Source organism: Calliphora vicina, chromosome 4, assembly GCF_958450345.1.
Source record: "Calliphora vicina chromosome 4, idCalVici1.1, whole genome shotgun sequence".
NCBI classification, from domain to species: domain Eukaryota; kingdom Metazoa; phylum Arthropoda; class Insecta; order Diptera; family Calliphoridae; genus Calliphora; species Calliphora vicina.
The window spans coordinates 31542780-31831137 of record NC_088783.1 but is presented as its reverse complement, the minus strand read 5'-3'; the positions used below and the strand labels follow the sequence as shown (position 1 = coordinate 31831137).

At 29.9% G+C, this 288358-nt stretch overlaps 2 protein-coding genes across 2 annotated transcripts; both read right to left on the bottom strand.

Annotated features, from left to right (window-relative positions):
- Positions 1-57578: 57578 nt before the first annotated feature.
- RhoU lies at positions 57579-278487 on the bottom strand. Its single transcript, XM_065507553.1, has 8 exons — positions 278372-278487; positions 196846-196915; positions 131167-132652; positions 79273-79423; positions 77508-77657; positions 64621-64880; positions 64100-64192; positions 57579-58303 (listed from the first exon to the last, which is right to left on the bottom strand). The coding sequence occupies exons 3-8, from the start codon at positions 132397-132399 to the stop codon at positions 58196-58198; spliced, it is 1995 nt and encodes a 664-aa protein (XP_065363625.1). The 5' UTR covers positions 132400-132652; positions 196846-196915; positions 278372-278487; the 3' UTR covers positions 57579-58195.
- An 8189-nt stretch (positions 278488-286676) lies between these two features.
- On the bottom strand, positions 286677-288307 carry LOC135958168 (glyoxalase domain-containing protein 4). The gene is made up of 4 exons (XM_065509042.1): positions 288058-288307; positions 287834-287883; positions 287655-287761; positions 286677-287463 (listed from the first exon to the last, which is right to left on the bottom strand). Exons 1-4 carry the CDS (start codon positions 288151-288153, stop codon positions 286835-286837), a joined length of 882 nt encoding a protein of 293 aa, XP_065365114.1. The 5' UTR covers positions 288154-288307; the 3' UTR covers positions 286677-286834.
- Between the last annotated feature and the right edge of the window lie 51 nt (positions 288308-288358).

Genomic DNA, 288358 nt, shown 5'->3' with positions numbered 1-288358 from the left:
GATATATGTATAAAAATGGTAGCTATTTACGTCACACTAGTGTCAGCCATCATACAACAAAATCTGTGAGTACTTATTAGGCATTTAAACAAGATATGATTTTTTTTTCTGATATTATCATGAAAGATTATTATATTCGCATATTTATGCAATGCAGTATCTAACATTAGCGTAAATCGAAAAAAAAAAATATAATTCAAATACTGACTTTTGTGTATAATAAATATCGCAAAATATCATATCAGTGATCACAGATTATTGCCCTTTTTCCTCTAGGACCTCTTATTAACGAAATATGAGTGATTTTAGATTTTTCATAAAAAAATCGTTATTTGGTATAAAATAAGAATGATCACAGATTATTGCCCTTTTTCCTCTAGGACCTCTTATTAACAAAATATGAGTGATTTTATATTTTGCATATAAAAATCGATATATGGTATGAAATAAGAGTGATCACAGATTATTGCCCTTTTTTCTCTAGGACCTCTTATTAACGAAATATGAGCGATTTTAGATTTTTCATAAAAAATCGATATTTGGTATGAATAAGAGTGATCACAGATTATTGCCCTTTTTCCTCTAGGACCTCTTATTAACGAAATATGAGTGATTTTAGATTTTTCATCAAAAATTCGATATTTGGTATGAAATAAGAGTGATCACAGATTATTGCCCTTTTTCCACTAGGACCTCTTATTAACGATGTATTAGAGATTTTAGATTTTTCATAAAAAAATCGATATTTGGTATGAAATAAGAGTGATCACATATTATTGCCCTTTTTCCTCTAGGACCTCTTATTAACGAAATATGAGTGATTTTAGATTTTTCATAAAAAAAATCGATATTTGGTATGAAATAAGAAGAGTGATCACAGATTATTGCCCTTTTTCCTCTAGGATCTCTTACTAACGAAATATGAGTGATTTTAGATTTTTCATAAAAAAATCGATATTTGGTATAAAATAAGAGTGATCACAGATTGTTGCCCTTTTTTTCTTATCTCTTATTAACGATATGTGAGTGATTTTAGAATTTTCATATAAAAATCGATATTTGGTATGAAATAAGAGTGATCACAGATTGTTGCCCTTCTTCCTCTAGGACCTCTTATTAACGATATATTAGAGATTTTAGATTTTTCATGAAAAAATCGATATTTGGTATGAAATAAGAGTGATCACAGATTATTGCCCTTTTTCCTCTAGGACCTCTTATAAACGAAATATGAGTGATTTTAGATTTTTCATAAAAAATCGATATTTGGTATGACATAAGAGTGATCACAGATTATTGCCCTTTTTCCTCTAGGACCTCTTATTAACGAAATATGAGTGATTTTAGATTTTTCATAAAAAAATCGATATTTGGTATGAAATAAGAGTGATCACATATTATTGCCCTTTTTCCTCTAGGACCTCTTATTAACGAAATATGAGTGATTTTAGATTTTTCATAAAAAAAATCTATATTTGGTATGAAATAAGAGTGATCATAGATTATTGCCCTTTTTCCTCTAGGACCTCTTATAAACGAAATATGAGTGATTTTAGATTTTTCATAAAAAATCGATATTTGGTATGACATACGAGTGATCACAGATTATTGCCCTTTTTCCTCTAGGACCTCTTATTAACGAAATATGAGTGATTTTAGATTTTTCATAAAAAAAATCGATATTTGGTATGAAATAAGAAGAGTGATCACAGATTATTGCCCTTTTTTTCTTATCTCTTATTAACGATATGTGAGTGATTTTAGAATTTTCATATGAAAATCGATATTTGGTATGAAATAAGAGTGATCACAGATTGTTGCCCTTCTTCCTCTAGGACCTCTTATTAACGATATATTAGAGATTTTCGATTTTTCATGAAAAAATCGATATTTGGTATGAAATAAGAGTGATCACAGATTATTGCCCTTTTTCCTCTAGGACCTCTTATAAACGAAATATGAGTGATTTTAGATTTTTCATAAAAAATCGATATTTGGTATGACATAAGAGTGATCACAGATTATTGCCCTTTTTCCTCTAGGACCTCTTATTAACGAAATATGAGTGATTTTAGATTTTTCATAAAAAAATCGATATTTGGTATGAAATAAGAGTGATCACATATTATTGCCCTTTTTCCTCTAGGACCTCTTATTAACGAAATATGAGTGATTTTAGATTTTTCATAAAAAAAATCTATATTTGGTATGAAATAAGAGTGATCATAGATTATTGCCCTTTTTCCTCTAGGACCTCTTATAAACGAAATATGAGTGATTTTAGATTTTTCATAAAAAATCGATATTTGGTATGACATAAGAGTGATCACAGATTATTGCCCTTTTTCCTCTAGGACCTCTTATTAACGAAATATGAGTGATTTTAGATTTTTCATAAAAAAAATCGATATTTGGTATGAAATAAGAAGAGTGATCACAGATTATTGCCCTTTTTCCTCTAGGATCTCTTACTAACGAAATATGAGTGATTTTAGATTTTTCATAAAAAAATCGATATTTGGTATAAAATAAGAGTGATCACAGATTGTTGCCCTTTTTTTCTTATCTCTTATTAACGATATGTGAGTGATTTTAGAATTTTCATATGAAAATCGATATTTGGTATGAAATAAGAGTGATCACAGATTGTTGCCCTTCTTCCTCTAGGACCTCTTATTAACGATATATTAGAGATTTTCGATTTTTCATGAAAAAATCGATATTTGGTATGAAATAAGAGTGATCACAGATTATTGCCCTTTTTCCTCTAGGACCTCTTATTAACGAAATATGAGTGATTTTAGATTTTTCATAAAAAAATCGATATTTGGTATGAAATAAGAGTGATCACATATTATTGCCCTTTTTCCTCTAGGACCTCTTCTTAACGAAATATGAGTGATTTTAGATTTTTCATAAAAAAAATCTATATTTGGTATGAAATAAGAGTGATCATAGATTATTGCCCTTTTTCCTCTAGGACCTCTTATAAACGAAATATGAGTGATTTTAGATTTTTCATAAAAAATCGATATTTGGTATGACATAAGAGTGATCACAGATTATTGCCCTTTTTCCTCTAGGACCTCTTATTAACGAAATATGAGTGATTTTAGATTTTTCATAAAAAAATCGATATTTGGTATGAAATAAGAGTGATCACAGATTATTGCCCTTTTTTCTCTAGGACCTCTTATTAACGATATACTAGAGATTTTAGATTTTTCATAAAAAAATCGATATTTGGTATGAAATAAGAAGAGTGATCACAGATTATTGCCCTTTTTCCTCTAGGATCTCTTACTAACGAAATATGAGTGATTTTAGATTTTTCATAAAAAAATCGATATTTGGTATGAAATAAGAGTGATCACAGATTATTGCCCTTTTTTCTCTAGGACCTCTTATTAACGATATACTAGAGATTTTAGATTTTTCATAAAAAAATCGATATTTGGTATGAAATAAGAAGAGTGATCACAGATTATTGCCCTTTTTCCTCTAGGACCTCTTATTAACGAAATATGAGTGATTTTAGATTTTTCATAAAAAATCGATATTTGGTATGAAATAAGAGTGATCACAGATTATTGCCCTTTTTTCTCTAGGACCTCTTATTAACGATATACTAGAGATTTTAGATTTTTCATAAAAAAAATCGATATTTGGTGTGAAATAAGAGTGATCACAGATTATTGCCCTTTTTCCTCTAGGATCTCTTACTAACGAAATATGAGTGATTTTAGATTTTTCATAAAAAAATCGATATTTGGTATAAAATAAGAGTGATCACAGATTATTGCCCTTTTTCCTCTAGGACCTCTTATAAACGAAATATGAGTGATTTTAGATTTTTCATAAAAAATCGATATTTGGTATGACATAAGAGTGATCACAGATTATTGCCCTTTTTCCTCTAGGACCTCTTATTAACGAAATATGAGTGATTTTAGATTTTTCATAAAAAAATCGATATTTGGTATGAAATAAGAGTGATCACATATTATTGCCCTTTTTCCTCTAGGACCTCTTATTAACGAAATATGAGTGATTTTAGATTTTTCATAAAAAAAATCTATATTTGGTATGAAATAAGAGTGATCATAGATTATTGCCCTTTTTCCTCTAGGACCTCTTATAAACGAAATATGAGTGATTTTAGATTTTTCATAAAAAATCGATATTTGGTATGACATAAGAGTGATCACAGATTATTGCCCTTTTTCCTCTAGGACCTCTTATTAACGAAATATGAGCGATTTTAGATTTTTCATAAAAAAATCGATATTTGGTATGAAATAAGAGTGATCACAGATTATTGCCCTTTTTCCTCTAGGACCTCTTATTAACGAAATATGAGTGATTTTAGATTTTTCACAAAAAAATCGATATTTGGTATGAAATAAGAGTGATCACAGATTATTGCCCTTTTTTCTCTAGGACCTCTTATTAACGATATACTAGAGATTTTAGATTTTTCATAAAAAAATCGATATTTGGTATGAAATAAGAAGAGTGATCACAGATTATTGCCCTTTTTCCTCTAGGATCTCTTACTAACGAAATATGAGTGATTTTAGATTTTTCATAAAAAAATCGATATTTGGTATGAAATAAGAGTGATCACAGATTATTGCCCTTTTTTCTCTAGGACCTCTTATTAACGATATACTAGAGATTTTAGATTTTTCATAAAAAAATCGATATTTGGTATGAAATAAGAAGAGTGATCACAGATTATTGCCCTTTTTCCTCTAGGATCTCTTACTAACGAAATATGAGTGATTTTAGATTTTTCATAAAAAAATCGATATTTGGTATGAAATAAGAGTGATCACAGATTATTGCCCTTTTTTCTCTAGGACCTCTTATTAACGATATACTAGAGATTTTAGATTTTTCATAAAAAAATCGATATTTGGTATGAAATAAGAAGAGTGATCACAGATTATTGCCCTTTTTCCTCTAGGATCTCTTACTAACGAAATATGAGTGATTTTAGATTTTTCATAAAAAAATCGATATTTGGTATGAAATAAGAGTGATCACAGATTATTGCCCTTTTTTCTCTAGGACCTCTTATTAACGATATACTAGAGATTTTAGATTTTTCATAAAAAAATCGATATTTGGTATGAAATAAGAAGAGTGATCACAGATTATTGCCCTTTTTCCTCTAGGACCTCTTATTAACGAAATATGAGTGATTTTAGATTTTTCATAAAAAATCGATATTTGGTATGAAATAAGAGTGATCACAGATTATTGCCCTTTTTTCTCTAGGACCTCTTATTAACGATATACTAGAGATTTTAGATTTTTCATAAAAAAAATCGATATTTGGTGTGAAATAAGAGTGATCACAGATTATTGCCCTTTTTCCTCTAGGATCTCTTACTAACGAAATATGAGTGATTTTAGATTTTTCATAAAAAAATCGATATTTGGTATAAAATAAGAGTGATCACAGATTGTTGCCCTTTTTCTCTTATCTCTTATTAACGATATGTGAGTGATTTTAGAATTTTCATATAAAAATCGATATTTGGTATGAAATAAGAGTGACCACAGATTATTGCCCTTCTTCCTCTAGGACCTCTTATTAACGATATATTAGAGATTTTAGATTTTTCATGAAAAAATCGATATTTGGTATGAAATAAGAGTGATCACAGATTATTGCCCTTTTTCCTCTAGGACCTCTTATTAACGATATATTAGAGATTTTAGATTTTTCATAAAAAAATCGATATTTGGTATGAAATAAGAAGAGTGATCACAGATTATTTCCCTTTTTCCTCTAGGACCTCTTATTAACGATATATTAGAGATTTTAGAATTTTCATATAAAAATCGATATTTGGTATGAAATAAGAGTGATCACAGATTATTGCCCTTTTTCCTCTAGGACCTCTTATTAACGATATATTAGAGATTTTAGAATTTTCATATAAAAATCGATATTTGGTATGAAATAAGAGTGATCACAGATTATTGCCCTTTTTCCTCTAGGACCTCTTATTAACGAAATATGAGTGATTTTAGATTTTGCATATAAAAATCGATATTTAGTATGAAATAAGGGTGATCACAAATTATTGCCCTTTTTCCTCTAGGATCTCTTACTAACGAAATATGGTGATTTTAGATTTTTCATAAAAAAATCGATATTTGGTATGAAATAAGAGTGATCACAGATTATTGCCCTTTTTCCTCTAGGACCTCTTATTAACGAAATATGAGTGATTTTAGATTTTTCATAAAAAAATCGATATTTGGTATGAAATAAGAGTGATCACAGGTCATTGCCCTTTTTCCTCTAGGACCTCTTATTAACGAAATATGAATGATTTTATATTTTGCATATAAAAATCGATATTTGGTATGAAATAAGAGTGATCACAGATTATTGCCTTTTTTCCTCTAGGACCTCTTATTAACGATACGTGAGTGATTTTAGAATTTTCATATAAAAATCGATATTTGGTATGAAATAAGAGTGATCACAGATTATTGCCCTTTTTCCTCTAGGACCTCTTATTAACGAAATATGAGTGATTTTATATTTTGCATATAAAAATCGATATTTAGTATGAAATAAGGGTGATCACAAATTATTGCCCTTTTTCCTCTAGGATCTCTTACTAACGAAATATGGTGATTTTAGATTTTTCATAAAAAAATCGATATTTGGTATGAAATAAGAGTGATCACAGATTATTGCCCTTTTTCCTCTAGGACCTCTTATTAACGAAATATGAGTGATTTTAGATTTTTCATAAAAAAATCGATATTTGGTATGAAATAAGAGTGATCACAGGTCATTGCCCTTTTTCCTCTAGGACCTCTTATTAACGAAATATGAATGATTTTATATTTTGCATATAAAAATCGATATTTGGTATGAAATAAGAGTGATCACAGATTATTGCCTTTTTTCCTCTAGGACCTCTTATTAACGATACGTGAGTGATTTTAGAATTTTCATATAAAAATCGATATTTGGTATGAAATAAGAGTGATCACAGATTATTGCCCTTTTTCCTCTAGGACCTCTTATTAACGAAATATGAGTGATTTTAGATTTTTCATAAAAAATTCGATATTTGGTATGAAATAAGAGTGATCACAGATTATTGCCCTTTTTCCTCTAGGACCTCTTATTAACGAAATATGAGTGATTTTATATTTTGCATATAAAATCGATATATGGTATGAAATAAGAGTGATCATAGATTATTGCCCTTTTTCCTCTAGGACCTCTTATTAACGAAATATGAGTGATTTTAGATTTTTCATGAAAAAATCGATATTTGGTGTGAAATAAGAGTGATCACAGATTATTGCCCTTTTTCCTCTAGGACCTCTTATTAACGATATATTAGAGATTTTAGATTTTTCATATAAAAATCGATATTTGGTATGAAATAACGAGTGATCACAGATTGTTGCCATTTTTCCTCTAGGATATTTGGTATGAAATAACGAGTGATCACAGATTGTTGCCCTTTTTCCTCTAGGATATTTGGTATGAAATAAGAGTGATCACATATTATTGCCATTTTTTCTCTAGGACCTCTTATTAACGATATATTAGAGATTTTAGATTTTTCATAAAAAAATCGATTTTTGGTATGAAATAAGAGTGATCACAGATTATTGCCCTTTTTCCTCTAGGACCTCTTATTAACGAAATATGAGTGCTTTTAGATTTTGCATATAAAAATCGACATATGGTATGAAATAAGAGTGATCACAGATTATTGCCATTTTTTCTCTAGGACCTCTTATTAACGATATATTAGAGATTTTAGATTTTTCATAAAAAAATCGATATTTGGTGTGAAATAAGAGTGATCACAGATTATTGCCCTTTTTCCTCTAGGACCTCTTATTAACGATATATTAGAGATTTTAGATTTTTCATATAAAAATCGATATTTGGTATGAAATAACGAGTGATCACAGATTGTTGCCCTTTTTCCTCTAGGACCTCTTATTAACGATATATGAGTGATTTTAGAATTTTCATATAAAAATCGATATTTGGTATGAAATAAGAGTGATCACAGATTATTGGCTTTTTTCCTCTAGGATCTCTTATTAACGATATGTGAGTGATTTTAGAATTTTCATATAAAAATCGATATTTGGTATGAAATAAGAGTGATCACAGATTATTGCCCTTTTTCCTCTAGGACCTCTTATTAACGAAATATGAGTGATTTTAGATTTTTCATAAAAAATTCGATATTTGGTATGAAATAAGAGTGATCACAGATTATTGCCCTTTTTCCTCTAGGACCTCTTATTAACGAAATATGAGTGATTTTATATTTTGCATATAAAAATCGATATTTGGTATGAAATAAGAGTGATCACAGATTATTGCCCTTTTTCCTCTAGGACCTCTTATTAACGAGATTAAATTTTCTATCTTCTATATATATATAGATAATTTTTTTTTTAAATGTTGGCCATAATCCAACTTTGGTTTTTACGGAATGAAAAATTGACCACTCCCCCTTTTTTTTGATTTATCCAAAATCCGAAAATGGCTGCACCGATTTGACAAATTTTTTGTTTAAATGTTAATTTTAATCCAATTTAAGTTTTTACTGAAAGAAAAATTGACCACCAAAATATCTAAATTCGCTAATAACTTGGCCAATAAGCGTTTAATCAAGAAAAGGAGCTCGATCTGTGATCACTCATATTTCTGAACAAAAATCGATTTTTTATATAAAAACTCAAAATATCTAAATTCGCTAATTACTTGGTTTAATCAAGAAAGAGAGCTCGATCTGTGATCACTCTTATTTCTGAACAAAAATCGATTTTTTTATATAAAAACTCACAATATCTAAAATCGTTTGTTAAGTTGGCCAATAAGCGTTTAATCAAGAAAAGCAACTCGATCTGTTATCACTCATATTTCTGAATAAAAATCGATTTTTTATAAAACTCAAAATATCTAAATTGGCTAATATCTTAGCCAATAAGCGTTTACTCAAGAATATGAGCTCGATTTGTGATCACTCATATTTCTGAACAAAAATCGATTTTTTATATAAAAACTCAAAATATCTAAATTCGCTAATAACTTGGCCAATAAGCGTTTAATCAAGAAAAGTAGCTCGATCTGTGATCACTCATATTTCTGAACAAAAATCAATTTTTGTATATAAAAACTCAAAATATCTAAATTCGCTAATTACTTGGTTTAATCAAGAAAGAGAGCTCCATCTGTGATCACTCATATTTCTGAACAAAAATCGATTTTTTATATAAAAACTCAAAATATCTAAATTCGCTAATAACTTGGCCAATAAGCGTTTAATCAAGAAAAGGAGTTAGATCTGTGATCAGTCATATTTCTGAACAAAACTCAAATTATATTCTGTTGTTGCATGCTTAAGTTTTTGACAACAGACTTAGGTTCTTTGTCTCTCAGTAACGCTTCTAACATATATGAATAAAAATTATCATTCAACAATACGTTTTTATTTTCTTTTTAACTATTTTTAACCATTTCAAACCGCTTCTCACAAATTCACAAATCGAACACAAGCATTTTTTTAATTCGACAGGATAATGTATGTCGTGTAGCTAGTTCAAAATAAATTTTAGGATTATTTTACATAGCTGGATTAGTTTCCAATTCATCCTCAATCCTAGAGTTCACACCAGTTAACCATAACCTTTTTATATGGAGATAGACCCACTCTAATGTTATATTTTCCCTGTATATTTGTCATTTATGATTAACGCATCTCTCAGTCGTATGCTGTCCTATTTGATTACAATACATTATGCCAACGTTGGCTCTTATTGGATTTTCGGTTTTGCTTTTATGACAATTTTCAATACATTTCACAAACACATGTATACAAGTCACTAATACAGCTTGACAAACATGTGTATTCATACGGGAATATGGGTATGAATTTTTAATGCGATCTATGGTTGGCCTATAAAAATGTCGAGTATTTGAATTTTCCGTTTCATTTTAATCGTTAATTTTTTAATGAAATATTTCCATTTGTGGCATTGATTCGCCTGCATTGCACCGAACGTGTCATTTCAGATTTTTGGTATTTTTAAAGGTTTGGCTATCGAAATCCTAAAACAGTGTATAGCATCATTTTAGGCAAACTAAAGTGATTTGAAAAATGTGTATCTATGTATTATGTATACAACTTTAAAATGTCTATTGCTGTTGTCGTGGATAGTGTGTAACCGGATATGCCTTTCATTTTAAACTTTAAATTTTTTATTAACCTAAAATTTTGTCACATACTTGTTCCCAAATTAAAAATTGTTTATTTACAGATTTTGTTCTACAATTGTATACGAATGACCAATTGTCATAGAAAATCGAATTTGTTGCTGTAGCTACAGAGAATAATAAATACAAACTAGTGAATATTCAATAATAGTAAATCAATAAGGCCTTACTACTTATTATACACTTCATATAATGAATATTATTAACTTTAGTTTGTTATACAAGTATAATTTTAATTCCAATGACATTGCAACAACTCTATATTTATTACTTCATCTGAGAAATTCTAGTAGTTGGTAATTAAATTCATTTTTATTTAAATATATGTTGCATAAAGCAATTTTACATTATTGAAATTTGCTTTTAATAGAAATTTCCGTATTTGTTTTAAACATTTAGTTGAGTTTCTGGTCCAACGCCTTGACGAGATGTTTATTGTAAATTTACAACATCTTAGACTTTTCAATACAATATTATGAAGCTTTTATATTAAGTTGTTATACTATGTTTATGCTCAATATACATAGAAATGTGTGTATTTTGATATAATGTTGAAAAAGATACACCATTTGCAATAGTAGAGAGTGTCCCAAATATGAACAATTTTAATAATACTCTTACCATAACTAATACTTGGTCGGAATATAATGTTTCAAGATTTTTTTTACCATAAACAGAAAGTAACTGATTAAGCCCTCATATTCTCGAGTATTCGCTCAGAAGTGCATCTACTGACATTATATATGTAAATACATTAATTTCAAATTTAAGAAAAGTACGGTTTTCCCCCTAACCAGATGTACTATTTGAAGCAAAAAAGTAACATTACCATCCTTGACTTCTACTTCATTCAAATATAACTATAAGTGCATTAATTATTAAAAAAGTACCAATTTCTAGATTTGCCACTTAAGTGATAAAGAAAACAATTGGGTATTACTTTTTTGGTATCATTAGACTGAAAGCACTAATCATAGCCCTCATATCCTTGAGTCTTCACACAGATACGTGTCTGCTAACTTTATGTTGATAAACTTTAATATATTATAAAAGTACCTATTTCCTGTTTTGCATCTGAAACTTAATTTTAAAAATTTTTTTCAAAGTTATAATTAAAATTTTGAATAAAAATTATATTCTTAAAAAGTACCAAACTGCTTATCCGAATTTCGCTCTATTTACAACTTTGCACTCGACACCCAAAAAAATAACATTAAGCTTAATTTACATATGTGTGACTGGAGGAGTAATTTAGTAAAAAAAATAAATTTTCTGCTTGTTTTCTTTACACTCTTCACCATGGTAGTGGTATCTATAAGTTTGTCATTCCTTTTGTAATATCTACATTTTTCATTTGCGATCCAGAAAAGTAAAAATTAATTTTGTTTGTTTACAAATGTTGAAGTTTTGAAAAAAAAAAAAAAATAGAAAGTCGGTCAAGCCCGATTATACAACACTCTATACAGAGTAAATGAACAAGAACATTTTTCTTTTACAATTTCAATAATTTGTTTTCGTGAATAATTTTCGGAAGTGGTCCTTATATGGGAGCTTTGACCAATTATGAACCGATCGCCATTAAATTTGGACGAGAGATTTATATCTCTATGAAACTTATTTCCGCAAAAAATTTGTACGTGTGATTTATTTGTGTTGTGGATATCTATGTGACCGATTATGTCCTACTTCGGGAGGACATTTGTATTGACGATTTTTACCAGCTTCAATAAGCTTAGTCAGTGGACCAAAAAAAAACAAATTTGTTTGAAATTGCGGCCTGTACTTTGCGCACAAATTTACATAGACAGTCAGCCAATCACCCAGCCAGACAAACGGACAGACATCGCAAAGTTACGGTTACTATATTTTGATATTGAATATGCGATTTGAGAATTTTTGCCCTAAAGTTGAATTTTACATAAAAAATATGCGTTTTTTGAATGGACCTGGTCCCCTCGGTATCAACAATTTTAAAATTTTTTTTCATTTCGAATATTTGATGAAAAGTTAGAGTTTCAAAAAAGTATAAATTTCTTATACATCCTTTTAGAAATTTTTTGCGATAACTTAAAAAGAAAAAAATACTTCTTTTCACAAAAAATTAGCGAAAAAATTCCTTTTTAAAATTTGTTTAATTCGAATGCATATAAATTTGGACATAGTCTTCATTGTTAGACAATTTTCTTTCTATTTGACACATACATGTGTTGTTACTCCAATAAAGGAAAATTGGAGAAAATCGGAAACATTTGGATCCGCTGTTGAAAATTTAATTTTCAAATGCGAATATCTCCTAGCTATAAGAGATAATTGATAGCTATGACAATATTTAAATCGCAGGTACGGAAAAACTATAGGAGGTATTGACATAATTTCTTCACGTTTTTCCCTATTATGTTGTAAATAAATCCCCATGTGATGATCAACAAATTTTGAAATTTTTGATTTTTGAAACTGCCGTTAAAAAAAATATTTTTTTTGTCATACCTGCGAATAGGTTAACGGTAGTCTATGAAGATAAAAACTCATATACAAGTAAATATGGATATATTTTAAGTAAAAATTAGCTTTTATTTTAATATTTCTTAAAATACGTTAATTTTGTTTCTACATTTCTTGTTCTAGTGGCCTGAGACACGTTAATGGCCTGGCGATTTTTTAATAACTTTAAAATTTTTTAACCAATTTTTGTCTTTTATATCTCATTAGAACGAAAATTACGTACACATTTCGATTCTTTTAAATTAAATTGCAAAAGTAATTACTTAATAGCAAAATTTAAAAAAAAAAACTCAAAAAACTGCATTTTTTCCCCTTGTAAATGAACCTCAAAACTAAATCGAATAGTTGGGGCCTATGTGAATGTTTAATTTTTATTTTAATATTCTCAAGCTGTATATGTAGTTTGTTAAATATTTTGAGAAATTTAAACGATGTTATTCTAAATCTATAGAGATTTCTTAAACAAAAATTGATATGGTGTAGCTGTTGTAGCAGCAGTTCTCTTGTAATACAAGTAATCAAGTATTTATTTGCATATATTTGAGTATGGTTGATAAGGTTGGTACATAAGTACATATCCATACACATTAGGGTATAACAAAACAACTAGGCTATTACTTACCAGTAACAATAATAAAACTATATAGTTTGTTTAAATTATTTTTATGGTGAAAAATCTATGTAAAAAAAAATCAGCAATAAACAAATATTTGTTCTATATAAGTGATGATTATCTGTCATTTGTTCAAAAAATTGCCTCCCTAATATTTATTTTAGTTAATTTGCATACATACTTGTACAATTGATAACATCTTAAAATGTGTATTTGAAACATTGTGCTGGAAAACCGAAAGAGTCCTATTTGGTCAATCTTATATGAATTAATTTATACTTCGTTTGATGATATAAATGAATAATATGGATGCATGTATGTCGTTTCTATATAAACGACTGTGTGTGAGTGGATGTGAGGCTAAATGTCTGAATGCAAAATGATTTGAATTTAATTTAATATGCATTTGATCATTCAAGTGTTGATAAATGGTATTACATGCCATACATTGTACTCACTTGCAACATCCTTCGTAAGTTTAGTAGTCTGTATGTATGTACCAGTCCTTGCAACATGCAAAAGGAAAACATAAATTAAAAGGCATACATAATGATGACACTTTTCAAAAAAATACAAGGTTCAGTACAGAAATAGCTTTACTTTTTAAATAAATTTCAACATGTTTAAGAAAGCTTAAATTTTAAATATATCTGTAAAATCTGCTTAAACTTTTAATTTCCTTCAGTTGTTGTAAAAAAAACTTTGTATAATTAAATATTATTTTAAACAATAGTAATTATTTTTATAATTAAAAAATGTACATCTTCTTTTCTGAAATTCTTGAGAAATAAAATAAATATTCCAAATATGAAAACATGTTTTACAAATCCCTTATAATGCTTATTATACATAAAAAAAAGTGAAAATTGGTGTCCCGCTTTTAAAAACGTCTATCTGTCTTTTACACTTCCTGTCAATGTCATTAACAGACATATGCTATTTGTTTATTTTTTTGTCGTTTTCTCTTTTTTGTAGATTTTTTAGAGTCACTGTATATGTTCAAAGCATACTTGAAAAATACCTAAAATATTTCGAAATCATTACATTGCAACATTACTGGAATGCAACATATGGATGTAACACTTAAACTTAAACACGCACAACAATATTTCCATCACCATTACATAGGAATTTATATGTAAGATGTATAAAATAATCACTTTCTATATACGTATGTATATAAATTAGGTTGGCCCCTTTTGTATGGAGGAAAACTGAATGAAAGTTTACTTTGTTAAAATTATTGTATCAATATTTAAAAAGGTCCTTTTTAACGTTTTCATGTTATTTTTCATATAAAGATTGGTATCATGTGAAAGTAGGGATTTTATACCAGGAATTCCCGGTACAAATTTCCCGGGAATTTTGCCAATTTTTCACTACCCGATTCCCGGGATTTTTAGTCGGGAATTAAAAACTGACGAAAATACATAGAAAACAACTTAGAACTCTATTTTTTTCACCAAAAAACAGTGAAAAGTTTTTTACAGTTTTTTGCTTATATCTTGTATAATAATATACCGCTTATTATTATTTATTTGAGGTTTTTCGTATGAAAATTTAAAAAGAGAATTCATTATTTATAGAATTTATTTCTTATTGTATCATTCTAATTTCTTTAACCTTTTAATGCATATTGTTGCCAATTGTCTACATTACAGTTCCAATTAATTTTAGACGAATATAAGCTTGATACTAATTCAGATTCTAATTCAGAAAAATCAAATGGAGTACGAAAAGTTTCAGCTAACGAAATTCTAAATCAAACTAAAGCTAAAGGAAATATAATAAATAAAAATCAACTAAATATTTGATACTTTATAGAAAAATAAAAATCATGCAAAATCCGTAACAAAATAGCTTCAAAAATTTATTAAATGATTAAATTTTTCTTCAATTAGAATCTAGTACAAAAAGGTTTAAGATAATTTTTTCAAATAATTTTGTAAATGATTTGATTTAACAAAACTTTAATCATTCAAAGTTTAAATAATGTCTGTTATTAATTAACTTTAAAATTAATTCAGTTTAAACAAAGGCTTTGGAATGCATCTAAAAATTAAATATTAGGAATGGATTTATGGAATGAAAGGCTGACATTTTTTAATTACAGATTAAGATTTTAGTGAATTTAGCTCAAATTTTATTAATTAATTCGATTCTGATATTTAATAATTATAGCACTAAGTTATTATATGAAATTTGGCTATAATATTCCTAATTTAAAGTATCATTATATATTTCGGGAATAGCCGGGTACCCGGGAATGTAGAAAAAAATTATGCGAATTTTTTCGGCTATAATTTAAAGTTTGTTTTAAATTTTAACATATGTAAAATTATTGAAAGTAAAAATTTTAAATTAATGCATTATTAAACTCATATTAATTCACTGAAATTATTTTTGCCCTTTTTCAAAATTCATCTAGTTCGAATTTTATTTAAAATTTTTCGAAACCTATTTTCTTTACGTTCTTATATTAGCTAAGGAGTTAACAATAAAGAAACCTAAACCTACAATTTTTATTGTTTTATTTCATTAAAATTATTATTACAACTTACAAGAAATAGTGATGAATTTATGAACCTTTTCCAGAAACCCGTCCAGTTAATGTTTCTATAGTGCTTTCTGTCACTTTGTTCGAACAGGTAGTCCATTTTCGTTTAAAATCTACCACACTTTTGGACACCTTTTTTGTGATCTTCAATACTCTTTTAACAAGAGCCCAATATCTCTCCACTGTCATTAGCTCCTGGCAGTTTGGAGGATTTACATCCCTTGGTACAAATAACATATTATTATTCTTGTGGAACTCAATGCCATGCTTGAGCATGCGAAAAAAATTCCAGAACATACGTTTTGTCATCCATTATGCAGCAGGTATATTTTTTTATAAAATTTGACTTCAATTTCCATGCTCTGTCTTTGGCCTCTAAATTTTTAGCAGAGTTCCTGTCATGAACTCTTTAAGCCTGCATTGGCTTTAACTTTTCTTACCAAATAGTCCGAGTACTGAGCTAACCGGACTTCTTTCCTACCGGATGTGATGGGAGCTCTTTTGAAAATGCTTTCTATTTATTGGCTTTAGAAACATCATGTGGACCATTTCTTCTACATGAACCAGATTTTTTATCAACAAACAAATTTTCCCGATACTGTCTAATAACATTGGAATCAGTTTGACGGCAGATCTTTGACTGTTTGGCCAACTATTTGTAGGACTAAGTTGTGTTTTGTTGAAAATATTCAATAATTTTAGTACAAATGAACATAATTGACATTAAACTTAACTGACATAATTTACAAAGGTAAATTGATCCACAAAAAAACTCAAATAATACTGGGGTTAAAATTTTTAAGGAAAAACGTGTGTTAATGTTTTTTCGATCTCACTCCTTATATATTCAATACATTCATAATATGGAAATCAAAATAATCGTAATTTCACAACCAATCCATAACGCTGTGTTATAAAAACCAAATCAGATTGGGAAAAAAATAAGTTTCCAAAAATTAAAATTAAATTCAAACTAGAGAGAATTTCGATAAATGAAAAAACCCTTTGCGGGTTTTTTGCAAGTGCCGTTCAAAGACTTTTCACATGATACCAATATTTTATATATTTGAGAGAAATATGTAAAAAAATGGTATTTTATCGTTTGACCCAGCTGAACCTAGGACAAAAATATTGCTAAATAGTATCTCAGAATGAATTAAACTCTTATTTTAATTGAGAACATCAATAACTTTTTGTTTTGGGGCCACACTAATGTATATAGTAGAACGAGTTCCAAATAAGCTTACATATTTTAGCTTGTAGTATTTACTGTAAAACTTTAGTATTTGAATGAACTACTCCACATCTTCAGGATCAACCAAAAAAGGGTGTATGATTCTCTGGTTGGTTTTTTATACGTTATTTTTGCAAAACGTCTGTGACTTTTTTCGGAAGCTTAACAACTACTTATGGGAATGAAGAAAACATAAAATTGTTGTACTCCTGCAAGTATGTAGTATGTGTGGCGCTGTCATTATGTGTATTTCATTTGTACGAATGTGTTTAAGTGTTGGGCTTATTAAAATTCAGCACGTACAATTCATTAACACAAAGTGACGCTCCTTCTTGTTCGTCTTCATCTCTTTTCGAAAGAGTTCCTTACAAATTGTTATTAAAGAATGTATGACTGTCTAATCTCAGTGAGTTAGAATTTCCATATATGGGTGATTCTATTCAGACGATATGTGTTATTAGCATTTATTAAACATTTTGAATAGAATAAATTAATATATATAAAATGGTTCCAATAAAGTCACATTGTTGAAGCTATATGTGTCGAGATGACTGAGATGACAGTTTGATAGCCAAATCATAACGGATGGATATAACGTTCAACAATACGTGCAAATGATAAAATTACTGCCCTATTTTAAGTTTTAATATTCGTTAGTTGCTGCACTTTTTGTAAAAAAATGCTAGTGGTTGTAGCAATAGTTGAAAATAGCTTTTAAACATTGGTCTAAGCTTTGATATTTTTTACAATTCAAAAATGAGTGTCTATAATTCTCATTCGCACTGTAGTTTAATTTGTATAACATCTTTAGCTTTCTTGAACCAGTGAAATGCTCATAGTAATTAGCTTATCTCCCAACAACAAATTTCAGTGAATTTATCCAAATAATATTTATAATTGGGATGAACTCACCTTGTTTAATAACAAAAATTACTAAAATAAAAAATATTGGCTGATTTCATAAACGCAATAATGCAAAGCAATTACAAGGCAATACTTTGTGACATTCATGAAATGTTTTGTAAAGAATCATAAATAAAAACTGTTCACAAATTTGACAGATGTTGCGCATTGAAAAGCATTGCCATAATTGCCAAATCTATTCCTTTTGTGAACACTATATATTGCGGTGTTGCTTTGCAACCTGCGTTTATGAAGTCAGCCATTGTTTTCCAAAATATTTTTTTGATGAACAAATTTTTAAAATGTAAAATTAAGGTTTTGATATATGGGGGATTTCATGTTAAGTGAACCAAATTTTGAAACCGATGTCTTCCGATCGGGATGAAATTTACACCAATGTTAGTTAAGGTAGGGTCACACATGGCAAATATTTGCTCAAAAAAGCGTAACCACTTTTTTAACACAAATTTGTTTGACGTGTTTACTCTTACAAATGTTTTGTAAGATCAAACAGCATCAAATAGAATAAAACTAATTTTTTTGTTTTGATTCATCCAAAGTAAAATTAGTTTTTGAAATAAATAAATGACTCCAAATGTATTATATTTAGTGGTTACATCTTTTTCGTCAAATATTTGTCATGTTTGACCCTACCTTTAGAGTCCTTTTGGATAGTAATTTAGACACAATTTTCCTGAGTTAAAAAATTTGTACAAACTGGTGTTTTTTCTCATCCATGTAACTTATTACCAATTGTATTTAGCAAAATGTCTCCCTAAGATAGCAATTTCTTCAATATTTCGAAAAAAATTTAAAAAATAAATTAAAAAAATTGGACTTTTTTTGCAAAACCAAAAACTCTGGCCCTTCCTTTCTCAAAGAAAGCTTAGATTTTTTCCTTGAAGACCTTTTTGATCGCTTAAGGCTTAGGCATTTTTCTTTAAGAGATTTTGTGTCCCTGAGTGGAATGCGAGTGTGATATCTACCAAAATAAATGTTTTGTAACTCAAGACATACAATTTTTGAGTTTTGTTTTGCAAAATCTTTTTTTTTTTCAAAATGGGCCCCTTTTTCCTTTTTTTTCCTCAAAAAAAGTTTGAGTCTATTCTTTTAAGAGCTTTTTGGACGCATAGTGAGATGCGAGTGGGATATGTATCAAAATAAGTATTTTGTAAGTCAAGATCTATAATTTTTTTGGAAAATCTAACTTTTTTTAAAAGAAAGCTTAGGTCCTTTCCTTTAAGAGCTTTTTAAAATAAATGTTTTGTAACTCAAGACATACAAATTTTGATTTTTTTCAGAGAGTTCTTAACCGATCTTGTTAAAGAAATTGTGACTAAATTACTATCCAATTTCAATTTCCAATATTGTTCAAGTCTACTTTTTGCTTATACATATTTAAATATACTTTTCTAAGATTGTATAAATTTGGTATATATGTATTCACATAATCTCGAGTGCACTAAGGGGATGTCGTGCATTTTTTTATTGCAGTGTAACCTAGAAACATGAAAATATACATGATCATGAATGAGCAAATAATAATGAATCAGGATAAATGAGACATATGTATTTATGTTTTTGAATTAGTGAGAATTCACAAAGGAGGACCTAATGTAACTCTTTCTTCAAATTGTACTTTTTGAGTTTTGTGAATTAAAGGACTAATAAATATAAAATTTACTTTAAACTAATCCTGAATGTATTTATAATGCCAGTAATTATTATGCTCTTGCACAAATATGCCATTACAGCATCTGCTCATAAAATCAACATTAATTTTCTCATACAAAATAAAAATACAACAAGCTTCACATTGAGTTCTTTAGTTCTTATCCCAGATGAATGTTAAAAGAAATCAGTTTGAAGTCTTTTGAGTGTTTAAAATATCATTTAACTTATCGAATCTGTTTTACAGCCCTAAAGCATTAATTTGTCATACATGTTCATACATCGATTTAAACTCTTTCAAGTATTAATATTACAATTACGTTTTTCATATTAAATTAAATTGTGAAAATTATATGGAAATCCCCTCACATACTTCAAGAAAACATAATCTCTTGCAAAGATTCTTATATTTACTAACAACCACATGATTTTAAGCTCTTCCTACTTTAAAAGGAAAATTTAATTTGTAACAGAAAAGTTATAAAAAAAGAGTGTAAGTAAATCTAGAATAAAGCTAAATTCCAAGTACGTATGTATTTTTTGGCGTTGCCATTATTTGTCATACAAATTTGCAACAGTATCCGCTTTGTGCATTTGACTTATTTTCCCCACTCCACATTTATCAAGCAACGACAACAATAAAATTGGGGAAAAAAAAATAAAATTGTAGAAAAAAATGTAACATTTATCGCTACATATCAACGAGACTAAAACGTCATCTGCATTAAGTCCTTAAAGCAAAATTCAAAATGAATAAAAGATCTAAAAGAGTGCCACCACAAACCAAAAAAATACGATAGAAATAACCAAAAAATATTTTTCAACATTTAGAAGCAGCAAAAAAAAAAAGATAAATGGAAAAAATCTTTTACCAGTAACTGCATATTAAACCTTGCAGCAGTATGATGTGCAAAAACGAAAATAAAGCAGATAATCGAAAATGCTAAAAACGTTAAAGTGATGTCGATTTTTCGGATGGTAAAATGTCATAAGTTTTTAACATTATAACATGCATACCAAACAAGCACCACCACCACAATACAACGAGGTGGCAAATGACTGACTAACTGACGATTGGATGGCTCTGTGTGGCATAAAGTGTGCCACCATACAATACAAGAGCATTTGGATGGCTGGTTAGATGACATAACCGTCTAGGTTTTTATAAATTTTATAAAACTCATCATCAACGTCATCTCCTTATTTTGTTCCCAACAAACAATCAACACGGTCGTAATCATAAGCAGCATCAGAATAATCACAATCAATATTTAATAGTGCAGGCGTTTTGGGTGGTGTACTTGAAAATTAAGTTGAAGCTTAAAATATTTTAACTACTTCAATTTATAAAGATAAATATAATTTGTATTTGTTTTAGAAAAGTTTTTGGGAATCACACAATGACCATTGTGGATATTTATAAAATTGTTTTCTTTTCATCACACAAATCCGAAGGTTTGGATCTCACCCTCTTTTCCGATCCCTCCCATATTTGTTTAATCCCAATGCAGTGATAAAAAAATGAAGACTTTCACAATTATAGTTCTCAAGATATTTAGGAATAACTATTTACCTTGTATAGGAACTGCCACACCCACTAATTCAATGCCGATTATTTACGGCCAAACTATTTAAAATGACAAGAGAGATACTCAGACAAAGTTGCAATTATAGTTCTCAATATATTTAGAAATCACTATTTACTCTCTGTTCCGATTTTGGTTAAATATCATGCACTGATAAGAAATTGATTAGTATAACGTTGGAATTATAGTTCTGCAGATTTTCAAAAATAACTATTTGCTTTGTATGGATGGTGCCACGCACATTTATCCAATCATGCCCATTGCCAAACTGCGAACAATGATACCGAAGAAAATCCCGCGAAGTTTGCTCCTTTCACAATTCTAGTTCACCAGATATTCCATATAAAGCTTTGCAATACCACCACGTAACCTCTTTTGATAACATAATCAAACAAAAAATCCTATTATAACGAACGATATCCTTTGGCTATAATAATGCATATTTTTGGGGGTTTTCGCTTTTCTTCTTTTTTCTGTGTGTTAGTACCGCGTAATTCTTTTGCTGTTTTGCTATTGAAAAAGTCTAAACAATATCCAAAAGAAAAAAATGTAAAGGAAGTGGCAGCAGACCAAAAAATAACCTAAACACTTTTGTTAAGGAAAATGAAAACTAAATATTGTTAAGTATTTCTTAAGGCGTTTCTTTTCACATTTCTTTTCTTCATTTTTTTTTTTTTTTTCATTTAGATATTTGGTTGTTGTGTGGCCCAAAATAAAAGAAATAAACTTTTGTTCTTGCTTTCTTTTCCAATTTTCCATTATTTGTTTCGGAAGAGTTTTGCAGCATTATCAATTGAATTTTTATGCTCTGCTAAAGTGATAAAAATTTTCAACTTAAAAAAGGATTTTCTATCAATAACCTTAAAAATGTAAAATAAAGAGAAAAGATAAATACAAATTTTAAAAAATTAGGGGAAAAAAAGTTATTCAATTGAAATAAATAATAAAAAAAAATTGCTGAAATACTTATACAATTTGTTAAGTTTTTAAGCAACATTGAGTACAAAAGGCAACCTTAAATTCTGCACACATTCTTAAGCGAAGGATAGCAAAAGAAATCGAGATGTTAATAGGAAATCAAGAATTTCAACATTTTAAATCGCCCCTATTTTATATTATTTATTTGTTTTTTGTTGTTTTTTTGGGAAGAATTTCCTACTGACACTTTCAATTGACCTTAGTAAATATTCAACAACCAATATTTGAAAATTCGTTTGTTAAATAATAAATTTTTCCCTTTTTGTTGTTGTTGTTTTTCGACTAGATAATACTTATAATCATGACACCCATCGTCCTCAAAGTCCATCCTTTTAATATTGTCATCAAAAGAACGTTTGTTTTTTCCTGGTTGTTGTTTATTTGTTACACTACACTGGCGTCGCCCTACCCAGGCAAATACTAAAGAAAATTGTAACAAGTTCTTTTCGTTTAAGGACATTTTTGTATGACCTGCACAGTGGGGTAAATTCTAAATCTATTTGAGTATGAAATGTTAAGTGTCTTACATTTTCATCTAAAATTTAGAATGTAGATCATTCAAATTAATTTAGGTCTCATGAGCACTATGTTTAGTCTCCAGCTTCCTCAACGCTTAGACTATTCACCGCCAATAACGGCCTCGAGTACAGAAGAAATGAATTTATATGAATTTGTTTTTGTAAATTACCTTTTAAGTAGTTTTAGAAATATAGATGTTTTTTGCAAAAAAAAAAATTTTTTAGCAAAATTTTCTAAATTTTTGTTTTTTAAAACGGCATAAAAAATTGGAAAATGCGGAAAGAAATTGGAAACATTTAAACCTTACTTAAAGGTAATTTTATTGCGGAATTTCTGTTTTTTCAGTTTATTCAATAAACTAAACCATTTTGGAGTTATGCGAATATGTGTTGTCCATTATCGAAATAACGGTATATCTCGAAAACATGAGCTAACCTAAAAAAAAACGGAGCACCACTGGATTCAGTGTAATCGAATTAGTTTAACCCGCCTTACAGAGGGACGCCAAAAATTATAACAAGTACTCATAGAGCATTGAAATTTGACACCGAGAGTTATATAGACTAAATTAAGAAAAAAATTAAATTTTATCAAAATCGTCCACGCCCACTGTCCATACGATCCAAATCAATTGTTTCGCATAACATTGTTTATATCCAAATAAAAGTTTAGAAATTTAGTACATACATTTTTTGACACAAAAAAAAGCACGCATGTTAAGTTTTATTAAAATCGGCCATGCCCACCGCATACTGCCCTTGCAATCCAAATGCAATACATTTTTGTGCAAAAATTATAAGGAGTTGTCGTAGGCATTGAAATTCGGCACCGAGATTTATATGGACTAAATTAAGAAAAAAATTAAATTTTATCAAAATCGTCCACGCCCACTGCCCATACAATCCAAATCGCTTTTTTCGCATAAAATTGTTGATATCTAAGCTAAAGTCTAGAAATTTGGTACATATTAGGGTGATCGATTCTTCGACATTTTTTAGAAACCGGGTGTCGGTTTCTTCGAAAAATTGCAATTTAATATAAACCGGTTTCGGTTTCGGTTTTTTTATAATAACCGGTTTTTTGGAAAAATATTAAAACGCCTAGAAATAAGAAGTCAAAAGTTTTATTTATTAAAATAATAGTGATTAAAACAATTTTGATTACTTTTTTTTATCCTCCACAAGGTCTTTGGTTCAAATTTGACCCATTTTTAAATTAATATTTAATTTTTTCTTAAAGTGAGTGGTTGATATTTTATGAATTTTATTTCATTTCAAATGTCAACAACTATGTTAAGTTTTTAGAAAAACAAATTGTCAAAAAAAATATCTATAAACTTGTACTTGAACTTATAACGTGGATTTGTCGTCGGCTAGGGTAGTTCAGTCGAGTCCAGGGTAAACTTACGGATCCACAAACCTTAAGTGATAACACAATTGATTTACCCTTTCCAGGGTCGATAATATCTTTCTTTATTGTTTAATATTTAATATAGTTAATATATAATAAGTGTTTATATATAACGAATTACGAACAGCTACGATAATAACTTCGGATGTTGTCGGATTTCTGGTAATGATTCTACGTTCAGGTGTGGGCGGTTCTGGTGAGATGTATTTCGGATTCTTCGGGATTTCAATAATCGTCGGCGGTACGATGTATTGATACGACTCACTAACTGGACAGTTTGTCGCAAGCGGTTGTTACGGGTTTCTGGTGATGCGGTTCGTTGGTACAGGATCGGATGATAACTAAAACTATAATATTTTAGATACTTAATCTATAATACAAGTAAAATGCACTTAACTAGGGGAACAGTTAGCCAAAGCTCCTGTATTGAACAGTCGACCGAAGTCTCTGTATTGAACAGTCGACCGAAGTCTCTGTATTGAACAGTTGGCCGAAGCCTCTGTATTGAACAGTCGACCAAAGTCTCTGTATTGAACAGTTGGCCGAAACCTCTGTCTTGAACAGTTGGCCGAAGCCCCTGTATTGAACAGACGACCGAAGTCTCTGTATTGAACAGTTGGCCGAAGCCTCTGTATGGAACAGCCGACCGAAGTCTCTGTATTGAACAGAAGATCGAAGTCTCTGTATTGAACAGTTGGCCGAAGCCTCTGTATTGAACAGTCGACCGAAGTCTCTGTATTGAACAGTTGGCCGAAGCCTCTGTATTGAACAGTCGACCGAAGTCTCTGTATTGAACAGTTGGCCGAAGCCTCTGTATGGAACAGCCGACCGAAGTCTCTGTATTGAACAGAAGACCGAAGTCTCTGTATTGAACAGTCGGCCAAAGCCTCTGTATTGAACAGTCGACCGAAGTCTCTGTATTGAACAGAAGATCGAAGTCTCTGTATTGAACAGTTGGCCGAAGCCTCTGTATTGAACAGTCGACCGAAGTCTCTGTATTGAACAGTTGGCCGAAGCCTCTGTATTGAACAGTCGACCGAAGTCTCTGTATTGAACAGTTGGCCGAAGCCTCTGTATGGAACAGCCGACCGAAGTCTCTGTATTGAACAGAAGACCGAAGTCTCTGTATTGAACAGTCGGCCAAAGCCTCTGTATTGAACAGTCGACCGAAGTCTCTGTATTGAACAGTTGGCCGAAGCCTCTGTCTTGAACAGTTGGCCGAAGCCCCTGTATTGAACAGACGACCGAAGTCTCTGTATTGAACAGTTGGCCGAAGCCTCTGTATTGAACAGTCGACCGAAGTCGCTGATAAAATGTATTATCGGTACTCGAACTATGTCCGAGTCCCGAAAAGGAAAAATGGATTGACCGAACTATGTCAGTCTACTTTGATACATTAATATCAAAGTGGTTGGCAAATTCTGTCTCGTATGAACCGCCCCCACAATGTGTAAACTTTTGTTACTTATACACAAATTTGTATAAACTAGATGGGAATTATTAGGTGATATGTTTTCATTCTCAAACAAATTAATATATTTATATGTATGTTCACACTAGACAGCATATTGTGATGATGTTCCCACTAAATGAACTTATAATTTAAATGGTTTATTATGAAATTACTTATTATTATTACTTATTAAATTTTATTTTATTACTATGTACGGGGAAATTATATAGATACTTATGATTAAATTTATTATTTTATATTAATATGTACGGGAAAGTAGCTAAATACTTATCCACGTTACATTTCCCCCCTTCTTCGGAGAGCGATGCTCTGGTTAGCTGTTCATACGTTTTGTTTGTGGGCGAGTTTTGGTCCGAGGACCCGCACTACCATTAAGGTAATATTAACCTTCCGGAGGGAAGGCTCAGCCCTTAAAAAAAATGATTTAATTCTTTTATAGCTAATTTAGAGTTTTGAAAATTATTGTACTGTCCTACAGTTTATTTTATTATTATTATATATATATATATTTTTTTTTTTTTTTTTTTTTTTTTGTTTACTTTTTTTTTTTAACCTTAAACTAATACAAATTCAATATATTAATAGTTACAAAATAAAGTTTTATTTCATTTTAAATGTTATAATATATGTTTTTTTTTTTTTTGTTTTTTTTTTTTTTTTTGTTTTTTTTTTTTTATTTTATTTTTTTATTTTATTTTTTTATTTCTTAAATTTTAATCTCAAATTAATACAAATTCAATGTGTTAACAAAACTAAATATTATTTCTCTTTTAAATCTTATAAACATTTTCTTTCAATCTATCATCTCCACTATTCGTTGGCATGCTAAACATCGAATTCGGGCGAATCTTTTGTTTAGTACGGTAACCTGTACTGGAGGTCGACATGGTCGTCGAATGACATATTGTAGGTGCCGAGATGACTTCTTTGGGCGATGTACGGTTATTCCTCCCAACAACTGATCTGCTGTATAGTATCGTCCTTCAAATTGGTACTTCTTTTTAGCCTCCGTCGAATTTCTACGTTCTGTACCCTTGGAATTGTTCGGACCTATTTCGATAGATTGGGCTGGTTGAGTAGAGCCTGGCCCGACTGCAGGATTTTGTCCCGAAGGTTGTGTTCTTCCTCGGGCAGCTTGGGATGTAGATGGACCATAATCCAAGGGCTGGGCTGGAGGAACAGAGCTCCCTTTTAATAAGGCGGGTGCTTGCCCCGAATACTTCGGTGTACTTCGTACAGCTTGGGAGGTTGATGGGCCGCTTTTTAATACATCTGCCGATGTATTATTTATGATAACCGGAATAGCCGAATTTGGCACTCTGGTCGCATGACAAGTATCCGGTACAGGGGATGGTGTAGTGAATGAAGGACCAGTCATCACTACCAGCCGTTGCTGTTGAGGCTGCTCCCTTGAATAGGGTAAGAGTGGAGGAGGCTGAGGATTATTAATGGAAGGACGCACCTGCACATTGCTCAGAATTTTTGGGCGAGCTTCTGCTGGGGGATTGAATGGCAAAGGCTTCTGTGGATTGTTGGTTGCATGTGAAATGCGACGTGGTGCGGTTCTTTTGCGATCCATCTTAATGGTCTGACGGTCAAAACACAACTGATTACTGGTGTTAAGTTTTACCACCTTAAATAGTATTTCACATTAACAAAATAGGAATTACAAAATAATTATTATTAGGTATTGACGAATTTACTAATACAATAATCAGGTATTTATATATTATTTTTATTTTACTAATTCCCCTTTTCCAATTATTATAATTACCCTTATGTTGTGAAATTTTAGATGGAATTTTGTAAACAATAATCAGCTGTTAGAACAAAATTAACTATTGTGAATGAAAAGTTCACAGACGTTACGATAGCAATTTTCCCTTCGAGGGAAATGGATATTTCATGGGAACATTTTTATTTTATCATTATTGTTAGTATTATTTATTATATTTTTATAATTTATTTTTGCTCCCTTTCGTTGAATGATTTAAGGTCTTGTATATTAGCTCGTATTTTTTTGCTGTCCTCACTGGAGAGTTCAAATATATTAGCTGCTAACTGGCGATTAACGACAAAGGGTCCGGAATATTTTTCTGCGAGTTTTTGATTAAATTTATTTACTGCCGAAGATATTGGTCGTTCTCGCTTCCAGACCTTTTCTCCGATTATCGGTTTCCAAAGCCGTCGTCGCAGATTGTAGTACTTTGCTTGGCGATCACTACCTTGTTTTTTCCGTTGCTTAATTTCTCCCCACAATTCGTGCATATTTCTTTCGAAACCGCTTTCCGATGGGCATTGATACTGGTGTCGTGTCTCCTTTGGACTAACCGGATTTCTACCATATACTATCTCTGCTGGACTATACGTTGAAACTTCATTGGTTGCCGTGTTAATGGCAAACGCTATTTCTGGTATCTTTCGATCCCAGTGACGATGGTCAGGCCCTGTCAGCTGCGCTATCATAGTTTTTACGGTGCGATTCATCCTCTCCGTTGGATTTTCGTGAGGAGCATATGGGGCAGTCGTACAATGTCTGATATCATACTGGGTTAGGAAGTTCTGGACTAAACGGCTCATAAACTGCGCGCCGTTGTCGGAGTGAAATATTTTTGGACAACCGAACCGGAACACTATTCGTTCCTTTAGGGATTTGACAACATCCTTCGCAAGGGCTTGTCTGGTGGGAACGAGTTCCACCCACTTACTGAAAATATCTATTAGAACGAGTAAAGCCGTATTACCACTGGTAGAACGTGGTAGGGGGCCAACAAAATCAGCGGCCACTATTTCCCATGGAGCGTCACATTGCATTGTTTTCATCATACCTGCCGGCAGCCTCTGTTCGGGTTTATAGCGCGCGCAAACCTCACACGAACGAACGTAATGTACGACATCACGATATAGACCAGGCCAATAATATTTTTCTTCTACTCGTCGTAGGGTTTTAAATATCCCGAAGTGACCAGCCGTAGGTTCATCGTGACATTCTTGAAGGATTTGAACACGGTTTTCCGTCGGAATGCACAATTTCCATTCTGGCCTTGCGTCTAATGCAGATTTTCGGGGTATATGTTTATATAACTGCTGCTGGATGATTTGAAAGTCTGGATACTTCTTGGTGTTAGATAATACAAGTTCTGACATACGTTTATGCCATCCTGGCGATGTTATTGCCATAAGGTTGTGTTCACTACTAATTGGTATCGGAGCCCTTGAGAGAGCATCGGCTACCACATTTAGGCTCCCTTTTCTGTATTCAATGTCGAAGTCGTATTGCTGTAGTTCTAATGCCCATCGTGCCAAACGACCCGACGGATTTTGTAACTTATGTAACCATTTTAGAGAGTGGTGATCTGTAATTACTGTAAAGTGATATCCTTCGAGATACGGCCGCATTTTTCGAATTCCGTATAGAATAGCCAGACATTCTTGCTCCGTCGTAGAGTATTTCTTCTCTAAATCGGTTAATGTACGACTTGCATAAGCTATTACTGATTCCATACCCGAGTGACGCTGGAAGAGGACTACTCCTAAGCCCTCTTGGCTTGCATCGGTTTGCAAGAAAAATGGATGTTCGAAGTTTGGGCAAACGAGTACTGGTGAATGGGTAAGAGCCTCTTTCAGCCTTACGAAGGCTTGTTCTTGTTCAAGACCCCAATGCCATCTGATTTTTTTCTTCAAAAGTTGGTTCAGTGGAGCTACTAGGTTGGAGAAACTAGGGACAAATCGACGATACCAAGATGCAACACCAAGGACACGACGAAGTTCTTTCAAATTTGTTGGCGCTGGTAATTGCTGGATTGCCTCGACCTTATCAGGATCTGTACATATACCTTCGGGAGTGACCAAGTGCCCCAAGTATCGAATACTTGTGCGAACAAATTCACATTTATCAAAATTAAGCATCATTTGGGCATATTGTAATCGATTAAAAACTGTTTCTAAAGTTTGAATGTGCTCTTTGAATGTCCTGCCGAGTACAATGATATCATCGAGGTACACAAATACTAGAGGATGAAGATCGGTTCCAATAATTTGGTCTAGCGCACGTTGGAAAGTAGCTGGGGCCGAATGCAGACCGAAAGGCATGACTTTCCATTGGAATAATCCTCGCCCTGGAACGGTAAAAGCGGTATATGGTTTTGAAGATGGTTCGAGTGGTATCTGCCAATATCCGTTCTTCAAGTCTAGAGAAGATATAAACCGAGCCTCGCGTAGTTGGTCTAGGATGGCGTTGATTTGTGGTAGAGGATAGGCGTCCGGTTCGCTGGCCATGTTAAGTTGTCTGTAGTCGATGCACATTCTCCAGCCACCTAGCTTTTTACGAGCTAACACTATTGGGGAGCTATATGGACTTCGTGATGTTTCGATGCGGTCCTCGGCAATAAGCTTGTCAATTTCTTCGTTAATTATTTCCATCATAGCGGGATTCCTGGGCATATATCTTTGCTTTATAGGAGTATGATGTCGGAGACGAATCTCGTGTTTGGCGATGTTACACAATCCATGTACATCTTTAAATTTGTCCTTATGAATTTGCAAAAGGCTCTGTAGCTCGTTGTTCTCCTCCTCGGATAAAAAATCACGACTATTAATTGTGTGAAGTGGTGTAATTTGGTCAATCGGCAAATCAAGGGGTTTTGGCAGTATTTGGCCATCGATGTGTAATTCAAAATTGAAAGCACCCAAGAAATCCATTCCTAGTATCATGGGTTCGGCTAGAGTGGAAATTACGGAGGCCTCTAAAATGACTGTCGTTTGTTTATACTTTATAGGAATCGAAAATACTTGGAGGTAAGTAGCAATTGATTGGTCTGCCATTTGAACCATGCCCTGACTGCTGACTGGGTTAATATTAATATTCATTAGGTGTTCTTTGAGTGATAATCCGATATACGTACGAGATGAACCAGTGTCGATTAGGGCTTTGGTTTGACGGCCGTGTATTTCAACCATAATGAAGTATCGACAATCCACTGATGATATTGTACATGTCGTAGCAGCTCCAAGACCAATTCGGCAATTACAGGTTCGTGAAAGGACTCCATCTTGTCCACAATATGAGCAAAATAAGCGAGCGGGGAATGTACAACTCGTCCTTTTATGACCTAACCCCTTACACCTCCAGCATATTGCGGCACGGTTGTAGGGTGTGTCAGACATCATATGAGACGTTTGTGGGCGTTCTTCCCGTTTTAAAGCTTCGAATTCATCTGTCATGGTAATTAACTCATCCAGATTGTTAAAATCGTTACGCCGGACATAATGACGATACTCGGTGCGGAGGCCGTCATAGATTCGGTCAAGATGATTAATCTTTCTTAAAGCGGGGTGTTGTCTGGAAAGGGTAAGCATAGTTAGAATATAGTCTTTAGCCCTCTCCCTGTTGTTCTGTTTGCGGTTATAAAAGTTCTGTTCCAGGTGCGAAAGATATCGCGTAGGTAGGAAAAACTTCTCTATTTCATGTCTAAAATTCGGCCAGGTATTTATTGTATCTTTCTTGACTCGGTACCACTTAAGTGCATTACCGCTGAGCATACTTAGCATTACTGGGAGTAACCTGTCAAGGGGTATTTGATGACATTCGGCCAACTCCTCGAGACGTTCGAGGAATTCCATAAGATCGGTTTCCCCAGAAAACTTTAAATCCCATCTATGAACAGTTGTCATTATTTCGGTATCGGTAATACGTAGTCGAGATGGCACATGAGGAACTGAAATTGACATCTCGCCTTCGGGGACGATGGTTCCTTCTGATGTTTTTATTTCTCTTTCCAGTTCATGCAGCATATTTTCGGTAGAAGCCCTTAGTCGTTTCGCACGAAGACTCTCTGCCAGCTGTTTTCGAAGATGGTCTACGGTGTAACCAGCTGTATGTATACCAGCATTACTACACTGCTCGATAAGTTGTTCTTTCCGAAGAAGGTATATCCAGCCGACTGAGTCTTTATTCACAGTTTGACTTGTGCATGGATTATCGTGTTTGCTGTTATCGTAATCTTGACCCGATTCTTCCTCGTTGGCGACGGTTTCTTTTTTATTTTCGCGTTGCGTCTTGGAATCGGGTCCCTGCTCGGGCGCCATTTATAACGTGGATTTGTCGTCGGCTAGGGTAGTTCAGTCGAGTCCAGGGTAAACTTACGGATCCACAAACCTTAAGTGATAACACAATTGATTTACCCTTTCCAGGGTCGATAATATCTTTCTTTATTGTTTAATATTTAATATAGTTAATATATAATAAGTGTTTATATATAACGAATTACGAACAGCTACGATAATAACTTCGGATGTTGTCGGATTTCTGGTAATGATTCTACGTTCAGGTGTGGGCGGTTCTGGTGAGATGTATTTCGGATTCTTCGGGATTTCAATAATCGTCGGCGGTACGATGTATTGATACGACTCACTAACTGGACAGTTTGTCGCAAGCGGTTGTTACGGGTTTCTGGTGATGCGGTTCGTTGGTACAGGATCGGATGATAACTAAAACTATAATATTTTAGATACTTAATCTATAATACAAGTAAAATGCACTTAACTAGGGGAACAGTTAGCCAAAGCTCCTGTATTGAACAGTCGACCGAAGTCTCTGTATTGAACAGTCGACCGAAGTCTCTGTATTGAACAGTTGGCCGAAGCCTCTGTATTGAACAGTCGACCAAAGTCTCTGTATTGAACAGTTGGCCGAAACCTCTGTCTTGAACAGTTGGCCGAAGCCCCTGTATTGAACAGACGACCGAAGTCTCTGTATTGAACAGTTGGCCGAAGCCTCTGTATGGAACAGCCGACCGAAGTCTCTGTATTGAACAGAAGATCGAAGTCTCTGTATTGAACAGTTGGCCGAAGCCTCTGTATTGAACAGTCGACCGAAGTCTCTGTATTGAACAGTTGGCCGAAGCCTCTGTATTGAACAGTCGACCGAAGTCTCTGTATTGAACAGTTGGCCGAAGCCTCTGTATGGAACAGCCGACCGAAGTCTCTGTATTGAACAGAAGACCGAAGTCTCTGTATTGAACAGTCGGCCAAAGCCTCTGTATTGAACAGTCGACCGAAGTCTCTGTATTGAACAGAAGATCGAAGTCTCTGTATTGAACAGTTGGCCGAAGCCTCTGTATTGAACAGTCGACCGAAGTCTCTGTATTGAACAGTTGGCCGAAGCCTCTGTATTGAACAGTCGACCGAAGTCTCTGTATTGAACAGTTGGCCGAAGCCTCTGTATGGAACAGCCGACCGAAGTCTCTGTATTGAACAGAAGACCGAAGTCTCTGTATTGAACAGTCGGCCAAAGCCTCTGTATTGAACAGTCGACCGAAGTCTCTGTATTGAACAGTTGGCCGAAGCCTCTGTCTTGAACAGTTGGCCGAAGCCCCTGTATTGAACAGACGACCGAAGTCTCTGTATTGAACAGTTGGCCGAAGCCTCTGTATTGAACAGTCGACCGAAGTCGCTGATAAAATGTATTATCGGTACTCGAACTATGTCCGAGTCCCGAAAAGGAAAAATGGATTGACCGAACTATGTCAGTCTACTTTGATACATTAATATCAAAGTGGTTGGCAAATTCTGTCTCGTATGAACCGCCCCCACAATGTGTAAACTTTTGTTACTTATACACAAATTTGTATAAACTAGATGGGAATTATTAGGTGATATGTTTTCATTCTCAAACAAATTAATATATTTATATGTATGTTCACACTAGACAGCATATTGTGATGATGTTCCCACTAAATGAACTTATAATTTAAATGGTTTATTATGAAATTACTTATTATTATTACTTATTAAATTTTATTTTATTACTATGTACGGGGAAATTATATAGATACTTATGATTAAATTTATTATTTTATATTAATATGTACGGGAAAGTAGCTAAATACTTATCCACGTTACAAACTTAAGGTCTTTGGTAGCACTGCAATATATCTTTGGCAGCTCTATTATATATCTGTCTCTTTTCATCATACTTGCTGAACTACGGTTTTTCTTATCCTTCATAAGGTCTTCGGGTAAAATGTTACCCATTTTGAAATTAAAATTGCATTTTGTTAAAAATTAATGATTGATATTTTATGACTTTAATTTAATTTCAAACGTCAAAACTACGTTAGGTTTTTATGAAAAATCTATTTTCTATTTGGGTCAAATTTGACCCGAAGATTGTTAACGTCAGTAAATTTTAAGACCTTATGAAGGTTAAACAATCTCTTAGGAATAAGCAAAACTCAGTTTAAATGCTTTGGAGTATATCGATTTTTTTGTTTTTATAAAACTAGATATTGAAAATTATCTTTTACTTGGTGTATTTGTAGGACATATAGAAAACAAAGCATTGAGTAAGTTTTCAGGCTTTCCAGATCACTTGTGACATTTTCTAAATATAAAAAGTCTTCTAAAATAGTTGAAGTATTTTTTTTTAATTTTAAATATTTTTTTGAAGTTTTTAATAAAACTCATAAAAACTAACTTTTAGAAAAAAACGGCTATTCGAGGAGAAAACACCGGTTTCTTCGATATTCGAAATGTGAGCTTTTCAAAAAAACCGAAACCGACCTTAACAAAAAAACCGGTTATTAAAAACCGGTCCAATCACCCTAGTACATACATTTTCTGAAACGAATTTTTTTGATATTTCGTTTATTATTTTACAAAAAATGTTGAGTTTTCATCCTGTTCCGAAAACTTCCGAGAACTATTTTTTTTTAATCGAAACAAAACTCTCATTTTATTAAAACAACAGTTTGGGGGAAAGTGGAGCTATATTATTTTTTCTCATGGAAAATCAAAAATAAAATAATTTTTAGAGGCTTTTAGATATGGCCATATGTATCTTCTTAACGGTTTATGATATCCCCATTTTTCTATTTATAGAGAAATGCTATATTTTTCAAATGTGTTAAAGGTGAAATGAATTATCAGGAAAATTATTGCTTAACACCCTTGCAATCACTTTACTTAAATTTTTTAAAAATAAAATACAAAAAACTATAAATGCACATTTCATCTTTAAACATTTCTCTACAAAACTACTGATTTTTGAAATTGAGTAGTCGAAAATTGGGTTGACACAAATATCCCTCTGTGCGCCGTGTGCCCCACTGTAATACATATAACTGTGTATGAGTGTATTAGTAAGGGGTACTCACTTTACACTAAAAAAAATGTGTGTGTAATATAGTTGTGCGTGTGAGTGTATAATTGTGTATTTGTCCATAAGAGTGTTTGAGAGAGTACCTATTTCTTTCTTTTTTTTGTCCTTTTACGTTTAACTGTTTAAAACATAAAGACAAAACGTGCCTGGCATAAGAAAAGTGAGTATTAGTACGTACCAAAGAAGAAAAGATGGAACAATAACAAACAATAGATACTCAGTAGAATAACCTTTTTTGTTATTGTTGTAGCTTTTGTAAATAGTACAAACAAAAAGCTAAAAAATAAAAATAAACGAGAAGAAAAGGAAGGACTTTTTGTTTTCTTCCCTATGTAGTCATATATTTGAGCGTTAGTTTTGAAACCAGAAACAGCAAAAGCGAATAACGCTTTGGGCAAATTAACACTTCAAACCAATTTGTTTCTATACATAAAATGTATATAAATATGTATGTAAGCTTTGTGAAAAACAGCAAAAAAGCAAAAAAAAATATACGTACATATATATATATATAGTATATATTCATTCAGTCATTCATTGTTCCCCAGGATAAGTAGGAACCATTTTTTTTTTTATTTTATTTCATTTATATTTGTATGTGGTGGTTAAACTACATGATCTTCTTTTTCGTATGGCTATAAGGGGATTTTCATATTAATTTAAGTAACCGAATTTAAAATGGACTTAGTCTAAATACTGTTTTAAGGAACAACAAACCAAAAGATGTTCTCTAGCAAAATGTCATAAATCAACTAGTAAGAAACCTGAGCACCGAGATCTCAGGCAAATAACTTATCATATTTTCATCTTAAATATATGCCGTAACGGACTCGTGATTTATATATTATGGCTTGTAGCTCCTTATTTAGAACATAAAGATTAAGGTTTCTGACAATTTTCATATCACTATCATTCATTCCACAATTTAGCAAATCTGTTATTTAATTAAAGCATTAGAAGTAACTAAGAAATGTTTAACTAGTAGTCAGCCTTCCATACAAAACTCCCCTGCTAATGTTTTTTTGTTCTTATTTTTTCAAAAACTTTATGTGTTCATTATGTGCAAAATTCATTTAGAGTCTGTAGTATTTTTGTTTCGCATTTGTATTGTTACTTACAATAGTTACTGTGTTTAGTTAAGTTCAGTTTAGTACTCGCATTATGACTATGTTCCTTTTCACCACTGTTTACAACTTTTACTTAATAATAATTTTATATTTTTGCTTGCAATTGCAAAAAAAAAAGATAACAAAAAAGAAAATCTCGAAAAAAGATGGAAGTAAGAATTTGTTACATTTAATTGGGCAGCATTAAATATACTTGACTCATACAAAAAACACACTTTTATAGTCTCAAACATACAAATATACCATAAAATAAAGGGAACATCATACAATCATTATTATCATCTTAAAAAATTAGCATGGTCCCATGAAAAAGTGGTTAATATTTCAAACTACTATGAGAGCTTAGTTTGCTTTAACACAAAATTAAAAAAATAGGAAATAAAGAATTACAACTTTTGAAATCGCTGTTATTTTATATTATTTGATTTGTATTGACAACCAGTAATTGGAAATTCGCATATTGCTGTTTATCGAACGCAAAGTCCATCCTTCTGTAATCAAAATAAAGGGCATCGCAAACACTAAATAATATCCCTTGGATTACCTCTTTTATAACAAAAGATATTAACAATGAAAAATCTTTTAAAAAAAAAATTAAGACAAAGTTCGTGAAGGTCATAAGTCAAATTTTCCAAAATTTTGACTTTCTTATGGAAACTTGGGAAAACTGTATAGGGAAAACTGTATTAGGCTTCGTTTTAAAATTTTGATTTTGGAATATATTTTTTTTGCAAAACTGCCAATCTGCAGCTGAATCCATTGATTTTGAGTTGAAAAATTTAAATTTTTTTCAGAAAAAAATTTAAACTTCTTTTAACAATCACAATGAAAATATGCATGCAGTTCGCTAAGAACTACAAAATAGTAATACAATTTCTGGTTTTCTGAGATCCACTTAAAAGTTATGAATTTAAAAGTGCGTGCTTTTAATCCATTTCCTAAAATCACTAAAATAAATCCTTTACAAATAACATTAATTGGTAGAAATTCGACATAAATAATCCTTAAATATATGGAAATCGTCCTTCCAAATTTTGTAAAAATCGGTCCATAATTGATCAAAGCTCCCATATATTTAACACTTCCAAAAAACACATTAACCAACATAAATATTTTATAAAATTTTACACAGATAAATAGTATAGATGCAAAAAAATTAATTTTGTGTATACCGGTCCTTATTTGATCGTAGTCCGATATTAGGTTCACTTACAAAAATCACTTCAATAAGCTCAAATCTAGTATAAATATCATAATCAATTTGAAATTCGACATCAATAATCCTCAGAATCGCATCAACTAATTTTATGAAGATCGGCCATAATTGGTCATGCCATAGGTCCTAAAGAGTGTGCCAAAAAAGCATATACTTGTATTAAGTTAAATATAACTTAAACCGTTCAATATAAAAATTCTCAAAACACGTAAATTTAATCAAATATTGTACAAATTCATTAAACATTAAAATATTGACTTTTCCCGGAAATCCTCCCTTTAAAGATTTTAAAGTTACTTCCGTTACCTTTTGGTCGCGGTGGTTCACATATGCTTAAAATCGGGCATGTCCTAGGATATCTTTCCTGTGTATCCTAGGACATGCCTTTTTACAAGAGCCCAATACTTCCATAGGCCGATGTTCTGGACTGTAGGGTGGATTTGCCTCCATTTGTACAAAATTAACATTACTGTTTAAATACCACTCAAGTTTCATCATCAATCACACAACAGGTGTATTTTTATACCCTTCACCATGAGTGGCAAGGGTATATATAAGTTTGTCATTCCGTTTGTAATTTCTACATTTTTCATTTGCGACCCCACAATGTATATATATTCTGAATCGTTATAGATTGAGGAGTCGATATAGCCATGTCCGTCTGTCCGTCTGTGTGTTGAAATCAACTTTCTGAAGCCCCCAAATAACTTACATACACGAATGATACATGAATATTTAAAATCGAGAAAATCGGTCCACATATCTGGATTACTAAATTAATATAGACAATATGGATATCTAATGATAGATATTTCAAAGACCTGTGCAACGACGTATATAAGACCATAGTCGGTTGGACCTACAATGGGTCAAAATCGGAAAAAATATTTTTTAACCCGATTTTTTTTTTTTCACCAAAATTAAAAAACAATTATTAAATTTAAAAACAGAATTTTAAAATTTAAAAAAAAAATTAAATTTTGTTTACCTAAAAATATTTAAAATTTTTATTTTAAAGTATATTTTGGTGAAGGGTATATAAAATTCGGCACAGCCGAATATAGCTCTCTTACTTGTTTTTTATTAAATTTGACTCCAATTTTTTCGCTCTTTGATTTGCTTCTACGTTCTTTACCCCCTTTCGATCGGGAACTTTTTGAACTTTATACGAGTTCAGCCCAGCATTAGCTTTGGCTCTGGGTACAAAAGATTCAAAGCATTTAACTTTACCAGCTGCTTTTATGATAGAAATGTTGAATGCTCCTCTAAAGAATTGTTTGACTTCTTTTGCTTCACCAATATCTGTTAGACATTTTTTTCTTCCTCATTCAGGATAATTTTCATAAGACTTCATAATTCCAATGTTATTAAACAGTATCGGGAGATACTGATCCTCAGTACTCGAACTATTTGGTAGAAAAAGTTAATGCCAATGCAGGTTTAAAAACATACAAGTCTCAAAAAGTTCCTGACTGGAACTCTGCTAAAAATTTAGAGTCCAAATTTTATTTAAAAAAAATACCTGGTGCATAATGGATGACGAGAATTTTTCTCAGCATCCGGGTCAATATTATTATGTTATTGATGCTCGTGGGAATGTTGTAGAAAAGTTTAGGACCCAAAAGCAGAAAATTTTACCAAAAAGTTCTTGGTATTGCAAGCAGTATGCAATTGCGGCAAAATAAGCCAAACATTTGTTACAAAGGGCTCTATAAATACCAAAGTTTACATCAAGGAATGTTAACAAAAGAGGATGTTTCCATTCATGAGACTTTATAATGTGTCCACTTAATTTTGGCCTGATTTGGCATCCTGTCACTGTGGTAAGCAATGTCTTGAGTGGTACAAGAACAATAATGTGGTATTTGTACCAAGAGAGGCATATCCTCCAAACTGCCCGGAGCTAAGGCCAGTGGAGAGATATTGGGCTCTTGTTAAAAGAGAATTGAAGAGTACAAAAAATGTGTCCAAAAGTGTTGTAGATTTTAAACGGAGATGGACTACCTGTTCGAACAAAGTGACAGAAAGCACTATAAAAACCTTAATGGAAGGGTTTCGAAAAGATTCAAAATTTCATCACTAGTCATTGGAACATTGTTAACCAAACTCTCACAACAATAGATTTGCTTCGTACTCTAGTTTTACGATGTGTGTACACTGTATACTGAACCAAATTTCTTATGAAAATATCCTTCACTGGCAACACTTAAAATAACTCATGTTCGTTTTTCAATTTCGGGGTCACATATATAATAAACTCAGACGGTGCCCGCGGGCGTACTACTGGAGACCAATGCATTAGAACTATAAAAATATTCTTTTTTGTAAATTGTAATAATAATTTCAATCAGAATGCAAAAAATCAAGAGTGTAGGTTTAGTGGTTTAATTATAACCTACACCACCATAGTGGGGAGGGTATTATGCGTTTGTGCAGATGTCTGTAACGCCCAAAAATATTAGTCTAACACCCACCTTAAAGTATACCGATCGACTTAGAATCAATTTCTGAGTCGATTAAACGATGTCCGTCCGTCCGTCTGGCTGGTTGGTAGGCTGGCTGTCCATGTAAACCTTGTGCGCAGAGTACAGGTTTTGAAGATATTTTGATAAAATTTGGCACATATTACTTTTTCGGCCCAAGGACAAAGCCTATTGAAACTGGCTGAAATCGGTTCATTATTTCACCTAGCCCCCATACAAATGTCCTCCCGAAATTGGACTTTATCGGTCATAAATGTTTAATTTATAAATGTATCTACACAAATTTCGCTCCAAATAAGTTTTATGTATACAAAATTCATGTCACCAAATTTTGTTACGATCGGTTCATAATTAGTCATAGCTCCCATATAGACCCGCTTCCGAAAATCACTTTAACGTGCATAAATCGCTTAAAAATGTTGGTATACACACAAAATTCAAGATAGTTAACTTTCATATAGACATAAATCACATAAATGACCTAATTTCAAGTTGATCGGTCCATAATTGGTCATAGCCCCCATATAAAGCCCACTTCCGAAAATCACAAAAATAAAAATTAATGAAATTTTAAAAGAAAAATATTTTTGCTCTTTTACTTAGTGTAGGGTATTATATTGTCGGGCTTGACCGACCATACTTTCTTACTTGTTTTTATTAAAATATATGTATGTTAAGAATTTTTCGATCTCAGTCCTTAGAAGATATAAAACTAACTAAATCGGGTAACCAGATAAATGTTTGTGTATGAAATGCACAACAAGCCGTGCCCTTTTATATTGGTGGTGGGTAGATAAGACAAAATTTAAACTTTTTATAGAATCTCGGTAACAGTATTTGCGATTATATCGGTAATTGCAGTTATTTCGGTGAGGGTAGTTAATCTGAAAAGTTGTTTTAGTGGTAACGGTAGCTTCACGGTAATGGTATCCAAACTATTTTTGGGTCCATCCTATTATAAACACATACATTTCATAGTATATACAAACAATTATATACATTCATATATGTAGTATACATATATATTTAGTCATATTGTGTATATAAGTACTTCTGTGTAACAAATGTTTTGTATGCATAAAAGAAACGAAGTTGAGCATTATTAGTGGCCATAAAATTTCAGTATAAATTGCAGCACATTGTGGCCAAAAATATGTGGTAGAAGTTGTTTTTTTTTTTCTTCCTAAATTTGTTTCAAATGAACATAAGTAGATTGTTATGATTTTAGTTTTTCATTTTCCTGTTTTTATTTCCTTCTTTTTGTCTTCTTTTCTATACCATTTTCTGATTAGATGTATAAAAATGCAGTTTATTGTTTAGGAATTCGTTCATTTATTTTTTCTTTATTTCAATGTTTGAATCGGATTCTTTAGAATTTTAACAAATTTGTGTAGAAAAAAATGGATTTTTTTGTTGAAAATTTTAGTGCTTAAATTTCAAGCAACTCGTATTTGTTAACTAATTGAATTTTATACAAAAAACTGGTTTTATGTGCACACAAATTTTGTCTATATAAAAAAAATCTAAATAAAAAAGAACATGTAGACATTTCTTATGCGAATCAATTTAAGCTATTGATATTTTGTAAACACAACAAAATTAGAGAAAAAAAAATATTTACACTAGTTTTTTTTTACTCATGTCTCAATTATTTACCAAAATTCTAATTAAATTAGTTCTTAATTCAGATTTTATTTTTGCGTTTAAAAAATGTAAGAGAATAAATAACATCTGCAATTTTCAAGAATTCCAATTGATTTTGCTTCATTCTTTTGCCTTTGTCATCTTATTATTTTAATACAATTTTAAGAATTCCATCACCCATGTTCTCAATATTAATATTATTGAACGAAAATTTAATTGGTTCAGCAGCATACACATGAATTTTCAATAAAAGAAAAGAATTTAACTTCATATGAAAGTTAACGACAGCTATAAATCAATAAATATATGTATGTACAGTTTTCGTATGTGCTGGTAAAGAATTTCAACGCTTCTTTTTGATCCGTTTTTATTTTTTTTTGCTTATTTTTTTCTTTGCTACATGCAGTTAAATGAAATCTGTTTTATTTCAATGTGTCTGCGTCCTGAGGTGTGAAAACAGGAACTATAAAATATTCGCATAAAAATTGTTCTTACAACATATTTTTTTAACAGAATGATTTAAGGTTCAAAATGCATACAGATTTTTTTCCATTTTGCATTCTATTTCTGGAAAGCATTTTTACATATTGAATGGCCGATGTAATAAAATTTTATTTTTTGTTTGTTTTTAAATCGACCTGTGCTGGCTGAAAAAAATGCTAGCACTTTTTCCATAACAACTAGTTGTTAAGGTATTAATTTAAGATCCATTTTTAAGGGAAATTTGTGTTTTCAAGGGATTATTTTATTTTTAAGAACTATTTATTATAGGTTGTTATGGATTCTTAAATATTGGCCATGTTATTCATATGCTGCGTAGTACATATCAGTGTTATACAAGTCTTTATAACATCGTTATGCAGGCATATATTTATTGTGTATTAAGTGGTGAATATAAATATTGTGCACTACTTAAGTTTTAAAGTTATATTATTCGTTTCTTGTAAAATATTTTATCAATTCGCACTATAAATATTTCTGCAAATAAATACTTACAGAATTTATCAGCACTATTTTATTTATAAATTTATACATTATTAAGGTGTCCATTTTAATACAAATTTAACAAACAAATTTCAGTTCACTATCGGTAATAGTTTGCGAGCTATGATCATTTATATTTATTCAAATATAAAAAAAAATATTTTTTTCTAAAACTAATAAAATATTTGTGATCACCAGCAGTCACGCCCATAATTTGCCATATGTTGATCAAGTCTTTTGGCTACCATAGTTTTGATATGCTAACTAACTAATAGCATTAAATTTTTAAAATCGATGACCACAATAAATCTATTTTTTAGTCAATGAATTCTGAGCCATAGTGCGCCACATAGTGGTTTAGAAACTTTTTATTTTGGTGATAATTCGTTAGCTCGTGAAAGGTTAAAGTTATCTTCAAATTTCACACAGTCTGTGCTGAGGTGTTTCTGAGTGGATTTAATTTTACATGGGCTCATAGTTGCAATGGGGGTTAGTGGGTGTCCACCCAAAATTGTTCATCTCGGACTTAAAAAATTTAAAAAAAATCACCAAAAAATTAAAAGTTTTAAAGAATTAGTGTTAAATTTGAAAATGGTCTGCTTTTAAATAACAAAACGGGGGAAATACTTACCAAAAATTTTTTCTCTGTCATTATTTACCGCATGATTCGAGGGCGATAAGTCCGTGACTTTTTGAATGGATAAAACATTATTTTATTTTTTAACGCAGTCTCATTTGTCCAACGTTTCTGCAATTTTTTATCCCTTCTAAAAAATAAGATTATTCTGGATCTTCAAATAGGTATTTGTTTGTTTTCAAATTGGTATCTCTTTCCGGCGAGTTTTTAAACAAGAAATAGTAATTCGGTGCAAAATCCAGATGCATTGTCCTGGTGAATTGTAACATTTTCTTGGACAAATGCAGTTGTTTTTTTCAAATCCTCATTAAACCTACCCAATAAATAATTGATTGTTTTACATTTTTGAATATAGTCAATGTGGATTATACTGCGTTCGTTTCAAAAACACGATCGCCATGAATTTATTGGCTTACAAACCGATCTTGGACTTCTTTGGCGCGTAATCCCTCCGAGAAACCCTCTGTTTTGACCTCTGGTGTGTTGTTTTGGATCCAAGTTTCGTTCCTGTGATGTTGTCACACGATTGCTGCACCCATCTTGTGGAAAGCTTTCTCATACCCAAGTTATCATTAAAAATTTTGTACCAATGAACCATTCCAATCGGCCAACATCATATCGTAAATTTTTTTCAATGATTTTGGGTGTAGAGACCTCAACTGGGCATCATCCGCGTTCGTATGGCCACAACGAAATTTAGTAAACCACTTATTTGTCTTTGAAATTGATGGTGCAGAGTTCTGATGGTTTTTTCCCGCAAAAAATAATTCTTAATGAGTAAATGAAATTCAATATTTTCCATTTTCTCCTCATGTCACGTGATATTCTGGTACCAATGGCTATCAGACACAAACTAAATGACGTAGCTTGTTTGACAGAAGTCAATTGACAGATACCATTCAAAAAACGGACTTATCGTGTCTTTTTAACTTTTAGTGAATTTATATAACATTCCAAAAATAATAGGTTTTGTATAATCTGGGCTTTGCGTTTTTATACATTTTTAAATAAATCTGAAAGTTATCTTACGGATAATAAATTAGTTTTTGGAGATTTTTATAAAATGTTGAAGGTTTGAGGTGAACAATTTTGGGCTACTAGCCCAACTAGCCCCAATTCCAACTATGAACACATGTATGTAAATATAAATCCAATAAGAATTACTTAAACTATGACTATTTTACTAGGATAGCTCCAATCGCTCACCACCTACCAAAGGGGTTAAGGAGTGCAGGGAGCAGGCAATTGCATGTATTAATATTTTATTTTCGAATATATAATTTTTACATGTTTTTGATATAGGAAAAACGTTTTTTAGTGAACCAAAAATGCACGATCCAATTATTTGATTTAAACTATCTGACAGAACTTAAAGCCAAACTGTTGTCATATTATGAATTGTGCATGAAACATTAATGCACATAAGTGGTAGATACTGTTAAATTGAAAATTACTTACACTTAATAGCTCATGCATCCATGCATATTAGACCTGTCCTTAAAATAAATTATGTCATGAATTTCTCTAGGACACAGCTTTCTGCTTAGGTCTTTATTCGCGATATAAATTTTTATAAATCGAGAAAATAGGTCATAATAATCTTTCTTTTATTGCTACAGACCGATGTAAGTCTTAACCTCGTTTACTTTCTTCTTCCAATCAGAATCTGATATATTGGCTTTCCTGCAATCTTCTTCGACTCTATCAAGCCATTTTGACATTTGTTTGCCACTTGCTCTGGTTGTGTATGGAGTAGCAATCATAAATCTTTGTTGAGCTCTGGGGCATTCTGGTTACGTATTAACCGAATAATTTATATTTTCATTTTAAATTGAAAATACAACAACGAATTTTGTGTACAAAAACATAAAAAACGGCAAATAAGGTATTTGAGATCTTTTTTTTAAACAACGTCATAACTCAAAATCCGTGTTTTTAGAACTGAGTAATACAAAATATGCGCTGTTCTATAATCTTTCATATAGTTTTATCAGTTTTCAAAAAAGCCAATTATTTTTTGTGTGATATTTGATAAGTAAAAATTTGGTTTAAATACTGATTAGAAATATATTAACATCTACTATTTATATTTCTGAAATCGAATGATTTGTTGAAAATTTATTTAAGAAATAGTAAAATGTCATAAAACATTCAAAGACGTTTTTCACGAAACGACTTTTTTTTTTGAATTATGACGTTGTTGCAGCAAATGATTGATGTGTGAGTTTTTTAGTGAGATCTTCTAAAATAAACTTTTATAAAAAGAATATAATTTAAACGATTTTTTCCTTTAGATTTAATAAAACTTTTCTTGGAAAAAAACTCTCTCGCTGATTGTATATGTTTCAAAAATCAAAAGCATGATAAAAAATATTCCTTTTCGGATTGTTTTAGATTTTGATTAATTTAATAGTTTCGTTTAGTTATGATAAAATACTCATTTTATAAAATGTAAATACAAACAAAGTTTCAAATACATGTAAATTAAATATGTCAGTTATTATATATACTCAGTAATCATGTTTATTGGATGTTCAAATATATCTAATTTTAATTTGAAATTCGTATTTGAATTGAAAGACAAAAAAAAATACAAAACAAATTTTTAAAAGAGCAAAAAAGGAAATTTCGGTTAATCGACACAAATCCGGTTTATTTGTTATTTGAAAATCGGCAATTTTAAATTATTCGAACAGTTAACCTCCAAAATCAATTGAATACCCCACTACGTATCCTGTCCCAGTAATGATGTGGCGAGCAATTGGTGCCACCTAAAAAACCAATCATGCAACATTCTGTTGCAAAGAAAAAGTACGTATGGATGCTCCAATCGGCAATCCCGATACCAGACTTCATATGCTAACAGCCAATCACCGGTACATCCTAAACACAAATGATTGAGAAAAGTTCAAACGCATCTTAAATAAATTCCGATAAACAATACCTCAATTTGTTTAATTTTTCTAAAAATTAAAATCGCCAGGTTTTGAAATTAAAAAAAAAAACAATTTAATTGGAGATATCCAAATGAATCTAAGCCCCATTAAATTATTTTTGTATGAAAACTGTCAGTATAACTATTAGTTAAGGAGTATATGTATATCTACTGAATATAATCAAAATCGAAAGACCCAAGGTAAATTTTTTCTGACATCTTATGGAATTCATGATATGGATCATATGGTTTTTTTAGTACTTCAAAGTAATTGCTGCCAAAATCCTTTATTCATAAATATTGTTTTAAATACTCATATTTATTTGAAAACTATCCATACAAAAAAGGGCAGGTTTACATGGCATGTACAAAAAAATTCATATAAATTTTATTCAACAATTTCTGATACTTTGCCATAAGGCCGTACAGGGCAATTATGTGTATTATTTTACATTTTATTGATTTTTTATTTCTCTGTTGTAATAAATATGAAAAGCATGGACTTTATATTGCAATTTACATTAATATATTATGTTTTTTTTAACACAAACTCGTATTTATGCATATTCAAAAGGATTCTTTTTTTACCAGCATACAAGAGTATATTAAATAAAATACACCATTAAATCGTTTGCTAGTTATGATCCTTTCATTTGCCTGCGTTCATTAAATTTCTTGTGGTTCATTGACCATTTATATTTTAACGCCATTGTTTCTCGTATGTTGATTGTTTGTATTAAACAATATGGTTTTTATATTATTTTATACATAAGTATGCATTTACATAAAAAGTGATGAATAAATGATATTTATAATATAAAGTTTTAATTACTTTTTTCTACCGCAAACAGCTTTTAAATATATGTGTACATATCTTCAATGCTCTCACTCGCCCATTTATTTATTGGTTATGATAATTACTTGAGTTATTTTATAATGTATGAGTTTGCAGAAAATGTTAAAGAAGATTTATATTCAATTTAAAATGTACACAATTGTTTACTTTTAATAAATATGTTAAATAAATTATTGGTCGTTTTTATTTGAATGTCAATTAAAATCAAATGAGAGTATTGAATGCATATGTTTGAAATGAGTCATATCACAATGTGTTGAATATATTTACTTATGCTGATTAATTTAATTAAGAATGCTTTTTACTATGAACAGTTTCAGTAGCCAACAGTTGTTATCAGCAGGGCAAGTTTTACAAACAAAAAGCTTGAAAAGTAAGCTTTTACAAGTTTTACGTCGACTATAATTTTTTTAAAGAAAATATTGCTTTTGAGTTTTTTAAAAACAAGCTGACATCGAATATTGGTTGTAGATCCTACAATATATATATTTTGGGTCCTTATAAAAAGCCGATCTAGCTATCGCCGTCGGTTTATCTGTCTTGTAAGGAAAAAAATATTTTGTCATGAAATTTTTTTTACAAACTTTGTAGTTCTAATTGTTGTCTGCAAATTAAACATTTCTACATGGTTAAATTCCTAAATAACTGATTATTTAATATAACTCTTATATAAAAAATAACAAAGACACAGCTGTTAAATTTGAAAAGGAAATAGAAAACCATAACTGCTGCTGTTGATGTTTTCATATTGTTGCATGTCCAATAATAAGACTTGTGGTTTTTATTTTAACTTATTCTATCACCACCACCATCGCAATGGAGAACTAGAAATTCAAACTCAAACCTAAAACCTAAAACTAAACTACCATTACAAATGTTGTGTTGTATTTATTGAAAAGGTAGGAGAGCTAGAATGAAGCATGATGCCAAACTCAAATATAAATTTAAAACCAACAAAAACGCAAAAGAAAATAGAAATAAATCCAGACATGGCACAAGACAAAAGCATAAAAACCACAAAAATTTTCAACGAGAATACAGAAATGTATTATTTAGAGAAACATTGCCATTAGGTTACAATCATACATGTAGACTTTATAGATAGGGTTGACAAAACTTTGTCAATTATCTTGAAAAAAGGGGAAATGTGAAAAAATAACCAACAAATTGTTGGCATCTGTATTCTCTAAAATTAGAAAAAAATCAATATCAATTTTTAAATTCCTAGATTTATTTCGGTTCAATCGAGATTTTTGTAAAAATTAACCTTTCTTCGACCACGCAATCAAGTCAAATATTGTCCTCCCCGTTATTGTCATGTAAGTGATATTCTGCTTTCAATAATGGGCGGACAAAGCTAGATCGTAGGAAAAGTTTTACAAAGATAAATTTTGTCCACTTTTCAAAACAATTGCTGCTTCAGTAGCTCCTAATGATTTTGCAAGCTCTTGTTGTATTTGACAACGATTTTCATAAAGCAACGCCTGCAATTTTTGGCCTGAGCGATCTTTGCCTTCGGTGTCAAAATCACTAATTCTGAACCGCAGAAACCATCTCTCACATGTTGAAAATCAAAGCAAAAATTCCTCGTTGGTAGAGGACATTTTCCAATTAAAAAAAAACATTGCTATTTACTAGAGTATTCGAATTATTCGATTTTTCTCTTGTTCGAATAAAACTAATAATTAGAATAAGAGATTTTATATTGTTCGAATAATTCGATCACACGTTTAAAATTAATCGAATTATTCGAAAATTTGAATTAATCGAATTATTCGAATAATTTAAATTTTTTAAAAAAATTAAAGAATGAAGTTTTGATATCGGTTTTTTAATATTTTATTGTTAAAGAAAATCAAAAAATAACCTTAAAGTTAACAATTCAAGTATTGATAATGTTAAAAAACATTCGAAAACAAAGTCCATCATTAAATTTTCAACAGAAATATTCTGATCAGATAAACAATCTACAAAACAATTGACTAGCAAACCATTTAGTTTCCGCTTTGGAGCTATGCTATAAAAAATTTGAGCTAGTTGGACATGATTCTGAAGTCAAATACAATATAAACGTATTAAGAACTTTTGTATGTCGTTCATTAAATCGGGTTTTAAATTGAATAACTAATTTTTTAGTAAATTAATTATTCACTATTTCTAAATTATTTATAACAAATTATATTATACATCAAGCTCTATCAACGTTGCCGAATCTTTGCTTAATAAAGTGGTCTTGGGGAATTACATAATAAAGAGAATCTGTAAAAAGTTTGATATCATTGTCAGTGAACGTGGCTAATTTGAAGTTAGGCAGTGCATGATTGACGCATTTACAAATACGCAAAAAGTTTATTACTAAAATGTTAGACAAAGATGTTCAACGATGTTCAAAATCAAGTATAAGACGAACTCCATGCTTTTCTTGCAGCAAAACGTTAGTTTGCAATTACGTACGCGGTTAATAACATCACTTATATACACACATATATTTCAAGATCATGGCCTTCATCTATTTCAATGTAATCATTATAAATGTCATCCTCAAAATCACTTTCGATGAACGTTTCAAAATCACATTCTCCATCAAATTCAATTCGACTTTAATTACTATTTGCGATTCTTCTAATATTTCGCCAGCTAAATAACAAATATTTTATTCCGTACCTTTTATTTTCATTGGTTCAAGTCCTAAGTAAAAAATTTTGAAAAATTTGTTTTTAGAATTGTAACTTCTTGCAGTAGTATTTATATATTTATAGAAGGAGCTATCGGAACACTCATCTACAGTGATCGAAAGTCCCTTTGTCTTTAGTTATTTGTCGAATTTCAGAAACAATACAATTTTTGTGAGTCATTATTACTTATTTAAATTTGGAATTATGAAAAATTTTAAGCAATTTAATAAATTTAAATATATATGAACATTTATTCGTTTTATTCGATTATTCTACATAAAATTGTTCGAATTATTCGTTATTCGAAAATGGCCATTTTTAAATTGTTCCAAAAATTATTCGTAAGAAATTATTCGATTAATCGAACGATTGTTAGTAGAATGAATACCCTACTGTCTACCCTATAATGTTCAATAACTAAGTAAGAATAAATGACAGATATGTACTCTCCAAAATAACATATAAGTTAGTAAAAAGCAAAACCGTGTTTTAAAGTATGTCATCTATTGTAAATCCCCCATTTTTAAGTCATATACCCAATATATGTTGTAGGATCAAAAACTCAAACGAAATATTTTCTTTGAATGAAATATAGTAGTGCGAAATATGTATATTTATCCAAAATATGTTTTTTTTAAACTTTTAAAACTTGCCCTGGTTATCACAATTGTATTTCACTGAAGATGTTCATGGTAATAAGAGCGCATTTTGAAATTCTGCTCCTTGTGCTTATTTGATTTTTTTATTCTAAAATCTGTTATAAGTCCCATAGTGCACAGATAAAATGGTAAAAACAGTATGTGGCAAAGTTTAATTATGGCCCAAAATTTGATAAAATAACAAAAGTGATAAATTTTGGATATTAAAGTCCATATGGCAACCACATTTACAGCACATATGTGAAAACAATGTACAGTGGGACTTGTGTAATTTTTTTTAAAATAATATTGTTAAATTATTGGTCAGAACATAAAACAGTTATTAGTTAATGCTATTTCAAGAAACCTAAAATACAATCCATTGAAATTGAATTTGGCTTGACGCAAAAAACATAATATTAATTTTATGTTACAACTTAAAATAAGCTCAATTCTATAATTCTTAAATTTCCCTTATCCACTGTACATGTCATTCACTGTACTATGATGTGGTTACGGTTAAACACGTGTACCATGTATGTAATGCCAGTTTGTCTGTCTATCATTTTGTAAATTGTTTTAACATGCCTTATAAAATATTTAAACTCTGATGAAAATATAAAATAAAAATCGTTATACTTAAGACAACGACAGCAACAACAACAATAGTAACAGCAAATACAAAGTGTTTAACTTATTTACTTGTTTTAAGAAACTTTGTGTTTAAAGTTTTCATTATTTTTCTTTTTAACAAAACTTATTTTGTTAAGTTTTTTTTTTTTGGGAAATTTCTAGCACAAGTAAGTAAGACAACATTTGGCTTAAATAGAAAATTATATTTAAGTTTCATTGAAATAAACTACTTTCAAACATGTTGTAAAATTGTTATAATTCAATTATGTCTACTCAAAATGAGAAAAATAAAAATAAATAAAAAAGAAAGCTAATAATATAAAGAATAAAACAAAATAGGGTGCTTTAGATTATTTTATCCTGTGAAACATCAAAGATTTGTTATATAGTCGTTACTGACAAAGAGTAGAAAAATGCTTTAGGGTGTATTGTTTATATTTCCAGGTGCTTTAAGTTTTTTTATACAAATAAATTAGCTAGACTTGTAACAGGAATTTTGCCATTTATTTTAAAGCAAACATTTTATACTTTACAAACATCTTTATGCTTAAACTTAAATACATACATCATTTTTAATTGTATGAATGTCAAATTTTCGGCTTCTAATAGTGTCGGACTTGTGCCACAAGATTTGTTTAAATTTTTTTTCTCAATCATCATAAAAGATTTATATTTTTCCACGCTGCAGCAAATTATATTTCATTATTTTTTGTATTTAATTAATTTCAAATTTGGCTATCACTTTTTATATCTCTCCAGAGTCGAACACTTTATATTCCAGAGTTTGAGATGATGTTTGTCACCTAGCCCCCATACAAATGTTCTCCCGAAATTTGGGCAGTATTTGGGCTTTTGAAATTCCTAGAGCGATTATTGAGAAGCCTTTGCATGCTCAACGTGTCACTGGATGGTGCGCTATATCGTCCGAGGCGTGATTGGGCCGTTTTTCGAAGATGAGGCTGGAAATGCGGTAACAGTCAATAGATCACGCTATCGCGAGATGTTAATAAGTTTATTTTGGCCTATTATTGATGACGCGAATATCACTGACATATGGTTTCAATACGACGGTAACACATGTTACACAGTCAATGAAACGATCAAGTTATAGGAAATCAAATTTCCCGATCGCATAATTTCACAAAAATCAGCTATGTGGCCAGCGAGATCGTGTGATTTAACACCACTGGATTATTTTTTGTGAGGCTATGTTAAGGACAGAGTCTATACGGAGCCAATCGAATCGATTACAGCCTTAAAACTGAAAATCCGTTATTTGAAATAGACCCGGCATTTTCCCAAAAAGTGATTTAAAATGTTGATGAAAGAATCGACATCTGCCAGTATGATCGTGGTGAACATTTGCCAGATATAATTTTTCACTCATAATTGCCTAACTTTTTTCTTCGTAATACAATACAGAATTCCTAGTAAATACTCATATATATTTACTTAGACATATGTATAAGTATATACATAAATATGTGTGTATGATTGTATTCTTAAGCATCATACGCTTATATCAGGACATCTCATATCCTTTATTTTTAAATTGTTGCATATTTCTCTGACGTCCATAGCAGTGCAATTAAAGAACGATAAAATAAAATATGTCAGTGACATATTTATAGTAGAATGCAACTTGTTTTTATTACAATTGCTTACTACCAGGGAAACCGGAAATAAAATTTTTATTCGTTTCAGAATAATTTAAGAATTTTTAAGTTAAATATTTTGGCAGAACATATTCTTATTTTTTGGCATTGATAATATATTTTACGCGAATTAGTTTTACATCATATTTTTTTTTTTATGTACACAAAATTAGTCCGTATTAGATTAGGAGATTTTCGCTATGTGACACTTTTTTCGACACCATTTTTTATTTATTGAATTCGCCGTACTTATTATAAAAAAATTCCAAATTTGTTTTATTATCATACAAAATTTAAAAAAGCTCACAAATTAAAATTCCTGTTTTTTATCAAGGTACGCAGTTCAAATTTTATATAAGAAAATTGTGCAATTTATATTTTAATTCAGGCCAAATGTTGGATATAACGTAAATAGCTCTGAATATAAATAAAACATCTACCTAAATATTCCATATTTTAAAAACCGGTTAACAAAAACTGAGATTGTGAAAAATCGGCTTATAAACACAACTCAAAAATTAAATTTCAATTACACATTTAATAAATCCGTTACGTTATGTTACTTATACATACTAATTTTCTTTATATTTATTTTTTTTCTTTACAGAATGCTACTTGGATACTACAATTAGCCACCTTCTGTCGTCAGACTTAATAATGCTTAATGATTTCTCTCACGCATATGTATCAATTTTTAAAATAAATAAAACAGTAAAAGAAATAATTAATATTTTGTTGGTTTCATTTTAAAACTTTAAATTTTACTTAACACAAAACGTAAGTTAGTTTTAGTAATGCTGAAAATAAAATTTTAAAATGCTTTTAAACTATCATCCAAAATCGTTTTGAAAAGCTTTTATTCACAAAATACTCCTTTGGCATCGTTATAATTAGAAGATAATAATAGCACTAAATAGAGAAACTTCCACTCTAAAAAATAATTGTTGCCTTATTCACATAGCTTTTATAGTTTTTGAATTATACTGATTTAAGCGTATTTTGATTTATACCAATGCTGTGTAAAACGCTTACTCTAGTTAAGCTTTTCAGTGGTATAACTTCAGTGTTTCTAAAGATATGAACCTGAAAGTTGGTACGTAGCTACACTATGATTTCCTTAAATGTGTGGTCGACATAAAATTGTAAAACGCTTAATAGTTTTCAATATGTAGAGATTTTAAACTTATTTTGCGATTATTTTACGATTTCTTTGGCTCGGAAATTACTTTGTTATTATTGTTATAGCTTCCACGATTTATAACCGATGGAGCTGAAAATTAACACACGTGTAGAGAAAATTGTTTTCTATGTAATGCCAAATAATTAATTTTAAAACAGTTATAAACTATCATACAAAAGCGTTTTGAAAAACTTTTATTCAGAAAATACATCTTTGGCGTCATTATAATTAGAAAATGATAATTGCATTAAATAGAGCAACTTCCGCTCTAAAAACTATTTTTTGTCTTATTCTCATTGCTTGTATAGTTTTTGAGTTATAGAGCTTATAGCTTATTTTGATTCATACCAGTCCCGTGTAAAACGCTTAAAGACTTTAAGCTATCCAGTGGTATAGCTTCAGTGTTTCTAAAGCTATGAACCTGAAAGTTGGTACGTAGCTACACCATGATTTCCTTAAATTTGTGGTCGACATAAAATTGTAAAACGCCTAATAGTTTTCAATCTATAGACGTCTTAAACTTATATCGCTGAAAATCACACGCTCCTCATTATCGTGAGCGTTGAAAAGTGACGTCATCTTATAGCTCAGTATCTAAGCTATCATTTGACAAATATTTCATTTAAATATCTCTAGTAGTTTTCGAGATATAGCACTAAGTAGAAAATAATGTAGGTAACATTCACCTACTATGTAGTTATGTTCTCCTGGTACTTGACAAAAAAAATGGGACATTTTTTCTTCCACTTTACGATTTCGTTGGCTGGCAAATTATTTTGATGTTATTGTTATAGCTTGCACGATTTACATCCCATGGAACTGAAAATTTACGTACGTGTAGAAAAAATGCACTTCTTTGTAATGCTAAATATTCAATTTTAAAACGCTTGAAAACTATCGTCGAAAAGCGTTTTGAAAAGTTTTTATTCAGAAAATACTACTTTGGCATCATTATAATTAGAAGATGATAATTGCATTAAATAGAGGAACTTCCACTCTAAAAAATAATGTTTGTCTTATTCCCATAGCTTGTATAGTTTTTGAGTTATAGAGCTTATAGCTTATTTTGATATATACCAGTGCCGTGTAAAACGCTTAAAGACTTTAAGCTATCCAGTGGTATAGCTTCAGTGTTTCTAAAGCTATGAACCTCAAATTTGGTACGTAACTATAGTATGATTTCCATAATTTTGAGGTCGACATAAAATTGTAAAACGCTTAATAGTTTTCAATATGTAGAGATTTTAAACTTATTTTGCTTAATATCACAAGCTCCTCAAAATCGTGATCGTAAAAAAAATACATCATCTTATAGCCCAGTATGTAAGCTATCATTTGACACATATTTCATTTAAATATTTCTAGTAGTTTTCGAGATATAACACTAAGTAGAAATTAATGTAAGTAACATTCACCTACTATGCAATTATGTTCTCCTGGTACTTGACAAAAAAAAATGGAAAATTTTTTTTCCAATTTACGATTTCGTTGGCTGGGAAATTAGTTAGATCTTATTGTTATAGTTACCACGATTTATAGCCAATGAAGATGCAAATTTACATATGTTTAGAGAAAATTATCTTACTTGTTATACCAAACATAAAATTTTAAAACGCTTGTAAACTATCTTCCAAAAGCGTTTTGAAAAGCTTTTCTTCAGAAAATACCCCTTTTATATCATTATAATTAGAAAGTGATAACTGCATTAAATAGAGGAAATTCCAATCTAAATAATAATGTTTGGACTATTCCCATAGCATCTTTAGATTTTGAGTTATAGTGTTTAAAGCTTATTTTAATTCATACCAGTTCGGTATAAAACGCTTAAAGGCTTTAATTTATCCAGTGGTATAGCTTCAGTGTTTTTTAAGATATGAATCTGAAATTTGGTATGTAACTATAGTACGAATTCCTCAATTTTGTGGTTAATATAAAATTGTGAAACGCTTAATAGTTTTCGATTCGTAAACGTTTTAAACTTATTTCTCTTATTATCACAAACTCATCATTATCGTGAGCATTAAAAAATGACGTCATCTTATAGCCCAGAATCTAAACTATTAATTGACATATCTTTCATTTAAATATATCCAGTAGTTTTCGATATATAATATTAAGTAGAAAATAATGAAGTGACTTTCACCTACTATTCAGTTATGTTCTCCTGGTACTTGACAAAAAAATGGAACATTTTTCTTCCACTTTACGATTTCTTTGGCTGAAATATTATTTAGATTTTATTGTTACAGCTACCACGATTTATAGCCGATGGAGTTGAAAATTTACATACGTGTGGAGAAAATTCTCTTCTTTGTAATGCTCAACATTTAATTGTAGTAAATAGAGCAACTTCCACTCTAAAGAATATTTTTTATCTTATTCGCATAGCTTGTATAGTTTTTGAGTTATAGAGCTTAAAGCTTATTTTGATTCATACCAGTGATGTGTAAAATGCTTAAAGACTTTAAACTATCCAGTGATATAGCTTCAGTGTTTATAAAGCTATGAACTTGTAATTTGGTACGTAACTACAGTATGATTTCATTTATTTTGTGGTTAACATAGAATTGTAAAAAGCTTAGTAGTCTTCAAGCTGTAGACGTTTTTAATTAATTTCGCTTAAAATCACACGCTCCTCATTATCGTGAGCGTTAAAAAATTACGTCATCGTATAGCCCAGTATCTAAGCTATAAATTGAAACATACTTCATTTTAATATCTCCAGTAGTTTTCGAGATATAGCATTAAGTAGGAAATAATGTAGTAAACTTCACCTACTATTCAGTTATGTTCTCCTGGTACTTGACAAAAAAATGGAAAATTTTTCTTCCACTTTACGATTTCTTTGGCTCGGAAATTACTTTGTTATTATTGTTATAGCTTCCACGATTTATAACCGATGGAGCTGAAAATTAACACACGTGTAGAGAAAATTGTCTTCTATGTAATGCCAAATAATTAATTTTAAAACAGTTATAAACTTTCATCCAAAAGCGTTTTGAAATGCTTTTATTCAGAAAATACTACTTTGGCATCATTATAATTCGACGATGATATTTGCATTAAATAGAGGAACTTCCACTCTAAAGAATAATTTTTGTCTTATTCCCATAGCTTGTATAGTTTTTGAGTTATAGCGTTTAAAGCTTATTTCGATTCATACCAGTGCAGTGTAAAACGTTTAAAAACTTTAGGCTATCCAGTGGTATAGCTTCAGTGTTTTTAAAGCTATCAAGCTGAAATTTGGTGCGTAACTACAGTATGATTTCCTTAATTTTGTGGTTGACTTAAAATTTTAAAAAGCTTATAGTTTTCAATCTATAGACGTTTTAAACTTATTTTGCTTAATATCACAAGCTCCTTAAAATCGTGAGCGTTAAAAAATTACGTCATCTTATAGCCCAGTATCTAAGCTATCATTTGACACATCTTTCATTTTAATATCTTCAGTAGTTTTCGATATATAACATTAAGTAGAAAATAATTTATTGACTTTCACCTACTATTCAGTTATGTTCTCCTGGTACTTGACAAAAAAAATTTGGATTTATTTTTTGAATTTTGTGAAATTGTCGGCTGTTTTAGTTTTTCATTTAAAGTATGATAGTTTCCTTATTTTTGAACAGTTTTAAGTGAAATTCACCACAATTGTGTAGCTGAACAAGGAGCATAATTTGTCTTAATGAAATTTCCAAAATGCTTTCAAGTTTCATTGCTATAAGCGTTTTTATGAATATAAATTAAATTTATAAGGCAATGAATGCCGCTGTGTAATTAAGCTACTCATGGTTAAAAAGCTTAAGTCCAAGGCTATTAAGTGACCTCTAAATTATTACAATAACTATTAAGGGTTTTGTGTTATTAATGTTTTAAACTCAAAAGTTATTGACTACATGAAATAATTTCGCACGCCTTAAGGTATGCTTCGATTTTTTTATATGTTTTTTGTTATCTTCTAACAGGGTGTTTCACATTTGTATTAAATTAAGTATAAAAGTTAAATTAAACACATTTTGGGAATTATTTATAAAATTTTTGTTTATTCAATCATAAAACTTAATAATTAACAAAATTTTCGTATGGATGGAATGAACAATTTTAAAATTATTCTTATAATTTTCTTGTTATCAATTTATTGTAAACACTGTAATAAAGTGTTGTAGCATATTTACATACGAGTAACTTAAAACTAGGAAAAAAAATACTAAGATAACAATCTGCTATGTATTTATTGTAAGATTAATTAATTATTGAGAAATATAATATTTTTTTTTTAAATTTGTTTGTTAAGTTGTGATGAAAAACAAGTAACTTACATATGTAATTAAGTAATAAAGACTATAACTATTTTTATTATATGATAAAATTAATTTGACAAAAACTTAACATTATCGAAAAAAATATTTAATGAGAAAAAAATTTTGCAAACTTAATAACGAAACGAAATGGTAATTTGAAAGTGCTAAAAAGTGAACAATTAAACGGAAATAAGTAAAAATATGTTTGTTAATATTAATACAATTTTATAAATTTCTTTGTTTTGCATAACATTAATCAGTCTATAATAAAAATTATTAAGATTTTCTTTACATGAGATGTTGTCGCTGGATTGGAATAATAATTTGTGTTTGTGGTTTTTAGGCTAAACAGAAGAGTTTCTTCCAAAATGGTGTAGGTGTATCAGGCAAGGTAGTTGGAGCTAAGCCTTCCCAAATGGCGGTATCAAAGACATCTTTAACTTTATCCTGTTAATAAAAGAAAATGGTAAATCAGTAAATTAGTAAATTATGTATGGTTTTAAATTAAATTAAAATGTAAAAAAACATAAACATAAATAACATAGATATGAGTTTGAGCAGAATATTAGAGATTTATGACTAAATATCTTACAAAGTTCCTTAAGCAAAGGTGTTTATTACAGACTTTTAGAGGAACATTTTATAATTTTAAACCTGTTATTAAAGAATCTTATTTAGTGCCAGTGGTTTTTGTTCTAAAAAATTGCTTGTATGATTTATACCACAATTTCATAACTTTTCAGTTAAATTTGTTTTTGTTTGAAATATTTAGCATTCGTTTTTACCACCCAACAAAATGACGTTAAATCCTGTGAGTACTGAAATTCAATGGTTCAAAACAGCATGTTTCCTCTCTAAATCTTAATCATACATCCCAGATGAAATAAACTCAAATATACACATATATGTACATTAGACTAGCCCCATGTGTATGGAGGAAAAATTAAGTGTAGATGTTTCCAACTACAATGAAATGTTTATTTTTCGGCCAATGCTCGCTTCAAACGAATCAGTTGCGTTTGGTAAAGATTCCCTGTGATGGTCTGCCCAGATTTCAGCAGGTCATAATAGGACCCTTTTGGTCCCACCAAATACAGAACATTACCTTAGTGCCATGGATACTTGCTTTGGTGTCAATTCGGCTGGTTGGCCGGGTTTCACATTCGATTTCATACGCTTCGGGTTATCGTAATTGATCCATTGTTCATCACTAGTAACGATTTTCTTTTATAGCGATCAAGCATCATTTCGAACATGCTAAATCATCTTTTAAGGCCTCTTGGCTTCAATTCGTATGGTGCTCAATTTCCCTGCTTTTGGATGAAACCTGCTGCTCGCAAACGTTTTGAAATTGTTGCCTGAGTAGCTGCCAATTATCGTATGTGAGATCTCATACGCTTTGGATTATCGTAGAATGAATTAAACTTTCATTTTAGTTGGAAACAGACACAACTTTAGTTTGGGGCCACTCTAATGTACATACTTTTACATACATTACATTCCAGTTAAAATGCTTAACTTTACAAATCCTACAAATTGTTGTTTTTACTTTATTGTTGTTGTAGCAAAAAAAAAACAAGAAGATGAAGCAGACGAGAGGAAAAAAAAGCATAAATTGTATACACATTTAACGAGATTCAAACATACTTTAAATGTGAAAAGCAGAAAAAGATTTAGAAAAAGGACGACAATTGTTGGTTGCTTGTTATTGTTTCTTGAGTTAAAAGTTTTTTATTTCTTTTTTTACACTTCTTTTATGTAACCATCATCATGTTTTGTGTAGAAAACTTCTGCATTTTTACCACCTTTTAACACAGATACACCAACACTCAGACTCTAACTCATATGTGTTCACGTAGAAGGCATGTAATTTGTGGTTGCTTGTATCAAATTTTCATACACATGTAGCCACACATACTCATATTTAACAGGATATACCACACACTCTCATTCTCTCAACACAAATGTTGTCAAAGGTATCAGAAGGATTTTAATGTTTATTTGAAAATAACACAACATTTGTGTGCACGTAAATTCAGTTTCTGTTTTTTTTTATTTCTCAACAACGCATTTTTTGGTCGCGCTGGTGTTGTGCTGTAGTGTTTAGATCCCTAAGGAAATTTAACTTTGTGTTTGAATTTTATTTGAAAAAAATTAAAAAAAAAAATACATTTGTATAGAAAAAAGTAAGTACCTTTAGTATGTGTGCACATTTACATGTATTTCTATGGCTGTGTCAGTAAGTATTCTAAACAAAAATCTGTTGGCTGTTGTAAGTTAACAAAAATATATACATATATAAAATAAACCTGTTAGCAAAAAACTTTTTGCACTTAAATATTATTATAAAGCATTAAATTACAGGAAGTGGAATTTAAAAGGATATTTAGACAGTGCAAAAAATCGAGTTTAAGAAAAAGTTTTTTTCTAGAGGTAAAATGTATGATTTAAGGTAAAATAAATATATACTTAGGATACATTTTTAATACGTTTTAGTGAAATATGGCATATTTTAATTGAATTATTTATAATATTTAGGAAAGAATATTTGGAGGGTTTCAATATAATAAAGAATAATGTTCGGAAAAGCTAACAATTTCTTACGAATAAATATTCAAAGAATTTAAAAATGGCCATTTCGAATAACGAATAATTCAAATATTTTTATGCCGAATGAAATGTATAAATATTTTCTTTGGTTTCGAAAGCTTTTATAACAATTTTTATCCTTTTCTATCCTCTGCAAAAATTACATATTGGCACAGAAAGGCCTGAAACTCAAATGTTGATAATCCGGATTATTGATTGCATACCATAATCATAGTTGGGGGTAGTGCACTAAATGTTGATTGAAATCAGCATTGCACTATCACTCACTAAAATTTCAAAAAATTTAGTTTGCACTATTTTTTATCAGCTTTAGTGATAATGCTTATTTCTTAACTAGCACTAAAAAAAAATAGTGATAGTGATAATTTTTTAACTATCACTAAACGAAGATTTAGTGCAAAAATCTGCACTACAATTAATTAGTGCAAAATTTTAACCTGCAATCAAAAAAGACTGCATTAAACATACTATCACTAAATTTTCAAAAATGAGTAGTCATGAAATTGTTCAATCCAAATTCGAAAAATAAAAATTTTAAATATTTGTTGTTATTTTTAATGAAATATTAGAATTTTGAGTGGAACATTTTTTAACTCACTATCACTAATGTTTAGTGAGGCTGCTAATTTTCAACTCAGCACTAAATATGAACAAAATGATTGCACTAATTTTGCACTATCACTAAGTATTAGTGCAAACTGCAAAATTAGTGCACTACCCCCCCATCTATGATATTTATGTACATATGTACATTTTATAGAAAAAGTATTAACATATGACAATTCAACAAGTCAATTCAATTTTGTTTTTCGAGAACTGTTCAAACTTTTTTCCAAAGTTTGTATGAAATCCGGATTATAAAGTTATAAAAATCCAATCAATCCGGATTATAGAGTACACAATGTAATGAAAACTGATGTCCGGATTACCGAATAATCCAGATTAACGATGTTCGGATTATTAAGGTTTTACTGTTTTATATTTAAAAATACAAAATTGGCTTAAAAATTGAACTAATATTTTTTTCTTGCTCTCAGCTACTTTTAATGACATTATCTCTTTAGCACATATTTATTAATGTCGAATAATGCTAGTTCGAATTGTCGAACAATATCTTACAATTAATTATTCGAAGAATTAATTACCATTTTCAAATAATAAATTATTCCATTATTATTCGAATTTAAATATATAATTATTTAATCTACATTTTATCATATTTTTCGTTAATGGCATTTTTTAAATTGATGAGGTGAGTTTTAAAACAATTAAGTGCCGAATATTATATACCAAATACCCTTCACCAAATTATATTTTAAAATAAAAATTTTAAATATTTTAAGGCAAACAAAATTTAAACAATTTTTTTTTTCAAAATTTAAAAAAAACAAATTTTATTAGCGAATAAATTTTTATGGCAATTTTTTTTTTATTTAAAACGAAAAAAAAAATATTTAAATTTATTAAAGAAAAAAATTTTATAAGAAAAAATGTTGGTGAAAAAAATATTTTTCCCGATTTTGACCAATTGTAGGTCTGACTTACTATTGCCTTACAAAGGACTTTGAAATATTTATTATTGGATATCCACATTCGGGGTTGTCATAGTATCCAATCAATGTCAGAATCGGTTTTGAAAACGACAGAAAAAGTACTTTTGTATTGTGAAATCGAAAGTTATCGGTTTTATATTTGATCTAAAATTAAATTCTTTATCGATTAAAAAAAAAAATACATTGGATTTCATAAGACAAATGTAAATGTCGTTTTCAAAACCGATTCCGACAATGATTGTATTCTATGACAACCCCGATTGTCTATATTAATGACTTTGTAATCCAGATATAGATGAAAAATAGGTTAAAAATCGAGGTTGTCGCGGTATTTTCCTTATATCTCAGACATTTGTCTCGATTTTAAATAGCAACTGAGCCGGGAGAATTCCCAATATATTGGGGGCAACGGTTGATTTCAACAGACGAACAGAAGGACATGGCAATATATAACGATCCAGAATATATCGAGGTCATATATTCAAAATCCTCTATCTTTGATTTTCACGAAAATGTCTTTTTGATGGTAAAATGTTCAGTAAAACAGCCCTCATATATGGTATGAATTTTATAACAAACGTGTTTTTTTTTGCTGTTTTATTTGAATTTTTGTTTTTTCTCTATTTTACTTTTACTATTTATCTTTTCAAAAAAATTTATTTTCAAATATTTTTTTGAAATAATTTCTTCAATCAAGCTTCAAACAAATTTACAAAAGCAAAATAAAAACATTTTTTCTATAATTTTTTTTTAATAATGTATTATTAGACGATATCTCAGATGGCATAAATGAAATAAAAATAATTAATTTTTATTAAAGTGCAAAACCCTCTAACTGATCATTTCATACATACACATTGAATATTTTTGAAAAGCAAAATCCTCTATCTATCATAAAGTCCATAATAATGCTACTAATTATATGAGAGATTCAGTAGATACTTTTAAAAAATATTGTATATAAACGAGGTATAAAAACGAGAAATCCAATGTGAAATTATATTGACAACTTTTATCTTAAACGAATAAAATTAAGAAAAAAATTTCATAAATTTTTACTTTACTCTCTCGTTGTAATTATTTACTAGGAAAGTAAATGAACAGAACTAAATCTTGTTACAAAAAAATATTTTTGAATCAATACATTTTCTGTACTAAATTAATATGAATATCAAGAAATTTCATTGTCATCGCTTAATAGCTTTTTGTTAAATGTATGAAAAAGATTATTTTTGTGTGGTTTTATATACAATTTCCATCTTTTATTAGTAAAGTCCGCATTTTTAAGCACTAAAAATTTAAGATTTGAAAAAAATCTCATTCGGCAATAACAAGCGAAATTTTGTTCCCATGAAATATCTATTTAACTCGAAGGGAAAATTGCTATCGTGATATTCTCATGAACTTTGCATTCACAATAGTTGATTTTGTTCGTAACATCTGTTTATTGTTTACAAAAAAAATTCCATCTAAAAATTTCACAACATGGGGAATTTTTTCACGTGAACAAAATTGATGAACGAGAAATGGGAAAAGGGAACAAATTTCATGTGAAATATTGATTCGCGATAGGGGTGACCAATTTGCGTTGAAATCTCACTATTTTTCGCATCTACTTAGAAAATTATTTTCAACTCATGAAACTGCAATCATTCTAAATTATTTTTCTGTGTATTTATTATTTTTTTAAGTAAAATATTTTTAAAGATCAAGTTCGCAATGATACAATTTTTACATACCTAAAATATAAGGAGATACATGCAAATATACAAACTTTATCACTCCATTTGAATTGTATTCTTATACAAATAATCAATATTCTGGTTATTGCGTTACTTAACATCACCTTTTTATGTAAATAGTCTTGCGAATTTTAGGACTTCTTTAAATTTATTTGCCTCTTAAATTGTATTCTCAAATCCCTACTCATATGTATTAACGCCTCAATTTATGCTTTAAAATGTTTGCTCAAATCACATTAACGCACTAACAAATATTTATCACTACAACAATAATTTGTAATACAAATACAAACACTTACACACACTCACTCACACATGCAAAGAGAAAAAACACTTACCTGTGTTGCTGATGAAGTTTCAATGTATTTTGCGCCAATTGTTGTTGCTAAATCCCAAGCATCCGCATATGAAATTGGTTGTTCGCCATTAGACTAGTCATGTGCAAAAAGGATCCAACAGCACAGCAAAAATGTGTGAGTATAAACACATCATTGAGCCAACACCCATCAAGTCAAAGGTACATAAACCCCAAAGCAAATGAAAATAAATGGAAAAAGAAAAAAAATACCAAAATAATAAATAAATATTTCAGTTTAACAATACAAACAAAAAAACACCAAGTGAACAAAATATTTTGTTCCCTTTAGCTAATATGTACATATGTAAGTAATAATAATAATAAATAAAAAAAAGGAAAAGACAAAATTGATGGAATGACGAGAGAACATTCATGACAGTTTACACATAACACAGACTCATCAGACAGACATATATAAATATACTTATAGATAGGTATGTATATGGTTAGTTTAACAATGTCCTGAATATTTTCCAATCTAAAGGCGAAGAAGGTTCTTACCTGCAATTTATTCAGTACATTCGAATTTGTGCGCAAATCAGCTTGTGTACCAACCAATATCAATGATGCTCTTGTCTTGGAAAATCTTGGTGCCCATTTGGTTTTGATGGCATGGAATGTTTCTGGTTTTGCTACCGAAAAACACAACAGAAACACATCACTATCTGGGTAGCAAAGCTCACGTAACGGATCCAATGTATCCTGGCCGGCTGTATCACAGAGTGTTAAATGTACTGGACTATCGTTGACCATAACATCAGCTGGGGAGGATACGGAAATAAAGAAAATTTTACATAAATTTAAACTCACATGTCATTTTTTTTTTGGTTTTGTTTTTGTGTGTGGGAGAAAGATTTCATATATTTTCATTTATTTTTATATTTATTGTGTTAAACAAACAATCCTTAATCAAAGGATATTTTTAAAATACAAAAGAGAAATGTAAACACAAAGGATTTCTATAGATTTATTGATATAAATAAATGTATTTATAGGTATGAATACATATGTAAATATTTTGTTTTTTTCACAACAAGGATACTCTGCACATTTACATAAATTCAAATTTAAAAATAAGTTAGAATGATATATTCGATGGGGCCGAATCTTTAATACACTCCAACTTTTAATAAAATGGCACAAATTACACTTATTTCAACATTGATGCCCATTCACACATGGTATACCGTGTGAAAAAATTAATTAATTTTAAATATCTATTAAGTAAACAGTGCAATTTTACTTATTCTGACGTTTTGTATTAAAATTCAAATTTTCATAAAAAATGGACTTAGCCGGTTTGCTTACTAAGCTATAAATTTTATTGACATTCTTTCTTATTTGCTTAACAATTCATACGAATAAACTTGTTGATTCGCTCATGCATTTGGTTCAAAGTTCAATAGAAATTATTTTTCAAGGATGCTTAGACAATAAAGAAAGCTTTTAATAATTCTCTCCATTGTATGACCAGTAATAGTAACATCTAACAATCAATATATTTCAGGTCTTCTTGCTGGCATATAAATAATCAAATTGCTCGCCATTTGATTATATTTCTTCTTAAGCCATTTTGTTTCTTTAGCAACTCCAATTCTGAGCTCAAAATGCTAAAGTATTACACATTTATTTACAAATAATTGCTACAATTCCTGAGAAAAATGTAATTTATGTAGATTTTAGATTTTCATTGGAAATTGCCAAAAAAAAACCTTCCCTTTGCTTTGCCTGACACCATAACAAAGCTATTGATCTTTGAAATCGTTAAATATTTAACATTATTCAACATTCCTAAATAAAAAGTCTATAAAATCAGAAATTATCCATTAATACTTAAAAAAAAGTTTATTTCAACAAAATGCTATTTATTCCATCAATCAATAATGTTATTAACAGATTTATGAAGTATGTATGTACGAGTATGTATAAAAATGTGGGAGTTTTGATGAATGTTTGAGTATTGTAGAAGTATTTGAGAGAAGATGGATATTTTTGTTGTGCCAGAATAAAAATCTTCTTATATATTTTATTCGTATCAAAATATAGGGTTGGAGAAAAAGTAAATTCTCTATCTTTTTATCAAATTAATGTTATAGATAGTAAAATAAACAAGTAACAAGTTGAACCGATCCTCACTATAAACCGATCCTCATTATGAACCTAACCTCATTAAATTGGGTAGAAAGTTTTAGGTTCAACAGACAGACAGACGAACGGACATGTCTAGATTGTAGTGAGATCCCAGAATATATGAGGCTATCAGTGAAAAAGTGGTGTAACTTACACTACTTTTGCTCTATTGCTTTGTTATATTATTCTCTGGGCAAAAACGATTTTTTTCATTTCTGCTTTTAAATACCAAAAGGTGGCTTACTCCACGTTATATTGATAGTTGGTAATGTAAGGAATATATGTAACACCAGAACAGCAACCAACAAAAATTGTGGGTTACACCTCTTTTGCACTGATGGCCTCATATATACTAATGTGCTTCTGCAACAAATATTTTAATGTGTTACAAACGGAATGACAAAATCAATATACCCCCATCTTTTTTGATGGTGAGTATAAAAATTACATTTTGTAGATTTAGTTAATTTTTGAAAATTTTAAGAATTTTATCCAGAACACTCACATTCAAAACAATTGTATTTATGATATAACCCCAAAATAAATAAATATGTTAAACCCTATAGCAGAAAACAGAAATAGACTTTCATACCCTACTAATACTTAATATTCAATATAAAAACACAATAAATATGTTGGTATTCGTATTGAAAATAAAATATATATTAAAATCATTTCTAAGAAAATTGTGATTGATGATTATTATTAAAATAATATTTCTTCTTAAAAGACTAAGCTAAAGTGAAGAAGAAAAAAAAAACGTTTCTTGGCAACAATTTTATATATATTTGAACCAAAAATATCATGTCAATCAGCAACAACTACTTATACTAACAATGTAATAATGTGTAATGGGGGTTTAATACAAACGAATAGGAGATTTTCTTAAATGTCTAAAAATACTACTATTATTACATGCATACACGGATCGAAAATATAGCAAAATTTTTAGAATTTAAAAAAAATATTTTCCCAAGGAAATAATTAGTGTAAGTATTATCATCAATCAAAAATTGGCAAGTTAAAACTAAATCTACTGAAATAGTTTATACAAATTTTTAGTGCTCTTATTATTGAAGTAATTGTATTTACAAACAATTGTTATATTAATAGATTTGACATTGCAAAAATCTCTTTTTGACTCAATATGTTGGACACATACCATTAATTTTCAGTTTGATATTTCACATTAAAATTCAAATCGAGAGCTTAGTACATAAACGTGCTGAGTTCCTATTTATAGATTATACAGAACATATCCCAATCTAACACACACATTAACTCAGAATCAGTTTATGAGTCGAGTCGTCCATATAAATCTTGTGCGCAAAGCACAGTTCGCAATTTTAAAGATATTTCGATCAACATACATTTTCATAGGCCGAAGGACAAAGCCTATTGAAACTGGCTCAAATCAGTCCATTATTTCACCTAAAGTCCTCCCGAAAAGGGACTTTGTCGATAATAAATGTTTAATTTACAGAGGTATCTACACAAATTTCGCTCCAAATAAGTTTAATATATACGAAAGTCATTTTATGATGATCGCTTCATAATTAATCATAGCTCTCGTATAAGGCCCACTTCCGTAAATCACTTTAACGAGCATAAATTTCTTAAAAATATTGTCTTCAACATATAATTAAACAGAAATAAGTTTCATATAGACATAAATCACATGACCTAATTTCATGGCGATCGATCCATAATTGGTCATAGCTTCCATATAAATCCTACTTCCTAAAATCTTTTAACGAGCGCAAATCTCTTAAAAATTTAGGAATCCAAATATAATTTGACAAAAATAAGTTTCACATAGGCATAAATCACACTACCTAATTTCATGGCGATCGGTCATTCACGAACATAAATTTTTGAATTTTTAAAAGAAAGCTTTTTTGCGCATTTACTCAGAGGTCGGGCTTTCTTACTTGTTTTACCCAGTGTTTAAAAAACTAGACTACAAGTAGCAGTAGCAACGAAAAAACACAAGTAGTCTAGTTAAAAAATTAATAAAAACTCGGAGTCAATAATTACTACTGCTACCTTCACATTTTGGTAGCAGTAGTTGTATTTATTTTCTATTGCTACCTTAAAAAAGAAAAAGTTTTGATGTAGCAGTCATTAGTTTTTTATTAATTCTGCAACTTTTCAAATTTAGTAGTAATAGAAGTAGCAGTTGAGGTAGTAGAAGAAGTAGCAGTTAAGTAGCAGTTGAAGTAGCAGTTGAGGTAGCAATAAAATAAGTCAAAAATAAAAATCTTCAGCCAAAAAAGTATATTATGTGTTGTTGTGAATGTATATTTGTGTAAGTTGGTCGTGTTGTAAACAAAAGTTCGGCTTTTTTGTTATACACACAGAAAACACTATCTTTCTGTTAGCAACACGAACATCTGAGACGAATAAAAACGAATAATTCTTTCAAACTCTCTCAAAACAAAAACAACACACTGTGTTTAATTCTGTCAATTTTGGTGTTATGACTGAAGAATTTTTTTTTGACTACTTTTATTGCTACCTTAACTGCTGCATCAACTGCTACCTTAAAAATTAAATATCGATATAGAGCAGTAGCAATGATTTGTATTTTTATGCTACTACTCCATTTACAATTCATGTTTTATTACTACTGCTCTGTTAAGAGTTTTATATTTTGAAGGTAGCAGTAGTTTTAAAAAAACAAGAAAACGAAAAAAGACAAATGCTACTGCTACTGCTACCGCTACATACATTTTTTTGAAGCAGTAGTTGTAGCAACAGTTAAAAATTTGTTAGTTATCGTAGCTTTTTAAACACTGGTTTTACCATAAAAAATAATCAATAAAATTTGTTGCCCACTGTAGTAAATATGTTAACCGAATAACCAAACAATAAGTATATCGTCACCTAAAATGCAAAAGGGCTTTTTTTACAGGAAAGACTAAAAACTTAATAAAATTTAATGTTTTGTGGCTACAAATATGATTTTCTTTCTTCAATAAAAACGTTATTTTTAAAAATAGAAAGCTAAAAATTTTTGAAGACGTGAAAACTCAATTTTGATGTTTTTGGTTGTTACGCCCTTTTGCATTTCAGGTGACGTTATATTAATATATCATTGTAATTTACAATTCCTGTTAACAATTGTTGCTAAAAATTGTATTATTTCATTTGTAAAATTTTCTAAGAAACAACAAAGATATTTATAAATAGCACGAAAATACTCTTGTGATAATATGTGTGAATAATAGGGTGGACTCTATTATCGATAGTTGGAACCATTTCCTGTTGGAACTATAATCCCAAGGTCTAAAATTATAAAATTTAAATTAGCAACTCATAGAAAAAATCTCAAATTAATTATTAGATTTTTTTTTTTAAATTTTATCAGCAAAAAATTAATAAGCTTGAAATTTACCAATTTCAAATCTTACCCAAACTCAATTATAAAAATTAGAAAAAAAATTTGAAATATGCATGACATTTTTCGGATTTTTAAATTTATTATCGTTATCCCGATGTCAGACATATTTATTTTTCAACTTTAATTGTTTTTGAATATTTAAAATTTTCAATAAAATGTGCAACGTTTTCATAAAATTGTCAGTATTTGGTTTTTAGATAAGACCTTGGGAACATCAAAATTCTAAAAAGTGCAATATAAGTGCCATCCTAATATACATGAATATAAAGATTTCTAAAGGTAATTTTATACACAATGTAATAAGTGTATAAGTATGTATGTATGTAATAATGTGAGTGTGTGTGTGTGTTGAGTTGTTGCAAGTATAACAATATAATGGTAAATGTATCAAATATTGTTTATTCTACTTTGTTCATAGCCAACTGGTGAACTGTTGCTACTTGTACACATTAAACAATACGAATAAAAAGTATTGTTGCATTATTAATTTCATTATAATGATGTTAGTTGAGCATATAATGATGCTGAAGGTCACAATACCGTTACAGTTTTCACATATTTATATACATACATATATGTACGTACAAGTATTACAGTGTTCAAGTATATGAGGAAAATCAAAAAAATTTAGAGAATCGTTGAATTTGTGTTTCATCTGTGTTTCGATATTGAAAAAATCCGTGAAACATATCGATAGACCATAGAAAAAAGTTTTTTTTCATTAATTTGATAGTTAATATTTAACTATCATATTAAATCCAACATAAATTAGAGTCACTGAATGTTGGAAATTTGTAAAGCCTATAAATAGTTGTGGTAATACTTCTTTGAAGAAAATCATATGGCGGCATATAAGTGAAGCCAATATTTATCAATTTACCCTAAATAGTAAAAAAAAATTTTCCATGAAGAAAAATATAAAATTTTAACGATTATCATAACAAAATTTGGAATTAATATAGATCGAAATATCCTTAAATAAATGACAGTATAATTTTTGCCATTTTTTATTTTGATATACCAAAATTCCTAAAACGGGGAAAATATGTCCCAAAAACTGAGCTTTTTTTTAAGGTGCCCGTATAAAACTGCATGCAATTTGAAAGCATTGCATGCAGTTTCTAAAATTGGCGAAATTTTGTTTTTTTAAGCACTTCTGTCAATTGTTTTCTGTGTAATATAAAACAAAACAAGTAAGAATGTATGGTCGGTCAAGCCCGACCATATAATACCTTACACTAAGTAAAAAGCAAAAACATTTTTCTTTTAAAATTTCAATAATTTATATTTTTGAGTGATTTTCGGAAGTGGGCCTTATATAGGGGCTATGACCAATTATGGACCGATCACCATGAAATTAGGTCGTGTGATTTATGTCTCTATGAAAGTTTACTATGTTGAATTTTGTGAGTATACCAAAATTTTTAAGCGATTTATGCACGTTAAAGTGATTTTTGGAAGCGGGTCTATATGGGAGCTATGACTTATTATGGACCGATCGTAACAAAATTTGGTGACATGAATTTTGTATATATAAAACTTATTTGGAGCGCAATTTGTGGAGATACATTTATAAATTAAACATTTATGACCGATAAAGTCCAATTTCGGAAGGACATTTGTATGGGGGCTAGGTGAAATAATGGACCGATTTCACCTATTTTCAATAGGTTCGAAATATTTAATCGAAATATCTTCAAAATTGCGACCTGTACTCTGCGCACAAGGTTTACATGGACAGCCAGCCAACCAGACGGACGGACGGACGGACGTCGTTTTATCGACTCAGAAAGTGATTCTAAGTCGATCGGTATACTTTAAGGTGGGTGTTAGACTAATATTTTTGGGCGTTACAAACATCTGCACAAACGCATAATACCCTCCCCACTATGGTGGTGTAGGGTATATATATCATGAATAGTAAGTTTTTTTTCTGATACAAAATGTTGCCAATAAATGTTGTACCATTATTAAACCCTACCCATATCCTCATAATGTGTTACATTTTTAACGTTCACAATAGAACAAAGCTTATCCCCCAACAATAATAAATTTCTGTGAATTTATCAAATTCAAAATTGCGAATTTAGCATAAAACAATTATACTAAAATACTAATTTTGAATTCCCGAATAACCTTTTAACAAAAACAATTACCATTTATGCAATTTTTTTTATGTTGATTCTAAATATTATAAAACTATACATTTTTATTCCATTTTAACACTTTTAATCAAAAAATACAAAAACTATTACATTAACACGAACAAAATTTAGCGCAACATTATTTGAAAAGAACACATTATACGCTTACCAAACTACATTTTTTCAGAAAAGAACCCCAAAAAGGGTAAAAGGAAGAATAAAAGCATAATTTATGTCACAAAAGCAAACGCCATTAGGCAAAAGCTGTATTTTTAAGATTTTTTTTTTAAATTTTCATCTTAAAACCCACATAAATTTTGCGCGCTACGAGAAAAATAATTAATGCGAACATTTTTAGCATGCTAATATCAGGGTATAACAATTACTGTTTGTCATAAGAAAAAATTTTGAAAAATAAATATTTTTATTCAAATTCTCCAAAATTTTTGATTATGCTCATATATTCATTCCCATAGTTAGATACTTATGTTTACGTATGAGTGAGTATGTAAAATGGTGAAATAATTAAATATGCATTGTTTATTGTTAAGTTAAGCTGTATGTGTCTTTTGTGAAAGGTAATCCATGATAAAGTATAATACAAATTGTATGCTAACGAGCATAATTTTTAATTTTACATAAATACATATTATTAGTTCACATATTAAGTATTTAAAAGGTTAGTTTTGAAATCATGAAAAATATTAATTTACATATTTTACAAACTATCGCCAAAATAGGTTTAATGTATGATAAACTAAATAAAAAAAATTAAGTTAATTTACAAATTTGTCAAACTTTTTCATGCTATGAATATTAGAATTGTCTTCAATTAGTTAAGCTTAATAAAATCAATTGCTTTTATTGCTAAATTAAATTTTTAGCAAAAGTTTGTAAAATGTTCCCATGAAATTTAATGAAGAAACTAAAACATTGATAATTAACCACACTAAAAGTCATTGTAACATGGCAGCAGCAAAAAAACAATCACAACTGACAACTAAAATTTGTGGAAACAACATTTAATGTAAAGAATCAGAGAGAAAAAGAGAGAGAGAGAAGTATGTATAAAAAAACTAAAAGTTTCAATTAGTTTTATTATTAAAGTGGCAGACATTCAAGTGCATTTAAGTGTTAAAATGTTTTAAGTGGTTAAGCAGCTTAAACAAAACTAAACAAAACTGCGAGTGTATGTGTGTTTTACATGCAAACACATACACTCAAACAAAGTTAAACACACACACTTACATACATGTTAAAATACATCTCCATTCATAGGTACGAGTAGGTACTCGCACCCATTAACTCTATTTTTTCATGAGTGGTTGAATTTTAAATTTAACTGTGATTTTTGCACTAATTAGAATCAAATAAAATAAACACGTCCTATGTAAAGAGAAAGAGCAGAAGCCAAACAAACTATTGAAAATCGTGTATAAAGAGGGGCAAATTGAAAAACACATGTCAAATAGATGACACATAAGAGTGAACAAAAAAAACTGACAATTACTTACATGCAAAATAATACAATACAAAAACACAAACAGCTATATTACATATTAGCAGAAAATTGTGTTTATTCAGTTTATTTTTTTTTTATAAAATTAAACAGGAAACGGAAAATGCTAAACTTTTTTCATAAAATCCATAGTTATTAAAATAATTATTTTATATTTGTATACATTTATTAAATTCTTAATAACATTGCTTCTTTTTTATTTGCTGCCATTTGGTTAACTTTTTTTTTTTAACTGGGCTTTCACTTGGTTACTTTTGAGGTCATATGTTTTATGTAGTTTTAGTGCCTGCATGGAATTTATGCAAACTTTATATACTCTAAGTGACCTAATAGCCCTTACTTACCTCCCACTCCAATGTACTGTTTCTGTAGTGTGTACTGGCAAATTATTAAAGTGAACTAACTGTTGTTAATATGTTAAAGCACATCATAATTCAGTCACTTGCACAAGTGAGAAATTGAAAAGTTATGGGCATGATAAACTATGCCAGTGGCGTATATTTTATATGCATATTTCACTTTATTGCAGTTTCTACAGTCACTAACAAAAGTGTTTAGAATGGGATTTAATTGAGATACATTTAGAGAATATGCGGTTGGTTGGTGTGAGTTTGTAAAAACTCTAACTCATACACGATATTGTTATATTTTTAATCATGACATGATCACTAATACTCCATAATATGGTCATGTGAACTAATAAGTTTAAAAATATTCATATTATGTTTAAGCGGGAATCATAATAAGGTTGGGCTCAAACATAATTTGATTTTGCTTCAACTATAATATGATCATATCAGCTATAACAATATTATGGTTGCGGGTAAATAACAATATGGTTGGACACAAGAATATAATGGTTGTTCTACTATTATCATATTACCGTTGAATTTCTCATTATTATATTATGGTTATTAAAAAAAAAAAATAAATAATAACAAAATAGGATTAAATTATGGTTAGGTAGGCTCAAAATAGTAATAAAACCATTTATAATATAATTTGACATCAACCATAAAATCCAAACATTATACGACGCTGCACAGTGGGGCAGAATCAAAATTTTTTGGAAATAAATCTGGCATAGTCAGAAATCTGGCATTTCTGACTAAGTCAGAACCACTTGTTGTTGACTTGTTCTTGAATAAAATATTAAGAAAATTTATAAAAAAAAATATAAAAAAGTGCAATATTTTTGAAGGACTAAGTTTATAATGGCATATTTTTGAATCTAATTGAGATATTGACTTGATTTTTTTGTAAGACCAAAAATTAACTTATTAGTTCGGAATAAATGTGGATCAAATTGTTCCTAATATTTACAATCTATTAAAATTTTGATACAAATTTTAGTTTTAGATACTCAATAAATAAAATCTGTATTTATTAACAAAACTCAATGAAATTTTCAATGTTTTTTAAATCTGTCATTCTAAATAACTAAAAAACGTGTCAAAAGGTCAAAAAAGCGAATTCCGCTTTGACCTAAAATTTGGAGCGAAAATCCCTAAAATGGTATTTTTTACAATTTTGCCCATAAGATCCACATTTCCTTAGGGCGTGGGAAAATACTTTGGGGATAAATAGGGAACACATGAAGATTTTCAAAACTGCTTACCGTTTTCTGATTCCAGCTTTGGGATTTTAGAACATTTGGCCGAATGATGAAATTTCGATAAACAAAATTCTCAACGGCGTAGGGGCGACATATTCGCAAAATAGGACATCTTAGAAATGCCACATTTATTTCCAAAAATTTTTGATTCTGCCCCACTGTGTACTGTTCGATTATTATCACCACAACCATATTTGTTCTATGCATGCAGCGATATAAGTTCATTTATTTCTTGGCTACGGAATTCTTGCCGTACCCAAGAATACAAGCGCGGATACAGGGGCGATGATAAAAGGAAATTTAGAAATTAAAAAAGGCAAAAGAAAGACATTTTAATGTATTTCCCGCCCAAATTATTGAGTTGGATCCGCGCCTGTAATAACGTTTATTGTAGTAATTAATCGGTTAAAGTCAAAAAGCTGTTTTAGAAAAAGTACTTAATTAGGTGCTAATTTATGCCTTTCCGCTACTCTAAGGTTAATTAATTAAAAAAGGCAACTGCTGTAATTTTGCTTCAGCCTAAAATGTTTAAAAGTAATTTTGTAGAATTTTTTTTAAACAATTTAAACTAAAATCTCACGTATCTGCATTCATATGCTTAAGAAGTAAAATTAATTTTTCGATAAGGTACCAACTATTTTCTATCCTTTTCTTCTATTCCATATTACTTAAATTGTCTACTAGATAAAAGAGGTCCTAAGAATGACATAAAGGATCACTGAGGTTTTGTCCTGTAAAAGAATCTACACAGTTCTGTAGTAGAATTATCCAGAGCGTACTTCTGCGTACAATCCCGAAAGTATCCTAAGGTCGAACTCATTGAGCTATAGTAGCTCCTGGACTGCGAGATAAATCGCTTTGATTGACTTAGCCCATGGCTATGACTTAACCCAGGATTATGTTTTCGCTGAAATATTCATTAGGAATTCCAAAATTGTCTCCAAACCTTGTCTCATACGTCGAATAGGGCATGAGCGAAGCTAGGCTAACTCGCTCCTCAAGCAGTCACTATCACAAAAGAAGAAGTCATATATATCCGTTTGAAAGGTTAAATAATAATTTCACTGGGAATTACCATTTCAAAAAATGGTCCATTAATACCTAAAACGTGTATGTTTGGATCCTTCTGTGAAACATACATACATAAACATTCATGGATCCACCAGGTCCGGTTGGACCACTGATCCTATTGGGCATTAGGACATAAAAGGTTTTGAACAAACCAAAATCGATGGCCTGTCATCAGCTCCCTGGGCAATTCTTAATTATTTTAAGAATATGTCATCAAGTCAACAGCTTTTATGACAGATATCCACGTTATGCATTTATATATACCTATGTCCTACCTACGACTGGTTCTCATGGCCCCTAGTAATGGATATACCAATAAGGCAATATTACCTATTCAGATAGACCTAGCAGTGACCTGTTGCTCAGTTCAGAGAACAGTCAGTCCAGTCTTTGTCGGGTTAATTATCAATTCAGATTTTCTACACAGTAGTACAAAGAATTTAAAATTATTTTAAATTTAGATTATAGATCAACTCGATTAATGCTTAAAACAGCTTTAAATTCATTATATTTTCATATTATTTCACATCTTTATCCACCCCAACATAGAATGCAATATATTTACAGCCCTAATTGTGTCAAAGAAGAAAAAAACGACACTTTTCAATTTATCATTTCGAACAAAAAACAATTTTTAAATTTGTTTTTGCAGAAAGATTTAAAATTGTTAACAAGGATTTATGCAATGAATGATATCAATGTGTGGAAAAATATACAGATTCGAACAGAATGACTTCAAATAAGCGGCAAGAGGAGCAGGAAGTAAACGGAGAAAAATAGACTTTTTTAATAAACTCTAAGCATGATATACAACAGGGAAACAAACTATACACATGAAAGACATAGGAGCCGAGCCCTCTTTAACAATGTTTAAACATGTGTAGATGGATAGAGAAACAAAATTCTGTACAGAAAACACCAGGCAGAAAAATTAAAACGGAAACAAAAAACACATCCTACATACAAAAGACACTGTAAATGAAAATGCTAGAATAGATTTCCTCTTGCAAAATAGTAACGTGTGGGGAGCAGCAAACAAAAAAATAAATAAATAAAGGATGTCAGCTAGAAGTGGATACAAGGATGTGTTTGTTAGAATATTTTGTAGGCTTTTTTGTTGCTCTAGTATTAACAATCAACAAAATATTGCACACAAACACAAAAAAAAAAAACAAAAAAACGAACGAGGGAAAAAACTTTTACAAATTGGTTTCTTATACATATTTCTAGAATCTAGATGATAGTAAAAAATTCATAAAATCATACGGCAAAAAAATTTATAAATATATTCAAGAGGAACAAGGAAATCAACAATGATTATTTTGTATGCCCGGTATATTGTTTTGTTGTGTATCATTTTCTTTTTAGCATAAAGATTTTTAACAATAAATCTTGTTTATAAATTATAATTTCATTTTAATATTTAAAGCAATTTTCTGGTGTTGTATTGCTTAATACTCAAAAAAAAAAAATAAGAAAAATGTAAGAAAAAAAGTAACAACTTACCATTATAAATATCTGATGCTGTTGGCACATGTTCGGTATTAAAACGATTCTCAAGATACGAGAGTATTAAATTTGTTTTCCCCACAGCACAATCACCCACCACCACACATTTGACACAAGCTTTGTCCTGAGATTTCAACGATTTAGATTCTAGAATAAATACAAAGATAAAAATAGAATTAAATTACCTGTTTTTTTTTTAGTTTCTATTTTCAATTTCTTGCTGTTTCGAGAGTAAGTATAAAAAAATGCCTTAAATTGTAATTAATTAGAAAACCATTAAAGAAAATCTAATATAAAAAGAAAAGCACAGCTAGAAGTAGCAAGAATTTACGAATGAATGGAAATGAATTCCGTATAACCTCAATTTTCTTTAATTAGTTTTTAATTTATTAGAAAATCTTACAACATGATTGTTATTTGTTTGTTCGTTTGAATTTAGATTTGTGTTTGAGTTTTAGTAGATTTCCTACGGTTTTACGTGCAAATTTCTCTACCCAAAATGACATGATTTTGCCATTTGTTTTAGGTTTAAGCCTGTAAAATATGGCGGGATTCTTTTAATGGAATAATGTAACCAACTATTGAAATAATGTTTTCATATTATGATAGCCATGAGCATGATAAACTCTTCATCATCAAAATGATTGCCACCAACTTATATTTAATTACTACAATGTATACGATTTTCCTCAATATTTTTTAGTATCAAATTATAATGGGTTATTGATGTCCGAACATTTTTATATTATTACGGTTTTACCTTTCAAAAACGGGGGTTTATTTCCTTTAAATAAACCGTATTCTTTTAATTGCAAATAAAAGCGATATTTAAATTTACACAACAATTTTAATAGTCACGATTTTTTAATATACACTTAATAATTTACAGTAATACACTGGTAATACAATTGATGTTTTTTCTAACAGCGTCTACGATGTGCTGATTACTCACAACTCGCTGTTACTATTTATATACACAGCGCCATCTTCTAGATGTATCAAGAATAATCTAACGAAAATAACTAGAATGTTCTATTTCCATATCACCTAGAGCTTCTAGCAGCTTTAATGTTAATGTTAGCAGCTTTAACAGTTACTGTTGTTAATAATGTTAATAGCAGCGTATTATCAACATTGTTGTTAAGTAGATGTTTTTACTGATGGAAATGTTTATAAACATGATGAGAGTTACAAGCAGTCGTTACAGACAGTTAAATTCAAATTGATTGATACTTAAACATCTATGGGTAAATGAAACAGAAAAACTGTTTTTAATCGAATTTTTTTAACATTTAATTTTGAAAATTTCTTCATTATGCCAAAACTTCAACGTTATTAGATTTTTCTAAAATTTTCAGAATTTCTTTCTAATTTGATCCTTTTTGTTGGTCCGAACTTATATGTTGGAAATGTATTAGAGATATCTCTAATTTCCTGTCCATATTGTCTATGGACATGACTAGTAATCAAAATATAAAACAATCGAGGTAGCCGTAGTTCTTTGCTTATATCTCAGTCATTTATGGGCCGATTTTCCTGATTTTAAATAGCAACCGATTCAAAACTATACCCGCTATTTTGATGTATTAATCATGTTTGCAAGTAATTAGGGGCTTGGGAAAGTTGATTTCAACAGACAGACGGACGGACATCGATAAATCGACTTCGCCGTATATAGCTGTATTTAATTAATAGTTGGTCACATTATGTACATTAGTTTTCCCCTACATAAGTTTTCTTTCTGTTTCAATTTGTTACTTACCGTTAGTTGAAGAGTTTTTTGTATTACGTTTTCTTAATAAAAACATTGCAGCACCTTTACGACTGCTGCGACTTGTGCCATCATTACTGGTATTCGTGGTTGTTGTACTATCATCGCGTGAAGTTGAGCTTGTATCGCTAGTAGATTGTTGCTGCAATGAAAGAAACGAAAAAAAATCACAATAAGAAAAAACAGCAAAAAATGTTACATAGTATATACCAAATGACAGTTAAAGAAGTTCCAAAGCAATTGTATGCAAGCAAATATATAAAAATTATTCATCGTGCATAGAAAGTGTTTCTTTCTTTCTTTTCTGAGTTTTTCATTTTGCCGCTTCAGTTTTTTTGTGCTCATCAAATGGAAAAGCATTAAAAACCCGAAAGATGTTAAATGAAATTTTAATGCAATACATAAAGTCAAAGTTTAAATGGTGTAAAATAAATGGTTTCTGTTTCATTTTATTTTTTTTTCTGTCTGTTTTTTGCTATTTTATCACATAAAATCGTAGTCAAGGAGTTTCGTTACGTTTTATTTTAATTTTCTTTACAATTTTTGCTCTTAATGGCAGTTTTTTTTAAATGTCTTTTTTGTGTTGTAAGAAAGTGATAAAAGATTTATACAACAATTGAAAATATAGCTTTTGTTGTGAAAGATAGTAAAAAAAAATTTAATCTTTCTTGTCATTAAATTGATGATGAGTGCTGATTCAAATGTAAGGGGAAAGGGGTAATACGATTACTTTTATTTTACAACATATGCAGATATAGAATCTTGGATGGAATGTTTAATGAATTCTAAAAGACTTGTCAGCATAACTATTGATATGTTTCAACTGGTCCAATAATAAAGAACACAATTAAAATGGTCTAATGTCCCCATATCAAGCCCTAACATCAAAAATATCTTAACCAACAATATAGTAAATTTTTATTTTTTAATGCAAATCAATAATTTTTGATAGGTGTTTTACAATTTAATATCAAAAACTAGTATGCTGAAGACATAATGACTAAAGGATTACTTTTGTAATACACCCAATTTCCAGCTGGTAATGAAATGTGCAAAAAGCTTTAAATTCCTAATTGAATTAAAATCTTAAACATATAAAAACTTTATATTCTTTAACTCTCAACAGCTATTAATACATCAACCCACATTAATTGAAACACGTAGAAAGCTGTTGTCACTACAGCACTTGCCAAAAACAAGCTGCGCTAATTTGCAAAACTATTTAAATTTAACTAGATTTTCCTTTGAAATCAATCTGCATTTGAAATGCGCTTAAAATTAAACAGAAAAACAAAAATAAAAGACAAAAAAATGTAAATTTTGCAAATGTCAAATACAAGAGTTTCTTTGATGTTAAACAAAAAAAAAACAGCTTCTGTTGCCGCTGCATAGATGTATCATCTCTGTGAACCATCATTCCCTGTAAGGTTGCAATAAATACTTGAAAAATATTTTAAAAATTATAGAGAATACGTATGTATCTTCTATACAGAAATATTTTTGTGCATGCTGTTGCATAAAATTTTGTTATTTATAAACACATGAGTACAACAACAAGAACGAGCTATCGAACGTGAATGAATCAAAAAAAAATTTAAAAGATTCTTATAAAATGACGCACGTACGCGTACAAATTTAAATGGAAAACATTATATTAGGGTGCTCTATTGGTACTTTTTGGAATTTCGCTGCTCCCAATATATAAAGAGGTTCTTCGTTATCGTAAAGCTAAACGCTGTTAATTGAGCAAAATCGATCAAAAAAATCATAAAATCAAAATTTTACAGCCTAACCACAAAAGATTTTTTAATTTCTGTTAAAGATGACTTTGTTTCAAAATAAAACATATGTATTTTAAAAAAGCTTTCAATACTTTTTCCAACACATACATTAAAATAATTGTACATATTTTTCAAAAATTAAAAAACAAAAAGTCATAAAATTTTAAAACAAAAAAAATAATGAAACAAAATTTTAAAAGGTTATTCGGGAATACAAAATTAATATTTTAGTAAAATTTTTTTATGCTAAATTCTCAACTTTATTGATAAATTCTCTGAAATTTATTGTTGGGGGATAAGCTAGTTCCTGTTTGAAATTTGTTTTATGATATAAAATTGAAAATAATAGTCGACTTTATCGATTTAAAACGGATTTTTTTACTTTTATGGATAGGCTGATAAATTTTACATTTCCACATTTTTTTTAAACGAAATTTCAAAACATTGAAATTTTATTTTCGACTAAATAAAAGGATTAATATTTCATATCATAGAGAAATATACATAGAGCGGAACTTTCCTGTCAAAGACCTAACTCAGTTGTCAAAAACCCTATGTGAAAACAAAAACAACACTTATTTTGAGTAAAATTTTTGTTTGAGTTTTTTTCTAGTTTCCGCTCTTGTTGTTTCTCTATGATTTACATTCGAATTTGGTCAATTGGAGTGCTGCTGAACCAAACAGATTTCTCACCAAAGCTTATGGTGAATGTGTTCCATCGGTTTCAACGTGCGAGAGATGGTTTGTGTGGTTCAGAAGTGGTGATTTAAACGCGGAAGACATAGATCGCCCAGGCCAGCCATAAAATATTGAAGATTAAGAATTGGAGACATTACTCCATGAAGATTGTTGTCAAACTCAACAAGAGCTTGCAAAATCATTTCAGCAATTTCAAAACGTTTGCAGGCAGCAAGATTCATCCAAAAGCAGGGAAATTGTCATACGAGTTGAAGCCGAGAGAAATTGAAAGACGATTTTGCATGTCCGAAATGATGCTAGAACGCTATAAAAGAAAATAATTTTTTCATCGAATCATTTTGCGATGAAAAATGGATTCATTATGATAACCCGAAGCGTATGATCGTATGTGAAGATCGTGCCAACCAGCCGAATCGTAACCAAATCTCAATATCTATGGCGCAAAGGTAATTCTCTGTTTTTGGTGGGAGCAAAAATATGCGGCCAGACATGCAGTTGTAATATTCCATCATGACACATGTTGCAATACTTGTCAAAACCTATTTAGATTGAAGTAGTTGTAAAGTCTTGCCTTACCCTAATGTAGATAGTTACACAAAAATGTAAGAGAAGATGCTAGCATAAAAATTCTTTTATACATTTTTGCATATCAAAGTTACATTTTCCTCTTTTAAAGTCGGAAAAAAGAGCAACATATAAAATTTGTTAAAGTTGCGTTGAAGAAGAAACTACAGCAGATATAGGGAAATCTAGCAAGAACTTTAAAAAGTATGTTGTGATTTTGTTTTTCTATACAAAAATGAATACAAATGGAAACGGAAGTTACTCAAAGTTACTATTTAGTTGTCTTAACTAAGCAACGGAAAAAAAGTTTTACTTAATACCAGCCAGCATACACAGTTATTGTTAAAGTATCTCACTCTCAGTATCTTAAAAACAAATCTGCTATTTTTGTTGTTAGTATGTGTGTACAAATATTTTCACACAAAAAGACATTCACATTCATACATATTTAGGCGTCTCATATGTATGAATGAGTGACTAAATATTCTGCACAATTTAATATGCGCATATAAATTAACAACGACACACACTCCTCCTTCCATACCATTTAGTACTTAACTTAAGTAGCTTTAACTTGTTCAGCTAGCAGCTTTAACTTGCGCGCGTGTATTTTACTATATGCATGTGTTTGGTATTTATTATGTACAGAGAGGTATGAATGAATAACTAAATGAATGAATGGAAATAAAGTTAGTCTTTGAGGCAAAATTCTCTAGGAAAATATCTTAGCAAAAACAAAACGACAAGTAAAAGACAATGAATTTTCATCCAAGAAAATTCCAAAAATCCTGTTGAGGATAAACCACAATAACACTCACTTAGTCTGTGTACAACAGTTGTTCTTTTTACCGCAATCAACAATTGTGTAAATATATTTTGTTTGTCAAGGGTTTTGTAACATTTTAGCATTTAAATGAAATAGACAATATCAAGTTCCAACATCAGATTATTTAAAGGATCATAAAGGAATTGAATTCATACTCTAACAGATATTGGTTATGCAAAAGCAATTGAGCAAGTTTTGCAAGATCGACAATCACTTCTCTCAGACTAGCTCGACCACACAGAATTCTCCTCAAGTTACAAGAAGAATTTTTAGTGGCGATAAAACAAGATAAAGATTTGCTGTTATGGTCTTTAGGACCCCATATTGTGCCTAAATGAATAAGCAAATTTAGAATCTTTAGTTTTTTGATTTGTGGCCCTTAAAAACCCGTCCAAAATATTCGTTTCGAACTCTTGCAATCACAAACTTTGTGTATTTGGGTGTATGAGCTTGTATTGTTAAATATTCTATACAACATATACAATTTAGCATCTTAAATAATAATTTCTTAAGGAGACAAATAGAGCTATATAGAGCTGTACATTTATGTAGAGTAGTTGTTGTTCACTTGCCTCTCATGCAACACATACATTGTTATAATATTAACATTCATAAAAATACATTAGGATGACACATAGATTTCTAAGACTTTATATGGGCATTTTCACGGTCAAGAACGCGACATTTATACGCCTTTGAAGTGAAAAAGTCTTAAAATTTGTTTCTTTTGTTCCAACTTCTGATAGCATTTTGATAACACTACATTTTTTATTTTATTTATGCCCTAATTTTGAAAGACGTAACGTTTTTTTCGAATTTTTTTTTTGAATTTTCATATTTTCATTTCTGTATATAAAATAGAATTTCATAAAACAGAACAAAACGTTTCCAAGCGCTTTAAACATCAAAATCAAACATTGCGAATTTTTATTCGTTTCAATACATGATACAATAATTGTAGAAGGTAGAATCACTAGGGAGAGTTTTCAATATTTAGCCCTATAACGTCAAACTTTGATTTTGATTTTTTTCATATTTTTTTATATTTTCTTATGTTGTGTTACCTTATGTTGTTGTATCATGGTTTCAATACATTTTTATTGATTTTTCAATTTTCAAAGAAAAAACTTTTTTTGAGAATGTGTTTTTTCTTTTCATACTTAAAAATTTTTAGTTTTTCGTTCCAAACGAAAATTCGTTTGAAGATACAAAATTTGGCAATTAATGTCATTGCTGAATTTGTCGTTTTGGTGTTTCCAATCTATTATCAATAAATGGGGTGCAAAACGTGACAAAAACCACAATTTGTTGCACATAGAAAAATGCAAAAATCTACGAAAGTGAACATAATTTTTTAAAGCGAATGATGTTGAAATATTTTGATTTTATTTTATTAGTTTTCATTTTCAAAATTTGTTTAAATGAAATTTGTTGTAAGTTAATGTCTGAGTGAATTCTTATGTCAGAGTTATATAGTGGAATTTTATGAGGATAATTTTTGTGGAAGATCTAAATCCTCTAGCTCCTGTCTTTATAGGTCAATTTTCGAAATTTCGAGAAAATAAAAAATCTTTCCAGACGGTCATTTAAGGATTAAAATATTCTACGAAAATATTTTTCGGAAAATTTCAGTGGGGATCACCAAAGATACCACAGTTATAAATAATGCTCTTTACTCTTAATTAGCAAAATTACACGGCACCTTGGGTCTCACACTTTTTAAACAAAATCGCTAAAAATCCATTTATGATCCGAATAAGCTGAATATAAACAGTTTTTAAGAAGATCTACAAGAAACATGCATACATATGTAAGTTATCTCTTTCTGTTCAAGAGATATTTAGGTTTATTTATTTTTTTAATTCTGCCCGACTTTTTTATTTTTGTAGATATGGTACATTTAAAGGAAATACAAAAAAATAATGGGATTTTTTTCAACATTTAAATTTTTTAAATATGTTCCAAAACATTAAATAAACTGTAAAACTTTTAAACGTTCTCCCATTATGCTCACATTTCCAGCATTTACTTTTTCAATGACGGAGAACAATGTTAGACCTTGGGAGCATCGACAATTGGAAATGTTCAAAATAAAGGCCATCCTAATGTATAAGTATTATTTGCTCTTGCCACAACGACTTTTATTTTTCAATGTGTTAATTGTTGTGTTGAAAATGTTTTCTATCACAAACGAGCCACCCACCTACACAGACAATACAGTACAAAAAATCATATATATGTATCTCTATATATCTAGTAGTATTTATGATTTATAGCAAGTATTTTGTATGTGAGTATGTTAATGCTTCGACGCTTTATTTTTTAACCATATTGCATGTTTGAATGCCTTTCATTTATTTTATTTCGGTAGTCACGCATAAGTCATAAATTAATACATACTCAACTCTTTATAATACACATGTACATACGCACTCACACCCACATATAACCAGACATAAGGTGACCATCAAAATTCTAAGGTCACATACTTTTTGTTATGTTTATCCTAAAATATAAATAGTATTAATTGGTTTTATTGGGTAAAATATTTGTTCCTCAAAAGTTGTTCAGATAAGAATCCATTCCTATGATTTGATTACTGTCAGTTTTATTTATAAACCAAAATTTCAAAATTTTTACCGTAATAATCTCGATATTTCAAATAATTTTGCATCACTCAAAACGAAGGATTAGTCGTATCTCCAATTGATGTTTGAAAAATCCTTCAATCTAACCCTTTTCATATTCCGAAATATAAATTATCTAACATTTGCAGATTAGGTAACGTTATCAAATGGTTCCTTCTTATCTGAACAAAGTTTGAGCAGCAAATATTTTATGCAATAGTTCTAATCATTACTATTTCTACTTAAGGATAAACATAGCAAATAGTATGTGACTTTATCATTTTGACGGGCACCTTATTTTTATTTTATTATGCAAAATACTCCTACTTGTGTATGTATGCTGGTACACGTACGTAGATGTGTTTTAAAAAAAGATACATTTTAATAAACTTTAAATACTGCTTGATAAATGAAATAAAAATAAAAACAAACTCTTAAATGCTACATTTGTATACTAAAGGATAATTAAGCAAGGAAATTAAATGACGTAAGTGAAACGTAAATAAAATAATAAATCAATTTAACTTGTTAAAAGGTAAGGAAATATATGATTTTTTTGGTACAGTATATTTGTGTATAAACAAATTTATTGTGCAAAGAATTCAATTTGCGAATCTCATCAACTGTGCAGTATTCAAATGTTACTCAAACATTTGATTATATTCTGGGTTCTGCAAATGTTGAAAATAAGGGAAAAGAAGTTTTAAACGAAAATATGAGATAACCTAGAAAAAATTCTAAGTTTTTTAATGCAAACTAATATCAACATTAATGTTGTTTAGTTAGTTGTTGTAATGTGTCACTTGCTTGTGTATATAAATGAACGTCAATGTTGAAATGAGTTGAATTTCTGTTCTAAATAAAGGATTTTAAATATGCTTGTTGAATTGCCATGAAATATTGTACTTAACATATTTCTGATCCTATTCAAATATCCTGCAGTGTCTTTGATAAATATTAATTAAGATTCTGCATATTATGAAAACAAAAAATAAAAACAGAGTAGGGAAATAAACAGCAATTTTAAATCAAACGTATGTCTACATTTACATACATATATTTGTGTACGAACGACATAACAGCAATTGTAAATTGCAAAAGTAAATGAATGTAATTAAATTGAATTTTATTTATTCGCATTAAATTCAATCAGTTAAAATTCAATTGTGTCTGTCTGTATGTCTCTCATACCAACACACAGCAATTTATGAATTTTTAATTAGGTTTTATTATGTCTCACAAATATTCATGTATGTATGAGAATGTAGTATGTGAATTAAGAAAGTTTATTAAAAATGATTTATAATTATGTTGAGTTTGCATTGCATACTCTTGCAAAACATGTAAATTAGCTTACAATAAGTTTTAAGGATTAAGTGTTAGAAATTAGTTAATTAATATTGTGTTTAACAACAGTGACAGTATAATAAATCTTAGTTTTTGTTGTTGTTGTTGTTTGCCATACAGTAAGGACATTTTGTTTGTCAATGTGTGAAATTAGGAAATAATTTATAATTTTAAATGTAAAATTTACTATTTACTGAGTAGGCGATAAAGTAATTATTTAATTGAAAGTAAATTTGCCATACAAAACAGGAAACTATTTTTTGGCAAATGAGTGCAGCAGCATGTGGTGAACTACAATACAATTAGTTTAAAATAGTTAAAACATTAACTAAACTATTAAAAATATATGCATTATAAGCATTATTATTATATTATTTAAATAAGAGTAGTTCAAAAATTTAAGCAAGTTTGAATTTATCAAGATTTGTGGAGTAAACTGTTTCAATTTGACAGCTGTCAGTTTAGGGTTAGTAAAAATGGAGCATTACACTAGAAAACACCTGCTCATTGCTGAACAATATTTCAAAACGTTTTGTGCCCACAGTTTCAAGCAAAAGAATCCTATGAATATTTTCGCCTTGAGTAATTGTCAAAATTGCATAATTTGGAATTCAGATGACTTTGTTAATGTGATTGGCGAAAAACGAATGCATCCACAATGTGTCAATGTTTGGTGCGGATTTTAGGCTTGGATGCATTATTGGTCCATACTTCATCAGGGATTGTGCAGTTCATTGAATGTCAAATTAATTAGCCACTGAGAACTACTACTAGTGAATTTTCAACCCACTTTTCAACGTTATTGACTGATGAATTTAACATGGGGATGTCATTGCAGGTGGCTGATTGGCGCACTCTGCAGAAAATTTCACTATTAAATTCAATAGTACTAGATCGTGAATTGTATTGCATTGGATCTCTTTTTGTGGGAATAATTTTATCTACGAAATTCAGCTTTGCATTGAAGCAGGACATGAAACGCTGCATCAACGTCACGGAAAATTTCGACAAAAGAATGTGTATGTGCCAACAAAGCCGTGGAGGTCATTTGCCCGATGTTCTATTTATAATTTATGACATAAATACAGCTATATTCGGCTGTGCTGAATCTTATATAACCTTCACCAAATTATATTTCAAAATAAAAATTTTAAATATTTTTAAGCAAACAAAATTAATTTTTTTCCAAAGTATTTTTTTTTTTATTTTTTGGAAAATAAATTTTTTTAAATTGTTTTTTTTAAATTTTAAAAATTTGATTTTTTAAATTATAAAAAATTTTTTTTTTTTAATATTTAGCGAAAAAAAACTTTTGGTGAAAAAAAAACTGGGGTTTAAAAATTTTAAGTCCAACATACTATGATCTTATATACGTTAGTAATCCAGATATAGGTCGAAAATTGAGGTTGTCCTGGTTTTTTCCTTATATCTCAGCCATTTGTGGACCGATTTTCTTGAACCGAGCCGGACGAATTCCAGAGATATTGATGTATTAATCGTGATGTAAGTTATACAGACGGACATGGCTTAATCGACTCCGCTATCTATAAGAATGCAGAATATATGTACTTTATAGGGTCGCAAAATTATATTGTGGAAATTACAAAAGGAATGACAAACTTATATATAACCTTCGCACGAAGGTGAAGGGTTCCCAAAGTATACTTAAAGATATATATTCAAAACTAATTTGTTGAACAAAAATTTTTTCGTTAAAAAAAAAATTTGGTATAAAAAATTTTCTGGTCTCGTTTTTTGGCTTATATTTCAGCCATTTATGGACCAATTTTATAGATTTTAAATAGCAAACACATCAAGACTACATCCGACTTATTTGTATACATATCGATTATTTATTTCAACATACAGTCCTACCAATATCGGCTAATTCAAATGAAGAAATTCTTTAAAAATCTCTGTATTTATCAATAATTATAAAATTGTTTGCTCTTTTTTGGAATTGATTTAAATTCCCAGAAAATATTTTGTGAATTTTGGTAATGGAAACTAGTTACCACATACATTATTTTGTAATGAGTGGTCGTTACCCTACACATTATTTTATGTAGTCGAGTTGGTACTTATTTTTAAACAGGTTGGCATTTAGCACAGCTTTCTAGTTGTTTTATTTATTTGTATGTTTATGTTAAAACGATAAAATAATTCGTACATGGAGTAGTGAGTAAGCAGCTAGACTTTCAAACACAAAAAAAAAACAATCAGCATGCCGGTTCGATTCCCACACAAGGCAATTTTTTATGTTTTTTAAGCAACATATTCTTGAGGTAAATGTAAGTAGGTACATTTGTACGCAAGACGCATGTATTTTTTTCAAATCGCGAACAAAAATAACTAGTCTTTCAGAAAAATAATAAATACTAATCACTTAGCTCCAATATTACTTGATGGATTATTAGGTAAGTAGAGTTTTGCTGGGTTATTTCATACATATAGCTATTTAAAATAATTTATTTACATAAAAAGCTCAACGCTTTAAAATTTCAATTTTCGATAAAATCTTAAACAATTAACCACATGAAATTAATTATCTAAACCACTTGGCGACGTTTTGGTTTTCAACCATTTTTTTTTTCTATTATTTCAATTCAAACTATATAAAATGGTCACAAAACAAAATATAAAACAATGATTTAGAAATAACTGCATTCAGTTAATATGAAAAATAAAGCTGTGTATATGGCAAACAAAAAAAAAAAAAGAAAAACAAAATCACATAATAACCCCAATTGCAACTAAAATTGTGGTTTATATTAAATTGCATGAATGGCCAACCAACCAACATTCAGCATTTATACACTCATCGCACGCTAATTGCTTAAAAATGGTTAGAAAATAACAATGAAGTTAAACAACAACAACAACAAAAAGCAACAATAACTACAACAAAAACAACAACATCAATAATACAGCAAATACTCATACCAAATCAAACATGAATATTAGGCAGGCCCTAATACAAAATAGATTTAGATGGCCTTACAACTTTCAATCGAGTTTCAGTATGAGTTTTACACCATTTCCAATTTTATTTTAGAAAATTTCAATTAAATTTCAAAAATTTTCAATTATATTTCAGAAATTTCTAATTATATTTCAGAATTTTCTAACTGAATTTCAGAATATTCCAAATTCTAGAATTTCCATTTGTATTTCCAACATTTTAATTGTATATCAGAATTTTCCAATTGTATTTTTAGAAAATTCTAATATAGAAATTTCTGAAAAACAATTAGAAACATTTTAAGTATAAATTAAAAATTCTGAAATACAATTAGAAATTTCTGAAATACAAATGAAAAGTTCTGAAATATAATTGGAATATTCAGAAATAATTGGAAATTTCTAAAATATAATTGGAAAATTCTCAAATATTAATGGAAAATTTTGAACTATAATTGGAAATTTCTGAAATACAATTGGAAATGGTATAGTTATCCGATTGGATTTGAACTTAGCAGCAGCTTGTTTTTGCTAATAAATAACAAAATAATCAAATTTATTTTTTAAGGGCAGGTCTAATGAACACACACTCACACTGGTAGTTAGTCATTGTGATGTATAAACAAAATTGTATATAAAAACCTCAAAAGCAGCAACAAATACGAGTAACTGGAAATAATAACAAAAACATTATTGAGAAAAATAATAGAAACGAAGCAACAACAATAATTTCCTTTAATAAATGAAAAACCACTAATGCTTCTGCTATTATTACAATTTTCAATACAAATACATTCATACACTCACACATACTTACACACATCAAAAATTAATATAAAATAAGAAGGACCCATTTGTAAGGAGCCAAACAAAAGCTGCAAATGCACTAAACATTTATGTTATTTTGTAGCCTTTGGAGAGCTAGATCGAAGAACATAAAATTATTTTTTTACAATTTCCTGAATTGAATCGTTTATTTCAAAAACCAGTCAAGCAACAAAAATCAAAAATTGAGTTTTTCAGTGATTACTATTTTATGAAGGTAATTTCATCGTTTAATGCAAAAAAAAAATAAATACTAATCTATTATGGTGAAGCAACGCTGAGAAATCTGTGGTTAGTGCAGAAAAAATTAAAATGATTTTTTAATGAACTTTTGAAGTTCCTAATAAAATTAGTTTAGTATAAAATTAACAAGTCAACCAGTCAAGTGCAAACTTTATATTATTTTTTAAATATATGTTAATATAGATAAGTTTTATGTTTATCAAACAGTTAGGCTAAGAAGTATTCTTTGATTTAATGAAAATCAATAATTTGTTGCTTGACTGGTTTTTGAAATAAACAAAAATCTATTCCTGTGAAAAAATTGTATCTCTTCTTTCCAGCTTACAAACATATATTCTGTGTGATGGAATTTTGAGAATTAATAACTTAAAATAAAGTAAACTTTCATTTTCGAAAACTATTTTCTGTGGGCCATCCTAAAGCATATATACTAATAAATACGTGCACACATTCATAAGTAAGTACTTAGATATTTAGTTATTATTTACAAACGTGCATGTGTGTGCGTGAGGAAAATTTAGTTTAAAATTGAAATACAAAAAAAAAACTACAAATAAATATTGGTTTAGAAATACATTTTCCAGAATAACTACACAGCAACATAATAGTATTAATGATAAAACCGCAAAAGCCATAAAAAAGAAAAACAAATGTTTAGTGCAACAAAATATTATAATACAGCAATTATTGGTGAGGGGAAAATAGTTATTTATGAATATGAGAAAAAAATATTTAATTGGACTAATTACGATGGGCAATTTATACAAGTATGTAGTCGAAAAATAAATCATACAAAACTGAAAATTATTAATTTTGAGCTATAACATAGGAAAAGCTGAGTAAATAATAGATAATTTTCAAAAACTATTTCAATTTTATACAGTTTTTAATTAGAATCAATTGAAATGTATGATATGTGTGGATATCTTATGCCAATATAGTTTTGTTGAAAATTATTTAAGAGCTTGAATGAAGAAAACGTATTTTTCTGGAATATAATAGAAAATTAGTTAACAAAGCAATAAATGTTATTAACAACTTTAGTGAATGTGTGTTAATCAAATGAAAGCAAGGAAATTATGGTGAGTATGACGAAAGAGATTTCCTAAATATCCTGTTACCTTAACTTGCTCAATCGTTAGCGTGTAATAAATCCACAAACTTAACTACGAAAATTTTGGGACATTTCGTCAAAATAAACGACGAAACACAGACAAAACTTTCAATAGGTATCTCTAAAAATTTGCTTCAAATTTCCAAAAAAAAAAAATCATGGTTTTGTACAATAAAATTTATAGAGAAGAAAATTAATGCTTTATTTTGGACTAACCGAGGCTGTTGTCACATGTGAATGGTATTGAAACAACAAAATGAATTTTGTGCCAAAATCAAACAATCAAATTTTTTACGATTGCAATTTATAAAAGAATATTGAACGAATATAATAAAAAATTTAAAAAAAATTGGAACGGCAGTTTAGTGGGTACAAATAAATGGAGTTACAAACCATACAAATCGATGAAATTCTTATGATTTAATTATCAATCAACTTATGATTTAATTATCCAGAAGAAGACTGAAATGGCAGTGTCAGCTATTAATATCTGAGCTAAAGAGCTTGATTTTATCAGCCTTAATGGCCCAAATTCGAAGAAAATGTAGTATTTTGAATATCAATCTTCAGATTAAATTATCCGAAATAGATCGAAGAATATTGGCCAATTAAAAATGTTTTAGATAACCCTGAAGGACAGTGTCATATATAAAAGTCAGAACAAAAGAGGGGATTTGTCTGTCAGCCATAAAAGTAGACGAAAGTCTCAAGCTAAAATAAATGGGACAAATTCGAAAATGAGCCATATTCTGCAAATTCTGATTAAATCGTTCAGAATTCCTGAAGAATATTGGTCAATTCAAAATTAAATTTAAAAGAGATTGGAATGGCAATGTCACCTGTAAAAATCAGAGCTAATGAAGTGGAATTTTCCAGTCCAAATTATGAATTAGAAAAAAATGCCAATCAACTGATTAATTTGTCCAGAATACCAATCCATAAAATAATATTGGTCAATTAAAAATTAATTTTAAAGAAGACTGAAATGACAGTGCCAATTGTTAAAGTCAGATCTAACGACAGAGAATTTGTCAGTTAAAAAACTGAATGAAAGTTTGGTGTAAATCTAATGGGAAGAATTCTAAAAAGTGCAATGTATTGCTTATAAATCAACTTCAGATAAAATTGTCCAGAAGAAGACTGAAGTGGCAGTGTAAAATATTAAAGTCTGAACTAGAGAACATGAATTTGTCAGCCATAAAAGTGGATAAAAGTTTCATGATAAAACTAATGGCACGAATTCAAAGAAAATGAGGTGTTTTGCATGTTAATCAATGGTTCAGAATAGCGATCAATAGAAGAATTTTGCCCAATTAAAAATGATCTTTAAAGAAGACTTCAATGACAGTGTCAATTTTAAAAGTCCGAACTTTTTGTCAGTACCAAATGAGAGCGAAAGAAACTTTAGTGCAAATCTAATGAGAAGAATTCGAAAAAAGTAAAATATTTGGCATATCAATCAACATCAGATTAAATAGTATGGAAGAAGATGGGATTTGCCAGCCATAAAAGTGGATGAAAGTGTTGTGCAAAAATGAATTAAGACGAATTCGAAAAAGTAAAATATTCGGCATATCAATCGACCTTTGAATAATATTAGCTTTATCATTGAATTATTATTTATTAGAACATTTTGATTTTTCTAAAAATTATTACGACAAGACTTTGTTCCTCTGTGTGTCCTAGATAGTATGTATATAAAATATTGGTAACTTGTCCTGTTATAAAAAATTCAAAGCGAATTAATAATTCGCTTGAAGGGTATTTAAAATATGCCACAAACGAATGTCAAATTTTATTTCATTCATAAAAATTTGTGCACTATTTTCAATTAATTTCCAAATTGCAACTAAAACTTGTATAACATCACATTTTTATTACCTCAAATAAATATGTTTGAGCTTAAAAAACGTATTAAAATAGTTGTTAAAGCTAAAGTTTATAGAGTTATACAATTTACAACATTATGTTTTCATACAACCCCAACATAATGGGTCATCGCAACGTATGAGTAATTTTTAATTATAGTCTATTTAAAAACCTCATACGTACACACACATTTTTTGTTGTTGTATACATATTATGAAAAAGTATTCTTATTTACATGTTCATTTATTTATATTACAAATGATAAAAAAAAAACATAAATTTATATAATTTCATAAAAATAACCATATGTACAAGCAAAAAAAAAAAATGGCAAAAAAAATTAATATAATTTTCTCATGCCACAACATTTCTATGGTTATGGCATGCCACACACAACACCATGCCGTTACAGAGACACATGACAGTTGTCTTTTCCATATTTCAGTTTTATTTCTATGTTTTTTTTTCTTCTTCCATATGTGGTAGGAAACTTTAGAGTGTGTGTATTTATATGAAGCATACAAGTATGACAAATACATGAAGAAAAAAAAAAAGAAATAATATCTAATATGTTACTTATCCTGTGATAAGCCAAATGAGACAAATTGTTTAGTAATACATGTTTAGCTAAACACTGAGATCAGTTAAATTAGAGCAATATTATTTCAATAAAAATTTCCAAACTAACTTCAAGTGCTCGGATTACAGCAAGATCAACTCGATTTATACAAAGTCTCATATACAACAATTTTTATTCATAACCCAGATTGTCTGATCTCAGCCCTTAACATTCATATGCTTGTGTACAGTCTAGTTTACAGTACTTGTTTTGAATTTATTTATGTTAAGGTATATAGTATCTTTTCTCTTTTAGTACGACACTGAAAGGCACAAACTTATACCAACATAATATGGTTTTGCTCATATTTGTATATCTCAAAGATTGACATTTATTTGTGGTTAGATCTAAATTTGTTATGAATTTATTTTTGTGTTTTTCCACATATTTCATAGTATGTACATCTATTTATTTCACTTTTTTTCCAAGTTTGCCACAAAACACAGCTGTTGCTTTTTTACATGCTTAAGGAGTGGGTAAATTTTAATGTTCCAATATATATAAACGAATACATATTTTATAAAATGTAAAAAGATACATATGAACATCTATCTATGTACAATAACAATTTGTTTTTTTTTTTTTGTTTTTTTGCTCGTTATAAAAAGGACATTTCTATGTATGAGAATTGAAAGTTAAAAGATTGACAAGTTTATAAATAAGCAAACAGATAGATTTGTATATTGTTATTATAATGGTGCAAAAAAAACAACATTATAAATAGTTATTTTATTGTAAAATCCATTTTGTTTATGTTTTTTCTGGGTCAATAAATTTTTGGTTTTTATCATATTTTGATTTGTTTTCCAAATGAATACGAATTGATTTGATTGACTGAATTGACATATATTTATGCAAAATTGTATATGACAAATGCAATTATGTTTTATGAATAGATTTGTTTGATATACATAAATAAAAATATATACATGTGTAATACATATATAAAGAAACTATTATAAAAAAAAACTAAACTAGCTCCTTTTGAAAGCTAAATAAAGGCAATCAATTAAACTTTAAATTAAATTAATTGTTCAATTTGATGTAGAAAATTAAGAGAATTAAATGAATTTTTAAAGAACTGAGATTTCTTGAACAAAAGGTACTTTTTCACACATTTAAATTTTTTGTGAAAATGAGTTTTATTTATTTAGCCCCCTTAAAAAACTGCATGTACCTGAAAATGGTAACAAGTTTCTTACTTATCAATAGATACACCAAATTAAATATTAAGGATGTTTTATATAAAACCATGTTAATATCGGAAAAGGAACCTTTTGTTAAAAAATAAAGAAAAAAAGTATGTTTTGTTAAAAACAAAATTAAAAAGTATTTTTTTATGCGTTTTTTTAACGATAATATTTTAAATTAATGTTTTTAATCTTGATCTAATATATTAACAAATTACAAATTGAAATTAAATACATTTTTTTTCGTTTTATACTAGTTTTGTACGTTTTGTTAAGCACAAATTTTTTTAGAACCATTTACTAAGTAAAAAAAATTAAAAAAAAAATTATAAGTTTATAAAAATACCAAAAAAACAATTTTTGAAAAAAATGCAAAAAAGTACTTTTTGTTCAGCGGCTCCTCATATGCACTATCAATATGGATTTATCGGTAAGTAACGACTGTTTATAAACATTTTCATCAGTAGAATTTACCAACAATGTTAATAATACGCTGTTATTAACATTGTTTGTAAGTATAACTACATTAACTGTTAAAGATGGTAACATTAACATTTTGTCCGTTAGATAATTCATGAAACTACTAGAATATGGCACTGCGTAAATCAGAGAAATGCAATGAGCTCTCTTGTTTTTATTTTCACATGTACGCAAGCACACACATTGTATAAAAACAGTCAGTCTCGCATGAGCATTGATAGAAGCAGGTTGTGTTACGCTTTTATGCTTGTTTATTTCATTATTTCAGCTATTTGTTTTTGTTTTTGCCAGAGAATAATTCTCAACTCATACAACTACAATATCTAAAAACTGTAGTGGTGTGAGTTTGCATTTCGCTGGCGTAAATAAATAGTAACAGCAAATTGCAGGGCAGTTAGTGTATTGTAGACTCTTAATATCAACTGTACTACCATATATAAAGAGTTGTTACAATATTTAAAAATGTTTTTTTTTAACTTAAACTAATCCCGTTTATTTAAAGGTAACAACAAACCACCATTTTTAAAGGGTAAAAACGTAACAATATGTATTAGATATCCAAAAATTCAAGCAATATTTGAACATATACCCAAAGCATACCATAAGATAAAGATTGAAAACTATTTTTGTGAACAAAAAATTTTGTTTAGGAAAATGTTTGTAATTTTTGTGGGTGAAAAAATTGGAGTTAAATTTTTTTCCCGATTTGGACCTATTATCGTCCCGAATTTCTATAAAAATGTCTTTGAACTGGCTATCATCAGATATCCATATTGTCTATATTAATGACTTAGTAATCCGGGATTTAAATAAAAAACAAGTAAGAAAGTATAGTCGGTCAAGCTCGATATAATATCCTACACTAAGTAAAAGAGCAAAAACATTTTTCTTTTAAAATTTCAATAATTTATATTTTTGAGCGATTTTCGGAAGTGGGCCTTATATGGGGGCTATGACCAATTATGGATCGATCACCATGAAATTAGGTCGTGTGATTTATGTCTATATGAAAGTTTACTATGTTGAGTTTTGTGAGTATACCAACATTTTTAAGCGATTTATGCTCGTTAATGTGATTTTCGGAAGCGGGTCTATATGGGAGCTATGACTAATTATAGACCGATCGTAACAAAATTTGGTGACATGAATTTTGTATATATAAAACTTATTCAATTTGTGGAAATACATTTATAAATTAAACATTTATGACCGAATAAGTCCAATTTCGGAAGGACATTTGTATGGGGTCTAGGTGAAATAATGGACCGATTTCAGCCAGTTTCATAGGCTTGAAAAAATAATATGTACCAAATTTGATCGAACAATGGTGGTGTAGGGTATAAAAATAGGCTAACTCGATCTTTGAGGTAGTCGTCGTTTTTTTGCTTATATCGCAGCTATTTTGAATAAATAGCTACCGATCCGGGACTATAGCGTATATTTCGATGAATCAATGATGTTATTTGGAGACATTGGAAAGTTGACTTCAACATACAGACGGAACGACGGACATGGCTGTCTCGACTGTGCTATCAATAACGAACCAGAATATATATACTTTGTGGGGTAGCAAAATATATACTTGGGGTCTATAAACTTTTCTTGTGCGGTTTTCTGAAGTCAAAAAGCCGTCAGTCATCGTTCAAATTTAACTGTGGCAGATTCATAAAAATTTAATCTCTGTGCGAAGATCATGCGGACATTCCAACGATGACATATTTTTTATGTGAGCATTTATTGCACTTCACAATCGTACATCCTCCTTTGAAAAACCCTTCACTCATTCTTTATTTCAAATTCTCTTTAAATAAATCAACATAAATTAATTACCAGTTAAATCTAAGGCGCCTGAGTTTGTTAATAATATAAACGATATTTGGTTAGCAACATAAAGATTCTTTTCAAATGCAATTACTATATAAATATTCTTTAGAATTTTCAACAATATAAAAGTAAATATTTTCTGAAATCTTGTTAAAAATTGCATGCATGTTGTTTTATAATCCATTGTATTATTATGCTTTTTATTAATAAGACTTTTAACCCAACGTAATTAGAACAAAAATATATACAATATATGTTGGCGTATAATAAAAAATTAAATAAACGCAGCAAGGAGAATGAGTAGAGGAAAGTGTATAACAGAAATTCTTGAAATAATGTGACATATATGAATAAAAATTGCATTATTTAAGCGAGAGAATGCTAAAATACCGCAGGAATATGTAATAGGACAGAGGGTACTTGCAGGAAGTGAAAACAAATATAAAAGAAGGTTAAAATTATTAAAATAAAAGTTTTAGTAAAAAACTAGTTTATAGGTGTTTAAATTTACCTTAAATATTATTACATTTCTACAAAATTAGGCTTAAACTATAGTGTCAACAAGTACTTAAAATACTCATCAGTGGATGTTAAGATTTACTTTACAGATTCTCAGTTTTGTATATTAAAACAACAGATATTCTTATTTAAATAAATTTCAGCACTATTAAAAGTTGAAATAGATAAATATTTCTGAATTGTAGCTGAATTAACCTGATTTTGACTGATCTAACCTATTTCAAGAGGTTAACCTGTAACATATTTTATAATAGCGCAAATCGTATACATAAAATGTACGTGTTTAGGTGTGTTTGTGAGCTCAATATAAAAGGAACAATGTGACAAAATATGCAGACACATGCAAAAAGGTAAACACATACAAGCATTTTTAGGGTGGCCCATATTTTCCACTTTTTTGATTTTCGATGCTCGCAACGTCCAAAATTGTTAGTAAAATCGGATAACGTTTAGAGGTTTCACATTTTATTTAAAGTTTTAAGTTTTGGATCAAGCAACAATATTTAAAAAAAATTTTGTATTTAATTTAAACATAGCTGCTTAAATATGAACATTAACAAGATACCAAAAAAAAAATTCCGAAATTTTACATTTTCAAAATTTTTTAAACGAAAATTCGAAAAGTTCAAAATTTGTTTCTTGAATCTAATAAATGCTAAATGAGGGTTATATACGTAAATTTTAAACGTTGTTCCTATTATGGGTTATCGTGGGAAGCGCTTTTCATTGGCAGATTTGGAGGAATTTTTGTTTTGGTCACAAATTTGTTAAAATTAATTTAGATTGTTTATTTTGGCCACTAAAAATTATTAAAAATTATTATCACCGATGGTCACGGTGACTGTGTTCCATCGGTTTCAATGTGAAAGAGATGGTTTTTGCGGTTCAGAAGTGATGATTTTGACAAGGATGACAAAAATCATCCAGTCCAGCCAAATGAAAATTGTTGTCAAACTCAGCAAGAGCTTGCTTGCGGGAGCTACTCAATCAGCAATTTCAAAACGTTTTTCAAAAATCTCGCATTTTTAGGTCATACACCCAATAAAATAAATGAAATTTGATTCATTGGAAAGTCAGTTGATAAATTCTGCTTTATCGCTAATATCGCTTGAAGCAACCAAACTTTTGTTATCCATTCTAAAATTTTATAGCCACAACAGTAAAATTCTGTAGAATCATTCGATTGGCTACAAATTCGGTTGCTACTACGAATCTATCTGTTTTCTCTGTGTGGTGCAATATTATGTCCAAAATTATAAATAAAATTCGAAGTTATTATGTTCGAAAAAAAATAATTTTTAAATACTCTATGAACCTTATGTTCGAAAATTCGAAGTTATGTTCGAAATTTTTTTAAAGATGTTAAAATAATCTCTAAATTATGAGGATTCTTAAAAAATAATTTTAGTTTTTAAGATTCCAATCTTACGGGCTATTCATGGTTAATCATTTGTTACCAAATGCATAAATAAAAATATTTTAATTTTTATTATTATTTGCCCAACGTTTCGTTTGTTTGTTTCAAACTTCTTCAGGGGTTTTTTTATTGTTGAATTGAGTTTTATTTGTTCTTGTTTATTCAAGTTTATTAAAAAAATAATGAATTTTAAAGATTTTTCAATGTAAATTCAGAAAAAGAAATTCGAAATATTCAAGGTGCTTTAAAAAGAAGAAAATATATTAATAAACATTTTATGCTTGATATTTTCACATATATTTATTTTTCAACTTTTAATTTTTTATTAATATTTGACTCGAAATTCAAAAAATCTCCTAACATTATGCGTTTTTGCTAAAATGTTCATGATTTTAATTTTATATGATGGAGAACAATTTTAGACCTTGGGAACATAGAAAATCCAAAAACTGTTAAATAAGGGCCATCCTAATATACATTCACACATATTCATTCACTTACATTAACTAACACACTTTACATGTTTTATGGGGGAAAGAACGGAAAAAACGCAAGATTAATTAACTTTACCAGGTTACTGTGCAACGTTAAAGAACACACATATTCACATACGTATATTTGCATTACGGATGCAGAGCACACATATGCAGACACACACTTATGCAGAGAAATCCTATTTTTTGTTTAACCAAAAAATTGTGTTAAAATCTAGGGGAAAATGTTCATATGCTAGTTTTTTTTCGTAAAAAAAAAAAGTTTATATTTAAGTGTGTTTGTGTGGCAACACACAATGTTTTGGTAACAAAAATATAAGAAGCAAAAAAAAAATAACTGAATACATGATCTAGTTTCTTTTTACTACTTTTTGCTATAGAAAAAAAAATATATTCAAAAACTGAACTGGATATAGAAATAATAAAATGAAAAAATAAAAAAAATATACATATATAGGATAGGGTAGTTGAGTACGAGTGTAAGTATGAAGTATACAAGTCAAGTATAAAAAGGTATAACTAGTCTAAACTAAACAACATTTAAATTTTAGATTAACTAGCATTTTTTTTCATTTCAGCTTAAAACAAACATATAAACTAGCATTTAGAAGTATGCAGCATATCATGTTCGCTAAATGTATGCAAATGCAACATATTGCCACTACATATTTACTTAAACACACACACAACATACAAAAAGCCCTGAACAAATATTCTAACTAAAAGTTATTAAGCATAAAATTGGGGTTAAATAAAAATTCTGTTACAAAAAAACAAAAAAAAAACACAGTTTTGCCACAAAAATATAATAAATTGAAATAAAAATATGATTTACACATACATATTCGTTTATAGAAATGTTTGAAATATTTGTATTAAATTGTTTGTTATTTTCCCAAATTAAATGTCATTTTCACTATATATACATATACATTTTGTGGCTGAATTTTTGTTTTCCAACCGCTTAACAATAGTTCAACCACTTTCAACTCTTTGCTCTATATTTATTTAATATTTATGCTTATTTGAACATTTGGTTACTTTGTATGTTCATTTGTGAACTGCATGCATGCAGTTCAACTCAATCATGCAAATATTGTTACAAAATAAAAGGAAAATTATAAAATGAAATGAAATAAAATAAAATATATTTTATTTATTTTATTTGTTAAAGGTAAATGATATGTGAATGCAAAAAAAAATTATATAATTATAGTCGTAAAGTTATTGGTATATGAATGTAAAGTTTTTGATGGTCAAGTGACACAGTTTCATTATTTTTGTGGAATTTAAATCAGCCCTACAGTATGCAATTGCAAATAATTAAGAGGATTTACACAAAGTATTGTAGATAAAAGATATATTTGAGAGGAATTTGTTGCCTAGAATGATTCAAACTCATTATAAATGTGACACCTAATGTTTAGTTTCATGTGTTTGAAGGCCACAATGTCACACCATACATTGTTAAGTCATGCAGTGCTTGGCATGACATACTAAGGCAATGCCTAACAGAACTCAAGTAAATTTTAACAATGTCATATCATGTGCTTTTGGGCAGATATCTTCTATAAATGTGTATGATGCAGGTGTGATAACAAATTTATAGAGTTTTTATATCATGTCAAACACTTATTTAGGATTATTGTGAATTTGATATCAATCCTTTTGTCAAATGTGTTTCAAATGTGGCTAGTAAATAAAATATGAGAAACATAAACTGTTTTTTTTATTATTCATAATAAAATTTAGATCTATTATAGGTTTATGAAAAAATGTTTTCTATGAAAAATTGTTTTTATAAACCTTTGATTAAAAACAAATGTAATTCCAGCCTTGAGTCAAGTGTCAAAGCAAATGTTTTTTGTTTGAATATTTTTCAAGTTTAAAATATTAATATTTGAATTTATGTTACACTCAACAGTATTTTCAAGAGCTAGAATTTTTATTTCTTTAATAAATGTTTAATGGCATATATTTAAAATTGTATTATAAATAAGATTTAACAGTTAATGTAATTTAAAATAAATCGTTGTTTTAAACTCAGTAAACATTCAGGATGGCTGTTAAATTGATTAGAACTGAAATCAAACTGTCTCTAATTTAAAAAGTTTAAAATTGATTTGATAGATACAGGATTTGATAGTAAGGTGACTGCATCATTACAACAATACAAAAAGAAGTAAGAAAGTATGGTCGGTCAATCCCGACCATATAATACCCTACACTAAATAAAAGAGCAAAACATTTTTCTTTTAAAATTTCAATAATTTATATTTTTGAGTGATTTTCGGAAGTGGGCCTTATATGGGGGCTATGACCAATTATGGACCGATCACCATGAAATTAGGTCGTGTGATTTGTGTCTATATGAAAGTTTACTATATTGAATTTTGTGAGTATACCAAAATTTTTAAGCGATTTATGCACGTTAAAGTGATTTTCGGAAGCGGGTCTATATGGGAGCTATGATTAATTATGGACCGATCGTAACAAAATTTGGTGACATGAATTTTGTATATATAAAACTTATTTGGAGCGTAACTTGTGGAGATACATTTATAAATTAAACATTTATGACCGATAAAGTCCAATTTCGGAAGGACATTTGTATGGGGGCTAGGTGAAATAATGGACCGATTTCAGCCAGTTACAATAGGCTTGGTCCTTGGGCAGAAAAAATAATATGTACCAAATTTTATCGAAATATCTTCAAAATTGCGACCTGTATTCTGAGCACAAGGTTTACATGGACAGCCAGCCAGCCAGCCGACCAGACGGACGGACGGACGGACATCGTTTAATCGACTCAGAAAGTGATTCTAAGTCGATCGGTATACTTTAAGGTGGGTGTTAGACTAATATTTTTGGGCGTTACAAACATCTGCACAAACGCATAATACCCTCCCCACTATGGTGGTGTAGGATATAACAACAGGTACTTTCTTTTTGTTAAAAAGTAGGTGAACTGTCAAAGTTGCCTGTTGTTGTTTTTGCTTTTGGGTTTGTTGTATTTTTCACTACAACAACCATTCAGTTCAAACTGAATAAAAAACATTATCAGCTGTTTCATCGCAGTCACCTTTCCAAGTGTGCCCTGGATAGATATTTGAGAAAAACAAAATATTGAAAAATATCTTTATTGTTTAACTTAATTCTTAAATGAATGTCAATTACGGATGTATAAAATTGTATTCAGTGTCCTATAACCCTTAAAAAACTCTGGTTTGTCATCAAAATGATAATGTTTTCCAATTAAGACCTTTTCAAACGGATGCTTGATTACAAATTTCAAATAAAACTCTATCTGAAATATCAAGCCTTTGATTTTTACTTGAGAATGACATTTATAAGAAACAACATTTTTTTCAAATCTTCATACTTTAAATTAAATTTAAGTTATAGATTTGAGAATGATTTAAATCAACCACAAATTTCATTCAAAGGTGAAACTAAAAATAATGTTTAGGTTAAAAAAAACATCGAGAAATAAGTTTGATTTCCAAAAAAGAAATAATAACACGGTGCTACAATGGAAAAAAACTTGGAAAACGACCTAGTGTGGGTTATAGGGCTTGCTGAGTACATTACAAATTGTGTCAAAAAATTTCAAAAACACCCTCATATTCAGAAGTTATTCTGAAAAAAACGTTTTCAGCGATGTTCGTCAACTTATCGATCTGTAACTCAGTCAGTTTTTGTCCGACTTTAAATTAGTTAACGGGTTTGGAAAGAAAACTGATAACGCTTTAAAATTACGTGCAGTTTTTTATACATTTGTAAGTTATAAGTATTGTTTTTCTTAAGAAAATCTAAAAGAAAAACAAAATTTATCAACTTTTTTGTATTTAGTCGCTTTTTATTGCTTATTTTGATATGAAAGTTTATAAAACTTTATACCAACATATATAGGAAATTTAGTTCTTAATAAAACATGGTTTTAATTATTTAAATCGGATGAAAACCATTTTTAGTATTTTCTCCCCCAGCGCATAACAAAAAACTGTAGAAAAAAAAAATTTGTAAAATTTTGAATTTACAAGGTAAATTTTTTCGAACTTTTTTCAAAAAAGTTTAATAAATTTTGCAAATATAATAATATCTCATGTTTTCCCATATAAAGTTGTCTTTAAAACACTGTGCAAAAAAGAATAGGTTTTTATGGAAAAAAATTAAAATAACTATTGTTAAATTTGAAAAATTACGAAAAAGAAATAAACAATAAAGCGAAACTTTTTATAAAAACTTACGCAATTTTTTCGATATTTCTTTACCTAACTGTAATTGTTTAAAATTTTGAAATCGGTCTAAAAATGTGAGAGTTAGAGGTACTAAAGTACTACTACCTACCCTAAAACAGTTTTTTCAAAATATGTATCTTAAAATTTTGAGGGTGTTTCAAAATTTTGAAAACGGTTTAGTATGTCCTCACCTAGGCCTACAACCCCCATTAGGTCGCTTTTCAAGTTCTGACAAAAACTGTCATTTTGTAGCAGAGTGGAATTTTTCAAAGTTAAAATTTGTTTGTTTCTTCTATTGTAAAACATATTTTTGTATAACGGTTATCCAGAAAATTTAAAATCAAAAACTCTCTATGTTAGAATTAACAGATCTTTCAGAATCTATGGTGATAATAAAAAAAATTATCTGAACTCCACAGTTAACAGTTATTATTCAACGTAAAAATAAAAGTTCGCATGAAACTCTTCAAAAGGTTTTAAAAAACCGTCATAGAAAAACTCATTTGAGGAATCTTATTTTTCCCGTCCGAAAAAAAAACTGACGGAAAAAAAACTCCTCAATTGAGTTTTTTTCTGACGGGAAAAATAAAACTACTCGAATGAGGTTTTTATGATGGCTATTTAAAACTCTTTTTTCAAGAGTTTCATGCAAACTTTTATTTGTACGTTGAATAATAACTGTTTTAGATGGATTCTTATTTTTACACATTTACAAAATTTTTTTGATATAACTTATAACCGTTACGGTGCCTGCCTTCAATATCTCGAATAAACATGTCATATTTAGAGACTTGTATCCATCTTATTTAAAACATAAAGCAAAGGTCAGTGGCAATTTTACCAAATCCTTGTACTTATTTAACTAGACTAGTTATATATGCTTAATGCCCGTAATTTCAACAAATAGATATATAGTGTAAAATACCCAGCAGATAGATTTACTAAAAAGGTAACTTCAAATCAATATCTACTGGTAACAATTACCAAATATTTTTACTCTATACGTAACTAAGCACTGATAGATATCTATTTGAAGAAATTATGGGCATTAGCACATGAGATTTCCTACCAGAGACCTTCAAAATAAATTTATATTTGTCTAAGTAAAAATAACTAATATAAAATTTATGTGCGTCTGTGGCTGGTGGTGGTGTGATAAATATTCGAAGAGCAAGAAAGACAATATCGTCCCCTCAATAAAACAATAGTGTAAAATTTTTTTATTACAGTGGATCAAAAGATCAATTAAAATATTACTTTTGTTCATGTTATACATTATTTTATATAAATCTATTTATAGTATCCGTGACCTTTGCATTTTGGAATTTATGCAAGATTTTTATTTTAATATTTTCCGGCAACCCCAAACAAACATGTCCAATAATGCGAGAATGTCACAACTTAAAGTGTTTAAATATTTGAAGTAGATATTAAAAAACGGGTTTCTAACTGAAACCTTCCAAATAATTAAAATGTTTTGCTCTATTAATGTGTTTATCACAGAGTTTGGTATTATAAATAAAAAATTTTAATTAAACATATTTCTCAAAACTTTAATTGTTGAGATGTGACGATATTACATAAAGCGAACAAAATTATACCTTTTGCAAACTGCTATTTTCAGACAATTTCAAGAATTTTTGCCATCGATATGTTTAAGCATATTTTATTTTTTTGGAAATGTTTGGTGTTAACAGCATATTCTTTAATTTTGCTAGATAATATTTTACTGTAAACTCCAATTCTAGGTAAGTCAAAATACTACAATATATAAACAAGTATGTACGTGTTACAAATAATTACTTATAGTGTATCATATATTTCCCATACAACGTTCCCACAAGAATTTTTTGTGCAACACAAAAGTTTTTATTTTTATTTTTCCACATGTAAAACATTTAACATGTTCGAAATTGTTGCGGGTTAAATGCACAACAAAAGCGAAATAAAAGTGAATTTTATATAACATTCAACTTTTTAATGAATGATACATACTGTGACACTTACTGACACCAATATAAGTACAATCAAGCAAACATACAATACATATTGTACATACCCAGCAGTTAAGCAAGTTGTCAATGTAGCCCTTATATACAGTAATAATCACTAATGTCCCATCACTTGGCTCACTCCCATTTATGTATTTTGGATCATTTGCCATGTATGTGCTCTTTGTAGTGCAGAGAGTAGACACTTGGTTACTTTATACATCCCAGGTAATCTAGCGTGAAGACAATTGCCACTTAAGTAATCTAGGTTGTAGTCACTTTAAACGTTTTGTGAGTAATTTGTACAAACTGGTTTTATACAAATTGTGTTGATATAATTCTCATATCCCATGTCTCTTAGTAACCTATGATGAAGTCACTTTAAACGTTTATTTTTACTGCATTTTAGAAAGTAGTTATTTTACCCACCAGAAGCAATCTATTGAAAAGTGTTCCGAGGAAAGTTTGTTTACTAGTTATGTTGCTGATCAAGTAACCAATTTTGTATCTAGTAAGGTAACTGACTCTATGTAACCAGTGAGTGAATCCAATGCCTTGACTACTTTGGAGCAGCTACCAGACAGTCTCATTACTGCTTAGGACATGCACGTGTTAAAATAACTAGTCACGTAGCTATTGGAGTAACTAGTTTCCAACCTAAATGGTGGGTAAAATCACCAGTAAGGGACTGTCTCCTACAACTGCTGGGATAGCATGAAGTCAATAGTCACTTTATTGTCCCTAAGTAACCTATGGCGAAGAAACTTTAAACGCTTTATTTGTATTGCATTTTAGGAAGTAGTTATTTTACGAAGGAAGGTTTGTTTAAAAGCAATCGTTTATTGGACTGTCTGTGTTATGTCTTTTTAGAAGACTATTTATGGTCAATTAGTACATGTTAAAATAACTAGTTGATCAAGTAACCAGTTAGGTATTCAGTTAGGTAGCTACACGCAGAGAAAAAATATAGTTGGGCATGGTTACTGTAACCATTTCAATATTGTTACAAGTTTGTTAACTATATTATAGTTACAGTAACCATTTACATGATTGTGGTAACCATAATATGGTTAATTTATGATTCACATGATTGTATCAATCATATATATGGTTACAGTAAACAAATATATGTTTGTGACAACCATTCATATGATGAAGGACTTATCATATTATGTTGCTCTGGGCTTAAAGGTTATCATAATCTGAGAACAACATATTATGATAAAATTATTCATCATAAATATGGTTGCCACAAACATATATTTGTTTACTGTAACCATATATATGGTTGATACAATCATGTGAATAATAAATTAACCATATTATGGTTACCACAATCATGTAAATAGTTACTGTGACTATAATATTGTTAAAAATCTTGTAACACTATTTAAATGGTTACAGTAACCATGCCCAATTATATTTTTTTTCTGCGTGTAGTAAAGTAACTGACGCTTTGTAACCAGTATGTGAATCCAATGCGTTGACTACTTTGGACCAGCTATCGGACAGTCTCATTGTAATCAGTAAGGGTCAATTCACCCCCGTACGTGTTAAAATAACTACATGCTAAAATATGTAGTCAAGTAGCTATTGAAGTAACTAAGTAGTTTCCACCCTAAATGATGGGTAAAATTATTAGTTCGAGACTGTCTTTCAGAACTGCTGGGTATGTATACGATCAAAATGTTGCTGATTCTGAGTTGCTGTATTGGTTGAGACCAACAAGTGTTGGGTGTCAAATTGTATATGTTGTATTAAAAAATAATATTTTATATCCAAACATACTTCAAATGTATGTATTGTATGTAATATAAATAAATTGACATGTACAGTAAGTATTCATATGCATTCACTATTGTTTTTACAAATACATTTCAGTTGTTGTATTTTTCTACAAACCAGCACTTCACATGGTCGACTCATTTTTCGAATTCTGTTTAAAAAAAAAAAAACGAAAAAACCAGCAGTTGTATAACAAATAAAATATGTTTGACACCCTCAGGTGTTAGAGAGTTGGTATGATGATATTGAATATTATTGGTAACACCGAAATAAATAAATATAAAATATATATAGTGCATGTTTGTGTTTATCCAAGTGTCAGTATTTCATGTTGTATTTGTTTTTTTTTTTAGTTTTACCTGAATATTTAATCTAAATATGTGACTGCTGGAGTGTGTGTGAGAGAGTGTTAAAATAAATTGCTCACTTTTCAATCAGTTTTGAATTTCCCTGCTATATAAACAATTAATATTTGTATATGAACTCAGGTATTTTCAATATGAAAACATGTACATATGAATTTGATTTGTATTGAGCACAGTAGTAGAATATAATAAATACTTCAACCAATTTAAGACTATTCAAAGCCCTGCCAATATTACACTGATATGTCCAAACAAGTCACTAAAGGTTAATTGATATATTCATGGTCCTTTGCATAAAATAAAAAAAGGTAAATACATAACCATACTTGTGTGAGATATTCATGGAGTGTTTTTTTTACATCCATTTTGATATAAAGACTAGATTTGAAGCTAGAGTATATTTTCCCAGCTCAACCTTCTCGACATTTTCCTAATCATTCAGATTCCAATCTTGTCCCAAACTCTATTACAAACTCATAGTACCTTATAAATCACTATAAATCAATAGTATAAAAATCTATTTAAAATTTCTAGTTATTTATTTAGATTTGTTTGCTAAAATAGAAAAGCAAAAAAAAAAAAACTATAGTTTGGTTTATTTTGTTTATAAAACGACCAATAATTCAACACATCAATTTGTTGATGTGTTTTTTTTTAATATTATTTTGATATACATATGCTATACAAAATAAAGTTAAATAGAGAAATAGATTTCAATGTTATATGTATTTGTCCTGGTAACTAACATGTTTTAATTAAATTTAAATATTTTGAAAAACTTATTTACCGCACTTAGTAAAACAACTAATTACAATTTAATGATTCAATTGTGGATTTCAATGCACAGAATTTAATTAAATGTTAAATTTATAATACTTATTTAGAATGTACATATAATTAAGGGATTTATTTGAATGTAACAATAAGAGGTAGAGGCGAGAAAGGATTACATTTGATAATTAATTACATTTGAAATTAATGTAAATTACATATATTTTAGAACTTAGTGTAAACATTTTCAAGACGATTTTAAAGTGTTCTGATATAGTTTGGAATAAAATTTAGAGAAATCCTGTATGTGAAAAATCGGCTAATATCTCCGGAATTTGAGAATTGGGTTTTTTATATCATAACAGCATTGGTTGATTTTTCCAACACAAACAAGTCAGAAAGTACTAATAGCAAATTTAATATAATCATATTATCAAAAAGTTTCTAATTTGATTTTTTCATGTTCTAATGTGGTGTTCTGGTACTTTAAGCATCGTGGCTGAAAATTTTAATTGACATCAAAACTGAATGGTCTTAACAACAAGATATTTACTGTCTACTAAGCATTTTGTACTTATTTGCAAATGGTGTCGCGTTCGGTATCATAAGTGCAGCTCTTTTCAAAAACATATTTAGATAACAAATTCGAAAGAAAAACGTACTATAGAACATTTCAATAAGGCAGCATGAAAGAAAAATATAAAAATGAGCTAAAGATACTTCAAATAATGCTTCTAACAACAGTGAGGAAAAAATATGTCGTATTAGCATGTCGCGTTCGCTATCTTAAGTGAATCTCTTTATTAAAACAAATATTATAATATATTATTTTAACATGCCTATTTAGGTGGCTAATTCGAAAGAAAGAAGTACTAAAGAACACGTCGATAAAGCAGCAAGCTATTCGAAAGCCCAATCATAATTACACTGAACATGACAGAAGAAAGATATAAGTTTTTACTAATGAAAAAGAGAAGTTTGAGCCTAATATCTGCAATTAAGTAATAAATACGAAGCTTTGGATTAAATTACTTCAGCTAATGCTTATTACAATGTCGCGTGCTAAATCATCTTCAATAAAAATCCATATTATTCTAATTGAGTTTAAAAAAAATTTGTTTCAATTCTCATTTGTTTCATAATTTTCTAAAAAAAAACATAATCAAGTCGTATCCATTATCGCGTTCTTCATTACATGTTTACAAATATAATGGAAACAACAAACCTAGCTTTTGCACTAAATATGCAATGACAATTGAAAACAAGAACAAAATTGTTAAGATATCTTTTATTTTTACTTCAAAGACATACGAATGTCACGTTCTTGTACGTGTAATATTCATATTAGAGTTGTATTACATAAATACAAAGCTTTTGGCAGTTAATGCAATTTTAAGCTGAAATTACTCGATGTAATACTTATTACAAACGTGACGGCAAATTATGTCTCGTGCTAAATCATTCTGAAGGTTGTAAAGATAACGATTTCAAATATTTCAACATCAACAACTATCAACAAAAAGCCACATTATTCTACATATTTTGCCCTCTTGCCCTCAACATGCTATCGAGAAATGGAAACAAGAACAAAATTGTTAAGATTTTAATATTTTTCACATCAAAGGCGTACGAGTGTAGCGTTCTTGCCCTTGTAAATATCTACATGATAGTTGTATTCCATTAATACAAAGCTTTTGGCGGTTAATGCAATTTTGAGTTGAATTTTCTTGAACTAATCCTTATTACAAATGTGACGGGAAAATTTGTCGCAGTTTTTTAGATGCAGTCAAGAACGAGTTATATTTTTTGTCACGTTCTTGATCTCATGCTTATTGCTAATATATTGGAAACGACTAAACTTTCCTTGAAATGCTACATACGAAATGGAAACAAGAATACAATTATTATGATTTCATTATTTTTTCACTTCATAGGCGTACGAAAGTCGCGTTCTGGGAGTTATTCCGCTTCAAAGCTGTGATATAAATATAATATTTCTAGTTTGTTTCCTCATCAATTTATGATTTGTATTTTTTGAATGTGCTTTGAGATTCATGACCAGTTTTCCTTAAAAAATATATCGATATTTTATGGGGAATATTAAGGCCCATAAATACCGAAGATATTTTCATTTGAAAATGACCAAATCTAAGAAAATATTTACATATGAAATTTATGTTCAGAATAAGGTTTATTAATAAAGAAAGCCCTGAAGTAGATAATAGTTTTCCTAAGTTGTTATGAAACGATTTGTGTTATATTAATATTAAGGGTCTGAATCAATAACACGACCGAAAAACAATTTTCAATCTCTTGTGTGAATATCACTCAAATCATTTTTGAATATTTTTCATACAAAAATTTGAAATTGTTTTTCAGTCGTGTTTCTGAAAAATACATTAACTTTTAACTGTATAGGTTTTAAAATGTCAGATTTTATAATATATTATATTTGAGATAATTTTTTTAATCTGATCTTTTAAAAATTTATAAAACAACTTTTAAATAACTACCAACTAATCACTATACGATGGTGTCAAATTGGTATGTAATCAAATCATTAAAATTCCTAAATAAATTTATTATTTTCTTATGTTATTTGAACATAAATTATCTACAAAAAAATTGCAATTTAAAATAATTTAAAATTGCATAATTTGATTTTTTTTTGCAATATAAACAACTTTACACAAGTATATTTCTTTTTTAAACCAAGGACGTCATTCAACTATTTTTTTTTTAACTTTTTTTTGCTGTTTGCACAATTCAATTTATTTTACATGATTTTCCCCCAAATTATGTAAAAAAATAAATAAAAAAAAAATTGGAAAAAAGCACGAAACACACATCTAAACATTTAGTAGACATGTAGTAACTTTATAAGTCAAAGTTATCTCATGGTCATAACAGCAAACAACATCAGCCAGCAACTGCAACAACAACAAAATCAGGCAAACAACCAACCAAAACTATATGTATATAATTTTTGCAAACGTTGTTGTTTTTGTATGTTGCTGCTGCACCAGACAAACTGGCTAACAACTTAACTATTTGCAACTCCCATCATAGCATATGTATTTTACCTCTATATATATGTACAGCACATTCTCATATACATATGCTGCAAGGCAACATCAGTAACTACAGCAACAGCAACAAAAACAACGTCTAGCTGTGTAAATAACAACAACTAGTTTGTTGCTGATGTTTAACAACATTGTTACTGTTTTAAATTTTATTTTTTTGTACAAATGCAGCTGCAACAATTTTTTTTCTCCTAAATTATATATAAAATACTAAAATACAACATAATGTTTTATACATTTTGTTCCACGACAGTAAAAAAAAAACGAAGGAACATAATTATAATTACAACAAATCAGTGACGAATTGATAAATACTCTACTTATAAAACGAATTTAAAGAGAGCAACGTTCCATCAATATAAATTGAAGCACTTCTAAGTTCATTTGCGATCTCATATATTATATCTGTGGACTTTTGACAAAACAACGTAAGTGGAATTTTTAAATTTTTCAGGAAAGCGTAAGAATTTCGTAAGCTTTGTATAATTCTATGAGAGCTTTCAAAATTATTTATGGTCAAATAATATAAATAATTATCGATCAATTCAACAGTTTTTATAATCTCTTGAAAAATTTTTAAATTCCACTTATGTTGTTTTGTCGAAAGTCCACAGGTATATATTCTTCATTTTTATAGATATCGGAATCGATTTAGCCATATCCATATATCTGTTTAAATACAAATTATTTCGGAATATTATGGATACATAAGTAAATTGGGTATGATTCTGAGAATTTAGTTGAGCGACAAACGGAAATGCTAGCTACATATTAATGCTTTTCTTGCTATAGCTTTTTTTATAATACAAAAAAAATGCCTATATTTTTCATTTCGCTGAGCACTCCGTAGTTATGCTGCAGCATTATGGTATAAAGTATATTTGCTGGTAGGTAAGTAGCTTTTATATGGCCAAGTAATCCATCTTAAACTATAATTTATATGCTGAGATATTATAAGCCATGTTGCAAAATTGTTGCTTTAAAGTTTAAATTGTGTTAAGGGGACCAACTAAAAAACAAGACAAGACTGAGTTTTTAGGAATGAATTTAAGAAAAAAAAATAAATTTAAATTACAAACAAACAAACAAGCGTGGAATGTGTCGCTATAATAAAAATTAATTTTAATGCTGAATTAAAAAAAATATTTAAAAATTATACAACAATACATCGATAGAACAATAACTGGTTTGGCAAGCAATGTGTTCTTGTGAGAGATCAAACCTTTAATTACAACTCGGTACAATTTATAGAGAATAATGTTTAAGAAAAAGCCTTCTACCATTTTTAAGAACACCTACCACAAACCACCAGCGAGGACCACGTATCAAAAGGAAAATAAATTTTTTATGTCGCGTTCTTGTACCTAAATCGCTTGTTAGCAGTATTGTACGATCATTTTAATAAATATATAATGTCGCGTTCTAGTACATAAAAAATTGCTTGTTATCAGTACTATAAGATCATTTTTATAAAGTGGCAGACAATTATAATTCAAATCAACTTTGTCGCGTGCGCTATCGTAGGTGTATATTTCTTCAAAAACAAATATTTTTATTATTTTAACATGTTAACATCTTATATGTTTATGTATACGGATAAAATGATGGGACCGAAAGAAGAAGGGAAAACGACATCTTCTTCATTGTCACATTCATGATCCTATTGGTGATACATAACGGCAAATCCTACAGTTTGCACTAAACATATTGCCACTAAAATACTATCGAAAAATGGAAACAAGAATACAACATTTTTAAGATTTCTTTTTGGTGCTTCAAGTTGCAGGAATGTCGCGTTATGGATCGTCACATTCACATATTCCACAAAAACAAAGCTTTTGTAGTAAGTGGAATGATTTTGTTGGTTAACGAAGTTTTAAGTAAAAATTACTTGAACTAATTGTTATTACAAAAGAGACGGGAAAATATATCGCCTGCTAAATCATTCTAAACGTTGTACAAAAGCAAATATTTCTACATTAACCGAAAATCTTTATTCATTTTTAAAAAATGTATGTTTCAATTCGGAGATTTTTGAATTTTTTCTATATCCAGAGAAGACGAGTTCATTTCTTGTAGCGTTCTTGATCCCATGTTTATTGCTCAAATATTGGAAGCATTCTAGTCAGTGGAAATGCCTATATGCGAACTGTATTTCATAAATACAAAGCTTTTGGTGGTTAATGCAATTAAGAGTTAAAAGGACTTGAACTAATGCATATTAAAAACAAGGATGGAAAATATGTCACGTGCAAAATCATTCTATAGATTGTTAAAAAAATGAATGCAAATATTTCAACACGACAACTATCAACATTATTAAACCTTATTAAATAATCATTTCTTTTATTTTGAATTTTTGTAGATGCAGTCAAAACTAGTTCTATTTTCTGTCGCGTTCTGGATTCTATGTTAATTGCCAATATATGGGAAACAAAAAATGTACGAAATCTACATTTTGCACTAAACATATTGATAATAAAATTCTAGAAAAAAATGGCAACAAGACAAATTTTGTTTAAGATTTCTTTATTTTTTCAAAAGCGTACGAATGTCGCATTCTTTGTCATGAACTAGTTTATCAGTAGATTCGATTCATAATTCAGTCTAGACCAGAGCTAGGCATTACCTATGCACGCGTGCTTTTCGGCCGTTACTAAATTTACAACAACGTACTCACACGTATTAAAAACTCATTCAGTCACGTTTGAGCGTTCATTTAAGAAGGTTGTATTGTCGCATGTTTCTTGTTTTTGTACATGAAGATTACTAATACAGGCATGGAAAACTTAATATTTTTTAACATCAACGTATGGTGTAAGTTTTTAGAATTATAAACTTTTGCTAAATAAACTTATTTCAATCTAAAATGCTTTCTTAATTCGATATAAGTAAAGAAGTCTAACAGAAATTTAAAAATTTTAAATTTAAAAATATTATTTTTAATTAAAGTACCACCATTTCAAAATTAAAATTTCCATGCCTGTGTTGTAGTGAATATGAGAGTATAAATTTGTCTCTTTTCTTATTTTTCGCTCTTGCAACAACTGACCAATCGCATGTGTTGCCGGGCTCTGGTCTAGACCGTATCAAGACAATCGGCATGGGGTCTGCTCGAAAGGACTTGGTTAATTTTATATCAATCTGTAAATGGAGTGATTTCGAAACCGAACAATTTTCAAAAACGAATAATTGACAAATTGATGTTCTGCAAATTGTACGAATTTTTCTATTTACTCGAAAGTAAAACGAGTAAATCATGTGGATTCGATTTAAAGAAGACCAAATTATTACTCTGACTCTGTTTACAGAACTTCTAATAGAACACTAAATTTGTACTAACAAAATCTCTCTGTTGGTCACGTTACTTCAACTAGAGCATACTTTAATACAAGTTTATGTTGTAAATTTGTTTTAACGCAAAGTTAATGTTAAGAAATAAAGAAAAAACTACATATAGTCAGAATACAAATAAAAAAAAATGGCATAAACATTTTGCTCTTGTGTTTATTTATTTTTCCAAGAAGTTGTACACTTTTGTTGTTAAATTGAAATAATTTTGCAATGCAAATACTAAAAAAAAGAAATATATATTTTGTAAGTAGCAAAAAAATAAAAAAATAAACACAGCAACTAAAACAGAAGAAACATTATTATAAACGATTATGTTCAATATTTAAAAGGCAAATAAAATGAAATGTTTAAGAAAAATAGCATGTGCTCAAAGTTTGAACAGATTAAATTTGAAAAGCCTTTAAGATTTATATGATAGTGAATATAAAATAAATGAAATTTATGTAGAAAAATGTAGTTCATGTAAAAGAGCAACTACTGTTATTTATTTAATGAAAAATGACAGTGACATACGATATAAAGAATTCTAACAAGATAATGGTTTTCATTTAGCTATAACTCGGTAATGGATGGACCGATTTTATTGATTTTCAGCAACAAAATATAATGGAAATACAAATTGTATTTGTAGGCTACTAATAATCAAATTATCATTTCTGGATGTTACAATTGCAAGGGAATGAAATATAGGTCATCCATTTATTTTGTAATTTAACACTATGTATTGTCAAATATTTGTCATGTTATTAAAGTTAGTTTAATATTCTTAATTATTTTAAATATTATCTATGTAAACACTCCTGTGCTAATGTTTTTACTGTAACAAGTGTTGTCATAAAACATATCACAAAATTGCTGTAATATTAGCAAAAATTACTACTACTAAATAGTTGTATACTCTTTTTTTTGTCTCTCTTGTAACCTTAACTCATTTTCATTAAATATTATTTCTTGTTTGTTTGTATCATTTTCTATTTGTCCTGCCTCAGTTTATTCAAATACTACAAGTATTATATGTATTTGCTTGGTGCAAAGCAGCATGTTGCAGTAAAATTTATTTAGTATCTACATACAACATTAACATTAATTCCTGCAGCTTATTTAGATAGACAAGCGACCATGTTGCCAACTAAGTTAAACATGTAATAAAGAAAAAAAATTTACAATAATTGTCCCCGGCCTGCTGTTCACAAGCTTATAATAAGCCATGTAGAAAATGAAGTTGGCAAAAAAAAGGAGAGGAAGGACAAAAAATATTAGAAGAAATGAAAATAAAGGTAATTGTAGGCGAATGTAGAAAGCTCTACACACTAGTGGTTAATTATTATATTCAACTTGATATACTTAGTGGGTAAATTATCTTTTTTTCGAATTGGTGTAATAAATTTAACCTTTTTGGACACCAGTTGGGTATGTGAAAACGATATTTATACACAAATTCATACCCGAAATTTTATTTTGTAAATACAAAGCTTTAACAGAATTTAAGGTTGAAATACCTTGAACTAATTTTTATTAAAAACGTGAAACTATGTCGCGTGCAAAATCATTCTATAGATTATAAAAAAATTTATGCAAATATTTCAACACGACAACTATCAACAGAAATTTATATTATTAAACTTAATTAAAAAATTATATATCATATTTTGCATTTTTGCAGTCGAAAACAAGACCTATTTTTTTATATTCAATGTTAATTGCTAATATATCGGAAACAACAAAACCTACGTTTTGCACTTAACATATTGATAAAATCCTAGCAAAAAATGGAAACAAGACAAATTTTGTTTAACATTTCTTTATTTTTCCAAAAACGTACGAATGTCGTATTCTTTATCATGTAAATTCCAAAATATGAATACGACCAAAGTGAGCTATTTTATCAGTAGATTCGATTCATAATTCAGTACCCAACCAATTCATATACAAGCAGAGAAAAAATATAATTGGGCATGGTTACTGTAACCATTTAAATAGTGTTACAAGATTTTTAACAATATTATAGTCACAGTAACCATTTACATGATTGTGGTAACCATAATATGGTTAATTTACGATTCACATGATTGTATCAACCATATATATGGTTACAGTAAGCAAATATATGTTTGTGGCAACCATATTTATGATGAATAATTTTATCATAATATGTTGTTCTCAGATTATGATAAGCCTTAAGCCGAGAGCAACATAATATGAAAAGTATTTCATCATATGAATGGTTGTCACAAATATATATTTGTTTACTGTAACCATATATATGGTTGATACTATCATGTGAATCGTAAATTAACCATATTATTACAGTATAGAATTTCCCAAAATGAGTAAAATTTGTTCTGCTATTATATTTTATATGCGACCTGGTGCACATAATAATCGGGGGAATATTTAATAACTCGAACATTTTTCTCATGTCACAAATGATTGGCTTCTTTTGCCACAACTTCAAATGGCTTGTCACACAAGAAACTCTTGGAGAATTTAGTTTGTTTTTTTACGAAATTGTTCTTAAACATTATCTCGTCCATCAGCCTCATAAAAATTTTGACCCGAAAGTTGTGAAAATAAACAACTACATATTGAGCCCTTAGCGCCAAATTATCGTAAGCGACATTTTTAAAAATTTCTCAGAATATCAAAATTGTTAATAACATCAAAAATATATATAAGATTTTATCGTAAGTCAATGTTTATATTTTACAGTAAACTAATTTTATCGTAAGCGACACACAGTGGTACAGAAAAACAAGTAAGAAAGTATGGTCGGTCAAGCCCGACCATATAATACCCTACACTAAGTAAAAGAGCAAAAACATTTTTCTTTTAAAATTTCATTAATTTGTATTTTTGAGTGATTTTCGGAAGTGGGCCTTATATGGGGACTATGACCAATTATGGACCGATCACCATGAAATTAGGTCGTGTGATTTTTGTCTATATGAATTTTTACTATGTTGAATTTTGTGAGTATACCAACATTTTTAAGCGATTTATGCACGTTAAAGTGATTTTCGGAAGCGGGTCTATATGGGAGCTATGACTAATCATTGACCGATCGTAACAAAATTTGGTGACATGAATGTTGTATATATAAAACTTATTTGGAGCGCAATTTGTGGAGATACATTTATAAATTAAACATTTATGACCGATAAAGTCCAATTTCGGAAAGACATTTGTATGGGGGCTAGGTGAAATAATGGACCGATTTCAGCCAGTTTCAATAGGCTTGGTCCTTGGGCCGAAAAAATAATATGTACCAAATTTGATCGAAATATCTTCAAAATTGCGACCTGTACTCTGCGCACAAGGTTTACATGGACAGCCAGCCAGCCGAACAGACGGACGGACATCGTTTAATCGACTCAGAAAGTGATTCTAAGTCGATCGGTATACTTTAAGGTGGGTGTTAGACTAATATTTTTGGGCGTTACAAACATCTGCACAAACGCATAATACCCTCCCCACTATGGTGGTGTAGGGTATAAAAAGAGGGAAATAAATCTGTAACTTTGAAATGGTTAGATTGGTTTGAATGAAATTTCACATTTGCAAAGAAGATGTATTGTTGAGTTTAAATTTTGAACGTGGACCTCATGGTCCCACCAGGGGCGCGACCAAGGGCCCTCAAAGTAGGACACCTCGGGTATGTTACATTTTTAAAACGATGTTATTTCTTGGTTTGAGTTCTGATTTCAAAAACATTATTCATGTAGAATCTTCTCATCGAGCACTACAAAACACTTAGCTATCAATTATATATTATAGCCTAGGAGATATTCGCATTTGAAAATTAAATTTTCAATATTTTTACCCACCCTACTCCAGCGTATCCAAATATTTCCCGATTTTCTCCAGTTTTCCTTTATTGAACTAACAACACATGTATGTGTCAAATGGAAAAAGAGCTGTTTAAAAATAATGACTAAGACCAAAGTTATATGCATTTGAATTTAAAAAATTTTTAAAAAGCGATTTTTCGCTATTTTTTGGGAAAAAATAACTTTTTTCTTTTTTAGTTATCTGGTATGGGTATTATAGCCAAAAAACTTAAAATTACCATTTTTTGGAATTTTTCATCACTTTTTTGTGAATTGCGGGATTGCTGATAATAAATTTCAAAATTCGTTTTTATTTTTCCATTTTAACTTGATAACTGTTAAATTTCATTAAAAACTATTTATAAATATAAATTTAATTTCAATTCGAAAAATTTCTATCTATGCAAAAATTCAATAAAAAACATTTTTTGTCATATTTTTCTATAAAGTATTCCATGAATTTTTAATTGTCAAAAGTTATAAATATTTTTGAAATTATATTATATCGCATCATAACATTTTTAATTCTATGTATAAATTTCAAAATAATAAAAAAAACCTTCTCCTGTAAAATTTGTGTTTTGTCGCTTACGATAATTTGGCGCTAAGGGCTCGATATGTTTCATCATCCATCACACAACAGATGTACTTTTTTAGAAAATTTTAGGTCAATTTTTTCGCTTCTAAGTTCTTTACCGAATTGCGATCTGGAACTGTCTGAAATTTATACGACTTCAGCCAAGCATTAGCTTTGGCTCTGTGCACAAGAGAATCAGATCATTTAACTTTACGAGCCGCTTTTCTGATACAAGTGTTTGGTGGTCTTCGAAAGAGTTGTGTTCCCAAAAACATGCACGATATACTTGTATAAAGAGCATGAATCCCGAGAGACAGACGGACATCATTAAACCGATTCTCTTACATTCAGAATAAGTATAATTTACAGGTTTGTAAACTGCGAGGAAATACTATTAAAAAATCATTATACCAAGCGATAGAAATAATCATTACAACCGATATAGGGTACTCTCTCATTTAGCCTGGTAAATTTGTATAAATTTCATAAAAATAAAACGAGAAAGAACCTTAAAAGCTGACTGTACAAATAAAAGAATAAATATCTAAAGAAAACTAAATAAAATAAAATTAATTTCAGTTACTAGTTACTAATTTTATATGAATATACATTCATATGTATAAATAAATATGTGAATAAAATAAAAAATTCAAATAAAAAAGAAACTTGTAATGAGAAGCATCTGCTGTTTCAGCTATACTGCTGTGGCAAATGATGTTGCATGCAATGTTCCACAAGAAAACTATATGTAGACATATATAAACGACTATGTTCATTCATATTGCAAGCTGGCTTTGTACAAGAATACTTTATAACACATCAGTGCTTTTCAAAAGCCGAGATGAAAAATAAAAAACTAAAAAACATGAGCAGGGCAAAAAAAATTACAAAAATCATAGAAAGAAGATCTAGTGCCAAAGTTATAATGTAGATTTTTTTTTAATATTTTTTTGTAATTCTATGAGAAGGTGTTGAACTAGAATTAATTAAATGAGGTTATTAGCATGATTTTTATTCTTTGCTTTAGTTAAATAAACGTACAAACGAACGTATGTCTCTTGTCTCTGCAAGCGGTTGTAATTTTTTTCCGCAAGGAAACCATTAAGTAAAAAACCGAAACAGAAAACTAAAATTTTTAACCATAAAATAGTGTTAGTTTACAAATTACGCTAATGAAGTGTTTGAAACACAGCTATGAAGCAATTTCAGTCGCTATCTGCTGTGGGTGTCTGCCACCAAACGGCAGCATCATCTCACCATCATCATTATTTTACACTTAATTTCCTTTTTGATTTCGAGTGAATTTCAACTTTAGTTTTTTTTTTTTTTTGTTTTTTTGCCAAGGTGTAGTGGCGGCAATAAGTTGGCTGCCATAATAGTATGAATGAATTCTTCATTTGGTTGGTTGTTGATTTAGCAAATTATTCAATTACACTTGACTGATTTTAATTGCTGTAAGTTATCACAACTAAGAGATTTCTTTTTAAAATATATGTATTTTTTTACCTAATTTCAAAGGTAGGAAGTTATAAATAATTTTTGTTGTGTGTTCATATAAAATTTCTTAGATTTTATCATAATTTTTTATTTTTTGTTGGAAATTTATTTCTTTTTATGAATTTTTATTTACTTGATAAATATTATGTAGGCTGTAAGCTCTTTAGATTTCAAATCATAAACAATTTTTTTTATATTTATTTTCTTGTATACAGTTTTGGTATTACAGTTTTATACAGTCATATAAAAGTTAAGTATTAAGAAAAAATTAAATGATAAGCTTTATGTAAAATTCAAAGAACTTGTAACAATTTCTTTGAAAATCTAAGTAGGAGAGAAGACACTTAAAATGTTCAATGGTGACAGTAATGAGTAAATAAAAATCATGTTTATTGTGGTACAGCACAGTGGGACAGAATAAAAATATTTTGGAAATAAAGATGTCATTTCTAACTATCTTCACACAGGCGACATGACCGGACGAGATAAATAATATCTTTAAGAAAATAACAAAAATATTGTACATTTGTAAACCATTTATTCCTGGGGCTAAGATTAAATTGTTTTAAAAATGTCGAAGTGTGGATTCGAAAAGTCTTCAATTTGATACTAAATTCTAAAATTCGAACTTATAATAATGCAATTTTATGTTTGAACTAAAATTCGAACTTATTTTCGAAAAAAATTTCAAAGAAGTAATATTTGATATAGTATTTGAAAATTCTAACTTATGACAATGCAATTTTATGTTCGAAATAAAATTCGAAATTTCGAACTTATTTTCGAAAAATTTTAAAAGTTGTTAAAATTATGTCTAAATCGTGCGGATTCTTAAAAAATAATTTTGGTTTTATTTGAAGTCATTTTCTTACATTTTCCAATTTCGAACTAAAAAATTTTAAAAAGAAAATTAAAAATTTTCAAAAATTTTTAAGTATTTTCAATGTAGTTTCAGAATAAAAGCTTTTTCAGAATTTAAATTTAAAATATTCCAGAAAATAAATAAATCAATAATAAAAAACATTTTTTAAAATAAGTTTTCATTTAATAAATCTAACTATTACATTATGTAATTTAAAGAAAGAGTCAAAAAAATCTTACACACTATTACAGCCAAAACTAATCGTTCGTTGGTCCAACAAATTATTATATTTTTAATGACGTTAGCTTTTAAAAATATGTCAGATATTATGTTTTCAAAATCATAAATTTTTAACTGTTATTTCGGTCAAAATGGTCAACGAAAAAAAGTACGTGCAAAAATATTTAAAACTTTTAAAATATATCAAATATGGACTTTCAAGAAAATAGCAAAAGATTTGAAAGTTCATTGTCACACTGTTTCAAAAGCCATTAAACACTATAAGGATGACTTGAACATTGAAAGAAAACCTGTATCAGGAAGAAAAAAAGGTCTAAAAAAGTTAAGGCAAAAGAAGTCGAACAACTCTTTCGGAGAGCACCGAACACTTTTATCAGAAAGGCAGCTCGTAAAGATAAATGCTATGATTCTTTTGTGAGCAGAGCCAAAGCTAATGCTTGGCTGAAGTCCTATAAAGTTCAGAAAGTTCAAGATCGCAATGCGTTAAAGAACTTAGAAGCAAAAGAACGAGTGAAAAAACTGAGATCAAATTTTATAAAAAAAAATACAGCTGTTGTGTGATAGATGATGAAGCTTATGTACTGGCAGACTTAGCACAAGTAGCACACTCAATAATCGAGGGTTTTAAAAATATATTAAAAACGTTGATTTTGGACGAAACCCAAAAAATTCGCAAGCATTTAAATAGTCTGAGGTACCCCACTTTTAGACCCCACTGCACCACTTCTGCCATGTAACCTATGCCTCGCCTATGTTAAATTTCATATCAATCATATCAGCCAATTTGTTTGATTTTTTCAGTAAGTAAAATAATTCTAAGGAATTTAACTTGTAAAGTTTGTTTGTATATTTATTTATTTGTTAGTTTTGAGTCAAAATTTTAATTTTGAACCAGTTCTCGCATTTATGCGAACACCTGGTGACAATGTAATATTATTTTCGAAATTTCGGAAGAAAAATTTAAAATTTTAACTTATGACAATGCAATATTATGTTCGAAATAAAATTCGAAAATTCGAACTTATGTTCGAAAAATTTTAAAAGCTGTTAATATAATCTCTAAATCATAATGATTCTTAAAAAGAAAATTTTAGTTCTATTTGAGGCCAATTTCTTACATTTTCCAATTTCGAATTTGAAAATTTTTAAAAAATAATTAAAAGTGTTTATGAATTTTAAAGCATTTTCAACGTAGTTTCAGAAAATACGAATTTAAATTCGAAATATTCAAGAAAATAAATTTAAAAAAAAAACATTTTTTTTAAGAACAAGATAAATTTTAAATTAAATCAAACTATTTATTACATGATATGAAATCTGGTCAAAACATGTTCAGAAATTAGTATTAGGAAAATATCACGAAAAATACAAAATTTTGTATATTATACAATAACTAGTTTGATTAAGTAAGTCTACTTTCTTCTTTTAAATGAAAGCTTGAAGTAGTCCATTGTTATATATTTTATTTATCCAGAAAATACTTCTTAATAAGGAGTGAGATCGAAAAATTCTTAACATACATATATGTTTATAAAAAAGAAACCACTAAACTTACAGCTTTAATTTTTTTTTTATTTGATTGAAATTATTATTACAATTTACAAAAAAAATTATTTTTATAGTTTTAATCACTAGTGATGAAATTTTGAACCTTTTTCGGAAACCCTTCCATTAACGTTTTTATAGTGCTTTCTGTCACTTTGCTCGAACATGTAGTCCATCTCCGTTTAAAATCTACCACACTTTTGGACACCTTTTTTGTACTCTTCAATTCTCTTTTAACAAGAGCCCAATATCTCTCCACTGGCCTTAGCTCCGGGCAGTTTGGAGGATTTGCCTCTCTTGGTACAAATACCACATTATTGTTCTTGTACCACTCAAGGGCTTGTTTGCCATAGTGACAGGATGCCAAGTCAGGCCAAAAATAAGTGGACACATTATGAAGTCTTATGAATGGAAGCAGCCTTTTTTGTAAACATTCCTTGATGTAAATTTCGGTATTTATAGAGCCCGTTGTAACAAATGAGTGGCTTCTTTTGCCGCAACTGCATATTGCTTGCCATACCAAGAACTTTCTGGGAAATTTTGTCTGCTTTTGGGTCCTAAACTTTTCTTCAACATTCCCTCGAGCATCAGCAACATAAAATTTTTGACCTGGAAGTTGCGAAAAATCTGCCAGAACATACGTTTCGTCATCCATTATGCAGCAAGAATATTTTTTTATAAAACTTGACTTCAATTTCCGTGCTCTGTTTTTGGCCTCTAAATTTTTAGTAGCGTTCCTGTCAGGAACTTTTTGAGCCTTGTATGTTTTTAAACCTGCATTAGCTTTAACTTTTCGTACCAAATAGTCCGAGCACTGAGCTAACCGGGCTGCTTTCCTACCGGATGTGTTGGGAGCTCTTTTGAAAATGCGTTCTATTTTTTTGGCTTTAGAAACATCACGTGGTCCATTCCTTCTACCTGAACCAGGTTTTCTATCAACTGACAAGTTCTCCCGGTACTGTTTAATAACATTGGAAACAGTTTGACGGCAGACCTTTGTATGCTTGGCCAACTTTTTGTAAGACCAAGTTGGGTTTTGTTGAAAATATTTAATAATTTCAGTACGCACTTTTTTCTGGTCACTCATTTTAATCAGATTAACAAAAAAATTAATATAATTGACATTACACATAATAACTGACATGTTTTTCAAAGGTAACTTGATCAAAAAAAAATTCAAATAATACTTGGGTTAAAAAATGTAATGAAAAACGTGTGTTAAGAATTTTTCGATCTCACTCCTTAGTATCCCAAAGGACTAGACTTTGTAATGACTACTACCTTCATTCTGCATTACCTAGAAGTAGTATAGTAATGACTGTGTGAAAATAGAGTAATTTTATATTTCTTTTATTAACTATTATATACATTTATTCTATGCCCCCAACATTGTTGCACAAAATCAATATTTTATTTTACGCAAATTCCTCCAGAAATTTTTTAAGTTTAACTTAAATAAACAAAAGCGAAGAATATAAAATAAAACTAAACAATAGCAATTAGCAAAAGTTTTCAATAACTTTTATGTTGTTCTTGTTTAATTTTCGCCTAAAGCGTTTAACCAAAAATTCTTAATGTTGTAAAACCACTAAACAATTCAGTATTGTTTAAGTAGATTTTTAGTTTGCTGTTGTTGTTATAGCTCTTGTTGCTTTGTTAATTTATTATTTAATTATTTTTCTATTATAATGTTGAGGTTTTAAGCTTAAACTAACAACCACAAAAACTTTGGAGTGTTAAATATTTGTAAAACATGGTTAAATATTTAAACAATACGTTAGTTAGTTAGTTGGATGGTAAAATAATAATAATAACAGGCAGACAGAACAATATATACACAAGCAAGTCTAAAATAAAGCTACTTGCAACAAAACCTTACACAATATTAAATACATTATAATTTAAATTTTAGACTGAATACACAGTCTACTTAAAAAAGTGTTTGTTTTCTTCTTTGTCTTATGAGTACATGAAAAATGTGTTTCTGTTATTATTTATTTATTTAAAAAAATAAATATGTACATATTTTTACTATAAATTCTAAATACTCATAAGTACTCGAAATAGCAGTAGCAAACTGAAGCATAGCATTTACATTTGTAACTGCTACATTGCATTGCACGAGTATTTATATGGATATTATAAAGTTGTTTATACTTAAAATTTACATTTTACAATAAATGTACAATGTTGTAAGTAAGTATGTTGCAATTTATATGTAACTATTTGTTTATGTGTATATGTGATTAACTCATTATCTTTAGTTATGAATTTTCTATTTCTAAATTTTAGGTTTTGGAATATAATAATTATAATTGTTATAGAGTTTTCATTCATGTTGTTCTTATGACTGCTGCTTGTTATCAATTGTGAGCCAAACATGTATGTATGTCTACCCCAAAAGTAACTAAAAGCAAAAGCAAACAAACTTTTGTGGCAGCTATATTGTAACAACAATAATAACTAACCAACATATTGCAACATAAGAGGATTATAAATGCATGTTTGTTTGTATATTTGCATTTTCATTCGCATTTGAATGTGTCTGTTTGTGTCTTTTGGTGTTTTAGTTGTTAGAAAACCACAAAATGAACTGTATGCTGAATTAATTTATAATATTTGTTCGTTAATGTCGATGAAGTAACAAATGTTTATATTTAGTAGCTGTTAGAAGTACTGGTAGACGTAACAAGTTATAAAATTTGATGGAGTAAGAGAATTTTATTTAAATGGTTTAATGAAATTATAGATTTGTATTCAGGCCTCCTCAATTGCCAAATAGACTAAACTCACTTTTCAGATTTTAAAATTTTAGTTCATAAGGATTTTACTGACTCATAACTATTTGTATTCAAAAGAAACTTCTCTAAAAAATAGGCATTTATGTTAAAATGTTAAGAAAAAAGAAGATACGAAAAATTTTCATGAATATTTCAACTTTTGCTCTTCTAAATTCGATCATATTTGGTATAAAGAGTTGTACACACTATTCCAGTCATAACTTATCCTTGGTCCAATAAAATATTATTTTTTTAATTTCGTTAGCTTTTAAAAATATGTGAGATATTATATTTTCTAAATCATTAATTTTCAACTGTTATATCGATCAAAATGGTCACTGAAAAAAAGTATGTGATAAAATATTTAAAACTTTTAAAATATATCAAATATGGACTTTCAAAAAAATAGCAAAAGTTTTGAAGGTTCATTCATCGTCACACTGTTTCAACGTCATTAAACAATATAAGGAAGACATGAGTATTGAAAGAAAATCTGGTTCAGGAAGAAAAAAATTTCTAACAGATATTGGTAAGGCAAAAGAAGTCGAACGCAGCTCTGATTCTTTTGTACGCAGAGCCAAAGCTAATGCTGGGTTGAAGTCGATTGAAGTTCAGAAAATTAAGTTAAAGAACTTAGAAGCAAAAGAACAAGCGAACAATTTGAGGTCAAATTTTATAAAAAAAAAAATACACCTGTTGTGTGATGAATAATGAAACTTATGTACTGGCAGACTTTTCACAACTTCGGGGTAAAGTTTTGTATGTGGCTGCTGGGTGAGGTAATGTTCTAGAACAATACCAGACAAAAAAATATACAAAATTACCCATGAAGTTCTTTGTGTGGCCAGCCATTTGCAGATGTGACAAAAGAAGCCAATTATTTGTGACATCAGACACGATAAACACAGAAATATACATTACGCAGTGTCTACGAAAAGGGCTTTTACATTTCTGAATGGTTTTAGTTTTATTTCACTTAAGGAGTGAGATCGAAAAACCTTAACACACGTTTTTTCTTAAAACTTTTAACGCAAATATTGGTTGATTTCTTTTATATTAATCAAGTTACCTTTGAAAAGTATGTCAATTATTATGTTTAATGTCAATTATGTTCATTTGTTGTTAATCTGATTAAAATGAGTGACGAAAAATAAGTGAGTACTAAAATTATGAAATATTTTCTGCTAAACCTAACTTGGTCCTACAAAAAGTTGGCCAAACTCTAACCGGTCTGCCTTCAAACTAATAACAATATTCGGCTATGCCGAATCTTACATACCCTTCACCAAATTATACTTTAAAATAATTTATTTTTAGGTAAACATCATTTTTTTTTTTCGAAATAGCTTTTGAATTTTTTTGAAAATGTTTTTTCCAAATATTTTTTTAATTTTATTTTTTTTGAAAAAAGATTTTATGACAAAAAAATTTTTTTGGTGAAAATAATTTGGGTTAAAATATATTTTTCCCGATTTTGACCCATTTTAGGTCCAACTTACTATAGCTTTATATACATCGTTGCAATGAACTTTGAAATATCTATCATTAGATATCCATATTGTCTATATTAAGGACTTAGTAATTCAGATATAGATTAAAACAAGTAAGATAGTATGGTCGGTCAAGCCCGAGCATATAATACCCTACACTAAGTAAAAGAGCAAAAACATTTTTCTTGTAAAATTTCAATAAGTTATATTTTTGAGTGATTTTCGGAAGTGGGCCTTATATGGGAGCTATGACCAATTATGGACCGATCGTAACAAAATTTGGTGACATGAATTTTGTATATATAAAACTTATTTGGACCGGAATTTGTGGAGATACATATATAAATTAAACATTTATGACCGATAAAGTCCAATTTCGAAAGGACATTTGTATGGGGGCTAGGTGAAATAATGGACCGATTTCATCCAGTTACAATAGGCTTGGTCCTTGGGCCGAAAAAATACTATGTACCAAATTTGATCGCAATATCTGCGCACAATGTTTACATGGACAGCCAGCCAGCCGACCAGCCAGCCAGCCAGGACGGACGGAACGACGGACGGACGGACGTAGTTTAATGAAAGTGACTCAGAAAGTGATTCTAAGTCGATCGGTATACTTTAAGGTGGGTGTTGGACGTTACAAACATCTGCACAAACGCATTATTGGACAAAAATCGAGGTTGTCCCAGTTTTTTGCTTATATGTATCTCAGCCATTTGTGGGCCGATTTGGTCGATTTTAAATAGCAACCGAGCCGGAAGAATTCTCGATATATTAATGTATGATTATGAATCATGTATGTAAGTTATTTGAGGGCTACGGAAAGTTGATTTCAACATACGGAGACGGAGAATATATATACTTTGTGGGGTCGCAAATGAAAAATGTAGAAATTACAAACGGAATGACAAACTTATATATACCCTTGACACTCATGGTGAAGGATATAAAAAGTATCGGGATAACTTGTCCGTTGATAGAAAATCTGCTTCATGTAGAAGGAATGGTGCACATGATGTTTCTAAAGCCAATAAATAGAAGGCATTTTCAAAAGAGCTCCCAACATATCCGGAAAAGCCAATGCAGGTTTAAAAACATACAATTCTCAAAAAGTTCCTGACATTCTAAAAAAATATACCTGAAACGAATGTTCTGGAAAATTTTTCGCAGCTTTCGGTTCTATATTTTGATGTTGCCTATGCTCGAGGGAATGAATATTGTAGAATAGTTTAGCAACCAAAAGCAGAAAATTTTACCAAAAAGTTCTTGGTATTGCAAGCAATATTCACTTGCGTCAAAAGAAGCCAAACATTTGTTACAAAAGGCTCTATAAATACCGAAATTTATATCAATTAATGTTTACAAAAGAGGATCCTTTCATTCATAAGACTTCTTAGTGTGTCCAATTATTTTTGGCCCGATTTGGCATCCTGTCACTATGGTAAGCATGGTCTTGAGTGGTACAAGAATAATAATGTGGTATTTGTACCAAGAGGCAAATCCTTCAAACTGCCTGGAGCTAAGGCCAGTGGAGAGATATTGGGCTCTTGTTAAAAGAGAGAAATGAAGAGCACAAAAAAAGGTATCGAAAAATGTGGTTGATTTTAAATTGAGATGGACTACCTTTTCGAACAAAGTGACAGAAAATTCAATGAAAACCTTAATGGAAGGATTTTAGATAGGATCAGAACTATAAAAATAATATTTTTTTGTAAGTTGTAATAATAATTTCAATCAAATTAAAATGAAAACTGCGTGATAACATTTTTTCGATCTCACTCCTTAATACAAATTTACGTTTTTTTTTGGCTCACTCTTTAGCTTGATAAACTCAATGTCCACAAATAGTTGTATGTTAAGATTATTTTAAACATTTTTGGTCAAACTTAAGTTATTTAGTAAATTTATCTTAGACATGGGCGAAATTACATTAACCTATGTTATGCAATTCAAAAATGTGGAGAAGTATAATGTTTAACTTACTGCAAATAATCAAATCTAGTTTGCCCAAGAATTTATAATAAATAATCAACTACTTACTACTACAATTAAAGAAATCTTTTCTAACTTACCATTCTCTTGGCTGAGTATTTATCATCGTCTTTGGTAATGCCCGAATCCTCGGAAATATCACCAAATGAGCGGCCACCATGGGGCATACGTGTAAAGTCAGTTTGTTGTTCTGGTGGTATGCCAAAAATAAAAGGACCACTTTGTAGTTGAGGTGGCTGTTGTTGCTGCTGCTGCTGCTGTTGTTCATGATGTTCACTGACACCATCTAGATGAGTATTCTTGGAAAAGTCTATATTACGGCGACTACAAAAATCATCTTCAAAACGAGATGATTTACCCAACATGGCATCCGTTGAAGGTCTAGCTGTGTAATAATCAGCATCATTAACATCATAACATGGTCGTGAGTTAGAGTTGGCGATGGAGAAGGAGGAAGATGAGGAGGCGTTGTTAGCGGCATTGGCACTAGTTGTAGAACCATAATTGTTGATATTACCATAACGTGGTGTAGAGGTTAAGGCAGTTGAAATGCTAGCAAATGGTTGCTGCTGCTGTTGTTTATTATTATTGCCGTATGTCGTTGCCAAGGAATCAAACACAAAATCTGTTGTTGTATTGTTGGCAATATTTTGCAAGGCTGATGTGGATGATGATGATGCTGCTGCAGTTGCTGGAATTGTGTGTGTTGAAGAAGTGCGAGTAGGTGATGGTGGACTGCCATAGGGATAACCAATGTGGGGAGATTGTAAGTGTTGATTGTACTGCTGGGATAGAATATCGAAATCATTGAAGCCATGCAAACCTTTAGCACTATCACGTTTTTGTTGTTGCACATAGGGTGATATATAAGATTTTTCCTGCTGTAACTGAAGTTGTTGCTGCTGCTGTAGTTGGTGATGATGTTGTTGTTGCTTTAGCAATTGCTGTTGCTGATAGGAAGTCTGAGAATTCTGTTGATTTGCGGTTGAATTTTTCTTTTTATTATTGTTGTTGTTATTTTGTGTCAACAACAATTGTGGTTTCCTATCGGCCAACAAAGGACGCTGGGAATTGTTGAATGGATGATCGCGTGATGTCATAATCGAGGCTGTTGTTGAATACAAAGACATATTATCATCGTCATCATCATCCATATAAGGATTATAAGGTTTTTGCAATTTCTGCTGCAACTGTGGATGATTATAATAATTGTAGACGGGCGATGGATTTGGTGGCGGCAAAGGTGGTGGCACTTGTGATGATGAATTGTTGCTCGTTGAACTACCAAACAGTTTGGCCAGTTTAACTGTCATGATGGTTTTTTCTAAATGTTTTCTTGTTGTTTTGCTATCGGAGAGTAGTAGTTGTATTATGAGTTTGCTTTTCAAAAAATTAAGCACGTTTTCAATTAAAATCTGATAATATAAATTTTATACATTTATAAAATTTCTTATATCTCTTTCGTAAAATACACACACAATTTTCTATTTGAACGTTTGTTGTACTGGGTTACAGTTGTTGTTCGTTGTTCTTTCTAGCTGTTGCTGTGTGGTAAATGATGACAACCTGAAAATGGAAAAATGAAAAACATGTAAAAGACAGAGTTTGGTAAGTTTTAACAGTAATAATTGTATGAAACTATAAAGAAGAATGAAACCAAGAAGTTCCTTATGCGGTTAAAATCAGTAACAAAAAAACACTCTACCCATTATAAGGCGGTATATTTTGTTAGGAACATGGTTTGTTAACAAAACTAATATTGAATGTTAGCTTTGCTTTAAAAGCCACCTTAAACTCACTCATGTTGTTTGGTCTTAAGGTAAAAAAGTCTGCCAGAAACATAAAGCGGATATTATTTCATGCTGACATTAAAAACTTGATATACGAGCTAAGTAGAGCTGTGCTGGCTGGCTTGTAAGATGCAGCAGTTTTGGTATTGTATAAAATATATGGCTGCACTTTTTTTATGTTTAATTTGGTTGATATTAAAACATCTACATACAGCTATACTTTTTTCTATGGAAAAAAATCACAAGACGAACTACTAGCTAAAAAAAACACATTACATAATTTAATATCATGCATGCGGTAGGAAGTTTCACTCAGTTTAAGTTAAAAAAAAAAAACAACACAAACATCACAAAAGAACTTTATGTAAGAAGAACTTCAGCAACGATTTTTACAACTACTGCATGTACTTAAATGCAACAACAAAATAAACATAAAGACAGACAGACGGACGGACAGACAGACAGTTTCCAGTCTAGAGAGAACATAATACTTGCATCACTGACACACACACATACACTAACACACAAAATCAAATATTTAAAACTCAGACTGTTAAAAACAACAACAACAACAGCAAAATTAAAAGTTATGACAGGAAGTTAAGTTACGGATATACAAAAGTTGACTTTAAACTGTAAGTACTTTATCAACACAATAACAGAAATTTCAAAATAAAAGAAGGAAACAAAACTCACATGAACGTTTTACACTAAAAATCCAACATAATTTTATGTTTGAGTAGAAACTGAGATTTTATTTTTTGTCTAATGGAAATGGTTTTTTAATTGTGGGAAAATTAATGCCAGTTGCAATCGGTTGCAATAAAAATCAAGGGAAGACGACTTTTTTATGCATTTTCCTTGAAACGTTTTTCTAATTTATAATTATTAAATTATTAATGTATAGGTTTTGAAGAATTTCTTATTAATAAAGTGTATTTTAGTGGCCATTTCATTAAAAGTGAGTTTAAACATTGAGAAAAAAGCTTAAAAAACAGAGCCAAACATTTGTTTTTTTTCAGCCAAGCTTATAACTGAGCTAGAGGAAAAATTACTGTATTTATTTAAAAAATTTAAAACAAAAGTTTAAATATTTTTGAGGTGTATTTAAACTTTAGTCTCTGACTGTATTGGTCAATTCACAAGGTCTCTTATTAGTCTTATTGTCATAATGTCCTAATATATCACCCCACGGTAGTTCGGCTTAACCGACTCTTAGGCATTCGGCGCAGGTCTCTGCTGGTTGTTTACGACAACACAATAAACATTGACCATATATATACTTTGTGGGGTCGCAAATGAAAAATTTGGAAATTACAAACTGAACGATAAGGGTATAATAAGTGATTGGGATGTTTTACCTCATCCGCCTTATAGTGCAGATATTGTGCCGTCCGAATACTATTTATTTCGATTAATGCAGAACCCTTTATCTATGATACGCTTTACCTTAGAACAGAGTATCCAAAAATGGCTTGATTCGTTCTTGGCCTTAAAAAAATAGCAGTTCTTTTAGCTAGGATTCCATATGTTTCCAGAAAGATGGGAAAATGTCATAACCAATACTTTGAATAATTTTAAATAGTACAAATGTTTCAAAATAAAAGCTAACAATTTGAAAAACTCCCGCATTTTTAAGTCATACAATTAATTTGTTCTCATAAAAAATAAATTAAGACAATTTAAAAATAATTTATCAAAAAAAATTAACAAGAAGCTTAATAAATTTTCATACTATCAAGATGTTATCATCAGTGTTAATCTGTAAGCTTTCAATGTAGAAAACTTTTTTAAGCTTGATCTATATAAATGAATTCTTTTGACCATAAATGTCCACTGCTGCTAACACTGCTATTGTACTGTTTATTCCGTTTCACATTTCAGTTAAAATGTTTGTCGGTATAATATTTCGCAAAAAAAAAATATATAGAAAACATGTTTATTTTGTCGCTGTATTTAACAAATGACATTGTTAATATAACACTTGAAATGGTAAATGTACTTGTAGACAACTACAAGTCTCTCTCTCTCTCTGTCTCTCTCAAACGCCGATGACTTATTTGTAACAAGTTACAATGACAAATGTAACATTTATGGTTAACAACGAAAACGACAACAACACTTTTCAAATGGCCACACAATCATAACAACAATGATTGCAAGCAAAAATTTAAAATATAAATGATTCATATTAAAGTGATAAAAAAATTTTATTTGATTTAAAATTAAAAACGAAAAATTTAAATTTTAAGTAAACTTTAGTAAAATAAGAGAAAAAATATTCTAAAATTTTGTTTTGTTGTCATTATTTGGAAAAATCAAAAACAAATTGTATTAATTTTAAAAAAAAAAAAAAAACTATTACTATTTTTTACTAGAATATTTTTTCAAGCTAAAATGAATAAAAGAGAAAAAATTTTTTCTTGAAATGCCTGCTATATTTTACTACTTTTTGTATACGAAAACGGAAATTTGAAAAAAACTAGCAAAAAATATTATGTTAACGAATACACTTTATGTATTTAACTAATTTCTTTAAACATTTTATTTAGATTTTCTTTTTTTATATAATTTTTGTTTAACGTTTATTTTTTTATTACATTTTAAATTTAAACAAATGTTATGAGCTCTTATTTTCTCTTTCTTTTTTGTGAAAAAAAGTGAAATATTTTAAAAAAGAATATAAAAATAGTCGTAAATTATCCACATGTTATCTTGAAGAGTACATAAATTTGAGTTTCTTATACGAAGGATAAATATGAAATGTGAAATAAAGAAATATTTGCATTTTTTTATCATTTTGTAACCCTCTACAAAGAGTTTTACTTAAATACCCTACACAACAATTTATAATAAAGTTATATCCCATCATCTGTTATATTGGTGGTTGGTATATACGATTCGTCACCGAGGTTTGTGCACATTTTGGAATTTCTATGCTCCTAAGGTCTGTAATTATTCTCCTTTATCTAAAAACAAATACTGAACATCTAGAAAACATCGACTAACGTTTAGAGGTTCCACATATTACTTGAAGTTTCGATTTTTTGTCAAACCAGCAATATTTTCCAAAAATTACTTAAAAATGCGGGATTTACAATAGATGGCGTATCTTTTGAATTTGGTTTTTGTTTTCAATAACTTGTATGAGTTTGGAAGGGAACATTACAGTGTAAACAACAACGGTTCTTTTTGCTTCGAAAATGTCGAATTTTGTACCAGATAAGAGTCATATGCAAGAAGTTTTGCTTTACTTCTTTAATTTGAAAAAAGTGCCTCTGAAGTACACCAATTGCTCACCAAAGCTGAATGTGTTCCATCGGTTTCAACGTGCAAGATATGGTTTGTGTGGTTCAGAAGTGGTGATTTTGACACGGAAGGCAAATATCGCCCAGGTCAGCCGAAAAAGTTTGAAGACCAACATTTGGAGGCATTACTTCATGAAGATTGTTGTTAAACTCAACAAAAGCTTGCAAAATCTTTGGAAGCAACTCAATCAACAATTTCAGAACGTTTGCAAGTAGCAGGATTCATCGAAAAGCATAGGGAAATGGGCTCCATTAGAATTTAATTAGAGAGACCTTGTAAGACGATTTTTCACATAATCATTACTTGCGACGCAAAATGGATACATTACGATAACACGAAGCGTATGTGAAGCCCGTACGCAGAGAAAAAAATATAGTTGTCCATGGTTACTGTAACCATTTCTATATTGTTACAAGTTTGGCCAGATTCCAGCAGCCCATAATAGATAGAACCCTTTTTGTTCAACCAAATACAGAGCATTACATTAGCGCCATGGATATTTGGCTTTGGTGACGATTCAGCAGGTCCATGGTTACTGTAACCATTTAAATAGTGTTTTTTAACAATATTATAGTCACAGTAACTATTTACATGGTTGTGGTAACCATATTATGTTGCTCTCGGCTTATGGGTATCATATTATGATAAAATTATTCATTATATAAATGGTTGTCACAAACACATACTTGTTTACTGTAACCATATACATATATGGTTGACATAATCATGTGAATCGTAAATTAACCATATTATGGTTACCACAATCATGTAAATAATTACTGTGACTATAATATTGTTAAAAAATACTATTTAAATGGTTACAGTAACAATGGACAACTATATTTTTTCTCTGCTTGCGGCCAACCTGCCGAATCGTCACCAAAGCCAAATATCCATGGCGCTAATGTAATGCTCTGTATTTGTTTGAACCAAAAGGGTCCTATCTATTATGGGCTGCTGGAATCTGGCCAAACCATCTCAAGAAATTCGTTTGAAGAGAGCAAGCTACATATATTCTGGATCATTATAGATAGCGGAGTCGATATAACCATGTCCGTCTGTCCGCCTGTATGTTGAAATCAACTTTCCGTAGCCACAAAATAAGTTACAAACATGATTGATACATCAATATATCGGGAATTCTCCCGGCTCGGTTGATATTTAAAATCGGGAATAAATATCGGTTGATATTTAAAATAGTTGAGATAACCGGGGCAACATCCTTTTTTTTGCCTATTTTTAATCTATTACTAAGACATTATTATAGACAATATGGATATCTAATGATAGATATTTCAAAGTCCATTACAATGGTGTATAGAAGGATATAGTAAGTTGGACCTACAATTGGTCAAAATCGGGAAAAATATTTTTTAACCCGAATCTTTTTTTATCAAAAAAATTTTTTTTTATCAAACATATACTTTCACTAATAAATTTAAAAAAAATATTTGGAAACAAAAAATTAATTTTGTTTACATAAAAATATATCAAATTTGTATTTTAAAGTATAATTTGGTGAAGGGTATATAAGATTCGGCACAGCCGACTATAGCTCTCTTACTTGTTTTTCTGCTTATTTTGTAAATAAAGTTTACCTGGGTACTTTTGAGGATCAATAGCAAACCTTCCGATGTGTTATTCTTTTTTTTGTCGGTTATAAAAATATAAAATATTTTATTTCTTCTTTTAGAAATTTGTAGCTACAATTTATTTTCTAAAGAAATTTTTTTAATGCGGAAATGCTTTGCTATAATTAATTTGGCTAATAGGCAAAATTTAGAAATGCTTTTAAGCGATAACTAACTGTCATCGATAACTAATAGAAAATGTAACTTTAGCCATAAAGCTGGCACAAAATTCGTTTCAAACCCAACAGAAAACATATTCTTCATTAGTCATGGCATAAATATACGTAGGTTGAGTCTTTATTTTTTTTTGCTGTTGTATTCTTCTTGTTAAAGATGACCACTTGTGCCAGCCAAACAACTGTTGTTTTAACTACTGGTTACAGCCTGGTTAACTAACCAACGAACCAACCCAACTACGCATTGTATCTTGAATGACATCTTTTATGTCATTAAATTTTTTTATTTTTTTTTTAATTCATGTACATTTTTTTGGTCTTACAACGTAACGTATCGTGCATATTCTTTGCATTCATTCATTCTTTGGTAACTTTTAACTCTTAAATATTCTGCACATAAAATATGTCAGTTGCATATGCTGACATTAAACAAAAGAGTGGCAGTTCAGTCAGGCTTCGTTGGATGGTCGGTTACATAGTGAGTTAACCAGTCATTTAGTCACTCAGTCAGTCACATGGACGAACGGTCATTTATAGCTTTAGGCTAAAAAAATGGTTTTTGGAAGACCACAAAAAAAATTGTTGGACCAAAAAGAACCAACAACGAAAAGCGAAAAACACACCAGCTCTGCTGACAAAGTTAGTTGAAGGCTAAAGTATTATAAGAAAAATGTTAAGAATCATTTATGTTTGTTTTAAGCTTAAAACTACAATTTTTTTTTTGTTGTCAGAATTATTTATGGCATTTTATACATAAATTATTTGATCATCTTCTTTTTCAAAAATTTAAACAAATTATTTTTTAAGTGGCTGCTTTATTAATTTTTTTTTATTTTTTTTTTGTTCATGTTTGTTTTTGAGGGGGAAAAACAATTGAAACACCTTGAAATACAAAATATTCTTTTTTTCTCAAAGGCTGAAACAAACCCATCTGCCGTTTTGTATGAAAAATCAAGAAAATAAAATACAAAAAAATTACCCCACATGTTAGTTAGTTTCACAATAAAACAAAACCCTAAAGATTGTTGTTGTGTGAGAGTTTTTCCAAACAATAGTTATCAAAAAGTCAGCAGACACCACCCGTTTTGTAAAAAAAACCAAACCTTTCAAAAATCTACAACACAAAAAAGGCTTAAAAAAACAATAAAGGTAAGACAATGCAACAATAACAACATCATCAGTTAAAAGAAAACAAATTATTGTTCAACTAAACTCATATTCCTGATTCATACCCCAAAGGTCGGCACAAAGAGAACACCGAACATTTTGTAAACTTTCTTTCTCTTTTGTAATTTGAACAGCTATTAATTCAGATTTTTATAAACTTCGTGTTGTTTTTCTGCTAAGTAAACGATCATGTTGGGTCTCGGTAGACTATAAGAGCCGACCACTGATTTACACTCATATACAATTCTTAGGTTTTTGGGGCTCTTTATGCTTGAGAACAAAAACAAAATTGATTTAAAAAAAATCTTTTACAAATTTAATTTTTCATTTTTTTTTGGCAACAAAGGAGAAAGACCAAATGAAATTTAGTAACTAAACAAACATCATAGCACAGCAAAGAATAAATTGTAATATTTTATTTTAAACAATAGAAATTTTGTTTAGATTTTTTCATTGATTGTTTTTAGTTTATAACTTTATTATCGATAACATATTGAATGGAAAAATAAATTCTAAACTAAATTAAAGACAATATTTTCTTTGGAAAATCTTTAAATATTTTGTATTACTGCTATTTAATTTATATTTCTTTTAAGGCTATTTGAACAATAACTCAATTAGTTTTAAATAAAATCTTAGGAGTTTTTGATTTTATAAGGAGTATTTCAATAACACACAGCACAGTGAGGCACTTTACAAAATAAATGATAATAAATTTTTAACTTCTTAACTTTTAGACATTTCTTTGAACTTCAATATAGGAGTAAGAGTAGGACTTTCAGATTGTAGTATTTGTATGTCTAATATGTAAGCAGATAGCGCTACAGTGGAGCAATGTTGACTAGCTCGGGTTAGAAAATTATTTTCAGGGTGGTAACTTTCGCTATAAGGAACAGATTTTAAAGATTTTAACTTTTCCGAATTTTGTTAAAAAAACACTATATTTAATGACAGATATTTAAGCTTAAGGCCTGTTAGATTATGTATATGTATGTTTATTTTTTATTTCAATATTTCGCATACTATTAAAACGAAATAACTCTATATTATCGCAAGATATGTATTTGATATTCTCAATCACGTTAGAGGTGGTTGCGAGTTTTGGGTTTCCTACTACAATAAAAATAGGTTTGTATTTTATTTAACCAAAAATTATGCAATGCAAATCCTAAATTTTACACTATCAAATACCCTTCACCAAATTATACTTTAAAATAAACATTTTAAATATTTTTAGGTAAACAAAGTTTAATTTTTTTTTTCAATTTTTTTAATTTTATTGTTTTAATAAATTAGTGAAAAAAAATGTATGACAAAAAATTTGTTTGTGAAAAAAAAATCCGAGCTAAAACTAAATTTTTAACCGCTGTAAGTCCAATTTACTATGATCTTATATACGTCGTTGCAAAGGACTTTAAAATATCTATCATTAGATATCCATATCGTCTATATTAATGACTTAGTAATCCAGATATAAATCAAAAAAAGGTCAAAAATCTAGGTTGTCCGGGTTTTTCTCCTTATATCTCAGCTATTTGTGGGCCGATTTTAAATAGCAACAGAACCACATAATTCATATGGATGTATGAATCATGTATGTAAGTAAAAAGCTTGAAAGTAAGCTTTTGCTTATTTTACAAGTTTTTATAAAAAAGCTTTATTTTGTAAACCGTGCACATCTTTACAGAAAATATTGCCTGAGTTTTATACCCACACCCATACATCGAATATTGGTAGTAGATCCAACAACATATACATGTCTATTTTTTATCCTTATGAAACTTAAAGACGATCTCGCTATCCCAGCAAAAAATGGTGCTTCCTCGGAAGCAGGTTTCCTAGGGATTCCTAGCGTAGAGGCTTTGCATAAGGAATCCAAAATAAGTATATTTCACAGCTTTAAAATTAACCTGATTTCATCGAACTAAATATGTGCAAACAATTGTACATATAGATTTTAGAGCTGCTGAGAAGCAATAAAATCTTACAGACCCAGTGATTGCCTAACAAGAAGCGCTGATTTTGTCTAAGTTCTTCACCACCTACACGAATAGCTTAATGTATGCCTTCCAAAATCATTTTTGTAAGGCAATAATTTTAGGATGCAATTAATGTAGCAGTAGAAGATGCAGTAATCATATTTATTGCTTCCAAATCCAGAATATTTTTTGCTGGGATGTTCCTCCATCAAAAAAGATGGGGAGTATATTGCTTTTGTCATTCAGTTCGTAACATATATTTATAGCAGACCCACAAAAGTATATATATTCTGGGTCCTTATGAAATTCTAAGACGATCCAGCTATGTCCGTCCGTCTGTCCCTCTGTCTGTCTGTTGAAAACACGACCCTACACAAGGTCGCCCTCAAAAAATTACTTGAACATTCATAAATAATTACTATCGTGATGAAATTGGACATAAACAAGTTTTATATGAACCTTAATATTTCTACCAACTTTTGTGAGGATCGGTCCACAATAACCCCTATATCAGAAAAATATTTTATTGTCACATATTGATTGTGGGTAACAAGATTCGTCACAGCCAAATATAACAGAGTACAAAATTTTATATTAATAAACAAATTTCATCAATTGAATAACTTAAGTGAACTGTACAGTTATGACCCCAGTTATAAATGAGTTAAAAAAGTCATAGAAATTTTAAGTTATGATCATATAAATTAGCAACACAATGAAACTATCTGGATTTCAACGAAATCCACCAATATCAAATAGGTCCCCATGATAAACCATGAAATGTGCAACAATTAAAATTTGCATTTTAGTATTTATTAGAATCGATGATATTCTTTCCGATCTTGTGAAATTTTGTTTTAAACAAATTTTAAAAATGTAAAATTTGGCACTATATTTGTGCCAGGAAATTTTTATATTTTATATTTCAACATCTCTGGATAATTTAAAAACTTTTTAATTCGATTATTTTTGCAACATTTTTTTATCCGATTTTGTACAAATTTTCAGCATTTGATTTTTAGATAACAAAGAACAATTTTAAACCGTGGGAGCAATGAAAATCCAAAAAGTGTAAACTAAGGTCCATCCAATAAAATTTGTTTTATTTATTTTTAATTATTTTTCAATGTTTTTTCACTTGAATGTTATATTTATTGTTATTTATATCCATATTTTGATCCGGGTTCTGCTTTGTAGGTTAATAATCCGAATAATTTTGAAAATTTTTACCAAACACTTAATTGTTTTAGTTTCAAATATATTTTTCCAGTTTTTGTCAAATTTATGTTTATATCACACTAATTTATTTAAAACATTTTCTATATACATAAAATGTATGAAATTTTATTTATAATCATATAAATTTAATATTTTTTATACCTTGAAATAATAATCTTTTACACAAATATTTAATATTGTTAATAACACTTGATTACAAATGCCGTTCATTTACTAAAAGATTTTCGTCGTTGCGTTTCAATTTAAATCTCTCAATTTTCGAACGTTCTCAATAGACTGACACGATAATACTAATTAAAAAGGACACTATTTCAGCAAAAATTCAGTGTCCAAAATAATAATATTAAACACATGTACGAAAAATTCTAGGATTCTGTAAACATTAAAAGGTGATTTACAATTCAAATAAATCTCATCTTCAATGATCATTTGCCATGAGCATGATAATGCACTTTAGTCGGTAGGCAAAGGTGTAGAGAAAGAGAGGGATAGAACGTTTGAGTGTGTGTATAACAGGTAGATTTTTAATTGTTCAGCAGGTAGCTAAGAGATTAGACTTAGTGGCAGATGGAATATTCACGTATATCCTGCAACAAATGTAATAATGTGGATTTTTTTAAAAACATTTAAAGTAAAAACCAGAAATTATGTTGCAAGTATTGTGACATTCGTTTAGATTAGAGTGCGCAAAAATTGGGGAAATACTATTTTAGTAAATTTGTTACGTTATATAAAATTTGTATATTGATAAGGAAACTATTAAATGAAAGTATGATTGATGTTAAATTAATTACTTATGTGGGTAATTCCAAACCAACAAAGCAAAATGGTTTAAAAATTAAAATTTTGGATTTAAACAAGATATTGCTAAATTGTCATCTCTCCCTTTCCTTGAGATGAAAGGAAACAAAAAGGCATCGGACCTTACTCGTTCCAGTTTGTTAAAACTTGATACACAGTTTATTTGTGGTTATACAAACTGTCTCGAAAAATGGAAGAATATAAAGCCAACTTTTTCGATCCATTGGTAGCTTGAATTCACAAAGTTTTGAATTTGGACATCATGGGCCGACAGGGGCGTGGCCATCGGTCTCCAAAGTAGGACGAAACGATTCTGTTTCTTTGTTTGTGTTCCGATTTCCAAAAGTTTAAATAGAAAGAATTCGTATATTTTCATAAAAAAAGTATTATTTTGATTTGAGTTTTAATCCAAGTAAAAAATAATCAAATTGTTTTAATTAAATTTCATTGCATTTTGAGTTGATTCGAATTTAGAAAATCTCTTAACCTTCGCTTTACCAATACCCACCCGGGTGACCACATCGATTTTATTGGTTTAATATTTTTTTTAATTTTGTATCGATTGAAATGAAATTTGTACTCACTGAACAAATTCTAGAGTTCTATAGAATTTAATAGAACCATTTTAAACTTTTTATAAGGTTTTTTCAATTTTTTAAAATTTCGTTCGTCGCATATATTTATAGAAGTGTAGTGTCACCCGGGTGGGTATTGGTAAACCATATACATAAAAAACCTTTGGTAAAGCGAAGGTTAAAATGTAACCACAAACTGTTTTTTGTCTCTACTGAAAACTTTAAAATTTCTATTAAAATCGAAATTACCTGTCATTTCACTCAAGCGAATTTTTCACTTCAAATCTAAAGGATTTTGTCTTTGCTTTTGTAACTATGGGTAAAGTATTATTCATCTTCAACTTTTAATATAGACATATACAGTGGTGGCCACCAATTTAAGACAAATACTTGAATTTTTTTCATCAACTGAATTTTAAGTGCGATAGAGCCAAAACAAAAGGACCTCTAAGGGTATGAAATTTATTATTAATGTTTCTAGTTTCTGAAAATTTTTTGGAAAAATCGATAAAACATATATGGACAAAGATATGTGGAAATACGTTGACCCACCTCAGCGAACATCCGCTGTTAATAACATGATATGACCGAAACTAATGGAACTAAAAATACGAAATTTGGTCCGAATATTTTATAATAATAAAAATATAATGATGAGAAAATATGTTTATTTAGAAAAAAAATTTTGGTCAAGTTGTAGAAAAATTTTATGTGTAAAAACAGTCCTCATGCATACATATTTGTGGAAATATTTGAAATACAATTTTTGTCTTAAATTCCTGGGCACCACTGTATACGAAATATCTTTTGAACGCGGTTTTTGTTTTCAGTTTTAGTGTAAACAAAAAAGTTTTTTGGTTCGAAAATGTCAAATTTTATGCCAACAAAGCATCATACGCGAGAAGTTTTGCTTTATTTATTTAATTTGAAAAAAAGTGCCGCTTAAGCACTCCGATGAATGTGTTTTATCGGTTTCAATGTGCGAGATATGGTTTGTGCGGTTCAGAAGTGGTGATTTTGACACGGAAGACAATGATTGCCCAGTCCAGCCAAAAAAGTTTGAAGACCAAGAACTTGAGGCATTACCACGTGAAAAGTATGATCAAACTCAACAAGTGCTTACAAAATCATTGGGAGCTACTCGATCAGCAATTTCAAACACAGGGAAATTTGGTATCATACGAATTGAAGCTGAGAGACGATTTTGTATGTCTGAAATGCTGCTTGATCGCTATAAAAAATCATTTTTGTACCGAATCATTACTTGCGAAGAAAAATGGATCCATTAGGATAACCAGAAGCGTAAGAGATCGTATGTGAAGCCCGAACAACCAGCCAAATAGACACTATAGCCAAATATACAGTCGCTAAGGTAATGGTCTGTATTTGGTGGGACCAAAAGGATCCTATCTATTATGACTTGCTGAAATCTGGCCAGACAATCACCGAATGCAACTGATTCATTTGAAGCGAGCATTGGCCGAAAAACGCCCAAAATATGCGGTCAGACATGAAACCGTAATATTCCATCATGACAATACTCGGATGTTAAAAAACATTTTGAAAGAAGTGGTTGGGAAGTTTTGCCTCACCCGCCTTATAGTACCGACCTTGCCCCGTCCGACTACTAATTGTTTCCATCGATGAAGAACGCTCAGAACAGTGTATCATAAATTAGCTTGATTCGTTTTTGGCCTCAAACGATGAGCAGTTATTTTGGCTCGGAATCCATATGTTGCCAGAAATGTGGTTAAAGGACATAGCTAACAATGGTCAATATTTTGAATAAATTTATATTGTACAAATATTTCAAAAAGAAAGTTAAAATTTTAAAAAACCCGCATTTTTATGTCTTACCCCCAATAGTTTTCAAAAAAGTTTAGATTGTATCTTGCTCTAAATAATTCATTTTAATACAACTAGAGACAATTATACTTTACAGTATAATTTCAGAGTGGAAAATTTCAGCCAGCTCCTTTCGTGTGGCCCCTATCGTGTTTTGAACAGACAGACTTATGGACATGAGCTATGAGGTTCCAGAAAATATATACTTTTGTGGGTGTACGATGAATATTTCGATTTTGATGGTGGGTATACAAATATGGAAAATCGATAATAAATTTTAAATTTTGTCCAAAAAAATTTAATACAGGACATTTGATGGGAGTAGTAAGCATACAAAATGTTCTCAACTAGTAAGTAAAAGTTTAAGGCAAACTTGATGAGTGAATGTTAAAAAATAGTCAACCTTTTAGCAAACTGTTTATGGAAAAATTAAAGAATGTAAAGGCAACTTTTGTTGATCCATTGGTAGTGTCGTCTGTGTTTTAAACATATACTTCCTAAGACAATGTTCTCCTCCTCAATCCCAATAAGTACTAAAGTCCCAAAAATTCAAGCACTTGAACGTTTTGTTGGAATTTAACTTGAATGCAAATGTAATTATGTTTTAAACTTGAAAAGTTTAATATTTTTCAAACAAAAAACATATGGCTTGAATTTATGTTTCCTTTTTGACTGGAGAATGCTATTGAAAGAAAGTGTATACAACTGTAATTCAATTGCTTGACTACAAGTCAAGGCTTGAATTACACTTGCTTTCAATTTGAATTCCAGTAAAATGCTTATTGGGATCGATGTTCCAAGATTCAAAGAAATCTGACTAATGAGTCCATGTAATACTAAATATCCTTTTTTAGGTTTAGATTGATATCTCACATTAAAAAAGATTATGAATGTAGTCTATTGATTAATTTTTCTTTACAGAATGTTGCCTGTTAAACTGTAACCTAATGCTTTTTAAATTCACTAAAATATTTACAGTTTTTAAACTCTTTGACCCTAATATTTAATTTACAATTTAATTTTTTATTTAGAACTTTGCAAAAAAAACAAAAAAAAAACTTGTTAAACATTTTATGTGACAATTTAATACAGATTTTAGCTGACACAAATTATTTATCCTTTCATTTTATGACACTTTGCCTTTTTTGTTGTTGTTTTTAAAGGGAACCATTAACGATTATTTTCGTAGTAAATTTAATGTGACAGGCAACAGCAGCAGCATCGGCCAAGAAAAAAATGCAAAAATTTATGAAGCATAAAATACATAGAATTACATTTATGCCGCTCATTTTTTTACAGCTTTACAACAAAGAGCAAAAAATAAATGGCAATTTAATGGTGGAATTCTAAAAATTAGGTCATTTGAAAAATAATTAAAAACAATAGAATAAAGCCGTTAAATGAATGTAAATAAATTAACAGAAATAACATGAATATTATTATTATTTATGATTGTATTTATTTACATTTTAGATTTAACTTCCCAGACAGCCAAAGAGACTGGGGAGAAACTCTTACACAGAGATACCCCAGCAATCACGCTGGGTTCTAATCTATGGAGAGAAAGTTAATTACATAAAGTTTTTTATTTCCCACATTACGATTGTTAAACAATTTGTTTTGTGAATGTATCTCGCTTTTAACACCATAAAATATTGTTAACTCCTCTCAAATGTTGAGTTTTTTTTGTTTTTCATTTCATAGTTATTAAAAATTTATTACATTTTATCTTTGTTGTATGTAAATATTTCTGTGAATTTACGAGTTGAGGCACAAAAAAGCTCTTCTAATACCTAATTAATGCACCATTTTGAATGTATACATATTTATAAAATCTGTTTTTTTTTATTTTTTTTAATTAACTTTTATCTAAACTAATTAACAGCGTCGAAATGAGTAGAGTTGTAATAAACAAACACAAAAAATGGTTACAAACTTTTGATTAGAGTGCGAGCAACTATGTTTGTTGATGTCGTGTAGTTTTTTTGTGTGTGTTTTCCGAGTGTTTGTTTTAGTATTTAGTGCAATTTGTTGTTGACCTACATATAGTTTTAGTCTCGTCATCAGCAACATTTTAAAATTCAACAAAAAAAAAACTAAAATTTTTTCCATAAATTAATAATAATGAATGAAATAAAAACATCATTGCTGCTGTGGTGTTGTTATGCTGCATGTCATGTTCGTTATGGTCACCCTACATACAGTGGGGCTAGTTACTATCCAGTATTGACACATTTAAATATATTGTAGAGTCTACTGCTTACTATCTGCATTACTTCAAAGTAGTTTAGAAATGTTTGGATTTTAATCTGTTATAAAGCGGCCATATTGCTGAAGCTACATCTGTTGAATTGGCTGTCATTTATTAAGTTTTTTTTGCAAATCGTCATGGAGGATATAGCGTTCACGCAAATTATAAAATTGTTTTATCAAAATGGGCGATATGTTCGGGCATCGTTCCGAGAGCTTCGCCCATTTTACGTTGATGCCCATTTTTGATCGAATGTGTACGTCAACAAACCAAATTGTCGAATTTGGGACGATACCAATCCACATGAGATCCAAGAGCGTCCAATTCATCCTGAAAAAGACACTCTTTGGTGTGAATTTTGGGCTGGCCATCACCGTCAACGTCAAGCGCTACAGGTCGATGTTTACCAACTTCTTTTTTCCTGAATTGGATGATATAGACACCTACGATATGTGCCACACAGCTGATGCCACATTGGACATTCTGCACGAGCGATTTGAGGCCATGGTCATCTTACGTGGAGGTAATGTGAACTGGTCACCGATATCGTGATATTTTATACCTTTAGACTTTTTCCTGTGGGATTTTCTTAAGTCGCAGTCATACATCACTATATCCGGAATTCTTCCGGTTCGGTTGCTATTTGAAATCGAGAAATCGGTCCACAAATGGCTGAGATATAAGGAAAAAACCAGGACAACCTCTATTTTTGATCTATATCTGGATTACTAAGTCATTACTAAGACAACTTGGATATCTGATGATAGATATTTCCAAAAGTTTTTTTACGCTAAATATTAAAAAAAAAAATTTTGAAAAAAACAATTCGAAAAAAATTTTTTTTCCAAAATACAGTGGTGGTCAAAACATATGCAACCAGCAACAGAATTTTACAAAAGTGGTTTAAACTAGTTTAAGATGTAAACAAAAATATTCATTTGCTTATAATATTTTTTTAATTAATGCTTTAAAAATAAGAATATGAAATTTAATTCAGAATTTTTTGCATTGAAAAGAAAAAAAATTTAAAAAACTACGTATGGGTTGATATTTCATTGGCCAAAACATATGCAACTAATTGCTTTTAAAACATTTCTGTCTATAAAACTTAATATTTCGTGGCAAATCCTATATTTTCAATGACGGCCTTACATCGGCAAGGTAGTGAAGCTATCAAATTGGTAATAAAATTTGCAGGAATAGCTTTCCAAGCATCTACCAATCCTTGAAACATAATATCTGAATTAGTGCAATTTTCGGGGTCGATTCTTTGATTAACGATTTTCCAAATGTTCTCAATGGGATTTAAATCTAGTAATTGTGGTGGCCATTCCATTACCGAAACTCTTTCTTGTGCTAACCACGATTTAACAACATGTGAAGAGTGCTTGGGGTCGTTATCGTGCTGAATAACTCATCGAAGAGGCATATTATCCACAGAATTTGGAAGCATTACTCTTTCCAAGATGTCTCTATAGATAAATCCATCCATTATTTCATTAATTTAGAGCGATGGGACAACTCCAGCAGCAGAAAAACTGCCCCCCTACCATTACGTTGCATCCTCCATGTTTCAGTGTCTTTTTACAGTATCGTGCTTGAAGTCGCGTGTTAAGTGGTCGTCTTACGTAACACATGAAATCACTTCCGATGATATTAAATTCGGATTCGTCGCTAAATAGGACAGTCGTCCATTTGTTTTCTGGCCAATTTAAATACTCCATAGCAAACTTCAAACGTTTCTTTTGATTACGTTTTGATATAAGCGGTTTTTGCGCGTAGGGAAAACGTCTGTGAAGCATGCAGGATGCAACGTAATGGTATGGGGGTTGTTTTTCTGCTGATGGAGTTGTCCCATCGCTCTAAATTAATGAAATAATGGATGGATTTATCTATAGAGACATCTTGGAAAGAGTAATGCTTCCAAATTCTGTGGATAATATGCCTCTTCGATGAGTTATTCAGCACGATAACGACCCCAAGCACTCTTCACATGTTGTTAAATCGTGGTTAGCACAAGAAAGAGTTTCGGTAATGGAATGGCCACCACAATTACTAGATTTAAATGCCATTGAGAACATTTGGAAAATCGTTAATCAAAGAATCGACCCCGAAAATTGCACTAATTCAGATATTATGTTTCAAGGATTGGTAGATGCTTGGAAAGCTATTCCTGCAAATTTTATTACCAATTTGATAGCTTCACTGCCTTGCCGATGTAAGGCCGTCATTGAAAATATAGGATTTGCCACGAAATATTAAGTTTTATAGACAGAAATGTTTTAAAAGCAATTAGTTGCATATGTTTTGACCAATGAAATATCAACCCATACGTAGTTTTTTAATTTTTTTTTCTTTTCAATGCAAAAAATTCTGAATTAAATTTCATATTCTTATTTTTAAAGCATTAATTAAAAAATATTATAAGCAAATGAATATTTTTGTTTACATCTTAAGCTAGTTTAAACCACTTTTGTAAAATTCTGTTGCTGGTTGCATATGTTTTGACCACCACTGTATTAAAAAACAACTTTGGAAAAAAAATAAATTTTGTTTACTTCAATAATCCTGTCAGACATGCTTTCGAGAAGTTTGCTATTTAAAATCAGCAAAATCGGTCCATAAATAACGGAGATATGTGCAAAAAACCGGGACAACCTTAATTTTTGACCTATTTTTGATCTATATCTGGATTACTAAGTCATTAATATAGACAATATGGATATCTAATGATAGATATTTCAAAGTCCATTGCAACGATGTAGATAAGGCTATAGTAAGTTGGACCTACAATGGGTCAAAATCGGGAAAAATATTTTTTAACCCGAATTTTTTTTTATCAAAAATTTTTTTTGTCATAAATTTTTTTTAAAAAAAAAAAAAATTGTAAAAAAAATTTTTTTTAAAAAAAAAAAATATTTGAAAAACATTTAAAAAAAAAAATTAAATTTTGTTTACCTAAAAATATTTAAACAAATTTATTTTAAAGTATAATTTGGTGAAGGGTATATAAGATTCGGCACAGCGGAATATAGCTCTCTTTTTATTTAAATTTATAAGATTGGAATCGCTTAATGATTCTAAATGGAAGCTTTTCATACAAAAAAATTTATTATTTAAGAAAGGGAGCGCTTAAATAAATTTTCAAAAGTTGGAGGCCAAACGTAATAATCACCCTCTCTCTTACAGAATGCATGATACTGGAAACATTTGAAAATTAAAAAAAAGAAAGGCAGTTGGGAATAATACGAATTGAAGCCGTGAGACCTTTAAAGACGGTTTTGCATGACGAAATGCTGCTTGAATGCTATACAAGAAAATCATTTTTGCACCAAATCATTACTTACGATAACCCGAAGCATAAGATATCGTATGAGAAGCCCGGCCAATAGACACCAAAGCCAAATATCTATGGCGCTAAGGTAATTCTATATATTTGGTAAGAGCTAAGGTGTCCTATCTATTACTGAAATCTTACCCGACCATCACAGGGAACCTGTACCGAACGCAACTGATTCGTTTCAAGCGAGCATTGGCCGAAAAACGCACAGACATGAAACCGTAATATTCCATCATGGCAACGCTACTGTTAAAAAGTATTTAGAATGAAGTGGTTGGGAAGCTTTGCATCACCCGCTTTATAGCCCGACTACTATTTTTTTCGATCGATGCAGAATGCTCTCAGTGGGATACGCTTCACTTTGGAACAGGCTTCATTCGTTATTGCTCTCAAAAGATGAGCAGTTCTTTTGCCTACTTTTTTGGTTTTAATTTGATTTTGAGTTTTGAGTTTCTAGGACTGCAAGAGTTTGTAAAACTACAAAACGTTACACAGAAAATCGTTAAAATGAATACCTTTAAGCTATGTTTGTACGTAATAATGGCTGGGTGATGATGAGGTTTTTATTGTACACAAAAACGCAATAAAAAGCTGAATAGACGTAGTTTTCGATGCAGAATGCTCTCTGTGGGATACGCTTCGCTTTGGAACAGAGTATTCGAAATTGGCTTCATTCGTTATTGCTCTCAAAAGATGCGCAGTTATTTTGGCTCGGAATCAATATGTTGCCAGAAAGATGGGAAAGTCACAGCTAACAATGGCCAATACTTCGAATAAATTTATATTGTACAAATCTTTCAAAATAAAAACTAAAAATTTCAAAAAATCTCGCATTTTTAAATCGATATAATGTCGAGAATATGTGTTTTCCTATGTAGAGTGCAGAGCGATAAAGAGTTTCAGAGGTTTCACTCTTTTATCCGAATTTTTAGCATTTGGTTGCTAGATGAAGGAGAACAATTTTTGACCTTAAGACATTGAAAAATCACAAATGCTCACACAATTGACTAGTAAGTAAGCAGTAACATAAAACATATTAAATAAGTAATTCTTTGACTACTTCTAAGTAATGCAGACGGTAAGTACAAGTCATTGAAAACTACATTATTCAAGAATTGCAAGTCTTTTCCAAATGTTTGACTGGGTAGGGCTCCCATTATTCGTTCACACCAATTGTGGTACTAATATTTGTGTCATATTTTTTATTTTTTTTGGGAAAATCTCATAAAAAATAAAGCTCGTTTTAGGCTTAAAAAAATTTTGTGTGTTTGAATATGTATTTTCATTTTATTCTTTATTTTTCTCACTTTGAATGGTTTAACGAAAAAAAACCGGCTTTAAAACTTTTTTTTTGGAATTTTGTTTGTTTAATAATGACACACATCTCTATATTAGGAGTACAACAGTACGAGAGTACGTGGCTTGAAATTTGTGCGACTAGTGGCAGTATTATTTTTTCATCATTAAATTGTTATAATTTTTATATTGTTGCTGTTGTTGTTGGTTGGTTTAGTTGTTATAAACACAGTGGACAACATACTGCGTCATATGATTTTGTTGAATAGACCAACTCTACATGCAATCTTTTGTTGTCTCGGGTTGGTTTTTGTTTAAATTTTACTTTTTTTCTTTTATTTTTGGTGATAAGTTTCCGGTCAGAGTTTTGTTTGAATGAGTATTTGTTTTGTTATGATTTTAGACCAGCGAAATGCAAACTCACACCACTACACTTTTTAGATATTGTAGTTGTATGAGTTGAGAATTATTCTCTGGCAAAAACAAAAACAAATAGCTGAAATAATGAAATAAACAAACATAAAAGCGTAACACAACCTACTTCTATCAATGCTCATGCGAGACTGACTGTTTTTATACAATGTGTGTGCTTGCGTACATGTGAAAATAAAAACAAGAGAGCTCATTTGAGAGCTCATTGCATTTCGCTGTTTTAGACAAAAAAAAAAGTGTTGAATAAACGATTTATTATTACAATTTGACTGCAGTCATTCGAGAGATTAGTTAAACGATGTAGTAGGGTATTAAATTTGGTAACAATAAACAAAGAAGAAAGAAAAATAAGTGAAATAGCTTCAATATTATATCATCGTATTGTTATTTAAATATTTAATTAATGCGTGTAAATTGTTTTATTGGAGTGTCAATAATTTTTCATAATAAATTTTGATGGTTTTATTAGGGATAAAACTCAATATTTTCTTTAAGAATTTAATTAGTTATACCTACAGCCTGCTCAAGAAAATAAATATTATTTATTAAGAATAAACAAAAGTTTATAGAAACTTTTAAAATTTAAATTTTTTTCAACTGTCTTGATCTTTAAAGTTTCCTAAAAAAAGTTTTAGAGTTACATTTTTTTCTAATTTAAAACGTGTATTTTCATGATTAATTTTCTAATCGATATTCACTTGCACAAGAAAACAAAAAACTCCTAAAACCATTTTCATTAATTTTAAAACAAAAACCTAAAGGTGATCATCATATACTAGACAAAAACAGCCAATTTATCTTAGTGATATACATGCAACAAGACATGAAATAATTGTGTGGCAAAACGCCATGATCAGCGGTTTATAAAACTCACGATTTTTATTTATTTTTTTTTTTCGAAAAAACATTTTCAATTCAAAGAAGATTGTAACACATGCTCTCATGATTGATGGTAGAAGAACGTTAAAAAAAGGAGTAAGAATTTTAAGAAAAATTGTTAATTGCTCCAGATATTTTTCCAGAGGTGCAAGCCTCATGTGCTGCTCCAGTAGATCTTCTTCTAATGGCAAGTCATTATTCTTTTTTTAATACTTCTTTTCGTTTGCTTTGTGGCATGAATTCTGGCAATTTAATCTACAATGTATTTATTTTGTTTAGGCAGGCGCGCCTGCCTACTTTTTTGATTTTAATTTAATTTTGAGTTTTTCTAGGACTGCAAGAGTTTGTAAAACTACAAAACGTTACACAGAAAATCATTAAAATGAATACCTTTAAGCTATGCTTGTACGTAATAATGGCTGGGTGATGATGAGGTTTTTATTGTACACAAGAACGCAATAAAAAGCTGAATAGACGTAGTTTTATTTTGTATGAGTAGTTTAACAATAGAGTGGCAACTGCCGGCCTTTTGATCATCTCATCTTACGCTTTTATTACACCAAAAATCATTAAAAAGTTTTCAACAAATGTTAAGTAACGAGTTAGGGACACAAAGAAATAAATTTACTTACTATTCAATGTACTTAAAGAGAAGTAGATTTTTGTACAGACCTGAAAAGAACAAAAAAAAAATAATATATTATTAATTGAACATTTTACAAATATTCAGAATTTAAATTTAATAAAATAGTTATCCATTTTAAATGACGTTATCTTATATATAAATAGGCCACACGTTTTTTTGTGGTACATTTTTAAGTATGTTATTGTCCACCAATATTGATGAAACATATATGGTTTTATAGATTATTTTCTCTAGATGTGCACAATGTATATTTTTTCAATATTTTTTCCATAAAAGTGCTAAAAAGAGTTTAAAAAGTGGTCGAATTTTGACCACCTAGTGTGAAATAATTCGGTATGTCGGGAACTACTTAGATTTAAGATTTTTGATAGGAGGCATGGTTTGTGGAGCTTTTGAAGAGTGAATATAAGCTTTTTAAATAAGTATTTGGTATTGGGGACAACCTTAGGACTTGAGGATTAATATTTTAGTAAAACAAAATAATTTTAAACATGTTTAGGATTTTCTTTGTAATATGGTGATTTTCCAAGAAGAAAAATATTAAATTTGAATTAATGTAAAATTATAACGGTTAGAGATATCATAACATCATTAAATCAATTCCATTATAACTTCTGAGAAAAAAATTGAGTTTTTTTTTAGAAAAGTGCCCACTGTGAATTTATTTACCGTGTCATAGTAAAATAACTTTATATGTATTTAAATAAAATATATGTCAATACAAATATGGAGCTTTTTCTAGGATCAGTGCTTTGCATTTTTATTTTTTACTTTTTTTTCAGAATTGTCCAAGTTTGGATATGTCTGGGGGGCTATGTCCGCTTAAATGAGCCAAATTCTACTTTACACTATTTTGCATTAAGTTCTCTTTCCGGATAGTGTAAAATGTATATATACCTAGTCCCAAAGAAAATTTTTTTTTTAAAAAGGAAAAAATATAGTGAAATTTTTGGAAAAAAAAAATTGTATAGCAAATATAGCAGATAGTTTAATAAAAAATTTCGACTCTCTGTAGGCCCCCTGAAAAACCAAAAAAAAATCGAGTAATATTAACAAATAAATAAACCTAAATATCTCTTGAACCGGAAGAGATAACTTGTACATGAAAGCGTATTTTTTGTAGATCTTCTCAAGGATTATAGATTTTTGGTGATTTTTTAAAAAAAAAATGTTAGACCCGAGGTTATCAAATTTGTGGAGCCACACACTGATCCCCATTATGCCGAGGAAGCTGAACAACTGTAAATCAACTCGAATAAACCTCAGCTCAGCTCCAGTTTCAATATCGCCAATAGTTCCCGAGAAACCGAATTATTTCCAAAAAAGTTTATAAACCACGGTATCTAAAAAGTAAACCTGTACAGAGAATTACTGCTAAAACTAATTTGATTTTATAGAAATTTTTTTATAAATTCTGTAAAGGTTTTTGTTACAGAAACCCCCCCTCAAAAAAGAGGGGGGTATATTGATTTTGTTATTCCGTTTGCAACACATCAAAATTAGTACAAACATTCTGAGTCCTCATAAGATTCTAAGACAATCTAGCAACGTTTGTCCGTCTGTCTGTTGGAAATGCGATAGGGCCCAAACGAAAGGAGCTAGCTGGCTGATACTCTCTGATGATAAGGCTTGTTTGGTATTGAAAATGGGCAATATCAGTCTACTTTTTTTCTTTTATTTTTGGTGATAAGTTTCCGGTCAGAGTTTTGTTTGAATGAGTATTTGTTTTGTTATGATTTTAGACAGAAAACAAAAAAAGTGTTGAATAAACGATTTATTATTACAATTTGACTGCAGTCATTCGAGAGATTAGTTAAACGATGTAGTAGGGTATTAAATTTGGTAACAATAAACAAAGGAGAAAGAAAAATAAGTGAAATAGCTTAAATATTATATCATCATATTGTTATTTAAATATTTAATTAATGCGTGTAATTTTTTTATTGGAGTGTCAATAATTTTTCATAATAAATTTTGATGGTTTTATTAGGGATAAAACTCAATATTTTCTTTAAGAATTTAATTAGTTATACCTACAGCCTGCTCAGTCTATAATTTCACCTACCCACCATACAATTGACACCCCCACCCCGGAATACTTTTAAAGCAGTTATAAATATGTTAATTATGCGGCAATCCTCTGAAATTTACTGTAAGGTATGGCGAAAATCGAGCAACATTTGTTCCTAGTCCCAATACAAGGTCCCCCTCAGAAAATAACTTGAAACATTCATAATGGTCTTGTAATATTTACTAACTTGATAGAATTGTACATAAACAAGTTATATGAGGTTCGTTTTGTGAGGATCGGTCCGTAATTGACCCTACCCCTATATCAGAAAAATATTTTATTGTCCTATATTGATGGTGGGTATACAAGATTCGGCACATCCAAATATAACACTCTTACTTGTTTTAATATTTATACTCTACATCACCATATTGGGGAGGGTATAATGCGTTTGTGCAGATGTTTGTAACGCCCAAAAATATTAGTCTCACTCACAAATCACTTAGAATCACTTTTTGAGTCGATTAAACTATGTCTGTCCGTCCGTCTGTCTGGCTGTCCATGTAAACCTTGTGCGCAGAGTGCAGGTTGCAATTGTGAAGATATTTCGATCAAATTTGGTACATATTATTTCTTAGGCCCAAGGACGAAGCCTATTGAAACTGGCTGAAATCGCTTCATTATTTCACCTAGCCCCCATACAAATGTCCTTCCGAAATTGGACTTTATCGGTCATAAATGTTTAATTTATATATGTATCTCCACAAATTCCTCTCCAAATAAGTCTTGTATATACAAAATTCATGTCACCAAATTTTGTTACGATCGGTCCATAATTAGTCGTAGCTCCCATATAAACCCGTTTCCGAAAATCACTTTAACGTGCATAAATCGCTTAAAAATGTTGGTATACACACAAAATTCAATATAGTTAACTTTCATATAGACATAAATCATCCGACCTAATGAACCGATTATGAACCGATCAGCATGAAGATCGGTTCATAATTTGTCATAGCTCTCATATAAGGCCCAATTCCAAAAATCACTCAAAAATATAAATTATTGAAATTTTAAAAGAAAAATGTTTTTGCGTTTTTACTTAGTGTAGGGTATTATATGGTCGGGCTTGACCGACCATACTTTCTTACTTGTTTTATTTTCAGATTCTTCTTTTTTTCCAAAAATAGCTGAGCTATAAGGAAAAATCCAAACAACCTCGATTTTTTACCTATTTTCTATCTATATCTGGATTACTAAGTCATTAATACAGAACATATGAATATCTTATGATATATATTTCAAATACCTTTGCAACGACGCCATAATTCGGACCTACAATGGGTCAAAATCGGGCAAAACATTTTTTAACCCGAATATTTCTTCACAAAAAAAAAATTAAATAAAATTGTTTTCACTAATAAATTTAAAAATTAAAAATAAAAAAATTAAAAAAAAAAAATTAAAAAAAAAATTTTGAAAAAGATCAAATGGCATAAATTGTTTTTCACTGAAAAATTTAAAGTTTTTATTTTAAAGTATAATTTGCTATTTTAAAGTATAACTTATTGTTTGTTGTTAAAATAAGTAAATAAAAGCATTTATTAATAAAATAATAAAAAATCAGGATTATTTTTTTTTTTGATTTAAACCTAGTAGTTAAATATTTGGAAAATTTTCCATTATTTTATCACTCACTTTATATTTTTTTACACTTGGTTTTAATAATTTTCTTTTAAAATCAGTTTATTTCAAGATTAATATGCCGAATATTGATCGTATAAATAATTCACTCTTTCAAAACATGCTTAATAAAACCATATTAAAGAAAAATCCCTTCACATTCATTCAAAATGTTTTCGAAATTCAAGAGAGAAACAAAAAATCTCAACTTTTGAAAATTTGCTTGATTGCACCTTAACATTTCAGGCATTTGTTGCTTCTGCTTAATGCATCTTTGGTTGTTATGGATGTTGCTATTGTTGTTGTTGGTTCTTGTTGTTTGCTAGAGATGCCGCCGTTGAATGTTATTGTCTGTCTGTCTGTTCCCAAAAAAAATTGTACAACAAAAACAAGTTATGTGGATGTATCTACTATCAATGAATGTATATAACGAACGAGTAAGTATGTACTGAACTAAAAGTTAAATTTTTGGCTTTTCTACCTCAAACATTGGCTGGCTGGTTGATTCGTTTAGTTTTGTTTGAAGACTAATGTTGCGTTCAAAAGCGGCTTACAAAATGCAGGTTGTTGGTTGTCTATATGTATGAGTTGGAGTGTATGTATCTATGTATGTTTACGAATTTTTCTTTGTTTTCTAGATGCAAGTTTTCTTTATTATTGTTTTTTTTTTTTTTTTTGTTTTTGGTTTACTTCTTAGCATTTCATATGACTCTACAATTAAGTTTTTTGTTTAACTTTTTGTTTTTTTTTCAGTTTTCTTTTACGTCTTCGTTTTGATGTTATCTATGCAATTTTTTTTCGCATTACGCTTTGTATTCATTTATTTCTTGATGTTTAACTATAAAAATATTTTGATTTAACGAATGTCAGAGTAGTGCAACTTGAACTTGAGGTGGGTGGATTATAATGTTGTAGAAACGTTAAAAATAAATTAAAATCCAGATAATTTGCTGGTAGAAAATTAGTTTTAGATTGAGAAATTGTTACAATTTTAACAATTATTAAGAAATTGTTTGGGAGTAAGTCAAGTCAAACTAGATTTTTAGTTTCTGTGGTAGTTCTTTATACTAAAAACGAAAAATCGAAAGGAATTTGCTCGCAAATTAAAAGAATTTAATCTCAAACACAGATTTTCCGTAGAAAATATTATTCAAATTTCAAAATTGTTAGAATTTTAGAAAAGTTTTGATAGTTGCCTGAGAAGTTTGCCCACTTTTGAATCATGCTGAAGATCCATGCTCTTCATCAAAATCATTATGATGAAAATGATCATCATTATTTTTAACAAACCATGAAAATGTTTTTTGTTGTTTTGTTTTCCTAATAGCAATAGTAAATCAACATTTATATACATGCAATGCTGAAAACTACATACAAGAAAATATTTCTTACATTAATTTTGTATATTTTTTATATTTTTTTTTATAATTTTCCATACAAAAGATTTGTTTCTTGGAAGTTAATCAAAAGGGTACATCTTTGGTAACTACACCTTATATAAAAAAACAAGTAAACTACAAAAATAAAACAAACACATTTATACAATATAGGTGTAGGTTATATATGAGATGTAGCCTAGTGTAATATTGAAACATGTAATGAACTTTAGCTTTACATCTATATAATGTAGACTGGAGAAGCGTCAGCAGCAAGTTAATGATGGGTTTTAAAACCAACTATCTTTTGTTAATGTAGTTTTAGGATTGTATTTTTTTGTAGGTGCTAGAGTTAGTTGTTTTGTTATAAATCTTAGATAAGCGTGAGAGATTATAATTGTTGAAATCTTTATAGACATTTTGTTTGTTTGTTGGGTGTGTGGTGGGGAGTTATGTTTTACCTTTTTCTAATCAGTTTTATTGTTTGTTGTAGTTAAAGGTGTAAAATTTTACTTTATATAAAATTATGGGGTCAACATTTTGGTTTTGAAACAAGTTAAATAAGGGGCACCTGAACCCGTTATCTCATTAGAAATGTAAAAGATAATTAACAGTAATTTATAATATCTGTACATAACAGTAATTTGTGATTATGAAATGATTTTAAGTCTTAAATAATATTAGAAATGGTTAGAATCATATCGTTGGTTTGTTAAAGAGAAAAACAATTTTATATACAATATATAATGCTAATGTTGAGATTAAAACATTCAAAGTTAAACAATCTAATCCACCAACTTAGCAATCTTCATATTTTCAATACTAATATGAGTACTTGAGGAAATGGGATTCGGTCCATGAGCTGTTCAAGCTGTCATGAGCTATTCCTAGCCATACACTATTGTTAGCCGATCGGATTGTATCCATATATACTAGCCCACAATAACCAGTGGGCTGACTTCTTACTTTTAGAAAACCAATTGAGTGCTGAAGAATTCATCTTGTTGGATTGTTTTTAGACGTTTATGTCAAAGATCAAAAACGGTGTAACTGTATTTGAACCATAGATTTAAAAGAAAGCTGTCTATTAAATAACCTGGTCGAACTAAGCATACTCCTGATGGAAAACAAAAACTAAAAAATAACTGTTCATGCGTATTATATGATGAATCTTGGGTAATTCCAATATTTAGACAAGTGCAAAGTATTGCTGCTAGTCGAAGAAATATTAGAAAATATTATAATTCGTTTACAGTTAAAACAATGGAAAAAAATAAATATTTCTTTTTAAAAATAGTTCATCAAGCTAAATTGACAATTAATACATAAACAAGTAAGAGAGATTTATTTGACTGTGCTGAATCTGGTATACGCTTCACTAAATTATACTTTAAAATAAAAATTTTAAATATTTTTAAGAAAACAAAATTAAATTTTTTTTTATTTAAAAAAAAAATAAAAAAAATTTAAATTTAATTTATTGGTAAAACAAATTTTTTTTCTTGAAAAAAAATTCGGTGTAAAAAAAATGTTTCCCGATTTTGACCCGATTTTGTAGGTCCGAATTACTTTGGCCTTATATACGCCTTTGCAAAGGTCTTAGAAGTGTTTATCATTGGATATCCATATTGTCTATATTAATGACTTAGTAATCCATATATAGAAAAACAAGAGAGCTATATTCGGCTGTGCCGAATATTATATACCCTTCACCAAATTATACTTCAAAATACAAATTTTAAATATTTTTAGGTAAACAAAATTTATTTTTTTTCTAAGTTTTTTCTTAATTTTTTGAAAGAAAATTATTTAAAATTTTTTTTTTAAATTTTAAATTTAAAAAAAAAATTTGTTTTTTAAATTTTTTATTTTGGTGAAAAAAATTCGGTTTAAAAAATATTTTTTCCGATTTAGACCCATTGTAGGTCCAACTTACTATGGTGTTATATACGTCATTGCAAAGGTTTTTGAAATATCTATCATTAAATATCCATATTGTCTGTATGAATGACTCAGTAATCCAGATATATGTAGGTCAAAAATAGGTAAAAAAAATCGAGGTTGTCCCGATATTTTCCTCATATCTCAGCCATTTGTGGACCGATTTTGCTGATTTTAAATAGAAGACTTTTCGAAAGCATGTCTGACAGAATTATTGAAAAAAGCGAGGTTGTCCTGTTTTTTCCTTATGTCTCAGCCATTTCTGGACGGATTGTCTCGATTTTAAATAGCAACCGAGCCGGAAGAATTCCATAATGAATTTACGATTGTATAAACAATATATGTATATGGTTACAGTAAACAAGTATCTGTTTGTGGCAACCATTTATATGATGAAGGACTTATCATATTATGTTGCTCTCGGCTTATGGGTATCATAATCTGAGAACAACATATTATGATAAAATTATTCATCATAAATAGGGTTGTCACAAACATATACTTGTTGACTGTAACCATATGTATGGTTGATACAATCATGTGAATCGTAAATTAACAATATTATGGTTACCACAATCGTGTAAATAGTTACTGTGACTATAATATTGTTAAAAAACTAGTAACACTATTTAAATGGTTAAAATAAACATGCACAACTATATTTTTTCGCTGCGTGCAAAGATCACTGGACATTATGTATAATATATATAATAAACCAGGAGTGCTCTTCAATGATTTATTCAGGAGCTATTAAACTTATGAGGAGGAAAAGACAGTTTTTCATTTGTGCTACTTTTGCTCAGGATCTTATGATCTTTAGCTTTACAATATGATAAAAACATAACATTTAAAATTTGGCAGTAATGATAATAAACTTTATGTAGAAGCTGTCAAAGTAATAAGGATTATGAGAAAATGTGTCATCTCTCCTTCCTTGGCTCAGCCCTTCAACAACTAAATTCTTCATTGACTCCATATCGAAGTGTGAGGAACCTCTGATCTCCAACCTTTCAAACATCACCTACCTATCAGCAATGTAGTTAACACTGGGTAGTCTTGGGATGAATGTTTCCATTCTTTGTTAAACGGAGAAGAGAAGAATTAGAAGGATATATTGCAAAAGGTTGAAGATCAGGTGTAATTATAGTCAAAATAAGTTAATGATGGTATTTTTAATACTTCCAAGGTATAAATTCTGCTTTTTTGGAAGATATTATTTTACTGAGATCAGAATTGACTAAATTTCACAACTCAACACTTTAAAAGCCGGACTGAAAAACTTTAAATTTTGCTCAAAAATTGAATGATAGTCAAATTCTAATTTAGGTTTCATTATAATCTTTAAAGTTTTTCTTATATTTAATACAAGTAAAATAACATTGTTGCAACTTTGAAGTTGACTTGAGACAACAACAAAATTAGTTATTTCTAGATCGGACATCGATCACAATTGTCACTTTGGCCAAATCGAGTTGATAGAAGTACTATTGTTAAGTTAATCCATTTCCACCCTAAAGTTTACCGCATGAGTATGTTATGATTTCATTGCATTTTTTGTGCGATATGAGAAACCTTAATCTCTGTAAAAAAAATTTAATCGGATTCAATACTTCTAATAATTTCAAAATTGTGTAACAACCTAAATCAAAAAAAAAACACACATAATTATAACCATAACTAAATAGATTAAGAAGATTTACATAAATTAAATAATAATAATATTAATTAGCCAACTATACTAATATTTGAATCTTTAAACAATAACTTAAACAAAAAAGTTAATTAAATAAAAACTACTTAATAACAAAAAAAAATTTAAATCGAGTTTAAAGTCAACTTACAAAAAATAAATAAAATATTTCCATCCTAATTACTGCAAACAAAATGAATCAAAACATTCACACTCTAGCAATGGATGATCTGACAGGGATTCATTTAACAGCAACCAACAGACCATCCAACATTTCTAAATCATTAACTTTTGTTTTTTGGTTTCATTTCACGAAAAAAGGTGGCTAAGAGGAACGCTAAATGGTAATTAAAAATAATTTTTTAATGAGTCTCTATTTTGTTTAATTTCATTTTTTTCTTTTCGATTATTTTTTTTTATTCTGTTGTATTTAAGCCCAAAAGCTAAAGAAGATTCTTTATTATATTTTCACCTTCATTGTTGTTGTGGTAAACCATAAATTATAATGTTCTTTTTTATTTTCGAAAAATATTTTCCTTCTTTCATTTACTTCTTGTCTAAACTCTTGTTTTTTTTTTCTTCTTTTAGAAAAGTTTTGTTTTATTTTTTTCATTATTTTCAAAGGCTTAACACAAATAACTTGAGCCATATATTTAAACGAAAAGTGAAGAAAATTACGAGTACTAGCGTGGTATAGAAAAAAGTTTATCTTTGTTTTAATAAAATATTTATTTTTTTTTTCTTGTTTGATATTTTTCTATTGAAAACGAAAGAAATGGGGAGTGAGTCAGAAGAAAAGATGAACAAAAAAAAAAGTTGATTAAGTAAGTAAGAGCTAGAGCTGTGTGTGTTGTCGAAGTAGAAGAAAAGCAGAAAATGTATTGAAATAAAAATCTCAAACGAATAACGCTTTTTAAAGTCATGCTCTAACTAACCTTAAGCATTTTGAAACGGTTTGCAGTTGTAGTTGTATTTAATAGAAGTTTTTTTGGTTTAGCGGTAGTAAATGCTGAAATGATGTTAGATGCAATTAAAAGCATACAATAATAAACACCACAAATTGTGATGTTTTATTAGGGGTGTTCACAGGCAAAAGTATATACTATATACTATACAGGGAACTAGTAATCTTAAATAATCAAACACATATTATAATAACTATCTAACAAAAACTTGTTAATGACTTGTAATAACATGATTTTCAATGATTACTGCATACCGCCAGCATTACTTAGAAGTAGCTAAATAATTACATGATAAATAAATGCTTAAACGACTAGTATCTTTGCTTGAGCACTTTCTGTTTAATACCGGCTTCTGAGATCTATTGCAATCAATGATCATTTACGATCACTTATTCATAAGTGATAGTTGCAAGATTTTAGAAACAAAGTTCAGTTTTTCTTTTTTTTTTTCATTTGAATTTAGAAAATATTGATATTTACTTTGTTTTTTTATACTTTATTTTATGTATGCCCTGTTATTACACGAATACCCCTAATATTCTTACTGCACTTTACTAAAACGGCTAAAGTTTTTATTCAATTTATATGATGCTTTTCATTAGTTATACAGGCAAAGGCATCAAAGAAATGGTGCATTAAAACACAATTGGATTAAAATATTATTAAAAAAACTAAATCAATTTTTAAAATTTAAAAATGAGAATTATTTGCTAGAAAAATTTTTCAAACTTCTTTTAAATTTAATAGTTAGATTTCAATCTGGTAGAAAAATTTTTACTCAATAATACGAATTTAACAGAATCTCTTCAGAGCTCTTTGAGCTCCCTAACTAACAATCCTCAAATATTCAGGAAGATAAGGACATCATTTGGAAGGAATTTAATTGGTGTTTAAGATAGATGTGATGTAAGTTCTACTATGTCTATTTATTTTTGAAAGATTCGCCAAAAAAATTAATAGCCGAATTTACGTTGGCGGTAAGGGCTATACACAGAAAAATCTGGAGCTCTAAAATTGCCAACAATTTCATTTGAATTAAATAAAATAAATATTGATTAAAAATTTTGTCAAGTTGATAAAATAATTAGTCAAAAGTTGACTTAGGTAAAATAGCAACCGATACACTGTGGTTCCAAATCAAAATCTAGATGGACAAAATTATGAAAATCGGTATCTTCAGAATTTGGAAAAACTAAGTTTTTTCGGAAGCTGATAATCTGCTCTCCTCCAATACAATGGTTTTACCATATAGAAATTCATACTTCAAAACATAGATAAACATTGATATAGGCTTTTATTAAATGTATATCTTATATTTGGGCCTCTCCATTTTCCTGTTATAGTCCTTTAAACTTGGTTCTCAAATATACTGATATTTTTTTTTCTAAGAATGTTATATAGCTTGCCAAAAAAAAAAAGACCGTCGAAGCCCGTCCAATGACTATATACATCATTTAAAGAAACTTCTGGGGAATGTCTTTGTAAGAAAATTGTAGCCGCCAGCACCCGCCGAAATACTTTTTTTTTAATTTTTACGGAATGGAATTTTTAGAAATATTTCTTTATTTATTATTGATTTTTATATATCTAGACCCTACTGTAACTTGAAATATAGTAAATACAGATCTTTTTAAAAATTTAGTTTCAGAAAGACATGAAAACGTATTTTTTAATTTTTTATTAATGTTTTTTATATGTATATCTAGACCCTACTGTAACTTGAAAAAAAGTTTATATTGATCTTTTAAAGATTTTTTTTGGAATCGGAGATACCAATTCTATATAAAAAGATCGCCAATTAATTTTGTCCACCTAGATTTTGATTTGGAACCACAGTGCGATAAATGCATTTAATAAAATAATTAATCAGTTTGAATAAAAAATTATTCAATTTGATTAACCAACGTTAAATACATCCAATGACAAATTGTATAAAAAATAAATGCTATAACCGAACTTGTTTCAATCTAAACACATTAATAAGAGACACTTTTACGAACTAATTAAAATTAAAATGACACTCATTCTTTTTTAGTTGTTTAGTTATTCAATATTTTCGTTTTGAGACACCGGTGTCGCCGTGGTCGTCAAAGGGTTAACGACTGTATGAAAGATCATGTCTAAACAAGACACTTGTAAAAATATCAACGTCTTTTTTTGTTTTTGTGTTTAGTTTTATTTTGCACTTCAATGTGGACGGACGTATATTGTAAAGAGTGAATTATTAACAAATAAACGTATTTTATAAAAAGTGATTTTAAACAAATAAACATAATTCTTGAAATTATTTATTAATTTACATCTACTATTTTTCTTCGGAAGCCAAATAAAGATGGTAAGTTTAATTAAGTTTTCCTTTTGACACCGCAGAAATAAATGTTCTTTCACAGTATTTGTTAAAGCCAGTGCAGGTTTAAAAACATACAAGGCTCAAAAAGTTCATGACAGGAACTCTGCTAAAAATTTAGAGGCCAAAGACAGATCACGGAAATTGAAGTCAAGTTTGATAAAAAAACAGAACCTGCTACATAATGGATAACGAAACGTATGTTCTGGAAAATTGTTCGCAGCTTCCGGGACAATATTTGTATGTTGCTAATTAATGCTCGAGGAAATGTTGTAGAAAAGTTTAGAACCCAAAAGCAAAAAATTTTCCCAAAAAGTTCTTGGTATGACAAGCAATATGCATTTGCGGCAAAAGAAGTCAAACATTTGTTACAAAGGACTCTATAAATACCGAAATTTACATCAAGGACTGTTTACTAAAGAGGATGTTTCCATTCATAAGACTTCTTAATGTGTCCACTTATTTTTGGCCTAATTTGGCATCTAAGGCCCGTTTTATGAATGTATCGAAAAACTGCCTGTTACTAAATGTCGACATAAATTTATTAGGCCGATAAACTGTGTTAACAATTTTGGTTTTCTCAATATACAGACAAAAAACATTATTATTCTCTCAAAATAGATGTGAACCCTGCCTTCAAGTGACAACATATTTACATAAATCAGCTGTTTAATGTGGCCATCGACAGCCGGAAATTTTTTAAAAATTCATTATAAGCCCTGGCATGATAAACTCTTTCAACATTCACTTGGAACTCATGTTCTTCGAGTTCATCCTCCATCAAATTAATGTTAATTCCTCTATTAAACATTTTTTTATAAAATCTATTTAATTTCGTTTACAAGAACACAAACACATAAAAACTATGAACAGCAGTCAGCTGATTCAATCTGTACGATAAATAAATAATTGGCAGATGAGGTCGGGTTAGCTTTGCGAAAGAATAGAAGCAAATGAGACATTGAGAAAACCAAATTTCTTTAATGAGAAAACGGTACATTTTAAACGAAGATGGACTACCTGTTCATAAATTTCTAGATGTACCTCAAAATGACTTCCGTTTTATGTCACGTACGATATACCCTTACTTCGCTCGATATTTTGGACAACAATGTTTCGAAATAATTTTTTATTATTTTAAAATATAGTACCCTCTGAATGAAACATAAAGACCAAATTATTTTTCAGATACTCTTGTTTTTGCAAAATCTATTCCACTCTATAGGCGTACAAATGTCACGTACGATGATATGGAATTGCCCATATGTGAAGACCTAGAGTATATAGTACTTAAGTAATCATCCAGATTAAAACAGTAATCATAGTTTTTGTTTTATCGCTTACATCAGAGCTTTTTTCGAATTACAAACAATAGTCAATGATCACCTTCTTCCCTACACAACATGATAAGTACTGATATTTCAGCCATTTTTTTATCGATATTGAGATTATAATCCTCATGATATAGCATATTTATCATTTAACCTTAAAATCATATAACAACTCTGTTGCAATCATTTAACTGCATGAACATAAATTTCAACCTATAATTGAGATGCAATCAAATCAATACATTTAAAACATAAAGAAAAATATCATCACAGATAATGTAAATACTGCATGTTCAAACAAACGAAATCAGCACAAGCCACTTGGATAAGAAATAAAAGATAAGGCCAACAACATTTATAAAAGGATTACAGCGACTTTTGGAATATTAAATGATTAAGCAATCAGATACTTAAGACTACAACAATAAATACATATGTATAAAGAATATTATAATTGTGGGTTACATTAAGTTAAAAACATGTAATAGCTTTACTGACAGCTTAAAATTAATGACAATATTGTCTTAAGAATTCACTTAAATGAAAAGAGAACTTTTTTTTTTTTGAAATTTGCCATAAAATAAATAAAAATCTTAATTGCTTAACCCCTTAACACAAATTCATACTAGTTATTACGACCAAAAGGATTGTAAAATCTGCCTTAAACTTTTTCTGTTTGTTCCACAAACATGATTAATGATGTTGTAATCAGCCCAAAAACAAGTTTATAAGTTACACGCACACACAAAAAGCTTAATTTGTACTTGAAATAAATTCACGTTAAAACAAAAATAGATTTAAAATAAATGTTAAAATTAATTCTTTTTTGTTTTTATCAAACCATGTAAAATTGGTAATTGATAATAATAAAAGAAATGCGTATAAAATAAAGAAAATAAACGAACTGCAGTAAAGTATTTATTTAACAATTTCTTTCTACTTTAACATTTATTTATGTAATAAATCATCTTAACGTAGATTTAACGTGAAATGCAGAAATGAAAGTGCAGTAAATCGTACATAAATACAACAACATACAGCAACTAACAGACAACAAACTACAGCAACAATGTAACACACGGCAACATCGACAACAACAACAACAAGCTATTCAGACAGACAGTCAAACGTACGAACGAAAACATTTTAAAACGTAATCAAGGCTTTTAACGAGGCTGTGGCACATGATAACAGCCTTTGTGGCAGTCAACAGCAAGCAACATTGATGTCGTTGCTGTTGATGACGATGATGATCGTCATCATTACAATCATGATTATCTTCACTCTTAAATACTTAATGGTCTTCATGTGTTTTTCCATTAATACACCAATCCTTAAGATAAACGAATGGAATGGGAGAAAAAAAAATATAAAAAAAGTAAAAAAAACCGAACGATATAAATGTATAAAACTGAAAATAATGTAAATTGTTTCTTCTTTTTTTTTTTAATTTAAAGTTCATCATTACCACCACCAACAGCATCATCGTCAGCTGCAGCAGCATTGCCATTGTCATTGGTATCGTCAACATTATCGTAAACACTGTCAGTCTGGTTTAAATACATACTTTTTCCGATTTTTCTCGTCTCTTTTTTATCTGGTAGTATGTACCTTTTATATAAAAGGGCTTGACATTGCTATTCAATGAAATTTTAAATATATAAATAACAACAAACTTTATTGAGGTAAAAATGTAGAAACTTTATACTCGTTGCTGTATACGAGGGTACTCATTTATTATTTATATTTAATTTTACAAGACCACATTCGTTTTTGATTTGCAAACCGTAATTCGCTCGTATGTTCTCAGTGGATCCAACGATATCATCATTGGATAAGTCCGTTTATTTCTTTTCACTTATAAGACTGAATAAATTACTTGCACTTTTGTATTCCCAATATATGAGAGTGACGATGAGAAGATAATTTAATATTATATTGCCGACTCATGAACGTTTGATTACAAGATGTAAACGATTGGTGTCGCCATAAGGTGATACAGTATGACGACAATATTTTTCCCTCAGTGTACTAATGCTTTCTTTTTGTCTAATTTCTGTCTAATTTCTCATATGATTTGAAATTAAAAAATCATTTCGAAGTAATTTGAGTTTCTAAAATCTATAATAATGTACAGATAGCATACATAGAGAACACAGATTAGTGATAGCAACCGAATTTGTTGCCAATCGAATGATTCTACCTTAGTGACCGAATTTTACAGTTCTGGCTACAAAATGTTAAAAAGGGTAACAAACGTTTGGTTGCTTAAACCGAAATTCTTCTTTGACAACTGACTTTCTGTTGATAGAACCGAAAAATTCTATGTGTGCAACCGAATCATTCGATTGACAACAAATTCGGTTGCTATCACGAATCTGTGGAAAATTTGGACTAAATTTTCAGTTTACAATGATGTGAGCAATCGACGGCAGTTCCTTAACTTCCATCAATTAAAAACAAGTAAGGAAGTATGGTCGGTCAAGGCCGACCATATAATACCCTACACTAAATAAAAGAGCAAAAATATTTTTCTATTAAAATTTCAATAATTTATATTTTTGAGTGATTTTCGGAAGTGGGCCTTATATGGGAGCTATGACCAATTATGGACCGATCACCATGAAATTAGGTCGTGTGATTTATGTCTATATGAAAGTTAACTATGTTGAATTTTGTGTGTATACCAACATTTTTAAGCGATTTATGCACGTTAAAGTGATTTTCGGAAGCGGATCTATATGGGAGCTATGACAAATTATAGACCGATCGTAACAAAAATTGGTGACATGAATTTTGTATATATAAAACTTATTTGGAGCGGAATTTGTGGAGATACAGATATAAATTAAACATTTATGACCGATAAAGTCCAATTTCGGAAGGACATTTGTATGGGGGCTAGGTGAAATAATGGAACGATTTCTTCCAGTTTCAATAGGCTTGGTCCTTGGGCCAATAATATGTACCAAATTTGATCAAAATATTTTCAAAATTGCGACCTGTACTCTGCGCACAAGGTTTACATGGACAGCCAACTAGCCAGAATAAAAAATCACTCAAAAATATAAATTATTGAAATTTTAAAAGAAAAAAGGTTTTTGCTCTTTTACTTAGTGTAGGGTATTATATGGTCGGGCTTGACCGAGCATACTTTCTTACTTGTTTAGATTGTGTTTGACAGCCAACATCGTGAAATTTGAAGAACTTTAAAAAAATTAATAAAACCATCTCCAGATATGGAAAATATTGCTCATACTCGCAACTGTTTTATAACTTCAAAGGAGTATTTGATAATGTTCAACCACAATCCGAAACATGGAACCGTTACTTCATACTTGAGAATAAGATAAACGTCCAACAAAGAAGGCCAAGTCAGATCTGTCGGTCAAAAAGCTTATGACGACAGCATGCTATGCCATGCGCATCGATTACTTTGAAAAGGGTAAAACCATCACCGACCAATGTTATCTACAGAAGTTGAACAGAACTGATATTAATTTGATTTCGAAAAGACGGTATTTGCCAACAAAAGAGTACGATTTCGTCGCCCTATAAAATATCCTTAAATTGGATTATAATCTGCTACTCCATCGAACATAGATTTAGCCCCCAGCGACAATTTTCAGTTTCAAAACTGAAGAAATGTTTCGTCGGTACACGCAGAGAAAAAATATAATTGGGGATGGTTACTGTAACCATTTATATAGTGCTACAAGTTTTTTAACTATATTATAGTCACAGTAACCATTTACATGGTAACTATAATATGGTTAACTTGCGATTCACATGATTGTCTCAACCATATATATGGTTACAGTAAACATATATATGTTTGTGGCAACCATATTTATGATGAATAATTTTATCATAATATGTTGTTCTCAGATTATGATAAGCCTTAAGCCGAGAGCACCATAATATGATAAGTCCTTCATAAATATAAATAAATGGTTGTCACAAACATATATATGTTTACTGTAACCATATATATGGTTGAGACAATCATGTGAATCGTAAGTTAACTATATTATGGTTACCACAATCATGTAAATGGTTACTGTGACTATAATATAGTTAAAAAACTTATAGCAATATTGAAATGGTTACAGTAACCATGTCCAACTATATTTTTTCTCTGCGTGTAGGAGGTTTGGGTCGAATGAAGAGGTTACCGCTGAAATGAATGCCCATTTTGAGGACATTGCGAAATATATTATTTAGAAGGAATAAAAAGACGCTTCTTTGACGAAAAAAGTATATTTAATTTCAAATATCACGGTGTTTAAAAAAGGCCCTCGTAAGACTGTCTATTCTGACAGTTGAACCACCGTTGTGGATCTGATAACCTCGTCCCTGAGAACGGAAAGATCTCTTAAATACCGCAAATATCACAAGGAGAGGAAATGGGGACACAGAATGATTTCAGTTCGTCCAAATTTTACAAAGTGGTCAGTAAAATGCAGGTTTAATTTAATTCGAAATGCCTACTTCTAACTGTGAAGGTCTGTGAAGATGAAACCATACACACAGCCTCAGAAGTGAGTATACACCAGTGATTTTTCTGATTTTTTTAAGATCATAAAAATCGTTATATTCCGACTTAAATCCTTTTTATTCAACTCAATCTCCAACCAACCGAAACTTTTAAATTTGAATCGATGGATAGATTTTAGAATTTTCATTATCTTAAAAAATATCAAATAATTGTTGGTGTTTACTCACCTTTGAGGCTCACTTTATATAACAAGTAAGAGTGTTATATTCGGCTGTGTCGAATCTTTCTGATATATGGGTTATATGGGGGGTAGAGTCAGTTATGGACTAAGCCTCCCAAAAGTTGGTAGAATGATTTAGGTTAATTTAAATATGCTTATGTCCAATATCATCTCGATAGTAATTATTATAAGACAATTATACATGTACAAGTCATTCTTGACTTGTATGGGGACAAGGGACAAATGTTGCATGATTTTCGCCATAATTTACAGTATAACTTCAGAGTACTTAGAACTAATTTGTGACTATTCAAACAGTATTCCGGGGGGACATTTGTATGGGGGCTAGGTGAAATCATTTACCGATATTGTCATTTTAAATACCAAGCAAACCTTGTTAAGATAGGGTATTTGTGGAAAATTTCAGCCAGATAGCTCCTTCGTATAGGCACTATCGTGTTTTCAACAGACAGACAGACGGGCGGAGATGGCTAGATCTTCTTAGAATCTTATGAGGTAACAGAATGCGACAAATATTTTGATGTGTTACAAACGGAATGCCAGAATCAATATACCCCTCATCTTTTTTGATGGTGGGTATACAAATATTAAGCACTTTGTACGCTACTGTTCATGTTGGCGATATTGTATGAACTTCTTATAATCGACTACCTTCAATAAACTTATAGAAATTAAATTGCAGCATGCTATGACCTTATGTTAACCCTCGTATGTATGCCTTCAAAATTAAATTTTTGTTGATTTCATTCAGTCACTCAACTGATTGTCATCAGATTAATAACACATTGGGTGTATAATTTTTGTGCCTCCGAAGACAGTGTGCTAAAAGGCATTTTAATGCTCATGTTTGCACGTGTACAGATGTGTCTACATACAAATAAAAATAAAACCAAAAAAAAAACTGTTACATTTATTTCAGATTCTACGTTTTCACTTTTCTTAAGTTTTATTTGTTTTTTTATTTTTTTTATTAAATATTTTTGTTAGCTCTTTAGGGTAGAATAAAAAATAAGAAAAAAAGGTTTTCATTTCAATCTTCTCAAGACATGTCAAGATGATTATGGTTTTTTGTAGGTTTAGTTGTTTGTCTTGATCATAAAGCTGTTGACATATATATAAATATATTATATGATAATATGGGATTAAATTATGTAATTTAAGGTAGATTTTTTGTTTATAACAAAATTTTTTAGAAATTAAATTTTTCAAAATTTAAGATTTTTTAAGGAAAGAGATTGGAGTGCTCTTAGTATGTTCAAAATTAATTTTTTTTATTAAAATAAATTTGGGTTAAAACATAACTATACATAGTGATAATGGATTTTATTTAGTTTATGTTATATTCCAGCAGTTTTAGTTAAATATATTAAATTCAACTTTATAATTTATTTTAAACATTTTATTATTGCGTTAAACATTTATAGCTGTATTACTTTCTCAGTAACAACCTATAATTGTAAACAATCTACACACATAAATATTTAGCAATTTAATAAATAAAGGTGTTGTAAGTGGTATTTTAATAAAATGTGTCAACTTTTCATTACATTTTCAATACTCTCACAATGAAAACCAAAAAACTAAATAAAAAAGATACAAATATGTTAAAACAATAATAACCAAGAGAAAAACTTGGAAAAAAAATGCACTAACAAAGTACATGAATTTTAAATTTATGCTCAAAGTATTAACAACCGACATTGTGACAATATTGTACATAAAATATTTAACACAGAGCAACACACAACAGCAAACTACAACTACTAGAAGCAAAATCAATACTCGTTTAATAATAAAAATAAAATGTTGAAAATATAAACAAAAATACAAAAAAAACTTAACAACAATTTTACAACACACAGCTGTGACCACAATCACAAACTACACTCATACTTTAACTAAATGTGGCACATACAACAAACGCTCAACTCACTCTTCCAATCCAACAGACTGCAAGACGACATTATTTTTTTATGCAAAAATTTACAAAATTCAAATTCACAAAAAAACAAACAAAATTTTTATAGTTGTACTCGTATTTATGATTTCAACATCAAGTGAAGTGAGTGCAACCAACAAATACCAAACACCAAATATTCAGCAGACTGTGGCATCATAGTCTTAATCGATACAAACAGAAATTATGTTTGTCATCCAGCAGCAATAGCAACAGCAGCCGTGTATTGTATCATTTGGCCAAAATACATACCAACCTTATTTTTATTTTTTTTTTAATCCAACAAACTGTTTCTTTTTTTTTTCAATTAACAACAAATTTTCATTAACATTAATGTTTTGATGTTGTGTTTTTTTTTGTAGTTATTTTATTGACAACATCATCTAACCGTTTTATATAAAAAGTAAAGAAGAAAAATGTGTTTGTTCATGCAGATGGCCTGACCAGGTCACTTTTAATGAATTTTATTGTTGTTGCCCATTAAAGTGACTTTAACATGACCAAGTTTTTGTTAAAGGGGTTTTGGTAATTTATTCACAAAAAACTCTAAATATTGAGCACAAAAAAATCTAAGCATACAAAAATATAAAGTAGAAAAACATCAACACATTGTTGTGCACTAATTGGATCTAAAAAGAATTAATTTATACGTTTAGAATGAAAAATCTTAAGCGTACAAAACATATTCAAATTTGTATGCTCAGATTATTGCGCTCTAAGAGCTTGTAATACTAACTAGATGGATGGATTTTGTCACTCCATTTATAACATATCGAAATATTGGTCGTAGAACCAAAAAGTATATATATTCTGGGTTCTCATAAGATTCTAAGACCATCTAGCTATTTCCGTCCGTCCGTCCGTCTGTTGAAAACAAGATAAGAACCAATCGAATGAACCTACCTGGCTGAAATTTTCCACAAATACCCTTTCCTGATAAGGCTTGCTTGATGGAAAAAATATCGGTCCATGATTTCCTCCTGGAATACTGGCAATCCTGATAAAAGTTTGCACAAATTAGTTGTAAATACTCTGACGTTATACAGTAAAGTATGGCGAAAATCGGGCAACATTTGTCCCTAGTCCCGATATAAGGTCCCCCTTAGAAAATGACTTGAACATTCTTCATAATGGTCTTGTAATAACACTGTCCAACAAATTGAGACTTTTTGATTGGAACAGAATATCGACATTATAATATATTTTTGTAGAATAAACTTGTAGTCCAGCTGGTCTGAATTTTTTTTTTATAGTGTGGCGAACAGAGCATTATAATAAATGAAAAAAATTTTGTATGTTAATTTCTGAGAGAATTCTTATTGTCAGAGTTATATTGTGGAATTTTATGGGGATCATTTTTGTGGAAAATCTTAACCCTCTATCTCCTCTCTTTAGGAGTCAATTTGACCTTTTTTCGAGAAAATCAAAAAAAGTCCTTTCAAAAAGGACATTTAAGGATTAAAATATTCTACGGAAATTTTTGACGGAAAATTTCAGTGGGGGTCACCAAAGATACCAAAGTTGTATATAAAGCTCTTTAAGCTTAATTATCAAAATAACACGCCACCTTGCGTATCACATTTTTTAAAAAATCCAAGTATGATCGGAATGAGCTGAAATTTAGTTCAAGAGATATTTAGATTTATTTATTTTTTTTAATTTGGCTCGATCTTTTATGGTTTTTTAGATATGGCGTTGAAATTTTTTTTAAAAAATAACAGCTATATTTGCTATAAAATTCTGAATAAAATCAAAACAACTTGCAAAAATTTATTCTGTCCCCATAAAAAGTTAGACGCATCCAAAGTTGGAACGTGTAAAAAGGGCCGTATTTTTTACGTTTTTTCCCAAAAAAGTTTCTATATTTTATTTTGGTGGAAAAAAGTTTTCCTCGGGTCTTTATAAAATTTGTATATGATCCGAAAAGAGAACTAACTTAATGCAAAAGCGTGTAAAGTAAAACTTGGCTCACTTAAGTGGACATAGTCCCGCCCAGACCTAAACAAACTTGGCCAATTAAAACAAAAAAAATATATTAGCACCGATCTTCAAAAATGCTCCATATTTGTATAACCCTATAAGTTAGATAAATACATACAACATTTGTTTACTATCACACTTCATATAAAAACTACTGATTCGTTCCAAAATTCTGAAAAACCGCATAAATTCAGATTTTAATTAAAAAATTAGAACAAAAAACTGAATAATTTTCTGCATCGTTTTGGAATTGGTTCAACGTCACTATCATCACTAGATGGTAAAATATCATTTTCATCAATTGAATTAATCTAGTGAATATCAAAGAATTTTTAAGGGCTTCAATTGTTTCTTTTCTTGCGATTTTGGATTATGTTGCTTATGCAACTCTTGATATCCGGAAAATAGATTAGTCAGTCCGCGATAAAACTTTAATGCTCTTTCCGAATCTGAATTTGATTTTGTAAAAAACAAACTATAACGATTATACCAGTGAAGCAAACTTGGTTTAATTTAAAAACGGTAAAAAAGCTTTAAAAAACATCTAAAATTTCAAAATTCTAAAAAAAAATTTAATTTAAAAATCGCATAAATTTGAATCCGCATAAAACGAGACCTGAGTGTATTTGAAAATAAAAAATGTGAAAAATTATAATGCTATTGATTTAAGAACATTTGTATCTATACTAAAATTTTACATTAATTTAAATTTTATATTTTTTTTTATAGAAAATCAATATATTATATTTTTAGTAACGTTCGAAAAATTCATGAAATTATTTGATTTTACTAAAATATCAATCTTCAAGTCCTAAGGTTTTCAACAATATCAAATACTTATATAAATTTTATAAAAATACGCTGCAAATTTTCAAAATAATAGTCGTCTTTCTGAATCTAAAATCTACTTTATAGCCTTTTGTAGTTAGGCTGTATATTTCGTGCAACAAACAAGTTTTTTTAAAGTTTCTCTCTGCAAATATTTAATTGTAATTTAATAAATAGCAGTAAAATTCATATTTTTATTACATTTTATTGAAATCCGTTAAAAATATGACCAATTGGAAGTCGGCACCTTTCAAGCCAAGTTTAAATATCAATAAGTTAAAAGACATTTAAGTAATAAAATATATTAAATAAAGCCTAGCAAGTATTAAATATCAGTTTTTGTGAATGTGAAAAAATATATGGAAATTTTTATTTATTTACATTTTTTATTAAAAAATTTATGTTGTTGAGCCGTGTGCATTTATGATTTTTTAAAACGAACGCTAACGTACAATGGCTGCATTGAATTGAATTGTGTGTATTAAATGTATTTGATTACTGTTTAAGCCTCAACAGCTTGAGTTTATTAATTTATTAAAGCCATTCGAATAAACATTTTCAAATGCAAATAAAACAAAAGTAAAATCAACTAACAATATGATGTTGTAACATAGACAAACAAATATATTTACATACATACATATATGTAAATTCATAAATATTTTTTTGTGTTTTACATTTAAATTTTTTCCAATAATGTGTAAATGTTGCATAAATAATCATTTGTAAAATCTGTATGTTTTGCTGTTCATAAATGTTTATGCATTTTTTATGTTGTTTAATTTATTACATTGTTATTTAAAAGTTGTAACAACAAATTTATACACCATATTTCGACAAAAAACAAGAATTTTTTTTAGGGAAATTTGTTAAAACATCGAATTTAGTTGTAAATTATGTCACTTTTTTATTTATATTTTAAATCCTCATCATTGTGGCTGGTTGTCAACCGTTTTTCATTAGAAATTGTTAAAAATTTTCCTGGTGTTTGGGTAATTTTTTTTGTATTTTATTTGATTTAGCTTTGTCGTGTTTGTATGCCATGATGAAATCGTTAAAGCGTAAATGCTTTTAACCACATCAGAGAAAGCTTGTTGAGTTGACAGTTGTTGTTATATTTTTTGTTGGCTTTTTTGCTTGTAAAGACAATAAAATGTCAGTTTGTTATTTTCTTTTGTTACATAAATACACTTTTAGGTTTTTAAATGGAAAATGGGAAATTATTTAATAATTTTAAATTTTATTTTGTAAAATTTGCTGTTGTTATAATAATAATTATTTACATTTTATTTAATTTCTAATTAATTGAAATCAAAACTAGTATTGTTTAAATTTCGAGGAATTCGTTTGATGTGTCCAATTAAATATTAAACAAAATTCAAACATAAAAGCTTTTTCTATCTAAAAAGTATTATACATATTTTTAATTAAATATTACATAAGAATTTCTACCAAAAAATTAATAAATTAATTTTTTTGTTTAAATAAAAAAGATTTGATAACAAAAAATTTCTTTAAAAACATTTTTACACTAAACAGATAAAACGAAAAAGCTTAAATCTCAAAACAACGACTTTACATAAAAAAGCTTTTAAGATCCTTGTACACCAAAACAAATCTGTCAAAAATACTTTCACTAAACATGATTTTTATTTAAAAAAAAAATTCATCGCATACAAAAAGCCTTTAACGCCCAAAAAAAAATATTTTTTTTTACATAAAACGTTTTTTACAACAAGTAGTTTTTCACTTAAAAAACTTTTATAAAAACTTTAAAAAACGATTTCTGTATAGTCTTCTATAGTTCAAAAAATTTTATTTAAGAACAGATTTTGAACAAAAAACGCCTTTTAGTAGACAATTTTTGATTTTACATAAAAAAGCTTTATTAGCTTACAAACTTTTGTTGCGAAATAAACGTTTTTTTGGATTAAAAATGTTTCTAGTTAGAGTGTATGTGCTTTTTCACACAAAAAAGATTTTATAAAATCTATTTAAAATTGATGTCTACATAAAAAAAGCTTTTATAGCAAACAAGGTAGAAGCAAAAAATGCCATTTTTCAAAAAAAAAAGCTTTTACTTTTGAAAAAGCTTTCAACTTTGCCTAAATCCACTTTAATTACAAACAGTTTAAAAAAGCTTTTTCACAAATTTTTAGTATTTCTCAAAAAAAAACTCTTCTAAAAACTGATTAAGATTAAGAGCTTAAATAATCGTTTGAATTAATTTTAGAAAGACCTTTTGTATTGAAAATACTGTTACGAAATTGTACTTGAATTCAAATATAACGATTTTAATGGCTGACTTAAAAGTAGCATAATGCTTTCAAATAACAGTGCTGTAATGGCAGACTGTAACATATCTGTGGGCATTGTGAAATAAAAGCTTTCAGTTGATTTGATCGTAAGTTGGCAACGCTGTATTCAAATATTCAGTTAAAGAACATTGTAGAAAGTACACCACAGATGGCGTATGATCTAGAATATTCGAACATTGACAGTTAAAGAGCTTTCTAGATGGTAATGCAGTGTTATAAATAGTGGCAGAGGTTGCAGTCGTGAGTGAGTTTATCAGAGACGCTTTTCGAATAAACATCATCTAAGTGCCTTAAAGTGTGTTGTGTTTTTCAAGTAAATTCGTGTACATTATAAATTGTGTCTGTAATTCTGAGAATTTATAAACGTGTATAAAAAAGGTTAAAACGTAACAATACTTTTAAGTTTTCACAAGAAAACTTCTTTTGTATTAATATTGCTTTTTAGCTGGGTAATAGGCGGGTACTTTTGAACAACAAAAAGCTTTTAAAAAATGACAATTAAAGAAACATTTAAGCAAAAAAACATTTTTTCTTTTTTTTTTCTTTAAAAACCTTTTTTACTATTTTTTCTTAAAAACGCTTTTATGACAAAAAATTTAAAAAATTAAAAATCTTACAAGCTAAAACGTTATTTGTTAACCAAACATCCCAAAGAAGCTTTGATCACTAAAAGCTTCACAAAAACATAATGTTTGTATTAAAAAGGCTTTAAGAGCAAACAAGTTATTTTTATTAAGGTAATTTAAAAATGGTTTTATCACCAACAAATCTTTAATTTTTTTCAATTCATCAAAATGGTAAAAAAAAAATTAAAAAACGTTTGAGCCAATGCTTTAAAAAAAAAACATTCCAAAGAAGCTTTTATAGCAAATAAGTAACAAGGTTCTTTTTTACATAAAAAAGCTTTGACAAAAATTAAAAAGACTTTAATCAAAAAATTAATTCGCAAAAAAGCTTTCTCACTCTCAAAAGCATTTAACTTTTATTGACAAAAAAATTACAAGAAATCTGTTGTTATCAGAAAAGTGTTTTATTGCTTTTCACCACAAAAAATATTTTTTTCGAAAGTGAAATATTCCGTCTTAAAAATGATGTGGCATTTGAATTTTGTGGAAAATTGAATTCCAAAGAGTACTGCCATTTCAGATATATATTATGTAGAAAATTCGCTTACATATAAAAACACTGGGGACGAAATATCGAGTTTTTGAACGAGTGAGCTTTCGTAACGAAATTGCTTTTTGAGAGAAATTATAGTAAAGTGTACTAGATTTCTTGCTGGATATCGAATGCCATAATCTCACATAAGAAAATTACGATAAATTTAACTCGATCACGAATGAGATAATACGATCCCACATTCTGAATTCAAAAGTGGTCGCGCACAAGTACCAATTATGGTGATTAATCTGATTGGAAAGCTAAATCACGTTTTAATGTTCTTGCTACTGAAACCGGTCATTAAACTGGTACAGATATACACATGTATAATCACCAAAACTCGCATAATGATATTAATCAAAATAATAAAAAGTATAATTGACCAATAATTCAACTAAAACTAACTACTTTGGCTTTAAATTTCAGCAACTTAAATACCAAAACAATCTTAACAATTTTCATAATTGACATTTTTATTTACTACACACAAGTAATTTAGTATTTATTTTACATTATACATATATTTTTTATATAAAAAAAAACATAGATTGAAAAGATATAAACTGTCTATCTTAACTTACCCGTATCTTATTATTTATGGCATGTAATAAAAATTTGAAAATGTATGTCATTATTTATATCTATTACTATTACTGTTTTTCTTCTCTCTCTTTCTCTCTCTTAATTTTTTCGTACAATATTTGTGTCTTTTATGAAGTTTATTTTTCATTTTGTACAAACATATTTGACTTATATAACCTTCATTATTTCTTCTACTATAAACAAGAAAAATTAAAAGAGAGAAAAAAATATATATACAAAATTTAACCTTGAATTTTACACTACAACAGACTCTAATGAACATTACAGACTGAACAAAACAAACACATTCATGTAGACAGAATATATGCATTCAGTAACGAAAAACTTTGGTAACCACAATCAAAATCTAGTATACGTTCGTTAAGTCTTCAAGCCATATTCCCGCTAAATTGAGTCGAATGCTTATGAACATGAACAACATGATTTTTGTTCAATTCATTTCATGATAATTGTTTGATTTTTTTTGGTTTTCTTATTATCTTAACAAGTATAGCTTTATTGGTCACTTGAAGAAATATTAGAAACCTTTTCAAATAATGTTTAGAAATATACACCCAGAGAAAACAATATATTTGTTCATCTTATTCAGTATTACTATGATCTTTGTAATTAGATATATGATTGCGGCAACCATTATATGTTATAGTTACCATTTATAATTATTGGGTTAACAATCTTGTCGTGATGCGAGGGCTTAATTGTATTATGCGATTCTGATCTCCTGAGTTTCTTGTACAGGTTCTCTTTAGTACATTTCCGCAAGAGGTCACAAGAGGTCATGGTAACTTAAAATAATGCGTGACCAAGGGTTACTCATCTTGTCAAGATATTGGGGAGGACGCTGTCTGCCCTGATATTAAGATATATGTATAATATTATTTTACATGTCATCCATTACACTAGGTTCGCTCCTTGTTTCGTAGAGGCTTTTCTATATGCACTTTTAAGGCGAACGTGGTTGGTAGAAGTGCCGAAGGCCTGTATAGTCAGTTAGGTTCATGTCTGGATAATGTAGCATGAAGGTTTTGGATGTTGACGGTCTTCTGGGATTGTCGAGAGACTCTATTGGTGAATCGAGTACCCATCAAAAGTTCAATGAGATCGCTTTTCTCTCTGACGAGAAGCTAGATATCACTGTGGTATCTACTAACAGTCAAAAGGTAGAGGGATCACCTCGCACAGACGAGTACAAGGGAATCCAAAAAAGTCGATCGTTAGAAGATCGACTACATGGCATTGAGGGCGCCAAGCTTGTTCGGCAGGTTGCCTCTCCACTTGATATTTTGAATACCAGCCGAACGAAGAAAGAGAAGGTTGGGATCGAAACTCGGAAGTCTTTAGCTTAGTTGGCTAAGATGGAGAAGAGAGATCCGGCTGCAGATCCATTTAACTGCAGTTTTGTATTGATACTCTTCTTTGCAGATGCAAGCACTCGTAAGAGCTGTATAATATCTTACACAGCTCTTGTAGGGCATCAACGTCGTCTACACAGATACCAAGGGTGAAGAGTGCAGGGAAACTTCCGGCTAGTTCCCCTAAGGTACTTCGTAAAGTCGACTTAAAGGGAACAAAGTTGGCTATGTTCAGCATTCCTCGACGAAGGTAAAGATCCCGGCATCGGTGAAGACAGCTGGTTTTACTCCAGCTATCACTGTTAAAGGCTCCCAAAAAGGAGACTGTTAAGAGAGCGAGATCTGGGGATGATCAACCGTCCTCATCAAGTAAGAATGTGAAGAAATCTTTGAGCCAGGATAGTTTGTTCAATGTATTGGCAATTGTTAGCTATGAACTTTTCCCATATTTCTGGCAACATATGGATTCCGAACCAAAATATTAAGATGGAGATGAGAGATCCGGCTTCGTTTACCTCAAAGGAAAAGCATTTCGATAAAATTCGAAAGAATTTACGGTCATTTATCTGCATTTTTGGGTTGATCCTCTTCTGGGGAGTGCAGATGCTGACGTCGACCAGGCAAGCACTTGAAAGGTGCTCCAACTTCTGAAACGCTCAGGGTTTTGGCAAGAACTGTGTATGATAGTAGGGTATCAACATCATCTTCACATATACCAAGGGTGATGAGTGCAAGAAAACTTCCGGGTAGTTCCCCTAAGGTACTCCGTAAAGGGACCATAAAGGGAACAAAGCTGGCATTGTTAAGCATTCCTGACGAAGGTAAAGATCCCGGCATTGGTGAAGATTGGTGGTTTTACTCTACCTAGCGCTGTTAAAGGCTCCCAAAAGGAGGCTGTTAACGGTAAAGATCCCGGCATCGGTGAAGACAGCTGATTTTACTCCAGCTATCACTGTTAAAGGCTCCCAAAAAGGAGACTGTTAAGAGAGCGAGATCTGGGGACGATCAACCGTCCTCATCAACTGAGAAGGTGAAGAAATCGTTGAGCCAGGATAGTTTATTCAATGTATTGGCCATTGTTAGCTATGAACTTTTCCCATATTTCTAGCAACATATGGATTCCGAGCCAAAATAACTGCTCATCTTTTGAGTCCAAGAACGAATTAAGCCAAGCGTATCCCAGAGAGAGCGTTCTGCACCGATCGAAACAAATAGTATTCGGACCGGTCAAGGTCGGGACTATAAGGCGGGTGACGCAAACCATTCTGCTGAAACCATATGTCTGCTATAATAATGCCTTCCAATTGACGCGCAAACAAAATAGTAGGCATACCAGGCATAGTAGGCATACCAGGCATAGGCATAAAGCGCACCAAACACTGTCATTTTCTGGATGTAATAGTGTTGGCTTGACCATGGCTTGAGGATTAGCATCCGTCCAAGTGCGGCAATTATATTTATTGACATTTAACCAAAAGTGAACTTCATTACTTACCAAAATTTTCAAATGAAGGGTGTGTGAAAATTGGTCCAACCTACTGCCATACACAGAGAAAACAGATTCCTTATAGCAACCGAATTTGTTGCCAATCGAATGACTCTACCTTAGTGACCGAATTTTACAGTTGTCGCTACAATATTTTGGAAGGGGTAACAAAAGTTTGGTTGCTTCACCGAAATTCTGTTTTATCAACTGATTTTCTGTCGATAGAACCGACAAATTCTATGTGAGCAAACGAATAATTCGATTAACAACAAATTCGTTTGATATCACGAATCTGGTTTCTCTTTAATGGTATACTATGGTTACCGCAATCATCAAATAATGTCCAAGATCATACCACAACCATGTTTTTCTCCAAGTGTACACTTGCTATTAGCCAAACACTCTAATTTGTTTCAATTATTTTATAACAAAAACTTTAAATTTATTGGAAAATTAAGTTTTTTTTTCAATATTTCCAATTGAAACACTAACTTTACAATTTATTTCGTAAACATATTTCACTTATTTAAAAATCATTTATGATTGCAATAAACTGTTAAAAAAAACAACCACTGTAAATGAAACCAATAAATAAATTTAATTTAAATTACACTCTACATAATAGTAGTAGTAGTATTCATTTATTTATTCGTCTGTTAAACTCATTTTAATTTTCTGCATCATGTAACGAAAAGTATGTTAAAAAGCCATTTCTAACAGCAACAGACAAAAAATAAACAGACATTTTATTTAAAAAGTTTTTCTGTTTGTGAGGTTTGGTTGAGTTGGTTTTTTGTTTCCATATTTTTCAAATTAGCAAATTTAGTTGTTGTTCTTGTTGCTGTTAGTTGCCTCCCTCTGTCTTTGCATTTATTTAATTTTAAAATTTTTTGGCCAAATGCCAATCAAATTTTTAATGTTTACCTCATGGAGTTGTAATACTCCTTCCTACCCCAATATGAGCATGAATAGAGGTCTGCTTTTGCTCTTTTGTGTCTGTTTTAAGGAGGTAATAAACACACATTTTAGATGATTTCGTAATATAGGAAGAAATAAGAATTTTTTATGCCATAAATTATTTAAATGTAAGCGAATAGAAAAAAATTGGTTGTTTACAAACAAACTTGGGTTGCTTTAATAATTTAGAGAATTGTAAAAAGTTAGAAGCATAGTGTTAGATTTTTAGATATATTATATCAATGTAACCTTAAATCTAAAATTTTAAATTAAAATTTCCTAATTTTTAATTGAGTTTACTTTTATTTTTATTTCTAACCTGCTGATATTAAAAAAGAGTTAAGAGTGTAAACCCTTTTCATTTGTTTTCCGCAAAAAGCAGACCGTGGTGAAATTAATTTTTTTTTTTTTCAACAATCAGCAACAGCTGTCTAATACAGCAAAAGGTTTAAATTGAATCAAATAGATGTACACACAGCCTCAAAAGTGAGTAAACACCAGCGAATTTTTTGATTTTTTTAAGATCATGAAAATCATTAAATCTTTTTTCTCACAACCGAATCTATTATTCAACCCAATCTCCAGCAAACCGAAACTTTGAAATTTTAATCGATTTATACATTTTAGGATTTTCATTATCTTAAAAAAAATCAAATAATTTTTGGTGTATACTCACTTTTGAGGCTCACTCATTTTTAGGCAAATTAGTTGATTAAGCAGGACCCTTCAATATTTATTCTTAAAAGACAATTGCATCTGCTTTATTTTTTGGACAATTGACAATAAAATAGTTAACAATTATAAAAATTATAAATTCGTAAATACAAAAAAACAATTAAATTAAATAAAATTTTCCTCGAAATCAAACAAATATAAATCAAAAACGAAATCAAAGAAAATAATTTTACAGTCTGACCGCAATTGGAAACAAAACAATTAAATTAAACGCAAACGAAACAATTAAATTAAATACAATTTTTCTCGAAATCAAACAATAAAATTTATTTATTTTTTTCAATTTTTTAGGGCTGAAACCGAACGAATATTCGGCCAAAAAAACTCTATGGGGACTAATCCGAAAAATACGGGAAAAAAATATTTTATACATATTTCAGCTCATTTTAGGGGCCAATTTACACTGTAAATGCCATTAATCTTGATTTTTCATCTTAAACTGAATAGTTTATACAGGAAGCTAACACATATTACAATTTAAAATTCCACAACCTTTGTTTTTCCTTTATAAAAGTTTCGGTTTCGGTATTCAGCCAAATTAGGCCGATGTTTGGCGCTTTTATATGCATCACAAATGCAGTGAAATCATCTTTAAATGTTTTCAAATCAGGCACAAATAAGAAAATAAGTCGAACTTATTTCGATACTATTTCATGTTAAAAGTACAGTACAACACCCGCGACTAATTTGATGCACTCAAACAATTTTAAGCTTTTAATGTAAAAAAAATCATTCTTGCAATTTTAGTATCCAATTGTAGTTTAATATTAAAGATGTTATGGATATTAAATATAAAATGCATAAACTGTTTATAAATTTATCAAAGGTTTATAAAACCTTTAGAAAAATGATTATTAATTAATAATTTCTTACAACATTAAATCCCTATGTTACAACCAACACCTCAAACTAATAATACCCCTATACAATAGCTAAAAAGCTGCATTGTTTAGAGAAATAAAATAAAAACCAACTAAACAAAATCAAATTAAAGCCAAGAAAATGTAATCAAAACCACAAAGTCTAAAGGTCTGTTTGAAGTGTTTTTTTTTACACGTTTCAAAAGAAACCGTAACAAAACATTAACACACTCATCCACAAACAGAAACAAATACGTACATCTAAGAAATATATTTAATAGAGATTTTTTTCTGCATTGTTCTTATAAGTTTTATTTTATTTATTTTTCTCATTTCATCATTAGTTATGGTTGGTTCAAAAGATGCCTTTTTTATATTTTTAGAACAAAAAGAAAAAATATTTTAATTCTTCGAATTTAAACCAAGTAGGTTGTTTAGAAATTACGATAAAAAATCCATATATACTTGTACAAATTATGTGAATCACTTTTATTTTTTTATGTATGTTTTTTGTGTCTGGCTGGCAAAATTGTATTTTTAAATTTTGATAAAGGATATGATTCTATTGTTTTGCTGTTACTTGATAAAGTCTACATTTGGAAGACTGAAAATAAAAAAACAAGCAATCATGTTGAAATCATAACACAGCTACAAGACCAACAATAATAATCCAATATTGAATACTCAGACAGCAAAAAGATTTTATTTTTTTTTTGATTTTCGAAATTGTTCAGATTTAAGTTTATGCTGAGACAGAGTTAGAAAATTATAAAATCTTTATTTTTATCAATTTAAATTAAAATTGCTTTTTTAATAATCCTCATCATTTGGACATTATTTTAACATCTTTCAAAAATGTTTCGAACTTAAGTTCGAATTTTCGAACATAATAATATTCCAATGCCATCAGGTCCATGCATGATCTAGAGATTGTTTTAATAGCTTTAAATATTTTTCGAACATAATTTCGAATTTTCGAACATAATATTTCATTGCCATCACATCTGAATGAATGCCAAATGTTGACCTAACCAAACATTGCAATTTAAATAAAAGCTTTTAAATAAACATTCAAGCTTTTTTAATTCGTTTGGGCAGCTGCCCTGCTACTTAGCTCAATAGCTAATATGTTATTTTACAAATTTCAGACACTAAACCCTGTTATCTGAGGGATGAGTGTAGCAAAAAAAACTGAAAACATTAAAAGGCAGCTGCTTTTGCACACTGACTGGCGAACTAACTGACTGACTCATTCAAAAACACACTAAACTCAACATTAGCCAATACACGTTGGTTTAGTTTTCTTGTTCTCTACAGCACAGTATTTCATCCTTTTTGATTTTGGTCTTGAATTTTTTTGAAGTTTCTTTCAGTAAGTTTTTGCTACCTGTGTGTCTGCACACAGCCAGCCATAATCTTATATTGAACTGAGATTTTTGCTGTTGCTGCCTTTGTTGTTCGTCGATGATGTATCAGACACATTCAGAAAGAAACAAAAGATGAAAAATAAAACAGTTTAAAGATTTTTTTCAATCATTTCATTCACAGTCTCCTTTTGTTTTTTTGCTCTAATAAAAACACACAAGAAAAAAGGGAATTGCTTTATTTATTCTGTTTGGTTGTGATTATAAGTTTTTTTTTGGCTGTTTTGTTGCTGCCACTCCGTGTACTACTGATTGCAAAAGGATGTTTACTTTATGTCTTGTATGGAAGGATCTCATAAATTTGATGATTTTACACCTGCCAGTTAGGATTTCTCATACTGAAACAATGTTATTTTCTGTTCGCTTTGTTTAAAATTGAAGTTATTAAAAAGGTTGATAAATAGTCAGCTGCTTTTTAAGCATTTTTGTTTTTTGCTGTGAGTGTTTAAAATTGTGGCATTGAAAAATAGAGCAATTAATAAAAATTTGTAAAAGGACATGTTAACGTCAAGTTTTTTTTTGTGATAAAAATGTTAATAACAATAATAAATTAAAGGTTGTAAAACAAGTTGTTATTTTAGTTTAATATTTGTAATGGAGGACAACAAAATTATGTGCATTTATTAATTTGTATAGTCAAATAGGAAGTTTACCGCGAAATGAAGGACTATTAGGTCAAAATTGGCGAAGTGGCCCATAGTGGTCAAAGGTCAATCCGCGGAACCGAAAATGGATTTTGTATGAAAATAAATGTATCTCCATACTGTTGTCAGCAAAAAAAAATAACATATTCAAATTGTATTTGAATTCAAATATAACGGTTTCTAACGGCTGGCTTCAAATTGCATAATTTTTCTCAACATTTCTATTTCTGCAGACTTCTAATTGTGGACAATATTTGTTCAATTCATAAGGTCTCTTATCATTCATAATGTCCTAATATATCAAGATTCGGCAGAACGACTTAACCGACTCTTAGGCATTCTGAGCAGGTCTCTGCTGGTCGGTTAAGATAACACAATAAACATAGCATACAGAGTAGTATTATTTAAGGACATTTTAGGCTTGAAAAGCAATAAAAACAATTGTGAAATATTAGGACATTATGATAATATGATATGATAAGAAACCTTGTGAATTGACCAATTGTTTACCGGCCGATTAACAGCAATTAACATAACTGTGGACATTATTAACATATCTGTGAATATTGTTAACATTTCAGTGAAACATTACAACATTGAGTAAAAGCTTTGAGTTGAAATAAATAACCGGAAGGTGTCGCTAGACAATGCTGGAAACATCTAAAAGTAAATGCAGTGTATATAAGGTGAAAGCAAGAACATCAACCAGTCAGTCTAATTTGAAACATCGTGTATAAGTTGTGTAGATTAAACGTGTTGTTGTATAAATAAAGAGTTGTTAAAATTGTTCAACTACTTGGAGCTTTTATTTGCAATATAAAAAATCCGGTTTATTTAAAGGAAATAAACCATAGTTTTAGAAAGTAAAAACGTAATTGGAAGGACCTGTAAAAGTAGAAGTGGGCATGGTCAAATTGTAATAAAAGTTTCTTAAATGTAATCAACAATTTAATTCAATTCCTTACATATGACAACTCTCACAGTCGCGTTTGAAATCGCAAAATTTCGTTCAGAATATCATACAACTAAATGGTTTTCTACTCAAGTATAGTAAACGGTTCTCAAATGGGGATCCGCAGCCCACTAGGGGTCCATATAAATATACCAGGAGGTCTCGAAGAACACAAGAAAACATTAAGCTTAAACACTGTATTCTAATTTCCCACCTTTTCCCATCTCTGGCAACATATAGATTCCGCGCCAAAGGACCTGCTCATATTTTGAGACCAAGAACGTTCGGTTGTAGTCTGGTCAGATTTCAGCAGCTAATAATATATAGGACCCTTTTGCTCCCACCAAATACAGAGAATTACCTTAGCGCCATGGATCTGTGGCTTTGGTGTCTATTCGGCTGCTTGGCCGGGCTTCACATACGATCTCTTACGCTTAGAGTTATCGTAATGGATCAATTTTTCATCGCAAGTAATGATTCGGTGAACAAATGATTTTCTTTTATAGCGTTCGAACATAATTTTGGACATACAAAATCGTTTTTCAAGGTCTCTCGGCTTCAATTCGTATGGTACCCAATTTCCCTGCTTTTGGATGAATCCTGCTACTTGCAGACGTTTTGAAATTGCTGCTGGAATAGCTCCGAACGAATTTGCAAGCTCTTGTTGAGTTTGACAACAATTGTCATGGAATAATGCCTCAAATTCTTGTCTTTAAACTTTATGGCTGCCACAAACCATCTTTCGCACATTGAAACCGATGAAACACATTCACCATAAGCTTTGATGAGCAATCGCTGTATTTCAGTGGCACTTTTTTATACCCTACATCACCATAGTGGAGAGGGTATTGTGCGTTTGTGCAGATGTTTGTAATGCCCAAAAATAGTAGTCTACTCAGAATCACTTTCGATCGACTCAGAATCACTTTCTGAGTCGATTAAACGATGTCCGTCCGTCCGTCTGTCTACGAATAGATTGCAATATTGAAGATATTTTGTTAACCTACTTGGAGCTTTTATTTGCAATATAAAAGATCCAGTTTATTTAAAGGAAATAAACCATAGTTTTGGAAAGTAAAAACGTAACAATATGACACGATCAAAATAAACGTTTGTCAATTGGAAGAACCTGTAAAAGTAGAAGTGGGCATAGTCAAATTGTAATAAAAGTTTCTTAAATGTAATTAACAATTTAATTCAATTTCTTACACATGACAACTCTCACAGTCGCGTTTGAAATCGCAAAATTTCGTTCAGAATATCATACAACTAAATGGTTTTCTACTCAAATATAGTAAACGGTTCTCAAATGGGGATCCGCAGCTCATAAGGAGTCCATATAAATATACCAGGGGGTCTCGAAGAACACAAGAAAACATTAAGCTTAAACACTGTATTCTAATTTCCCACTTTTTCCCATCTCTGGCGACATATAGATTCCGCGCCAAAAGAACTGCTCATATTTTGAGACCAAGAACGAAGCTTGCCAATTTCGTATACTCTGCTCTGAAGTAAAGTGTATCTCAGAGAGAGCGTTCTGCATCGATCGAAGCAAATTGTAACCGGACAGGGCAAGGTCTGGCAAAACTAACCAACCAATTCTTTTTAAATAGTTTTTAACAGGTATTGTAACATGTGGCCGATTGATGTCATGATGGAATATTATGGTTTCATATCTGGCAGCATATTCTGGGCGTTCTTCGTGCATTACTCGCCTCAAACGAATCTGTGGCGTTCGGTACAGGTTCCCTGTTATAGTCTGGTCAGATTTCAGCAGCTAATAATAGATACGACCCTTTTGCTCCCACCAAATACAGAGAATTACCTTAGCGCCATGGATATGTGGCTTTGGTGTCGATTCGTCTGCTTGGCCGGGCTTCACATACGATCTCTTACGCTTAGAGTTATCGTAATGGATCAATTTTCCATCGCAAGTAATGATTCGATGAAAAAAATGATTTTCTTTTATAGCGTTCAAAAATAATTTCGGACATGCAAAATCGTTTTTCAAGGTCTCTCAGCTTCATTTCGTATGGTACCCAATTTCCCTGCTTTTGGATGAATCCCGATACATGCAAACGTTTTGCTGCTTGAATAGCTCCTAACGATTTTGTAAGCTCTTGTTGAGTTTGACAACAATTGTCATAGAGTAATGCCTCAAATTCTTGTCTTTAAACTTTATGGCTGCCACAAACCATCTTTCGCACATTGAAACCGATGAAACACATTCACCATAAGCTTTGATGAGCAATCGCTGTATTTCAGTGGCACTTTTTTATACCCTACATCACCATAGTGGAGAGGGTATTATGCGTTTGTGCAGATGTTTGTAACGCCCAAAAATAGTAGTCTACTCAGAATCACTTTCGATCGACTCAGAATCACTTTCTGAGTCGATTAAACGATGTCTGTCCATCCGTCTGTCTGGCTGTCCACGAATAGATCGCAATTTTGAAGATATTTCGATAAAAGTTAGTACATAGGTACAATTATTTTGGCTCAAGGACGAAGTATATTGAATTTGGCTGAAATGTGTTCATTATTTCACCTAGCCCCCATACAAATGTCCTCCCGAAATTGGACTTTATCCGTGATAAATGTTTAGTTCACATATGTATCTGCACAAATTTCGCTCCAAATAAGTTTTATATATACGGAAATCATGTCATCTTATTTTATGATAATCGGTCCATAATTAGTCATAGCTCACATATAAGGCCCGCGTCCAGCAATCACTTAAACGAGCATAAATCTCTTAAAAAATTGGTATACATATAAAATTCAACACAAATAACTTTCATATAGACACAAATAACTCGACCTAATTTTATGATGATCGGTCCATAATTAGTCATAGCTCCCATATAAGGCCCTCTTCTGAAAATCACTTACCTAAAAATGTTGGTATACACATAAAATTCAACATAAATAATTTTCATATAGACATAAATCACACGATCTAATTTCATGGTGATCGGTCCATAATTGTTCATATCTTCCATATAAAGCCCACTTCCAAAAATCACCCACGAATATAAATTATTGAAATTTTAAAAGAAACTTTTTTTGCTCATTTACTTAGTGTAGGATATTATACTTTCCATTTTTTCTTACTTGTTTTCAAATTAAAGAAGTAAAGCAAAACTTTCTGCATATGAGGCTTGATTGGTACTAAATTCGGCATTTTCGAAGCACAAAGAACCCTTTGTTGTTTACAACTAAATGTTCAATAACTAAGTGCGAATAAATGACATATAAGTTATTAAAAACAAAAACCGCATTTTCAAGTCATACACCCAATACTTTATCTAAATATTACCTCAAATAAAGCATTTTCTAGTTAAAATTATTCTACAAACAATAAATATGCAATAGTTTATAACATGTCATGTTGCGGCAACCACATTATCAAGAATTTATGTTTTTTTTTTCAAGCAAAAACCTTAAGAAAAAAGTTTTCTCTTTAACTTTTTACACCCCTGCTTCCCTTTTTTCTGCAGATCTTGTTTAGTTTTTTTGTATGTAAGTTAATATTTACTTTTTTCTATATGATTTTTTGCATGCTCCCTACATGTAAAGATTTATGTTATTTAATTTGCTGTTTTTTATAAGATTTCTTTATTTTTTTTTTTTTGCAGTCTTGCATCACTTGGTTCCTTGTACATATATTTGCTTTATTTTGTTAAAGTTTTTTTCCTTCATCATCATCTTCCACTTTTTTTGCTGCTTCTTCATCATTTTTACAATACTACAACAAACAAACAACTTAAAATAAATATAAACAGATTTGCTGCCATTTTTTTGCTCCTGCTATAAATTGAATTGGAAAGTTTTTTTTTGTACATTTTTTTTTGTTCATTCTTTCTCCATGTTTAAAGAGTTCTGCTCTACGTTTTACATGTTTTGCTGCAGTGTGGTAAAGTTTTTACTTTTAATAGTATGAGAGTTTGTCTGTGTATGTTTGGGTCCCAGCCCAGTAGTTAAGCTAGTAGTCAATGTATTCCTTATTGGCACTAATATCTGATCACTTGGCTGACTCCAATTGATAAATTTTTGACACGTATAAGTTGTTTATAGTGCAGAGAAAAATCAATTGGTTACTTTATCCATCCCCGGTAATGTAGCGTTAAGTCAATTGCCACTTAAGTGCCTCCAAGTAATCTAGAGTGTAGTCACTTTAAACCTTTATTGCTTGCTGGTTCAAACTGGTTTTATATAAATTGTGCTGATATAATTCGCATATAATTTAGTGCTGGTTCACTCACGTCAAGTTTACTTGCGCTAGTCTTGAGTTTGTGATGATGAGTGAGGAAAATTTTCCTTTTTTTCTTCCTCTCTCTTCTATAAACTCAAGACTTGCTCAAGTAAAGTTAAAGTGTGTGAACCAGCACTTATTTTCTTCTTGCTTAAGTATATTAACATCCCATGTAACCTAGCGTGAAGTCAATTGTGTCTTTAGTATCTCTAAGTAACCTAGAGTGTAGTCACTTTACTGCACTTTAGAAAGTAGTTATTTTACCCAGCAGAAGCCATCTATTGGGGCAGTTTGTTGGAGGAATGTTTGTTGGACTGTCTGTAATATATCTATTTAGCTGACTATTACAGATCAATAGCAGCCGTACAAGTTAAAATAACTAGCTATGAAGCTGATCAAGTCACTTACCTTACTAGGTAAGTGATTGTATGTAACCGGTATGTGAATCCAAAACGTTGACTACTTTGGAACAACTATCAGACAGTCTCATTGTAATTCAAAAGGGTCCACTGGCCCCTGCTTAGGAGTCACGTAGTTAGTTATGTAACTAGTTGTCACCCTAAATGTTAGATAAAATCACTAGTTCGTTACAGTCTCCTACAACTGCTGGGGTGTGTGTGTTCATGAAAAAGCCAAATCAAAAAACAACAAAACAGAAAAAAAAAACAAATAAAAAATGTTGTTTATTTATGAAAAATAATAATTTTTTTGCAGTTCATATTTACAAACAATATTGATTTTTTGGCGTGGTCTATTTATATGAATTTTTTTCTCATTTCGCTTTTACGTACGAAATTTTATTTTAAATTTAATAATGAACAGAATAAATCCATTTAAATGTTCGTTATCAAAGGAACTCGTTGAAGCATGATGTTGTTTTTATACTCCTGAAATTGTTAATAAAATGTAACAAAATTTATTTATTTTTTTAAGGTAAAATTTTGATTGACTAATAAAAGTTGTTTGTTTCAGGAATAAACCATATATTGTATTGGTGGGTTACAATGAACTATACAAGCAGCTAATTTTGCTGTACAAAATATTTACTCTGAAAACTATACAAGTTTTTATAGTACGACCGGTTACAGGTTAGGGCAAAAATCGGCCTAATATTAAATTTGACCGAATACCACAACCGAAACTTGCATTGGTGTATGACTTAAACATGATTTGCAAATTATACAAATTCAAGTTGTCGTCATTGTTTGACACAGACATTTCATGAAGGTCTAATTCAGTTCTTTTGATAGAAAAAGTCACAATCAAAATCAGACTTATCGTGAAATTATGGACCGATTTCAGCCAGTTTCAATAGGCTTGGTCCTTGGGCCAAAAAAGTAATATGTACCAAATTTGATCGAAATATCTTCAAAATTGCGACCTGTACTCTGCGCACAAGGTTTACATGGGCAGCCAGCCAACCAGACGGACGGACGGACATCGTTTAATCGACTCGAAAGAGATTCTAAGTCGATCGGTATACTTTAAGGTGGGTGTTAGACTAATATTTTTGGGCGTTATAAACATCTGCACAAACGCATAATACACTCCCCACTTTGGTGGTGTAGTGTATAAAAAAAAACCGTTGAATCACACCGATTGCTCAATAAAGCTTATGGTGAATGTGTTCCATCGGTTCAGAAGTGGCGATTTTGAAAAGATCGCCCAGGCCAGCCAAAAAATTTTGAAGACCAAGAATTGGAGGCATTTCTCCATCAAGATTGTTGTCATACTCAACAAGAGCTTGCAAGATCATTGGGAGCTACTCATTCAGCAATTTCGAAACGGTTGCAAGTAGCAGGATTCATCTAAAAGCAGGGATATTGGATACCAGACGAATTGAAACTAAGACAGCTTGAAAGACGATTTTGTATGTCTGAAATGCTGCTTGAACGCTATAAAAGAAAATCATTCTTGCACTGAATCATTACATGCGATGAAAAATGGATCCAGTATGATAATCCGAAGCGTAGGAGATGGTATGTGAAGCTCGGCTAACCGCCGAATCGACACCAAAGCCAAATATCCATGGCGCTAAGGTAATTCTCTGTAGTTGGTGGCAGCAAATGTATCCTACCTACTATGAGCGTCTGAAATCTGAAAAAAAAACAGACCATTACATGGAACCTGTACGGAACGCAACGAATTCGTTTGAAGCGAGAATTGGCCGAAAAACAACCAGACTATACGGCCAGACATGAAACCGTAATATTCCATCATGGCAACGCTCGGCCACATGTTGCAATACCTGTTAAAAAGTATTTAGAATGAAGTGATTGAGAATTATTGCCTCACCCACTTTATAGTTCAGACCGACTACTACTTATTTGTTTCGATCGATTCAGAACGCTCTCCCTTTGATACGGTTCACTTTGGAACAAAGTATCGGATATTGGCTTGATTCCTTCTTGGCCTGAAAATATGAGTAGTTTTTTCTAACCCGATAAGGGCGTCATCAACAATCTTACATGTCTAAAATCTACTGTAAACATCATATAATTAACACATCACATCATTGTGGAAACAAATTCATATTTCTTTTAGTTTTTAAGTTTCTTAAATATTCAAGACATCATATTTGTGAAAAGAAAATGTTCTCTAGTCAAACAGGCAATTATTTGTAGAGCACTTTTAATATACATGAAACCGGAAATAACAAATCTGAAAAAACCTGTCCGCTTTTGGAAGAATTCTCCCGATTCTCCCATTTATTTGTTTGCTTACAATATTTATTATTATATTACCTCTTATATAGACATAAATACTGTATGGACTTAATAAAATAATTTAAACAAAGCCAACACTCACCTTGTATTCGTTTGTTTTATTGTAGTATCTGGGAGACACACGAAAATTCCAATGAAAAGTGCATTTTTATCTAAAATAAATAAAAAAAAATTATTATTATTTACATTGAATTATTTCGGAATTAAATTGTTTTTAAGTAAAGAAAAAAGCAAGAAATAAAAAAAATTATATATAGCGAATTATTTCAGAATTAAATTGTTAAATATGTAAGGAATTTTAATACGACTACAATGTAGATAAACAATTGTGATGGGTTTCTTGCTATAATTTTAAAAAGTTATTTTTAATTATTTATCGAGTATAGATAGGTTGTAATGAGTGCTAATTTCATTATAGGTTTTAGTTTTTTGCAAAATAAAAACCCATAGATTCTCATCTTAATATATAAAAATACTAAACCAATCAACCTTACCCTAACGCCCCTAAACTCATAAATCCTACTTTTAAACAAAAAAAAAACTAGCTCAACTACAAGTTTATTGCATTTGGTTAAAAAGGTGCACATCGTGCAACACACCAAACAAAATCTAAAGGTTAAAAACTCATCAATACTCTTCTCAAATACACTTAAAGTTTACCCCACCAAAAATATTTGAATGCAATTCTATTCTATTCTTTCGTTTGTGTTTTTTTATTTCTACCACTCAAATCGAATTTTACTTATAACCTTTTTCTTGTTGTACTTAGATTAGTTTGTACATTCAATGACCCTTGACATCAGTACTTTTTCGGTCTCCCCTCTTTCGTATTTCAATACGTTCGTTTTGTTGCTGCAACAAAAGAAAACTAATCAACCTAATAACCTTCTTTTTAGTTCGTTTTTTTTTTGTGTTAGCTTCTTCTTGTACTCTCATATGCTGACTTTTTATATGAAAATTCTTTTTTGTTTTGTATTTCGAGGATGTGTGTAAAATTGAACATCATCTATAAAATTGGAAAACGATACTTTTCTTTCTAGCATGTCTTTTGGTAACCTTACAAAAAGGCAATATACAACCATAAAAAAACAATATGTATGCAGTCAAAAGCAACAAGAATGACTAAAAGTATCTACTCAGTATTGTTAACCTTTGCAACAATTGCAGGAGCAACAAAAAAAAATATGTTTAAGTAACATTATAAGTTAGCTGGCAACATTGTCCATGCATGTGCATGCAAACTACAGTGGGGTCGGGCCAGTGAAAAAATAAATATGTAGTAGTAAATATATTTATGTTTATAAAATTGTATTTACTGCCAAATTATAATATCAATATTAGAGTATCCAAAACCGAAAACCGGTCAACCAGTTTTTTCATCTTTGTAAACTCCACTGGTTTCGGTTTTTTTAACTTTGCGGTTTTTTTACAACCCGGTTTTTGTAAGACGGTTAACCGGTTTTAATGAAATATAGAAAATATATTCAAACATATTTATGAAAAACTTTGATACCATTTTTATAAATATTGATTTATTTTATAGAAAATTATAGCATTTGACAATATTTCGTAAAAGATATAAAATAATTGCATAAAGAATTAAAAAATGCTAAATTTCCGAAGATTTAGTACATGATTCTTAGCACAGCGTCCACAAATAAAAATAAATTAATAAATTTATTTAAAATTTTTCATATTAAATAAAAATTTAATATAAACTGGTTAACCGGTTTTTTTGATGACAAAAACCGAAACCGTTTAACCGGTTTTTTTAAAAAGCAATAATCAAAACCGGTTTTTTTCAAAAACACACTATTTCGGTTAAACCGGAAACCGGTTTTTTGGACACTCTAATCAATAAGCTTTCAGAATATAAATTAAAGGAAAGATATACTTTCGAATAATCAAGGAAAAAAATATTTTTATTCCAATGTATAAAATTTTTCAGTTTTGAATAAAAAAATATTCAATAGGATTTCCACACAAATAAAAATTATTCGAATACTCAAGGGAAAAAAATATTTTTTTTTCGAATGAATAACATTTTTTAAATCACAAATAAACAAAACCAACAATTTCAAGAATGATCATCATTTGAAATTTTGTTTGAAACTATGTAGTTTCAACATATATTTTTAATAGCTATCGGATTATGAAACTTGTCGCAATTTAATTGAAATTTTTGTTTTAGACCAAGAACGAAGCTTATTACAATAGGTACATACATGATTTCACTTAGCATCTCCTATTAACGTTATTATCTTACATGAATATTTTATAAATTTGTATTTTTCTTCATTATTACACAGAGAAAACAGATTCGTGATAGCAACCGAATTTGTTGCCAATCGAATGATTCTATCTTAGTGACCGAATTTTACAGTTGTGGCTACAATATTTTGGAAGTGGTAACTAAAGTTTGGTTGCCTTAACTGAAATTCTTCTTTATCAACTGACTTTCTGTTTTTAGAACTGAAAAATTCTATGTGTGCAACCGAATCATTCGATTGGCAACAAATTCGGTTGCTATCACGAATCTGTTTTCTCTGTGTAATAAACAAATTTTTTGAATAATAGTTTTATTCGTTGAAATAATTGAAAAATTTGTATTCGATCTAGATTAAACTCGAATAATAAACAACCCACAGTGGGGCAGAATCAATTTTTTTTGGAAATAAATCTGTCATTTCTAAACGGCTGGTCCGATCGGGATAAAATTTGACGTGAGCGTAGCCATATAAAATTTTTAAACACGTGCCATTTTTTGTTTCCCATTCGATTTCCCGTGCTATTTATCTCTTGTAATTTCCTTAGTTAGACAACTAAATTACCAATAATAAACAAAAGATTGAATAAACGACTTTCAATTTGAAAAAAAAAAATAGTTGATTTTTGCTGTTATTTGTAGGAAAAGGTGAAAAAAATAACTTTTTTTAAGAACATATAAGAATTTCATGTTATTCTATAAGGTATCTTAACGGAGAACATTTTGGTATAAAAACAAGTAAGAAAGTATGGTCGGTCAAGCCCGACCATATAATACCCAACACCAAGTAAATGAGCAAAAACATTTTTCTTTTAAAATTTCAATAATTTATATTTTTGAGTGATTTGATTGGGCTATACGATCACTTTGAAATTAGGTCGTGCGATTTATGTCTTAATGAAAGTTATTTATGTTGAATTTTGTGTATATACCAACATTTTTAGGAGATTTATGCACGGTAAAGTGATTTTCGGAAGCGGGTCTATATGGGAGCTATGACTAATTATGGACCGATCGTAACAAAATTTGGTGACATGAATTTTGTATATATGAAACTTATTTGGAGCGAAATTTGTGGAGATACATATATAAATTAAACATTTTTGACCGATAAAGTCCAATTTCGAGAGGACATTTGTATGGGGGCTAGGATAAATAATGGAGCGATTTCATCCAGTTTCAATAGGCTTCGTCCTTGGGCCGAATTATATGTACCAAATTTGATCGAAATATCTTCAAAATTGCGACCTGTACTCTGCGCACAAGGTTTACATTGACAGCAAGTCAACCAGCCTGCCAGCCAGACGGACGGACATCGCTTAATCGACTCAGAAAGTGATTCTAAGTCGATCGGTATACTTTAAGGTGGGTGTTAGACCAATATTTTTGGGTGTTACAAACATCATATATTTCATATAAACATGTCATATATTTCATATAAACATGTCATATATTTCATATAAACATGTCATATATTTCGAATATGTCGCCCTTGCATACTTTGGAATTTCACCTATGTTTTGTCAAAATTTCAACTTTGGGTCACATGTTCTAAAATTCCAAAGCTGGGAACAGAAACGGAAAGTAGATTTTCTTTTAAAGTATTTTCTTAGCCCCGAAGGAAATGTGGACCCTATGGGCAAAATTGTAAAAATAGCATTTTTGGGATTTTCGCACAAATTTTTGGGAATTGCGGGATTTCCTTTGACGTATTGACAGGTTTTTCTATACTTTGTTATTTAGAATGACAAACCAAAAAAAACGTTGAAAATTTAATTTTCATAAAGATTTTATTACATATTTATTGAGTTTCTAGTTAATTTTTGATCTTACAAAAAAAATTTCAAGTCAATATCTCAATTAGATTCAAAAATATTACACTTTAAAATTCCGTCCTTCAAAAATATAAAGAAAATTTATACAATTTTTTTAGTATGAAAAAGTGCAATAGTTTTGAAAGACGGATTTTGGTTCATTGCCAATTCCAAGTCACTTTCAAGATCATTTCATTCAGGTTCTGTAGTCCTGTGTGACTGTGATAATATACTAGATACTTCTTATTCTGACTATGTCCGATTTTATCTTAGTCGTCGCCAGTGTTAAAACGCTTCGGTATCGGATGAAAATTGCCGTGCAGCATAAATGCGAAACCCAGAAACAAATAACGCAAATTACTAGAGTATATCCAATTATAAACTGCTCGGGTTTGCTATCTCCATAATTGGCGAAAACTTCATAATTTTTCTAAACTGTCTTTACGAAATCGTTTCACTTGTGCAATTAATATTAAGTATACGGAAATTAGAAGCAGATGAGTGGTGAGTAAGGGCTTTACGACGAATGTGAGAGCTCTCATTGTCGTGGTATAGTATAGTCTACAGACAACAATTTGCTTCACAGTGCTTTGAACGCAAAGACGTCTTGTTGAATTTGACTTGTCTTGATAGATAGATCGATACAGACAAAATCAGTCCACAAATGGCTGAGATATGAGGAAAAAACCAGGACAACCACGATTTTTGACCTATATCTGGATTACTAAGTCATTAATATAGACAATATGGTAATATAGAACATATGGACAATATGGTAATTTAAATTATAATAAATTGGACCTACAATGGGTCAAAATCGGAAAAGATATTTTTTAACCCGAATTTTTTTTCACCAAAAAAAAATTAAAAACAAAAATTTTTTTTTTAATTTAAAAAAAAATTGAAATAACTATTCGAAAAATTTTTTTTCCAAAAAATTAAAAAAACAACTGGAAAAAAATTAATTTTGTTGACCTAAAAATATTTAAAATTTGTATTGTGAAGTATAATTTGGTGAAGGGTATATAAAATTCGCCACAGCACATAGCTATCTTACTTGTTTTATTTAACCTAGTTAGGAGCTGAAAAGGTTTTAATACAAAATAGTTTGTCTCTAAAACACTGTGCAACATACGTACACGTATGCTTGCAGCTTAGTCATTTCAAATAAACATTTCTCATCTCAATCTCCTATGAAATTGTAATTGAGAGACTCAATGTATGTGTGTCTCAAATTTAAAAGGAGTTGCCAAATTTTGGAAACATATTCCATAAATTTAAATTAATTTTTCTTAAAAAAACAAACCTTTTTATATTTAGAAATTATGACATCCTCTTTTTATATAAAACATTAATTAAAGCACTTTCCAACTTGGATTTATTTCTTTTTAAAATTTTCCAAATCCTTAAAGTCCGGCAACTCTATCAGCTTAAATAAAAGTTACGTTCACTTTTTGTAGCTGCAGTTGTCTTTGTTAGTTATATGTGACACAATTCTTCTTTTGTAATGTTTTTTTTTTCTTTTTTGCTGTCGTAGTAGTTGCATGTATTTCGTTTTTTTTATGTTTTCATTTGAGCAGCCAAAAAACCTAGAGAACACTTTTGCAAAGAGAAGGGGATAAAGAAAAGTCGTTTCGTACAAAGTTATTTCTTCTTATCTGTTGACAGTTAATTTTACTAAAGAAACTGCATTCTTGATGTGTTGCTGTTGCTGTTGCCGGTTTCTCCTTTCGACTCTTTTAGTTGCTGTTTTCAAATACATTAATCGTTCATTCATTCATTCATTGAATTTGAAGCGATTGATCAGCAGCATTTCCAACAAGAAAAGCATTTAAAGTAATTATTTTTGTCTCATTGTTGATAGATATTGTTTTCTTTTCTTTTTTTTTCTTCGTTACGTCTTCTTGTCTTGTCATCTGTTGTAATCTTGTGATATTGAAACGTATTTTTCTTTTTATTCTATTTTTTTTTATTCTTCACAAATTCTGTCATTTTTAATACTTCCTGTTTGCTTGTTGGCATTTGCAACAGTATCGGCAGAAATGCATTAAATCCATTACATGCATGCAGCAAGTACTGCAATTCCAATTCCAATCATAATTTATGTTTATGCTTGTTACTGCATCAGGCTCAACAAATCACAGATTTGTTGTCTTTATCTTTATGCATGTTTATTTGTAGAATTGTTTATTTTTCTTCTTTTTAATATGCAAAATAGCTTTTTTCCCATAGTTTTAGAGTTGGAATTTAAAACTTTAAATCTTCTTAAGTATGATTATGTTGATGTGAAGTCAAAGTCTAAGAAATAATGTTAAAAATATTGCATGAAACTTCGTTTTTAATGCATGTGCTACAGATCAGTCTGTGATAACGTTATGAAATATCAAAAATCGTTTTTTAAAAAGGAGAGATATCATTGGAAAACAACATTAGATCTAATAATATGTATTTACATAATGAAGTTCGAATGATGTAATGCATTCTTAATGATTCATTGGATCGTTATATATAGATTCATTTATTTTAGTATAGCTATCATCGACTCTATAACTCGAAAAAGCTGCGAGTGTAAGATTTAATATATGACTCATATAATGCATATATTTATAAACCGGTTCTAAACATTTTTACGGAAAGTTCGATCGAAACAATTGACCAAAGATTCTGTAATAAACCGATATTTGAAACAGTCAACACATCAACCGAAAAGCTCTTACATTCGTAATATAAAATATTCCGTGTTTGGCGGTTGCTTTTAATTTTTCCACAGATTTTTCGTATCGAATATCATAGTCGCTGTTTTACAGTTGCTGGTTTGATTAGTCGACTGATACCTCTATTTTGAATAGTCAGTCAAATGTGATGTGAAATCAAAAGTTACAAATATACCCCTGTTTTTACAACCAAATGATAAGTTGAACAGTCAGCTGAATTCAATGTTTGGAACAACAATCTTCCGAAGTTGCTGTATTGAACAGTCGACCGAAGTCGCTGTATTCAACAGCCAACCGAATACGATTTATCATCAGAAATCACTGTATTGAAGGGAGAACTTCAGTTGCTGATTCCTATATTTTGATCAATCAGTTGTATCCGAATTGGAGCTATATACATTCGAGTTCGTTTGTGACCAGGTCACGTCATTTGATTTTCGGGTATCATAATTTTTCTTAAGGTTTTTGCGCAAATAAAAATAATGGCGTCCTGTTTTTTGCAAAATTTTCACTCCTTGTGGTGGTTCAACGCACCTAATGATGCGCATATTGAGCTCATTTTTCTGTAGAGCAAAAACGGTTGAATATATTGCAAATCTGATTTCACTAGTCGATTGTGCATCAAAAATTAATACAATTGATGTTTTTTGAATCCTTAAAAATAGTTCCAAAACCCACAACAGAGGGCGTAAATTTCATAAAAAAAAATAAAAAAAAAATATTTTAGATTTTTTAAATATACACGATGAAAGGGCACTTTAGCTTATCAAAATGGTACCAATATTTCCATTCTATCACAACCCGTTAAAAAGTTATGTGGCTTACTGAACAGTGAAAATCACTCTACACTACAGTATATGCAACTGTTTTGAACAGTTTGCTGCATCCGATGTAAGGAACAGTTTCCATTGAGGTTTTGATATTGTTGAACAATTAGCCGAATCCGATGAATTAAACACTCATTAAAAGTAGATGTATTGAACTAGAGTTGCTACAATGAATAGTCGACTATACTGACACAACGTCTAAATCAGTGGTCAACGCTCATAGCCACATAATCGATTATTTACCACCAAACAACATAAATGTCAAAGATGTTCATAAAAATTATAAAATAAGAAACAAATTTCACAATCAACAGCTGTTGTCTATATGCCGATCACTGTTCTAAATGAATTAACTTATTTAGTATAGCTATAATAGAATATTGTTATGCGGTTCTTTTGTTCAGTTAACAAACAATAAGCAGAGGCACATTGATGCGATATGTTCCTTTTCTTGATGATTCGGAGATGCCAGCAGGTAACCATGGTCCGAAATGTCACATTTGACATTTGACCCTTTACAAAGAAAGTAAAGGGTCTTCAAATAGGGACTTCCGAACTTTAACAGTTGATAGAGGCTATATCATTTATTATAACAACACGTATCATAATTCTGTTTGGGAAATGTTCCACGCGCTTCGCCCATTTTACGGTGAGTTCCATTTATTGATGAATCGGTACATCAACAAATAGAATTGTCGATCCACATGATATCCAATGCATCTCGAAAAATACACTGGCGGCGTCATCTTTCCATAGTTCTTTGAGAACGACGTTGGCCAGACCATCACTGTCAACGGCGAGCGCTATTGGTCGATGATTATCAACTTCTGTTGTTCTGAATTGGATGATATATAGTTTTCATAGGATGGCACCATGTGCCAGACAGCTCATGTCACATTGAATATTCTGCACCAGCGATTTGAGGGCATGATCATCTCACGTGATCGTGCGATTTGACCCTGTTAGGCTTTTTCTTTTAGCGTTTTCTTAAGTCGCAGGTCTATGCTAATAAGCCACAGTAGCCCACATAATTTGTTGAATTCAGCATAATTCATTTTGTAGTGGAAAATTGGATATTTCGGATGAGCGCCACACACTGAATGTCGATGATATTTTACACACACTTTGTTATACCCTACACCACCATAGTGGGGAGGGTATTATGCGTTTGTGCAGATGTTTGTAACGCCCAAAAATATTAGTCTAACACCCACCTTAAAGTATACCGATCGACTTAGAATCACTTTCTGAGTCGATTAAGCGATGTCCGTCCGTCCGTCCGTCTGGTTGGCTGGCTGGCTGTCCATGTAAACCTTGTGCGCAGAGTACAGGTCTCAATTTTGAAGATATTTCGATCAAATTTGGTACATATTATTTTTTCGGCCCAAGGACCAAGCCTATTGAAACTGGCTGAAATCGGTCCATTATTTCACCTAGCCCCCATACAAATGTCCTCCCGAAATTTGACTTTATCGGTCATAAATGTTTAATTTATATATGTATCTCCACAAATTCCACTCCAAATAAGTTTTATATACACAAAATTCATGTCACCATATTTTGTTACGATCGGTCCATAATTAGTCATAGCTCCCATATAGACTCGCTTCCGAAAATCACTTTAACGTGCATAAATCGCTTAAAAATGTTGGTAAACACACAAAATTCAACATAGTTAACTTTAATATAGACATAAATCACATGACCTAATTTCATGGTGATCGGTCCATAATTGGTCATAGCCCCCATATAACCCCACTTCCGAAAATCACTCAAAAATATAAATTATTGAAATTTTAAAAGAAAAATTGTTTTGCTCTTTTACTTAGTGTAGGGTATTATATGGTCGGGCTTGACCGACCATACTTTCTTACTTGTTTTATTTAAATTTAAAGATAGTAAACTCTAAATGACAACTAGATAGGTCTGAGAAGATAATAATTTTTTGTAATTTTTTCATTGACATTTCTCTCTCCTTCCGTTTCATATATTTTGACTCTGAATACTACAGATATACAAAAAATACAGTTGTCAAAAGATAACCATATTTTGAAGTTCCGCAACAATTTTTCAAAGGTTTTGGTTTGCAAAGCAAGAAAAAACACAACATTTTCAATAGGTAAAGTATATTTGTTCCTTTTTCAAAAGAAACATGAATTTGTAGACGACTCTTTCAACTGTTATGAAAACGTACCTTTTTGTTTTTCAACAAATTTTTAATACAACGTGAAAAGTTAACGAACTACATATCCAGTTTCCTTATCGACATCTACATCAGAAAAGTACCAAAATTGTAGGCTAGAATTACTAAAATGAGTGAGTCTCTGGTTCCAATGTCTACATATAGTCCCAAAAGAAGTACTTAGTAGTACTATTGACTAGGTACTTCTTTTGGGACCATATGCAGACATTGGAACCAGAAACTCAATTAAATGTCTATAGTAAATATCATGTGTTAATACTAAGTCAGTGTCACTATTGTTATTTCCAGCAGGTTTAATAAAAATTATCGTATGAAAGTACCTTAACAGGTATTTATAAAACAATTCTGATTATTTTTTACATACATATTATCAGTATCAGTCACACCACAAAAATTCAAATGCTTTTTAAACAATACAAAGTAAAGCTATTATAAAATATAACTTTTTGCACTACAATATCATTTTAACACATCAATAACCTGTCATTTATAGCCCAATTACCTTTCTGACATGTTTTATTTTCCAATATAATTTCAAAAAACCAACAAAAACTTACAACTATATTGAAAAGTATATGTAGACAACAAAAAAAAAAAGAAGAAACAACAAAAGCTGCAAGAAAATAAAATAAACAAAGCAATTAAAAAATTAATAAAAACTTCAACAAACATCAAAAACGAGAACAACTACAGCAGCAACAACAAACAACACAAAGCAAAAGTGCAAAAAAAAAATAATAAAAAAAAATCAATTTGTAAAAATACAATATTTATTGTTGATTTTATAAACATTTTACTTGTATGTATAAATGATCATCGGTCTCATGCTTTAGTTAAAAAGATAAATCGAATAAATAAAAAAAAACAAGTAACTCTATGTGAGTATAAATGAAATAAACGTTATTGTTATTATTATCGTCATAATACAATGATTCACGCTAAAAATCAATTAAAAATACAAATAGTATAAAAAAAATAACCCAAAGCAAAAACACCAAGAGCTAAAAGACAAATACAAAAACTAGCTACTAACAACAAAAAAATATTATTGTAGTCAACTTATTTTCATCATTTATTGCAACAATTATAAGGTGAATGCTCTTAACAGTTAAACAACAGAGCAGAAGAAAAACTGCAACAACAAACAGCTACACCAACAAATTACTTTCTGAAGAAACATATACGTAACGTATCGTTACATTACAGCTGCAATAAAATAAAAATAACACGAGTTCTAGAGAAAAAAAATCTCAAGAAATCACACGGAGCAGACACATTCACAACACTATTATACTGCAGTCCAGAAGTCATGACATCAGCAGAATTTTATACGTTTACGGGAATTTGTTTTTTTCTTGTTTCTTCAATATCTGTGTTTGTTTTTTTCATTTAATTTCATTAATTTTGTTTATCTTTTTTATTAGCAATTTTTTTCATCATTTCATTTGACAATAATTGCGTTATTTTTATTATTATTCTTTTATTTCGTTTTGTTTTTAGGCATAAACTATAAAATAAATCTTAATTCTGAACTTTTTTTTTTGCTGTCCGCAATGTTTTTAAGTGGTTAATTCTTGTAGTGCAGAGGTGTACCTTAAGTGGTACATATACATACATAAATGAGTTTCGTTAAACGAGGTCGTCAAATACACTAAAGATCAGTATAAATAAATTTTCAAATAACTTTTACCGCCAATTCAAAAGGGCTCAACAAAAATTTTGCGAATTTTGGTAATAGCTACTAGTTACCGCTACATTATTTTGTAATGAGTGGTCGTTACCCAGCACATTATTTTATTTAGTAGATTAGGTATGTACTTATTTGTATACAGGTTGGTAATGACAGCGTTCTAGTATGTTTGTCTGAAAAAACGAGACTGTTACATTTTTTACCTTTTAAAAACTGTGGTTTATTTATTTCCTTTAAATAAAATATATTTTTTAAAAATAAAAGGATCAGTAGTTTAACAAGTAAGAAAGCTATATTCGGCTGTGCCGAATCTTATATACCCTTCACCAAATTATACTTAAAAATACAAATTTTAAATGTTTTTAGTTAAATAAAAGTTTAAACTTTTTTCAAAATTTAAAAAAAAAAATTGTTTTTTCAAAATAGTTTTTTAATGTTTTAATTTATTAGTTAAAAAAAATTATGATCAACAAATTTTTTTAATGAAAAAAAATTCGGGTTAAAAAATATTTTTCGCGATTTTGACCCATTCTAGGTCCAACTTAATATAACCTCATATACATCGTTGCAATGGACTTTGAAATATCTATCATTAGACATCCATATTGTCTATATTAATCACTTAGTAATCCAGATATAGATATAAAATAGGACAAAAATCGAGGTTGTCCCGGTTTTTTCCTTATATCTAAGACATTTGAGGGCCGATTTTCTCGAGCCGAACGATATATTGATGTATCAAAAACGTTTTTCAGTTATTTGGGGGATACGGAAAGTTGATTTCAACTCAAACAAATTTTTATTTATGTTTAGAATATACTGGTCATACAGTTGATGTTAATTCTAATATCGCCTATCGATATACTGACTGCAACTCGAAACTAGAATGATAGAGCCGTAAAAGGCACACAACCCTTCATCAGATCAACAAAAACTTTGATCACTTCATTATATTGAAAAGAAGACCAAATCAAAGCCTGTTCTGGGTCTCAAGCTCACCACAGGTCCTCCTTATCAATCACACAAAGGTTTAAGTAATCCTTTTGCACGTGAATGATGTTGTCGGAAATGTATTCATCTACATTAGGTTAAAAAGGTACACTTCCACACAATATGAGTCAGATGCACCTAGATTTACCGTCATCATTTAGACTGACAGAACCAGATGGCACCATCCAGCCGTTCTTATCATAGGGAACATGCACCGACATTAATGTGAAGTTTGAGTCCCCCTTAATATGGAGAGCCGCCGTTATTGGGTTGAATTAGTGAATTCAGCGAGGCAAACCAAAGAGGTGCTGTTTACCCCTCAATTGCTCTTAAAATAGAGGACAGACGCTATGAGTTATGGTGGTTCTTTAGGATGCTAAGGTCTCTGCCACTCGTTGCAGGGAAGGACACCTTAATCGTAAAATAATACAAATGAATCACCCTTAAGGAAGAAGTTAAAACTTTCCAAATGGTTGCTACTATGAATTTGGTTTTGATTTCTTTCCAGTAAACAGAATATACTGACTATTTTCTTCAGTCAAAATTTGTCATACGTAAACAAATTTCCATGGTGGGTGACTATAACTGGTAAGCGATAGCGATAGGCCATCTAGTTTGCAGCAACACAGCGTGAACATTTTGAAGTGAATCTATATATTTCCTATTCATATCGAGCTTTCTTAGAAATCGCACTATACGATCAGTTGTAAAAAGGATCTCGTAAAATGAGTTCAAGGTCATTCAGGAGTTCCCAACGGATTCGTTCTGCCTCCTATTCGTTCTCCTACTCTAGATCTTACTTTTCTAAATGTCCTCCTACGTAAAACTTCCAACTTTCTTTACCGACAACAGCATTTAATAAGAGGTCAACCATCGAATATTGGGACAACGAGGCAAAACATGAATGGTGTTACACTTTTTCGGTCATATGTCTTCATCTGCATTTATGCGTGATATAAATATAAAGCAGTCAGAAGATGTTGATGTTCTGGTCATGAGAGATATCCCCACACATTTTTGGTGTGGAAGAGGCATTAAAACAATCTTAAAACTTTGTAAGAAATACTAACATCCATTTTTGCTTCATACTATTTAAATCATTTGTATTCAATCGAAAATGGAATAAAACTTTCATGTATAAGCCGGTGCTTCAAAATCTATGTTGGAATATCTGCACCGAGTACAGGACAGGTCGAAGAAGCCTGTCGCTGTCAGCAGCGTATTCAACTCGATTGATTCACTGCAGCATCATCTCAATGACAGTTGTTTTTCATTGTTCTGTTATTAATACAATGAAATGGTCCGCTGTAATTAGAGATTTGTGATCGATTAGACAGTGGATCGCACAAACTGCTACAAGGATAATTCCTTAGTTAGTCATACTGCCCGGGAGTGCAATAAAGATCCTACATCTTTTCAATTTCAATGTAGAAACTTATTTCCCCTATCGAAATAAGAAGGTATCATCTTTAAAAAAAATGCTAACAATTGGTCTTAGAATTAATCTACAATAAAACCCGAAAGAAGCTTCTTGAAACTTCATGAAAGTAAATTCAATTTAAAAACATTGGCACACTCCTGCTAATTGTATAGGTATTTCTTTAAAAAAAATAAATATGAATGTCTCTGCATGTACGCAACAATGTGTATGTTTATTTAAATTATTTGCAGTGTCAACACGCGACTTAGTCACATGTTATTCCCTGACACACTACGTTGCATGCAAAAAATAACAAACTGCAACAAACGCACACAAACACATACATAATATGGAAGTGCAATCACAAGACACAACTGACTATTTTGCATAGACCAAGAAATTTAACAGGCAGTGCATGTGAAGTGTGTGTATTTCTCAAAAGAAATGCAGCTGTATGTTAAAACTAGCAAACAAAAATCAGCAACAGCAACAATAACAACAACATTTGCAAGACACATAATCAAGATACTGGCAACATAGTTGGTGGTGACATATAGAAAAATAAATTAAGTGTTGAAGTAAAAAAGAAGCAAGAAGCAAGCATGAGTCTATTTGAAAGCAAGAAAAAAAAGTCAGCTGTTTAAAGATTAAAAGTGTCTAAACTAGAGAGAATGAATACAAAAAAAACTATGAAAAAAGAAAATGAAGAGACAAAGAAGTCCCTAAAGTAACCGACCTCCTAGTGTCTTGAATGAATCATCACGAGATGATGACGACGATCATCATCATCAGCAGCGCCACGGTACACTATTTGAAAACTTTCTGTTTCCTCCGTGTGTAAGGTTTTGTTGTTTTATTTTGTTGGTTTCTAAAAACAACAAGTAAAATAGTTTTTTGTCTTGTCTGTTTTAGAGTTTTTTTTTTGCTATTTCGGCATTATTGGTGTGTAGAGCTGCAAGGCATTTTTCAGATAATAATTCAAGTTTTTGTACCCCTCTATATTTGCTGAATTTTTTTCCCCCCATTTTCCAACAGAGTATAATGTGTCATGCTTCAGTTGTAGATGTGGTTTCTTAGAGCAAAACCAACAATAAACTAAACTACTACTAACTCATGGTAAATTTATTTAAGTAGAGTAAAGAAGATGGAACAAAAAAAAATACTACATAGAAACTCTTTGCACAACATTATTTTACAATTTTAAAGTAAATTTGCACTTGAAAATAAGTTCACAGTGAAAAGCGTTCGTTCGTTATTTTTCACGTAGTAAGATGCTTTTATTTGCCAACAGTGTTTCTTTCGTATTTCCTTTTTTTCAGAGAAAATAAATAAAACTGCGTGAAATAACAAATATGTATGAGTTTTTTATGTTTATATGGAAAAATCGAATGGTTGATATCTTTATTTAGGAGTATCAGGGAAATGTTTGTATTGTCCACAAATGTCATACAGTTTGCAATATGCCATTCCTATGGTACGTAGTAAAAAACCAACACGTTTATTCTTTGTCCACATATCGTAATATAGTAACTGTCACGACTTTCAGTTAGCTTAGATTATCGTCAATAAGTTATTAATGAGTCCATACATGTAACTACTCAGAAATCCGGCACTTCTCAAATATTGTGGAAAAACAAAGATTAACCCTTAAATTTAAAATACCGAGAATCAAAAAAGTTTAACAACAAAATTTTAAAATTTTAACGATCGAATAATTATAAGAAAAATTATAATTTTAATGAATCGATATATACAAATAGTAGTCAGACGGTGCAAGGTCTGGACTATAAAGCGGGTGAGGTAAAACTTCCCAACCTCTTCATTCTAAATAATTTTTAATATGTATTGCAACATGTGGCCGAGCGTTATCATGATGCATGTGGGCGTTTTTCGGCAATGCTCAATTCAAACGAATCAGTTGCATTCGGTAAAGATTCCATGTGATGGTCTGGCCAGATATCAGCAGCTCATAATAGATAGGACCCGTTTTTGTTCCCACCAAATACAAATTTGCATAGCTCCATGGATATTTGGCTTTGGTGTCGATACTGCTGGTTGGCCGGATTCACATACGATCTCTTACGCTTTGGGTTATTGAAATGAATCTCAAAAATTATATTCTTTTATATCGTTCAAGCATCATTTCGGAAATGCAAAATCTTCTTTCATGGTCCCTCGGCTTCACTTCGTATGGTAGGCAATTTTCCTGCTTTTGGATGAATCCTGTTGCTTGCAAACGTTTTGAAATTGCTGATTGAGGATCTCCAAATAAATTTGCAAGCTCTTGTCGTGTTTGAAAACAATCTATGTGGCGTTATGCCTCAAATTCTTGGTCTTCAAATTTTTTTGGCTGACCTGGGCGATCTTTGTTTTTCATCTCAAAATTATACCTTCTGAACCGCACAAACCGTATCTCGCACGTTTAATCCGATGGAATACATTTAGCATAAGATTCGGTGAGCAATTTGTGTGCTTCAACACAGATTGTTCACCGAAGCAATCTGTGTTAAATTTGTACATCTGAACTTAGAAAACAAGTATAATAGTTTAGGTCTCAACAGTATGAAAAATATTTTTCGCTTTATTCTGAAGACACAAATATACAGCTAGATTTACCCCCATTTTCTCAATATCTGGTTATCGTTTTTCGATAAACCTCCAATTAACATTTTTTTTGTATGAGAACTGTCAGTTTATCGTCACGATAAAAAAATAACCAGAGATTAGGAAAATGGGGGTTAGTGCCTTACCCCCAGTAACACGAATTCTGGTTATATTTTAACTAATAGTTATACGGACAGTTTTCATACAAAAATAATTTTAACCGACTGTATAACTATTAGTTAAGGCTTAACCAGACTTCGTGTTAATGGGGGTTAGTGTCAAAATATCTTTTAATTAAAAAAGAATTTGAATACTAAACTAATGATTTTATCTTCTTAAGATTAAATAATTTAAACTGCATTAATGATCAACGTCTATTAAAAAATTGTTCATAAAAACTTTAAAATTTAATTGAAATGTTTAAAAATAAAACTCAACTGACAATTTTAAATTAATCATTGATATTATCATTATGTAATAAATGAAGCCTTCGTTTCGTGGCTTTTATGAATTTATTAAAAATTCTATTCCAAAATAATTATTGCAATTGATTAGAAAAAATATTCCTTTAAACCACCTAAATGTCCCTTCCAGAGCATCTTGTATAATCTAAAATTAAGCTTAAACTAAATTCTAGAGGATATTTTATTAAACATGTATTGTTTAATTATTGGATTTTCAATGCTCCCAAACTAATTTTCTCCATCATCTAAAAACTAAACGCTGAACATTTTATCAAAATCGAATAACGTTTAAACATTGAACATTTAGGGCCCTATTTTCAAAATCCAGGCGTCAAGTGATAGTTTATATGAAAAACGAAAACAAAATATGAAAAAATTTCAAAAGTCAAGTCAACAATCTGAAATTAAATATTAGAAAATAAGCTACGAAATGTACTTTTTTAAAATGTTTAACTAATTTGTTACCAAAAACAAAAATTCCTAAAAATCCCCCCATTTCAAATCGGTCCTTATGCTAGCTCAAAATAGGTGAAAATATAGAAATTTGCGTTTTCAATCCTCATTAAGTTTTTATTACATTTGAAAAAAAAAAAATTAAATTTTTTTTGGAAATTTCGTTTAAAAAAAATTTCGAAATTGTAAAATTTTAGATTTAAAATATGCAAGATATTTTATGATTTTTTTGGTGTCAAATTATAATTGATTTTTATATTTTATACAAAATGAAATACATACAAAAACTATTTTTAATTGGAAGTTTTTTTAACATTTAATTTTGTCCCAAAACTCCATCCGATATTGCTCATATTTTCAGCATTTGGTTTTCAGATTTTAGAATTGAATTTGACCGACATAATTAATTTAACTCTGCACATAATATTTGCCCATTAGGGAACTCAACACAGAAAAAACTATATTTCAATTCAAACATTTATCACATATTGAACTGGTTTCAATTATTTCATAATTGAATCAAGTATTCATGGTTTTTTTATATTTGAATATACAATTCTCGTTATTGGTTGAACTTCAAATACAAAAATGATTGAATAGATAATTTTCGTAATTGAAAACACAAAAAATAACAAAAATGTGTTTTCAATTACGAAAATTATCTATTTAATAATTTTTGTATTTGAAGTTCAACCAATAACGAAAATTGTATATTCAATTATCAAAATTATCAAATTCAAAACTCAAAATTCAATAGAAAATATCAGAAAATTTTGATTTCGAGCACATGAATACTTGATTCAATTATGAAATAATTGAAACCAGTTCAATATGTGACAAATATTTGAATTGAAACGGTTTAAGAAATAGTTTTTTCTGTGATGGTTTACTGCTGATTTACATAGGTCTGACAATTGTTCCAATAATTCAAACTAAATACGCAACTTTGGTGAGAATTCGCCAAATCTGGCAAGCCTGAGAACAACTTTATTCCTAAGCCAACACAATTACACATGCACTAACATAGACAACAGACACACCAACGAAAACAAAACTAAACAAATATAATGCACAGTGGGGCCAATTGAAAAGCTATATTAACTAATTTGTATATTTATTTCAAACTGCTGATCTGGTTTAAAAAACTGATATGAAAATTGTAGATGAGGACCTGTCATATTAGTTTCAAATTCCAATTTGTTTCAAAGGCAAATGCATGTTTTTTGCTATAAAAATGATACGGAATGAAACAAAAATGTAATATGAAATCAATCGAATTCATCGTTTTTATGATTGATTTCAGTTTTAAAAACGATCGTTTTTCATCACATGCCTGAATATTTTTGAGTTAGCATAGCAAAACAACTGATGAGTGGTCACAATATAGTTACCAACATTTGTGTTCAAATTTGTTTAATGCTTTGTTAGATATTTCTTCATAATTTTTGCTTGCAATTAAACCGGTTCGGCCCCACTGTAGTATAGTTGTTGAGCTCTACTCAAAAACACGTCTCCTAATACAGGTAACAGGCACGAACATGACGACAAAAAAGGAAATAAAGATGATGTTGATAATAATGATGGCAATGATGAAGAAGGAAATAAGAATAATAAAAAAATACACTGTTTAGAAAAATAAATATTGGTAGTAGTAAAGAAACTGAACAAGAAGAAGATGAGACAATAACAAAAAAAATCAAAATAGAAGAAGAAGAAGAGTAACACCATGTTTGTTAATTTTGCTGTTGTTTGTCTATTGTTCTTAATATTGCTGTGTGTTACCTTGTGAACATCGTTTGTTTTTCTCAGAGATCGAGCCAGAGATACTCTGTGAAATGTCTTGTTTTTATACCCTTCAGCTTCGTGAGAAGCAGGGTTTACAATTGCTACTATATTAGCCGTCAATTGCAGTAAATATACATTTTTATCAATCTGCATACTAAAAATATAGTTACTATTATAATTTTGTATAACTCTGCTAATATAAATTGCTGTTACTATTCATATATTACTATACAAATTGCAAAGTTAGTTTGCAATTTCTAGTAGCAGATACAACCAGTTGTCAACTCGTTATTGTAGCACAACAACCAAAATATATGTTCGTGCTATAGCAGCATACACACTTTTTTGCCGAACTAATATTGCGCGTCAGCATTCGTTTTTGTTTTGTTGTGCTATCAATTTTCTCTGGCAGCAATTTACATTTCTTTCGTTGCTCTGCTATGGTTGCATTGATATTTCTTGTTTTTTGGCTATTTGGATGCTGCTAGTTATTTTATTGTCAAGTATGTAATACGAAATAACGATTATTCATTAGTGTAAATATTTTTGAATCTAACTGAGATATTGACTTGCATTTTTTTTGTAAGACCAAAAATTAAAATATCTAAACAAGAAAAAAAAATATTCGGAATAAATGTGGATCAAATTGTTCCTAATATGTATTTGCAATCCTATTAAAATTTTGATAAAAATGTTAGTTTTAGAAACTCAATAAATATGTAATATGTAATAAAATCTTTATTTATTAGCAAAACTCAATGAAATTTTCAACGTTTTTTAAATTTGTCATTCCAAATTACAAAGCGTAAAAAAACTTTTCAAAAGGTCAAAAGGAATCCCACAATCCCACTAAAAATTTAAGCGAAAATCCCGAAAATGGTATTTTTTACAATTTTAACCATAGGGTCTACATTTCCTTCGGGGCTGGGAAAATACTTTGGGGATAAATAGGGAACACATCAAGGTTTCTAAAGCTGCTTTCCATTTTTTGATCCCAACTTTGGGATTTTAGAACATGTGGCCCAAAGTTGAAATTTTTATCAAAAAATAGGTCAAATTCCGAAGGACGAAAGGGCAACATGTTCAAAAAATAGGACATGTTTTTTATATCAAAATGTTCTCTGTAAAGCTACCTTACAGAAAAACATAAAATTGTTATATGTTCTTAAAGAAAGTTTTTTTTTAATAAAAAAGATTTAAGTCACCTTTTCATCCAAAAAACAGCAAAAATCTACTATTTTTTGAATTCTTAAATTGAAAATCGTTTATTTTTGGATCTATAATCGATATTACTCTGAAATATTTTGTATATTACTGATAATTTAGTTGTCTAACTAACAAAAAAAAATCGAGCCCGTTCGGTACAAAAGTACGACCTATATTTTTAAAAAAGCGGACCAAGGTATGACAAAATTTTAAAATTTTAATTTTGAAATGCCTATAACTCGAAAAGTATAAGAGATAAATAGCACACGCAAGCATATTTTTTCAAGACATAGGCGAGCGCTTTCTAAACATACAAAACTCTTTGGAATCGAATGGGAAACAAAAAAATGGCACGTGTTTAAAAATTTTGCATGTCGAAGGTACCCTATTCTGACCCCCCATAGCGCCGCCCCTGAGTCATTTGTAGGGCCCATTTCAATAATTTAAACTCGAATACTCCTTGGCTACGCCCGTGTCAAATTTTATCCTGATCAGATCAGCCGTTTAGAAATGCCAGATTTATTTCAAAAAAATTTTGATTCTGCCCAACTGTACATTGGGTGTGTTTACTGATATGTTGTTATGCACTTATCAAGAACAGCAACTGATAGCATCAATTGCAGAAATGTCAATTGTGCTATAGCAAAACTACAGAAGTGTGTATTTTTGCTAGAAAAGTTTGCCAGCACAACAAAATAAAACGAATGGAGTGCAATATTAGCACGACAAAAAAACTGTGTGTGCTACTAAAGCACGAACATATATTTTGGTGGATATGCAATGGATTGTGTTTGCTACTAAAAATTGCATACTAGCATTGCAATTTTAATAGTAATACGAACGAACAGTATGAATATTTATATTAGCTGATTGTGATGAAATGAGATAATTTCATATTTATTGCATAGTCAAATGTAAGAAATATGTTGCTAGAGCTGAATATCGAAACCCTGGTGAGAAGGGTATATATAAGTTTGTCATTCCGTTTGTAATTTCTACATTTTTCATTTCCGACCCTATAAAGTATATATATTCTGGATCCTTATAGATAGCGGAGTCGATTAAGCCATGTCCGTCTGTCTGTCTGTCTGTCCGTCTGTCTGTCTGTTGAAATCAATTTTCTGAAGGCCCCAGATATCTCCGGGATCCAAATCTTCAACAGTTCTGTCAGACATACTTTCGAGAATTTTGCTATTTAAAATCAGCAAAATCCGTCCATAAATAACGGAGATATGAGCAAAAATCCGAGACAACCTCTGAAAATTTCATCAAAAAACACAATGTATTGCATGCTTTGACAAAAAAACAACAAAACGTATGTTTGGATGTGCAAGTTTTGTGTATTTTGTTTTTTTTTGTGTTTTGTTTCTTTTGGCATTGTTGTTGTTTTTTATACAACTAAACGTTTGTTTGGTTGTGTGTTGGTTTTTTTTACAAAAAAGCAACAAAACGTATGCTTGGTTGTGCATGCTTTGCGTATTTTGTTTTTTTGTGTGTTTTGTTTCTTTTGGCGTTGTTGTTGTTTTTTATACAACTAAACGTTTGTTTGGTTGTGTGTTGGTTTTTTTGACAAAAAAGCAACAAATCGTATGTTTGGACAAAAAAGCAACAAATCGTATGTGTGTTTTGTTTCTTTTGGCGTTGTTGTTTTTTATACAATTAAACGTATGTTTGGACGTGTGTTGGTTTCATTGGCTTGCGTATTTTGTTTTTTCTTTTGGTGTTTTGTTTCGTTTGGCGTTGTTGTTGTTTTTTGTGTTCTTGATAAATTTAGGATGCTGTACGCTGAAAGTGGGCAATGTACATACATATGTATATACTAACTAGCTGACCCGGTGCGCTTCGCCACCCCAATTAGAAGAAATAAATAGTACTATCAAGTCTCACTTTGTGAATCTAATTGTAAATGTCTAATTTCATATTTCCATTATTATAGAAAATGCAAAATGTGTTCCTAATTTTAAATTTTTATGTTTATTATTATAAAATATTCAAAAAGTACCATTGCAATAAGGAAATAGTACCATTGATTATCACTTTTAAATTCGCATTCACTAAACCATAACCCGTCAAGCTTGAATTTTAGATTTGTATATCATTTCCTATATTATCAACTAATTTTGTTTCTATAATACTTAAGATTTAATAAATTATCACAAAACCGAAACCGATCGGTTTTTAATTTTTTAAAACCGAAACCGCGGTTTTGAAATTCTTCGATTTTTTGGAAAGTCTAGGTCCATTATTATAGGAAATTCAAAAAAGTACCATTAGAATATATAAAAAGTACCAAAAATCCCCCACTTGTGGTTTCCCACTCACTCGGGTCCATATAAGCTTAAATTCATGGCTTTAGGTTCATTGGTGTAGAAATTACAAAAAGTACCATTCGAATAAAGAAAAAGTACCAAAAAGTCTCCCCTAGAATTCTAACTCACTTAGGACCATGTATGCTTAATTTCATGTTTTTAAGTCCATTGCTATAGAAAATTAAAAAAAAAGTACCATTAGAATAAACAAAAGGTACCATGAGGTATCCGCTTGAATTTTCAATCACTTAGGACCATATACGCTTAATTTCATATTTCTAGGTCCATTATGTTATAGAAAATTTAAAAATTACCATTAAAATATAGAAAAAGTACCAAAAAGCACCCACTTGTAGTTGCTCACCCACTCGGGTCCGTATAACCTTTATTTAATGTTTCTAGGTTCATTGGTGAAGAAATTACAAAAAGTACCATTTTAATAAAGAATAAGTACCAAAAATTCTCCCCCTAGACTTCTCACTCACTTAGGACCATATATGTTTAATTTCGTGTTTCTAAGTCCATTGTTATAGAAAATTCAAAAAAGTACCATTATAATATAGAAAAAGTACTAAAAAGTATACACTTGTGGTTTTCCAGTCACTCGGGTTCATATAAGCTTTATTTCATGATTCTAGGTTCATTGGTGAAGAAATTACAAAAAGTACCATTCGAATAAAGAAAAAGTACCAAAAAGTCTCCCCTAGAATTCTAACTCACTTAGGACCATGTATGCTTAATTTCATGTTTTTAAGTCCATTGCTATAGAAAATTAAAAAAAAGTACCATTAGAATAAACAAAAGGTACCATGAGGTATCCGCTTGAATTTTCAATCACTTAGGACCATATACGCTTAGTTTCATATTTAGGTCCATTATATTATAGAAAATTCAAAAAGTACCATTAGAATATAGAAAAAGTACCAAAAAGCACACACTTGTAGTTTCCCACTCACTCGGTTCCATATAAGCTTTATTTCATGTTTCTAGGTTCATTGGTGAAGAAATTACAAAAAGTACCAATCGAATAAAGAAAAAGTACCACAAAGTCTCCCCATAGAATTCTCACTTACTTAGGACCATATATGCTTAATTTCATGTTTCTAAGTTCATTGTTATAGAAAATTCAAAAAAGTACTATTAGAATAAACAAAAAGTACCAAAAAGTCTCCCCCTAGAATTCTCACTCACTTAGGACCATATATGCTTAAATTCATATTTCTATGTCCATTATTACAGAAAATTCAAAAAGTACCATTCGAATATAGAAAAAGTACCAAAAAGTAGATTCCCACTCACTCCGGTCTTTATTTCATGTTTTTAGGTTCATTGGTGAAGAAATTACAAAAAGTACCATTCGAATAAAGAAAAAGTACCAAAAAGTCTCCCCTAGAATTCTCACTCACTTAGGACCATATATGCTTAATTTCATGTCTCTAATTCCATTGTTATAGAAAATTCAAAAAAGTACCATTAGAATATAGAAAAAGTACCTAAAAACCCACACTTGTGGTTTTCCACTCACTCGGTTTATATATAAGCTTTATTTCATGTTTCTAGGTTCATTGGTGAAGAAATTACAAAAAGTACCATTCCAATAAAGAAAAAGTACCAAAAAGTCTCCCGCTAGAATTCTCACTCACTTAGGACCATACATGTTTAATTTCATGTTTCTAAGTCCATTATTATAGAAATTTCAAAAAAGTACCATTATATGAACAAAAAAGTACCTATAGTACAGTTCACACATTATGGTACCTAAATATTATCCCCTATTCCTAACACTAACTTCACTCAAATAAATATCAGCTAACTTTAATGTCGATAACTGAAATAATTTAAAATTTTAAAAAAGTACCATTAGGAGAAAAGTACCAATTTCCCTTTTCTTACTTGAACACCCCTCAAGTTTGAAATTTAAAAATATTCCATTTTGCCAAAATTGTTTATGCTATAGGCATGTATCAAAATATTAAAATCTGTGTTAATGTGCCCAAGAATAAATATGTTTTAAAAAAAGTACCAAACTGTTTACCCGGATTTGGCCCAATATACACCTTGGTACTCGAGTTCCAAATAACACGCTGTTAGTTAATTTTTGTATGAATCCAGGAACCAACGTTAAAAAAAAATTATCAAAATTGGCTTAATAATTTCAAATATAATGTATTTTCCCGATTTTATCCCCTTTTTGGTACCTTTTTTATCCCCATTGAGGTGGTACAATTTCATTCAAATAAATTTCTGTAACGTGGTGGGAGCTCATAATAAAATATTCGTATGTCTATGTCAAATTATAGAAAAACATATTTTATGAAAAAGTACCAAAAATTAACACAATTTTTATCCCTTAAGGGTTCGAATTTCCAAAAAGTACCAAACTTATATTTTTTATTTTTTGTTAGTTAAAGAATACGATTTAAAATTTGTTTCTATGTTTATTGGTTTAAAAGATACATAGGGTGCAAAAAAAGTACCAAAATACAGTTTTTACCCGTTTTCTCCCCTAAAAGTTTCGAATTTCCAAAAAGTACGAAACACCTGTCAGCTTATTTTTTAAATGGAGTAACATGCTATTTTAAGTTTTTTTGTATCTTTATTAGTTTTGAAGATATAAGGTTACCGAATTTACCCGTTTTTACCCTTTTTTACCCCCTAAACGTTCGAATTTCCAAAAATCCCTTCTTATCGGATCGTTTTGGGGAGGGAGGAACCCACAGTTAAAATTTCGTGATTCTAGCTTCAGCCGTTTGGGCTGTGCGATGATGAATCAGTCAGTCATTCAGTCAGTCAGTCAGTCAGTCAGTCAGTCAGTCAGTAACGTTACTCTTTTATATATATAGATTATAAAAAATAATAATGCATCCACAACAAAGGTGAAGGGTATATAAGATTCGGCATAGCCGAATATAGCACTCTTACTTGTTTTCAATGACATTTGTTGTTTATTATTTCATTTTACACTACTTGCACTACTCGTCGTCATCATCATTCACACAGGTTAATAGAAGTTCGTTCAGTTTAATATTGTCGTTGATATTTTTGTAGTTGTCATTTGTCAAGTGCAAGTATGAGTGTAATGTAGTTTAAATTTAGATAAGTGTAGACCCAGCAATCATTGGGATTTGTTCAGAAATTCTTTCTCATATGTAAATCTTTGAGAATACTTTGTTAGTTAAAATTTGGAAATAATGAATTTCTTAATTATTAGATATATTTTTTCTCGAATTATCTTAAATATTTTATGACATGATATGAAAAATTCATAAATTTTCAAACATTTAACTTTATGTTTGCTAAGGAGGAGCCTGAGTGACATCCTATGTTTGTTGGGTAGCAAAGTGCGTGCAATATTGTCACATTTAAAATAATTTTCACAGTTTTCTTTGTGCATCTTTTTTTAAACGTCAATCTTGTTTATTTTGTTTTTCTGTTTTCTCTTCCTTTTCCTCGAGTGCAAGAAATTTGCTTTGACAAATTGTAAATAAGAATACAAGACAAATTCAAAGACAATGTTGTAATTAAAAAACAAAAAAGGTTATAAAGATAAGATAATTTGTATAAGTTATGCAAAATTATACTTTTTTCTTTTGTAGTTGCAAAGGTTTTTTGAAACTACATTCTCATATTTACATATGGAATTTATTAAAGAAAAATATAACACAAGGTTAATTGAAATGTTTAGATTGCAAGGAATATATTTAATGATTTATATAAATACATTTATTATTAAATAATCAAAAAATATCAATTTTAAGAACCGTTTTAACTCTTTGCGGTTTAGTGGTCATTAAAACATAGTTTATTGGCATCTTTGCTAAATAATTACATTTTTTGGAGTCATCGTTTATGTTTTTTTGCAAAGCTTGGCCGTCAGCATGCTCTGGTTAGATAGATAAATATATTAATTTGAAAATATTGTAAACAGCAGTTTTTCTAAGAGACTTTCAATACAAAAGCACAGAGTGTTTATTGTTCATCAAATTCAGTGTTACTTTGCCATTTCCTTTCTTTTGGTCAGAAAATTTAGTCTAAATGATTAGCTTTCAAACAAATTTATACGCTACTAAAATTTGTATCATAATTCTTTTTAATGCCAACCGGCATGGTGGTTAATAAACTAACCACCCCATTCCATAAAAACCTTGGAATGGGGTGTCTTTTTTAATTATTATTTAAGTAAAAATGTGTTTTGATTTTTAAAACCGTGGCTGAAAGAGTTAATGGACATGCTGAAACATGTTAAATATCTGTGATTTATTTTAAATTAGTTACTGAACATTAAAGTGTAAACCAACATTTTTTTTTGCTTCGAAAATGTCGAATTTTTGTATCAACAAAACGTCTTATGGGAGAAGTTTAGCTTTACTTCTTTAATTTGAAAATAGTGCCGCACACCGATTGCTCATCAAAGCCTATGGTGAATTTGTTCCATCGATTTCAACGTGCTGGAGTTGGATTTGTGCGGTTCAAAAGTAATGATTTTGACACGGAAGACAAAGATCGCCCAGATCAGCCAAAAACGTTTGAAGACCAAGAATTGGAAGCATTACTCCATGAAGATTGTTGTCAAACTCAACAAGAGCTTGCAAAATCAATTTCAAAACGTTTGCGAGCAGCAGAATTCACCCTAAAGATGGGAAATAGGGTACAATACGAATTGAAGACGAGAGTAATTGATTTCGAATGTCCGAAATGATACTTGAACGCTATAAAAGAAAGTCATTTTTGCGATGAAGAATTTATTCATTACGATAAGCAGAAGCGTAATAGATCGTATATGAAGCCCGGCCAAACAGCTGAATCAACACCAAAGCCAAATTTACATGGCGCCAACGAAATGATCTGTGTTTTGTGAGATCAAAAGGGTCATATCTACTATGAGCTCCTGAAATATGACCAGACCATCACAGGGAACCTGTAGCGAATGAAACTGATTCCTTTAAAAAACGCCCAGAATATGTGGCCAGACATGAAACCGTTGTATTCCATCATGACTCAATGCTCGGCCACATGTTGCAATACATGTTAAAAATTATTTACAATAAAGTGGTTGGGAAATTTAGCCTCATCCGCTCAAAAGATGAGCAGTTCTTTTGGATCGGAATCCATATGTTTCCAGATAGATGGGAAAAGGTAACATTGGCCAATACTTTGAATATATTTCAAAATAATAACTAAACATTAAAAAAAAAATACCGCATTTTTAATTTAAAGAATGAATCAAATTACAACTGTTAAAGGAATTATTAACCTTCGCTTTACCAATACCCACCCGGGTGATCAATTCTTTTTTATTGGTTTAATATTTTTTTCGATTTAAATTGAAATTTATACTCACTGAACAAATTTTAGAGTTCTATAGAATTTAATAGAAACTATTTATAAGGTTTTTCCGATTTTTTAAAATTTCTTTCGTCGCATATATTTATAGAAGTGCACTACCACCCGGATGGGTATTGGTAAACCATGTACATAAAAAAACCTTTGGTAAAGCGAAGGTTAAGGTTCCTAACATTACAACTTTTAAGGATATTCATATTTACAAAAAATAATAACAATAATAGTGGTTTAAATATGTTTATATACAATTTGATTACGAGGTTACATGGGCGGACATCGCTTAATCGACTCAGAAAGTGATCCTAAGCAGATTGGTATACTTTAGGACAATAATTTTGCACGTTACAAACATCAGCACTAACCCAATATCTCCTCCACACTACCCTACACGGGGTACGGGAAATTAGAACCCTTATTATTAATGGACAAGCCGAAACATGTTCAATTGCGAAAAAATCTTAGTTTGTAATTTTGAACTATTTTAACATACCATCATTTAATTGCCAATGTCCTTACCTGTAATTAAAATAGAAAACAAAATTTATTTTTAGAAAAACCTTTGGAAAACAAATAAATTATTTTCATTAATTTTACTTTTTTGCTTTAGGCTAAAAACATATTTCTAACATACATACATAAATCACATTTATTTAATTTAAATGTCAGTTATTCTTTCTTTTTTAGTTCAAAATAAATTCCATTAAAATTTGACTTTCTTTACATTTTTGACGCACCATTCCATAATGCAAAGAAAATAAATTTTAATTACAATTTGTTTAGCAAAAGACCCACCCAAAAAACAGAAAAAAAACTACTAAATAAATAAATATTAACTGTAAATATTTGGTAAATATGAGCTTTTTGCATTTTTCAGACAAAAATTTCGAAACCCACATTATGACAGACATCTGTCAGTTTTTATGAAATATAACAAATATTGTTTTAATGCCCACAGGACATTAAGAGGAAAATATATAAACATTTCATACAAATTTAAACATAAAAAGCAATTTGTTGAACTCTTTATTTATAGTATCACTTATTTTTAGTTTTATTTAAAAAAGAAATACAACAAAACAGCTGCTTAAAACCAAATAAATATGAACGAATGAATGAATGAATGAGTGAACGTTTTATGATCATAACAAAACATAAATAAATAAATTGTTTAAAATGTACTTTACAATAATACATAGTACTCTGAGTATAACAGTTATTTTGACAGCTGACAAATGTCAAAATATTACTTAAAAATTATATGAATTTATATAGAAAATGACAACAAACTGATGGCGTTAACAGCAAAATTTCAATGCAAAAAAAGGAAAGGAATAAAATCATATTTAAATTATTCATAGTTTTAATTTCAGTTAAAAAAAAAATTTAAACTCAAATCAGAAACATCATTTCATTTTTAATTTGTTTTCCAAAAAAAAAACTCTAGACTCTAGCTCGCTCTGTGTATTCTTTAAAAGGTTAACACTCCATAAACTAAAAGTATTTGTTTTAATAAAAAATTAATAATTTGTTTAAAAAGGTATTACTACTACTTGCTTGCTGATCATATTTATGTATTTTATTATTTTAATTTTTTGTTTTGTGTGTTAAATATTTATTTATCAAGTTTATGTTTAATTAGCGGAAGTGTTAAGTGTCATTGAGACTGTAATGAGCAGCAAAAAAATATTAAAAATTAAATAAATATTTATACAATAAATAAATATGTATTGTATTATTCCATTAGGTATTAACATTGTTTAATTTACAAGTTAATTAAAAATCTGTGTAAATATCAGAAAAATTAAAAAAAAAAACTTAATTGCTTTTTGCTTTTATTTTTTGGCTAAAATTTAATTTATATTTGTCCATCAAGTAATTAAAATGGGAAATTGACAGATTTTATAATGATGTTGAGGATGACAAATGTATGGAAAGGGAAATTGTTGACTAATAAAAATAATAAACAAAAAAAGTCCTAAAGTCATGACTCTTTGCAGAATAAAAAAGCTAATTTAATTGAAACCTGCCAAATGTGAGAATTTTATAGAGAACAAATTTAATTTTAAAAACTTTCCCATTGATCGGTTACCAGAACAGCCTTTCCGTTCCAAAAATATGACGTCTATACAATTGAAAAAAGAATAAAAATTTCTCAAAAGTATAACTTTTAAACACAACATTATATTAAAAAGATGGATTGGCAACAATTACTATTTCTGAAAAAAACTCCAAATCCCAAAATGTCTAATATGAACATTTTCATCGTCAATAACGCGACATTCGATATTTTTTTGTTTTCATTTGTTGGTAGCATTTTAGTAGCACTGTGATTAGAACACAAGGTTTTTCGTTTTCATCTTTCCAATATATTACCAATAAACACGCGATCTAGAACGCGACAAAAAATTAAAAGATGCAAAAATTAGAGAATTGAAACATAATTTTTTGAAGCGACATTTATACAATTTCAAGAGTGGGTCAATAAAAGTACTTAGTACTTTAACGTTGCTGTAGAAACTAAATCTTACTTGTTTCGAAGAAAAATATTCCATAAATATTGATTTCCGAATTTGAATCAATACCTTTTGGTTGAAAATAAAAGCCAAATAGGAGGTTCATTAACCACTATTTTTTTAATTATCACCTCAGAATGGCAGCAATTATTATTTCTTAAAAATATATTTTTTAGTTTACTCCATAATGAATGAAAAATCAAGCCACAAAAATTCAATATGATTATTTCCACCGTCCTGAATTCGAAATTTGTATGCCTTATATGAGGAGCCGCAGAACAAAAGGTACTTTTTCGCATATTTTCAAAAATTGGTTTTTTGATATTTTTATAATATTTGGGTTAAAATCTTCTAGAAACAATCAAGTCAGCAAAGTTCTAAAAAAAATGTGCTTAACAAAACGTACAACACTAGCATAAACGAAAAAAATATTTAATTTCAATGTGCAATTTCGTTATATATTAGATCAGGATTTAAAACATTAATTTAAAATATTATCGTTAAAAAAACGTATAAAAAACATACTTTTTTAATTTTGTGCTTAACAAAACGTACTTTTTTTCTTTATTTTTTAACAAAAGGTTCTTTTTCCGATATTAAAATGGTTTTAGATGTATCTATTGATAAGTAAGAAACTTGTTACCATTTCTAGGTTCATGCAGTTTTTTAAAGAGGCGAAATAAATAAAAGTCATTTTCCCAAAATTTTTAAATGTGCGAAAAAGTACCTTTTGAATGCGACAAAATCTAAAACTAGTTTTCATGTAGAAAAATGCAAAAAATGTATACCTTATTTTATAAAGCGATTTTTACAGTATTTAGCACGTGACATAATTCCCCGTCGCGTTTGTTATAAGGATTAATACTTTTTATGTTTATATAGTGCTTCAATAAGATTAACACTTTAACTAAACTGCTTTTCCCAATATTTGATTGTTGGTATAAGGCACAAAATTCTTATTATATTTGCCATAACTTTTCTTTTTATCTCGCACCTATTTCCATCTTACTTCAAAAGCGCTTAACATCGTCTTCTCAGCTGCTTTATAGCAATATTGTTTACACTGTAAAATATATCCATCTAGCTAAGCTTGTTAAAATCATAAGAAAATTAATTTATTGATAAAAGATAAACTCGCTATAGCGAACGCAACACATTTTTCTCAACAATTTTTAAATGAAAAATTTAACGTATAATCGAGCTTTGTTGGAACTCTTTTATTTTTATACCCTTCACCATGTATATGTCATTCCGTTTGGAATTCCTACATTTTCCATTTGCGATCCCAGAATGTATATACGATATAGCCATATCCGTCTGCATGTCGAAAGCAATTTTCTGTAGCCCCCAAATAACTTACATACATGATTCATACATCAATGTATCCGCTATAGACCCGGTTCGGTTGCTATTTCAAATCGAGAAAATTGGCTGAGATATAAGAAAAAAACCAGGACAACCTCCATTTTTTACATATTTTTGATCTATACAATGCACAGTGGAGTCGGCGGCCAAAAATACTTCCAGTGTAGGTATCAACTTGTAATTTCGGTCACGGCTTTATAAATATGTCAGAAATATTTAATGATAAAATGAAAATGGTTGATGACTAATACCCTCCCTTAGCATCCAAATTCACCCCAACGCGCAGTGCGAGGTTATGACATTCTAGTTAATCAAAATTCCATATCTCGGTAATAAATAATAGTACATTTATAATTTTTGGTACAATATATAATAAGGATATTACACACTTTTTTTTCAAAAATGGGCGTAATTGGACAACTGCCACACCCACTCCCCATATAAGTGGAACTATAAACTTTTTAAAATTGATAAAAAATTAAAAATCAAAAAGAATTCTTACTAAAAAAATTGCAAACTAAATCTGGGCGTGGTCCGCTCGCTCATGCGAGTTTAATAAAATCGACTCCTTTTAGGCAAGCCAATCAGAATATGTATTTTAAACTTTTGTTTTTATACGATTGCATTTTTGCCCAAATTTTGAAATTTTTTTCCAATTATAATTTAAGCGTGTTTCTAAATGACTTTCTTTAAATGTGTAGCCCTCATTTTTAACATAGTTTTTCACGACATCCTTCAATTTTCGAGCTTTTTCAGCATTCTAAGCACCAAATATAAAAAATATGTTAGTTTGCAATTATAAGGTGTGACTATTGCAAAAAAAATTAATAATAAGGACCAAATTCATAAAGTAAAAATATTAAAAGTCCGTGGAAAAGAAAAAAAACAAACACAATTCTTTACATGCATAACAATAACAAAGCAACGCGAGGCCGCTTTGGTGTATGGGAGATAAATCAAAGAGATGCAAAAGGATGCAGCTGAAATTTCCAATTTTAGAATCTTGGAATATTAACTAATAAACCAGAAAAAAACCCATTGGAGACTTCAGGGGGAAACACAACTAAAACTCTAGTTGAAATTGAAATATATGGACGAACGAACACTAAAAATGACACTGGGCGAATATTAATTTTATAAAAAATACACAAGAAGCTAAACACATTGTAATTATCTTAAAATTAAGTTAATACCTTCCAATTCAATACTCATTTTGATTTTTTTCAAAAAAAAAAATTTTATATGGTTTTAATTAATTTAAAGTTGCGCTTAATTTTCCACTTTTTCACTCTGCAAAAACGAACTGTCAACATGCTCTCACTTTTGAAGTTATTCTTGAAGAGTAAGTTAGAATAAAACAAAAACAACTATAAATATTAAAACCTTGTTTTTATAAGAAATAGTGATGAGACATTTTGTGACAAACTTTTCACTTTGTTTTTTTTATTTTTGGCCTATGGGATCGACCAGTGTGCAATGGGTCGATTATGGATGGCAACCGAATTTCAGTTGCCTAAATGGTATTACAGATGGCAACTTGCAGCATCATTTTCTGTTGGCAAATGGCAACTAGAAATTTGTGGTTGCCCTCTGGCACTGAAGTTCGGTTGCCATCCGTAATCGACTCATTAGTCATTAATATAGATAATATGGATAACTAATGATAGATATTTTAAAAACCTTTTCATCGAAGTATATAACGCCATAGTAAGTCGGACTTACAATAGGTAAAAATCGGGAAAAATATTTTTTAACCCGAATTTTGTTTACCAATTGAAAAAATTAAAAAAAAAAATTTAAAAAAATTAAAAAAAAAAATTTCATTAAAAAAAATAGAAAAAAAAATTAAAAAATTTAAAATTAATATTTTTTTTAAATTTTGTTCAACTATAAATATTTAATATTTTTATTTTAAGGTATAACTTGATGAAATCCTCATATTAACTTAGTTCTGTGGTGCAAATCGTCTATAGACAATACTTTAGATATTGTTATACACAAAATACACGATAGCAAAAACTGTTATACAGACAATTTTCTATAAAAGAAAAACTGTTATACACAAAATGTTCAATAGCAAATACTGTTATACACACAATTTGTAATAGTAAATACTGTTATACACATAGAAAAACTGTTATACTCAAAAATGTCTACTAAAAAACTGTTATACAGACAATTGTGTACCTTTCTTCTTTTCACTACGACGATATTAAACGAAAACAAAGGAAAGGAGATTAACACGACATCTCACCCCCCAGTTTGTATATGAGTTTTTGGCTTCGTAGGATACCGTTAACCTATTCGCAGGTATTTTTTTTTAACGACAGTTTCAAAACTCCATGTTCAAATTTTTATAATTTTTTTTTAAACAAATTTCAGAATTTTTGTGATCTTCGCATTTCGATGTATTGAGAGTATAATAGGGAATAAAAATATGAAAAAAGTATAAAAATATCTCGTATAGTTTTTCAGTACCTGCGATTTAAATTTAGCAATTTTCGAGAAAAACAAATTATTTGGCCATATTTTGGCGAATGATCTCAATTACCTTACTATTATGAATTTTAAGTAGAAACTATTCAGAATAATATAGTCGATATAATTCTAAATATACTCTGAAAGTTTTACTTAAATTATATATTTTTCAATATATGGAATTTCTAAGGGAAAGATAGCGAAATGTTGTATATTTTAAGGCCGATTTTAGGAAAAAAAACTTAGGAAAAATATATCATGAAGTCTAGTTAATATTTGTAATAACAGCTCAAATTAACCCTTAATGGAACTTGAGGTTGACAAAACCACTTTAAATTTGTGTAATTTTAACCCTGTATTTTCATAAGTGGTAAATTATAAAGAAATATTTCCGATACGCCATCTTAAATGCCATACATGTAATAGCATATAAATCTTCAAACTTTAAAATTTGGTTCTGTCGCAAAATCTTTATAAGAGTAAACAGTTAATTAATTTAATGGCTCTTAAAAGTTCAAACATAAATTTTAAAAAATATTTATAGACTATTTCCTAAATACACCTCAAAAACTTTGGAAATACACACCCTTTTTACAAATAAAAACACACACTCAACTGGAACTCAACTTTAATTAACCACAAAAATTAAGGTAAATAAATAGTTAACAATAACAAAACCATTAATGTTAAATAAAAAAAAGCCATTTTACCTTAGGCCTTAAAAAAACCTTTTGTTGTAATAGAAAAGTTATAATAGAAATAAAAAATCATAGTTTTAGTTTATTTTCTGTATTTGAAAATGGTCATAAAGATCTTACGCACAATTGAGTTTTAGTCAATTCATTTTGCTTACTACTGCATTTGGTATTTATTTTTATTTTACAAAGTCTATAGTACAGCGCAAAGTTTATCTATGAAATTACAAAGCTTGGCTCTTTTTTTTTGGTGTTTTCATTTATTGACACGGCACCTAGTGTAAACGTCATACAAATAAACAAACAAATATACATTTTGAAAACGGAGAGATAAATGAAATAAACAACCAACCAACCAACCAACAAAACAGTCATATACTGGTATATGAATATGTACTAGGAATACTACCAACAAGACAGAGTAAATAAATAAACATGAGTAGTCAGACTGTGAAACAAGAAAGATCCCCTCCAGCACTAGTCTTTGGGTGATGTGTGGAAGTACAATCAGTTTTAGTGGCGGTGGTGGTGGTGGTGTCAGAAGAAGAATAAGACAACTCTTAGGCCTTCTAAAATACAAAGTAAAGAACATAACTTCAAACAACTACATACATTTTAGACGACTTACAGTGGGCCTGATTAATAGACACCTTCACAAAACAGCAAACGCCCAATAATTTGAATTTTTTATTGCTTGACTGGTTTTTGAAATAAACGATTCAATTAATAAATCAGCAGTTTCAAAAATTCTAAAAAATTTCATGAGACAGGAGACTTTAAAATCTCAACACTTGGGAGGAAGACCACGTACAACTTCTCCAAAACAATATAAGATAGTTTAAGAAATTCCCAAACAAGACTCCTCGGGAGGTTATCAATAATCTAAAATTGGAAATATGTTCTGGAACTATCAGCCACAGAGGAAAAACAACAATCTTATTGATTGCTATCCACCTTCTTACGTAAATGGCATACTTTTCACTTTTCTGATGAATTAAAATACAATTAAAGAGGGAGGAATTGGAGAACCGAGTAGTTATAGTTCAATGAAAAACATGCATTGAAGTGGCCTGCCCAATCACCAGATTTCAATCAAATAGAAAACAGAGAGAAATACAGACCACCACTATATATTTAACTTTTCAAATTCATTAATTTAAAAACCTAAAATCTTTAAAAACATCAATTATTTTTAAAATTTTCCAACATCAAAATAATTTTCATAAAATTTAACAACTCCATTGAAGTTCAAAATTGTACCGGATTGATCCAATGATGGATAAATCTAAAGAAGGGTTTTGATGTATGAATTTTTATTAACCACTGTGCAACACTGCATACTCAGCCCGCCACACACAACATTCAAGAAACGATAAGTCAAATATTACGTAGAAAAAAAGACAAATAACAAATACAAACAGGAACGAACGAACAAGTACACACAACAAAAATGGAAAAACGCAACAACAACAAACACATAAATATAAAAATCATGTTTACTTTACAATTCATAGTGAACCTCTCGTCATATATACTACGTGGGTCAATTAATAAGTAACTTGATACAATACACTGTCTTTGTTTAGCGCCATGATTTTTTGTTGAAACATTCAATTAAACCAAATAAATATTTTTATGATAAAAGAGATCAAAGTTTACGGCAGTTTTTTAGGGTGTGTTTGAAAATATTTAACTTGTAGTTATCAGATTGAAATTGATTAAAGTGTTAAATATTTGAAATACAATAATAAAAAAACAAACTCACAGAATTCAAAGAGTTCACAGAAATTTATAAAAAATAAACTAAAAGGTATTTGCTTAAGTTCATTTATAAAGCACTTGCTGGCACATATCAAGAGTAATTTGTAGTTCCACAATAAATTTGTTGGGCATTGATTTAAACCAGTGCACGGTGGTAAATACCGGCACTGGTTTAATTTTTATAAAACTTTGATGGTAAATTTTTCTTAACACTTCAGAATATGCAGTATCATTATTATTTAGGCTATAAAGTAACTATGTGGCCATTTATAGTGCTGTAAAGTCAAAGGTTTTTTCTTGTCATTTTAATATTATAAAAATGTGATTTTTTTACTTTTGAATCGAAGTATCCTGTGCTTTTTTTAAACTGTTTTTTGCTTAAAAAATGGTTTTCATAAAATAGTTAGCAGTTAATCATTCCATGTAGTTATTAAGGAGTTTTTGCGTGTTCTTTTTATATAAAAGTGAAGTGGTTAGGAACTAGTTTTAAATATATAGAAACTTAAAAAAAGTTTGAAAGGCCAGAACAAATTAAATGGGGCTATTAGAGGTTAAGTGTAAATTACATACAATACTATAAAGTATCAAGAGTAAGAACTATAAATTTCAGCTGCAATTATCTGCCATTCCAATAACCAGAACGATTTCAGTGCCTTCATATTTTACAATTTTTTTTTTGTATTTTTTTGGTCAATTTCAAAAGTTATGTAAGTTTGAGAGTTATTTACGTCTATGCTGAATTTGCCAAATCATGTATTTGTATGTCGAAATTTTTTCAATGGATTATTTATGTTATTTTTAATTATAAACCTAATTTAAGCCATGTACAAAAATTACATACTTTTTTCGATACTTTTATAACGTCAATGTTTATTTGGCCAACTCCTGTATGCAATTTCTAATATTTTATGCGATGGATCTAGTGTGTTTTTCTTAAATGTACACCAAATTTAAAATTTTACATGAATAATCTAACTTTTACGATAATTTCAAAATGTCCATGATTGTTTGGCCAAACCCTGTATATGTATTCCGAAATTTGTACGACCGTTTTTTCAATCACTTATGCTATTCTTCATTTTTGGACTAAACTTCAGGCATTTACATGAATAACCGAATTTTTTCGATGCTTTTAAAACGTCCATGATTATTTGGCCAAACCCTGTATATGTAATCCGAAATTAGAATGACAAATTTTTTTTTCGATTACATATTTTATTCTTTATTTTTGGACTAAATTTCAGCCACTTACATGCAATTTTTTTAATACTTTTAGAACGTCCAAGCTTTTTTGGCCAAACCCTGTATTTGAACATCGAAATATTTATCGATCGGTTATGTTAATCTTAATACAACTACAAAATTTCAAACAGTTTTATGAAGAAATAAAGAAGTTATGTATTTTTGGCCGGAATTGACGACCGTGCAGTGGTTAGCATAAAGAGACCATGCAACATAGATTATAATAACGTATTTGGTACATTCTTTCTCGGTTGAAGTCTGGCCAGCTAGTGATTTTGATATTTGTTCCTTTTTTGATAATTAAGTGTCATAATAATTATTATGAACTTCGTTGATATTGATGTTGTTTAAAAATAAATAACCGCTCAGATTCGGCCCATGTCGGCTATCAGTGCCGACCATCAATTTAGTCCTACTATTGGCATCAGAAATAACCGGTTCCTACTTGCTATAGTTTGTGAACAGTTTTCGAATCAAACAAAAAGTTAGAAATTCAAATGGTCATCCAATTTTTTGACAAAGTGATTTAGGTAGGCGGTCATATTGTTCAGGTTACAAAGATTTTCGTCAATTTACACGTACACAACCCGAACGTAAACAATAGAGAGTAAAAATACAAATATTTCATTCAGTTTCTTGATGTTGTTCCGGATATTATATTTTATAATCATACATACACTCAATGGCCCATAATCATAGTCAAACACTAAAGTCGGCTCTTTTTAAAAACAACTTTAAATTAAAAACCCGCTTTTTATTATTTCCCAACTATAGTCAAAATTAAAGTATGTTTTAAATTGAACCGACTTTAACTGGGTGTCACCTCAAATGTAGAAAATATTTTCATACAATATACAACGAAATACAGACAAGTGGCACCGCTGAACAGCTGACAGAGAAAATTAAAACAAAAACCAAAAAAGGTAAACACTAAAGAAAAAACGTTTTTTGTGGTGGAAAAATGGAAAAGATAAGATTAGTATCATATTTAGAATATTTTGGTATTAATTTTATTGATAACTGTTCAATAATTGCAAAATCTCTCATAAATTCTTGTAACTTAATTTTTTGCCGAACTTTTTTACATGGCGAAGAACAGCTGATGCTGTTGTTAAATGAGTTAATAACAGCTTCAGCTTGTTTTATATTTACAGTCGACTTTAACGACAAAAATATACTTTAACTTGTCTATGGTAGACCTAAAGTCCAATCTTAAGTTAAGATGACTTTATTTCTATTAAAATATACTTTATTTCTGACTATGATTATGGGCCAATGTCTCTATTTGCCTACCAATGATTTAGATAATAAAATTTCTAGAGAAGGCTTGGTTTGTGAATCTCCTGAAGGGTAGATAAAAGCATTTTGTACAAGAAATTTTTATTTTTGTCAATTTTCACAATAATTTACCATGAAAACCTGAAATTTAATTTAGTTAGTATTCGAAATTACTCCAAAACGGATTGAGATATCGTAATAACACTTGGAACTTATATAAATCGAAAACTGCTCTATTCAACAGGTTGATTGATACATTTTTACCATTGCTTTTAGTTAAACACTGATATTCCTCAAACGAGGAAACTATGTTCCCCTATGAAACTATGATTTCATAAAAAAGAACGCTTTGTCGCTATTTCAGTGTATTTATAGGGTTTTTAATTTCCCCACCTTTTTTTCTACATTCCCGGGTACCCGGCTATTCCCGAAATATATAATGATACTATAAATTAGGAATATTATAGCCAAATTTCATATAAAATCTTAGTGTTAAAATTATTAAATATCAGAACTTCGAATTAATTAATAAAATTTGGCTTAATTCACTAAAATTTTAATCCGTAATTAAAGAATGTCAGCCTTTCATTCTATAAATCCATTCCTAATATTTAATTTAAATAATTTTAAATTTAATTAATAACAGAATTTATTCAAACTTTGAGTGATTAAATTTTTTTAAATCAAATCATTTACAAAATTAATTGAAAAAATTGTCTTAAGCCTTTTTGTACTACACCATTTCCAATTGTATTTCAGAAGTTTCTAATTGTATTTCAGAAATTTCCAATTGAATTTCAGAAATTTCTAATTATATTTCAGAAAATTTCAATTCAATTTCAGAAATTTCCATTTATATTTCAGAAATTTCCATTTATATTTCAGAAATTTCCAATTATATTTCAGAAATTTCTAATTATATTTCAGAATTTTCTAATTATATTTCAGAATTTTCCATTTATATTTCAGAAATTTCTAATTGTATTTCAGATTGAATTGGAATTTTCTGAAATACAATTAGAAACTTCTGAAATACAATTGGAAATGGTGTAGATTTGAATTGAAGAAAAATTTAATCATTTAACAAATTTTTCAAGCTATTTTGTTATGGATTTGAAAAAGAAATTAGAATGATTCAATAAGAAATAAATTCTATAAATAATGAATTCACTTTTTAAATTTTCATACGAAAAACCCCAAATAAATAATAATAATAAGCGGTCTAATATTGCCGAGATATAAGCAAAAAACTGTAAAAAAAACTTTCCACTGTTTTTTGGTGAAAAAAAAGAGTTCTAACTTGTTTTCTATGTATTTTCGTCAATTTTTAATTCCCGGGATTCCCGACAAAAAATCCCGGGAATCGGGTAGTGAACAATTTGTACCGGGAATTACCGGGATAAATTACATGGAAAGCCATACAAAAAGAATTTTTTTTATAATCGGGGATTAATTTTTTTATATAAATTTTTAGATAAATCTGAGAGTTGTATATGAGCCCGAAGAATTTTTTTCTATAAGAGAGATAATATGAAAACCTTTTTGGCAAAAAACTGAAAAAATATACTGTATTTACATCTGGTCTCTGGTATGGACGGCCCAGATAACTGTATGAAACCTTTGTCTATTTGACTATTTTAAAAAAATATTCGACCCTAAGAGATGGTTGATCACGTCAAAAACAAAAAAGGCGGAAAATAATTTAAATCAATAATTTCAAACCAAATATCTCTTGAGCTAAAAGAGATGTAGATGTAATGAAGACCTGGGGCGACCTACTTTGGAGGCCACCTTCTAGCCCTAATTGCAATTACGAACCCATGTAAATACAATTCAACTCAGAATTCCATTAGATCTGACTGTGTAAAATTTCATTGAGATTCCTCCAATTGATCAAATGAAATAAAATTACTTAAAAAATATCAAAAACACTGTACGAACGAAAAAGTATGTCTGATTGATATCATACAAATACGATTCTGTACCGAATATGTCTTGTAGAAGTCTAATAAAAAATTCATTTTCAGACCAACATCCTGAACATGAGGAAATCTGCAGGACGTTCTGGAAATAGGCTGACTAATGTTGTCTACGATTATCAATTGAGAATATCTAAACTCCTTGAATTTTAATTAAAATCGTTACTTTTTATGCAGCGTTGTCATGATGGAATATTACGGTTTCACCGCATATTTCGGGCGTTTTTCGGCCAATTCTCGCTTCAAACGAAACAGTTATGTTCGGTACAGGTTCCCTGTAATGGTCTGGCTAGATTTAAGCAGCTAATAATAGAGAGGATCCTTTTGTTCCCACCAAATACAGAGAATTACCTTAGCGCCATGGATATTTGGCTTTGGTGTCGATTAGGCTGGTTGGCCGATCTTCACATACGATCTCTTAAGCTTGGGGTTATCATAATGGATCCAGATTTCAGAGCAAGTAATGATTCGGTGCAAACACGATGTTCACCAAAAAAAATGTTTGAATTTTTGGGGAAAATCCAGAAATCCACTAAATTCAAATCTCATCCACCGCTAATGTAATTCAAAGATTTATTAAAAGTTTTCTTTATGAATAATTTGGAAATATTTTTTCTACAGAAATGTTTAAGAAAACATTACAATCAAAGAAAGAAACATAAATTTTAGTTCATAATTTCACAATTATTCATGCTCACCATTAAACAACTTACAACCATTTAGACGACAACTAACAAAAAATAATAAATCTGATAAAAAAAACGACTCAAAAATTTAAATAAAAGCGCTTTTAATTACAAAAAAAGAACATACACAACCCAACAATGTTGACATTATCTCCAAAACTCCAAAAGAAGCAATCACAGCAAGACATACCAAAACAAATAGTGTAAGAAAAAACCTAATAAGAAGAGACAAACTTAATTGGAAACAAAATCAAAGAGACCCCTACAATCAATAAACATCATCTCGTATGAAGTTGGAATGAAAATAAAAATGAGTAAGCAAGAATGTTTATTTGTGGGTCTGTGAGTTTTATATGTTAGAGCCTGAGTAACCCACCCAGTTAACAAATTTTCAAAGACATTTATCATTTACGCATGAACTGATAACCTATCTACCATATGATAACCGCACAAAAACAATAATAACAAAAATATAAAACCAAACAACAACAACAACAAACATGCATACTAAGTACATAACAACAACACAAACATATAGAAAATACAAAGAAATCAACTTTGCTGCATGCAGTTTTAATAAAAACACAAAAAAAAATTCTATAAAACTCCATTTAATAACAACAACAGCAACAAAATCGGGCATAAACCGAATGAAATAAAAGAGAAATGTACAACAACTAAAGCAAATGATAACAACAAAAAGTAAACATACTCACACACATGCAATCCTAAATACTCATGCATACAACAACAAACCTTAAACTCTTCTATAAAACTGCACTTGAAAAGCTCCGGGAAAAAGAAATCTATGTAGCTCCGCATAAATGCACCATAAGGTGGAGCCAAAAAGAGAAAATTCGTACCAGAATTATAGATTCGTTTGTTTTAAGATATTATTTTCATAAAAATTTTAAATATTTTTGAAAAATTAAAAAGCAGTTGGGTCCTTCAAAGCTCCCTTAAAATTGAAATTAGTTATTGCAATTTTTTTTGTCTAAATTAAAATGGTGCCCTCCTATTATTCTTAAATACAGTATCGGTCAAAGTTAAAAAAAAAGATTGGGGATTTTAGAAACTACAAAAGCTGTCCAAAATAAAATTACATACTCAGTTTTATTAACAACGATATTTTAATTTTTCTTACGATATTATGACAAAAACTACCCAACTACTGTTGTCACAGTTATAGCTTAATGCAAATTGTTTGGATCTCGATGTACCAATTCCCGATTGACCTTTATATTTACTACTATTTCCCATACATTTTGTGCTATTAACGCCTACCTGTTCTAAAAACCCCTTCACTAATTTGGGTGTGTATTTGGGGTCATTGTCATGTTAAAATATAAATTGGTGGGGCATGAAGCAGCATCTTCTCCTGCAATTTATAATTATACATTTGATTGTTCTTAATACCGTAAATTTTGTATAAATATCCTAGCTTTCACCAGAAAAGCACACCACCCCATAACATGTCCGCCTCCATGCTTAACTGTTCCAGTAAAGTATTATTTTGAGATTTGAATGAGGATGTCGTCAAACTCTCCTCATTCCTTCAGAACACACAAAATTAATTTAGATTCATCGGAAAATAAAACGGTATTCCATATTGTACAATAGTCCAGTTCGAGTGTTCTCTAGCAAATTTATATCGAGCTTTACGAGTTATCTGCGATACAAATAGTTTCTTCGCAGCTCTATAGCTTTTAACTCTATTTTTTAACTTCATTTAGCTATAAAAAATGGCTAAACAAATGGCATTTTTATACACTTTTAACAAACAAAAATTTTATTTTTTCCAATCTCGCCCCATAGTTTGGTGAATTTTGGTAAAAAAAAATCATCCTGGAAAAATTTTTGGTGAATCGGTTGGGGTTAAGGTGTGGCGTAAGTCCGCTGAAGTTTTGAGGTGCATTTACAAGGCGAAAAAATTCAATTTTTTCAGTTTTTGTAAAAATTTTGCCATTAAAAAATTACTTTTGCAATTTAATTTAAAAGAATATAAATGTGTACATAATAGTCGTTGTAATAAGATATAAATGACAATAATTGGTTAAAAAATTTTAAAGTTATTAAAAATTCTACAGGCCATTAACGTGTCTCAGGTCACTAGGACAAGAAATGTAGGAATGAAATGTGTTCTTTAATTCTTTCAAGAATTCCACTAGAATTTTTTAATCCCGGGAAATTTTGCGAGAATTCCAGGAAATTATATTCCTTAGTTTCATGTGATGGTTTTTGAACATGACTTTCTCTAAAAGAAATGCAGAAGAATCACATAAGAAAAAAGATTTAACCGAAATAGACCAACAACAAGTTCATTATTCAAAATATTCTAAAAACTCGTGAATGTTCACGGCTGTCACAGAAATCTATTCCGATCGAAAGTGGAATTATTTTAGTATTTTGCTTTTTCACAAAGAGTAAAACTAAAATTTTTGGAATAAACCCACCTTCAGTGGAATTAAATTTTGTTTAATGTTATTCAGTTTTCTTCAAGTCTTTACTTAACCCTTTAATGCATATTGTTGCCAATAGTCTACATTCCAGTTCCACTTAATTTTAGATGAATACAAGCTTGATACTAATTCAGATTCTAATTCAGAAAAATCAAATGGAGTACGAAAAGTTTCAGCTAACGAAATTCTAAATCAAACTAAAGCTAAAGGAAATATAATAAATAAAAATCAATTTTTTTTTTAATAAGCAAACCATTGCCAATTCAAAATTAAAAAGATAAAATATTTATTTTTTGCGAAGGTAGAACAAAATCTAATGAAAATTGGTAACAGGTATAACCAAAATTAGAAATCGACTCAGTTTATCTTTTTATATCAAATGTTTATTAGATTTTTTTATTTGTATTCAATTACATTTGAAAATCAAAGACATTCATTAAATAGAATAATTTGTTCAAAGCGGAAATTCCCGAGATTCCGGGAAATTTCAAAATACATCCCGATTTCCCGGGTAAATTAAGACTCTAATTTCCACAGGGCGAAGTTCTGGACAGTTGGTTGTATTTGCCTCCCATGGTACAAAATTGACATTATTGTTTGAATGCCACTCAAGGAATTTTTTCCATACAGATATGAGGTTAAATCGGGCCAGAAATATGAAGAAAACAGAGTTTTAAGAAAAGTAAAAACCGTTCACATGATGATTGGCTTTTGCCACAACTGCAAATGACTTTCCACACAAACAACTCTTAGGGAATTTTGTTTGGTATTTTGTCCGGTATTGTTCTTGAACATTCGTTCGTCCATCAGCCACCTAAAAAACATGACCCAGAAGTTGTGAAAAGTCTGCCAGACTTTGTGATCTGGAACTTTCTGCACACAAAAGTATCAGATAATTTAACTTTACCGGATGGTTTTCTGATGCTGCTTTTCGGTGCTGTTCATAAGAGTTGTTAAATTTTTTCCTTCAACTATTTTTGTGTTCCTGATCCAAGTTTTTTTTCAATATTCAAGTCTTCCTTATACTATTTATTGACTTTTTAAACCGTCTGGCGATGAACCTTGACATCTTTTGCTAATTTGTGAAAGTCTATATTGTATTTTTTTGAAAATTTTTAATTATTTTTTCAAGTAATTTTTTGTTTTGCTGTCTATTTTGACCGAAATAATAGTTGAAAATTTATGATTTAGAAAAGATAATATATTTATATTATTATTATTATTGTTATATTATTTTTCTTACTTTTTAAGTACAAAAATATTTGGATGTGCTAGAAGCTAAAAGGCCTAACTCCACTTTTCGAAAATTTCTCAATTTTGTTATATTACTATCTAAATAGTTGTAAACTCTTTGAAAATTATTTTGTTCTTCTATTATTTAAATATAATTTTAACACACACGAAGAATTTCTTTCAATGAAAATCAACAAACCGGTGAAATTGTAACATACATAGAGCAACCTGTACTGTACCATTCTGGGAGTATAATCACAAAAGAAATAGGACTTGATGGATCTATTCAAATTTATACCACCTATAAGACACCTAATATAAATAACAGCACATCTGAATTGTATTTAATGTTCAGGAAACTTATTAAACAACGTTTTTATTTCACAAATTTAAGATTTAAAAGATAATTTAATTTAGGAGTGACTACAACCATTTTTTTACATTGTTTTACCTTCAAACATCAATAATTTACTCTACTTTTTATTTTGTGGAGTTAGGCCTTTTAGCTGCTGACACATCCATTTATCATTTTGTGTTATTTAGTTAAATAAGGCTTTAAAAACAAGCCAAAATTTGTTTAACCTATTGAAATAGTATAGAGAAGAAATTTTCGTCCAATGTGTTTTGACCGACACTGTATATAACGTATGAATATGTGAATATGTTGTTTGAAATTTTCACTTTATTTATGGTTGTATAAGCCAACCACTTAACCGTGCATCTATGTATCTGTGTGAGGAGTATATGTTTGTTTTATTCAGATAATACTTTGATATCATGTTTAGTCATAGAGTCATTCATAGTACGAGTACTACAGCACAGTATATTTCAAAATCACAGTCACCAAAACCAAACAGAAGTATGATTATGTCTATGTATGTGTATTTGGATTGTAGAAAAACTTTTTCATTTCAAGTGTTGCATACTGTTTGAATGCGAGCATTTAAAGTGGAGTCGAGTCAGACTTTAGTTTATCATTTCAATATATGTACAATATTTATTTTACTTGTTACGAGGGGAAATTCAAAAGTTTTATTTAAAAAAAAAAAAAAAAATTTTATTTTTCGAAATCAAACAAAATTTTTTGATTTTTTTTCAAAATGGGCCCTTTTTTTCTCAAAAGAAAGATTTAGTCTATTCCTTTAAGAGATTTTTGGTTGCTTAGTGAGATGCGAGTGGGATATTTATCACAATAAATATACAATAGTTTTGATTTTGAAAAAAAGGTCAAAAATTGTATTTTTTTTCGAAAGACTGAAGAAATAGCTATCTAAATTATTTGGAGCACATTTTGCTAAGAACATTAGGTATTAGGTTACATGGACGAGGAAAAACACCTGTTTGGCCAAAATGACAAATTTTTACCCCCTCTAACTCAGAGAGTTCTTGACCGATCTTGTTGAAAAATTGTGTCTGAATTACTATCAAATAGAAAATTTCATCCCGATCGGAAGACATCGATTTTAAAAGTTTGTTCACTTGACATGAAATCCAACATATATCTAGAGTTTCTAAGTTCTTTGACAATATGATTTCACCATAAAATTATTAACTCTGGTGGACTAAAGAGATCATACAATTCAGGAATAATATAGTTTATTTGGTTGTTGACTCTCAAAAACTATGACTTGTTTTTTTGCTTGAAATATATTGAAATTCATTTAATTACAGCTTTTAAATAAATATATTTAATTATTTTATTTATTTTCAGAATCACTGATTTTTACCACACCTTTTTGTGCAATTAATCTAAATGAACATGAAAATGTTAATAACATCGGAAATTACAGGAAATTGTTGTAAAAATAATTTCATTTCCAATAAATATTATAATCATCCAATTAAATCATATTTGTTTATATATGAGAGAGAAAAAAAATAAAAGAAATATTAATTTATTTTACATGGTTACACATGAGACACACAATTATTTGTAAGCTCATTAATGATTATTTAATTAATTTATTGTATATAAATACTATGTATTTCTCAATATCATTATTATTCCCACATACTTTGCTATTCTTTATAAAGCTTCTGTGTAGCAACTTTTTGTCCTAATAAAACGTTTAATTTATTTTTGTTTTTTTGTTCATTTCATTCATGTCAAAAAGAATCTTTTTCCCATCAATTAACCTCTAATCAATTAAGTACACATTCTAGTACAAGTAGTAGTAGTAGTTTTTTTGTTTCTTTTTATTTTAAATTTTTAATATCATGCATAAGTATAAGTATTATATGGTAGACAAAATTGTAAAGCAAAAGATTAAACTGTTTATACTTGCATGCAAGTTGTTCTTTCATATATTCTCTGACTTTTTTTTGTTGTATTTGTTCATTTATTCATTATTGAACCAAGTTGAATTGAACACATGCTTAATTGAACTTTAATGGCCTTAATATTATTATATAGAGATGTTGTTTGTCTTGGCAGAAATCTAATTGAATGGAAACAATTGACACAATACCACTTGATATGTTAAAAAAATATGTAGATAAATAAAGGAGTAGTAACCTTTCTTAATTAAATTAATTTGTAAATTTCTTGCACTCGTAATCGAAGTAAAAACACAATCATTATAATTTTCTATACAATTTATTCGATATGGAATAAGAGAATCCCAAAAATAAAAAAAACTCGCACGTTCGAATAAGTATTGGATCGTGTTCGGCTGCGGTAATTAGCGCCCTGCTGTTTAAAAGTTAGTAAATCTAAATTATAAATCGAAAGCTAAGAGTTTATAATAGTTATCTTGTGAACTACCTTTAACTTCAGTTTTTTATCTGCACATCTAGTGATTGAAAATATCCTAATGATTTTTAGTGAGAAGGAGTAGTAGACTGCGACTAGGAGTGAGTTAGGATGGCCTTATTTTGCACTTTATGTATTTTCGATGATCCTAGGGTCTTTAAAATTGTTCTCCGTCATCGAGAAATACATCTAATGCTGAAAAAAAAATAATCCTTTAATTTGATAATAAAAAAAGTGCCGTTGAAGCACAAAGATATTCGTCGAACCTTATGGTGAATTTGTTTTATCGGCTTCAACATGCGATAGATGGTTTATGCAGTTCAGAAGGCCAGACAAAAAGGTTTGAAGACCAATAATGGGAGGCATTACTCCATGAAGATTGTTGTATAACTCAACACGAGCTTGCAAAATCATTGGAAGCTACTCAAGCAGCAATTTCAAAACGTTTTCGAACAGAACAGCAGGTTCAATCCAATAGCAAGGATATTTAAGCTAAAAACAGACCATCACAGGGAACCTGTACCGAACGCAACTGATTCGTTTGAAGCGAGCATTGGCCGAAAACAGCCAGATATGAAACCGTAATATTCCATCATGCAACGCTCGGCCACATGTTGAAATACATTTTAAGAAGTATTTAGAATGTGAGTCCAGACCATGCCCTGTCCGACTACTATTTGTTTCGATCAATTCAGAACGCTCTCTATGGGATAGGTTTCCCTTTAGAACAGAGTAATCGATATTTTCTTGATTTGTTCATGGCCTCAACAGATGAATAGTTTTGTTTTGGCTCGGAATGCATATGTTCCCACTCTACACTATACATAAAGTAAAGACACTTAAGTGACAAATGTAAAAGGAGTGAGATCGAAAAAATCTTAACCATCTCCATCTCCGTTTAAATCTACCACAATTTTGGACACCTTTTTAATGCACTTTAATTTTTTTAACGAGACCTTGCTTAACATAGTGACATAATGCCAAATCAGCCAAAAATAAGTGGACACATCGAGAAGTCTTATGAATGAAAGCAACCTCTTTTTAAATATACCTTGATGTAAATTTCGATATTTACAGAGCCCTTTGTAAGAAATGTTTGGCTTTTTTGCCGAAATTGCATATGCTTGCCATACCAAGAATTTTCTGGGAAAATTGTCTGGGTCATCAACATAAAAATATTGACCCGGAAGCTGCGAAACATGTTCGAGAACATCATCCATTAGGCAGCAGGTATATTTTTTTATAAACTTTGACTTCAATTTCCGTGCTCTGACTTTGGCCTCTAACTTTTTAGCAGAGTTCCTGTCAGGAACGTTTTGAGCCTTGTATGTTTTTAGTACTGAGCTAACCGGACTGCTTTCATAACGGATGTGTTGGGAGCTCTTTTGAAAATGCTTTCTATTTATTGGCTTTAGAAACATCATGTGGACCATTCCTTCTACATGAACCAGGTTTTCTATCAACGGACAAGTTCTCCCGATACTGTTTAATAACATTGGAACCAGTTGGACGGCAAAACTTTGACTGTTTGGCCAACTTTTTGTAGAAACAAGTTGAGTTTTGTTGAAAATATTTAATAATTGTAGTACGCACTTTCTTCTCGTCTCTTATTTTAATCGGATTCTTAATCGGAAAATCAAATAATACTTGGATTAAATGTTTTAAGGAAAAATGTGTGTTTTAAGGTTTTTTTCGATCACACTCCTTAGTGAAAATTTCTGTCTAAATGGGATGGATACATTGACTACTTAAGTCAATGTAAACTACTTAGGTGCTATTAATCTCACATTACAAAGACTTTCTTCCTTTAATTTTCAAACAATAAAAGAATACACTCTTTTAAATACCTTGTATAACTAGGTATACGTATTCTTTCAAAACATTTTCAAAAAACACTGTTTTAATATTTGTTTAAATATTCTTAGTTTGTTGTTTATACAATCATTTATTTTTTTTATTTTTTTACATGTTTTTTTCTGTTTTTTGCATTCAAAAGTTTATTCAACTTTAATAAAGTTTTTAGTTCGTTTTGAGACATTAAGGCACCCCATTATGCATCATGCATTGGCTAAAAACAGTTTGTTGCTATAGTAGTCGTGGTTGTTTTTGTTGCTGTTGTTATTGATGTTTAACCATGTATTATTGCAACAAACCACAGCAACAACCAAAAACAACAATATTATGGCTGTTTGCTCTTCAAGTCTAGATAACGTCAAAATGTATATTTTACATTATAAATATCAGCAACAGCAAGTACATGTAAATATGTATAGATAAATTGTTAATATACAGGGTTTTACAAAAGGATAAGTTATATAGAAAACTGAGTTTTTAAACAAAATTTCCATACAAAACTTTAAGTTTGAAATTTGGTTATAAATATTATTGATTGGTATCATATTTTAAAACTGATTATTTTAACAAAATCGTTTACTCCTAAATAACACCTCTTATTTGAAACCCCCGATATATAAGAGTAAGTACATTCGTTTCAGTTTTTTTATTGAATATAAGTAAATAGTTTAGTTGTTCATTGAAGCACGTGATTCAATCTTTGCTTTAGTTAGTACGTGGGCATGTTTTTGACTTTTTTTTCTTTTTTTAAGTTTTTTAAGTCTTACCAACTTGCAAAAATGCTGGGGAGGCAAATTTGGTGTATCTTGTCTTTGGCTTAGTTTTTTTAGTAGTAGTTGCCTTCGTTTTATAGGTCTCTTGTAAATTTTTAATAAATAAAAGCAAAAAATACATCCAAAACAAACCAGTTGTTGTTTTAAATTTTAATAGAAAAACAAGCTAAAAAATATATTTGACCACCTAAGAGCAATGAGTGAGTAACTAAATTTATACTCTGGAGGTCTTTTATTAATAATAAATCACAATTTTCTGTTTTAATTACTTGTACTATAAATGATTGATTTTAATTTAATGGCACAATATAATGAAATAAAAATAAAAAAAGACTTTTACCCAGCAGTTCTGGGTATACTATGGTTACTAAAGTAGCAGATTTTTAAATAGAAATATAATTGAATTTTCGAAATGACTACAACTTGATATAAAAAGGTTCTGGGTATACTATGGTTACTACAGTAGCAGGTTTTTAAATAGGAATATAATTGAATTTTCGAAATGACTACAACTTGATATAAAAAGGTAAAATGATAATACACTTTGTAATAAATACATTTAATAATGTAGTGAGTAAAATGGCTTATCCCTAATGTATGTATAATGTAACCAGTAGACTTTTCTTTACAACGAGCACATAAATGTCAAATGACCCAAAAATATATAAATTGAATTTTGAACCCGATTCAGTATATATATCCTGGGTCCTCATAAGATTCTCAGACATTCTAGCTATGTACGTCCGTCTGTCTGTCTGCTGAAACCACGAGTATCAACGAATATGTTGATAAGGTCTGGGCAATATCGATCGATGGTTTCACATAGCCCCATACAAATGCCCCCCTGGAATACTGTTTAAGTAGTCATAAATGCGGCAATTCTGATAAAATTGTTCACAAATTAGTTCTAAGTGAATCATTCTTTTTTGATTTTATTTCTTTACGAATTAGCTAAATTTTGAATTAATTGTTTTCACAACAAAAAAGAACTGAATGAAATTTGAATCAAACGAATTAGACAGAAATAAATTTCAATTCATTTCCAATTCAAATGAATTTGTAAACATGAGTTGTAATTCGTTTTCAATTCAAATGAATTTGTAAAATTAATTGAATTCAAAATAAATTCAAATGAACTGGAAATAAATTGCAATTCACTTTGACAAATTCATTTCAATTAGAAACGAATTGCAATTCATTCTAAAAATTCATTTGATTTGGAAATGAATTGCAATTCATTTTTACCAAATTCATTTGAATTGACTAAAATTTCATTCAATTCAATACAGCTGTGGTAAGTACTCCGTAATTATAATGTAAATTATAACGAAATTGGTAGTCAATTATTAAATTATAAACATAATTATATTTACTTACTAAATCTTTGAAAATTCTTACCTGAAATGAGAGAAAAAATTTAAATGCATTATTATTAATTTGAATATTAAAACAAGAAAATAAAAAAAAATCATTTAAATTGTAAGAATTATGTCTCATTATGTCTCTCGAATAATCAAAAAATATATCATTATAAAAAATAGTAAATTCAATGCATTAACAACAAAGGGCCTTTTCGGAAATGCATCACTGCGCTGCATTTAATGCGCATCTGTGATTAGTTTGCGATGCTCATGCAAATCAGCTGATGCTGATGCCCAGACAATGCATCAGCCATTTTTGTGATGCTTGTTTGATGGGTTTTTGCGCATCATATGTTTCACTGTTGCTTTTTAGAACTCATGACATTTGCAGTGTTGGTATCTTTTGCATTTTAGAATGTACTGCGCATCAGATGTAGCGCAGTGATGCATTTCCGAAAAGGCCCAAAATCATGTGAGTTTTGTGACAACTCACATGATTTTGTTATGGAAATATTGATCATAGAACCAAAAGATTAATTGAAATCCATGCTCCCAAGTTCTAAAATTGTAATCAAAAAACCAAATAACGAAAATTTGAGCAAACTCAGATATCGCTTAGAGGTTGTATATTTATTTGAAGTTTCGATTTCTGGGTCAAATTGCTATTTTGATCAAAATTGGGTGTATGACTTCAAAATGAGGGATTTATAAAATGTTTAGCTTTTATTTTGAAACATTTGTACAATATAGATTTATTCAGAGTATTGGTCATTATTATTAGCTATGACCTTTTCCCCATCTTTCTGTTGGAGCCTAGAACGAATCAAGCCAATTTCGAATACTCTATTCTGAAGTGAGGCGTAGCCCAGAGAGAGCGTTCGATCGAAACAAATAGAAGTCGAACAATAAGGCGGGTGAGGCAAAACTTCCCAACCACTTCTTTCTAAATAGTATTTAACTGGTATTGCAACATGTGGTCTAGCGTTGTCATGATGGAATATTACGGTTTCAGGTATGGCCGCACATTCTGGGCGTTTTTCGGCCAATGCTCGCTTCAAACGAATCAGTTGCGTTCAGTACAGGTTCCCTGTGATGGTCTGGACAGATTTCAGTAGCTCATAAAAGATGGTCCCACCAAATACAGAGCATTAACTTAGTGCCATGTATATTTGGCTTTGGTGTTGATTCGGCTGATTGGCCAGGCTTCACATACGATCTCTTACGCTTCGGGTTATCGCAATTTTATAGAATTCAAGCAGCATTTCAGACATACAAAATTGTCTTTCAATGCCTTTCAGCTTCAGTTCGTATAATATCCAATTTCTCTGCTTTGTACAATCTTCATGGAGTAATGCCTCCAATTCTTGGTCTTCAAACTTTTTTGGCTGGTCTGGCAGGTATTTGTCTTCCGTGTCAAAATCACCACTTCTGAACTTCACAAACCATCTCTAGCACATTGAAACTGATCGAACACATTCACCAAAAGCATTGGTAAGCAATCAGTGTGCTTCGGCGGCACTTTTTTTTCAAATTAAAGACGTAAAGCAAAACTTCACGCATGTGTCGATTCGTTGATACAAAATTTGACATTTTCGAAGCAAAAAAAGTGAGAATAAATGACAGATATGTATCCTTCAAAATGACATATAAGTTATTAAATACAAAAAACAGTGTTTAAAAGATACGAAATATAGTAGATCTCACATTTTTAAGTCATACACCCATTAAATTTTGAAAAAAATCAAATAAAAAAGGTTTTCCTATTTCATTTACCCATAGAAGTTTAAATATAACAAGTAAGAAAGTATGGTCGGTCAAATAATACCCCACACAATAAATATAAGAGCAAAAACATTTTTCTTTTAAAATTTCAATAATTTATATTTTTGAGTGATTTTCGGAAGTGGGCCTTATATGGGAGCTATGACAAATTATGGACCGATCACCATGAAATTAGGTCGTGTGATTTATGTCTATATTAAAGTTAACTATGTTGAATTTTGTGTATATACCAACATTTTTAAACGATTTATGCACGTTAAAGTGATTTTCGGAAGCTGGTCTATATGGGAGCTATGACTAATTATGGACCGATCGTAACAAAATTTGGTGACATGAATTTTGTATATATAAAACTTATTTGGAGCGCAATTTGTGGAGATACATTTATAAATTAAACATTTATGACCGATAAAGTTCAATTTCGGAAGGACATTTGTATGGGGGCTAGGTGAAATAATGGACCGATTTCAGCCAGTTTCAATAGGCTTGGTCCTTGGGCCGAAAAAATAATATGTACCAAATTTGATCGAAATATCTTCAAAATTGCGTATTCTGCGCACAAGGTTTACATGGATAGCTAGCCAGCCAACCAGACGGGCGGACATCGTTTATTCGACTCTGAGTCGATCGGTATACTTTAAGGTGGGTGTTAGACTAATATTTTTGGGCGTTACAAACATCTGCACAAACGCATAATACCCTCCCCATTATGGTGGTGTAGGGTATAAAAATATTATAACGAGAGTTAAATCTGCCTTTAAAATTCACTTTTATGTTTCCAACTAAGCTCACTGAACTTATTTGGTAAAATAATCTAAAAATTATGTTCTAATTATATATTTGTATTCGTAAATTATCACAAATGATTTTTGTACTTGACAATATTTAGCTATTTCCTCTATATTCCTGGAATGTTTTAACATAATTAACAATTTAAATATGTAAATGTTTTCCTCACCAAAGACATGTGTTTATAATTTAAAGGCGTTATTTAAACAATTTCTTAACATTTAAATCACAATAAATAAAAAAAAGAAGATGTATACTCTTACAATTAGGACCCCTACAATTTAAATTTTAAAAAACGATATAAAAAAAGAAACTAGAAATTATTTCAAAATATTCCCTAGAGAAAATCTGACAGCCGAACATGATGTTTTCAACCCCTAAATCAAAGTGTTAATAAAACATATTCACACTTGTATGACTTCTTTCTTGAAAACTCACACACACAAAATACTCGTTCCACAAAATGTTTAAACTGAAACAAAAATCTCTAAACAATTGATGTTAAAATAAAAAAAATAAATAAATAAGAACATGATATAAGATTTCTGGGGATAAACGTGTGTCTGTCTGCCTGCTTGTGTGCTCTCTTGGGCGAATGAGTACATGTGAACATATGTATGTGCTGCTGTCGGTTTTTTTTATAGACTCTCATCTAACAATTTAATATCCTGTGAGAATGAATGGTTGAACAGGCAAAACGATGAAAATAACAACAATTTAATGTGTTTTTATTTTACTTTCTTAAACAGGAAGAATAAACAACAAGAACAAATTTCGAAACACGCTACAACTGGCGCAGCAGCTGTAGGAAAGACTCAAGTGTGGTTGGAAACAAAAATCATTTGAAAATTACCTGTGTGTGTTTATGTTTTACAAAATCCTTAGAGTAGACATACAAAAAATATCTTCCTTGCAAATGCAAAATGAGAAAAACATCAAGCTCTAGCAAAAGCAAAAGTTTCTTAAAAAAATGAGTACGTAATAAAAGCGGTATTCTACAGTTAATAGATGGAAGATTATAAAGCGAAACCAGCTTTCAAATAAACGGCTAAACACAACGTTAAACAAGGAGGCAGCAGTAGGAGAGAATGAATTGATTTAAAACTATTAGTAGACACATTTTTGACACCCTACACAGAGAAAACTGGTTCGTAGTAGCAACCAAATTTGTTGCCAATGGAATGATTCGGTTGCACACATACACAGAGAAAACAGATTCGTGATAGCAACCGAATTTGTTGCCAATCGAATGACCGAATCTTAGTGACCGAATTTTACAGTTGTAAGGGGTAACTAAAGTTTGGTTGCCTCAACTGAAATTCATCTTTATCAATTGACTTTCTGTTGTTAGAACTGAAAAATTCTACGTGTGCAACCGAATCATTCGATTGGCAACAAATTCGGTTGCCATCACGAATCTGTTTTCTCTGTGTACAATTTTTCGGTTCTTTCAACATAAAGTCAGTTGATAAAGAAGAATTTCGGTTGAAGCAACCAAACTTTTGTTACTACTTCTAAAATTTTGTAGCCACAACTGTAAAATTCGGTATCTAAGGTAGCATCATTCGATTGGCAACAAATTCGGTTGTTATCACAAATCTGCTTGCTCTGTGTATGTATTGGATGACTTATTAATGCGGGATTCTTTCAAATTTTTAGCTTTAGTTTTGAAACATTTGTACAATATAAATATATTCAAAGTATTGGCCATTGTTAGCCATTACCTTTTTCCATCTTCCTGGCAACATATGGATTCCGAGCCAAAAGAACTGCTCATCTTTTAAGGCCAAGAATGAATCAAGCCAATATCGGATACTCTGTTCCAGATAGAGCGTTCAATTTCCATCCAAACAAATAGTAGTCGGACGGGGCACGGTCTGAACTTCAAAGCGGGTGAGGCAAAACTTCCCAACCTCTTCTTTCTAAATAGTTTTTAACAAGTATTGCAACATTTGAACGAGCGTTGTCATGATGAAATATTACGGTTTCATAACTGGCCGCATATTCTGGGCGTTTTTTGGCCAATGCTCGCTTCAAACGAATCAGTTGCGTTCAGTACAGGTTTCCTGTGATAGTTTGGTAAGATTTCAGCAGCTCATAATAGATAGGACCCTTTAGCTAACACCAAATACAGATAATTACCTTAGGGCCATGGATATTTGACTTTGGTGTCGATTCGGCTGGTTGGGCGGGCTTCACATACGATCTCTTACACTTCGGGTTATCGAAATGGATCCATTTTTCATTACAAGTGATGATTCGGTGCAAAAATGATTTTCATTTATAGCGTTCAAGTAGCATTTCAGACATGCAAATTCGTCTTTCAAGGTCTGTCGGCTTCAATTCGTATGGTACCCAATTTCTTTTTGGATAAATCCTGCTGGTCGTTTGAAATTGCTGCTTGAGTAGCTCCCAATGATTGTACAAGCTCTTGTTGAGTTTGACGGTAATCTTCATGGAGTAATGCCTCAAACTCTTGGTCTTCAAACTTGTTTGGCTGGCCTGGGCGATCTTTGTCTTCCGCGTCAAAATCGCCACTTCTGAACCGCACAAATCATATCTCGCTCTTTGGAACCAATGGAACACATTCACCATAAGGTGTGCTTCAGCGGGACTATTTTTCAAATTAAAGAAGTAAAGCAAAACTTCCTGCATATGACGCTTTGTTGGTACAAATTTCGACATTTTCTAAGCAAAATAAAACTTTTTATACACTATAATGTTCACTAACTAAGTGATAATAAATACAGATACGTACCCTTTAAAATGACATATAAGTAACTTAAAATTAAACGTTCAAAAGATACGACATATGTTGTAAAGCCCGCCTTTTTGAGTCATACACCCCAGTTATTTGACTCCCGTAATTCAATGGTTCTATAGATACTATTTCTATAGATTAATCATTATATAATTTGTCTTTATTAAAGCACAACCTTTTATAAGAAACACCCAAACCAGAATTCCAATTATAATCCTTAAAGAATTCCTTCCTTTAAAATTCTGAATACCGTCGCGGTTTTTCCCAATAAAAATATGTATATATTCTTGTTAGCGATATAAAAAATAATATAATCATACTTCTTAAATCGCAATAACTCTATACTACCAAGAGATACCAGCAAACAAATGGAAAGACAGTCAGACAGGCACACCAGACATTAAAACCTCTAGAGAGTTTAACACGAGTTTTGCCTGTTTGTGTACCTGTTGAAACACACGTTTCACACATAAAATATCATAAAAAATAAATCTATAAAATTTCAAACAATGATTAAAATGCATTTGAAAGTTGATTTTTGTTGCTGTTGTTGCTCTTGGCAGAAGGATTTATTAATATTCATAACTCATGTTATTTTTTTTATTTTTTTCTTACAAAATTTTTATATAAAAAACAAGAAAAATATAATTTATATTATTAAACAGTTGTTCAGTTGCTGTCTTCTTTTTTGTTGCTGCTTGTTGTTACTTTCGACATAAAACTTGTTTATCATAATTGTCTGATTATAAATAATAACAATAAAAAAAAACTTCAGTATATTTATAAGTACTTTTTGATAAAATAAAAAAAAAATAAAAACCTTTAGTTATGCATGCACAGTGGACAGTGCTATAGAAGTGAAATCTTTGTTTGAAAATTAAATTACACAGTGGTATTAATACACTAAAATCTTAACTCTGAATTTAAAAAATGTCGGCAATAAATACATTTCGAAAAAAACAAAAGTTGAGAAAGAAATGAATTCGATCTTTCAGGCAATGTTATTGAATATTCCCTTTTTATACCCTACACCACCATAGTGGGTGAGTTTCGGAATAGACCCCTAGATAGTTTGATTTGACATCATTCGATTTATTTATTGCTTGAACTCAAAAATCGGGCATTGAAGGATGAAATTCAATGCTGCATCCACGGAATTCAGCCACATGTATCCAAATTGTTTTGTGTACCTTATGATTTAATAAAAAAAATTACAATTTAAAGACAGAACTATATTTTCAATTCAAATCAAATCTGTCGTCAATTTTGGCACAGCCTTTGTTATCATTACGCATTTTTTAAACTAAATTTTAAACTAAAATTTCGAAAATTATTTTTGGCCAACTTAAGTCGTTTAATGTATATGTCGATCACTTTTATAGGTACCGTGAAATAATACCAAAGGTTTTATTAAATAACCCCTACACAATTTTCCATACAAATTGCGACTTATTTCATTATGAAACACCTCCCCAAGCATTGAGACTTATTTCATATTATTTTGTTGGGAGTTATTTCGCAATCAAAAAGATTCTTGTCGGGTTTTTAAATTTTTTTAGTTATTTACAATAGATGGCGTATCTTTTGAGCGCGGTTTTTATTTTTAATAACATATTTGTCATTCTGTCATTTATTCTCTCTTAGTTATTGAACATTATAGTGTAAACACCAACGATTTTTTTGTTTCGAAAACGTCGAATTTTGTACCAACAAAACGTCATATGCCGGAAGTTTTGCTATACATCTTTAGTTTGAAAAAAAGTGCCGCTGAAGCACAGTGATTGCTCACCAAAGCTTAAGGTGAACGTGTTCCATTAATTTCAACGTTCGAGAGATGGTTTGTTCGGTTCAGAAGTGGTGATTTTGACACGTAAGACAAAGATCACCCAGGCCAGATCAAAAAGTTTGAAGACCAAGAATTGGAGGTATTTCTCCATGAAGATTCTTGTCAAACTCAACAAGAGCTTGCAAAATCATTGGTAGCTACTCAATCAGCAATTTCAAAACGTTTGCGAGCAGCAGAACTCATCCAATAACAAGCAAATTGGGTACCATACGAATTGAAGCTGAGAGACCTTGAAAGACGATTTTGTATGTCTGAAATGCTGCTTGGACGCTATAAATGAAAATCATTTTTGCAACGAATCATTACTTGCGATGAAAAATGAATCCATTACGATAACTCGAAACGTATGTGATGCCCGACCAACCTGCCGAATTGACACCAAAGCCAAATATCCATGGCGCTAAAGTAATGCTCTGTATTTGTTGCTACCAAAAGGGTGCTATCTATTATGAGCTGCTGGAATCTAGACAGATCATCACAGGGAACCTGTACCGAACACAACTGCTTAGTTTGAATTGAGTATTGGCCGAAAAACCTCACATGTGGCAATACCTGTTTTACTTCACCCGCTTTAATAGTCTAGACTTTTTCTCGTTCGACCATTATTTCTTTCTATCGAAACAGAACGCTCTCACATTAGAGTATTCGATATTGGCTTGATTCGTTATTGGCCTTAAATGATGAGCAGTTATTTTTCCTCGGAATCCATATGTTGCAAATGTTTTAAAATAAAAGCTAAAAATTTAAAAAAAAATATTTTGTTTAATGAATTCAACACAAATTTATTCCAAAATATAAAAATACAACAATAAAGCTTCACTGAATGGAAGTTCTTTTGTATTGCCGGCCTTCGTCCGGTCTAAAAGGTTTTCTCCTGTCGGATGTATCCAAAAACGGCTTTGCTCAGTAAAGATTTTTTGAATAGACTGCCTTTAGCGGTGTATGAAAAATAGGCTTCACTTAGTAAGGAAGAGAAAACCTTTGGGCCCGCTCAGTAGAACAGCAAGAACAGTTTAGACTAAAAACCGGCTTTGCTCAGATCTTTATACACCTCAGAATTGGGAATTATTTCACATATTTTGAGACTAATCTTTTAATTAATATAAATCTGTTAATTATTGGAAGTTATGTCATAATGAAGTAACTTGTTTGTCATTGGAGCCAAGGTTTTTTCCTCTGGGGTGTATCAAAAATCGGCTTTGTCCAGAAAAGATTATTTTTGCATTGTCGGCCATGTTCAGGTGGCAACGATTTCATACTCTGGTGGGAAAAGAAAATCGGCTTTCTGAAATATTACAAAACCTTTCTACAATGAAAGAAAACTTTACTTGAAGCCAGTTTTGATACACACGGCCTTTTTCAGCTCACAACGATTTTCTTAACGAAGCTAGTTTTTGATAAATAAATTGCTTCGGATTCGGAATTATTTAATTTCTATTGAGATTTATTTCATTGGGAGTTATTTTACATTTTTTGGGACTAATATGTTTTGAATTATGAAACCACCGATTATTGAAAGTAGAGATGCCAAATGGGGAATCCCGTTCCCGAAAATCCCGTGGTTGTCTGGATTTCTTAAACCCCGAAGCCCGGGATTTTTTAATTTTAAATACCGGAATTTTCGGGATTTTCCAAATTCCGTTTTTTCAAAAATAAATAGGGGAAATTGTCATTTGTGTGTGCCTTTTTTATGCATTTTGACATTCTACATGCCCGAATAACGCAAAGTGATGTTCAGCAAAGTTGTTAAGCACAACTCCTGCTACAACATAGTTAATAAATGGAGGCGGTATTTTGGGTTTTCCTAGTGGGGCTCTGGAAAATCAATTCTTCACATTTTTTTGTAAGTTATCTAACAAAACTGCAAAAGAAATAGATCACTTTATTTCTTAAGGAACAAGAGGAAAATACTTGCAGATTTGTTACAAGTATTTGCAAACGGTTTTGCAATATGAAGAATGTTTTTCAGCAGCACCATATGTCGGAAACAAAATTCGTTCAAGAATGGCAGACGAAAGATGCAATAGTATGCTTTTTAGTGTCTAATAAAAATTAATTGCTAAATAAAAAATTTATTTTCAATTGTGAAGACATAATTATGTACGTGTCTTTCTTATAATCCCGAAACCCCGCGTCGGGATTTCAGGATTCTTTACCAAATCCCGATCCCCGGGATTTTCAAAAATCAGTCCCGATTAGCATCTCTAATTGAAAGTAATTTAATTTTACCATGAAATAACTACCAATATTTCATTTTTCAAGTTTGGGAATTAGTTCATTTTTGATGGGAGTTATTTTATGGTAGCCGGTAATAACGTGAAGAATATCAAGTACGATAAGTACTTCGACAAATTCCACTCGAGAAGGAATTCGAATTTTATGTGTTGCACACTTTTCAAAACAATAGCAGTAACCCTTGTCTAAAATTCAAATTTACCTTTACTTCAAATTAACAATTTTCAAACAAATTAAAAAGAAAATGTAGACCACTCTATAACTGTTCTGTTATCTGATAAAGTATTGAAAAAATCTCTTTGCATGGGTGGGCCACCTGTAACTTTCTTTCAAGTATTTTGACCCCACCAACTTTAAATGACTTTAAAGAAACGTGACAGAAATTCATTTCATATCTCGTATTAAGTAAATTCAAATTCATATTAAGCAATACAAATGTTAATCAACTCTACCCTTAACATATTAAAAGGAAATTTAAAACGGTTTCTTTTTTTTCCAATCTAAGTAAATTAAAATGTTAATTAAACAGCCATAATTTATGTGAGTTTTTCTTTCGTACAAAATTAAAAATATAATTTTTTTTATTTTAACTTAAAACCAAAATAAACTACATACAAACAAAGGTTTATAAAAATAGTTTTTCAAAAGAAATTTATTATTATTTTATTTTAAATGTCTGTTGTATAAACACAATGAGATACGTACATATACCCACTACTTGAACTACGTCATTAATGTATTTATTGCAAGTATATTACGTAGCTATGGCTGTTGACGATATCGTTGTTGTAGTAGTTGTTTTTGATAGTTAACCGGAAATTTATGTATAAAAAGAGATGAATGTATTTTCTCTCTCTTTCTTTCTATGTGTTTGTTTGTATATGAATGGGAATATTCAAATGTTGGTGTCGTATTGGAAAGCACGTGTTGCAATTGCACGCGTTATTTGTGCTAATTTAAGTTGAAAATTATTGAAATATTTATTTTGATTTCTTAGCATGGGTGTGTATTCGTGTGTGTCTCTTGAAATATTCACGATTTATGACAAAAAAAAACAAAGTTAATCAAGCATTTAACAAGACAAGCGACAAGTAAAAAAAAACGTAAATTTCTTTTGAACTCATTTATAATTTGTGCAGGTATTCTGAAGTTTTATGAATTTTAAATATTATTTTTTGGCTAAATGACAGGAAAATGTAATCAGAATTACGGCACATGTTGCTTTTGCCTCTTCTTCATTCAAGTTGTATGTCTCCCTACACGGAAGTTTAAGACAAACAATTTTTTAATAATTTATAACCAAACTGAGAAAAAAAGTAAAAGGATTGAAAAAAAACCTAATGACATTTTAATTTTATACTTCCACTTTCTTACTTTCTTTCTCTCCTTTTGAAATGTTTCGTTTCTAGTGAAACCATTAAAAATCCATTTAAATTGTTACAATTCCTTTACATACGAGTAAGAGCAAAGCACTCTAGTATGAGAAGTAAAGTACGTACCTGTTTTATGAAAAATGATTCCCACTATAATTTTTCAGTTTTTTTTGCTTTTCATTATTGACATGTATTAAATTATAGTAAAGTATTGTTGGGAATAAACTTTTAGTTATAGATAAATACCTTTAATATATAGGTATATATGTATGTATCATTATACGTTTTGCTGTATGTATTATCTGTTATAAATTATTATAGTTTTCTATGTTTTAAACATTAAAGAATTGTTGTCTTTGCTTTTTCTATATTTTTTGTTTCGTTTATTTTATGACAGGTAATCTATTATTAAATTTATATGTTCTTCCTCTTTTATAATTGTTTTTTTGTTTATATAAATCGATTAAAGAACTTTAATTTATAGTTTGTATAAATACATACATTTTATGAAATAAAAGTTTATTGTTAGATATTATTTACTTTTTTATCAGAATTATTTCTATTGAATTTTGAAGAAATTTCACATGACAGGTATATTGTTTGTCTTTATTATAACAAGTTTCTTAAACGTTTATTTTAAAAGTTTTGTAAAAGTTCATCCATTAGGGAGTTCTGGAATTTGTCAGTTGATACTATCAACTTGATAGCGGCCTATTGTTGAAACTACATCTGTCGAGTGGGCTGTCGTTTATTTAGTTTGTTTTGACAAATGACCATGGTCGGATTTAGCCTTCAACAAGATTACTTACTTCTTTAGGTCTGAATTGGAGGACAGCACTACGAGCCACAGAGCTCATGCCACATTGGACAGTATGCACGAGCGATTTGAGGGCATGGTCATGTCACGTGGATGTGATGTTGTGAACTGTCCACCAAGATCGTACGGTTGATCTTAGACTTGCGAATAAGACACAAACCTCAGCGGTAACGGTAATTGCAGTTATGTCAGTAACGGTAGTTGAGCTGTGATGGTATTTTAGGAATAACGCTAGCTTAGCGGTAACGGTAGCCAACCTTGGACAGAAGGGAAAGACAGACAAGTTTGGCGATGACAGTATAATAATTTGGTGCTGTTTTTCAGGCCAAGGTATGTGTCGAATTCATATCATACAAAATACTATGACTGGAATTGGATACAGATTCATTTTAAACGATGTTATGTATCCATTAGGGTGGCCCTTAATAAACGAAAGTTTGATTTTGGCCATTCTCACCCCCCAGTTTGGTGAAAATTAGTAAAAAAATCATCCTGAAATATTTTAGGTAAATCGGCCCTCTGAAGTTTTGAGATGCATTTACAAGGGGAAAAAAAGACATTTTTTCAGTTTTTGTAAAAATTTTGCCATTAAAAAATTACTTTTGTAATTTAATTTAAAAGAATCGAAATGTGTACGTAATTGTCGTTCTAATGAGACATAAAAAACTGAAATTGGTCAAAAAATTTTAAAGTTATTAAAAATTCGCCAGGCCATTAACGTGTCTCAGGCAACTAGAACAAGAAATGTAGGAACAAAATTAACATCTTTTGATAAATATTAAAATAAAAGCCAATTTTTACTTAAAATATGTCCATATTTACTTGTATATGAGTTTTTGTCTTCGTAGGATACCATTAACCTATTCTTAGGTATGAACAAAAAAATAAAATTTTTTTAACGGCAGTTTCAAAACTCCATTTTCAAATTTTTAAAAATTTTGTTAAACAAATTTCAGAATTTTTTGATCATCTCATTGGGATTTATTAAGAATATAATAGGCAATAAAAATGTGAAAAAATTATGAAAATATCTCTTATAGTTTTTCCGTACCTGCGATTTAAATTTTGAAATTTTCGAGAAAAACCAATTATTTGGCAATTTTTAGGCGAATGAGCTCTATTTCCTTTTAACTCTTATGAATTTTAAGCAAAACTTATTCAGAATATTATAGTCCAGATAATTCTAAATATACTCTGAAACATTTACAAAAATCGGAAAACGTTAACCCTTAAATCGTGAAGGTCAAAGGTCAAATTTTTCAATATTTGGAATTTCTGGAGGGTGAGAATGGCCAAAATCCAACTTTCGTTTATTAAGGGCCACCCTAGTATCCGTACGCTGAGGAAAATATGACTCTAGTTTGAAGAGTTGTAAAAGAGAGAGCAAGCTTACAATCGAAATGAGGTAGTTGTTTCGATGTGGCCTGTCAAATCTCAATCCCATAGAAATCTTATGGGGAATTGTATATTATAAACGATGTTTTTTGTTTTTAATAAGTTATATGTCATTTTGAAGGGTACATATCTCTCATTTATTATCACTTAGTTATTGAACATTACAGTGTACACAAAAATGTCGAATATTGTACCAACGCATCATCATACGCGAGAAGTTTGGCTTTATTTCTTTAATTTGAAACTGAAACACAGCGATTGCTCACCAAATCTTATGGTGAATGTGTTCCATCGGTTTCAACATGAGAGAGAGAGAGTTTGTGCGGTTCAGAAGTGGTGATTTTGAGACGGAAGACATAGATCGCCCAGACCAGTCAAAAAAGTTTAAAGACCAAGAAATGGAGGCATTACTACATGAAAATTGTTGTAAAACTCAACAAGAGCTACTCAAGCAGCAATTTCAAAACGTTTGCGAGCTGCAAATTTCATTCAAAAGCTGGAAAATTGGGTACCATGCGAGAGACCTTGAAAGATAATTTTGCATGTCCGAAATGATGCTTGATCGATTTAAAAGAAAATCACTTTTGCATTGAATCATTACTTGCGATGAAAAATTGATCCATTACAATAACCCGAAGTGTAAGTGATCGTAAGAGAAGCCCATGCAACCAGCGGAACGGCATTATCTGTATTTGGTGGGAGCAAAAGGGTCATATCTATTACGAGCTTCTGAAATCTGACCAGACTATCACAGGGAACCTGTACCGACCTCAACTGATTCATTTGAAACGTGCATTGGTCGAAAAATTCCCAGAATATGAGACATGAAACCGTAATATTCCATTATGACAACGCTAGGCCACATGTTCAAATACCTGATAAAAACTATTTAGAATGAAGTGGTTGTGTTCTTTCTAATCCTCATTATTAGTCCAGATCGATGCAGAACGCTGTCTCTGGGATACGCTTCACCTTAGAACAGAGTATCTGATATTTTCTTGACTCGTTCTTGGCCTCAAAAGTTGAGCAGTTCTTTTGGCTCGGAATCCATATGTTTCCAAAAAGATGGAAAAATGTCATTGCTAACAATGGCCAATACTTTGAATAAATTTATATTGTACAAATCTTTCAATAAAAAAGCTAACAATTTCAAAAAATACCGACTCAAAATTATACCTCGAATGAAGCTTTATCAGATGCGATTATAAGTTATTGCAAAATATGTCAAAGGAAACGATGGAATCTTTAATAGTTTCAATGCACGTTAGCTGTAAGACAGTATTAAAAACAGGGGATATCCAACAAAATACTGAATCACTAAAAAAACTTAAATGTCACTTAAATGTAATTTTTGAATACTTTTTAGGTTGTTTGTTTTACTAATTTTGTATTGGTTGTTTGTTTTACTAATTTTGTATTGTATTGTAATTATGTCCTTAGAGTATCTCTATACTATTAGCTGCTTTTATTAAAATAACATTTAACATAAACATAAAAAACGATAACTTTATTTTACCTACTACCATTAAGATTTTAAAATTAGTCTTATTTCTATTCAATTCCCTTATGTACAAAACCAAAACAATTAAATTTTAAAATTTATATTCTCAAGCTGTTTTTAAACATTTTTTTTGTAAATGTTTGCTTTTATTTAGCATATACATACATGCATTCGCATATACCTTATGATAATTGCAAAAGGCGCCCATGTTAATTAAAACAATACAATGCAGTATTATTTGACTTGCATTAACACAATCTCATACTAATAGACATGTATTCATGTGCACTTCTTATGCATTGTCTTCTTGCACGAGTATTGAGGATTGCCGTCCGTCTGGGATGTCATTAAATTCATTGCACTCTCTGTACTGTTCTCCATGTGTGTTTGTTTTTAATGCACAACAACAGCCAGAACCAACAATGGACGACTTACAAGTCATTGTAACAATTTGATAATAATTTCTATGAAATACCAAACAAAACAAAAATTAAATTTATGACTATGACCCGTGTGACATGAAATTTAATTCGATTAAATGTAACAAGAAAAAACAATAATAAAAAAAATTGTGACAGCCCAAAGTGACAGTAACAATAAAAAGCTAAATCTACAATGACAAAATGTCGTCAGTCGATCAAGAAATTTTAATTATTTGTACTATACAATTATGTATAAGGCATACATAGATTCCAATATTCCGATAAACATTATGACACATCAAAATAATTGTTGCAGACCTACATTATTATAAATATTCTGTGTCCTCTTATGATTCTAAGAGGATCTATCAGTTGAAAACACGATAGGGTTCAAACGAAAGGAGCTACTTGGCTAAAGTTTTCCATAAATACTCTCTGTTGATAAGGTTTCTTTGGTATTGACCATGGGGCAATGTCGGTCCATGATTTCGGAATACTGTTTGAGCAGTCATAAAAATGTTGATTGTGCGGCAATCCTGATAAAATTTTTCACAAATTAGTTCTAAGTGCTCTGAAATTATATTGTAAAGCATGGTGAAGATTGGGCAACATTTGTCTCTAGTCCCCACACATGGTCCCCCTTATAAAATAAATTAAATATTAACCCCCATTTTCTCAATATCTGGTTTTGATTCGAAAATGTCGAATTTTGTGCCAACAAAGCGTCATATGCGGGAAGTTTTGCTTTAATTCTTTAACTTGCAAAAAAGTACGGCTGAAGCACACAGATTGCTCACCGAAGCTTATGGTGAATAATGTGTTTCATCAGTATCAACGTGCGAGAGATAGTTTGTGCGATTCAGAAGTGATGATTTCGAAATGGAAGACAAAGAACGCCAAGTCCAGTCAAAAAAGTTTGAATACCAAGAATTGGAGTCATTACTCCATGAAGATTGTTGTCAAACTCAACAAGAGACTTCAAAATCATTGGGAGCTACACAATTAGCAATTTCAAAACATTTGCAAGCAGCAGGGAAATTGGGTACCATACGAATTAAAGCCGAGATTCCTTTACATAATTACTTGCGAGATTCCTCGTGATCGTATGTAAAGCCCGGCCAACCGAATCGAGAACAATGCCAAATATCAAGGAGCTAATGTAATGCTATGTATTTGGTGGGAGCAAAAGGGTCCTATCTATTATGAGCTTCGGAAATCTGGCCAGACCATCACATGGAACCTGTGACGAACCCAATTGATTCGTTTCAAAAGAGCATTTGCCGAAAAACGTCCAGAATATGCGACCAGACATGAAATCGTCATATTCTATCATAGCAACGCTAGGCCACAGTTGTAATATCTGTTAAAGATTATTTAGAAAGAAGTGTTTGGGAAGTTCTGCTTCTACCGCCTTATAGTCCAGACCTTGCCTCATCTACTATTTGTTTCGATCGATGCTTAAAGTTGGTAACAGGGTATCCGAAATTGGCTTGATTCGTTCCTGGCCTCAAGTTATTTTGGTTCGGAATCCATATGTTGCCAGAAAGAAGGGAAAAAGTTTTAGCTAATAATGGCCAATAATTTGAAAAAATATATACTGTACAAATGTTTCAAAATAAAAGCAACAAAATTAAAAAAATCCCTCATTTTTTAATCATACACCCAACAAATTTTCTTGACTTTTAGAAACGATTTAAATCGTGAAGAAATTTTTTTTAAATTTAATAAAATAAAATATTGAAATTTTTAAAAGATTCCAATGGGTATGTATTTACCGAATATGGTCAAAATCGTTAGACCCAAGGTCAAAAACTTCTGTTTTTTCTGAGCTCTTTGTTAGAATTCATGATATAATAATAAATACGATATTTTTAATCCTCTATTGTTTTAAATATTTGATTGATATTTTTTCTATTGTACAAAAAAAAATTAATTAGTTAATTCCAAAAATTTGTACAAAACGACAGGATTTAAACTTCATAAATTTTATGCAACATTTGCTTTGGCCATAAATTAACAACTATTGTTTCGACAGAACAAAAAAAATCCCTTAATTAAATTTTTAATTTACTTTGTTGTATAAATAAAAATAAACAAATTTTTTGTGTAATTTTATTATTTAAAATATAAATTGTATATTTTTTTTTGTTAGAGCTTTTGTTTCGGTGTCAGCGTTATTTACACTTGGCTTATTTGGTGTTTATGAAACTGGAACATTATTTAATTATTATAATGATAATCTGGGTTATTTTCTACATAGAATTGTTTTTGTTTCAAGTTTATTGTTTTAATACTCCTATACGTAATACAACAACAACAAAAACATTTACTACAATAAAAATACAAATAAATAAAAAATAATAATAAAATAAAATAAAAAGGGAAACATACACAAAGTGCATACATGTATGTAAGTGAGATTAGGTAAGAGAATAATCATGTTTTATTTATTCTGTTTTCATTTTATTTTAGTTTTAATTGTGTATTTGCTTTTATTTCTTAATATAAATATTTAAATTTTGATAATGTACATACATTTTGGTATACGATAGATAGGCTTGCTAGTAAAAGTTGCTGCAATTTTTATAAATTAAAGTGAAATTGTTTAAAGTTGGATTTAGGGCGACAAGCTACAAAACTACGTGCAAGCAGTTAGAAACGATAGGGAAATATTTAAATTTAAGTGCTAGTTCACAGTTATCGAACTTTATTATGTGAAAAAATAACCAACCAATTATTTAGTACAAATTTTCTAGCTAAAAACTGACTTATTATACATAAATTCGAAGTGTGGAGCATGTGCCCCAGGTGCAAAACCTCACATGCAACTTTTTTACACTTTTTAAACATTTACTAAATGAAACTCATTTTTTTAAATGAATAAACAATTTTACTTTCAATACACAAATATATTCCAAAATATTAAAATACAAATTAATGTAAATTAATATCATAGGTATGAGAAATTATCAATTGATTTTCATAAGATCGCTTATTACAATAACAAGTAGTCCTCATAATTTCCGAAATAAATAGGAAGCACATTCGTCCGTAGTGACGACTGATCACCTTCTATTGTACCAACATGTACTGAAAAGCAACTGGCCTTGTGCAGTAATGCCAGTTCTTACTAATTACTAATCAAATTTTTTGACATTTCGTTTATTAGAATCAAATATTTCCGTTAACACGTATGTGTTACTTTTGAAATGAAATCAAATTATCTTGTTGCACTATTGATTAAATACTGGAAAAACAAAGGTCCAAGATAAAGAATAGATAGATAAACCTTAACTTTCTCATTTAACAGTAAACAAATTGGAGATCCGGTTTTAAACAGAACCGAACATGCACACAGAGAAGTAAAGGTATTGTGTATTTGGGTACTTAACTATTCGTTACTATCAGAGTTGTACTCTTCAGTACAGTACACACAAAGAAAAATATAGTTGTGTATATTTACTGTAACCATTTCAACAATGCTACAAGTTTTTTAACAATATTATAGTCACAGTAACTATTTACATGATTGTGGTAACCATAATAAGGTTACATTAATCAAGTGTATGTTTGTAACAACAATTTTTATGATGAATCATTATATCATAATGATTATGATATCCATAAGCCGAGAGCAACATAATATGGTAAGTCCTTTATCATAAAAATGGTTGTCACAAACATATACTTTTTTACTGTAACCATATATATATATGATTGATACAATCATGTGAATTGTAAATTAACCATATTATGGTTACCATAATCATCTAAATAGTTACTGTGACTATAATATTGTTAAAAAACTTGTAACAATGTCGAAGTTGTTACTGTAAACATGAACAACTATAATTTTCTCTGCGTGAAAATACTATAAGGAAAGAAAAAGGCATTTGAAATACCTTCATTTGATATACACATCGTCTATTTACAGAACTTATTATCCGAGATAAATCCAAAATAATTGCCAACAATCGACTTTATTATATCTCAGTCATTTATGAACCGAATTTGTTGATTTTCAATACCAAAATTCTCGAGTGTAAAACTGATATATTAATTTAAGATTTGGGTGTGGTGTAGATATTTGGGGCCTTCGTTGATTTCAACTTAAACCTCTTCATAGATTCGAAATATATATTACAAACAAAATGACAAACTTATATAGGCAATAGCCTTACCAATCGTAGTGATTGATTTAACAATGATTTAAATAAAAACGAATCGAATTTTAACGTCGATTTGTAACAATCAATAAGACATGGATCCATCATTGCACATCGTAGTCCAATTGATAATCTATAGAGTTCTTTAAAATCGAACAGACGAAAATCGGAACCAGGCAAGGAAAATTTGTATTTTTGAATGGTGGAACCTTTTCAAGATCGAGAGTACTACATTAAAAAGGAAGATGACATGACAAACATATGAATGATTAGAAAATTTTAATTTCGGATTTGAAAGTCCTTTTGTGAACACTTTCTGATGGATGGATGTCTAAAGAGAAATTAAGTAAGGAGTGAGATCGAAAAATTCTTAACACACGTTTTTCATTACATTTTTTAACCCAAGTATTATTTGAATTTTTTTTTGATCAAGTTACCTTTGAAAAACATGTCAGTTATTATGTGTAATGTCAATTATATTAATTTTTTTGTTAATCTGATTAAAATGAGTGACCAGAAAAAAGTGCGTACTGAAATTATTAAATATTTTCAACAAAACCCAACTTGGTCTTACAAAAAGTTGGCCAAGCATACAAAGGTCTGCCGTCAAACTGTTTCCAATGTTATTAAACAGTACCGGGAGAACTTGTCAGTTGATAGAAAACCTGGTTCAGGTAGAAGGAATGGTCCACATGATGTTTCTAAAGCCAAAAAAATAGAACGCATTTTCAAAAGAGCTCCCAACACATCCGGTAGGAAAGCAGCCCGGTTAGCTCAGTGCTCGGACTATTTGGTACGAAAAGTTAAAGCTAATGCAGGTTTAAAAACATACAAGGCTCAAAAAGTTCCTGACAGGAACGCTACTAAAAATTTAGAGGCCAAAAACAGAGCACGGAAATTGAAGTCAAGTTTTATAAAAAAATATTCTTGCTGCATAATGGATGACGAAACGTATGTTCTGGCAGATTTTTCGCAACTTCCAGGTCAAAAATTTTATGTTGCTGATGCTCGAGGGAATGTTGAAGAAAAGTTTAGGACCCAAAAGCAGACAAAATTTCCCAGAAAGTTCTTGGTATGGCAAGCAATATGCAGTTGCGGCAAAAGAAGCCACTCATTTGTTACAACGGGCTCTATAAATACCGAAATTTACATCAAGGAATGTTTACAAAAAAGGCTGCTTCCATTCATAAGACTTCATAATGTGTCCACTTATTTTTGGCCTGACTTGGCATCCTGTCACTATGGCAAACAAGCCCTTGAGTGGTACAAGAACAATAATGTGGTATTTGTACCAAGAGAGGCAAATCCTCCAAACTGCCCGGAGCTAAGGCCAGTGGAGAGATATTGGGCTCTTGTTAAAAGAGAATTGAAGAGTACAAAAAAGGTGTCCAAAAGTGTGGTAGATTTTAAACGGAGATGGACTACATGTTCGAACAAAGTGACAGAAAGCACTATAAAAACGTTAATGGAAGGGTTTCCGAAAAAGGTTCAAAATTTCATCACTAGTGATTAAAACTATAAAAATATTTTTTTTTGTAAATTGTAATAATAATTTCAATCAAATAAAAAAAAAATTAAAGCTGTAAGTTTAGTGGTTTCTTTTTTATAAACATATATGTATGTTAAGAATTTTTCGATCTCACTCCTTAGGAGTTTGAATCAAAATGGATTAACGTTCAGTTGGGAAATATTTTCAACTGGAGCAAATGACATGATTCCGATTAGAGATAATAAACTTCGATTCGATTCAAGTAATGAATGGGTGCAAGAATGAGTTCCTTTGATAGCGTTAAAACATCATGTTGGACTAGAAAAATCATCTTTCAAGGTCTCTCTGCTTCAATTCATATTGTACCCAATTTCCCTGCTTTTATATGAATCCTGCTGCTCGCAAAAGTTTTGAAATTGCTGCTTGAGTAGCTCCCAATGATTTTACATGCTCTTGCTGAATTTGACAAGAATCTTTATGGAGATTTTTGGCTATCCTCTGTGATTTTTGTCTGCCATGCTGTGCTTCAGCGGCATTTTTTTTTAAATTAAAGAAATACAACAGAACTTCCTGTATATGACGCTTGTAAGCACAAAATTTGACATTTTTGAAGCCAAAAAAAAAACTTTGTAGTTTACACTATAATGTTCAATATGTGAGTGAGAATAAATTAAATACATAAACCGTGTTCAAAAGATACGCCATCTATTGTAAATCCCGCATCTTTAGGTCATACATACAATAATTAAATCAGATTTATCAACAGCAATCGTCAGCCGATCCCAATTTTACTGAAGTTTTTTTTTAAATATCACCCGATGTGATTCGGTATATTAACCAGAAACACAAGTGTAAAACAATTTTGAGCTTTTTGAATGGAAAACACTCAACAATTATTCGAAAACTGAGTGATTATCATCAAAATTTTTAAAATAAATAGTAGTTAATGTGCTGTTTTTCTATAGCGAACGAGTACTTTGAGTGGAAATTTAACATGTATTTTGTTATTGTAGCAAAAACAAAATACATGTAAAACGACCACTCAAATCACTCGTTCGCTATAGAAAAACCACATAAATGTTTATGTACATCTTATTATTTTATATCTAAACCAAATATTTCGCTGCAGCTTTGAAACAACAGTGTGAATCTCCACCATTGTTGCTATTTATTATATCGACCCCTTTGCGCGATATTATCGTATATTACATTTTTTCATAGTAAAGTTTATTCCGATATTCGCTATCGTATGTGGAATTTAATTTACTAAATCGGTTATTGTATCGAATTTAAAATTTACCAGCCAAAGCAAAGAAATTTAATAATAATGACGCTCTCCTGTAAAATTTGGTTTTTGTAACATACGATAATTTCGCGCAAAGGCGTCGATATTTTCCTCACAGCGGGATCTCTGTGTAAAGACGGCGGACCGGAACACAACACCATCTCAACTTCAAAGGTTCTCAAAATTAGTATGCGTGTTTATTATCATTAGTATGCGTGTTTATTTTAATATAAACCTGGCCAATCTCACTGGAGAACAAAGTATGATCAAACAAGTAAGAGAGCTATATTCGGCTGTGCCGAGTTTTATATACCCTTCACCAAAATATACTTTAAAATAAAAATTTTAAATATTTTTAGGTAAACAAAATTTAATTTTTTTTACAGTTGTTTTTTCGAAATTTTTTTTTAATTTTTTTTTTTAAATTTAATAATTTTTTTTTTAATTTTAAAATTTTTTTTTTTAGTTTTTAAATTTTTTTTTTTAAATATTTAAAAAATATTTTTTCCGATTTTGACCCTTTGTAGGTCCAACTTACTATGGTCTTATATACGTCGTTGCACAGGTCTTTGAAATATCTATCATTAGATATCCATATTGTCTATATTAATGATTTAGTAATCCAGATATGAGTCAAAAATAGGTCAAAAATCGAGATGTCCTGGTTTTTTCCTTATATCTCAGCCATTTGTGGGCCGATTTTCCCGATTTTAAATAGCAACCGAGCCGGAAGAATTTCGGAGATATTGATGTATCATTCGTGTATGTAGGCTTCAGAAAGTTGATTTCAACACACAGACGGACATGGCTATATCGACTCCGCTATCTATAACGATTCAGAATATATATACTTTGTGGGGTCGCAAATGAAAAATGTAGAAATTACAAACGGAATGACAAACTTATATATACCCTTGCCACTCATGGTGAAGGGTATAAAAATGCCAAAGAATCCTTGTTGAGTAAGATATTTTTGTTCTGATAAACAAATGTTTTAACAAAATCCTATACAAATTTCGGAATCCTAGCAAGTCACAGAGAAATAACGAATTTTCCTTAAGAAATATGCCAATTCACAAATCAACCTAGAACTACGACCAATTTAGATAAAGACCAATAACAAATTTTACAAAATTACTTACGAAAACTATTTTAAATAAATCACAAATTATTGAAATATATCAGAGATGATTCATTATGTATATAAATCTGTACCAAAAAAAAAAACAATAAATAGTTTTGCTTCAATTATATTTTATTCAACTATTCGTATTTACTTGTTCTTGCTTGAAACTAGTCAGGTTCTTAACATTTTTGCCATAAAACGAAAATAATAACATAAGAGCTAAATATGACTCAGGTCTAGCAACTAGTTACGTCAGCTCTGCAAATGAATGTCAAAACGAGTTTAAAACAACAAAGCAGACTTTATGCATGTAGAACCTGTTTTTATCCTTGATCATTCAGGATTTATTCTGAAGCATAATTATTTTTAAGGATATTTCAACCCCTAATATAATTTAGAACGAAATCCCTAGAATAAAATTTAACATTTAAAATCAAATTAACCTTACTTTACTATCTATAAAAAAGAAAACAATTTAAAAAAGTCCAGGGTATAACAATTTATTTTTAAAAACAGACACCCCCTGCGACTAAATATTAAGCCAGTTTTAGTTTCCTAAGTGTAGCCAGTCGTCGTCATTGTAATCCCCAACTTAAAATGCTGAGAGAATGAGGAAACAACAAGAAATGACATTTTCTGTTTTTTTCTTTGGTTTTAATTAAACCATAAAATTTTATGCATTTGTTTTATTTATTTTTTTTATATTATTTTTTGTATATTTTTATTCGAAATAATTTTACGTTAAAGTTTTTCTTGTTTGTTTTAAGGCATCACACATGAACTCCTACCGAACGAACGTATACAATATGTAGAGAGAAAACAATAGGCTTATTAAGTGTTTGCTTGGATCTACGTACATATGTATGAATGTATCTATGTGTATTAAAGACAAAAAACCCCTGTATGTATGAGTGAGTGTATCTGTGTGTACAAGTGTGTTTGTACATTAAACCCAAAACGACACAAAAGCTTAAATCCATAGGTATTTAATTGTGCAAAAATGTATGGATTTATTCACATGTAAATGTGTATGAATGGGTATGAATAGGTGTGTTCGTGTGTATTTTCAAACTAAAAGGAAGTAGTATGGGAATTTCTATAGTTTAACAAGCAAGATACACACATATTTTTATAACAAAAAAAATTGTATTTAGTTTATTTTTTCTTTCTCTCTATATATTTGTCTGACAACTAAAACCCCCAACAGGATATTGGTAAAAACAATGAAGGAATTTTTGCGGTTTTAAGGGAATTTTCTTTTCTAGAATTATACAAATTTTGTTCCAAAGTATAGGTGTATTGTATGTGTGGTTTGTGTATGCAAATACACATACAAAAAGCAATAAATAAACATTTAGGATAAAGAAAAAAACTAAAAATTTAAATAAAATTTTAAGACTTATTGAATGATACAGGTACATACATTCATTTGTTTATATGTATGGTAAACACAAATTTTCGACCAATATTTATTTGTATTCTTATTGGTTTTACATACGAAATATTGTGAGACAAACAAATAAAGTGCTTGAAATGTTTTGTTAGGATGTGAAGAATCAATCTTGAAATTTAATATTTTTTTCCAAGGAAAATAGTTGAAAGATAAAGGTATGTAAATAGAATACTTAGGAAAGTAAGATTTAGAAAATTTTGAGAAGTAAACGTAGCAACAATATGAGCAATCTTAAGCACTTTAACTTGCTCGATCATGTAAATAATTAGCTTTGCTTAGTATTTTCTCAAGTAATTGAGTCATTTGATGTTTTGCAAACACTAAAGATACATGTTCCCTTTATGCCCACCACTGTAATATACAGTGGTTGACAATACAATGGCAACTTTTCCAAATATTTATTTAATAGGTCAAAATCCAAAATAAATTTTTATAAATTTATGTTTTCTAGTACAGGCAAATCCCGGTATAACGAATCTCACTTTAACGAAAATCCGATTTAACGCACGATCGAATTCGTGCGTTAACGAACGCTTGAAAAATTGTATGCTCGATATAACGAATGATGAGAAAAAATAAACAAAATCAAACAAACGACTAAATTTATATAGCGAATATTTCGAAAATGTTACGTTCAATATAACGAGCAGAAAGTATAAAAAACAAAAGTGGTAAAGAAGGTAAAAATAAACTGTTTTCAATGGTTAATAATTTTTCAATGGTTAATAATGGGTGCTGTCATTTTTTCTATAGTGGTTTTAATTGCTTGTTTTCACAATATCGAATGAAAGATTTCGTTCGCATTCTAATCAAAAGAAAACTAATTCGTTCACATAAATATGAAGTTAGAATGCGAACGAAATCTTTCATTCGATATTGTGAATCAGGCTATAATTCAAGTGAATTAAATATGGGAAACCGTAGAAGAATTTCATTGAAAGAAAAACTAAAAATTTAGTGAATGAATGAAATATGGAATAACAAAATTCTCAACATGTATTTTGAAGAAAATGAAAACAAACATTTTATCGTAACTAACAGCCCAATTATGAATAAAAAATTCCGCGGGAGTTTTTTCTCATTGAAATTGAATAGGAAAAATGAGAAAAGGGAAAAAACTCCCGCGGAATTTTTATTCATAATTGGGCTGTAAGTGTTTCCTGTAAATTATCTTTACACAAATTAAGTGGAATCTAGAATCTTCAAAATCTGTTTTTTTTAAATGTTTATCCCTGAGTTTAATTTTCATTTTCCGAATCGAAATCCCTTACAATGAAGGCTTTATTAATCGTGGATAATGCACCAAGCAATCCTCCAGAAGAACAATTAGTAAAAACTACTAAAGATATACAAATTTGGACGATATTCATGCATCCTAATGTTACACCGCCCATCCAACCGAGTTTAGTTAAATTCCAATATAGAAAAAGTTGTTCAAAATTAAAAAAAAAAAACATCTCGATATAACGAATTTTTCAATTTAACGAATGGGCCTGACAACATATCGTTCGTTATACCGGGATTTGCCTGTATTTTATTAATGAATTTTTTTTAGCAAAAAAAAAAAATAATTATTGGGTGTATGACTTCAAAATGCGGGACTTTTTCAAAAGTTTAGCTTTTATTTGTGAAACATTTGTACAATATAAATTTATTCCAAGTGTTGGACATTGTTAGCTATGATCTTTTCAGATATTTTTGCTCATCTTTTGAAGCCACAACAAATCAAGCCAATATCGGATACTCTGTTCCAAAGTGAAGCGTATCGCAGAGAGAGTGTTCTGCATCGATCGAAACAAATAGTAGTAGAACGGGGCAAGATCTGGAATATAAAGCGGGTGAGACAAGACTTCACAACCACTTATTTCTAAATAGTTTTTAACAGGTATTGCAACAAGTGTCCGAGTGTTGTCATGATGGAATATTACGGCTTGATGTCTTACCGCATATTTCGGCCAATGCTCGCTTCAAACGAATCAGTTGCGTTCGGTACGGCATCCCTGTGATGGTCTGGCCAGATTTCAGCAGCTCATAATAGATAGGACCCTTTTGTTCCCACCAAAAACAGAGAATTACCTTAGCGCAGTTGATATTTGTCTTTGGGCTTCACATACGATCTCTTACGCTTTGGGTTATCGTAATGGATCCATTTTGCATCACAAGGTCTCTCTACTTCAAAGCGCATAGTACCCAATTTCCCTGCTGCTTGCAAACGTTTTGAAATTGATACTTGAGTAGCTTCCAATGATCTTGCAAGATCTTGTTGAATTCAACAACAATCTTCATAGAATAATGCCTCCAATTCTTGGACTTCAAACTTTTTTGGCTGGTCTGGCGATCTTTGTTTTCCGTAACACAATCACCACTTCTGATCCGCACAAACCATCTCTCGCGTCGTTTAAACCGATTGAAAACTTTCACCATAAGTTTTGGTTAGCAATCGTTGTGTTTCAGCGGCAATTTTTTATACCCTTCACTATGAGTGGCAAGGGTATATATAAGTTTGTCATTCCGGTTGTAATTTCTACATTTTTCATTTGCCACCCCACAAAGTATATATGTATATTCTGGATCGTTATAGATAGCGAAGTCCATATGGCCATACCCGTCTGTATGTTGAAATCAACTTTCCTTAGCCCCCAAATAACTTACAAACATAATTGATACATCAATATATCGGGAATTCTCCCGGCTCGGTTGCTATTTAAAATAGAGAAAATCGGCTGAGATATAAGGAAAACCAGGACAACATCGGTTTTTGTTTTTTTATCTATATCTGGATTACTAAGTCATTAATATCGATAATATGGATATCTAATGATAGATATTTCAAAGTCCATTGCAGCGATGTATATAAGGCTATAGTTAGTTGGACCTAAAATGGGTCAAAATCGGGAAAAATATTTTTTAAGCCGATTTTTTTTTAACCGAAATTTTTTCACTAATAAATTTAAAAAAATTGGAAAAATTTTGTTTAAAAAAAATGGAAAAAACAATTTCGAAAAAAAACATTTTAAATTTTGTTCACCTAAAAATATTTAAAATTTGTATTTTAAAGTATTATTTGGTGAAGGGAATATAAGATTCGAAAATAGCTCTCTTACTTGTTTAAATTAAAGATGTAACGAAATACTTTGTTGGTACAAAATTCAACATTTACGAAACAAAAAAAAACTTTGTTGTTTACACTATAATGTTCAAGAACTAAGTTAGAATAAATAGCAAAAATTTGCCTTTATAAATATCGCATGCTAAATCATAACAAAGGTTTTTAAAAAGTGGAATGCACATATTTCAACATCCCAGCAAAACCCGTTATTAATTTGATTTTCATTTTAATATCCACAATATTTAGCTTCCATAAGTGTTAAGAAAAAATGCAGTAAATTAAAGCGAAGAACTGCCTACTGCTAACTGTAAATCAAACTAAGGCAGAGCCTTTATGAGAATGACGAACAAAAATGATGAGAAAGAATTAAGGATATTGATGCATTATGTCGAGCCAATAAATATGGGCGAATCTTTTGTTGGAATTAGTTCAACTTATCCTTATAAACAACGTAACTGGAAAATATGTCGCGTGCGAAATCATCATCAAAAAATTTTTGCAAATATTTCAACATGACATGTATCAACAGCCACATTATTCTTCTATAGTTAAAAAAATCGTTATGAAAAATTATGCTTAAACTGGAAAATTTTTGCATTTTTCTAGATATAGCTAAAAACGAATTATATTTTTTGTCGCATTCTTAATCCCATATTTATTGCTAATATAATGGAAGAAAAAAGCGTCAAAACCTACAATTTCCATTAAACACTGTGCTACTAAACTGCTATCGAAAAATGGAAACAAAACTAACATAACAATATTTCATTATTTTTGCACTTTAAATGTGTACGATGTCGCGTTCTTGACCGTGGAAAAATGGAAACAAAAATAACACAACAATATTTTATTTTTGTCACTTTAAAAGCGTACGACTGTCGCGTTATTGACCGTGTAGAAACGAGTTGTTTTCCATTTGCGGTTTTCATGTAAGTTTTTGTGCATTCCAGAAATTATTAAGGAATATGTTCTAGGACAGCTTCAAATAATGGAGATTTTTTATTATTCATATTATTTGTTTCGAAAATGACGAGGTATTCTTACAAAATGATTTAAAACAGTTTGGGAATAGCTTTATATCAAAAGTATTCATAAAAATACCTAGAATTTTTATTGTTAATCTTCTTTAAATAAAAAAATTAATTCAATTTAATTTCATAAATTATAGAATTAAACATTAATTGCCATATTAGCAACAAAAAAACCTCGCTAATCCTAAATATGTAATTAAATAAATAAACATGATGAAAAATAAATTGAAATTAAATTCTTTTTAACTCTAATTTCGTTGAAATGTTTTATGGGAATTTTGTGCTACAATTCTTAAAAAAAGAAATTTTTGTTTAAAATGTTTTTTTTTAAAAATCGAATAAATCTAAAAATCTCTGAACAATAATAATAATAATACCCTCTCAAGCACACCATCTGATGAGGGTCATTTGTTTATTATACCTACAAAGTGAAAGCATTAAAATGTTGTACAATTAACCCCCATAATTAAAATTAAACTACATGGTATTCAAATAGACAAAACCAACTTACCTATAATTAATAATTTGTCTGTTTTAAGCTGAATTATAAAATTGAAACCAAATAATCCGTTTATATATGATGAGGGCTTTAAGCAGCTAAATATAAGTAATAATGTTTACAAATATTCCTAGATTTTATTTATATCAATCAAATTGATGTCTATTTGTTTAACACTTTTTTTAAAATTTTATAGAAAACACTTGTTATTTTTGGCAATTTACGAATTCGTTTAATGTGTAAATTATAGATAAGTAAAATAATATAAAAGAAAAGCAATTATCTTCTTTTTTCAGTTAAAATTTAGATAAACTCTAGGTTAGTGTTAAGATATTTTTTTGGACGAATAATCGCTTGTAAGTAATTGAAAATTTTTGTTAACTCAAATTTCGTTTTTGTTTTTCGATTTATTTTTTTTTGTTTCCCTTGTTTATTTACACAGCACTTAATATTCAAATTTTGTTAATTGACCAAAATTTACATTAAATTTCGAAAAATACCAAAACAAAAAAAAATTGGTTCCGGTTTTATGATTTCGTTTTGTTTGTAGTTTATTTATTTGAAATTAACTCTTATTTTGTGTTTAAACGAACCAAATAAAGAGTTGAGTTACCAAAAAATAAAGTTGAAAACGTTTCACACAAAAGTTAGCAAGCAGCGTTACCATTTAAGGGTACAAAACTTAGTGAGGCGAGCGAACACTGAACACAAAAAGAAACTCGTAAAAATGAAATACTCGTACAGATATAAATATTCAAAATAACGTATATTTTTTGCGTTTTTTTTTCAATACTCGAAATAATTCAACACGCACGTTTAGGCACCTGCTTCTTTCTTTAGGTATGAAAGTTTAATTTCAATAAACTTAAGCCAATTCAATTTCGATAATTTTATTAAAGTGAATTTTTTTTTAATCGCACTAATGGTATTTGTTAGTACTCGCACAAGAATTTTTTGTTTTGTTTATAATTATTTTCTTATTTAGTTTTAATTTTTTTTTATTTTTATTTAGTAAATTTCAAATCGTTTCACGCATGCACTTTTTCTTAATGTATCTCATTACTCAACCGATAACAAACTCAAACTAAATATGAAAACAAAACAATCCAATGGACATGTTTAAACTGGTTACTAAAATCCAAAACACAACACAACACACACATCACACAAACACACACTACAGAGTTTAGTATTCATTCAGAGATAATTGAGTAAATTGGAGAATGAAATATTCAGAAAATCTCTCTTGCTCTTGCTTTATTTTGAGAGTTTCTGAAACTCTGGAAAACTCTCTTGATCTTGTTTTCTTTTTGTGTACCTGTAAACATGCAATTAGCGCCATACTTTAAGGTTTGTTTTCTTTTTTTTCTTCTTCTTTTAGTATAATCAATTCCGACTTTTTTTAATTTTTAAGAGATTTTTATGTTTACATTTGTTGTTGCATATTGATGGAGAAATATTTATTTATTTATTTTTACAATAATATTTTGTCTAATCGATTACTTTTGTTAAAGGGAAATTTGTAAATGTCAACAAAATATGTAAATGCATGAGAGAAATTTCCATAGAATTGTGCAATAACAAGACAGACAGATAGACCAGACCGTTACTAACAAACGTGATCAAACATGCATGCAGTAATAACCGCTAAATGAAAAGAAATGTTGAGTAAATAAGCTGTTTTTGTTTAATTTTGGAATTGGTGTGTTAATTTATAAATAGTAGCAATATTTTTTTTTAACTCATAGACAAATTTAACACATTTTAGGAAAGTCAAATTTAGAGTTTGTTTAAAATCATATGTAATAGAAATCTTATTCGAATTGTGTCTCTACATTCTAATTGAACATATAAATGAGATACAGTGTTAGTAAAAAAATAAATCTCATAGGTACTTTGCTAAAAAGTCAACATCTTTTTACAATTGCACACATTTTTCCGACAACCCCAGAATATAAGAAATTTATAATAAATTTTTTTTTAAAAATAATATTTATTACTATATGTAAGCTTGTCTCCATATTTTAAAGAAGCTGTGCTTGTCGCGACAGGTTTTTATATCATAATTGTGTAATGTAATAAATTGTTTGATTTAATTTAAAGTTTATTTTCTTCTTTTTAGATCATTTAAATCATCAAAAAAATGGGAGCTGTACTGATTTTGTCATTCCGTTTGTAACATATCCAAATATTGGTAGTAAAACCAAAAATTGTATTCGGTGTATGATTTAAAAATTCATGATATGCAATAGATGGCGTACCTTTTGAACGCGGTTTCTGTTTTTAATAACTTTTACTTCATTTGGAAGGAAACATATCTCTCATTTATTCTCACTTAGTTATTGAACATTATAGTGTAAACAACAAAGTTTTTTTTGCTTCGAAAATGTCGAATTTTATTGCCAAAGCGTCATATGCGGGAAGTTTTGCTTTAATTTTTAATTTGAAAAAATGTGCTGCTGATGCACTCCGATGAATGTGTGAATGTGTACCATCGGTTTCAATGTGCAAGAGATGATTTGTGCGGTTCAGAAGTGGTGATCTTGACACGGAAGACACAGATCGTCCAGGCCAGCCAAAAAAGTTTGAAGACCAAGAATTGTAAGATAGTTGTACAACTCAAGAAGAGCTTGCAAAATCATTGAGAGCTACTCAAGCAGCGGGATTCACCCAAGCCAAACACCCATGGCGCTAAGGTATTTGGTGGGATCAAGAGGGTCATATCTATTATGACCCTCTTGATCCATGATCTGGCCATATCTGAAATATGGCCAGATCATCACAAGGAACCTGTACCGAATGCAACTGATTCGTTTGAAAAGAGCATTGACCGAAAAACGCTGCCAGACATGAAACTACGACACTACCTGTTAAAAAGTATTCAGAATGAAGTAGTTGCGATATTTAGCATCACCCGCTTTATAGCCCAGATCGTGGCCCGTCCGACTACTATTTGTTTCGATCGATGCAGAACGCTCTCTTTGGAATACGCTTTGCTTTGAAACAGAATATCCGATATTGGCTTGATTCGTTCTTGACCTCAAAAGAAGATCAGGGGGGTTACTCTCTATTGCGATGCGAAAGGTAAATGCGATAAGAATACATTTTAGTACTCTGTATCGTCTGCGCAAACGCTTTCGCAAAATAAGTTGAAAAATAAGCAACACTGCACGGTTTTAAATTCCGGCCAAAAATGTTTTTTTTGTTTTTTTAATTTTTATAAAATTTGATGGCAAATATTTCTTAACACTTCAGAATATGCAGTATCATTATTATTTTGGCTATAAAGTAACTATATGGTTATTTATAATGCTGTAAAATCAAAGGTTTTTTCTTGTCATTTTAGTATTAGAAAAATGTAATTTTTTTACTTTTGAATCGAAGTAGCCTGTGGTTTTTTCTTTAAAGTTTATTTTTGCAAATTTGCACATGTTTTTATAAAACAGTTAGCAGTTAACCATTTGACGTTGTTATTATGGAGTTTTTGCGTGTTCTTTTTATATAAAAGTGAAGTGATTAGGAACTAGTTTTAAATCTATAGAAACTAAATTAAATAAAAAGTTTGAAAGGCCAGAACAAATTAAAAGGGGCTGTTAGAGGTTAAGTGTAAATTACATCTAATACTGTAAAGTATCAAGAGTAAGTACTATAAATTTCATCTGCAATTATCTGCCATTTCAATAACCAGAACGATTTCAGTGCCTTCATATTTTACACATATTTTTTTATTTTTTTGGTCAATTTAAAAAATTATGTAAGTTTGAAAGCTATTTACGTCTATGCTGATTTGGCCAAATCATGTATTTGTATGTCGAAATTTTTTCAATGGATCATTTATGTTATTTTTAATTATAAACCTAATTGAAGCCATTTACAAAAATTACATACTTTTTTCGATACTTGTATAACGTCAATGTTTATTTGGCCAACTGCTGTATGTAATTTCTAATATTTTTTCGATGGATCAAGTGTGTTGATCTTAAATGTACACCAAATTTCAGGCATTTACATGAATAACCTAATTTTTCCGATAATATAAAAACGTCCATGATTGTTTGGCCAAACCCTGTATATGTAATCCGAAATTTAAATGACAAAGTTTTTTTCCGATCACATATTTTATTTTTTATTTTTGGACTAAATTTCAACCACTTACATGCAATTTTTTTGATACTTTTAGAACGTCCATGCTTTTTTGGCCAAACCCTGTATTTGAACATCGAAATATTTATCGATCGATCGGTTATGTTATTCTTAATACAAATACCAAATTTCAAATATTTTCATGAAGAAATAAAGAAGTTATGGATTTTTGGCCGGAATTGACCATCGTGCACTGGTACCACACAATAAACAATAGCGAAATGAAATGTCAAAACTTGTAAATAAAAACATTTTAAACACATTTTTTTGCGATGCGAAAACGCAGTAAAGGGTACAAATTGTTCAGTTTTTCTTTCGCATCGCAATGAAAGTAATCCCCCAGTTCTTTTTGCACGGAATTTATATTTTGCCAGAAAGATGGTAAAAGATCATAGCTAAGGCCCCTTTCACACTACGCAGTTTAGTTGTAAATTTTCTTCTCATTAACCCGACAATACCTCTGGCATCTACAAACACAAGAAATTTACGCAACTAAATTGCCTAGTGTGAAAGGGGTCTAACAATGACCAATACTTTGAGTTTTGTGTTTCAAAATGTTTAAATTCGTATACAGCCCAATTATGAATAAAAAATTCCGCGGGAGTTTGTTCCCCGGAAGTTTTTTTCCATTGAATTTGAATGGGAAAAATGAGAAAAGGGAAAAACTCCCGGGGAATTTTTATTCATAATTGGGCTGATAGAAATTTGCCCCAAATAATTTTTTTTTTTTAAGTTTTTAAGAATTCTCATTAGTTACACATTTTTTTAACAACTTTAAAAAATTTTCGAACATAAATTCGAATTTTAAAAACTTATTAAACATGTTTAAATAAAATTGAATTGTAATCAGGTTTCTACATGATCTAGAGATTATTTAACATTCGTGCATAAGTACGAATGCATTGCCATCAGGTGTATGCATGAATGACAAATTTCAACCTATGTATTTGGACTAATAGAACTGATTCAAAAACCTGGACCTAAACTAGCAAGTTAAATAAAAGCTTTTAAAAGTTAAACAAAAGCCTTTGAATAAAGCTAAAGAAATAGATGTTTAAAATGGATTTATGGAACGAATGGCTGACATTTTTTTTCAATTCCGAATTAAGATGTTAGTGAATTAAGCTCAAATTGAATTAATTAATTCGAAACTTTGTGTGTAGAACATTTAAACTTCTTCTATCAAAATAATAATTTTATTACCTACTAAAAAATATATAAATGTTGCTGCGTTATTTTGAACATTTGGAAAAACTGAAGCAAAATTGCGCATAAAAAAATGTTTGATATTGTTCATGCTATTTGGCTTGTCACCACTACAGTGACTCACAGTGAAAACAATCCACGTCTCTGTTTTTGAGCATAAGAAATATTTTATATCATTATTGAGAAGAAAAATAGATTATTTCCTATAATTTTTATGAATCTGAAATATGAATATAAAAATTATTTAAACAAAACATAAGATATTTATAATTTAATAGAAATAAGAAAATTGGAATTAAGATTAAGTGCACACTAAGAATTTCAAAATAAAAAAAATAATGTGAAAGTTTATTTTAAAGTAAAGATTGAAAATTAATTGTTAAAAATATAAACAAATTTATGAATACCGATTAATTAAACCCCCTAATAAACATCACTAAACCATTTTATTTTATTACATGTGTACATACAATATTGTTCATTGCCTTTCCATCAACTAACATGCAATTGCATGAGAAATCAGGCACATTTCATTGTATTGAGTTGATAAACTTTGGATAGTGTTGAATGAAGAACAACAACAAAAACAACAATGTGAATAAACAGAAAGAAGATAATAATAATAAAAAAAAAATACCACAAATTCGATCAAAACAAAAATCAGAAAAATATTGTATTATCATTCATACTTTTTTTTATATTTTACTCTCATGCCTTGTTTAAAACCACAAAATCACAGATAGAATTTCTTTTAGTTATACATTTTACAATAGGGTTTCTTTGGAAATTTTGTTATTAGAAAAATTTAAAGCAAATTTCATTTTTTTTAATATGTATTATAAGTTTGATATCAGGCTAAAAAGGTACGGTCACACATGGCAAATATTTAGTCAAAAAAGCGTAACCAATATTTTTAAGATAAGATAATTCAAAACAAACATTTTGTTTTATTTTATTTGATGCTGTTTGATTTTACAAAACACTTAAGCTACGTTTCCGCATACACCGTAATCGGCACCGAAAACGAAAAAATGTTCTGAAACGAACTTTTTTTCGGTGCAAATGTATGGAATTTCGTTTTCGGTGCCGATTACGGTGTATGCGGATACGTAGCTTAAGTGTTTTGTAAAATCAAACAGCATCAAATAAAATAAAACAAAATGTTTGTTTTGAATTATCGTAAGTTTTTAAAAATAAATAAAAGAATTAAAATATATTTTATTTAGCGGTTACGTCTTTTTTGTCTAATATTTGCCATGTGTGACCCTACCTTTAGTCCTGTAGAAATGGGGGTCAAACTAAAAGTTTTAAGGAACTGTTAATACCAAGGATGGCTGCCGAATCGAAAAGGTTAAAATGTAACGGCAACGCAAATTTCAATAATTTCGGTCTGACTTAAATTATCAATAAAATTTACAAAAATAAGTTGAATGGGGTGATATTGTTTAATCGCAATAAGCACCACAGCCCCGAAAATTCAAGCACTTGAACATTTTGTTGGAATTAGACTTGAAGGCAAATATAATTATGTTTAAACTTGAATCTTGGTTTGAATTTATATTTTCTTTTTACTGGAGAGAGCTAATATAATTCAAATGTTTGACACTGGACTCAAGGCTTTCAGCTTAAATTCCAAAAAAAATGCTCAAAAAATTTCAAAAAAATTCCATAATTGCAAAAAAAATAAAAACTAAAAAACATTTCTGTCAAAATATTCAGTTGACATATTTATTTAATTAAATATAACATAAAATCTTTAATTAATCTCCATTTATTTTATGAGTAAAGTTTTCTTGAAGAAATATTAGCCTTTAAATCAATTATAATCTAGATTAAAAAAATTTTGATTTCTGAAATAGAAATTAGCTGAATTCAGAATAAAAATATTTATAATTGGTATTAAAAGACCATGGTACAACAACATAAGGTACACTCAGTAAAAAATAAATTCTCAATTATAGATTTCTTGTAACGTCAAACAAAAGAAAATATGAAAAAAATCAAAATCAAAGTTTGACGTTATAGGGCTAAATATTGAAAACTCTCCCTAGTAATTCTACCTTCTACAATTATTGTATCATGTTAAAAGACTAAATTAAAATAAAAATCTAAAATTTTAGGGTTCGAAACCGCTTATCTCTTTTAATCATAACACTCTTGGCTCGACGTTACGAAAAGCAGGATTCTCTACGGTGGCCAAAAGTCACAGAAGAAGAACAGAATTTTAATTATTTAAATCCTAGAAAAGTTTCACCAATAACAATATAACATCCTCTATTAAAGGTTAAATTTCCAAAGTTGCATTACCATTCTTCAACATTCAAATATTTAAACGCTTTCTGGTCAAATAATTAAAATAATTATTGTGCATTAATTGATATCAGACTTCTACAGAATGTCCTCTGAATCCAATTTCTACCAAAATGTAAGATAAGATTAATAAAACACACAGGTTAAAATAAAAATATTGAATATGTGGAATAAATAATTCAATTTTATATAATCAATTGCTTGATAAAATCTTAGGAATGTTCTACAGAATGATAAATTGATATAAATTTGGGTTTTAAGCTAAAAGGTTCAATGTCGTGGCACAGTTTTCGATATCCCCAAACAGAATTTTATTAAAAAATAAGCCAAGAGCCACAAAAAAAGTAAAAGTAAACCAAAAATATTTAACAATGTATTTTTAAGAATGAAAAAATATATTTGGCATTCGAATTCGATATAAAAATTGCAAAATTTTAGGTAGTTTTTCATATAAACTGTCACTTGGCTGTGGGATTTAGAAAATTAGGCCCTAAATATAATTTCAGAGAATTTGTATGAAGTAATAGAATATAATAATATTAGCAGATGAATAAAATAAAGCAAAGATCTTACCTGTAAAGCAGTATAAAATATCTTGATTATGAAATGATGTTCGAAATTGTGATGAAATTGATGATTGGACAGAGAAACCATGTAATTTGAAAAATACTCAAATGTGTAAGATTATATTTGCAAAATAAAACTGCTAATACAGTATTTTAAATAATTATCCGAAAATGTGAGGTGCCTTTATAATATCTACTGGTTAGTGGTCTTTTGTGTTTTAATGAAAAAAGTATATCATAAATTCGTATTTCATTGCTCTTTAGCATCCAACTCTTTTTGGAATGGATCTTTGCCAATGTATTTATCCAACATTTTATCGGCATCATCTTCCACAGCCGATAATTTACCAAAACCTTCCTCATCCACAAAACAAATTTCATGACCATCCGGATCAGCCAATATAATAACGCGTACAGTCTCCTTGCCCGGTGTATCCAACTCAATGAGTGGTGTTAATATTTTTCCCTCAGCCTTTGTTATAATATCATTAATATAGGGCTGTTGATCTTTGGGCACGGCAAAAGCAATGCGACCATAAGCCTTGGCCCGGTTTAAGGCTTCTTTACTTTGTTTGAGGCACAAAGCAGCTTGATTGTCACCATAATTAAGTAAAATGGAATTATCATCCTCAAGCAATAGATTCATGCGCAGCAAATCATGCCAGTATTTTTTAGATTGCTCGAGATTAGAAACGCTGAGACCAACATTTACAACGGGATCTTGGTCTTTCGGCTCAGTTTCGGGTATAATGTAGAATTTATAGCCATCAGGGGAAACTAATAATTTTTTATCCTCCACATCGGTCATAGGATAATTGTTGGCCAAAGCACGTTCAATAGATTCCTGAGATTTTAAGACGACACCAGCGAAATCATTGCCTAAAGGAAAATTACAAAATAACCAATTAGTAATTATGAAAATAATTATTTAATAGTAGTATCAATTACATTATACAATATAAATATTAATGAAAAATATAATTGAACTTTATATGAAAGTGGAAAATCGTGATGCTATAGAAATCTCAACACGAAACTGTAGAAGGTCAGCAACACATAACTTAACTTACCCATTTCATAGCTGGTTACTCCATAATTATAAGTCAATTCGAAAACAAAATTTGAAGATTCTGGACCATAGCCCACCATTGTTTTACTCCAACGATTGTCATAAGGTCTGGTATAGTAAAAAACAATATAAATCAATAATAAGTTCCATAAAATTCTCCTCCAAACCATAACTACTTACCCATTACACTGAGCCTCACAGCCCTCCTTAAATTCTTCATGACGCAAAACCTAAAACGTATAAAGAAACATTATTACTGAAACAACCATTAAACTTCAATTTACTTTCTAAATTTAGAATTATCTTAAAAACAATTTAATTCTTATCACTAAAATAACAAGTTACACAGACTACTCTAAAATGACTACCATTTCCTTATCTTTAGAATGTAAAAAACATTTTACCTTCATTCCCAAAATATTGCGAAAGAAAAAGGAATTTTTCGAACGATTTCCAATTTTGAAAACATAATGCAGGGCACGACCGGTTATTTGAGACATTTTTTGAAGGACGTTTGTATTTCACAATTTAATTTTGCAAATCACTACTGTACACAATTCAATTTATTCACAAAATTTACTTTATATGTTTTACTAATTAGTTTATAACAATTATATACCGATACATGTACGTCCAATTATTTATTTTATTTCTCACTAAGAACTCACTTTGTCATGCAATGACTAAAAAAAATCTTTCTTATAG

Excerpts from the sequence above, each read along its gene's own strand:
- RhoU (XM_065507553.1), bottom strand. The coding sequence starts at position 132,399 with ATGACAGTTAAACTGGCCAAACTGTTTGGTAGTTCAACGAGCAACAAT. Across the intron at positions 79,424-131,166 it reads AATACTCAGCCAAGAGAATG|CAACAATCTACTAGCGATAC; the intron begins GTAAGTTAGAAA and ends CTTTCATTGCAG. Across the intron at positions 77,658-79,272 it reads AAAAAACTCTTCAACTAACG|AATCTAAATCGTTGAAATCT; the intron begins GTAAGTAACAAA and ends TATTTATTCTAG.
- LOC135958168 (XM_065509042.1), bottom strand. The coding sequence starts at position 288,153 with ATGTCTCAAATAACCGGTCGTGCCCTGCATTATGTTTTCAAAATTGGA. Across the intron at positions 287,762-287,833 it reads TGTGAGGCTCAGTGTAATGG|ACCTTATGACAATCGTTGGA; the intron begins GTAAGTAGTTAT and ends TTACTATACCAG. Across the intron at positions 287,464-287,654 it reads AGTAACCAGCTATGAAATGG|GCAATGATTTCGCTGGTGTC; the intron begins GTAAGTTAAGTT and ends ATTTTCCTTTAG.